The 288,358-nt window shown below is 43.6% G+C and overlaps 3 protein-coding genes across 3 annotated transcripts in view; 2 read left to right on the top strand and 1 right to left on the bottom strand.

Annotated features, from left to right (window-relative positions):
• The first annotated feature begins 1,259 nt into the window (after positions 1-1,259).
• LOC144595619 (uncharacterized) lies at positions 1,260-21,565 on the top strand. Its single transcript, XM_078403201.1, has 8 exons — positions 1,260-1,326; positions 6,000-6,061; positions 8,786-8,911; positions 10,651-10,798; positions 13,625-13,716; positions 16,413-16,522; positions 21,203-21,412; positions 21,468-21,565. Exons 1-8 carry the CDS (start codon positions 1,291-1,293, stop codon positions 21,563-21,565), a joined length of 882 nt encoding a protein of 293 aa, XP_078259327.1. The 5' UTR covers positions 1,260-1,290.
• A 16,716-nt stretch (positions 21,566-38,281) lies between these two features.
• On the top strand, positions 38,282-160,189 carry LOC144595184 (serine/threonine-protein kinase DCLK1-like). The gene is made up of 15 exons (XM_078402345.1): positions 38,282-38,453; positions 39,131-39,511; positions 54,436-54,782; positions 101,293-101,395; positions 105,480-105,599; positions 118,014-118,108; positions 121,416-121,494; positions 122,525-122,633; positions 135,003-135,060; positions 140,290-140,409; positions 146,481-146,627; positions 153,146-153,279; positions 153,817-153,895; positions 155,036-155,132; positions 160,109-160,189. Exons 2-14 carry the CDS (start codon positions 39,142-39,144, stop codon positions 155,045-155,047), a joined length of 1,773 nt encoding a protein of 590 aa, XP_078258471.1. The 5' UTR covers positions 38,282-38,453; positions 39,131-39,141; the 3' UTR covers positions 155,048-155,132; positions 160,109-160,189.
• Positions 160,190-208,117: 47,928 nt separating this feature from the next.
• nbeaa (neurobeachin a) overlaps positions 208,118-288,358 on the bottom strand; it is a 449,617-nt gene continuing 369,376 nt past the window's right edge. The window contains exons 45-58 of the mRNA XM_078403202.1: positions 285,176-285,288; positions 272,011-272,151; positions 262,162-262,281; positions 254,490-254,642; positions 249,426-249,593; positions 239,870-239,959; positions 237,121-237,313; positions 229,382-229,453; positions 222,504-222,659; positions 220,852-221,022; positions 215,278-215,379; positions 213,168-213,364; positions 211,615-211,766; positions 208,118-209,575 (exon numbers count right to left, since the gene is read on the bottom strand). Of these exons, the coding sequence (XP_078259328.1) occupies positions 209,485-209,575; positions 211,615-211,766; positions 213,168-213,364; positions 215,278-215,379; positions 220,852-221,022; positions 222,504-222,659; positions 229,382-229,453; positions 237,121-237,313; positions 239,870-239,959; positions 249,426-249,593; positions 254,490-254,642; positions 262,162-262,281; positions 272,011-272,151; positions 285,176-285,288 (1,919 nt within the window). The 3' untranslated portion in view covers positions 208,118-209,484. The remainder of the gene's footprint in view (positions 209,576-211,614; positions 211,767-213,167; positions 213,365-215,277; positions 215,380-220,851; positions 221,023-222,503; positions 222,660-229,381; positions 229,454-237,120; positions 237,314-239,869; positions 239,960-249,425; positions 249,594-254,489; positions 254,643-262,161; positions 262,282-272,010; positions 272,152-285,175; positions 285,289-288,358) is intronic.

Below are 288,358 nucleotides of genomic sequence, written 5' to 3' on the forward strand. Positions count from 1 at the left end.
CCATTTCCACGAGTGATATTTCTACCCCAGACCAGCTAGTGGCTACCCAAGGAGAAGATAGCTTCTTAGTTTAGTCTAGTTTAGAGATTTAGCATGGAAACAGGCCCTTTGGCCCACCGAATCTACACTGACCATTGATCACCCGTTCACACTAGTTCTGTTATCCCACTTTCTCATCCACTCCCTGCACACTAGAGGCAATTTACAAAGGCCAATTAACCTGCACATCTTTGGGATGTGGGACAAAACTGGAGCACCTGGAAGAAACCCACATGGTCACCTGGAGAACGTGCAAACTCCACACGAACAGCACCCAAAGTCAGAATCAAACCCGGGTCTCTGGCACTTTGAGTCAGTGGCTCTACCCGGTGCACCACTGTGCTCCGCTACCTCGCTCCAGATTGCAATAGGATCTGGCACAAGAGAATACCAGAGTGACCCTCATATAGACCACTCGTACACTCACATTATGCTTCTTCTGCTTGGAGTCAACTTGTGACAGTCCCCAGCAACCGCAGAGTTCATCAGAGTCATCCATTATTTTCAGCTTCTGTCAACTGGATTAGGTTTGACAGCCGTGCACCTTGGGAACATAGGGCCAACAATAATAGGAATATTATTAATAGGAAACTGACGGGCAACTTATTCACAGAGGGTGATGGGTATATAGCACTTGCTGCCAGAGGAGGTGTTGAAGTGGTAGAATAACAACATTTAAAAGACATTTGGACAGGTACATGGATTTGAAATATGTAGAGGGTTTATGGGCCAAACATAGGTAGGTGGAACTAGTAGATGGGGCATCTTGGTTGGCACAGGCAAGTTGTGCCAATGGGCCTATTAGTTTAGTTTATTATTGTCACATGTACTGAGGTACATTGAAAAGCTTTTGTTGCATGCTATCCCGTCAGCGGAAAGACGGCCAGTGTACAGATACACGATAAAGGGAATAACGTTTAGTGGAAGATGAAGGCCTGTTTCCCTGCCATATGATTCTATGCCTCTATACATAAATACAATCAAGCCAACCAAAGTGCAATAGTTAGAGCAAATGGGAAGATACAGAGTGCAGAATATAGTTCTGAGCGTTGTCGTGCATCAATTCCAACTTGTTTACATTTAAATCCCAGTAGCCGGCAGCAGGGAGAGATTAAAAGTGATTTCCCTTGGCTTGCATCGAGGCCATCAATTTAACCCCATCAGTCAGCCAAGCAGCCTCGCGCTCCCCATTGGGTCGAGGGGTCGGAGTCCAGCTGCCTCGGGTCTAATTGTGTCCGGCTGGAGGTGGAGATGGTGGCGAAAGGAGCGATGGCAGGACTCGATACGGTACTCATCCCCTCCCCTCCCCTCCTTCCTTCCCCCGTGAGGTGGACCGAGTGTGACAGTGTGTCTCCCGACGGGATCCTGTGCCGCTCTCCGGCGCCACTCATTGCAGGGACAAGTCTGGGTTTTCCTCGTGAAATCTGCTGCCGGCCATTGATTGAGTGAAACAAGCCCGTGAGTGCATGCATGCATGCATGCGTGAGTGGGCCGGGCTCCACGTGTAACTTTAAAAATAAATAATGTCCGTAGTTAGCTTGCATTTACTAGATTTTTTTGGAACAAGTTTTATTTGAAGTTTCTCTGCTGTGAGGTTGTGGCTGCAGACGGGCGTCTTCCTTTTAAATAATAATTTTCGCGTTTATTTAAACCTTTTCCCTTTTATTGATATATTTTTCCTTTTATTTTATTAATTTTTCCCTTTTAAATATTTTTCCTTTTTATTTTTCCCTTTAAACATTTTTTCGTTTATTGAAATATATTTCCTTTTATTTTAATAATTTCCTTCTATTGATTTGTTTTCCTTCATTTAAATGTTTTTCCTTTTTAAAAATTGAAATAATACTTTTAATTTAATTTTTTATCTTTATTTAAATAATATTTTTACTTTTATTTAAATATTTATTTCCTTTATTAATAATACCTTGTTTACATTTTTGTGTCATTTTAATATTTTTTCCTTAATTTATTTTTTCCGTTATTTACATATTTTTCTCTTATTTCAATAATGTTTCCTTTATTCAAATATCCCCCCCCCCCCTCCATTGTCTCAAATGCTTCTTTATTATTTGACATGTATATGGATACTTTGATAACTTTTAATAAGAAATCCCTGCTACCTGACAAATTAACAAATTTGTAGGGAAATAAAACTGTAGATGCTGGTTTAAATAGAAGGTATACACAAAATGCTGGAGTAACTCAGCAGGTCAGGCAGCATCTCTGGAGAAAAGGAATGGGTGACGTTTCGGGTCGAGACCCTTCTTCATTTTGTGTAGACCTTCGAAATGAACAAATTTAACTGACTGAAGAAAAGCCAAAGGTCTGTCAATGTAGACTATTTCCACTCTAATGCTTTCAATAAACTGCTGCTAAAAACATGGGAGAGCAATAATAAAGTTGTGATTGAAAGGAAGGTGTACAGTTGACAGTAAGACAGCACAAATGTACATTGATCTTGGGGTCCAAGTGCATAACTCCCTGAAAGTGGTAACAAGTGGATAGAGTGGCAAAGAAGGTGTGTGGTATGCTTTCCTTTATTGGTTGGGTATTGGACTGTGCTTGAACCCTTCTGTCAATGGATCATCAACTTCCTGACAGACAGGAAGCAGCATATGAGGCTGGGAAAGCACATCTTGGACCCGCAGACCCTCAGCATAGGAACATCGCAAGGCTGCGTACTTTCCCCTCTCCTTTACTCTCTCTACACCAACGACTGCACCTCCACAGACATCTCTGTCAAGCTCCTCAAGTTTGCGGATGACACAACCCTGATTGGACTGATCCAGGATGGGGAGGAATCTGCCTACAGACGGGAAGTGACACAGCTGGCATCCTGCTGCCATCGCAACAACCTGGAGCTCAATGCTCTTAAGACAGTGGAATTAATTGTAGACTTTCGAAGAGCTCGCCCTCCCCTCCCCCCACTCACCATCAACAACACCACAGTCACATCTGTGGAGTCATTTAAGTTCCTTGGAACCATCACTTCCAGGGACTTTAAATGGGGGGAGTCACCATTAACTCCACAGTCAAAAAGGCCCTACAGAAGATGTACTTCCTGCGGCAACTGAGGAAACACAATCTGCCACCGGCAATAATGGTCCAATTCTATACTGCTATCATTGAATCCATCCTCACCTTCTCCATCATGGTCTGGTTTGGCTCAGCCACCAAGCATGACATCTGGAGGCTGCAACGGATCGTTTGATCAGCTGAGAAGGTTGTTGGCTGCAACCTTCCCCCCCATTGAAGAACTGTACACTGCAAGGGCCAGGAAGTGAGCGGGCAAGATCATCTCTGACCCCTCTCACCCTGGCCACAAAATCTTTGAAGCACTTCCCTCTGGAAGGCGACTCCGCACTGTCAAAGTAGCCACAGCCAGACATAAAAACAGCTTTTTTCCACGATTAGTAGTTCTACTCAATAACCAAAGTCTAGTCTCTTTTTTGCTCTGGTTTATTTTCACCCACATGTTTAGACCGTAATGTTGTATCCTTATTGTTTTGATGTGGTTATGCTTTATTCGTAATTGTTAACTGTATGTGTTGTCATTTGTGAGCGGAGCACCAAGGCACATTCCTTGTATATACACATACTTGGCCAATAAATTTATTCATTCATTCATTCATTCATTCATTCATTCATTCATTCATTCATTCATAAGAATCCAGAAGTCATGATGCAGCTTTATAAGACTTTGGTTAGACTGCATTTGAAGTATTGCGTGCAGTTCTGCTCGCCCCATTACAGGAACGATATGGAGGCTTTGGAGAGGTTGCAGAGGAGGTTTACCAGAATGTTGTCTGGATTAAGGGATATGAGCTACAAGGAGAGGTTAGACAAACATGGTTCATTTTCTCTAGAACGCCGGAGGTTGAGAGGAGACCTGATAGAAGTATATTAAATTATGGGAGGCATCGATAAGGTAGACCTATTTCCAAAGGGTGGAAATGTCAAGGACTAGAGGGAATTGCTTTAAGGGAAGAGGGCCAAAGTTTAAAGGAAATGTGCAGGGCACCTCTTTTGCACAGAGGGAGGTGGGTGCCTGGAATGTGCAGCCAGGGGTGGTAGTGGAGTCAGATATGATAGTGGCGTTTAAGAGACTTTTAGATAGGCACATGGATATGCAGGGAATGGAGGCATATACAGTGCACTCCATAATGTTTAGGACAAAGACCCATCATTTACAATTTAAGATTTGTAATAGAAAAACATCGCATGTGGTTAAAGTGCACATTGTCAGATTTTATTAAAAGGTATTTTTATACATTTTGGTTCGCCATGTAGAAATTACAGCTGTCCCCCCCCCCCCCCCGTCCCCCCCCATTTCAGGGCGCCATAATGTTTGGGACACATGGCTTCACGGGTGTTTTGTAATTGTTGAGGTATGTTTAAATGCCACCTTAATGCAGGTATAAGAGAGTGCTCGGCACCTATCTTTCCTCCAGTCTTTCCATCACCTTTGGAAACTTTTGTTGCTGTTTATCAACATGAGGACCAAAGTTGTGCCAATGAACATCAAAGAAGCCATTATGAGACTGAGAAACAAGAATAAAACTGTTAGAGACATCAGCCAAACCTTAGGCTTACCAAAATCAACTGTTTGGAACATCATTAAGAAGAAAGAGAGCACTGGTGAGCCTACTCATGGCAAAGGGGCTGGCAGGCCAAGGAAGACCTCCACAGCTAATGACAGAAGAATTCTTTCTATAATAAAGAAAAATCCCCAAACACCTGTCCGACAGATCAGAAACACTCTTCAAGAGTCAGGTGTGGATTTGTCAATGACCACTGTCCACAGAAGACTTCATGAACAGAAATACAGAGGCTACAGTGCAAGATGCAAACCACTGGTTAGCGCAAAAATAGGATGGCCGGGTTACAGTTTGCCAAGAAGTACTTAAAAGTGCAACCATAGTTCTGGAAAAAGGTCTTGTGGACAGATGAGACGAAGATTAACTTATATCAGAGTAATGGCAAGAGCAAAGTATGGAGGAGAGAAGGAACTGCCCAAGATCCAAAGCATACCACCTCATCTGTGAAACACAGTGGTGGGGGGGGGTTATGGCCTGGGCATGTATGGCTGCTGAAGGTACTGGCTCACTTATTTTCATTGATGTTACAACTGCTGATGGTAGTAGCATAATGAATTATGAAGTTTAGACACATCTTATCTGCTCAAGTTCAAACAAATGCAAAACTCATTGTCCGGCAGTTCATTCTACAGCAGGGGTGTCAAACTATCGGCTAGAACAAATCAGCCCCAGCAACAGATGACCTCAGGAAGGATGTGTAGGAAAGAAAACTGGAGACGTTGGTTTAAATCGAAGATAGACACAAAATGCTGGAGTAACTCAGCGGGTCAGACAGTATCTCTATAGAAAAGGAGTGGGAAAACGTTTTGGGTTGAGACCCTTCTTCAGACTGAGATTCAGGCGAGTGGGAAATTGGAGGTATAAAAAGGTACTGAACAAATCAGAGCCAGCACCAGTGACCAAAGAGCCCACAATGGTCCATTGTTGGCTGTGGAGGAGGTGATAACGAGGAGATACAAACAGTATAACTAGCGGGTTGACCATGGTGGGAGAGGGACAGAGAGAGGGAATGCAGGGATTACTTGAAATTAGAAAAATCAATATTTATATCTCTAGGTTGTAAGGTGCCCAGGCAAAATATGCCCTGTGAGAACCAAATATGTTCCGTAATTGAATGTTTTTAAAACCCAGTCAAGTGTCACATAAAACTTGTGGCCTTGATCACATTGAATGGCGGTGCTGGCTCGAAGGGCCGAATGGCCTCCTCCTGCACCTATCTATTGTCTATTGTCTTATGTGACAGAGTTGTAAAGCCGAGAAAATTATTATTTTGCTGTTAAAGTGATTTATTTTAAAACATTATTTGAGTGTTCCTTGATACTTCACCAAACCACCTGCAAAAATATTCTCTTCATTTTACAGCAGAATTTGGATTTGTTGAATGAGTCTGAGGTGAAAGATCATAATGTGACTCCAGATGCAAGGTGAGTTTATTGCATATTCATTCATTAAATAGTGTCAGAAATTTGATTTGGTGGTTAACGATAGTAGTGTATATGATTACAGGTAATTAAGGCAAATAAGGAAAGTCAGAAAAATTGAGTTGGATCATTTAAATATTATAATATCCACTGATATTTAACTTTTTGGGGGTTTTGCTAATAACTTCATTTCATAACTTCCAGTTGAATTTTCTCAATATTACCTTTGAGCCGATGTGTCATACAGCACAGAAACAGGCCCTTTGGCCCAACTCGACCAAAATCCCCTATCTACACAAGTCCCATACTCCTGCATTTGGCCCATATCACTCTAAACCTTTCCTATCCATGTACCTGTCCAAATGTCTTTGTTGTTATTGTACCTTCCTCAACTACAGCTCGTTCTATATATCTACCACCTTCTATGTGGAAAAAGTTGCCCCTCAGGTTCCTATTAAATCTTTCCCCTCTCATCTTAAACCTATGTCCTTTAGTTCTTGATTTCCCTACTCTGGGTAAAAGACTACAGCACTATCATGAGGGCATTCATACTATTTATTCCCCTCATGATTTTATTCACCTCTGTAAGATCACCCCTCAACCTCCTATGCTCCAAGGAATAAAGTCCTAGTAGACTGCCCAACCTCACCCTATAGCTCCGCCCCTGAGTCCTGGCAATATCGATGTAAATCTTCTCTGCACTCTTTCCTATGGCAGGGTGACCAAAACAGAATGCAGTACTCCCAAGTGCGGCCTCACCAGCATCTTGTACAACTGTAACATAATGTTAAATTTCTATATTCAGTTCCTTGACTGATGAAGGCCAATGTGCCAAAAGCCTTCTTCACTGCCCTATCTGCCTGTGTCACCACTTTCAGGGAACCATGTACCTGCACTCTTAGATCACCCCAGAGCACTACCGTTCACTGTGAAGGGGTTGTCCTGGTTTGACTCCCAAAATGCAACAATGTGTTTCCTTCCTATATCTTGGATGTAGGTTTATATCAGATCACTTCGAAGACCTCAAACTATTTGTATTGGTTTATTCTTGCTATGTGTACCAAGATCCAGCGAAAAACGTTTTGCATTCTATCCAGTCAAATTCTAAAATCATACTTTAGACTAATATCATTTTTGTTCAAAGGCTGATGAAATAGTGCTTAGGAAGAATTGCAAAAATTGTGGTAAGAAACAACGACAGCAGATACCATGAGTATTTAATTTTTTATAACTTCAGTTGAATTTTGGCAAGATCACCTTAATCAACTACAAACAATTATTTCTGAATGGAACAATGACAGAAATAAGTGGATATAAGAAACTGTGGATGCTGGTTTAAAAGGCAGAAAGTGCTGGAGTAACTCAGTGGCCAGGCAGCATTTCTGGAAACATGGATATCAGTCTGAAGAAGGGTCCTGACCCAAAACGCCACCTTCCATATTCTCCAGAGATGTTAACATTAAACCACACTCATTACTTCTGATTGATTGATACTTTGGCCTTGGTTTGAAGAAGAGTTTCGGCCTGAAACATCGCCCATCCATGTCCTTCAGAGATGCTGCCTGACCCACTGAGTTACTCCAGCACTCTGCCTTTTTTTTTAGAGAAATAAGTGTTTCCGTCCATTATCTTACTAGAGTTTATGATTTGTCACTTTAAACATCTAACACAATGGAATGCCATGATTCTTGTCTCTAACTGCTGTAGAAATTCAGGGCTGTTGCTTATCCTTCTTGATGTCATGGTGGATTGTGATTTTTCCTTTGTAAAATGACCCTCGTGTTTGATTGGGTCTAGTTGATCACTGCATCAGAATTTCCTTCACGGTCCCACCATGCCACACCACCTATCTTCAGAGAGAATTGGAGTCTGTGCCTTTGTGTCATAATCGCATCTAGCCCAGACATGGTCCATAGTCATATTATATCAAAGATGGTGCCAGGACTTGAGAGCCCGAGGTTGGGTAGGCTATGGCTTTGTTCATTGGAGCGCAGGAAGCTGAGGGGTGATCTTATAGATGTGTATAAGATCATGAGGGGAATAGACAGGGTTCATGCACAGTGTTTTTTAATCAGAATAGGGGAATCAAGAACCAGAAGACATGGGTTTAAGGTGAGGAGGGAGGAAAGATTTAATAGGAACCTGATAAGCAATTTATTTACCCAAAGAGTGGTGGGTATTTGGATCAAGCTGCCAGAGGAGGTAATAGAGGCAGGTACTATCACAACATTTAAAAACATTTGGACAGGTAATTGGATAGGAAAGGTTTAGATGGATATAGGCCAAATGCAGGCAGGTGGGACTTTACTGGAATGTATCTTGCACTAAATGTTATTCCCTTTATCCTGTATATGTACACTATGGACAGCTCGATTGTAATCATGTGTAGCCTTTCCACTGTCTGATTAGTATGTAATAAAAGCTTTTCACTGTACGTCGGTACACATGACAATATCCTAAAGTAGTGTAGATCCGGCATTTTGGTCAGTGCAGGCAAGTTGGGCTGAAGGCCTGTTTCTGTGCTGTATGACTCTATGACCCTATGACTCTGACTCATACAGTGTGGAAAGAGCCCCTTCGGTCCAAATGGTCCAGGCTGACCAAGAAGCCCCATCTAAGCTAGTCCTATTTGCCTGCGTTTGGCCCATATGCCTCTAGGATCTATGAGAAGGCTATCTAATGTTCACAAAGCTGGTTTTAACATTATTCAATCATTAATTTATGCAGCTCAGAGCTGGAGGAAAATGGTGCATCGTGTGATGCGGGTTCGCCAGAGTCCCCATCCTCTGAACCCATCTGCAAGAAACCCTCCACTGACGCCTTGCTTCACAGTAACATGGAACGGATGCGGAGGTAAGAGTCGGGAAACAGAAAGCTAATTGAAAATGAATTATATTATCAGAAAGAGAATAATGGGCATTGTGCATTACAGCTCTCCCTTGATGATACAATCCATTCCAGTTATCTAGATAAGGCAGACAACAGGAGAGATAAATTCATAAGTTATCGGAGCAGAATTAGGTCATTTGGCCCATCGGGTCTGTTCTGCCATTCAATCACGGATGAACTACCTTTTCCTCTCAAATCCGTTCTCCTGCCTTCTTCCCATAACCCCTGAACCCTTACTAATCAAGAAACTGTCAATGTCCGCTTTAAAAATACCCACTGACTTGGCCTCCTTGGTCTGTCACAGACTGGGTCTGTAACAGACTGGGGTGATGAATTCCACATATTCACCACCGCCTGACTACATAAATTCCTCCTCATCTCCTTTCTAAAGGTACATCTTTTTATTCTGAGGCTGTGCCCTCTGGTCCTAGATTCTCCTACTAGTGGAAACATCCACGCCACATCCACTCTATCCAGGCCTTTCACTACTCAGATAGCCGTAGGCACATGGATATGCAGGGGAGGTGGGGGGGAATATGGATCATGTGCAAGCAGAGGAGATTAGTTTAATTTGGCATGATCAGCACAGACATTGTGGGCTGAACGGCCTATTTCTGTGTTGTACTGTTCTATATCCAAAGATTGCCTGACTGGCACTTTCTCAGCGCATCTTCCATTGAAGCCATAAACCAATTCCTTGTTGCATTTCGACCATTTCTCTAGTAAGAAATTCCCTTGTTTCACCATCTATAATCATGAACACGTCTAAAACTCTAAATGATAGCATCCTTTTATCTGCTATCATTTTATCTCCTTCAGCCTTTGTCACTTACTTCACGCATCTGCCAATCACCATCTCACCTGTATCCACCTATCACGTGCCACCTCATTTCTCCAGCTTTCTCCCTCCTCCTACATCTGTCTGAAGAAGGCTCCCGACCCGAAATGTTACCCCTGTCCATTCATTCCACAGATGCTGTCTGACCCACTGAGTTCCTCCAGCACCTTGTGGTTTGCTCCAATTTTCCAGCATCTGCAGTTTCTTGTGTTGGCTGATTTCCATTATTAATTTTTTTTCTTGATTGATTAGAATTCAATGAGTTCAATTCTACTTTATTGTCACAAGTACCTCGTTACAGTGAAACAGTTTTGCATACATTCCGAATATACGAGTTGCGTATAGATATGGTCAACCATAGATATGAATTTAGTTTATTGTCACGTGTACCGAGGTACAGTGAAAAGTTTTTATTGCATGCTGACCAGTCAGTGGAAAGATAATACATGATTACAATTGAACCATCCTTGGTGTACAGATACATGATAAAAGGAATAATGTGTATAAAATGTTTATTGCAAGACAAAGCCAGTAAAGTCCGATCAAAGATAGTCCGAGGATCTTCAATGAGCTGGATAATAGTTCAGGACTGCTCTCTAGTTGTTGGTCGGATGGTTCAGTTGCCTGATAAGAGCTAGGAAGAAACTGTCGCTAAATCTGGAAATGATAAGTACAAAAAGTGCAGTGATTGTAGTGTTAAGGTAGACTTCACCAAGGCAGTACACAAAGAGTCAACATGTTTCTGGTGTCAACTTGTGCCCTTCAAGTTTCAAAGTTCTTAATAGTACAGAGTCCAATTAAACATTGAACTCAAGAGTCCAATTGAAGATTGATGAATTAACTTTTTTTTTAAATTCACGACCAGAGTGCGCATCAAGGATTGCTGTGACCAGTTACGTATACTTCTGCCTTACGTGAAGGGAAGAAGAACTGACGTGCCATCTATCCTGGAGATGACCGTGGAGTACATGAGGCACATTTATGGGAGAATCCCAAACAACATCAAATCACAGGTAGACGTTTATTAACACTGCCAATGAACAAATATAGAATCTGAATACATTTTCTACATATTAATTCAATTAATTAGAGCAAACCGTCTGATATGTTTGATGCCAGGTTAAACTGATCTCCTCTGCTTGCGTGAGATCCATATCCCTCCATTCCCTGCATATCCACGTGTCCACCTAAAAACTTCTTAAACCTCAGAGAAACTTCAAGCGTTAAAGAGCAGAGTTCATCAACACGGATCCTTTCATAATTCTTTTTATTCCTAATGTGAACTTGAGCTTTACATTAAACTTTACTTTAGAGATACGGGGTGAAAACAGGCCCTTTGGCCCACCGAGTCCACACTGACCATTGATTACCCCATACACGACCATTATCCTACACTCTACAGACAATTTACAATCTTTACAGAGCCAATTAACCTACAAACCTGCATGTCTTGAGGGTGGGAGGAAACAGGAGCACCTGGAAAAAACCCCACGTGGTCATGGGGAGAATGTACAAACTTTGTACATACAGCACCTGAGGTCAGAATCAAACCCAGGTCTCTGGCGCTCTAAGGCAGCAACTCTACCATTATGCCACTGTGCCGCCCATTTGTGCTCAATTATTAATTTTCCACATAAGTAGTCTGAGACCATCTATATACCTTAACACAGCTGGAATCTACTAAATATGCCTTGCCTCCAGACATTTCTGTTCCTCATCAGCTCAAGCTGCTGAAGAGGCAGTGTGCCCTGTGGAGTTTTTGATCTTTTTGGCACCTAACTATACTTACAACCTTTTTAATCATATTCAGAACTGAAGCTTCTTCTTTCGTGTCCATCATCCCATGTTTCAAATGTTACATCACTGTCATTGTCCATCCTGAAAGGGACGCAAGCTTCCGGCGACAATCAGTGGGAGCCATCACTTGTACAATAGATGATGGTGGTAGCAGAATTAGCTCAGGACACTTCCAGTTTCCAGCCCCGCAACGTGGACACTTCTGCTATGGGGCCAGAACTGAAGATAATCAGCCTCATCTTTCAAAGTCTTAATGAAGGAAGCTTCACCAGGTTTGATTGTGATTTGTTCACATGCACAACTCTGTGGGTTGCTTACATCTGTACCTTTCAGCTCCCGGTCCAAGTTGCCTTAATCTATGATTTGAAGAAGTGTCCTGACCTGAAACGTCTGTCCATTCCTTCCAACGATGCTGCCTGACCCACTGAGTTCCACCAACACCTTGTGGTTTAGTCAAGAATCCAGCATCTGCAGTTTCTTGTCGCAAACTCAATCTACCATTGCAACCCTTAATACATCCTATAAACAAAACAAATATTTGCATCAAAAATAGTGTTTATGTGTAAAATCCAATAGAATTGGGGTCATGGAGCGAAACAGTGTGGAAACAGGCCCTTCGGCCCAACTTGCCCACACCAGCCAACATGTCCCAGCTACACTAGTCTGACCTGCCCGCGATTGGTCCATATCGCTCCAAACCTGTCCTATCCATGGAAAAGCAGTTTACGAGGTTCAATGGGAGCAGGGAGAAGAAGGAATGACTGGGGTGGGCCAAGTCTTTGATTATGTTCACTGCTTTTTCTGAGTCACTGTACTAAGTTGGGGGGTAGTGTGAATTGTGAGGAAGATGCAATAAGGCTGCAGGGTGACCTGGACAGGTTGTGTGAGTGGGCGGATACATGGCAGATGCAGTTTAATGTAGATAAGTGTGAGGTTATTCACTTTGGAAGTAAGAATAGAAAGGCAGATTATTATCTGAATGGTGTCAAGTTAGGAGGAGGGGGAGTTCAACGAGATCTGGGTGTCCTAGTGCATCAGTCAATGAAAGGAAGCATGCAGGTTCAGCAGGCAGTGAAGAAAGCCAATGGAATGTTGGCCTTCGTAACAAGAGGAGTTGAGTATAGGAGCAAAGAGGTCCTTCTACAGTTGTACCGGGCCCTGGTGAGACCGCACCTGGAGTACTGTGTGCAGTTTTGGTCTCCAAATTTGAGGAAGGATATTCTTGCTATGGAGGGCGTGCAGCGTAGGTTCACTAGATTAATTCCCGGAATGGCGGGACTGTCGTATGTTGAAAGGCTGGAGCGATTGGGCTTGTATACACTGGAATTTAGAAGGATGAGGGGGGATCTTATTGAAACATATAAGATAATTAGGGGATTGGACACATTAGAGGCAGATAACATGTTCCCAATGTTGGGGGAGTCCAGAACAAGGGGCCACAGTTTGAGAATAAGGGGTAGGCCATTTAGAACGGAGATGAGGAAGAACTTTTTCAGTCAGAGGGTGGTGAAGGTGTGGAATTCTCTGCCTCAGAAGGCAGTGGAGGCCAGTTCGTTGGATGCTTTCAAGAGAGAGCTGGATAGAGCTCTTAAGGATAGCGGAGTGAGGGGGTATGGGGAGAAGGCAGGAACGGGGTACTGATTGATAGTGATCAGCCATGATCGCATTGAATGGCGGTGCTGGCTCGAAGGGCTGAATGGCCTACTCCTGCACCTATTGTCTATTGTCTATTGTCTATTGTGTAGATGGAGTCAATGGTGTGTAGTCTGGTCTGTGTGATGGCCTGGGCTACATCCACAACTTTCTGCAATTTCTTGCGGTCTTAGGCAGAGCTGTTCCCAAACCAAGCTGTGATGCAACCCAAATGTATGATTTCCATGGTGCATCTGTAAAGTTTAAATTATAGATTTTGTTTTGCTTACAGTATAGTTTATTTCCTTTTTACGCAACACACGATAACTTGAGAACTGGTAATTGTAATGGAAATTAATTTTCCGTAATGAAAATGGAAAATTTATGCATTAAAATATTTAATATTTCAGATTCTTGAAATCTTTCAAACAAATTCAAGGTATTGTAAATATATATGGAAGGCAGATGATCGCAAGTATCCTCAAAACCAGTTAATACCCCGGTAAGTGAAATTGAGGAGACACCAGGAACTGCAGCAGCTGGAAATTTGAGCAAAATACATATACTGGCAAACTCAGCGGGTCAGGCAGCATCTGTGGAGGGAATAGACAGATGATGTTTCAGGTCAGGACCCTCTTCAGACTGTTGAATTTTAGCCTCCTTCAGTCTGATGAAGGGTCCTGTCCTGAAACGTCACCTATTCATGTTCTCCAGAGATGCTGCTTGACCTGCTGAGTTACTCCAGCACTTTGTGTTTTGTGCAAGTAAAAGTGAGGAACTATCTGTGTGATTTAAAAAAAATCTAGTTTGTGTGTAACATCGGTGGAAACCTTTGGACAAAGTAGTAAAATTTGTATTAATTTTTTCATTATTGTACAATGACTAAATTATGCTTTTGTTCACACCAAATTTTTTTCTTAATCTATTGAACTTTTGTATTGAATATTATGTTATCTACAGAGTATTATGTTTACTTACCTGTTGTGCTGCTGCAAATAAGAATTTCATTATTCTGTGTTTGGATATCTGACAATAAGGGGTAGGCCATTTAGAACTGAGATGAGGAAAAACTTTTTCAGTCAGAGAGTTGTGAATCTGTGGAATTCTCTGCCTCAGAAGGCAGTGGAGGCCAATTCTCTGAATGCATTCAAGAGAGAGCTAGATAGAGCTCTTAAGGATAGCGGAGTCAGCGGGTATGGGGAGAAGGCAGGAACGGGGTACTGATTGCGAATGATCAGCCATGATCACATTGAATGGCGGTGCTGGCTCGAAGGGCCGAATGGCCTCCTCCTGCACCTATTGTCTATTGTCTATTGTCTAATAAAACACCCAGAGCACATGGCTTAATACAAATTTTCTTTGTAATCATTTCACCTTAAGATTTATCTTCATATTTAATTAGTTTGTGAACCACTGCTCCTCATTACTGGAAATACAAAATCACCCCCAAATGCTTTCACTTTCAACCATAGTTAATAAAACCTGAAACTGCTTTTGAATGCTCAGTCTTTTACCCACAGTAGGTGAATCAAGAATCAGAAAATATAGGTGTAAGGTGACAGGGGAAAGATTTGATAGGAACTTGAGGAGGCAACATTTTCACAGAGAGGGTGGTGGGTCTATGGAACGCGCTGCCAGAGGAGGTAGTTGAGGCCGATACTATAACAACATTTAAAAGACATTTCTGTATGAAGGAACTGCAGATGTTGGTTTAAACCGAAGATAGACACAAAATGCTGGAGTAACTCAGCGAGACAGGCAGCATCTCTGGAGAGGAGGAATAGGTAACGTTTCGGGTCGGACCCTTCTTCAGACTGACATCATGGGGGAGGGAGATACATGGATAAGGAAGTGTAAACGTGTGAAAACAGGGCAAGGGGAATGGAGAACAAGGAAAATGTAGAATAGAACATTGTTAGGTGGGAGAAGGTAACAACAAAGCAAACAGACAAAATGTAGTCTGAGATAGTGAGGCTGGTCAGAGAACTGGGGAGGGAAGTAGAGAGAGGGAAAGTAAGGGTTACTTGAAGTTGGAGAAATCAATGTTCATACCGCTGGGGTGTCAGCTGCCCAAGCAAAATATGAGGTGCTGTTCCTCCAATTTGCGCTGGGCCTCACTCTGACAATGGAGGAGGCCCAGGACAGTGTGGGAATGGGAGGGGGAGTTAAATTGTTTAGCAACCACAATTTAAAAGACATTTGAACAGGTACATGGATAGGAAGGGTTTAGAGGGATATGGATCAAATGTTGTCAAATGGGACTCACTTAGAGTCATACAGTGTGGAAACAGGCCCATTGGCCCAACTTGCCCACACCGACCAACATGTCCAATCTACACTAGTCTCACCGTCCTGCATTTGGCCCATATCCCTCTGAACCTGTCCTATCCATATACCTGTCTAATTGTATCTTAAACGTTGTGATAGTCCCTGCCTCAACTAACTCGTCCTCCGTTCAATGCACTCACCAATCTCTGTGAAAAAGTTACCCCTCAGATTCCTATTAAATCTTTTCCCCCCTCTCCTTAAACCTATGTCTTCTGGTTCTTGATTACCCAACTCTGGGCAAAAGACTCTGTGTGTCTAACTGATTTATTCTCATGGGGCATCTTGGTCAGTATGGACGAGTAGGGCCAAAGGAAGACACAAAATGCTGGAGTAACTCAGCGGGTCAGGCAGCATCTCTGGAGAGAAGGATTGGGTTATGTTTTGGGTCGATCTCAACCCGAAAAATCACCCATTCCTTCTCTCCAGAGATGCTTCCTGTCCCATTGAGTTACTCCAGTATTTTGTGTCTACCTTCGATTTAAGCACCTGCAGTTCTTTCCTACACAGTTGGGCCAAAGGGCCTGTTTACCTACTCCATCCAAACTTATTTTACAGTATTTAAAAAATAATCTAGATTGTTTGAAATTATTTTTGTTATTTTCTTTTTGTTTTGGATATTAATGAACAGTTAATGCAGATTTGGTTGAAGCTTCTTTGGTCTGTTACAAAAGATTAAAATTAAATGGATGTAGGCTGATATCAGAAAGTAAATCAGTGCAAAATTGAGGTCACGGTGGTTATGAGTAGCTTTAGGAAGCCATCCCAGTTTGTTCTATTTTTAGCACATTAATTGATTTCAGAACAGATTGTGCTATTTTATTTTGAAGTACAGGATAAAATGAATTAAACTGATCCGATTTTTCATTACAGGAACAGAGTCTTTGGCAGCAACTTATCTTCGGAAAGAATAAAACCAAAAATTCAGTATGCCCCGTACCAGTTCACCAGAAATGAATATTTCAACAATCACAAAACAGATGGTATGAATATATTGAATCATTTATTGCTAAGGGGTTTAGAATTCAATGTTTCAATGATATGTAAGTAGTCAATCATAATATTAATCTCTCTGGAGAGCTAAAAGTGGACCAGTTGACTTAACATTCGTTGCAAGAAAGGTAATGGCACATCTAGTAACACGGCAGGTAGAGCCGCTGCCTCACAGCACCAGAGACCCGGCTTCGATCCTGACCTCGGGTGCTATCCGTGTGGAGTTTGCACGTTCTCTCTGTGGCCGCATGGGTTTCATCCGTGTGCTTCGCTCTCCTCCCACATACCAAGGACGTGCGGGTTTTTAGGTTAATTGGCTTTTGTAATTGCCCCTAGTGGGATAACATAGAACTTGCATGGTGATCGATGGTTGGTGTGGATTCGGTGGGCCGAAGGGACTGTTTATTTGCTGTATCTCTAAACTAAATTAAATCAAAAACTTAATCCCGAATGTCAGCGCAGATTTTAAAACGAAAAGATGTGCTTGAACAACCGTATTAAAGTCTGTGAAGAAATATAACAAGAAATAGAGAAAGGTAATGCATTTAATATATTTTGACATTCAAATGTCCTTCCTGTGGTTCAACCTAGTGTACTTGTGACTGGGGTAGGTTCATGCAGAATTAAGTAACTGTTTAGTGGATATTTGCAGATACAGCATGGAAACAGGCCCTTCGGCACACCAAGTCCATGCTGACCATCGATCACCCATTCACACTCGTTCTATGTAATTCCACTTTCTCATGCACTCCCGACACACTAGGGGCAATTTACAGAGGGCCAATTAACCTACAGACCCGCACGTCTCTGGGATGTGGGAGGGAACTGGAGCACCCGGAAGAAACCCAAACGGTCACAGGGAGAAAGTTTAAACTCCATACCGATAGCATCTGAGGTCAGGATCGAACCCAGGTCTCCGGCGCTGTGAGGCAGCAGCTCTACCCACTGCGCCACTGTGTCGCCAGCACCAGTACTGAAAAATGGATTGCCAGCTGGCTCCAAAACCAAAATCTGAGATTTAGGAGTCAAACGAAATTACTTGAACTGACAAAAGGATCAGGAGACACAAGGAACTGCAGTTGCTGGAATCTTGAGCAAAACACAGTGTTGTAGGAACTCAACGGGCTAGGCAGCATCTGAGGAGAGAATAGACAGATGACATGTAGTTCACTTCTACCCCTTTGCGGGTATTAGACTTTGTCTCTGGAACTGATGCGCTACAATGCTGAGAACAATATTCTGCTCTCTGTATCTTCCCCTTTGCTCTACCTTCTAGAGTTGAGTTTGACTTGATTATATTCATGTATAGTATTATTTGATCTGATTGGGGATAGCATGCAAAACAAAGCTTTTCACTGTCCCTCAGTACACTTAACAATAATAAGTCTAAACCTAAAAGTGTTTCTTATGAAGAAGAGTCCTGACCCGAAACGTTATCTGTCCATTTCCTCCCCAGATACTGCCTGACCCGTTGAGATCGTCCAGCACCTTTTGCTTTGCTTAAAGGATCAGGATAATTGATGACAATTTTATAATGATGATTTGGACATAAGGATAAGAAGCACAATTTCAAACTTTGGAAATGCCATTGTTTAAATACGATATATTAATGCAAAGAAAGACTACAGCAAAATATAAAAAGGGGTTAATGAACTTTTAAAATGGAGAATGAATTTCTAGATATATGTAGTTTTGTAGGACAAATAATGGGAACCCATATGGCAGTGATGATTATTAAATTGGATAGAAGGACAAAAGTATCTTGGGAGAATGGATTTACAAGTTAATATAAGTGGCAACATGGCTGAAATGAGAACATAAACCTCTAACCATTCACAAGGGTCCATTACTCAAGTGATTGAATTAAAAGGCAGTGAGATTAAGTTAACAAGGTAAGACAGTAGGCCATATCTTAAAATAAGGGATATTGGAGAAAGTGCAAAACCAATTTTACAGAAGTACAAAACCAACTGGAAAGTGTGGTGGTGGAGGAGGTCAAAACAGAGGTGCAGGAAATGGAAGAATACACCTGTGATTTAAAAATATATATATATAATCTAATAAATCTAGAATTGGTATAATGGGTTATTAAGGTTGGCTGTTAATACGGAATGTAAAATGATCGAATATGTATTTATGACAATCTGGTGCATGATTCTGTACAAGTACTTCTCTAAAATTGGTTTTGCATGTTTTTCAAGAGAGAGTTAGATATCGCTCTTAGGGCTAAAGGAATCAAGGGATATGGAGAAAAAGCAGGAATGGGGTACTGATTTTGGATCACATTGAATGGCGGTGCTGACTCGAACGGCCGAATGGCCTACTCCTGCACCTATTTTCTATGTTTCTATGATTGTCCTTCAGAGAAGGAGATATACTGTCTGCTCTTGTCTTTGTGAATCTAGGCTCTCGATGATAGTCCATAGAATCAACTCAATTCAAGGTAATAAATGTAGACACAAGGATGCTGGTATATTGCGTAGAACACAAAGTGCTGGAGTAACTCAGTGGGTCCGGCAGCATCTTTGGAGGACATGGATAAGGTGATGTTTTGGGTCGGGATCCTTCTTCAGACCTGACCCAAAATGTCACGCTGTCCATATCATCCAGGGATGCTGCCTGACTCGCTGAGTTAATCCTGCACTTTGTGTTCAAGGCAGTAAATGCTGGCCCAGATGATGATGATGGGACATCTCTTGCCAGAATAAAATAAAATAATTATTGTTTTAAATGTAGGACACAGAGGGAGAAGGGGAGGGGAATAATCAGAAAGTCGCAAAGTTCAGTCTGAAAAAAGGTCCTAACCTGAAATGTCATCTATCCATGTTCTCCAGAGATGCTGCCTGACCCATTGAGTTACTCCAGCACTTTGTGGTTTTTTTAATACCAGCATCTGCAGTTCCTTGTGTCTCCAGTTTCCTACTGATCTTGCGGTAGTGCTTATTAGTGCCATCAACTTAAAATGTAATTCCTAATTGTCATTCACTGATTTGTAAGTTAATCTTAATTGTATGATATAATACTTTTAAATATAATTTTTTTTAAAGGCTGCTTAAGTTCATATTCTGGTTTGTTGGAAGTTGTGCTGTGCATTTAGATTGCCATAACTTCAAAGGTAAAATCGCTATGTGATCTCAGCATGTCAGGAGGACTTCAGTTGGGTGTGTTGGATAAAAATTTCAGAATAAAAGGACGTACCTTTGGAAAGATGAGGACGGATCTCTTTAGCCTCGACTTTCAGAAAGCCTTCGACAAGGTCCCACATAGGAGATTAGTGGGCAAAATTAGAGCACATGGTATTGGGGGTAGGGTACTGACATGGATAGAAAATTGGTTGACAGACAGAAAGCAAAGAGTGGGGATAAATGGGTCCCTTTCGGAATGGCAGGCAGTGACCAGTGGGGTACCGCAAGGTTCGGTGCTGGGACCCCAGCTATTTACGATATACATTAATGACTTAGATGAAGGGATTAAAAGTACCATTAGCAAATTTGCAGATGATACTAAGCTGGGGGGTAGTGTGAATTGTGAGGAAGATGCAATAAGGCTGCAGGGTGACTTGGACAGGTTGTGTGAGTGGGCGGATACATGGCAGATGCAGTTTAATGTAGATAAGTGTGAGGTTATTCACTTTGGAAGTAAGAATAGAAAGGCAGATTATTATCTGAATGGTGTCAAGTTAGGAAGAGGGGATGTTCAACGAGATCTGGGTGTCCTAGTGCATCAGTCACTGAAAGGAAGCATGCAGGTACAGCAGGCAGTGAAGAAAGCCAATGGAATGTTGGCCTTCATAACAAGAGGAGTTGAGTATAGGAGCAAAGAGGTCCTTCTACAGTTGTACCGGGCCCTGGTGAGACCGCACCTGGAGTACTGTGTGCAGTTTTGGTCTCCAAATTTGAGGAAGGATATTCTTGCTATTGAGGGCGTGCAGCGTAGGTTCACTAGGTTAATTCCCGGAATGGCGGGACTGTCGTATGTTGAAAGGCTGGAGCAATTAGGCTTGTATACACTGGAATTTAGAAGGATGAGGGGGGATCTTATTGAAACATACAAGATAATTAAGGGATTGGACACATTAGAGGCAGGAAACATGTTCCCAATGTTGGGGGAGTCCAGAACAAGGGGCCACAGTTTAAGAATAAGGGGTAGGCCATTTAGAACGGAGATGAGGAAGAACTTTTTCAGTCAGAGAGTGGTGGTGTGGAATTCTCTGCCTCTGAAGGCAGTGGAGGCCAGTTCGTTGGATGCTTTCAAGAGAGAGCTGGATAGAGCTCTTAAGGATAGCGGAGTGAGGGGGTATGGGGAGAAGGCAGGAACGGGGTACTGATTGAGAGTGATCAGCCATGATCGCATTGAATGGCGGTGCTGGCTCGATGGGCTGAATGGCCTACTCCTGCACCTATTGTCTATTGTCTATTGTCTATTGCCAGAGGGTGGTGAATCTGTGGAATTCCATGCCACAGACGGCAGTGGAGACCATGTCATTGGGTATTTTTAAAACGATTGATGGATTCTTGATGAGTAAGGGTGTCAAAGATTGACGAGAAGGCAGGGGAATAGGGTTGAGTGGGAAATCTTAATCCATCATGATCGAATGGTAGAGTATATTTGACGGGCCGACTGGCCTAATTCTGCTCCAATGTGTTAAAGTATGATCTATTCTACCCCAGGTGCGAGTTCCACGAATGGCTCGTTTGTATATCCAATCGATGCTACTGAATCCAATCAGTATTACGTTCCTGCCATCAAAACATTAGTCCCACAACTTCAAACAAGTTTGCCTTCAAACATTCCTTCGCCATCTCTCGGCTCAATTCCATATGATGTTCCAAGAATCTGCTTCACCAACCTCCCCAACAGCTCGATTTTCCTTCAGACTGGTTGTTCCAGTGGTTCTCTCCCAGTGTTTACACCCTGGGCACCTGATGTGTCCAGGTCTTCTCTTGTACCCTCTCTTCTGCCCGTTTCGAGTGACAGTGCAAGTTCTCTATCATTGTTTCCCTCTGGATATTCTGTTGACCATTTTCCACTAGCTTCCCCTTCCATCACACAAACTATAGACACAGCTATTCCCTCAGCAATGACATTCACTGGCATGAACCACGCGCCAACTATTCTGCCAGCCCAACCTTCTACAGCAGTGTGGTCAACCAGTGGAGAACAAGCTGGAGCAGGACGAAGAGAAAACGTTGTCAACATCATTCACTAGACCCGTTCTGCAAGGTAATGTTTTACAATATTTCTCCTACATTGCCGACCTGACCATTTACAGAAGTGAAATTTTAGTTTAACTTAGTGACACAGCAAGGAAACAGGGCCTTCAGCCTAATGAGTCCACGCCGCCCATCCATCACCCACACACTAGTTCTATCCTACACACGACAGACAATTTACATAAGAAAATTAACCTTCAAACCTGCACGTCTTTAGGCCGGGGCATTATGTAAAAGAGTTTCTCCAGCACTTTGGCTGACATGGTTATGCAGCGGTAGAGTTGTTGCCTCAAGGTGCCAGAGACCCAGGTTCAATCCTGACATCAGGTGCTGTCTGTGCATGAAATTTGTACGTTCTCCCTTTGATCATGTGGGTTTTCTCCGGGTGCTCCGGTTTCCTCCACATCCCATGTGTGTTTGTTGCTCAATTGACTTCTGTAAATTGCCCCTAAGGTGTCGGATAGTGCTAGTATATGGGGTGAATGCTGGTCGGTGCAGATTCGGTAGGCTGAAAGGCCTGTTTCTGCATTGTATCTCTAAAGTCTAAAGGCATATCTTTAAGGTGAGAGGGGCAATGTTTAAAGGTGATGTGCAGGGCACGCTTTTTCCACAGAGGGAGGTGACACATTTCTCACCTTGTGGCATATCTTGCAATCATGACATCACAATATACAAATATCAATAGTCAATAGTCAATAGTCGTTTATTTGTTACATACACATAAATGTGTAGTAAAATGAAACATTACCCGCAGTTGAACAATAAGACCAATAAGATTAATCAATAAAAATGCAATAACACATACAATCACAACTAACACCAAACAAAAAGAAACATCCATCACAGTGAGTCTCCTCCAGTCCCTCCTCACTGTGATGGAAGGCCAAAATGTCTTTTTCTCTTCCCTGCCGTCTTGTCCCGCGGTCAGGCTGTTGGAGTTGCCACGTCGGGGCGGTCGGGGCTCCCGATATTGAAGCCCCCGCTGGGCGGTGAAAGGTCAACGGCCTATTTCAGGCCGCGCCGGACGGTGAAAGGTCCGCGACGGGCCGACCCAAGCCCCGCGATTCGGGGCGGGCGAACACACTGCCTCTGCCGTTGCCGGAGCTCCCGATGTCGGCCCCCACCCAGGGGTCTGCGGGCTTCCGACGTCCACGCGGCCCGCGCCGGAGACTCCGGAGACGAGTCGCAGCCGCTCCCGTAGCATCCGCAGGCAGCCAGCGCCGCAGGTGGTGAGTCCGCGCCGCGGGCTCTGCGAACCAGAGCCCCAGGTGTTCCCAGGTGAATGGCCGGTGGTAGGCCGCAACGGGAACGGAGACACGACACAGAACAAAGGTCACGTCTCCGTTCTGGAGAGAGAATGTTACAGTTACAGTTCCCGTTCCCTCCCACCCCCCCCCCCAAAACATAACATACAACACTACATCATATTAAACTACAATTCAGACAAAAACAACAAAAAACACAAAAGACAGACGGACTGCAGGCAAGCCGCAGCTGCGACGGCAGCGCTGGCTCCTCTCCAAGCAGGAGATACTCTCATTGAGAACATATAATTTTGTACAATTCTCATTTTTGGGAGTAAATATTAAACAGTTAGTTAACCTGGCTGACCTAACCCAGTTTCAGCCCCCTTCCTCTCCCTACTTCTCCCGTCATCTCCCCCTCCCCCTTCACTTGTACTGTGTACAATGGATACACATTCCACAACATTTCTATCCCTGAGTTTAACATTTCGCAACTCTATCCTTTCAGGCACATGTCTCTATTCCTCTGGCCTATGTCCAACAATCTCCCTATCAAATAACCCCCTCGCCTCTGTCCACCTATTACCAGCCACGCTTTGTCCTGCTCCTCCTCTCCTTTAGCTTTCTTCCCCACCTCCCACAATCAGACTGAAGAAGGGTCCCGACCCGAAACATCAGCTATCCATGTTCTCCAGGGATGCTGCCTGACCCGCTGAGTTACTAGAGCTCTATGGGCTAGTGGAATCAAGGGATATGGGGAGAAGGCTGGCACGGGTTACTGATTGTGGAAATTCAGCCATGATCACAATGAATGGCGGTGCTGGCTCGAAGGGCCAAATGGCCTCCTCCTGCACCTATTTTCTATGTTTCAATGTTACTCCAGCACTTTGTATCTATCAGAGATGTATATGATGCATTGGATGAGTATGGACTTCTGATCTATAATTTCTGTGTTCCCAGGGAAGTAAAGTTTGATGTTTCTCCCGTGTACAGAAGATAAGAGAAATAGAAGATTGTTGGAAAACTAAAAACAACTTTGAAGTGGAAAGAAACTTTCAATATAACTATTTTGATTATAAATGAGTGGAAAATGGCCTAAAGTCCCAATCGTGAGTTACTTTGATGGCCAATTATTGGGAGGTATTTGGAAACTGCTTGCGGGATTCATCAACTACAATGCAGCATCTCTTCTGTATTCTGGGATTGGAATTTCCACTGCAGAGAAGCCTATTATTTTGCTAACAAAATAATTTTGTGAAGCATTGCAATTAAAACCATAATTAAATACATCGGGTTTAATCAGACCAAAATTTAGACTCTGATTTAAAAGAGTAAATGAGAAACCCACAAGTTCTTAAAGTTTCTGTCCATTTGTTCCACAAATGCTGCCTGATCTGCCGACTTCCTCCAGTACTTTGTGTTTTGTCCAAGATTCCAGCATCTACAGTTCCTGGTGTCTACAAATGTACAAAACAATGTAGGGGGGCAGCACGGTTCCGCAGCGATAGAGTTGCTGACTTACAGTGCCAGAGATCCGGGTTCGATCCTGACTACGGGTGCTATATGTAGTTTGTACGTTCTTCCTGTGACCTTGTGGATTTTTTCTGGGTGCTGCGGTTTCCTCCCACACTCCAAAGATGTGCAGGTTTGTAGGTTAATTGGCTTCAGTAAAAATTGTAAATTGTCCCTAGTGTGTAGGATAGTGTTAGTGTTCGGGGTGATCGCTGATCAGTGCGGACTCGGTGGGCCGAAGGATCTGTTTCCGTGCTGCATCTCTAACCTAAACTAAGCTAAACAATGGTGAGACCACAATGGTTGATGTTTGGTCACCCTGCTACAGAAAATATGCCATTAAGCAGGAAAGAGTGCAGAAAACATTTATGAGGATATTGCCAAAACTCTAGGGCCTGAGCAAAGGGAGAGATTAGGCAGGCTGGGGCTTTATTCCTTGAAGCACAGGAGGCTGAGGGGTTATCTTACAGAGGTGTATAAGATCATGACAGGGATAGATAGGGTGATTAGGCAGTATCTTTTACTCTGGATCAAGGATTCAAGAACCAGAGGACATAGGTTTAGGAGAGGTGAAAGATTTAATAGGAACCTGAGGGACAACCTTTTCACACAGAGGGTGGTGATTTATGAAACAAGCTGCCAGAGGAGGTAGTTGAGGCAGGTACTATAACAACATTTAGAAGACGCTTGGGCAAATATATAGATAGGGAAAGTTTAAAGGGATATGGGCCAAACATGGGAAAATGCGACGAGTTTACATGGGGCATCTTGGTCGGCATGGACAAGTAGGCCCAAAGAGCCTATTTCCCTTGCCTTATGGATTGATGGCTCTATAACAGATGAGGTCATTCTCCACTGCACACCACACCTTCCCCAAATGCCGAATATTTATAAAACTGGCATTTAAGAGGCTCTTAAATAGGCACATAGAAGTGCAGGGAATGGAGGGATATTGATCACGTACAGAGGGATACAGACATGTACATTCTTATACTACAGAAGTTATGATGCATAGTATAACATTTAAGGCTTTATGAGATTAGCTCTTAAGGACGATTCAATGTTGAGAAAGATGTGCATATAAATAGAAGTTCTTGTTATTACTCCTTCACAATCAAACTATTTAAACATGAAACAATGAGTCATCAGTGAAGCTTCTAAACCAACATGAAGATAACATCATCACTATTTTTTACGCAGGTGTGATTCACTAAACTTTTTCCTGCCTTGAAACTTTCTCTTAGAAAAAAAATGTAACTGGATTGAAGCTTAAAATATCTCGACATGAGATTAGTAAGACTTCAAATTATCTATGGCTATGTGACAAGAGATTTGACTACACATTGGGATGCTTCAAAGTAGAAAGCAACCTATGAGAAGTGTATAATATCATGAGGGGGAATAGATAATGGGAATGCTCACTGCCTTTATCCTCAGAGTAGGGGAGTCTAAAACACAGCCTCAGAATTTCTTTAGCCAGAGGGTGGTGAGTCTGTGGAATTCATTGCCACAGAAGGCTGTGGAGGTCAAGTCATTGGATATTTTTAAGGCAGGGACTGATAAATTTTAGAATAGTACAGATGTCAGGGGTTATGGGGAGCAGGCAGGAGAATGGGGTTGAGAGGGAGAGATAGTTCAGCCATGATTGAATGGTGCAGTAGACTTGATGGGCTGAGCGGTATAATTCTGCTCCTATAACTTATGAACTAGAGGGTACGGAATTGAGGTTAGAAGGGAAATATTTAAAAGAGAACTTTCTTCACACGGAGGGTGGTGGGTATATGAAACAAGCTGCCAGAGAAGGTAGTTGAGGCAGATACAATGTTATTGAGCTAGAAAGAGTGCATACAACGATGTTGCCAGGATTCAAGGTACTGAGCGGTAGGGAGAGGCTAGGACTTTATTCCTTGGAGTGCAGGAGGATGAAGTGTGATCTGATAGAGGTGTATAAAATCATGAGATAAATAGATAGGTTAAATACCCAGAATTTATAACCAAGAGTAAGGGAATCAAGAACCAGAAGACGTGTGTTTAAGGTGAGGGGGAAAATATTTAATATGAACTTGAGGGGTAATTTTTTAATGCAAAGGTGGTAGATATATGGAACGAGCTGCTGGAGGAGGCAGTTGAGGCAGGTAGAAACATAGAAACACAGAAAAATAGGTGTGGGAGTAGGCCATTCAGCCCTTCGAGCCAGCACCACCATTCAATATGATCATGGCAGATCATCTAAAATCAGTACCACGTTCCTGCTTTTTCCCCCATTTCCCTTGATTCCTTTAGCCCTGAGAGCTAAATGGTACATGGATATGGTAGGTTTAGAGGGATATGGGCCGAATGCAGGCAGGTGGGAATAGTGTAGATGGGGCATGTTGGTGGACATGGACGAGTTGGGGGGAAGGGCCTATTATTAGGATATTGGGAATGAACTGTTTGAAGAGGTAGGCATATGCAATTGCAACATTTCAGAGGCATTTGGACAGGTACTTGGCTAAGAAAGGAGCAGAAGGATACAAGCTTAATTCAAACCAATAGGATTAGTGTAGGTGAGCATTATGACCGATATGGATGAGGTAAGCTGTAAAGATTCCAAGATACAAGAGTCAAGAGTGTTTAATTGTCATATATACCAACAACAGAACAATGAACTTTAGACTTTAGCTCGTGCACCAGCACGATCCGACACAGTAGGGACAATTTACAGAAGCCAAAACCTACAAACCTGCATGTGTTTGGAGTGTGGGAAGAAGCCAGAGCACCCAGAGAAAACCCACGTCATCACAGGGAGAATGTACAGACAGCACCCGTAGTCCGGATCAAACCCAGGTCTCTGGCACTGTAAGGCCTCAACTCTGAAGGATGAGGACCACAATCCTGTTTATATGAACAGGACGATGGTGGAGAGAGTCAACAACTTCAAATTCCTGGGTGTGCATATTTCCGAAGATCTTTCTTGGACCCAGCGCACTGATGCAATTATAAATAAAGCACATCAATGTTTCTACTTCCTGAAAAGATTATGCAGATTCGGTATGTTAGAGGGGATTCTCTTGAACTTCTACAGGTGTACAGTAGAGAGCATCTTGACTGGTTGCATCATGGCCTGGTTCAGCAATTGAACTCCCAGAAGCGAAAAAGACTGCAAAAAGTTGTGAACACTGCCCAGTCCATCACCGGCTCTGACCTCCCCACCATCAAAGTGATTTATCAGAGTCGCTGCCTCAAAAAGGCAGCCAGCATCATCAGAGACCCACACCATCCTGGCCACACACTCATTTCACCCCTGCCATCGAGAAGAAGGTACAGGAGCCTGAAAACTGTAACGTCCAGGTTCAGGAACAGCTTCATCCCGACAGCCATCAGTCTATTAAACACTACAACCTTAAATAATCTCTGAACTCCAATATACTATTATTATTATTATTATTATTATTATTATTATTATTGCACTACTATTGTTTATTTGTGTGTGTGTATGTGTATATGTGTGTATATATATGTGTGTGTTCTTGTGAGTATGTGTATATATATACACATACTGACCTTTTTTCTCTCGTTTATTATGTTGTTTACAGTGTACTATGTTCACATATTCTGTTGTGCTGCAGCAAGTAAGAATTTCATTGTTCTATCTGGGACATATGACAATAAAACACTCTTGACTCTTCTGCTGCGCCCCTGCGCTGCCCTATTCTTAATTGCAGCAGCTGCGTAAGTATTGTATTTTATATATATATATATATATTTATATATATAAAATAAACAAAAAAACAATAAAATAACATTAATAGTGCAAAAATCCCAAAGTCTAGTGCAAGCTAAGACACAGTCCATAGAAGATCAGAGTTGCTGAGATTATTGCTGTGCCATGTGCAAGAGCCTGATGGTTGATGGGAAGAAGCTGTTCTTGATCCTGGAGGTCACGGTTTTCAGGCTCCTGTACCTTCTTCCCAATGGTAGCAGCGAGATGAGAGCATTGCCAGGGTGGTGTGAATCTTTGATGATACTGGCTGCCTTTTTAAAGCAACGCCTCCTGTAGATTCCTTCAATGGTGGAGAGGACCTGTTAGTGTCCACCACTCTCTGTAGTCTTCGTTCGTTCTTGGGCATTCGAGTTGCCGAACCAGGCCATGTTGCATCGAGTCAGTATGCTCTCTGCTGTACACCTGTAGATGTTTAAGAGCTAAGAGAAGCCTCCCCTTCAGGAGGGAATTGAATAGGCACCTGAGAGAGAATAGCTTACAAAAGTCCGATGGGATTCAGAAACTAGCATAAACCTGATGGGCTAAATGGCCTCTTTCGGAGCTAAAACAATTCTAACAATTTGGTTTAGTTTATTATCACGTATACCGAGGTACAACGAAAAGTTTTTTGTCACGTGCTATCCAGTTAGCGGGAAGACTATACATGATTAGAATCAAGTCATCCATTGTCTACAGATACAGGATAAAGGGAATAATGTTTAGTGCAAGATAAAGTCCAGTAAAATCCAATTAAAGATAGTCCGAGGGTCTCAAATTAAGTAGATGGGAGGTCAGGACCGCTCTAGTTGGCGATAGAGTGATTCAGCTGCCTAACAACAGCTGGGGAAAAAACTGTTCCTGAATGTGTTATGCATTTTCATACTTCTGTACCTCTTGCCTGATGGGAGAGGGGAGGAGATGGAGTGGCCTGGGTGAGACTGGACTGCGATTTAGCTGGTGATCTTGCTGGGGCAGCGTGAGCAGTAGATGGAGGCGATGATTCTATTGTATACCATGACTTGAATTGAAACTTCTGACCTTCAGCTTCGGAAGACAGAGTCAAAATGGAGCAATTAGTTGGGATCTATGCAATTAAGTGTAATTGTTATAGCTGTTGTTTGCTGGTTAAGATACAAACCAGACTTGGTGGAGCCAGGCCCTTATAGGTTTCGGTTTATTATTGTCGTGTACTTAGGTACAGTAAAAAGTTTTGCTTTGCATGCTATCCAATCAGATCAGATAATACTACACATAAATGCAATCCAGCCAAACTCAAGCAGCATTTAAAAGACAATTCAGAGGGTACACGGATAGGAAAGGTTTAGAGGGATATTGTCTAAATGTGTGAAGTGGGGCGTCGATAGCGGTGAAGCCTCGTGACGATGGACCTTGGCGGTGATGAAGCCTCGTGGCGGTGGCGATGTCTCGCGGGACGAGCGTGGAGGACCACTGGGAGGGGGATGGGGAAAAACAATGGGACCCGATGTGGGGGAACCATCTTGAGGGTGGGGGGAAGAACAATGGAGGACCCGGCATGGGAGGACCGCCGCGAGGGAGCTTGGGGGAGAACAATAGATAATGGGGGTGGGGGGGACAAAGGACAATGGGGACCCAGCGTGGGGAAACTGTTGGAAGGAGGGGACAAAAGGAGAAGCCGGTGTACTTTGTCAGCGCCATAGGTGGCTGCTATTTGTATACATTGTGTATGCAAGCAAGGAATCTCACTGTGCCTAGTCACATGTGACAATAAGGTATTCCTATTTCTATTCCTATTACTAATTTAGAAGCACCATGTTGGTTGGCATGGATGAGTTGAACAGTGCACCAAAGGTGGCAGTGGAGGGTGAAGGGGAATGTCGGCAGCCGTGAACGATCCGCGAACTCACCTCCTGTGCCATCGAAATGCCCTAAAGTTCTAGCTCGGCAAGCGTGACCCGGCGACCTTGGCCCACAGAAATGAGGGGCAACTGCTGGAAATGACGGTTGATGCGTTTGTGGTGGTTGCGGGCGGTGGTGTTGGCAGACGCGGCCGCAGGAGGCCCTACAGCAGCTGGGTGAGCGAGCGGATCGAGTGCAGCCTGGGGTAGCTACATTGAGCAGCGGTAGAAGGAGCCGACGGCATTGTGCTGGGCCAGGCTGACCCCTACTTCATCGATCCAGTGCTGCCAGGACACCGGGCCTTAACGTGTGGAAAATTAGACATTGCACATCTCCTCGAGCCGTTCAGACTTTTCGGAGACTTGGAAGTTGTAAGATGGTGCCGGAACGTGATGACTCTCTGCATGCTGTTCCAAAAGAGGACCAATTGTACTCGTGTACAGTGTGATTTGACTGGATAGCATGCAGAACAAGCTTTACACAGTATTCCCTATACACGTGACAATAAATAAACATAACTCGAAGTACTACCTTTATAGAGTTGTAGAGTTATGCAGTGTGTAGGCAGGCCTTTCTGCCCAACTTGCCCATATCAACCAACAGGCCCCATCCACACTAGTCCCACCTGCCCACATTTTTGCCTATATCTGTCTAAACCTGTCATATTCACGTACCTGTCTAAATGCTTCTTAAACTTTGTGATAGTACCTGCCACAACTACCTACTCCAGCAGCTCGTTCCATACACCCACCACCCTTTGTGCAAAAAAGTTGCTCCTCGGGTTCCTATTAAATCTTTCCCCCATCACCTTAAACCTATATCCTCTGGTTCTCGATTCCCCTGTTCTGGGCAAAAGACTATGTGCATTTACCTGATCTATTCCTCTCATGATTTTGTACACCTCTATAAGATCGCCCCTCACCCTCCTGCGCTCCAAGGAATAAAGTCCCAACCTGCCCAACCTCTCCCTATAGCTCAGGCCCTCGAGTCCCAGCAACATCCTTGTAAATCTTCTCTGCACCCTTTCCAGCTTGGAGCTTCACATTGAGGCTTTCTTGTGAATCATAATCTAAATTCAACCTGAAAACGATTCCAAGATCTACCTCAGATAGAACTTCTTATCCACCTGCTCATTAGTCACAGACTGTGACTTTCTCTGCTCTCCATTATTCCCTAATTATAAACCGTTGTCTGCATTTTCTGAATTAAGTGCAGCAGTTAGGTTTGCCATCTGATAGACTGAATAAAATGTGCTTCTGTACGCCCACTGTTTGATTTATGAATGTCCACCAGTTACTAAAATTAAAATCTATGGTGCCTTAGGATAGATTTAACAATATTCCTTCACTCACTTCAAAGCAAATCATTTGTGAAGAAAGAAAAAAACTGAAAGGTTCCTAAAAATGTGCACAGGATTCACAATCCCAGACATAGATTCACACAGAACAGAAACAGGCCCATCGGCCCACTGAGTCCGTGCCAACCAGCGATCATCCCATACACTAACACAATCCTACACACCAGGGACAATTTAACAATTTAACTGAAACCAATTAACCTACAAACCTGTACTTCTTTGGAGTGTGGGAAAAAAATCAGAGCACCTGGAGAAAACCAACACTTTCACAGGGAGAACATACAAACCTCATACAGGCAGCACCTGTAGTCAGGATCAAACCCGGGTGTCTGGCACTGTGAGGCAGCAACTCTACCGCAATGCCACTGTCCCGCCTGATGTTGGAAGGATGTTATTAAGCTGGAAAGAGAGCAGGGAAGATTTATGAGGGTATTGCCAGGACTTAAGGGCCAGAGGTTGGGTAGGCTAAGATTTTATTCCTTGGAGCGCAGGAGGCTGAGGGGTGATCTTATAGAGGTGTATGAAATCATGAGGGGAATAGATTGTGTCTACCTTCGATTTAAACCAGCATCTGCAGTTTTCCTTCCTAGGGTAAATGCACAGTCTTTTTCCCAGGGTAGGGGAATCACGAACCAGAAGGCATAGATTCAAGGAGGAGTTCAACTTGATATTACAGTGTTTAATTTGACATTGTGTTCAGCATGGACATTGTGGGCTGAAGGGTCTGTCCTGCGTTGTACTATTTTATGTTCTAATTCTAGTAAGTATGCAACATCAACTAAGTAGTAGTGATGATGATGATGATACTACTTTATTGTCACGTACCTAGGCACAGTGCACACAATCCAGTAAAAACATACTGTAGATAAGCACAATAATAGATAAGTAAAAAAAGTGCAATGACTGTTGTGTAATAAGAGACTTCACTGAGACATTACACAACGAGTCACCACGTTTCTGGCGCCAATAAAGTTTCAAAGTTCTTAAGAGTACAGTCTTCTCTTGGCCTTAAAGTACTTAAAGTTGTAGCAAGGATTGAAAAAAATAACAGGTAATTGACAAGCAGTGTCATAGAGATTTCCTCTTGCTATTGAGCATGTATTGGATTACAAGGAACTGCAGATGCTAGTTTACAAAAAAAGGCAGAAAGTGCGAGAGTAACTCAACGGGTCAGGCAGCATCTCTGGAGAACGTGGATAGGTGATGTTGCAGGTCAGGACCCTTAGACAGAGTTTATAGGGTTTAACAAGGCGTTATTTGAGCACTGATCTCATGATATGGCAGCACAGGGGCGATGCAGTGGTGCAGCAGTTAGAGCTGCTGCCTCACAGCACCAGAGATCCAGGTTCAATCCTGACCTCGGGTACTGTCTGTGTGGAGTTTGCACATTCTCCCTGTGACCACATGGGTTTCCTCTGGGTGCTCCGGTTTTCTCCCACATCCCAAAGTCATGCAGGATTGTAAGTTAATTGGTCTCTGCATATTTCCTCTAATGTGTAAGGAGTGGATGAGAAAGTATGATCATATAGAACTAATGTGAACGGAACATCGATGGTCGACATGAACTCGGTGAGTTGAAGGGTCTGTTTCCATGTTCCATCTCCAAACTAAGCTAAACTAAAAGTACAGGAGGACAGTAGACAATAGACAATAGACAATAGACAATAGACAATAGGTGCAGGAGTAGGCCATTCAGCCCTTCGAGCCAGCACCGCCATTCAATGCGATCATGGCTGATCACTCTCAATCAGTACCCCGTTCCTGCCTTCTCCGCATAACCCCCTCTCTCCGCTATCCTTAAGAGCTCTATCCAGCTCTCTCTTTAAAGCATCCAACGAACTGGCCTCCACTGCCTTCTGAGGCAGAGAATTCCACACCTTCACCACTCTCTGACTGAAAAAGTTCTTCCTCATCTCCGTTCTAAATGGCCTACCCCTTATTCTTAAACTGTGGCCCCTTGTTCTGGACTCCCCCAACATTGGGAACATGTTTCCTGCCTCTAATGTGTCCATTCCCCTAATTATCTTATATGTTTCAATAAGATCCCCCCTCATCCGTCTAAATTCCAGTGTATACAAGCCCAATCGCTCCAGCCTTTCAACATACGACAGTCCCGCCATTCCGGGAATTAACCTAGTGAACCTACGCTGCACGCCCTCCATAGCAAGAATATCCTTCCTCAAATCTGGAGACAATAGTTGCAGGAGGAGGCCATTCCGCCCTTCGAGCCAGCACCGCCATTCACTGTGATCGTGGCGGATCATCCACAATCAGTACCCTGTTCCTGCCTTCTAATATCCCTTGACTCCGCTATCTTTAATAGCTCTATCTAACTGCCTTCTGAGGCAGAGAATTCCACAGATTCATAACTCTCTGTGTGAAATATTTTTTCCACATCTCTGTTGTAAATGGCCTACCCCTTATTCTTAAACTGTGGCCCCTGATTCTGCACTCCTCCTACATCGGGAACATGTTTCCTGCCTCTAGCGTGTCCAATGCCTTAATAATCTTATATGTTTCAATAAGATCCCCTCTCATCCTTCTAAATTCCGGTGTATAAAAGCTCAGTCGCTCCATTCTATCAACATACGACAGCCCAGCCATCCCGGGAATTAACCTCGTGAACCGATGCTGCACTCCCTCAATAGCAAGAATGACCTTCCTGAAATCTGGAGACCAAAACTGCACACAATTCTCCTGGTGTGGCCTCACCAAGGCCCTGTACAACTGCAGAAGGACCTCTATGCTCCTATACTCAACTCCTCTTGTTATGAAGGCCAACATGCCATTAGCTTTCTTCACTGCATGCTGTACCTGCATGCTTACTTTCAGTGACTGATGTACAAGGACACCCAGATCTCGTTGTACTTCCCCTTTTCCTAACTTGACACCATTCAGATAATAATGTGCCTTCCTGTTCTTGCCACCAAAGTGGATAACCTCACATTTATTCACATTGAACTGCATCTGCCCACTCACCCAACCTGTCCAAATAACCCTGCATCCTCGTAGCATCCTCCTCACAGTTCACACTGCCACCCAGCTTTGGGTCATCTGCAAATTTGCTAATGTTACTTTTAATCCCTTCATCTAAATCATTAATGTACATTGTAAATAGCTGCGCTCCCAGCACCGAACCTTGCGGTACCCCACTAGTCACTGCCTGCCATTCTGAAAGGGACATGTTAATCCCTACTCTTTGTTTCCTGTCTGCCAACCAATTTTCTATGCATGTCAACTCCCTACCCCCCAATACCATGTGCTCTAATTTTGTGCACTAATCTCCTATGTGGGACCTCATCGAAGGCTTTCTGAAAGTCCAGGTACACCACATCCTTGTTCATTTTACTTGTTACATCCTCAAAAAATTCCAGAAGATTAGTCAAGCATGATTTCCCCTTCGTAAATCCATGCTGACTCAGACCAATCCTGTTACTGCTATCCAAATGTGCCACTTTTTCATTTTTTATAATTGACTCCAGCATCTTCCCCACCACTGATGTCAGACTAATTGGTCTATAATTCCCTGTTTTCTCTCTCTCTCCTTTCTTAAAATGTGGAGTTCAATGGTGCTTTATTTGTCACATACGTAACTGCATGGTGAAATTCTTTTTGCACATGCGCCGTTATTCAGTCGAAAATCCGGTCGGCCCATGTGCTTGGTGTATTGGAGTAGTTCTTGCTCCTTGCATCTGATTTCTCCAGTTCCTTCCCAGTCCCACCAACTGACGAGCCTTCGGACTAGTGCCGCAGCACCTCAAGGCAAGGACCACAACACTGCTCTTCCTGGGAGGACTTTTGTAGCTCCCAACATTCTGACACAGCTTAGTCTAATGTCACATCTTATGCTCCAATTTAACTTGGACTAACTCACTGCAACCATTTTATGTCTTTCCATGCGTCATTAATGTTTTGGGGGGATCAATGTTTTACCATCATTTTCTTCAAGTGACAATTCATCTTAATATATTATCTTGATTCTCTCTATGGCTTCATTGTAAGTTCCAAATAGGAAAATCGTTTAGAAGAAGGAGTCGTTTTCAGGGACAACACAGAACTAGTGTGAACGGGTGATCAAAGGTCGGCATGGACTTGGTGGGCTGAAGATAGACACAAAATGCTGGAGTAACTCAGCGGGACAGGCAGCGTCTCCTGAGAGAAGGAATGGGTGACATTTCGGATCGAGACCCTTCTTCAGAAGTGGACTGAAGGATCTGTTTCCTTGTTGCATCTCTGAGCTAAACTAAAACCTAATATACCACAGATTATTCAGGGCTTCTGTTCTTTCACGCGTTTCAGCCTTTGAAAACTCAGATATGGTATCACATAATTGCTATTTTTATATTTGTCCTAATTTACTTTTTTAAATATTCTTTTCAGTTTTTGGTGATATTGTAAGCCTTACCCTTTACTTGAACTTAGTCGTAGAAGCATACAGCATGGAATCAGGCCCATCAGCCCAACTCGTCCATGCTGAATAAGATGCCCCATCTAAGCTAGTCCCATTTGCCTGCATTTGGCCCATATACCTCTAAACCATTCCTTTCAAGGTACCTGTCCTAATGTCTTTTGAATGGTTGATAGACACAAAATGCTGGAGTAACTCAGTGGGACAGGCAGCATCTCTGGAGAGAAGGAATGGGTGATGTTTCAGGTCAAGACCCTTCTTCAGACTGATCAGTCTGAAGAAGGGTCTTGACTCGAAACATCACCCATTCCTTCTCTCCAGAGATGCTGCCTGGCCTGCTGAGTTACTTCAGCATTTTGTGTCTATCTTCGATTTAAACCAGCATCTGCAGTTCTTTCCTACACGTCTTTTGAATGGTGTTATAGTGTTATAGCACACTATAGTGCTTTTACTGGGTCCTCAGTCCTAGAGTCAATTCCTCCATGTAGACCATGAAAGCTTCTCCTAGAGTCAATTCCCATCCCATCAAAGCTAGTTCCATTTGGCCCATATCCCTCTAAATCTGTCCTATCCATGTACCTGTCCAAATGTCTTTTAAATGTTGTGACAGTACCTGCCTCATCTACCTTCTCTGGCAGCTCTTTGCAATACGCCCACCATCCTTAGTGTGTGAAAAAGTTGCCTCTCGGGTTCCTATTCAATCTTTCCCCTCTCACCTTAAACCTGTGTGGTCTTAAGAAGGGTTCAGACACGAAATGTCACCTATTCATTTTTCTCCAGAGATGCTGACTGACCCACTGAGTTACTCCAGCACTTTGTGTTCATGTCCTCTGGTTCTTGGTTCCCCTACCCTGGGTAAAAGACTCTGTACATTCGCCCTAGACAATGAAAAAGAGCCATTACATAATGCTCTTAGGCCCAAATCAGGTAATATATTATCAGACACAACTCTATTATTTACTGCTGCTGTAATTGTTCTCGGATTATTCCATTGCCAAACAGTAAACCAATAAACCAGCACATATCTCAACCGGTGTATCCCATGAGATAGTCTTACATAACTCTCTCAAACAGTCCACTCAACTCATGTTTTAAATTATGTAGAGGAAACCATTGCCATGTATAGAATGGAAAAATGGCATACATTTATTTTGTATGATTAAATTATTAAAAAATTAAATTATTATTTTTTAAATGGAATTTAATACAGAGAAAAGTGAGGTGTGGGATTTTGGGAAGTCTAACATGGGCAGGACCTACACAGCGAATGGTAGGGCTCTGGGGAGTGTTGTAGAGCAGAGGGATCGAGGAGTGCAAGTACATAGTTCCGTGAAAATGGCACCACGGGTAAATAGGGTGGTCAAAAAAGCTTTTGGCACATTGGCCTTCATCAGAATATTGAGCTTGGAAGTTGGGACATCATGTTGCAGTTATACAAGATGTTGGTTTGGTCTCCTTGTTACAGGAAAGATGGTGTCAAGCTGAAAAGGGTGCAGAGAAGATTTACGAGGATGTTGCCAGTTGAGTGCCTGAGTTATAGGGAGAGGTTGAGAAGGTTGGGACTCTATTCCTTGGACCACATGTAACATTTTTACACAAAGGTTGTTCGGTATATGGAACAAGCTGACGGAGGAGGTAAGAAACATTTAAATCTCCTTAAGAAACATTTAAGAAACATTTGGGCAGGTACTCTCTCCAGGAGCATCCCAATTTTTTTTTAATTACAAGATGGACTTTTGATAAAGATCACAAGTGCATGAAGAGCTCTCTGCAGGAAGAATTCATTCGATTTTTATAACATTGCTAAAATGTTGCAATCCGCCCTTTCTCGATATAAATGTTTCTTTTTTGTGTAACATTGCTAACGTTGCAATTCACCTCTTTATATAAATATATCTCCTTTGTATACTAAGACGTTGCAATTCACTATTCCCTTTTATATAAATGTTTCTCTTTTGTATAACATTGGCTTATAAGTTACAATGCACTTTTCCCTTTCATATGAATGTTTCTCTTTTATATAACAATTACTTATATGTTGCAATTCACTTTTCCCTTTTGTATAAATGTTTCTCTTTTGTATAACATTGCTTACATGATGCAATTCACTTTTGTCTGATATAAATGTTTCTCTTTTGTATAACATCGTTAAATGTTGCAATTCACCTCTGCATTCTCTATTCCCATCTCAACATCAGTCAGCGTTAACGCTGGTTAGCATCTTTAGTTGACACACATATTAAAACAACTTGGATGAATCGTTCTGTTCACAAGCCGGATGAGCCGGGATGTGATTTAAACCGGTGAATACTTTCTCTGGGGAGGATGAGAGGAGGGTGTGAGTGGTGCGAAGGGTGAATGTAAATGAGGGATGGGCCAATTCAAATAGCAGGCAGTCAGCAGTGGCAGAAGAAGCAAGCAGCTGCTGCCCCCCTTCCAACTCACAGAACTGATACAGAGAGCTCCGGAGACACAACAAAGGCAAGCAGCACCTCTTTCACCTAATAACGTTCATTGAGAAGAAAAACCGTGACATAAAAGGGACCCACCTCTACCTGCAGATATTAGTATGTATCACGTTACATTTCCTCTTGCAATATCCAGCGGCTTTAAACCGCAGCCTGCAGAATGCAAAATATATATTTCATTTATTTCTTTTTAAAAAGGGCCTTTCTTCCATTGAATTAAATGTTGATTTGCAACATGTAAAATAAATATTTTTATTGATTATTTAGTAAAGAGGGCTTCTTCACCCACCCCGCTCTGAATTAAATGTAGATTGATTATTTTGTAAAGCGGGTTCCCCCTTCTAAATTTAAGTGGTTTGCAGAATGCAAAATAAATATTTTCTAAATTTATTCTTAATTTTACTATTTGTAACGAGAGCGTTTCCTCCCTTTGAGTCGGCTTTCACCGTGTAAAATATATATTTTAATTTGCTATTTTGTAACGCAAGCTCCCTCTCTCCCTCCCCTTTTGAGTTAAGTGCTGCCTTACAAAATGTGGAATGAATATTTTTGTATTAAATTGATTATTTGTTGAGGAGGGCTTTCTCGCCACTGAATTAAGTGTTGATTTGTAGCATACGAAATAAATATTTTTTTAATTGACTATCTTGCAATGAGGGCTGTTTTTCCCCTCTGAGTTAAGTGGTGATATTCCTTTGTTAGAAAGCAACCTGGTGTTGGGAGATAAAGATAAATTCATACGTCCTTTTTATTTTTGCTCTAAAAAATAATTGCAGATCAGTTGGACATGGACAGAGACCTGGAGTTCGAGCATTTTGACGAGCGAGACAAGGCTTTGAGATACGGCCGGGGCTCCCGTCTCAATGGGTTACCCAGCCCCACACACAGTGCCCACTGCAGCTTCTACCGAACCCGGACTCTGCAAACGCTTAGCTCCGAGAAAAAGGCCAAGAAAGTGCGTTTTTACCGCAACGGGGACCGCTATTTCAAAGGCATCGTCTATGCAGTGTCTCAGGACCGCTTCCGCTCCTTCGAGGCGCTGCTGGCTGATCTCACCCGGACTCTCTCCGACAATGTCAATCTGCCCCAGGGAGTTCGTGTCCTCTACACCATCGATGGGCTGAGGAAGGTAACCAGGTTGGAAGAGCTAGTGACAGGTGCGTAACCAAAGCACAAAGTTTTTTTTTAAAAACCCCGTCGTGTACTCTCATACTATGTCAGCATTTAAGAGATATTTGGACAGGTACCATGCAGAAACAAGGGACTTGCAGATGCTGGTTTACACAAAAGATAGACACGAAATGCTGGAGTAACTCAGCGGGTCAGGCAGCATCTCTGAAGAAAAGGAATAAGTGACGTCTGGAGTTGAAACACTTCATCAGACTGAGAGTGGTTATTCTTCAGAAATATGGACTTGTGAGAAGCTGCCCAAACAAGATAGTCATAGAAGCTAGACACAAAATGCTGGAGTAACTCAGTGGGACTGGCAGCATCTCTGGAGAGAAGTAATGGGCAATGTTTTCCGTCACCCATTCCTTCGCTAATGATCAGTTCCTCCATAATGATCAGTTCCTCCATAATGATGTTACTCGAGCATTTTGTGTCTATCTTCAGTTTAAACCAGCATTTGCAGTTCCTTCCTACACAAGATAGTCATAGACACATACGATGTGGAAACAGGCCCTTCGGCCCAACTTGCCCACACCAACCAACATGTCCCATCTACATTAGTCCCACCTGCCTGTGTTTGCCCCATATCCCTCTAAACCTGTCTTATCCATGTACCTGTTTAAATGTTTCTTAAACGTTGTCATAGTCCCTACCTCAACTATCCCTTCCGGCAACTCATTCCATACACTCGCCACCCTTTGTATATATTTTAAAAAAAGGTAACCCTCGGGTTCTTATTAAATCTTACCCCCCTCAATTTAAACCTATGTTCTCTGGTTCTTGAATCCCCTGCTCTGAGCAAGAGACTCTGTGCATCTACCTGATCTATTCCTCTCACGACTTTGTACACAAATGCAGAGCGAAAATAAGACACAAAGTGCTGGAGTAGCTCAGCGGGTCAGGCAGCATCTCTGGAGAACACTGATAGGTAACATTTCAGTTCCAGACCCTTCCTCAGACTGATTGGGGGTGGGTGGGTGGGCGGGGCAGGGGTTGTGTAGAAAACTGCAAAAGGGGGAGAGACAATTCAGTCTGAAGAAGGGTCCCTATCCAAAATGTCACCTATCCATGTTCTCCTGAGATGCTGCCTGACCCACTGTGTTACTCCAGCATGGTGTGTTTTTATGGCCAGGTACATCCATAGGAAAGGTTTTGAGGGACATGGGCCAAATGTGGGCAAATCTGGCATCTCGGTCGGCATGGAAGAGTAGGGCCGAAGGGCCTGTTTCTGTGCTGTATGACACTATGACTCTTCTGTTTCTGCACTGGGTGACAGAAGGGAATCTATTAGCAGGGAGATATTTCATCATCTTGGCCAGACAAATAAAGTCTAACCTCTCGCATGCTCAGTTTAAACAATGTGCAGTTTCAGCTTTGTACTGATTGAAGATTCAACTATCAGTGAATTAAAGTGGTAACATGTCTCAATGGGGAAAAAAAAGGATGAATACGTGAGCTTTATCTCCAGCTTTGAATTGGGCTCATTCTAAAAGAGAAATGGTTTGCAGATTAAATCCTTCTCTTATTTTTGTTTCCTCTCAGCTGAGGGACTTGGATCCAAAAATATAATTTATTTCTAATGAGCTGTTAAGGTGCATAAACTCCCACCCATTAGTAGATCCTGACCTTTTTAGAAACAATTAAATCTGAATTACTTATAAATCTGCCGACCATTTTTTCCCCCCTGTTATTTGGAATTTGCTGCAGTGAATGGGGATCACGGCTGTGCGTGTATAGATTGGCAGATAATATTGGGGGAGAATATAAAACACCCCAAGTTATATTGCATTATGATGGCAAGAGGAGAGAGGTATTTTAATTGAAGGTTTGCAGAACATGCAACAAATTGGGGGGAGAGCACAAAGAATATGTCAGTATGCTCCTTTTTTTTAAACCGTGGTGATAATTAAATTAAAATGCGATTTATTTGATTTGCCAATGACCTAATTTAAACAACCACCATGAATGAAACCAACTAAATATAGAAATTGTTGTGTTGTAAATAGGTCTGTGCAAGGGAAGCACGGATGTACAGAATATCTGCAGTGCCCCACACAAAGGGGAGCACAGGGTGGAGTCAGATTGCTTCCTTTGGCCTCTTTGAAAGATGGTCTGTCCACGATATTCCTTTGTCATTACCATAAACCCTGTTCACCAAATTGAAAATATATTTGTACTGATCTGGGTTGAATTATTGGCGACTGCTGGCCACATTACATAGAGAGAATGTGACCTATTGATGTATAGCAGTTGTACAGGTAGCATTTACTACAAACCCTGGTTAGCACTGATAAAGACTGAATTTATTTCCAATATCTCATCTATTAAGCTATTTTTAAGGATAGACTTTCACCATTTTGTATCATTGGCCTTCTGTTAAAAGTGGATGCACCAATGGATGTTTAAAGGCTTTAATTGTTAATGTAAGATGCATATTTTAAAAGGTCAGTTCCCTTTAAGATTGCTAAATGTGTTGCATACACTAATTGTTCCTTTTAGCTTTAGGTTTATTATTGTCACATGTACTGAGATACTTTATTATTGTGTGTACCGAGGTACAGTGAGAAATCCATTGTTTTGCATGCTATCCAATTAGATCAAATATATGGCACATCGACGTAGTGGTAGAATTGCTGTGTCAGAGCGCCAGAGACCCAAGTTTGATCCTGACTACTGGTGCTGTCTGTATGGAGTTTGCACATTCTCCCTGTGACCGTGGGTTGTCTTCGGGTGCTCTGGTTTCCTCCCACACTCCAAAGTCGTACAGATTTGCAGGTTAATTGGCTTTGGAAAAATTGTAAATTGTACCTAGTGTGTAGGATAGTGTTGGTGTACGGAGTGATCGATAGTGCTGACTCGGTGGGCCAAAGGGCCTGTTTCCGTGCTGTATCTCTAAAGTCCAAAGTCACCCAAAGGAAATCCACGCGGTCACAGGAAGAACTTGCAAACTGCACATAGACAGCACCCGAGGTCAGGATCGAACCCGGGTCTCTGGGGCTGTGAGGCAGCAGCTCTACTCGCTACGCTACTGTGCCACTCTGGTGGTCAGTGTGGGCTCGGTGGGCTGAAGGGCCTGTTTCCACATTTTATTATTAAAACTTCAGCCCCATTCTGCTGATCTTTGGCCCCCCGATGTGGAAGGGTGGGACGGGGTCGGGGGGATCTGCAGCTAGGACTGACCAAGCCGGCCATTGGTGGGTCATGGCAGCCAGGGGCTCCACGCAGTCCGACGGCCCAACCTCCTTGCGGGCTTGTGTACATGCCCATGTGTCCCTGGAGAGGGAGTGCAAGGTGTCCACAGGCACCGTTTCAGCATTCCAGGACCGCTGGGTGCCGTAAGGGCTTGAGTGCTTCTTAGATGAAAGTTAAAATGGCTTGGTTTGATACTTGTTTCGTAGTCATACAGCATGGAAACGTGGCCTTCGGCCCAACTTGTCCATACCAACCAACATTCCCCATCTATACGAGTTCCACCTGCCCGTAATTGGTCCACATCCCACATTTCCTATCCATGTACCTATACAAATGTCTTTTAAATGTTGTTATAGTACTGCCTCAACCGCCTCCTCTGGCAGCTCATTCCATATACCCACCACCCTCTGAGTGAAAACGTTTTTATCGGGTTGCTGTTATACCTTTCCCCTCTCATCTCAAGCCTACATAGAATCATCGAAACATGGAAAAATGGGTGCAGTGATAGGCCATTCAGCCCTTCGAGCTAGCACCACCATTCAATATGGCTGATCATCTAAAATCAGTACCCCGTTCCTGCTTTTTCCCCATATCCCTTCATTCCTTTACCCCTAAGAGCTAAATCTAACTCTCTCTATGTCCTCTATTTCTTAATTCCCTAACTCTGGATAAAATACTCTGTGTTTTTATCCTATCTATTCTCGTGATCTTACACACTTCTATAAAATCACCCCTCCTCTCTTGCGCTCCAAGGAATAAAGACCTAGCCTACCCAACCTCTCCCTAGAGCTCAGGCCCTTGAGTCCTGGCAACATCCTCATAAATCTTCACTCCACCCTTTCCAGCTGAACAACAGCTTTCCTATAACAGGGTGACCAAAACTGAATACAATACTCTGAATTTGGACTCACCAATGTCTTGTACAACTTTAATATAAACCCCCAACTTCTTTACTCAATACTCTGACTTGTATCATAGAGTCATACAACACAGAAGCAGCCCCTTCGGTCCTAAATGCCCATGTTGACCAAGATGCCCCATCTGCCCACATTTGGTCGTATCCCTCTTAACCTTTGCTATCCTTGAGTATATATTTTTTTGGATTGGTCTCTCCTTAGAAAAGTGTTTTGGTTGTCATTTTGTACTTGTAAATTAACTTAGACTTGTAAACAAAACTAAACAAGAAGCCACCCATCCTCTTCCTCTCCCTTCAGTGATCACACAATGTGCCAGTAAATTAATTCTCAACACATCTTCCAGCTAAGGATATCCAAACCATTTTTGCCTTTCCCCAGGGAAAACACAGGGCTTTCTGCTGGATATTATTTTACAATAAATGCTCAGTAACTAGAGTTCAGCTAACTGGAGAGAGATTGTTAAAGGCTATAAAAACAATAATATACTGGGTGATGGTTTAAGAGAATTCGCAAGGGGGGGTGGGTGGGGGGGGGCACAGTGGCACAGCGGCACAGCAGGTAGAATCATCTCCTCACAGCGCCAGAGACCAAGTTCAATCCTGACCTAGGGTGCTGTCGATGGAGTTTGTATATTCTCCATGTGACCGTGTGGGCTTCCTCTGGGTCGTTGGATTTCCTCTCACATCCCAAAGATGTGTGGGTTTGTAGGTTAATTGGTCCCTGTAAATTGTCGCTAGTGTGTAGGGAGTGGATAAGAAAGTGGGATAACATAGAACTAGCGTGAATGGGTATCGATGGTCAGCATGGAGTCGGTGAGCCAAAGATCCTGTTTCCACACTATGCCTCAAAACAAATTTGTATGAATGAGGAAGGCACGTAATTAATATGAAATAATTCAATATTTAGTCTGAAGGATTCCGATCCAAAACATTGCCTATCCTTTTTATCCAGAGATGTTGCCTGACCCCCGCTGAGTTACTCCATGACGTTGTGTTTTGTCTTTGAAATAATTCAATGTTCTTTGTCGATTATTACGATGGACTGACTGCACACTGATTCCACAGGATCTTTTTACTGTTTGAATGTTTTGAATCATTTCGCAAAATGAAGTAATTAGTGTTATTCATTTTTCTTCCCACGTACTTTTTGATTCCATGTTATTAATTCAAAGTAATTGATATCTTGGTTTAACGTGGACTTGTGGGGCTGAAGGGCCTGTTTCTGTGCTGTATAACTCTGTACATCAAGCCCTCAATTCTCTTCTGATTCTCCATGAACTAAAATGGCACTTTCTATCGATCAGCTAATCTGTCAACTATTCTCAAACTGCGATTGGCAACTTAGTTTTATTTGTAGACTTGTATTGGTTTATGAAGACACAAACAATCTCCCAGATGTACTAGAGGACCGAGGATTTAAGGAGACAGAAGAACTGATAGAAATTTGCATTAGGCAAGAAATGGTATAAGAAAATAACTGCAGATGCTGGTACAAATCGATTTATTCACAAAATGCTGGAGTAACTCAGCAGGTCAGGCAGCATCTCGGGAGAGAAGGAATGGGTGACGTTTCGGGTCGAGACCCTTCTTCAGACTGAAATTTCTTCAGGGGAGAAATAGTATTGGGTTGACTGATGGGACTGAAGGCTGATAAATCCCCAGGGCCTGATGGTCTGCATCCCAGGGTACTCGAGGAGGTGGCTCTAGAAATCGTGGACGCATTGGTGATCATTTTCCAATGTTCAATAGATTCGGGATCAGTTCCTATGGATTGGAGGGTAGCTAATGTTATCCAACTTTTCAAGAAAGGAGCAAGAGAGAAAACGGTGAATTATAGACCAGTTAGCCTGACATCAGTGGTGGGGAAGATGCTGGAGTCAATTATTAAAGAGGTAATAACGGCGCATTTGGATAGCAGTAAAAGGATTGGTCCAAGTCAGCATGGATTTATGAAAGGGAAATCCTGCTTGACTAATCTTCTGGAATCTTTTAAGGATGTGACAAGTAAAATGGATGAAGGAGAGCCAGTGGATGTAGTGTATCTAGACTTTCAGAAAGCCTTTGATAAGGTCCCACACAGAAGGTTGGTGAGCAAAATTAGAGCACATGGTATTGGGGGTAGGGTATTGACATGGATAGAGAATTGGTTGGCAGACAGGAAGCAAAGAGTCGGAATAAACGGGTCCTTTACAGAATGGCAGGCAGTGGCGAGTGGAGTGCCGCAAGGCTCGGTGCTGGGGCTGCAACAATTTACAATATATATTAATGGTTTGGATGATGGAATTAGAAGTAACACTAGCAAGTTTGCAGATGACACAAAGCTGGGTGGCAGTGTGAACTGTGAAGAGGATGTTAGGAGGTTGCAGGGTGACTAGAACAGGTTGAGTGAGTGGGCGGATGCATAGCAGATGCAGTATAAAGTAGATAAATGTGAGGTTATCCACTTTGGCGGCAAAAACAAGGAGGCTGATTATTATCACAATGGTGTCAGATTAGGTAAAGGGGAAGTGCAACGAGACCTTGGTGTCCTTGTACACTAGTCACTGAAAGTAAGCGTACAGTTACAACAGGCAGTGAAGAAAGCTAGTGGCATGTTGGCCTTCATAATGAGATGATTTGAGTATAGGAGCATGGAGGTCCTTCTGCAGTTGTATAGGGCCCTGGTGAGACCACATCTGGAGTATTGTGTGCAGTTCTGGTCTCCTAATTTGAGGAAGGAAGTCCTGGCTATTGAGGTAGTGCGGTGTAGGTTCACGAGGTTAATCCCTGGGATGGAGGGACTGTCATCTGAGGAAAGATTGGAAAGACTGGGCTTGTATTCACTGGAATTTAGGAGGATGAGAGGGGATCTTATAGAGACGTATAAAATTATAAAAGGACTGGACAACCTCGATGCAGGAAAAATGTTCCCAATGTTGGGGAGTCCAGAACCAGGGGCCATGGTCTTAGAATAAAGGGGAGGCCATTTAAAACTGAGGTGAGAAGAAACATTTTCACCCAGAGAGTTGGGAATTTGTGAAATTCTCTGCCACAGAGGGCAGTGGAGGCCAATTCACTGGATGAATTTAAAAGAGAGTTAGATAGAGTTCTAGGGGCTAGAGGAATCAAGGGATATGGGGAGAAGGCAGGCTCAGGTTACTGATTGTGGGTGATCAGCCATGATCACAATAAATGGTGGTGCTGGCTCGAAGGGCCACATGGCTGTCTCCTGCACCTATTTTCTATGTTTCTATGATTGTCACATATACTGAGGAGTATAAAACGTTACTTTGTCAGCTATCCACTCGTATCACGCCATACATGAGAACATGCGACGATGCAAAAGAGAAAATTAAGAGTGCAGCATGTAGCTTTGCAGCTGCAAAGAAAGTGCAGATTTAAAAAAGTGCAAGGATTTCAAGAGTAGATTGGAAGATCAGGAATTCATCCTTGGTATTTGGGAGGTTCCAAGAGCCTGATAACAGAGGGGAAGAAGCTGTTCTTGAATGTGGTGGTGCACGCTTTCAAACTTCTGCCAGGAGACGAGGAGGAGGAGAAATGACCAGGGGGGTGAGTGGTCTTTGATTGTGTTGGCTGTTTTCCTGAGGCAATGTAAAGTGTAAATGGAGTCAACGGTGGGGAATTTGGTCTGTGTGATGGACTGGGCTACATCCACAACTCTGCTTTCCTTGATTTTTATCTGGCACCACCTTTTGCTTTTCTGAGGCAGCATGAAGTGTGGATAGAGTCAATGATGGGGAGTCTGGTGTGTGTGATGGACTGGATTACATTCCAAATCTCTGCGACCTTGGGCAGAGCTGTTTCAAAACCAAACTATGATGCAATGGGATAGCTTGCTTTCTGTGACGCATTTGTAGAGATCAGTTAGAGTCGTTGGAAACATGCCAAATATCTTTGGTCTTCTGATGACGTTGGTGTGCTTTCGTGGGCCTGATGTCAATATGGTTGGTTCAGGACAAATTGGTGATATTTACACCTGGGAATTTGAAGCTCTCATCCATCTCCACCCCTGCTTCCCAACATCGAGAACTAGCTCCTTCATCTTGCTGACATTGAGGAAGAGGTTATTGTCCTGACACCATGTCACCAAGTGGCCTATCTCCTCCCTCTACTCTGTCTTATTACTGTTTGTGATCTGACCCACCACAATTGGGTCATCTGCAAACTTGTAGATGGGGTAGGAGCTGAATTTGGCTGCCAGTCATGAGTGCACAGGGAGTATAGTAGGGGACTGGGAACTCATCCTTGTGGGGCACCAATATTGAGAGTGATTGTGGAGTAGGTGTTGTCACCTATCTTACTGATTCATCTATCCACATTCTCCACAGATGCTGCCTGACTCCAGCATTTTGTGGGGGGTTTTTGTGATTGAAAGCTCATTAGTTTTTCCGTTGCCTCTTCTTAATATATTGAATCCAGCCCAGTTCTTCCCCTTGATTGTATGTTTAGGTTTAGGTTTATTATTGTCACATGTTCTGAGGTACAATGAAAAGATTTGTTTTGCATGCTATTCAATCAGATCAGATAATAATGTGCATAAATACTCGAGCCAAACTCAAGTACAATAGGTAGAGCAAAGGGGAAGATCCAGAATGCAGAATATAGTTCTCAACATTGTAGTGCATCTGTTCCATAGACAAAGTCCAATTCCTGCAACGGGGGTAGAGGTGAATCGGACATTATCCAATATCCTAGCTTATGCAAGGACCGTTCAGAAGCTGGATAACACAAGGGAAAAAGCTGTTTGCTGAGTCTGATGATGCATGCTTTCAAGCTTTTGTACCTTCTGCTGGATGGGAGCTGGGAGAAGAAGGAATGACCGGGGTGGCACATCTTTGATTATGTTGGCTACATTTCTGTTTAGTTTAGTTTATTGTCATGTGTACCGAGGTACAGTGAAAAGCTTTTGTTGCGTACAAACCAGTCAGTGGAAAGACATTACATGATTAATTGAGCCATTCACTTTATACAGATACATGATAAAGGAAATAATGTGAATAATGTTTAGTGTAGGATAAAGCCAGTAAAGTCCAATCAAAGCTAGTCCAAGGTTTGGGGTGGCACAGTGACACTGTGGTAGAGTTGCTGCCGTATAATTCCATGGACCTGGATTCAATCCCAACCAGGGGTGATGTCTATATGGAGTTTGTATGTTCTCCCTGTGACCACATGGATTTTCTCCAAGATCTTCGGTTTCCTCCCACACTCCAAAGACGTACAGGTTTGTAGGTTAATTGGCTTGGTATGAATGTAAATTATCCCTAGTGCATAGGATGGTATTAATGTGCAGTGATCGCTGGTCGGTGTGGGATCAGTGGGCTGAAGTGTCTGTTTCCACGACTTATCTCTAAATTAAATTAAACTCCAATGAGCTAGATAGTAGTTCAGGACCGCTTTCTAGTTGTGGTAGGATGGTTCAGTTGCCTGATAACAGCTGGAAAGAAACTGTCACTGAATCTGGAGGTGTGCATTTTCACACTTGATCTGTCGTTTTCACACCTTACCTTTCCATATCTCGAGTTTCTATCTCCCCTGTCTGTCAGTCTGAAGAAGGGTTTTGACCAGAAACGTCACCCGTTCCTTTTCTCCAGAGATGCTGCCTGACCTGCTGAGTTACTCCAGCATTTTGAGTCTCTTTGGTGTAAACCAGCACCAGCAGTTCCTACCTATACCTTTTGCCCGATGGGAGAAAAGAGGGAGTGGCCAGGGTGTGACTTGTCCTTGATTATGCTGGTGGCCTTGCAGAGACTGTGTGAAGTGGGGATAAATGGGTCCCTTTCAGAATGACAGGCAGTAACTAGTGGGGTACCGCAAGGCTTGGTGCTGGGACCGCAGCTATTTACTATACATTAATGACTTGGATGAAGGGATTAAAAGCACCATTAGCAAATTTGCAGATGATACAAAGCTGGGTGGTAGTGTGAACTGTGAGGAAGATGCTATGAGGTTGCAGGGTGACTTGGACAGGTTGTGTGAGTGGGCGGATGCATGGCAGATGCAGTTTAATGTGGATAAGTGTGAGGTTATCCGCTTTGGTGGTAAGAATAGGAAGGCAGAGTATTATCTGAATGGTGTCAAGTTAGGAACAGGGGACGTACAACGAGATCTGGGTGTCCTAGTGCATCAGTCACTGAAAGGAAGCATGCAGGTACAGCAGGCAGTGAAGAAAGCCAATGGAATGTTGGCCTTCATAACAAGAGGAGTTGAGTAGAGGAGCAAAGAGGTCCTTCTGCAGTTGTACAGGGCCCTAGTGTTGGGTGCAGTGTGCAGTTTTGGTCTCCAAATTTGAGGAAGGATATTCTTGTTATTGAGGGCGTGCAGCATAGGTTTACTAGGTTAATTCCCGGAATGGCGGGACTGTCATATGTTGAAAGACTGGAGTGACTAGGCTTGTATATACTGGAATTTAAAAGGATGAGAGGAGATCTTATCGAAACGTATAAGATTATTAAGGGGTTGAACACGTTAGAGGCAGGAAACATGTTCCCAATGTTGGGGGAGTCCAGAACAAGGGGCCACAGTTTAAGAATAAGGGGTATGCCATTTAGAACTGAGATGAGGAAAAACATTTTCAGTCAGAGAGTTGTGAATCTGTGGCAGTGGAGGCCAATTCTCTGAATACATTCAAGAGAGAGCTGGATAGAGCTCTTAAGGATAGCGGAGTCAGGGGGTATGGGGAGAAGGCAGGAACGGGGTACTGATTGAGAATGATCAGCCATGATCACATTGAATGGCGGTGCTGGCTTGAAGGGCCGAATGGCCTCCTCCTGCACCTATTGTCTATTGTAAGTATAAATTGAGTCAATGGAAGGGAAGTTGGTTTGTGTGATGGTCTGGGCTGCGTCCACAATTCTCTGCAATTTCTGAGGCAGTAAACACAATAATGATACCAATACCAATATCTACTTCATCTCCACTGACCTTGCGATCCAAGTCTTGAACATAGATGTATTTAATATAACACAATTATAATAAAACCAACACTAAAACCAAATCAATTACCATCCAAATATTGCCGGATGGGAGTGGAGAGAAGCAGGAATGACCGGGGTGGGACAAGTCTTTGATTATAGTAAGATTATTGACTGATTCAGGCATGTTGCTTCTCATTTTCTGAAAGCTGTCCTGTATCCACTTGATACACTGCCTTTGGATCTCGATCTGTTTCTGCTTCTAACAGAATACGTGAATATTAAAGACTTCTATCTGAGCCTGGTGGGATGTGTGAGTTATTCCCATCAGTCTTGCATGCTCTTTCTCTCCTCCTCTGCCCAGCGAAGATCTATGAACTGCTCTTCTTGACTGATATATCTCCATTTTAATAGTGTATTATATCTCGTTAATACTTTCAAGCACGTACACACACTCCCAGTCATGTTTAACTCTGTGATAGCCATTTGGAGTTGATTTAAGCCTTCATGTCTTAAGAAGGGTCCCGACCCAGAACATCACCCATCATTTTTCCCCAGAGATGCTGCCTGACCCACTGAGCTACTCCAGCACATTGTGTCTATCTTTGGTGTAAAAAACATCTGCAATTCTTTGTTATTACTCTATATTGCTTCTGTATTATTGTGGAGAACCTTATTTTTCAAGCCAAAGCTAATATTATTTATATGTTTTGTCATTACTGCATTTTTCTATTGACATTATCTTCAACACCATTAATACTATGAATTTGGTTATAGTTTTTATTGATACAGCATGGAAACAGGCCCTTTAGCCCTCTGAGTCCACTCTGATCATTGATCACTTTCCATGTTATCCCACTTTCTCATCCACTCCGGACACACCAGGGAAAATTTACAGTGGCCAATTAACCTACAAACCTGCATGTCTTTACAATGTGGGAGGAAACTGGAGCACCCAGAAGAGGTCACATGCCAGCATGTGTTTGCAATGTGGGAGGAAACTCACGTGGTCACAAGGAGAACATGCAAACTCCACACAGACAGTACCCAAGATCAGGACTGAACCCGGTCTCTGGCGCTGTGAGGCAGCAGCTCTACCAGCTGTGCCTTCCCGCACTTTATAGTCATAATATTGTTCTGGCATTGAATGAAGCCATTTGGCCCATTGTGATGTATGCTGGCCCTTATAGAGTATTCCATCAAGACCTATTCCACTGAACATGAATTGGCTTTGCACATCACAGAGTCATACAGCTTAGAAATGGGTCTTTTGGGCCGATTAGTGTAAGAGGGTTGTTTATGGTTAACATGGATTTGGAGGGCTGAAGGGACTCGCTATGTGTCTCTACACAATGTATTGTACATGTTAAATATAATTGTTCTGCTTTATTGCTCTTTGCCATATTGTATGCACGTATATCTATGTCTTTCTATTTTGGCACACTCTGTATAACTGTCATTTATCCCTCTCACTGAAGCTCCTTTTTATTGCTGCTTGCACATTCTTTGTCGGTCTTATTCTAACAATACTCTTTGTTTCCTATCATTCTTGTACTATGAGCTATGATGTTAGCAAACTCCTGGCTGATATAAATGTTGCATGGTGTGGCAAGTCTTTTATCTCTCCTCCATTCTGTGTCGTTGTCTCACATGAGATGTAGAGGGGGTGACAATAGACAATAGACAATAGACAATAGGTGCAGGAGTAGGCCATTCAGCCCTTCGAGCCAGCACCGCCATTCAATGCGATCATGGCTGATCACTCAATCAGTACCCCGTTCCTGCCTTCTCCCCATACCCCCTCACTCCGCTATCCTCAAGAGCTCTATCCAGCTCTCTCTTGAAAGCATCCAACGAACTGGCCTCCACTGCCTTCTGAGGCAGAGAATTCCACACCTTCACCACCCTCTGACTGAAAAAGTTCTTCCTCATCTCCGTTCTAAATGGCCTACCCCTTATTCTCAAACTGTGGCCCCTTGTTCTGGACTCCCCTAACATTGGGAACATGTTATCTGCCTCTAATGTGTCCAATCCCCTAATTATCTTATATGCTTCAATAAGATCCCCCCTCATCCTTCTAAATTCCAGTGTATACAAGCCCAATCGCTCCAGCCTTTCAACATACGACAGTCCCGCCATTCCGGGAATTAACCTAGTGAACCTACGCTGCACGCCCTCCATAGCAAGAATATCCTTCCTCAAATTTGGAGACCAAAACTGCACACAGTACTCCAGGTGCGGTCTCACCAGGGCCCGGTACAACTGTAGAAGGACCTCTTTGCTCCTATACTCAACTCCTCTTGTTACGAAGGCCAACATTCCATTGGCTTTCTTCACTGCCTGCTGTACCTGCATGCTTCCTTTCATTGACTGATGCACTAGGACACCCAGATCTCGTTGAACTCCCCCTCCTCCTAACTTGACACCATTCAGATAATAATCTGCCTTTCTATTCTTACTTCCAAAGTGAATAACCTCACACTTATCTACATTAAACTGCATCTGCCATGTATCCGCCCACTCACACAACCTGTCCAAGTCACCCTGCAGCCTTATTGCATCTTCCTCACAATTCACACTACCCCCCAACTTAGTATCATCTGCAAATTTGCTAATGGTACTTTTAATCCCTTCGTCTAAGTCATTAATGTATATCGTAAATAGCTGGGGTCCCAGCACCGAACCTTGCGGTACCCCACTGGTCACTGCCTGCCATTCCGAAAGGGACCCATTTATCCCCACTCTTTGCTGGGGGTGAGTGGGGCTGGTGTACTGGGGTTAAAGGCGCTCTGACTGCCCTGTCCTCTGCCCAGCATGCCCAGCTTCATCTGCCTTCGGAAACACACAAAATGCTGGAGGAACTCGGCAGGTCAGACAGCATCTGTGGAGGCACTGTGGTGCAGTGGTAGAGTTGCTGCCTTTCAACATCAGAGACTCGGGTTTGATCCTGACCTTGGGTGTTGACTGTGCGGAGTTTGTGCAAAGTTTCATTACACAGAGTGTGCTGAGTGCTTGGAACTCACTGCCGGGGGTGGTGGCAGAAGCAGATACAATAGTGGCATTGAAGGGGCTTTTGGATAAGCACATGGATGTGCAGGGAATGGAGGGATATGGATCAGGTGCAGGCAAATGAGAGATGGGCTTGGCATCATGGTCGGCACAGCCAATGTGGGCCAAAGGTTCACCTGTATCCGTGCTGTACTGTTCTGTTGCAATACCACTCAATGTATATGTGGCATTTTATAATTAATTTTGTTTTAATGTAGAACTGTCACAATTAAACATTGAGCTTTTGTCGGCACTGGGCCTGTACTTGCTGGAGGTTAGAAGGATGAGGGGGGACCACATTGAAACTTACTGAATAGTAAAAGGCCTGGATAGAGTGGATGCAGAGAAGATGTTTCCACTAGTGGGAGAGTCTAGGACCAGAGGGCGCAGCCTCAGAATAAAAGGACGTACCTTTAAAAAGATGAGGAGAAATTTCTTTAATCGGAGGGTGGTCAATCTGTGGCATTCATTGCTGCAGACGATGGTGGAGGCCGTCATTGGGTATTTTTAAGGTAGAGATTGACAGATTCTTGATTAAGGGTGTCAGGTGGTATGGGGAGAAAGCAGGAGAATAGGGTTGAGAGGGAAACACAGAACACAGTCTGAAGGGTCTCAACCCGAAATGTCGCCCATTCCTTCTCTTCAGAGATGCTGCTGTCCCGCTGAGTTACTCCAGCATTTTGTGTCCATCTTCGGTTTAAACCCACATCTGCAGTTCCTTCCTACACACACAGATCAGCTGTGATTGAATGGCAGGGAAGACTTGATGGGCCGAATGGCCTAATTCGGCTCCTATAACTAATAAACTCATGAACATTATCTGTGCATCGTTGTCATTCCTCAGGGGAAAGTTATGTTTGCGCGTGTGTGGAACCGTATCGGAAGGTCGACTACACCAAGAACGTCAACCCAAACTGGTCAGTGAATGTCAAGTCTAGTGGGGCGAGTCGTAGCCCCGTACCCAACAGCAGCTCGAAGGCAGCTCCCTTGGAGACAAAGGAGAGCAAAGACTATATCCGTCCCAAGTTGGTGACCATCATCAGGAGTGGCGTCAAGCCACGGAAGGCTGTGCGAATCCTGCTGAATAAGAAGACTGCACATTCCTTTGACCAGGTGCTTACGGACATCACAGATGCCATCAAGTTGGATTCTGGAGCAGTTAAACGCTTGTACACATTAGATGGGAAGCAGGTAAAGTGCTCTCTTTTATCTACCAGTACATACAGTGGTGATAAAAACTCTTATTAATTATTCAGAGTTGAAATGGAGAAGGATGAGATGAAATAAAGTTAATGCAACTTCTTTGTTTTCTGCTTGCTATTAAGAATGCTATTATAATATTTAATTTGTTTAAATAAGGTGTATTTAGCCAACTAGGATTGCAGAGTCATTGGAGTGGCGCAGCGGGTAGAGCTGCTGCCTCAAAGCCAGAGTCCCCGGTTCGATCCTGACCTCGGGTGCTGGCTGTTTGTGGGAGTTTGTGCATTCTCCTTGTAACCATGTGGCTTTCCTCAGTGTGCTCCGGTTTCTTCCCATATCCCAAGACGTGCAGGTTTGTAAGTTAATTGGCCCCTGTAAATTGCCCCTTGTGTGTAGTGAGTGGGTGAGAAAGTGGGATAGCATAGAATTGGTGTGAATGGATGATTGGTCGGTGGGCCAAAGTGCCTGTATCCACGATGTTCCATGCTGTGTCTTTCAATCAATCCATAAAAATTCTTAATATCTTTGAAAAATTTTCTCTGGCTTCTTAAAGCCTTAATATCTTTTGGCATGTAACAGTTAATTTGCTGGACATGTGCTGACAGCTTCTTGTCCATTGCACCTAATATTGATCATTAATGGTGTAAAGCTTGTGGTTTTGGCATTAAGAGAGCATTGGCATCAGTACAACGATACTCAAAATCTATGTCAAGGATTTTCTTCAGGTGCTGCTGAAAGTGTACCATTAAATCATTCTTGTACATGCTTCAAGTTTCAATGGAAACGTCAGGAACTGCAGATGGCAGAAACCTGAACAAAATGCATTCACTGCTGGAGTAACTCAGCAGGTCAGACAGCATGTCTGGAGGACCTGGAAAGGTGACGTTTTGCGGGTCCCGACCTGAAATGTCACCTGTCCGTTCTTCCAGAGATGCTGCCTGTCCTGCTGAGTTCCCCATGTTGGGAGAGTCCAGAACCAGGGGTCACAGTTTAAGAATAAGGGGTAGTCCATTTTGAACAGATGAGGAAAAACCTTTTCAGTCAGAGAGTTGTGAATCTGTGGAATTCTCTGCCTCAGAAGACAGTGGAGGCCAATTCTCTGAATGCATTCAAGAGACAGCTAGATAGAGCTCTTAAGGATAGCGGAGTCAGGGGGTATGGGGAGAAGGCAGGAACGGGGTACTGATTGAGAATGATCCGCCATGATCACATTGAATGGCGGTGCTGGCTCGAAGGGCCGAATGGCCTCCTCCTGCACCTATTGTCTATTGTCTATCATAGTCGGCACAAACACTGTGGGCCGAAGTACCCATCCTGTGTATAATATTCTATGCCTCTCATGTTTCCTGCCTCTAACGTGTCCAACTCCTTAATAATCTTATACGTTTCGATAAGATCTCCTCTCATCCTTCTAAATTCCAGTGTATACAAGCCTAGTCGCTCCAGTCTTTCAACATATGATAGTCCCGCCATTCCGGGAATTAACCTAGTAAACCTACGCTGCACGCCCTCAATAGCAAGAATATCCGTCCTCAAATTTGGAGACCAAAACTGCACACAGCACTCCAGGTGCGGTCTCACTAGGGCCCTGTACAACTGCAGAAGGACCTCTTTGGTTCTATACTCAACTCCTCTTGTTATGAAGGCCAACATTCCATTGGCTTTCTTCACTGCCTGCTGTACCTGCATGCTTCCTTTCAGTGACTGATGCACTAGGACACCCAGATCTCGTTGTACGTCCCCTGTTCCTAATTTGACACCATTCAGATAATACACTGCCTTCCTATTCTTACCACCAAAGTGGATAACCTCACCCTTATCCACATTAAACTGCATCTGCCATGCATCTGCCCACTCGCACAACCTGTCCAAGTCACCCTGCAACCTCATAGCATCTTCCTCACAGTTCACACTACCACCCAGCTTTGTATCATCTGCAAATTTGCTAATGGTACTTTTAATCCCTTCATCCAAGTCATTAATGTATATTGTAAAGAGCTGCGGTCCCAGCACCGAGCCTTGCGGCACCCCACTAGTCACTGCCTGTCATTCTGAAAGGGACCCATTTATCCCCACTCTTTGCTTTCTGTCTGTCAACCAATTTTCTATCCATGTCAGTACCCTACCTCCAATACCATGTGCTCTAATTTTGCCCACTAATCTCCTATGTGGAACCTTGTCAAAGGTTTTCTGAAAGTCAAGGTACACCACATCCACCGGCTCTCCCCTGTGAATTTTCCTAGTTACATCCTCAAAGAATTCCAGAAGATTAGTCAAGCATGATTTCCCCTTCGTAAATCCATGCTGACTCGGAATAATCCTGTTACTACTATCCAAATGCTCCGCAATTTCGTCTTTTATAATTGACTCCAGCATTTTCCCCACCACTGATGTCAGACTAACTGGTCTATAATTTCCCGTTTTCTCTCTCCCTCCTTTCTTAAAAAGTGGGACAACATTAGCTACCCTCCAATCCACAGGAACTGGTCCTGAATCTATCGAACATTGGAAAATGATCACGAATGCGTCCACAATTTCTAGCGCCACCTCCTTAAGTACTCTGGGATGCAGACCATCAGGCCCTGGGGATTTATCAGCCTTCAGTGCCATCAGTCTACCCAACACCATTTCCTGCTTAATGTGGATTTCCTTCAGTTCCTCCGTCTCCCTAGGATCTCTGGCCTAGGATCAGCTAAACTGATTTCATCTTCCTGTACATAATACATATCTGTTTATTCCCTGCTTGACTTGGATTGTTTTCTCTGGATCATCAGAGGTTGCAGGGAGACCTGATAGAAGTATATAAAATTATGAGAGGCGTTGATAGGGTAGACAGCCAGAATCTTTTCTCAGGATGGAAATGTCAAAGACTAGAGAGCATAGCTTTTAAGGTGAGTGGGGCAAAGTTTAAAGGAGATGTGGGGGGTTAGGTTTTTACACGGGGGCTGGTTGGGGCTTGGAACGCGCTGCCGGGACGGTCCTGGATAATATTGTTCACAATAATGGCATTTAATAGCCTTTTTAGATAGATACATGGAGAGGAGATTAGTTTAACTTGGCATCATGATCAACATGGAAATTGTGGGCTGAAGGGCCTGCTCCCATGCATTTCTATTCTATGTTCTAAATGTGGGTTGCGGTTGGGAGACTCTGAGGAGGTGTCGATTCATTTAGCAAATGTCTTTTTATTGGAAAGAAAGATTGGGGGGGGGGAAATAGTTTGCTCTCCTACACAACCATATTTGACTCCAGTTTGGATGGGAAAGGGAATGGTGAAGCCTAATAAAAGGACATACATTTAGAATGGAAATCAGGAGGAATTTATTTGGTCAGAGGATGATGAATCTGTGGAATTCATTGCCACGGACGGCTGTGGAGGCCATGTCTTTTTAAAACGCAGATTGTCAAAGGTAATGGGGAGAAGGCAGGAGAATGAGGTTGAGATGGAAAGATAGATCAGCCATAATTGAATGGCGGAGTAAACCCAATGGGCCGAATGGCCTAATTCTGCTCCTATGACTTGGGAACTTATGAAGCATTGAATTAGATGAAGGTAGACACACCTGCCCATGAAGAAGTTGAGACAAGTATTTGAATTGAATTGAATTGAATACATTTTATTAGCCAAGTATGTATACATACAAGGAATTTGCCTTGGTACTTTGCTCGCAAGTAACAACACGACATACAGTGAACAATTAACAATAAAACATAAAACATTAAAACATTAAGAATAAAACATTACAGTTTAAACATGTGAAGAATGAAATAAAATACCAGAGCAAAAGGAGGCTACTGACTTTTGGTTGTTGAGTAGAGCTACTGCTCGTTGGAAAAAAACTGTTTTTATGTCTGGCTGTGGCGGCTTTGACAGTCTGGAGTTGCCTTCCAGAGGGAAGTGCTTCAAAGAGTTTGTGGCCAGGGTGAGAGGGGTCAGAGATGATCTTACCGCTCGCTTCCTGGCCCTTGCAGTGTACAGTTCGTCGATGGGGGGGAAGGTTGCAGCCAACAACCTTCTTGGCTGATCGAACGATGTGCTGCAGCCTCTGGATGTCATGCTTGGTGGCTGAGCCAAACCAGACCATGATGGGGAAGATGAGGACAGACTCTATGATGGCAGTATAAAACTGGAGCATCATTGCCTGTGGCATCTGTACCATTAATTGTCATCTGTACCAACAATGGAACAATGACATTCTTACTTGCAGCAGCTCAACAGGCCCATAAACACCGTACCCCTTGATAAATATATATAATAATCAATTATGAATGCACAGTCTTTTAGCCAGAGTATGGGAATCAAGAGCCAGGGTACATTGGTTTAAGATGAGGGGGGAAAGATTTAATAGGAATCTGAGGTGCACCTTTTTCAGTGTTGGGTATATGAAACGAGCTGCCAGAGGAGGTTGTTGTGGCAGGTACTATAATAGCTTTTAAAAGACATTTGGACAGGTACAAGGATAGGAAACATTTCGAGGGATATGGGCCAAACGCTACAACACTATTAAACACTACAACCTCCAAATTAGCTCCAATGTACGTAGACTAGGGGCATTGCTTTTGTCTTTGCACTATACCCATTTCTCCCTCCTTCGGGATGATTGCAGTTAGTGCGTTAGAAAAACAATCTAGCAAGTGATAGGTGGATAGACACAATGCTGGAGTAACTCAGAGGGAAAGGGAATATCTCTGGAGAGAAGGAATGGATGATGTTTAGGGTCGAGACCCTTCAGACTGAGAAGGAGGGGCAGAAACAGAGATAAGGAAGTGCAAGATGTGAGAATAAGATATCAAAGAGGGTGAAGTTCAAAGAAAATGTAGAATAGATAATTGTTGGGATGGAGAAAGTAACAACAAAGCAAACAGAGTTAAAATATAATCAGGGATCATCAGACTGGTCGGAGAACTGGGAAAGGGGGGGGGGGGATGGAGAAAGCGGGAAAGCAAGGGTTACTTGAAGTTACAGAAGTCATTATTCATACTGCTGGGGTGTAAGCTGCACAACCAAAATGAGGTGCTGTTCCTCCAATTTGCGCTGGGCCTCACTCTGACAATGGAGCAGGAGAAGGACAGAAAGGTCAGTGTGGGAATGGGGGAGGAGGGGGGGGGGGCGTTAAACTGTTTAGCAACTGGGAGATCAGGTAGGTTTTTGAAAACTTTAGACAAATTGAGTGGAGGTGTTCAGTGAAACGATCGCCGAGCCTGTGCTTGGTTTCGCCGATATACAGGAGTCCACACCTGGAAGTGTGGATACGGTAGATCAGGTTGGAGGAGGTGCAAGGTAAACCTCTGCCTCACCTGAAAAGACAGTCAGGGCCGGTGGACGGAGTCGAAGGAGGAGGTATAGGGACAGGTGTTGCATCTCCTGTGGTTGCAGGGTGTGAGGTGGATACAAATGAGGGGAGTTTGATTGGCAGATATGTCGACAAATGGCAGAGATGAAAAAACAAAAGGTGTGAGAAAAGGAGCAAAGAGGCGTGGAATGTTTGTTGTATGATTCTTCAGTTTGTCTGCCTGCCCCTATTTAAAAACGCAATCATCCACTTACATTCATCTATCTTAAATTAACAGCAGCATTTGAGAATAAATATAATAGAAAGTTTTTCAGTTTGAAGAGAACCAATTTGTGATTTTCAATTGTTTTACAGTTGAAAAACAATGAATTATAAAACAGGAAAGACAATTGAATTGGAGCAGATTGCTACTGTGTGAAACATTGCCTGAGGTAATACTTACACTAATTAAATCACAAATGAAATAATAACATATTAGAATTAAAAATAAATGTGATGCATGAAACGGAGAAAACAAAATCTAACCTTTCTTGTTAAAAAGCAAAATCAACATTTTAGTTTAGAGATGCAGCCAACCAAGTCCATGCTGGCCATCAATCACCATTCTGTATTACCCCACTTTCCCATCCACTCCCTCATGCTCGGGGACAATTTACAGAGGGCCAATTAACCTACAAACCCCCATATCTTTGGGATGCGGCAGGAAACTGCAGCACCCGAAGGAAACCCATGCAGTCACAGGGTGAATGTACAAACTCCACATGGACAGGATGTTACAAGGATGTTGCCAGGGCTGGAGGGTATGTGCTGTAGGGAGAGGTTGAGTAGGCCAGGACTCTATTCCTTGGAGCACAGAGGAACGAGGGGTGATAAAGGTGTATAAATCATGAGTCTCCCGCCCAGAGTAGGTGAATCGAGGACAAAGGTTCAAGGTGAAGGGGAATAGATTTACCAGGAATCCGAGGGGTAACTTTTTCACACAAAGGGTGGTATGTGTATGGAACAAGCTGCCAGAGGAGGTTGTTGAGGCAGGGACTATCCAACATTTAAGAAACAGTTAGACAGGTACATGGATAGGACTGGTTTGGAGGGATATGGACCAAAAGCGGGCAGGTGGGTCTACTGCAGCTGGAATTTGTTGGCCAGCATGAACAAGTTGGGCCGAAGGGCCTGTTTCTACACTGTATCACTCTGTGACAGTACCTGAGGACAGGATCAAATCCAGGTCCCTGGTGCTGTGAGGCAGCAGCTCTACCAACTCTGCCACTTAGCTAACCTGTGTTGTTAATGGATTTTGATGTCCCTCTCTCAAGAGAATAGAAATTAAATAATTTCATATGTTTTTAATGAGATGCAGTGGTGGAGAACAATAATATTCATGGATATCACTTCCATCACTATAATACAGGATGGGAACTGGTTCTCCAGCCTCGTATTTATTGATTTGCAAGTCACAATTTAAATGGAATTTCAATTTACAAACGTTTATTATTATTGTAAAGCAACAATTGTATGCTCATGCACTAGAAATACTGGAAAATTATATAATATAATTTAATATAATGTATACCAGACTTTGGGATATTTTTTCCAGTTTGTAAATCTAATTAAATTGAATATGAATTTGTTTCTCATCCCCCCCACCCCACCCTGCCTCCCCCAATCCCTTTCAGTATGAATTTATCCAAATGAGTATTAATCCATGATCATGAATGAGAATATTATATGGTGCGATTTCATGAATGCAAACATTGGGCAAGAGATTGAGCTGGAAGAACATGCTTGTTGGGGATGTCTCATGATTTTGAGTTCCAAATGAGGCATTGACACCTGGATAACAGGGTATTAGCTACAGTTTAGAAGGATGAGGGGAGACCTCATTCAAACTTACCTCAGAGTGAATGGGCTGGCTAGAGTGAATGTGGAGAGGATGTTTCTACTAGTGGGAGAGTCTTGGACCAGAGGGCACATGCTCGGAATAAAAGGAAGCACCTTCAGAAAAGAGATGAGGAGGAATTTCTTTAGAGGGTGGAATTGATAGAATTCATTGCTCCAGATCGCTGTGGAGGCCAAGGCATCAGGTGTTTTTAAATCGGGATTGACGGGTTCTTGATTAATGAGGTTGTTGGGGGTTATGGGGAGGAGGCAGAAGAATGGGGTTGAGAGGGAAAGATTGATCAGCCATGATTGAATGATGGAGTAGATTTGATGGCCTTAATGGCCTAATCCTGCTCTATGTCTTATGAACTTAAGAACTACAGGCAGAGGTTACACAGACTTGGACTGTTTTACTCTGGAATGCTGGTGGCTGCAGGGAGACCTGGTAGAAATGCATAAAATTATGAGGCATAGAAAGGGTAGACAGTCGGAACCTTTTTCCCAGGATGGAAAAATCCCAAACTGGAGAGCATACCTTCCCTTGCAACCGCAGGAGATGTAACGCCTGTCCTTCTACCTCCCCCCTCGACTCTGTCCAGGGACCCTGACAGTCCTTTCAGGTTAGGCTTGAAACTTTTTGTGCTCCAGAAATTTTTGAATAGGCACAGGGATATATGCCTGGAATGGAGGGATATGGATCATGTGCAGGCAAATATGTGACGGTCTTAGCATTGTGTTCAGCATGGACGTTGTGGGTCAAAGGGATTGTTCCTGTGCTGTTCTGTTCTATGTTGCATCATCAGGATTTTTAGGAAGCGATTCTTTGATCTGTACTGCAGGAAGAATAAAGTTTTGGATTCTGTGCTTCAATAAATACACTCTCATTGAAATCTGAAATGTCAAGAGTATTCAATTGTATGCACCAACAATGAAATTCTTACTTGGCTCATGTGCAAAATAACACACAGATAAATGTATAACAATCAATATTACAATAAATTAATAACAACAATACAAGGTAACCATAAAAGGGAATAATCAAAGTCCATGGTTTTCAGGCTCCTGTACCACCTTCCCAATGGTAGCGGCGAGGTGAGAACATGGCCAGGGTGATGTGGGTCTTTATCAACCGAACAAGGCTGTGATGCAATCAGTCAGTGCTCTCTACCGTATAATCTTAGTGCAAGCCAAGAACAGGATTACCTGTGGGCATCAAAGTGGTGTTAAAATTGAACGTCTATATTTAGACACTTCCAGGGCAGGTTTTGAAGATTATCTTCTCTGCATTTCATTCTCGGCAGAGACCTGCAGCGAGAGAGAGCTCTGCTAAGATTGCTTCCTTCCCCATTGTGCTGTGGGTCCCTAACTGCAAGCTTGTTGCTAAGCAACCAGTGTGTTCTAACTCTGCTAAATGTAAAATTCAAATGGATTCCAAAGGTTCAACCCTCGTCTGCTCTGTGATATGAGACAGAATCACGTAGCCCAGTTTACCACACTGACTGGTTGCATCACGGCCTGGTTTGGTAATTATAACGCCCAGAAACAAAGGAGACGACAAAGAGTGGTGGGCACTGCCCGATCCATCACAGGTACTGACCTCCCCACCATCGAAGGGATCTACAGTAGGCGCTGCCTCAAAAAGGCAGCCAGCATTATCAAAGACCCACACCACCCTGGCCATGCTCTCATCTCATTACATTGGTCTTTTCTCGCCCCCAGTTCTTCAGCGCCATGCCCATACTTTCTGTCTGAATAGGTTCCTGACTTGAAACGTCACCTATCCCTTTTCTCCAGAGATTCTGCCTGACCTGCTGAATTAGGGGAATTGCAGACCAGTTAGTCTAACATCGGTAGTGGGGAAAATGCTAGAGTCAGTTATTAAAGATGGGATAGCAGCACATTTGGAAAGTGGTGAAATCATTGGACAAAGTCAGCACGGATTTATGAAAGGTAAATCATGTCTGACGAATCTTATAGAATTTTTCGAGGATGTAACTAGTAGAGTGGATAAGGGAGAACCAGTGGACGTGTTATATCTGGACTTCCAGAAGGCTTTCGACAAGGTCCCACACAAGAGATTAGTATGCAAACTTAAAGCAAACGGTATTGTGGGTTAAGTATTGATGTGGATAGAGAACTGGCTGGCAGACAGGAAGCAAAGAGTAGGAATAAACGGGTCCTTTTCAGAATGGCAGGCAGTGACTAGTGGGGTACCGCAAGGCTCAGTGCTGGGACCCCAGCTATTTACAATATATATTAATGATTTGGACGAGGGAATTGAATGCAACATCTCCAAGTTTGCGGATGACACGAAGCTGGGGGGCAGTGTTAGCTGTGAGGAGGATGCTAGGAGGCTGCAACGTGACTTGGATAGGTTAGGTGAGTGGGCAAATGCATGGCTGATGTAGTATAATGTGGATAAATGTGAGGTTATCCACTTTGGTGGCAAGAACAGGAAAGCAGACTATTACCCGAATGGTGGCCGATTAGGAGAAGGGGAAATGCAACGAGACCTGGGTGTCGTGGTACACCAGTCATTGAAAGTAGGCATGCAGGTACAGCAGGCAGTGAAGAAAGCGAATGGTATGTTGGCATTCATAGCGAGGGGATTTGAGTATAGGAGCAGGGAGGTTCTGCTGCAGTTGTACAGGGCATTGGTGAGACCACACCTGGAGTATTGCGTACAGTTTTGGTCTCCTAATCTGAGGAAAGACATTCTTGCTATAGAGGGAGTACAGAGAAGGTTCACCAGATTGATTCCTGGGATGGCAGGACTTTCATATGAAGAAAGACTGGATAGACTCAGCTTGTACTCACTGGAATTTAGAAGATTGAGGGAGGATCTTATAGAAACTTACAAAATTCTTAAGGGGTTGGACAGGCTAGATGCAGGAAGATTGTTCCTGATGTTGGGGAAGTCCAGAACAAGGGGTCACAGTTTAAGGATAAGGTGGAAGTCTTTTAGGACCGAGATGAGAAAGTTTTTTTTCACACAGAGAGTGGTGAATCTGTGGAATTCTCTGCCACAGAAGGTAGTTGAGGCCAGTTCATTGGCTGTATTTAAGAGGGAGTTAGATGTGGCCCTTGTGGCTAAAGGGATCAGGGGGTATGGAGAGAAGGCAGGTACGGGATACTGAGTTGGATGATCAGCCATGATCATATTGAATGGCAGTGCAGGCTCGAAGCGCCGAATGGCCTACTCCTGCACCTATTTTCTATGTTTCTATTACTCGAGCACTTTGTCTACATTTGAGAGACTTTTGGATTGGCAAATTAATATGCAGGGAATGGAGAGATGTGGATTATTTGCTACAGGTAAAAGCTGGTCTTAGCATTATGTTTGGCACAGACATTTCGGGCCGAAGGTCCTGTTCCTGCATTCTACATTCTATATTCTATATTCTGTGAAGTATTGGCCAGATTACATGGTAGAACATTATTCCCTTTATCCTGTATCTGTACACTGGATGGCTTGATTGTAATCAGTGTAGTCTTATCTGCTGACTGGATAGCACGCAAAAAAAAGCTTTTCATTGCACCTTGGTACATGTGATAGCAATAAACTAATCTAAACTGAACTTATTCCCCTTTTTGAATTTGCACAGCTGGAAGGTGAGATGAACATTTGAACCAATGGATCATTCCTAGAGGGTCAGGTGAGGTTTCAGTTTAATGCTTCATCCGAGAGAGAGAGAGAGAGAGAGAGAGAGAGCACTTTTGGCAGCAGAGATGATCCTGAGGGACATAATCTTAGCGTTGGTACGCGACGCTTTCTCTGAGATGCAAGTGTTACATCTGTCCTCGCGCCTTTCAGTTGGAAATAGTACAGCAAACAGACGTTGTAAAGAGTTGCTGATATTTGGTTTGTAACAAGAGCCTTAAATATGTTAATCCACCAAATGCAGTGATGTTTAATAAAGGTGTTTAGTTTAGAGGGTACACTAGCACTATCTTACACACTAGGGGCAATTTGCAATTTTTACTGAAGCCAAATGAACCTTAAAAACCTGTACATCTTTGCAGTGTGGAGGAAACCAAAGCACCTGGAGAAAGCCCACGTGGTCATAGGGAGAACGCACACACTCCGTGCAGACAGCACCCATAGTCGAAATTGAACCCGGGTCTCTGACGCTATGAGGCCGCAACTTGACTGCTGCATCACCATGTTGAAATGTTGAGGCTGTTTTTAGAATTGTACAGCACGGAGATAGGTCCTCGGCCCAACTCGCCCAGGCTGAATCCTATTTGCATTTGGCCCATATCCCTCTAAACCTTTCCTATCTATGTACCTGTCCAAGTGTCTTTTAAATGACTACCGACCGGTGGCCCTCACCTCGGTTGTCATGAAATGCTTGGAGAGGCTAGTCAAGAAGCACATCTGCGCCCTCCTTCCTCGCAACATGGACCCACTACAGTTCGCATACCGTCCGAACAGGTCCACGGATGATGCGGTCTCCCAGGTTCTACACACCGCTCTCTCTCATCTGGACAGCCAGGGGGGCTATGTGAGGATGCTGTTCATTGACTTTAGTTCAGCATTCAACACAATAGTCCCCAGCAGACTGGTTGAAAAGCTGCTGGAACTGGGGCTTAGCACCCCTCTGTGTGCCTGGGTCCTGGACTTTCTCACTGCCAGGCCCCAAGTGGTCAGGATGGGGGAACACACATCTAGCTCCCTCACCCTGAACATAGGATCCCCCCAGGGCTGCGTCCTTAGCCCCCTACTGTACTCCCTGTACACACATGACTGTAGGGCCAGGTTCAGCTCAAACTCCATCATCAAGTTTGCTGATGACACTGTGGTGGTGGGCCGGATCTCCAACAACGATGAGAAGGCCTACTGGGAGGAGGTGGCTGATCTGGCACTCTGGTGTCAGGACAATAGCCTCCTCTTGAATGTCACTAAAACAAAGGAGCTGATTGTGGACTTCAGAAGGGCTAAACATCCAAGGACGTACACGCCACTGGAGATAAATGGGTCTATTGTGGATAGGGTGAGCAGTTTCAAATACTTGGGAGTCCGCATCGCAGAGGATCTGACGTGGGCAACGCACATTGCCGCACTGGTGGGTAAGGCTAAGCAGCGCCTTTACCACCTTAGACAACTGAGGAAATTCAGAGTGTCGCTGAAGATCCTTCATTGCTTCTACTCTGGGGCTGTAGAGAGCATCCTGTCCGGCAACATTACAGTCTGGTTTGGGAACAGCTCTGCCCAGGACAGGATGGCCCTGCAGAGAGTAGTGCGTTCGGCAGAACGCACCATGGGAACTACACTCATCCCCCTGCAGGACCTATACATCAGGAGGTGCAGATCCAGAGCAAGCAAGATCATGAGGGACCCCTGCCACCCCAGTAACGGACTGTTCCAGATGCTACGGTCAGGCAAACGCCTCCGCTGTCACGCTGTGAAAACGGAGAGGATGAGACGGAGCTTCTTCCCACAGGCCATCAGGACTGTCAACTTTGATAACCCCAGAGACTAAATTTTTGTCGACACTTTTTGTGCTATGTTTAGTAACTTATTAACTTTATTTATATGCTGTAACTGTAATTCTTTTTGTGCACAACCCGCAGGCATTGCCACTTTCATTTCACTGCACATCGAGTATGTGTATGTGACAAATAAATTTGACTTGACTTGACTTGAAATGCTGATTTTGGTGTAAGTTGAAGAGACGAATTTTTCTGGGAATTGTCATAAATTGGGGATCTATAGGAGGCACTCCAAAAGGCAGCCAGTGTCATCAAAGACCCACACCACCCTGACCAGGCTCTCATCTCGCTGCTACCATCGGGAAGAAGGTACAGGTGCCTGAAAACTGTGACTTCCTGGTTCAAGAATAGCTTCTCCCTAGAAACCATCAGGCTCTTGAACACTGCAGCACTAACCTCAGCAACTATGATCTTCTGTGGACTGTGTCTTTGGTTGCCGCCACCTACCACCCTCTGTGTTTAAAAAGATACTTGCCCTCTACATCTCCTTCAAACTTTGCCGCTCTCACTTTAAATTTATGCCCACCAGTCTTTGACTCTTCCACCCTTAAGAGATGCCACAGTTACCATATCATAGTTCGAATCAATCAGATACAGTATCGATACGATAAAACTTTATTCATCCCCAGAGGGAAATTGGCCTGCCGACAGTCACAGCTCACAAGGTGCACAAAAACGTGAAATGAAAAGGGAAAACAAAAAGAAAAAGACAAGCGACTGTTGGCTGGCTGCCGTGTACACAGCGCCCTCACCGGAACAAATGAACAAACAAACGCCAACATCCGCTGGGCAGAGGATTCTAAACAAGAGTGTCCCCCTCCACCCCCCCCCCCCCCCCCCCCCACAACGGGTCCTCCTTTGTTCTACCACTGTCCCTCATGGCGGTCCGTCCACGCCGGGTCCCCATTGTCTTCCCCTCCCACCTCTGCCGAGTCTCCCGCTGCTGACCATCTCCGCCACCGCTGAGGCTCCTTCGGCCCAGACAGACCGAACATTGAATAGCTTTATGTTCTGAAAATGATTGCCTGCCATCTCTAACAGGGCTGTGGATAGCAAGAGTACACAAACGCTTAGGGCGGCACCATGACGCACCGGTGGAGTTGCTGCCTTGCAGCGCCAGAGACCTGGGTTAGATCCTAACTGTGGGTGCTGTCTGTATGGAGTTTGTACGTTCTCCCTTTAACCATGTGGGCTTCCTCCCACACTCCAAAGACGTGCAGGTTTGTAGGTTAATTGGTTTCTGTAAATTGTCCCCAGTGTGTGGGATAGTGTTAATGTATGGGTGGTCGCTGGATGGCGAGGACTCGCTGTATCGCTCAGCTAAGCTAAACTTTGCCCCTTTTGCCTTAAATCTCTGCCCTCCAGTCTTTGTCTTTTCCACCCTTAAAATATGCCGCATTTACCATATCATAGCTCGAATTATTCCAATACAGTACCCAAACATTGAATAGCTTTATGTTCTGAACATGATTGCCTGCCATCTCTAACAGGGCTGAGGATAGCAAGAGTACACAAACGCTTAAAGAAAACAAATAGCTTCTGCAGAATTTCCTGGCTCATGGAAAATTTCTCTTGAATAATGAATGGTTTTACGCTGATGTGGTCTAGACTTAAGCCAATTTTTCATGACTTGGTGAAAAATTCTTTGCGTTGTGTGGGATGATTTTAAAGAGATTTACCAAGTAAAGAGTTTTATCACCATGGTTCCCATTTGCTGTCTAAAAAATACATGCCTTTTAATTAAAACTCTTATTGCCTGCATAATATTAAAAATTCAGCCATAAATAAAATATCACAAATTGTGATGTGCATTTTGAATCATTTGAATATGAATGCATTTTGAAATAGCTGTACAAAAATGAATTTAAACTGTTAAGATGACATGACCAAGGCATGAAATATAGTGTTTAATGTCTTATGTCCTGAAATGGAACAATTAAACTCTTTCTTGTTGCAGCAGCAAAACGTAGTCAAGTCAAAACAAAATGTAATAAATAGGAACTACAGATGTTGGTTTATACCAGTGTCTGAAGAAGGGTCGCCACCCAAAACGTCACCTAGCCATGTTCTCCAGAGATGCTGTCTGACCCGCTGAGTTTCTACAGCACGTCATGTCTGTCTGGTCAAAAACAATATTGCAGCCTAAACAATTAAATGTCAGATTGAAAACCTAATGAAACAATGAATTTCAGCCTATTTAAAATACACTTTAGAGAACAGTTTATATTTTTGGTAGTTCTGTTTTGTATATTGTAAGTAAAGTGTGTCAAATCAAACATACAGTGCTGGTGGAGCTCAGTGGGTCAGGCAGCATCCGTGGAGGAAATGGACAGATGACATTTCGGGTCTGGACCCTTCTTCAGACTGATGGGAGTAGGGGAGAAGATAGCTGGGAAAGGGGTGGGGGTAGGGCAAAGCCTGACAAGTGATAGGTGGATGCGGGCGAGTGGGGGGGGGGGGGGGGGGGGATTGGCAGATGGGTGGACAAAAGATAGAAAGCTTCTAGCTGCACATTCTGTGTCTGTCTAAGCCATGTTCAACAGGGACATTGTTGGCCAAAGGGCTTTTTCCTGTGCTGTAATGTTCTATGTTATATCTGCTCCCTTAGGTTTTCAATCTGCCATTTAATGTTCTGTCAGGTGGAGTGCTTGCTTATCGACATATGAAATGGTTCGACGTGCAAATACTGAGATCTGTAATCTACACATTTTTCAAGATACTGTGCACATCCACCTTCCTGAGTAGTGAAAAGATAATGAGGGGAATAGATAGGCTGAACGTACAGAGTCTTTTACCCAGAGTAGGGGAACCAAGAACCAGAGGATATTGGTTTAAGGTGAAAAGGGAAGGATTTAATAGGAACCTGAGGGGCACCTTTTTCACACACAGTCACAGAGTGTGGAAACAGGCGCTTCGGCCCAACTTGCCCACAGCAACCAAGATGCCCCATCTACACTAGTCCCACCTGCCTTTCTTTGGTCCATATCCCTCTAAACCTTTCCTTTTTCAAGTCAAGTCAAGTCAAATTTATTTGTCACATACACATACTCGATGTGCAGTGAAATGAAAGTGGCAATGCCTGCGGGTTGTGCACAAAAAGAATTACAGTTACAGCATATAAATAAAGTTAATAAGTTACTAAACATAGCACAAAAAGTGTCGACAAAAATTTAGTCTCTGGGGTTATCAAAGTTGACAGTCCTGATGGCCTGTGGGAAGAAGCTCCGTGTACCTGTCTAAATGTTTAGTTTAGTTTATTATTGTCACGTGTACCGAGGTACAGTGAAAAGGTCTTCTGTTGTTAAGTGTTATCCAGTCAGCGGAAATACCTTCTTCAACTACCTCCTCTGGCTGCTCCTTCCAGACACCTACTACCCTTTGTGTAAAAAAGGTTGCCCTTTAGGTTCCTATTAAATCTTTTCCCACTCACCTTGATATTTTGGTCTCCACAATGTTTCTTTCTTCATCCTGCAATATTCCCTTTGATATCTGGTGCCCTTTAAATACCTTCTGAAACTGTATCGCATTAACCATACATTCTAATTTAATCAAAAATTCAGCCAAGCACCATAATGCAACGAATAATGTCTGGCCCCCTCCCTTCCCCCCCCATCACTGACAAATCTCTCCATCTCTTATTGCTCACTAAATTCATCTCATAACACAGATCCACAACTCAGAGCGGCATCAATGATCAGCATATGATGTAATTGCAAAGATCACTGCAATTTTTTAATCTCGTTGCATTTTTTATCGCCTTGGTCTGCGGATGCCATGGCCAGGAATGACATCACCCAGCTATGCAGCCCTGCAGTACAACCCGTTGCTAGGCAACCGAGCTTTGCCAATTATTTTACCATCGAGATCGAGAAATCTGTAAATCTGAGAAAATGCTGCAATTGCAGACAATGTTGAAGAGAGGAGATGATTCACTAAATAGCAGGAACTATATTCTTTTAATATACAATTGGCATGCAGATTATAGCAAGAAACAATGCTATTTATTTCATGGTCATGTGCAATGAATTATATCTCAATTGCAGACTGTTCAGTACGATCAAATAATATGAAAAAGTGACAATAGCATTCATATACACAGTCATACAGCATTAGCAAATTTGCAGATGATACTAAGCTGGGGGGTAGTGTGAATTGTGAGGAAGATGCAACATATAAGATAATTAGGGGATTGGACACATTAGAGGCAGGAAACATGTTCCCAATGTTGGAGTCCAGAACAAGGGGCCACAGTTTAAGAATAAGGGATAGGCCATTTAGAACGGAGATGAGGAAGAACTTTTTCAGTCAGAGAGTGGTGAAGGTGTGGAATTCTCTGCCTCAGAAGGCAGTGGAGGCCAGTTCGTTGGATGCTTTCAAGAGAGAGCTGGATAGAGCTCTTAAGGATAGCGGAGTGAGGGGGTATGGGGAGAAGGCAGGAACGGGGTACTGATTGAGAGTGATCAGCCATGATTGCATTGAATGGCGGTGCTGGCTCGAAGGGCTGAATGGCCTACTCCTGCACCTATTGTCTATTGTCTATTGAAACAGGCCCTTCAGCCCAACCTGTCCATACCGACCAAGATGTCCCATCTACACTAGTCCCACCTGCCCACGTTTGATACACGTCCCTCTAAACATTTCCTATCCATGTACCTGTCCAATGTCAGGACAGGTACAAAGTGAGGAAAATAAGGAATCGCAGATCTCCTTAGGCCAAGATTGAACTCGGAGACATGAAAGTTGCTAGACGACGCTGGAACGTAGCGACTGCATATTATTCCAGAAGAGGATCGATTGTACCCATGCACAGTATGATTTTGACTGGATAGTATGCAAAATAAGCTTTCATTATATCTTTGTACATGTGGCATAAATGAACTAAACTTAACAAAACATCATCATTATATCTGTAGACCACAAAGTGCTGGAGGAACTCAGCGGGTCAGGCAGCATCTCTGGAGGACATTGCTAGGCAACATTTCAGTTTTAGATTAGAGGACATCTTCTCCACTGTTGCCCCACCCCCATTTTAGTCACAGGATGTCTCGCATGCCAGTCTGAAGAAGGGCCTCGATCTGGTATGTCACCTATCCATGTTCCCCAGGAATGCTGCCTGACCCACAAAGTTACTCCAGCACTTTGTGCTCTATGCAGGATTCCAGCATCTTGTTCCTTGTGCTTACATCTCACCATTGTATCCCTTCCCTGCACCATCAACAGTCCGAGGTTCGATCCTGATTAAGGGTGCTGTCTATACAGAGTTTGTACATTGTCCCTGTGACCCTGTGGTTATTCTTCGGGTGCTTGGTTTCCTCTCACACTCCAAAGACGTACAGGTTTTTTGGCTAATTGGCTTCGGTAATTGTAAAAATGTCTGTAGTGTGTAGGATTCTGCCAGTGTACGGTGTGATCGCTGGTCTGCGTGGATTCGATGAACCTAAGGGCCTGTTTCCATGCTGTATCCCTAAAAGTAAACTAGAACTAAAACCTGCTAGTTTTCTTTTTAACGTTAGCTTCAACCTAACTGAATATTCTTTTGAGTGCCGGTGTTCTAAAGCCCTTTGCTTATTTGTATAAAAGGGAGATATATTTTCCTTTAGAAGTCGCATTCTACTTCCCTCTTTGTGACATCAGGGTTACACGAGTTTTCTAGTTGTTGTTCCAAAGAATAAAACCTATTTAAAAGAAGGTGATGCTGTAAATAACATGCATTCTTTCTGCACGTGGACTACCTTGAACTCATTCCTATTGATAGAATATGTTTTATTCTATTTAGTACAAACTAAAACAAAGTCTCTGCATGCATTTCAAAGTCATTAGGTAAAATTCCTCCTTGTTATTGACATCTCTAGTGAGACGTGTGATTTTAGTTCGTTCCTATCACCCTAATTGTATGTGGAGTCTCGCGTGTGGCATGCATGCATTAGTTGTGGCACATATTTAGTTATGTGGGTTACAAACGTGATGTGGTTATTAGAAAGGTTTGGAGTAATAATGGGGCACACGCGGGCAGGTGGGACTAGTGTAGAAGGGGCATGTTGGTCAGCGTGGTGAAGTTGGGCCAAAGGGCCAGTTTCTGTGCTGTATGACAGTGTAACTGACTGCTGGTGTGACTCACTTACTCGCTCTCTGACTCTGTGACTGACTGTCACTACATTTACATGCCTCCCAGTGACTTGGTTGGGTGGATTCAGAACGAGCTTACTGATAGAAAACAAAGGGCTGGGTTTAAGGACACAGGGAGGTTGAGGGGAGACCTGATGGAAGTAAATAAAATTATGAGTGGCATAGATAGGGTAGACAGTCAGAACCTTTTACCCCGGATGGAAAACTCAAATACTATGGGGCATTGCTTTAAAGAGAGAGGGACAAAGTTTAAAGTAGATACAGGACTAGTTTCTTCACACAGAGGGTGGTGAGTGCCTGGAAAGCACTGCAGTTAGTGGTGATGGAGGCAGATACGATAGTGGCGTTTGAGAATTTTAGATAGGCGCATGGATATGCAGGGATATGAATTAAGTACCAGCAGATGAAGCTGTCATGGACCTCCTCCAGTGCCATAGTGAGGCCCGCCGGAAATTGGAGGAGCAGCACCTCATATTTCGCCTGGGCAGTTTGCGGCCCGGTGGTATGAACGTCGACTTCTCCAACTTCAGATAGCTCCTCTGTCCCTCCCTTCCCCTCCTCCTTCCCAGATCTCCCTCTATCTTCCTGTCTCCACCTATATCCTTCCTTTGTCCCACCCCCGACATCAGTCTGAAGAAGGGTCTCGACCCGAAACGTCACCCATTCCTTCTCTCCCGAGATGCTGCCTGACCTGCTGAGTTACTCCAGCATTTTGTGAATAAGCAGATGAAATTAGTTTGGTTGGCGTCATATTCGGTATGGACACTGGGCTAAAGGGCCTGTTCCCGTCTGGACTGTTCTATGTATCCTTTGGTGTTGTGGGATTTGATCGCTACAATAAATATGCAGCGGAAATGACTGTAATAAATGGGTAAACGTTCATTGAGGCCCTTGGGTTCATCCAGGTCATTAACACACTGTGAACAGCAAATAGGCCCAGCACTTAGCTCTGTGGAATCCCAGAGCACATCGGCATTAGAATGACTATTGACCATTAGTCTATTCTTCCTCCCACTGAGCCACTATTAATTTAGCTTGCCACGTTCCCTTTGATCCCATAGCACTTACTTTCCTGATCAATATGGCATTTTGTATGGCTTTTTAACAGAGTTGTTTGCCATTGTCAAATGCACTAACACCCAACAATCTTGCTTGTTTCCTTCTTAAATCTTCAGTCCAGACAGCAGAGTTTAATTGTCATATGTACCAGCAACAGAACAATGACATTCTTACTCACTGCAGCTTCACATGCCCGTTAACACAGTAACACACAGATATATATGTTAGGGTGGTGCAGCTGATGGAGCTGCTGCCTGTCAGTGCCGGAGATTCGGGTTCGATCCGGACCTCGGGTGTTGTCTGTTTGGAGTTTGTGCGTTCTTCTTATGACTGCATTGGTTTCCTCCCACATCCCAAAGATGTGCGGGTTTGTAGGTTAATTGTCCTCTGTAAATTGTCCTTAGTGTGTAGAGAGTGGATGAAAAGTGGCACAACATAGAACGAGTGTGAATGGGTGATCGATAGTCGGCATGGACTCGGTGTGCCGAAGGGCCTGTTTCCATGGTGTATCCATTTGCCTCACTATTTATGCAAAGAGGCATAGGAAATGTGATGTCTTAGAACATACACAGATGATCAAAGATGGATACTGGTGGTGTTAATGCGCATTAAGGTAGATAAATCCCCAAGGCCTGCTCAAGTGAATCATCGGAACCTATGGGAAGCTAAGGAGGAAATTGCGGAAGCTCTTGCAGAGATACAGGTCCATCACCAATTTTCGAGTACCCTTGGTTCCTGTGACTTACTGGATTATCCGTTTTGCCGGACCAACAGAGGTCATGGCCTTGGAGGAGCAGAGATACTGGTTCTTGAAGTCGGCTGCAGAAGTCGACTATGGAAGCGGATCTGCTGGCTCCAGCCGGGCCGTAGTTCCAGAGCTATGGCTGTAGGGGGCAAATTCGACCTGTTGATGTTCTGATGAGGTCGAGATCAGCCATCTTACTCGGCCTAGGCACCACATTTTCGGGCGAAGTTTCGGGAGGGGTGGGTGGATTTCAAGTGGGCTCTCATAATTTAGTCCAGATTAAATCAACGAGGGCCAGCAACAAATGACCTCAGGTTGGGTGGTGCCTGGTAGGACCATTGTTGTCTGAGGGAAGGTGTGATCTCAAGAGGGATACAATGTTGTGAACTGTGGAACTGGCTAAATGATAAGGGAGGACAAGAGGGGAGTGTAAGTAGAAATTACTTAAAATTGGAGAATTCAAATGTTCATACCACTGGGTTGTAAGCTACACAAGCGGAATATGAGGTGTTATTCCTCCAGTTTGCCTGTGACCTCACTCTGGCAATGGAGGAGGCACAGCACTGAAAGGTCAGTATGGGAATGGGAAGGGGAGTTAAAATGGGAGGATAGGTGTGGACTGATCAGCTGTCGTACAAATCTGGTAGAGTTTTGTTTAAGAGGTTACCAAGAGTATTGATGAGGGCAGGGCAACACATGTTACCTTTATAGACTTTAACGAGGTCTTTGACAAGGTCCCACATGGTAGGCTAGCCTGGGAAGTTACTGTAGATCACATCGAATCCAAGGTGAATTAGCCAATTGGATTCAAAATTGGCTTTGGGGAAGGAGATATAGACTTTTTTTTCTGATTGGACTACATACCAGTGAACTCGATGTCAGTGGTGGATAATTTGTTGGAGGGGTTTCATAGGGACAGGGTCATCCAGTATTTGGATGGTCATGGAGTGATTAGAGATAGTCAGCATGGCTTTGTGTGTAGGAAATCGTTTTACTAATCTGATTGAGATTTTGGAAGAGGTCACTAAGAAGGCAACGCAGTGGACTTTAACAAGATATATAGTGAGTGTAGAATATGTAGAATGGACTTTGGGACGGCGCGGTGGCGCAGCAGTAGATTTGGAGCCATACAGTGCCAGAGACCCCCGTTCGATCCTGACTAAGGGTGCTATCTGTACGTAATTGGTGCATTCTCCCTATGACCCCATGGATTTTCTCCAGTTTCCTCCCACGCTCCAAAGACATACAGGTTCATAGGCTAATTGGCTTGGTTAAATTGTAAATTGTCCCTAGTGTGTAGGATAGTGTTAGTATGCGAGGATTGCTGGTCGGCGCAGACTCGGTGGGACGAAGATACGTGTTGTATCTCTAAACTAAACTAAACTAAAAACTGCAAATGCTGGTTTATATTGAAGATTGACAGGAGGTGCTTGAGTAACTCAATGGGTCGGACAGCATCTCTGGAGAAAAGGAATAGGAATTTGGGTCAGAAACCTTCTTCAGATGGAAAGATAAAGAAGGCCAGAACAAAACAACGCCAGAGTCTATAATGGCCCATTGTTGGCTGAGGAAGCACATCTTGTTGCCAGACCCTCTGTGTTCCTCCAGAATTTTGTGCCTAATGAGAAAAGAAGTTGGGAGGTCATGTTAGAGTTGTCCAAGACATTGGTGAGATCGCATTTTGAGTATTGTGTTCAGGTTTGGGCACCATGTTATAGGAAAGATGTTGTTAAGCTGGAAAGAGTACAGAGAAGATTTATGAAGGTGTCTTGAGGGGCTGAGCAATAGGGAGAGGTTGGGCAGGCTAGGACCCTATTCCTTAATAGCACAGGAAGACGAGGGGTGATCTTATAGAGGTGTACAAAATCATGAGGGGGATAGATAGGATGAATGCACAGTCTTTTATCCAGATTAGGGAAATCAAGAACCAGAGGACATGGGTTTAAGATGGGGGGGGGGGTGAAGATTTAATAAGAACCTAAGGGGCAACATTTTTACACACCGGGATGGTGGGTGTATGGAACGAGCTGCCGGAGGAGGAAGTTGAGGCAGGTACTATCACAATGTTAAAAAACATACAGACAGGTAAATGGATAGGATAGATTTCGAGGGATCTGGGCCAAATGCTGGCAGGTGGGACTAGTGTAGATGGGGCATGTTGGCCAGTGTGGGCAAGTTGGAGTGAAGGGCTCATTTCCACACTGCATGACTCTATACGGACATTCATAGATGATCAGTTTGTTTGATAGTTCTCTAAGTGCCACATTCTAGTTTCCATTGCTGTCCGTACAGTTATTGCAGGAAAATGAAGGAACATTCACAGACTTCTGACCTACTTTCCATTCAGAATTTAGGGCAGCAGAGTCCCAGGAGACAATCAATATCTGCGCAGGGATTAATAGAAGCAAATGCCTCATCATGGGTAGGAATCTGCATTTGAAAAGGAAGATTAAAGGATAAGGTATATGAGAAATCTTCTTTAATAGAAACAGACAGAGCAGACCAGGAACAGGCCCTTTGGTCCACATTGTCCTTGCTGAACATAATGTCAAGATAACCTGATCTCCTCTGCCTGCACATAATCCATATTCCACCATTCCCTGCATATCCATGTACCCATGTAAACGCCTCTTAAGTGCCACTATCGTATCTGCCTCCACCACCACCCCTGGCTGCGCGTTCCAGGCACCCACCACCCTCTGTGTAAAAACACATGCCCTTCTCACCTCCTTTAAACTTTGCCCCTCTTACCTTAAAGCTATACCATCTAGTATTTGATTTTTCCATCCTGGGGAAAAAAAGGTTCTGACTGTCTACCCTATCTATGTCTCTCCTAATTTTATATACTTCTATCAGATCTCCCTGCAACCTCCGGCATAATTTCATAAGTGAAAGGAGCAGATTTAGGCAATTTGGCCCAGCAAGTCTACTTGCCATTCAATCATGCCTCTTCCACTCTCAACCCCATTCACCTTCTCCCCTTAACCTTTGACACCCTTACTAATCAAGAACTTGCCAATCTCCTTAAAAATATCCAATGACTCGACCTCCACTGTCGTTTGTGACAATGAATTTCACAGATTCACCACCCTCTGGCTAAAGAAATTCCTCCTCATCTTTCTAAAGGTACGTCCTTTTATTCCTCGGCTATGCCCTCTGTTCCTAGACTCTCCCACTAGTGGAAACATCCTCTCCACATCCACTCTATCCAGGCCCTTCACTTTTCGTTAAGTTTCAATGAGATCCCCCCTCATCCTTCTAAATCCCAGTGAATACAGGCCCAGTGACGTCAACTGCTCACCATACGTTAACCCAAGCATCCTCAGGATCATTCCAGAGAAAACAATCCAGGTTTTTCTGACCTCTCTCTGTAGCTACTGTCACTGTCACAGAATTGTCACTGTGTGTAGTTCGGGTCACCCAGTTACAGGAAGGATGACATTTAGGTGGAAAGGGTGCAGAAGAGATTCATTAGGATTTTACCTGGGTTTGAGTTATCGGGAGAGATTGGATAGGCTGGGACTTTGTTCATTGGAGCCTAGGATGCCGAGGGGTGACATTATTGAGGTGACAAGATCACGAGAGACATGGATAAAGTGAATGCTCACAGTCTTTTCCCCAGGGAAGAGGATTCTAAAGCTAGAGGGCACAGGCGTAAGGTAAGAGGGGAGAGATTTAAGAGGGGCCTCAGGAATAGCTTTTACACTCAGAGGGTAGTTTGTATCTGGAATGAACTGCCAGAGGAAGCAATGGAAGTGGATACAATTACGATTTCCAAAAGATATTTGGACAGATATATAGATAGGAAGGGTTTAGAGGGGTATGGGCCAAATGCAGGCAAATGAGACTAGCCCAGTATGCCAACAGTTCTATGACTATTTACAAGTAGCTTCAATCTTTTGTAAAATATCTGAAAAATATATACCATTTCTATCTTGCTGGAATATCAATTAAAAATTAAGCTGATAATTAAAATTTATCAACATTCTGTTTCTATCAATATACCCCATTTCATGTTACTAATTGGGCAACATTTAAAGGAGATGCACGGGGCAAGTTTTTTACATAGAGAGTAGTGGGTGCCTGGAATACAATAGTGGCATTTAAGAGACTTTTGGATAGGCGCAGGGAATGGAGGGATATGGATTATGTGCAGGCAGATAAGAGTTGATCTTGGCATCATGTTTGGCATAGACATTGTGGGCCAAAGAGCCCATTCTGTTCTAGGCCCGCAGTGTGGCCTCACCAACATCTTTTTTATGAAATGCTGAACTGTTCCATGAGATGCAATTCTAATCTTGAGACTTTAGACTTTAGCGATACAGTGCGGACACAGGCCATGCAGCCCATTGAGCCTACGCTGACCAATGATCACCCAGTACACTAGCCCTATCCCACGCGCGAGGGACAATTTACAATTTTACTCAAGCCAATTAACCTACAAACCTGTACGTCTTTGGAGTGTGGGGAAAAACCAGAGTACCTGGAGAAAATCCAGGCGGTCACAGGTAGAATGTACAAACTCCGTACAGACAGCATCCGTAGTCAGGATTGAACCTGTGTCTCTGGTGCTGTGTCACCACCACTGTGCCACTCTGTACCACTGTGCCTCCCTTCTGCACTAACACCTAGAATGCTTTGTTTAGTTTAGTTTATTGTCACGTGTGTTGAGGTACAAAGCTTTTATGTTGCTTACTATCCACAGAGGAAAGATAATACATGATTAGCAACATAGAAGCATAGAAAAAATATGTGCAGGAGGAGGCCATTCGGCCTTTTGAGCCAGCACCGCCATTCAATATGATCATGGCTGATCATCTAAAATCAGTATCCTGTTCCTGCTCTTTCCCCATATCCCTTGAATCCTTTAGCCCTAAGAGCTCAATCTAACTCTCTCTTGAAAACATCCAGTGAATTGGCCTCCACTGCCTTCTAGGGCAGAGAATTCCACAGATTCACAACTCTCTGGGTGAAGATGTTTTTCCTCATCTCAGTCCTAAATGGCCTACCCCTTAGTCTTAAACTGTTACCCCTGGTTCTGGATTCCCCCAATATCGGGAACATTGTTCCTGCATCTAGCCTATCCAATCCTTTGAGAATTTTATATGTTTCTATAAGATCCCCTCTCATCCTAAATTCTAGTGAATACAAGCCCAGTCGACCCATTCTTTCATCATTGTCAGTCCCACTATCTCAGGAATTAACCTGGTGAACCTACGCTGCACTCCCCCAATAGCAATAGTGCCCTTCCTCAAATTAGGAGACCAAACTTGCACACAATACACCAGGTGTGGTCTCACCAGGGCCCTGTACAACTGCGGAAGGACCTCCTTGTTCTTAAACTCAAATCCTCTCGCAATGAAGGCCAACATATCATTAGCTTTCTTAACTGCCTGCTGTACCTGCATGCTTACTTTCAGTGACTATTGTGCAAGCAGGTCTCGTTGCACCTCTCCTTTTCCTAATCTGACACCATTCAGATAATAATCTGCCTTCCTGTTTTTGCCACCAAAGTGGATAACCTCACAGTAATCCACATTATACTGCCACTGCCATGCATTTGCCCACTCACCCAACCTGTCCAAGTTACCCTGCAACCTCATAGCATCCTCATCGTAGCTCACACTGCCACCCAGCTTTGTGTCATCTGCAAACTTGGAGATGTCACATTTCATTCCCTTGTCTAAATCGTTAATATATATTTTAAATAACTGGGGTCCCAGCACCGAGCCTTGTGGCACCCCACTAGTCACTGCCTGCCATTCTGAAAAGGTCCCGTTAATTCTTACTCTTTGCTTCCTGTCTGCCAACCAATCTTCTATCCATCAATACCCTACCCCCAATACCATGTGCTCTAATTTTGCACACTAATCTCTTGTGTGGGATCTTGCCAAAGGCTTTTTGAAAGTCCAGATACACCACATCCACTGGCTCTCCCTTATTCATTCTACTTGTTACATCCTCAAAAAAATTCAGAAAATTAGTCAAGCATGATTTCCCCTTCATAAATCCATACTGACTTTGACCGATCCTGTCATTTCTTTCCAAATGCGCCGCTATACAAACAACCCATCCACAGTGTACGGTGCAATGTCATATTGAAAAGAGAAGCATCTGTTATTTGCAGAGGAACTAATATGCCATGCAGTGACAGTAATACACGGGAGGAACAGCAGCAATTCTTGCTGCTTTTGCCCAGATTCTGACCTTGGTCACGTCAGACAGAAACTACAAAGACGATACTGTCCCTGACACAGAAAGTTAAGAGTGGAAGACAAGTGACCTTGTAGTGTTGTTTCATACGTCCCAGGAGCCAGACACGAACAGCGTTGCTAAAGACCTAGGTAATGCTGGCTGCTCCACTTTTCCGAGCTGGAAACCTGCACCAGGGGAAACTCGAGACAAGAAAAAAAAAACCACAATTTAAAAGACTGAAGAACGCTGCTTGGAAAAGGCTAAGCGAATGCACTGCTAGAACAAGCTGTAGAACCAGACACAGTTATGACCTTAAAAGGACATTCAGACAGATATATGGACAGGAGGAGTAAAAACATTGAAACATAGAAAATAGGTGCAAGAGTAGGCCATTCGGCCCTACAAGCCAGTACCGCCTTTCAATATGATCATGGCTGATTATTCTAAATCAGTATCCCGTTCCTGCTTTCTCCCCGTATCCCTTGTTTCTGTTAGACCTAAGAGCTATATCTAACTCTTTAGGTGAGAGGTGCAAAGTTTAAAGGAGATGTGTGGGGTGTTTTTTCCACAGAAGATAGTGGGTTCTGGAATGTATTGCCAGGGGTGGTGGTGGAGGCAGATACATTTAGCTTAGTTTCTTGTCATCTATACCGAGATACAGTGGAATGCTTTTTGTTGCATGCTATCCAGTCAGCAGAAAGACTTGTACATGATTACAAATGAGCCGGCCACAGTGTACAGCTACAGGATAAAGAGAATAACATTGAGTGTAAGATAAAGTGCATGATAATACAATAGTGTTATTTAAGAGCCTTTTAGATAGGCATGTGGATATGCAGGGAATGGAGGGATATGGATCACGTGCAAGAAGAAGAGATTAGTTCAACTTGGTATCATGTTCGGCATGGACATTGTGGGTTGAAGGGCCTGTTCCTGTGCTGTACTGTTCTATGTTCTGGTTTGCAATGTAGTCTGCTGTGCGGGGGTGATGGTGGAGGCAGATACGATAGTGAAATTAACAAGACTTTTGAGACTGAATATTATAGTAGTTATAGTCTTGTTGACGCCTTTGTCAAATCCATTGAGGAAGAAAGAATTCCTTACTCATGAATTTTATAGATAAAATTGCTCCATCGTTAGCACTTTCCTGATATTCTTTAATTAGTGCAAAAGACTCATTGACTAGACAACTTTAATAGTTCTGGCTATTCTTTCACTGAGACAAGACAGCAACAGTGGCTCCACAGCGTATTTGTTCTTATATTGCAAGATCCATACTTGGTATTTTTGTTTGTGCTTTGTTTATTGGATCGGCTTACTGAAGGTTTACCTCAGAACTTTATCGATTTTTCTTTCCACTCCATTGGAACTGTTAGCTCCACACAAGGGATTTAAAACAGTAGCTAGAGTGCTATTGAATATTTGAAGCAATTGCTGTAAAGGGTCAGATTGGGTCAAAATGGCTTAATTCCATTTTAAGTGGCCAAGGAAACTGTTTACTTATTAACTTCTACTGCTCTGGGGAAAGTGAATCTGAGTGTAAAAGTCATGACGTTAGATTGGTAAATGAATTTAATCAATTGTTAATTTCTGCCACCAAGGACGGGATCGTGAAGCTTGAAGCAGTGTGCGATTGTATTTGAGCAGTGTGCAAGATGAGTCAGATAGGGTGGACAGTCACAACCTTTTCCTTAGAATGGAAATGTCCAACACTAGAGGGCATAGCTTTCAGGTGAGATGGGCAAAGTTTAAAGAAGATGTGTGAGGGAAGTCTTTTTTACACAGAGTGGTGGGTGCTTGGAATAAGCTCAATAAGGTCACCTCAATAAGGTCACCCCTCAGCCTCCTACACTGCAAAGAAAAAAGTTCCAGCCTATCCAACCTCTCCCAATACCTCAAGCCCACAAGCCCAGGTGACATCCTTGCGAATCTTTTCTGCGCTCTTTCCAGCTATGTACAAAGCCTCAAACAATTGTATCCTGGAGTGAAGGGTTTCTGTTATGACGTGAGATTCAGATGGACTTGTACCCACTGATGTTTAGAAGAATTAGGGTTTTAGTTTTAAAGATACAGCATGGAAACAGGCCCTTCAGCCCACCGAGTTCATGCAGACCGTCGATCACCCGTTCACTCTAGTTCTATGTTATTGCACTTTCTCATCCACTTACTACACACTTAGGATAATTTACAGAGGCCAATTAACCTACAAACCCGCACATCTTTGGGATGTACCTGGAGGAAACCCATATGGTCACAGGGAGAACGTGGAAACTCCTTACAGACAGCACCCGAGGTCAGAATCGAATCCGGGTCTCTGGTGCTGTGAGGCAACAGTTCTACCTCCTGTGCCACCCAAATATTATCTATGAGTACTCTGATAACAGGTTTGTTAAGTTGCTGCAAGTAAGAATTTCATTATTCTGTTTTTGGTTCATATAACATATATATATAACATATAACAACTACAGCACGGAAACAGGCCCGTTCGGCCCTTCCAGTCCACGCCGACCACTCTCTCTGACCTAGTCTCATCTACCTGCACTCAGACCATAACCCTCTAATCCCCTCTTATCCATATACCTATCCAATTTACTCTTAAATAATAAAATCGAGCCAGCCTCCACCACTTCCACCGGAAGCCCATTCCATACAGCCACCACCCTCTGAGTAAACAATTAAACTCCCATAACTCTTCCATGATCTAGAGGGGAATCAAGAACCAGAGGACATAGATTTAAGGTGAGGGAGGGAAAGATTTAATGGGAACTTGAGGGACAATGTTTTCACACAGAGGATGGTGGGTGCATGGAACGAGCTGCCAGAGGAGCTATTTGAGGCAAGCACAATATCAACATTTAAAAGACACTTGGACAGGTACAGGGATAGGATAGATCTAGATGTAGAGGGATATGGGCCAAACACAGGCAGGTTGGACTAGTAATAATAATAATAATACATTTATTTTGTATAGCGCTTTTCAAGATACTCAAAGACGCTTTACAAGCAAACAAGACATAAAAACAAACAAATAAACAAAAGATTTGTCCTGACAGAGAAGCGGCGAACAAATAGCGCCAGCGTCCTCTCACGTCAGGGTCCGGCAGTAAACAATAAAGAACACAAGACAACACAATTACAATTTAACACAAACAACCATCACAGTGATTGCTCCAGGCACACCCTCACTGTGATGGAAGGCAAAGAAAAGTCTTATCTCCTCCTCATTCTTCTCCCGTGGACAGGCAGTCAAACTGCTGCCTCGAGGCGATCGAGGCTCCCGACTTTTGAAGCCCCCACCGGGCGATGGAAAGTCCCAGACCGAGCCGAGTGTAGATGGGGCATGTTTGTCGGTGTAGGCAAGTTGGGCTGAGGGGCCTGTTTCCGTGCTGTATGACTCTATGACCCTTCTGTGTCTCTCCCTCACCAAGTACCGCCTCTTTCTGGTTATCCCACACATTTTCATGATGATCAACAAAAAAATTGATGAGTCTGTACATTGAGCACCTTTGCCCACAGTTTTGTCACTGTGCAGACTGTCTCGCCTGGCCTTGCTCAGCTTTGCGCATCACTTACCTCTGGAACCCAGCAGCTTCCCAAGGATGTTGATAAATTATGCATTGATAATGCAGAAACAGACCGACTTTAAAATATTAACACAGTCTAAAACATGCATCTCTGACTCAGTGAGGCTGGCAAGGGAATCAAAATATGAAAGCAATTAAGACTGACTGTTTGTTCACAATGTATAATTGTGAATATATTATGATATATTATATAAATATTGTATTAATATTCTTAATATCATATGGTAACAAACTCAAAAGTCTGGATTTATTTACGGAATAGATGTTTAGCGTAAATGTATGACATTCACATGGAGTCATACTGCATGGAATCAGGCCCTTCGGCCCAACTTGCCAATGCTGGCCAACCCCTCTACACTGGTCCCATCTGCCTGCGTTTGGCCGATATATTCCTATATCTGTCCAAATGTTTCTTTAACATTGCGATAGTACCTGCCTCAATACCATACACCCACCACCCTTTGTGTGAAAAGAATTACCCCTCGGGTTCCCATTAAATCTTTCCCCCCCTCACCTTAAACCTGTGTCCTCTGGTTCTGGATTGTGTGCAAAAGACTGTGCGTTTACCCGATCTATTCCTGTCTTGATTTTGGCTACACATCAGAACAGAGATTACAATTGCACATCATACTTTGTTAAAATGATATGTAAAAAATATTCTGTGGCAAATTCAGAATTTATCATTCACAATTTCTTCAGAGAAAGCGTTTTGTTAAAAATGAATTGCAATTTCAAGTTACAGCTAGAAGAGCTGCTGCCTCACACTGCCAGGACCCAGGTTCGATCCAGACCTCGCATCCTTAGCAATGCTGGCTACCTTTTTGAGGCAGTGCCTCATGTAGATCCCTTCGATGGTGGGGAGGTCAGTACCTCTGATGGACCGGACATTGTCCACCACTCTCTGTAGTCTCCTTCATTCCTGGGCGTTCGAGTGAGCAAACCAGGCTTGGATGTAAACAGTCTGTGTGCTCTCTACCGTACACCTGTAGAGGTTCAAGAGTGCCGAATATCTTCAATCGTGAAAGGAAGCAGAGGCGTGATGAGCTTCATTGGCAACATTTGAATAGTATTAATCTACAACAGTTTCTAAATATCTTTTTAATCTGTATCATGCTAACCCATAATTGCATGCTGAATTGAAATGTTGGGTTAGTTTGTGTGTCATTAGCATGTAGCCTTTGTCATGAGCCTCCATTTTAAATTGAAAGATATTTTGATTATGTTTTTGGTTATGCTATTTAGAATTATGAGTTGTCCTTTTGTGTGTCCACACATCTGGGTTTAGGCTTAGGTTTATTATTGTCATGTGTACAGTGAAAAGCTTTTATTTGAGTGCTCGCCATTCAAATCAGATAATGCTATAATGCTATATACAAATACAGTCAAGCAATACATAGGAAGAGCCAAGGGGAAGATACAGAGTGCAGAATATAGTTCCTCAGTATTTAGCGCATCAGTTCCATAGACAAAGTCCAATGTCTGCCATGGGGTAGAGGTGAATCAGACAGTATCCTAGCTTATGAAAGGACCGTTCAGAAGGCCGATAACAGAGGGCAAGGAGGTGTTGCTGAGCGTTGCGATGCATGGTTTCAAGCTTCTGCCAGGCGGGAGTGGGGAATAATTGAATAATAATAATAATTGAATAAATTTTATTTGCCAAGTATGTATACATACAAGGAATTTGCCTTGGTGCTTTACTCGCAAGTAACAACACGAGAGACGGTAAAATTAAGAAGAAAATATAATTTAAGCATGTAAAGAATGAAATAAAATACCAGAGCAAAAGGAGGCTAGAAACTTTTGGTTGTTGAGTAGATCTGCAGCTCGTGGAAAAAAGCTGTTTTTATGTCCGGCTGTGGCGGCTTTGACAGTCTGGAGTTGCCTTCCAGAGGGAAGTGTTTCAAAGTGTTTGTGGTCAGGGTGAGAGGGGTCAGAGATGATCTTACCCGCTCACTTCCTGGCCCTTGCAGTATACAGTTCGTCGATGGGGGGGATGTTGCAGCCAACAATCTTCTCGGAGAAGGAATGACCGGGGCGAGACAAGTCTTTGGTTATGTTGGCTGCTTTCCCAAGGCAGCTGAAGTGTGGATCGTCACTAGTGGGGAGTCTGGTCGATGTGATGGACTGGGCTACAGCCACAACTCTATTCAATTTCTCGCGGTCTTGGGCAAAATTGTTCCCAAACCAAGTTGTGATGCAACCCAACAATATGTTTTCTACTGTGCATCTCTAGAAGTTTGTAAGAGTCACTGGAGACATGATGAAATGTCTCCAGTTGGTGTGTGCATTTTTGAATGTCGCTGCAAAGAGGTTCGTCCACACCACAACATAGTTGTATGAAGGTGAAGACAATAGCAATAACAGCAAGGGGTGAGAACAAAGACAAGGTGTAGCATTAAACTTTTGAGATATTATCTTTAAACAAACAATGCTAAAAATGTGCAGGAGTTCTCTGAGACCACATATAAAGTGAAAGGTCCACTACATAAAACCTGTTGTCGTCAAATGGGCAGCTGTCTATTCTTCAATACAGATATTGATAAATCTCTTGTCCTTTTACCCAGAGATGGGGAATCAAGAACTAGAGGACATAGGTTAGTGAGAGGGGAAAGATTTAATGGGAACCTGAGGGCCAATGTTTTCCCACAGACGATGGTGCTCTATGCTGCCAGAAGAGGTAGTTGAGCCAGGCACAATAACAACACTTTCATTTCATTTCATTTTATTTTATTTCGTACATGTTAAAAGACATCAATTAAAAAACAAAATAAACAAAAAACCAGAAGAAATACAAAGAATTTCATCCATTACTTAACGTCTTTACATGTGCGAAAAGGAGTAGGAAGTGTGAACTTATTTAATCCTACCCACATTCCCTAATCAATATTTATCGTATTATCTATAATAACTAATACCTAAAATACATATATAACTACATATATACTCACTCACCCCTACAATCATATGAATATACCTATTTACACAATAATGTCTATATTAACTTAAAAGACATTTGGACAGGTACATGGATAGAAAAGGTTTATATGGGCCAAATGTAGGCAAATGAGAACCAGTTTATATCGGGCTTCTTGGCCAGTGCGGACTAATTGGACCAAAGGATATGGATTATGTGCAGCTATACAAGAGTTTATCTTGGCATCGTGTTCTGCATGGACATTGGGGCTGAAGAACCTGTTCCTGTGCTGTTCTGTTCTATGTTCTAAGGACCTTGCACCGTTTTCCAGACCCTGTTTGGTAAACTATACCAACACAACCATCTGAAAAATCCAGTGACCACACCTGGGCCAGAGGTTGCCTATATTTTATTCTCCTTGTCTCTCCACTGGATAGCAGTTCCTGAGAAACGGATGGATGGATGGACAGGTTTTTATAAATGGTAGACAGATGGAACTGCAGATGCTAATTTACAAAACAAGATACCGAATGCTGGAGTAACTCAGCAAGTCAGGCAGAATCTCTGGAGAACGTGGATAGATGACATTTTGGGTGGGGACCCTTCTTCAGACTGTGAAAGGGGTCTGACACCAAACGTTACCTATCCATGTTCCCCACAGATGCCGCCTGACCCGCTGAGTTACTCCAGCTCTTCGTCTCTTTTATTGTTATAAATGGTGATGTAATTAATAGTTTTATGACTTTCGTAATAAGTTGTATAATTTTGCAATGCTATCTTTCTATTATCACTCACTAATTTTACTGCTTATGATTTTGCAATGCATAATTTATCCCAAACATACTTTATCACTTTGGTATAGATTCTGATCTGGACCTGATTGTAATTCAAATTCTTTATGGTCAGGTGCTAAAATATTTTTCACTCTTTTGCATAAAACATCTCATGAATGTTAATTGATATATTACTTTGGTCAGATCTATTCTCTCTTCAAAAACTACCGTGTGGGTGAGATTGTAGCAGCAAATATTCTCACATATTCTCTGTGTGTTGACACCACCACCTTGTGTGCAAATGGTGCATTTGCAGACTGTGGTCGAACCTATGATAATATCCAATGATTGTGAATATTGATAGTTACTGCTCTGCAGATAGTTTTAACTCTTGTCTGAAGAAGGGTCTCGACCCGAAACGTCACACATTCCTTCTCTCCAGAGATGCTGCCTGACCCGCTGAGTTACTCCAGCATTTTGTGTCTGCCTAGTTTTAACTCTTGATTGCTTAGGAGTGAACATAGTACAGTACAGCACAGGAACAGACCATTTGGCCCACAATGTCCGTGCTGAACATGAAGCCAAGTTGAACTGATCTCTGCCTGAACATAATCCATATCGCTCCATTCCCTGCATATCCTTGTACAGTCCGAAAAACCTCTTAAACAAACTCTGCCTCCACCTACACCCCAGGCAGCGCAATTCAGACACTTGCCATTCTCTGTCAGTAAAGGTCGGGAGAGCAGGAGCAAGGACGACCGTTGGCTGAAAGAAAGTAAGTGTTAATTGCAGATAAAAGTCCGTTCAAAAAGAGCACCAAAGGAACGCTAGCAGGCAATCAGTGAAGCGCATACCTCCAAGCTCGTCAGAGGAAGGCAGGATAGGAGTGAGTGCGTGGATTGGCTGATCAATTAAATTAGAAGTTTGGTAAATTGACCAATTAGTCAATTTAGTGACTGATATAAACAAAGCTTGCACAAAGGGTGCGGCCCTGTGGAGGGAAGTGCCCTGTGAGAAAAGTGCGAGTCTTTGGCTGCGAGTCTTCGGAGAGGAGGCTGAGGTGAGGAGGTTACACTTGTTTTTGGGCCTGATTTGTTTTTAGGCACTAAAGTAATGGCAGATAAGTTGGTGCACCTGCAAGAATTGTGTCCAGGTGCAGTTCCTGAATGGACGTGTGGTGGAGTTGGAAAAGTAGCTGGATGATCTCAGGGCCATCCGAGAATGCGATAGTTTCCTGGACAGGACCTACTGTGAGGCTGTCACGCCAAGGGTCCAGGTCGAGCGAAGGTGAGAGACCGTTTCAAAGGGGGGTGAACGTGGACTACAAGAGACCCCGGTGGCTGTGCCTATTGCAAACAGGTACACCCTCTTGGGAGATGTCGGGGCAGAAGACGGTTCCAGTCCGAGTGGCGGACAGGTTGGTGGCTCTAATCCAGGCAAGGAGACTCGACCAGGACGACCAAACTCAGGAAGAGCCATAGTAGTGGGTGACTCCATTTTCCGAGGTACGGACAGTAGATTCTGTGGCGGCAGGCGGGACTTGAGGATGGTCTGTTGCCTCCCTGGTGATAGGGTTCAAGACATCACGGACCGGCTTCAGAACATCCTAGCGAGGGAAGGCGATCAAACAGAAGTAGTTGTGCACGTGGGCACGAACGAAGTTTGGGAGGAAGAGGAAGGAGATATTGCAAGTTAGGAGTTAGGAAGAAGACTGAGAAGTAGGACATTGAGGGTGGTTATCTCTGGACTGCTACCTGTACCTCGTGCTGGTGAGGGCAGGAACAGAAAGATCGGGGATATGAATGTATGGCTGAGGGGCTGGTGCAGGGAGCAGGGATTTCGATTTCTAGACCACTGGGATCTCTTCTGGGGTAGGGGTGACCTGTACAAAAGGGACGGGTTACACCTTAACAGCAGGGGGACCAACATTCTGGCAGGCAGGTTTGCTAGTGCTACATGTGTGGCTTTAAACTAAGTAGTGGGGGGGAGGGGTTGACAAATTGGGAATATGAAGATGTAGTTAAAGGGGAAGCAAATACAGGAGAAATTGTAAAGGACTCTCGAATAAATGGGACGGGAAGTTCTAGAAGGGATATGAGAGTAAGGTCAGGGCCAATTGTGACCGGTGTGAAAGGGGAGGTGAATACCAAAGTTAAAGTGTTGTATTTAAATGTGCGAGGTATAAAAAATAAAGTGGATGAGCTTGAGGCTCAGTTAGACATTGGCAAGTATGATGTTGTGGGAATTACAGAGACATGGATACAAGAAGACAAGGGCTGGGAGCTGAATATTCAGAAGTACACAACGTATAGAAAAGACAGACAGGTGGGCCGAGGGAGTGGGGTTGCTCTGTTGGTCAGGAATGATATTCACTCGCTTGCAAAGGGTGGCATAGAATCAGGAGATGTAGAATCAGTATGGATAGAAATGAGGATTTGTAAGGGTAGGAAGACCCTAATGGGAGTTATCAGCCACGGGTGTCTCTTACCCCCAAACAGTAGCCTCGACATAGGGTGCAAGTTGAATCAAGAGCTAAAATTGGCATGTCGCAAATGTAAAGCTACGGTGGTTATGGGAGATTTTGACATGCAGGTAGACTGGGAAAATCAGGTTGGTAATGGACCCCAGGAAAGAGAGTTTGTGGAGTGCCTTCGAGATGGATTCTTAGAACAGCTTGTACTGGAGCCTACCAGGGAGAAGGCAATTCTGGTGTTGTGTAATGAACCTGATCTGATAAGGGGTCTCAAGGTAAAAGAGCCATTAGGAAGCAGTGATCATAATATGATAAGTTTTACTCTACAAATTGAGAGGGAGAAGGGAAAATCGGAAGTGTCAGTATTACAGTATAGCAAAGGGGATTACAGAGGCATGAGGCAGAAGCTGGCCAGATTTGACTGGGAGGAGGCCCTAGCAGGGAAGACGGTGAAACAGCAATGGCAGGTATTCCTGGGAATAATGCAGAAGTTGGAGGATCAATTTATCCCAAAGAGGAGGAAGGATTCTAAGGGGAGTAAGAGGCATCCGTAGCTGACAAGGGAAGTCAAGGACAGCATAAAAATAAAATAAAAGAAGTATAACATAGCAAAGAAGAGTGGGAAGCCAGAGGATTGGGACTCTTTTAAAGAGCAACAGAAGATAGCTAAAAAGGCAATATGGGGAGAAAAGATGAGGTACGAGGGTAAGCTAGCCAATAATATAAAGGAGGATAGTAAAAGCTTTTTTAGGTATGTGAAGAGGAAAAAAATAGTCAAGGCAAATGTGGGTCCCTTGAAGACAGAAGCAGGGGAATTTATTATGGGGACAAGGAAATGGCAGACGAGTTGAACTGGTACTTTGGATCTGTCTTCACTAAGGAAGATAAAAACAATCTCCCAGATGTTCTAGTGGCCAGAGATCCTAGGGTGACGGAGGAACTGAAGGAAATTCACATTAGGCAGGAAATGGTGTTGGGTAGACTGATGGGACTGAAGGCTGATCAATCCCCAGGGCCTGATGGTCTCCATCCCAGGGTACTTAAGGAGGTGGCTCTAGAAATTGTGGACGCATTAGTGATCATTTTCCAATGTTCAATAGATTCAGGATCAGTTCCTGTGGTTTGGAGGGTAGCTAATGTTATCCCACTTTTTAAGAAAGGAGGGAGAGAGAAAACAGGACATTATAGACCAGTTAGTCTGACATCAGTGGTGGGGAAGATGCTGGAGTCAATTATAAAAGACGAAATTACGGGGCATTTGGATAGCAGTAACAGGATCGTTCCGAGTCAGCATGGATTTACGAAGGGGAAATCATGCTTGACTAATCTTCTGGATTTTTTTAGGATGTAACTAGGAAAATTGACAGGGGAGAGCCGGTGGATGTGGTGTACCTCGACTTTCAGAAAGCCATCGACAAGGTCCCACATAGGAGATTAGTGGGCAAAATTAGAGCACATGGTATTGGGGGTAGGGTACTGACATGGATAGAAAATTGGTTGGCAGACAGAAAGCAAAGAGTGGGGATAAATGGGTCCCTTTCTAAATGGCAGGCAGTGACTAGTGGGGTACTGCAAGGCTCGGTGCTGGGACCGCAGCTATTTACAAAATACATTAATGACTTTGATGAAGGGATTAAAAGTACCATTAGCAAATTTGCAGATGATACAAAGCTGGGTGGTAGTGTGAACTGTGAGGAAGATGCTATGAGGTTGCAGGGTGACTTGGACAGGTTGTGTGAGTGGGCGGATGCATAGCTGATTCAGTTTAATGTGGATATGTGTGAGGTTATCCACTTTGGTGGTAAGTATAGGAAGGCAGATTATTATCTGAATGGTGTCAAGTTAGGAAAAGGGGAAGTACAACGAGATCTGGGTGTCCTAGTGCATCAGTCACTGAAAGGAAGCATGCAGGTACAGCAGGCAGTGAAGAAAGCCAATGGAATATTGGCCTTCGTAACAAGAGGAGTTGAGTATAGGAGCAAAGAGGTTCTTCTGCAGTTGTACAGGGCCCTAGTGAGACCGCACCTGGAGTACTGTGTGCAGTGTTGGTCTCCAAATTTGAAGAAGGATATTCTTGCTATTGACAATAGACAATAGACAATAGGTGTAGGAGGAGGTCATTCGGCTGATCATTCTCAATCAGTACCCCGTTCCTGCCTTCTCCCCATAACCCCTGACTCCGCTATCCTCAAGAGCTCTATCTAGCTCTCTCTTGAATGCATTCAGAGAATTGGCCTCCACTGCCTTCAGAGGCAGAGAATTCCACAGATTCACAACTCTCTGACTGAAAAAGTTTTTCCTCATCTCAGTTCTAAATGGCCTACCCCTTATTCTTAAACTGTGGCCCCTTGTTCTGGACTCCCCCAACATTGGGAACATGTTTCCTGCCTCTAACGTGTCCAACCCCTTAATAATCTTATACGTTTCGAAAAGATCTCGTCTCATCATTCTAAATTCTAGTGTATACAAGCCTAGTCGCTCCAGTCTTTCAACATATGATAGTCCCGACATTCCGGGAATTAACCTAGTAAACCTACGCTGCACGCCCTCAATAGCAAGAATATCCGTCCTCAAATTTGGAGACCAAAACTGCACACAGTACGCCAGGTGCGGTCTCACTAGGGCCCTGTACAACTGCAGAAGGACCTCTTGCTCCTATACTCAACTCCTCTTGTTATGAAGGCTAACATTCCATTGGCTTTCTTCACTGCCTGCTGTACCTGCATGCTTCCTTTCAGTGACTGATGCACTAGGACACCCAGATCTCGTTGTACGTCCCCTGTTCCTAACTCGACACCATTCAGATATTACTCTGCCTTCCTATTCTTACCACCAAAGTGGATAACCTCACACTTATCCACTTTAAACTGCATCTGCCATGCATCCGCCCACTCACACAACCTGTCCAAGTCACCCTGCAACCTCATAGCATCTTCCTCACAGTTCGCACTACCACCCAGCTTTGTATCATCTGCAAATTTGCTAATGTTGTATCATCTGCAAATTTGCTAATGTTGTATCATCTGCAAATTTGCTAATGAGGGCGTGCAGCATAGGTTTACTAAGTTGATTCCCGGAATGGCGGGACTGTCATATGTTGAAAGACTGGAGCGACTGGGCTTGTATACACTGGAATTTAGATGAGAGGGGATCTTATCGAAACATATAAGATTATTAAGGGGTTGAACATGTTAGAGGCAGGAAACATTTTCCCAATGTTGGGGGAGTCCAGAACCAGGGGCCACAGTTTCAGAATAAGGGGTAGGCTACTTAGAACGGAGATGAGGAAAAACATTTTCAGTCAGAGAGTTGTAAATCTGTGGAATTCTCTACCTCTGAAGGCAGTGGAGGCCAATTCTCTGAATGCATTCAAGAGAGAGCTAGATAGAGCTCTTAAGGATAGCGGAGTCAGGGGGTATGGGGAGAATGGAGGAACCTGATTGAGAATGATGGTGCTGGCTTGAAGGGCTGAATGGCCTACTCCTGCACCTATTGTCTATTGTCTGTGTAAAAAATAAGCCCCGTACATCTTCTTGACCTTGGATGCTGTCTGTGGAGTTTGCACGTTCACCCTGTGACTGCATGGGTTTCCTCCAGGTGCTCCAGTTTCCTCCCACATCCCAAAGACGTGCAGGCTTGTACATTAATTAACTTCTTTAAATCCTCCCCTCGTGTTAGGGAGTGGATGAGATCGTAGGATAACACATGTGAAAGGGTGATCGCAGGTCAGCGTGGATTCGGTGGGTCAATTGGGAGAGGTCAATTGGGGGGTTGGGGGGGGATGATATAAATATGGAGAGAATAAAGTTGTAGTGGATTAGTGCAGGATCAGTGTAAATGGGTGTGTGATGGTCCGCATGGACTCGATAGGCCAAAGGGACTGGGAATGTTTAGTTTAGTTTTGTTTACTGTCACATGCACTGAGGCAGTGAAAACCTTTTGTTGCGTGCAACCCAGTCAATGGAGAGACTATCCATGATTACAATCAAGCCATCCACAGTGTACAGACACATGATAAAGTGAATTTGCCTGCATTTTGCCCATATCCTTCTAAACCACCTCCTTTCCATGTCCTGGCCCACCTGCACATTTTAAATGTTAAACGTTTCTTTGTTATTGGAGTAATTGTGTCGTACGGCCGAGATATGACTGTCTTCCACTCCCATGTGGACATTATTATCCTTCCACACCAACCCCATTTCCCAGCGTTAGGATGTAATCTTCTGCACCTTGTTCATTCAAATGCCTAACTATATGGAACTTAAACATAGTTATTGTATCTGATTCCACCAGCTCCTCTGGCAGCGCATATCAACCCCTTTTTCTGTGTAAAGGAAAACTCTCCATAATCATCGCTTGAACAATGTTACTGGGAAAGATTGGACCATCTCTGGAAACTTGTTTCCTTAGGTCAAGGAAGCCTTTAGGTTTAGTTTAGCTTATTGTCACATGTACAGTGATAAGCTTTTGTTGCATGCTATCCAATCAGCAGAAAGACAATACCTGATTACAATCGAGTCGCCCACAGTGTACAGAAACATGATAAAGGGAAAACCGTTTAGTGCAAGATAAAGTCCAATTAATGATAGCCTGAGGGTCTCCTATGAGGTAGATGTTAGCTCAGGCCCTCTCTCAAGTTGGTGTCAGGACAATTCAGTTGCCTGATAACAGCTGGGAAGAAACTGTCCCTGAAATTGGACATATGCATTTTCACACTTCTGTACCTCTTGCCTGAAGGGAGAGGGGAGAAGAGGGAATGATTGGGGTGAGACTAGTCCTTGATTATCCTGGCGGCCTTGCCGAAGCAGTGTGTAAATGTAGTCAATGGAAGGGAGGTTGGCTTGCGTGATGGCCTGGACTTCTCTGCAATTTCTTGAGGGCTTGGAAGGAGCTGTTCGCAAAACATGTTCACAAGCTCTGGTTTGACTGCCTTTGAGGATGAGAGATTCATTCATCAGTGTTAATAGCCTCTGACTTCAATTTTGCAGGGGCTGCAGGATGCCACAGCATTGATTTAATCAGCGCAGAAACACCACAAAAGGAGGCATACATTTAAAAACTACAAATTAAGCTTTGCAGATGAGTTCGACAAGATTGAGAGTAAAGTAAATGATGCAGGTCATTTTAATCGATTTAAGGAAGGAACTGTGAGTCGCTAAAACTCAGCAAGTGCACAATGCAATGATTAAACGACAAAAAACGAAATAGCTGAATAATGAAACAAAATTACAGGAAGTTAAAGATAGTTACAATTAATAAAGTACATAGATATAACGTTCGTGCGTGGAAGTATAAATGTTTCTCTTATTCAGCGGATTTTGAGTTTCAGCAAGCTGCTGGTTTAAAAGATGCCCAACATTTTTAATATTTCTTTAAGAATACAAGGATGGCACAGTGGGACAGCTGGTAGAGCTGCTGTCTTACAGCACCAGAGACCCGGATTCAATCCTGACCTCGGGCGCTGTTTGTGTGGAGTTTGCTCGTTCTCGCTGTGACTGTGGATTTCCTCTGGGTGTTTCGGTCTCAATCAATGCTTCAATGGTGCTTTTATTGTCACATGTGCAAATGCTCTTTTTGTAGATCCTCTGGTGGATTTCTTCCACAGAAATGACCTTTATCTAGGCATCATGTTGGGAATAAACATAGTGGACCGAAGGGCCTGTTCCTGTGCTGTACTGTTCTGGGTTCTTCATTCTATGCATTCATTTACTCTTGTGCAGGTTGTATGTCTGAAACTAGATAACAATGTGGACAGCATCAATGTGGACACCTATTCCACTACAAATTATTTGGATAAAATCTATAAATAAGTATCAAATAGACTAGTCATTCTGAATAAAGCTAACATTCAACAGAGTAGCCACTGAATCTGTTCAGGTCCCTAATTATTTCCACGGCAACATTTTCAAAGATTGTGACATAATCAAAGGTTTCATAGCTAATTTAATCTTGGTGTGATCCTATACGCATAATCATGTTGTCTCTGGAACTAATGCGCTACAATGCTGAGGACTGTGTTCTATATTTTACTATATTACCCTACATATTTTCTGTGCTGGATTAAAGAATGAAGTACATTGAACTTCATGAAAAAAAAATTCCACGCACTTGAGACACAGCATGGGAAAGGGCCCTTCAGCCCACCGAGTCCACACTGGCCATCGATCACCCGTTCACACAAGTTCAGCGTTATCCACATCCACTCCCTGCACACTATTAATTAATCTACAAACCTGCATGTCTTGGGGATGTGGGAGGAAAACGGAGCACCCGGAGGAAACCCACGCAGTCACAGGGAGAACGTGCAAACTCCACGTAGACAGCACCCAAGGTCAGGATCGGACCTGGGTCTATCGCGCTGTGAGGCAGCAGCTCTTAACGCTGCGCCACTGGAACGGCCTAATAAGATGACTTGAGTCCCAGACTGTCATTAAATGCATGTTGCTAATTGAAGGTCATTCGTGATCCTGAGGTGACTACCAAAGAACAGTAAGAAGATTGCTGACTTTGCAACAATACCAGTGCCCATCGGTGCTGCAGTAGAGTGGTTGCCTCACAGTGCCAGAGATCCAGGTTTGATCCTCTAGTTCCAGAGACAACATGGTTATGCGTATAGGATCACATCAAGATTAATTTAGCAGTATGAAACCTCTGGTTATGTCACAATCTTTGAAAATGTTGCCGTGGAAATAATTTAGGACCTGAACAGATTCAGTGGTGACTATGGGTGCTGTCTGTGCAGAGTTTGTACATTCTCCCTGTGACCACATGGGATTTCTCCTGGTGCTCCATTTTCCTCCCACACTTCAAATACATGCAAGTTCTTAGGTCAATTGGCTTTGGTAAAATTGTAAATTGTCCCTGGTGCGTGGGATAGTGCTCGTGAATGGGTAATCGATGGTCAGTGTTGAGTTGGTGGGCCAAAGGCCTGTTTCCACACTGTACCTCTAAAGCTTCTTATTACACATTCACCATGATGTTGAAATGAAACGGGTATTATTCTAGAAAGTGCCGATAACATTTTTAAGACGTACGATAGATGTCTAAATTAATTTAAGCTGAAATTGTGATTTAATTTAATGTTGAGACCCCTCAGCAGAAGCGGTTTTTCAATGCAAACACAGTTTCAACAAAAATAATTATGTTGATCTCAAAATCAATTTCAATTTTGATAAATCGCCTAAATGAAAGGCAGTAAATTACAGATTGAAATACAAATAAATAGTAAAATCAACTTGTGGGTGCTGTTAAATTGGTAACACAAGAGGTAATTAATTTTGCCTTCACTCGAGCATTTTCGTTTACCTCTAATTAAAATGTGTGGTATCACATGGTCGCAGCGAGAAAATGCAAAATCCACACTGACGGCACCCAAGGTCAGGATCGAAGTTGGGTGACTACCTACCTGACTGGACCTACCTGACTGGATGACCACAATACGTCAGGCTGCAGAACTATGTCTCGGACATGGTAGTGAGCAGCACAGGGGCCCTACAGGGGACAGTCCTCTCTCCCTTCCTGTTCACCATCTACACCTCGGACTTCAGATATAACTCGGTCTCCTGCCATCTGCAGACGTTTTCTGATGACTCTGCAATTGTGGGCTGCATCAGTGAGAGGTGGGAAGCTTAATACAGAGGTGTAGTCAATGACTGTTGGGTGGTGTGGGCAGAATCACCTGCAGCTCAACACTGACAAGACTAAGGAGTTAGTGGTGGACTTTAGGAGGAGAGGAACACCCCTGTCCCCTGTCTCCATCAATGGTGTGGATATGCAGTTTACTAGGGAGTACAAATATCTTGGAGTATACCTGGACAGTAAACTGGACTGGTCCAGGAACACTGAGGCCCTGGAAAAAGAAGGGACAGCCGGCTTTTGAGAAGGCTCCACTCCTTCAACATCTGCAGTATGATGCTGCAGATGTTCTACCAATCGTTGGTTGCCAGTGCCATCTTCTTCGCTGCCGTGTGCTGGGGCAGCAGGACGAAGGATGCGGACGCCAATAGGATCAACAAACTTATCAGGAAGGCTGGCTCTGTCCTGGGGGACAGAGTTGGATTCATGGGAGGTGGTCTTGGCAGGGAGGATGCTCCTCAAAATGTGGAGTATCCTGGACAATACAGCTCACTGGTCAATCTGAGGAGTACCTTCAGCAACAGACTGGTTCCACCAAGATGCAGGACAGAACGCCACAGGAGATCCTTCTTCCCTGTGGCCATCAAACTGTACAACTCCTCCCCCTTCTGTTGTGGGGTAGACTGATTCCCCCCCCCCCCCCCCCCCCTTCCTCCCTCTCCCTCTCCCTCTCCCCAATCTTTGCTCATCCCCAATCCTTTCCACTTGTCACTTTAATTTCATGTTTCATGTGTTTTGTGTTTCTATGACTGTTGACAGATCAATTTCCCTCCTGGGATAAATAAAGTTCTATCGTATCGTATTGTATCGTATCATATCGGGTCTCTGGAGCTGGAAGGCAGTCGCTCTACTGCTGCACCACTATGAATTGTTGTTGTTGCAAAGTTGGCGATCTTATTACTGTTCACCACTGTGCCTTCCTGTGCGGCTTTCCAACACCCCAGAATCCATTGAAGGACCATTATCCATGGGAAGAGCTGAACAAATAAATGTTCAGTAGTGCAAGCTGTGTGCTATATTCATTGGCAGAACACAGAACATGGAACTGCACAGAAACAGGCCCTTTGGCTCAATGTATGTGCCGAACGTGATGACACGCTAAACTAATTTCTTCTGCCTGTACGTGATCCATATTCCTCCATTCCTTGCATATCTATGTGCTTATCTAAAAGCCTCAAATGCCACTATCATATCTTCCTCTACCACCACCCCTGGCACTCATCATCCTCTGTGTAAAAAAACAACTTACCTGGCACATCTCCTTTAAACTTTGCCCCTCTCACCTTAAAGCTATGGCCTCGAGAGTTTGACATTTCCACCCTGGGGGAAACAGGCTCCGATTGTCTATGTCTCTCATAATTTTAGATACTTTTATCAGGTTTCTTTTCAACCTCTGACATTCTGAAGAGGTGGGGTGGGGCAAAGCTGGCCAGTGATAGGTGGACACAAGGATGTTTCTTTACATTTATACAGCCATCTCTAGTTTCCTCTGCTGATGTATAGATTATTAAACACGTATATTGTTGATGATATTTTGAAAGAAAGTAATAAAACAGGCAGTACTGACACTTTTATTAAATTTCATTCAAATTAAACCAGCGTCCAACTGGTGCTGTCTGGAGACTCTGCTGGGAATGCTGATAGATTGCGCACTAGGTTGATTCCATGCCACACATTGATCAAAGTTATAGGACAATCGCTCCCCGATTTACGTAACAGTCGCATCGCACGCACCCTTGTGTAAATCGGATGTTATGTAAGTCAGAAATAGCAGCGCTACTGCACACGCGTAAATTCACTATTCATTGTATCGTTGGGTATTTTGAAAACTGATATTGCCAGGCTCTTGATTAGTAAGGGTGTCAAAGTTTATGGGGAGAAGGCAGGAGAATGGGGTTGAGAGGGAAAGATAGATCGACCATGATTGAATGGCAGAGTAGACTCGATGGGTCAAATGGCCTAATTCTGCTCCTATGTCATCGGAGACCTTCGAACTACCTTTAATCGGATTTTACTGGACTTTATCTTGCACTAAACGTTATACCCATTATCTTGCATCTGCACACTGTGGACAGCTTGATGTAATTATTTATAGTCCTTTTGCTGATTAGATAGCAGGCAACAACAAAAGCTTTTCACTGTACCTTGGTACACATGACAATAATGAACAAAACTAAACTAAAAATAATGGTCTTGTGCATTCACCTTATCTATTCCCCTGATAATTTTATACACCTGTATACGATCAGCCTCCTGCATTCCAAGGAATAAGAACCAAGTCAAAAGATTTCTGCTGGAATTTCTCAGACATGTTCATGTTCTTCCTCTGCAGGTGATATGCCTTCAGGATTTTTTTGGTGAAGATGACATATTTGTTGCCTGTGGCCCCGAAAAGTTCCGCTATGCACAAGATGACTTCTCACTGGATGAAAATGGTGAGTTTCCCTCAGCATGCAAACTGAGGGCAGACTATTTTCTAAATGGGGAGAGAATTCAGAAATCTGAGGTGCAAACGACTTGGGAGGGTTGGTGCATGATTCTTAAACAGTTAATTTGCAAGTCGAATCGGTGGTAAAGAAGGCAAATTCCTTCTTTACTTCAAGAGAACTAGAATATAAAAACAGGGATGGAATGCTGAGGCTGTATAAGGCACTGGTCAGACTGCATTTGGAGTATCGTGAGCAATTTTGAGATCCCATATCTGAGGCATTGGAGAGGGTCCAGAAGAGGTTTATGAGACTGTTCCCAGGAATGATTGGGTTAATGGATGATGAGTGTTTGACGGCACTGGGCCTGTACTCACTGGAGTTTAAAAGGATGAGGGGCAATCTCATTGAAATGTAATTAATTGTAAAAGGCCTGGATAGAGTGGATATGGAGAGGATGTTTCTATGAGTGGGAGAGTCTATAGCCTCATAATAAAAGGTCGTACCTTCAGAAAGGAGATGAGGAGAAATTTCTTTGGTCAGAGGGTGGTGAATCTGTGGAATTCATTGCCACAGATGACTGTGGAGGTCGTCATTAGATATTTTTGAGGTGGAAATTGACAGATTCTTGATTAGTAAGGGTGTCGGGAGTTATGGGAGAAGGCAGGAGAATGGGGTTGAGAGGGAACCATAGTTGAGCCATGATTGAATGTCGGAGTAGACTCCTATAACTAATGAACTTATGAAGCTTTCCAAAATAGACCAAATGTTCGAGTAAATTGTCAGGTCATCCGAGAACAAATGCAGGATTTTGACAGTGTTATTACCCCAACCCAACCCATTGAGAACACGACTCATTCTAATGGAGGCAGCTAGATTGAAAGAATTTTGTTTGTTCTATTTTGTTAATATGTGTGCTTAAGGCCAAGATTCTTAATTCATGAGTTAATTGACAAAAATTATTCTGATTAACAATACAGGGCATATCAACAGTATTATAATAAAAGCAATTTAAACATTTTAGATTTAATAACTATGCGTAGTTCTCCCTGTGGACACGTGGGTTTTCTCCAGGTGCTCTGGTTTTCTCCCACATCCCAAAGAAGTGCGAATTTGTACATTCATTTGCTCTCTGAAAATTTGTCCCCTAATATGCAGGGAGTGGATGAGAAAGTGGGATAACACAGAACGAGTGTGAACGTGTGTTTGATGGTCAGTCTGTTCTCGGCAGGCCAAAGAGCCTGTTTCTATGCTGTATCTTTCAAGTTAATGCAATTCATTGTCCTATAACATGAGAAATTTCAAGTCTTGGGGTGCACAGAGACTTTCAGAATCCAGATTGGGCAATTATGCAGATTGTGCAACCTCCCTTCCATTGACTCCATTTATCCTTCATGCTACCTCAGCAAGGCCACCAGCATAATCATGGACGAGTCATACTCGTTAACAGTCTTACACACATTAATGGTCACTCCCTCTTCTCCCCTCTCCCATCAGGCAAGAGGTACAGAAGTATGAAAACGCACACCTCCAGATTCAGGGACAGACTATTCCCAACTTTTATCAGGCAACCATTCTATCAATTTCCCTCCTGAGATAAATAAAGTTATATCGTATCAGCCATTCCAGAGAGTGGTCCTGAGCTACCATCTACCTCATTGGAGACCCTCGGACTATCTTTAATCAGACTTTACTGAACTTTATCATGCTCTAAGCAGCATCCCCTTTATCCTGTATCTGCACACTGTGGATGGCTCAATTGTAATCATGTATCATCCTTTCTTTGGCTGGATAGCACACAACAAGAAACTCTTTACTGTACCTTGATATATACTCACAATAATAAAATAAAATAAAACTAACTGATCATTCCTCAGCCTCCTGCACCCTAAGGAACAAAGTCCTAGCCTGCTCAACCTCTCCCTATAGCTCATGCCCTTGATTCCTGATAACATCCTTGTAAATCTCTGCACTCTGCTTGACAACATCCTTCCAAAAGCAGGGTGACAAAAACTGAACACAATATTCCAAATGTGGCCTCACCAACGTCTGGTACAACTGCAACATGAGCTCCCAACTTCTATACAATATATAAACATAAAATGCTGGAGTAACTCAGTAACTTGGACAGGCAGCATCTCTGGAGAGAAATAATGCGTGATGTTTCGGGTCGAGGCCCTTCTTACACTCAATGCTCTGACTGATGAAGGTCAATGTGTGAAAAGCCTTCTTGATCACCCCATCTACCTGTGACGCCACTTTCAAGGAACCATGTACCTGCACTCCTAGATCCCTCTACTCTCGGGCCCTGCCATTCACTGTGTATGTCCTGCCCTGGTTTGACTTCCCAAAATACAACATCTTGCACTTATCTCCATTAAACTCCATTAACTGTTCCTCGGCCCACTTGTCCAGCTGATTAAATTCTTGTCATTGACCCTTATTAATCATCTTTGCTATCTGTTACCACCCACATTAGTGACATTTGCAAACTTGCTAATCATCTTTAAACACTCTGATCCAAATCATTGATATAAACCATAAAATGGGCCCAGTAGCGATCCGTGGCATACAATTAGTCACGGGCCTTCAGTCCAAAAAACCGCCATCCACCATTACCCTCTGATTCATATGATCATAATATCATGTGATTGTAGAATTAGGCCATTCGGCCCATACGCCCATTCATGAACCTTTTCATGAAGCCAATTCTCTTTCCAGACTTTCCAGCCCTGGATCCCATGCGATCTTACTTTCCAAAGTAGCCTTCCATTTGATCAATTTCCCTCCTGGGATAAATAAAGTTTTATCGTATCGTATGTGGAACTTTGTCAAATGCCTTGCTGAATTTCATGTGGACAACATATCATCATCAACATTTTCATTACTTCTTCAAAAATCTCAATCAGATTAATAAGAAATTATCTCCCATGTACAAAAACATGCTGACTGTCCCTAATCAGCCTCTGTCTATCCAAATGCACATATATCTTATTCCTCGGAATCCTCTCCAGCAACTTGCCAATGTTAGAAGTTTGGCTCACTGGTCTCTGGTTCCATGGCTGTTCCTAGCAGCCCTTCTTAAATAGAGCCACAACTTTGGCCATCTCCAATCTTCCGACACCTTGCCCGTGTCTAATGATGACTCATAAATCTCAACCAGAGCTCCTGCAATTTCTTCTCTAGCTTCCCACAGTATCTTGGGATATATCTGATCATACTTAGGCATATGTCATCAGCTCTAGAGGATTTATAGACTGCAGTGCCATCAATTTCCCAGACACTTTATTTTTTTTTACCCTTGGAGAGGTTCATGGATGGGAAAGGCTGAGAGGGACATGGGCCAAACGTGGGCATGTGGGACTGGCTTAGATGGGGTATTGCTGCGTTCCAGCAGTGCTGGAGATCAGACATACACACGGGTCTTTGGAGGCATTCCAGAGGCATTGGAGTGTTGAACATGGAACAGTACAGCACAGGAACGGGCCCTTTGGCCCACAATGTTTGTGCTGGACGTGATTCCTAGTTGATCCAAGATGGTGCCCAAGCCAGGCGATTCTCTGTGTGCTGGCCACAGAATTGGATCTGCAATCGCACTTTACAAACTATTCATTCTTTTATACCTCTACTCCTGTACATTGTGGACGACTTGATTACAATCAAATATTGTCTTTCCGCTGACTGGTTAGCACACAATAAAAGCTTTTCATTCTACCTTGGTACACGTGACAATAAACTAAATTAAACAAAACTAACTTAAACTGATCTCATCTGCCTGTACATGATCTAGATCTCTCTATTACCTGCACTTCCATGTGTCTATCTAAAAGCCTCTTAAAAAACACTATTGTATCTGCCTCCACCACCACACTGGCAGTGCATTCCAGGCAACCACCACCCTCTGTATAAAAGAATTTGCCCCACACATCTCCTTTAAACTTTGTCCCTCTCACCTTATAGCTGTGATCTCTAGTGTTGGAGGTATCCACCCTGGGATAAAGGTTCTGAATGTCTACCCTATCGATGCCTCTCACACGAGCTCTTTTGTGATTTTGAAATTGTATCTCTTTTATGAATTTCTCTGCATCCACAGAATGTCGGGTTGTGAAGTCCACATCGTACACCAAGGTCCCTGGAGCCAGCGGACAAAGCACTGCCATGAAGACCCCTGGTCCCTCGCGACGCAGCAAGTCTCCGGTTTCCACGGGCTCAGGTATTCGTGGAACAATCCTATATGTTCTTACATCCTATAACAGGGTGGTCACGGTGGCACAGCGGTGGAGTTGCTGCCTTACAACGAATGCAGCGCCGGGCACCGGGTTCGTTCCCGACTACAATGCTGTCTGTATGGAGTTTGTACGTTCTCCCCGTGACCTGCGTGGGTTTTCTCCGAGATCTTTGGTTTCCTCCCAAACTCCAAAGACGTAGAGGTTTGTAGGTTAATTGGCTTGGTAAATGTAAACATTGTCGCTGGTGGGTATAGGATAGTGTTAATGTGCAGGGATCGCTGGTCGGTGCGGACCCAGTGGGCTGAAAGGCCTGTATCCACGCTGTATCTCGAAACTAAACTAAATTAAACAAGGGTGGCAAGCACAGTAGTGCAGTGGGTAGAGCTGCTGTCTCACAGAACCAGTGGCCCAGGTTCAATCCTGACCCCTGTAAGGGGTTTCTGCGCCGAGCTTTCGCCCGACCTAAGGTCCCTGTGCCTTGCTCCGGTCCCTCGACCAGGCCGCGCACACTGGTTCCCCGTGAGTGGTTCGACCCACTCACCCCCTACGGTTCTAGACACTGGACTTAGATGCAGGAGCGTTGATAGTGCAGAAAATTCAACCAGACCAGATTTGAAGACCAGGGTTTAAACGGAAAAGGCTTTTATTGAGCACTTGGGACTATGGTACATGAATGCTTTGACACAGTTCTATAAGACATATGCACAATTACATGAATACTTTGACACAGTTCTATTAGACATATGCATAATTACATGAATACTTTGACTCTGAATCATAAACGCACTGTTCTATAAGACATATACTTGACTGTAAGATGGGGAACGTACGACACATCGTAAAATTGGCCAACACATATTCACTTACACCCACGTTAATTAAACCACCCTCCCCTCTACACTAAACTGTCCAGGATGTGCAGGATCGGGGTACAAGCTCACCATGGGGCTATTACTGGGGTTACTGGCTGTTCGTGCTGCTTCCTCCGATGTTTTCCGTGAGTGCCGTGCTTGTTCCGTGAATTTCTTCCTTCCGTTCTTCCTTCTTTTACCGTGCTGTGCTTCGGTTCCCGTGTGTGTCTTGCGTGAGTTCTTCTGACTTGAAAACCCAAAAATCGTGGCCAGTTATACTAATCCTGACCCGTCTTATCTCCCGCCAGATCTCGGGATCTCTTTGTTTCAAAGATAGGTTTCGAGTTTTCTCTTTGTTCTGCGTTATGTCCGGGGGTACCGGTGATGGCTAGACGGTCTGTTAATCTGTTTTTCGTTAAGAGGTGATGGGTTTAACTGGTTTCCCATCACCTGCCAGGTAGGTTTCTATGGGCTATTGTGCACCCTTAACGGGATTAACTGTGTAGGTCGGCTTGGGGCATTGTGAAGCATGCTGATGTCAGCGCCCCAGTGTCTGGACTTCGACCTGGTTTCGCGGGTTTCTGCACGGCCAATATCCATCTAATGTTCTGGCCGTGGCTTTGCAGAAACCTAGAGACTGGGCTGTGGGGTTTTTGCTTTTGTGGCTGGTCACGAGGTCCCGCGGCCATCTTGGGACCCACTGATTGTGACATCCCTTGTTAAAAAACTGACCGCAGCCTTTCTCTGCTATCAGCCCCAGTCCCGTATAAAATGTCCAAACTGCAGCTCTTTGGTTTTGTTGATTGCAGAATGAGGGAAAACTTCTCAAATCTTACACCCCGAGTGCTGTTTGTATGGAGTTTGCATATTCTCCCTTTGACTCTGATTTCTTAGACAGTAGAAACATTAATTTTAAGGTGATGTGGGAATGATTTAATAGGATCCTAAGGGGTAATCTTTTTACACAAAGGGTGGTGGGTTTATGGAACGAACAGCTGGTGGAGGTCGTTGAGGCAGGTACTATCATTATTTTTAAGAAACATTTGGACAGGTACATGGATAGGATAGGGTTAGAAGGATATGTGCCAAGCACAGGCAGGTGGGACTAGTGTAGGTGGGACATGCTGGCCGGTGTGAGCTAGTTGGGTCTGTTCCGCTCTGTATGACACTATGACTATGACAACTAATCGCAGCTGCCTTCATTTCTCTCCACCACCTGGTGTTATTCCAGTGTGGAGAATATATTTGGGTAAATTGAGAACGAATACATCAGCTTAATGGTTAATTTTGAACATAGAACAGTAGGCGTACAGGAACAGGCTCTTTGGGTCCACAATGTCTGTGCTGAACATGAAGCCAAGGTAAATTAATTACATCTGCCTGCACGTGATCCATATCCCTCCATTCCCTGTACATCCACGTGCCTATCTAAAAATCTATTAAATACTCCTGTCATGTGTGCCTCCATCACCACCCCTTCCAGGCACCCACCATCCTCTGTGTAAAAAATCATCCCGCACATTTCCTTTAAACTTTGCCCCTCTCACCGTAAAGCTATGCCCTCTAGTCTTTGATATTTCCATCCTGGGATAAAGGTTCTAACTGTCTTTCTTATCTATGCCTCTTACAATTTTATATTCTTCTATCAGGTCTCCCCTCAGCCTCGGGTGTTCTAGAGAAAACAAACCCATTTTGTCCTTGTAGCTAATACAATAGACAATAGACAACAGATGCAGGAGTAGGCCATTCGGCCCTTCGAGCCAGCACCGCCATTCACTGTGATCATGGCTGATCATCCACAATGAGTACCCCGTTCTTGCCTTCTTCACGTATCCCTTGACACCACTATCTTTAAGAGTTCTATTTAACTCTCTCTTGAAAGCATCCAGAGAATTGGCCTCCACTGTCTTCTGAGGCAGAGAATTCCACAGATTCACAACTATGTGAGTGAAAAAGTTTTTCTTCATCTCCGTTCTAAATGGCCTACCCCTTATTCTTAAACTGTGGCCCCTGGTTCTGGACTCCCCCAAACCAATCCCTTAATAATCTTATATGTTTCAATCCTTCTAAATTCCAGTGTATACAAGCCCAGTCGCTCCAATCTTTCAACATACGGCAGTCCCGCCATCCTGGGAATTAACCTAATGAACCTACGCTACACTCCCTCAATAGCAAGAATGTCCTTCCTCAAATTTAGATACCAAAACTGCACGCCATACCTCAGGTGCCGTCTCACTAGGGCCCTGTACAACTGCAGAAGGACCTCTTTGCTCCTATACTCAACTCCTCTTGTTATGAAGGCCAACATGCCATTAGCTTTCTTCACTGCCTGCTGTACCTGCATGCTTACTTTCAGTGACTGATGCACTAGGACACCCAGATCTCAATGTACTTCCCCTTTTCCTAACTTGACACCATTCAGATAATAATCTGCCCTCCTGTTCTTACCACCAAAGTGGATAACCTCACATTTATCCACATTAAACTGCATCTGCCATGCATTTGCCCACTCACACAACCTGCTCAAGTCTCCCTGCATCCTCACAGCATCCTTCTCGCAGTTCACACTGCCACCCAGCTTTGTGTCATCTGCAAATTAGCTAATGTTACTTTTAATTCCCTAATCTAAGTCATTAATGTATATTGTAAATAGCTGCGGTCCCAGCACCGAGCCTTGCTAGTCACTGCCTGCCATTCTGAAAGGGACCCGTTAATCCCTACTCTTTGTTTCCTGTCTGCCAACCAATTTTCTATCCACGTCAGTACACTACCCACAATACCATGTGCTCTAATTTTGCCCACTAATCTCCTATGTTGGACCTTATCAAAGGCTTTCTGAAAGCCCAGGTACACTACATCCACTGGCTCTCCCTTGTCCATTTTCCTAGTTACATCCTCAAAAAATTCCAGAAGATTAGTCAAGCATGATTTGCCCTTCGTAAATCCATGCTGACTCGGAACGATCCCGTTACTGCTATCCAAATGTTCCGCTATTTCTTATTTTATAATTGACTCCAGCATCTTCCCCACCACTGATGTCAGGTTAACTGGTCTATAATTTCCTGTTTTCTCTCTCCCTCCTTTCTTAAAAAGTGGGATAACATTAGCTACCCTCCAATCCCACGGGAACTGATCCTGAATCTATAGAACATTTGAAAATGATCACCAATGCGTCCACGATTTCTAGAGCCACTTCCTTAAGTACCCTGGGATGCAGACCATCAGGCCCTGGGGATTTATCAGCCTTCAGTCCCATCAGTCTACCCAACACCATTTCCTGCCTAATGTGAATTTCCTTCAGTTCCTCCGTCACCCTCGGACCTTTGGCCACTAGTACATCTGGGAGATTGTTTGTGTCTTCCTTCGTGAAGACAGGTCCAAAGTAGCTGTTCAACTCGTCTGCCATTTCCTTGTTCCCCATAATAAATTCACCTGCTTCTGTCTTCAAGGGACCCACATTTGCCTTAACTATTTTTTTCCTCTTCACATACCTGAGGAAGCTTTTACTATCCTCCTTTATATTCTTGGCTAGCTTACCTTCGTACCTCATCTTTTCTCCCCGTATTGCCTTTTTAGTTATCGCCTGTTGCTGTTTAATCCTCTGGCTTCCCACTCATCTTTGCCATGTTATACTTCTCTTTTATTTTTACACTGTCCTTGACTTCCCTTGTCAGCCACGGGCGCCTCTTGTTCCCCTTAGAATCTTTCTTCCTCTTTGGAATGAACTGATCCTGCACCTTCTGTATTATTCCCAGAAATACCTGCCATTGTTGTTCCACCGTCCTCCCTGGGTCCGTTTCTTTCCAGTCAACTTTCGCCAGTTCCTCCCTCATGCCTCCATAGTCCCCTTTGCTCAACTGTAATACTGACATTTCCGATTTTTCCCTTCTCCCTCTCAAATTGTAGATTAAAACATCATATTATGATCACTGCCTCCTAATGGCTTTTTTTTACCTTGGGTTCCCTTATCAAATCCGGTTCATTACACAACACTAAATCAAGAATTGCCTTCTCCCTGGTAGGCTCCAGTTCAAGCTGTTCTGAATCCATCTCGGTGGCACTCCACAAACTCCCTTTCTTGGGGTCCAGTACCAACCTGATTTTCCCAGTCTACCTGCATGTTGAAATCTCCCATAACCACCGCAGCATTACATTTGTGACACGCCAATTTTAACTCTTGATTCAACTTGCACTCTCTATCCAGGCTACTGTTTGGGGGCCTGTAGATAACTCCCATTAGGGTCTTTTTACCCTTACAATTCCGCAGTTCTATCCATGCTGACTCTACATCTCCTGATTCTATTTCACCCTTTGCAAGGGACAGAATATCATTCCTTACCCCTTCTGCCCACCTGTCTGTCTTTTCGATAAGACGTATACCCCTGAATATTCAGCTCATGTCTCTGTAATTCCCACAACATCATACTTGCCAATATCTAACTGAGACTCAAGCTCATCCACTTTATTTTTTCTACTTCGCGCATTCAAATACAACACTTTAACTTCAGTATTCACCTCCCCTCTCACCTCCCCTCTCAAACCAGTCACTACTTAATCCAGGCAACAGTCTTTCAAACCTCTTCTGCACCCTCTCCAAAGCCTTATTATCCATTGCAAAAACATAGCCATGCAGCACGGAAACAGGCCCTTCAGCCCAACCTGTCCATGCTAACCAATCTAAGCTCGTCCCATTTGCCTGCATTTGGCCCATATCCTTCTAAACTACCTCCTTTCTGTGTCATGGCCAACCTGTGCATCTTCATTAGTCCTTACCTTCCACCCCATCAGCCGTCGCATACAACACATAATGCTCCAAATTTTTACCACCTCAAACAGGATTCCAACACTAGTTACATCTTCCCATCTCCATCCCTTTCTGCCTTCTGCAGAGACCGTTCCCTCTGACACTCCCTGTTTAACTCATCCCTTCCCACCCAAACCACCCCCTCCCCAGGTACCTTCCCCTGCAACCACAGAAAATGCAACACCTGTCCCTATACCTCCTCCCTCGACTCTGTGTAGGGACCCCTATAGCCCTTTCAGGTTAGGCAGAGGTTCACTTGCACCTCCTCCAACCTCATCTACACTATCCGTTGTTCAAGATGTGGACTCTTGTGCATTGGCTCTAACTTCAGGTAGCCCTGGCATTCCATCTCTCTCTATCCCTCCTTTCCAAGTCGCACTAGCTTTTCATTTTCACCTAACTAACAGCTAACAATGATCTGTTTCCTTTATCATTGTTACTTTTATGCATTCTTTCAATCATTGTTCTTTATCTCTCCATCTCAACATCACTCATCATCCATATCTCTTGATTCCCTTATCCCTAACCAGTCGGAAGAAGTGTCTCGACTGTGTGCAGTTTTGGTCTCCTGATTTGAGGAGGAGCATTCTTGCTATTAAGGGAGTGCAGCATGGGTTCAACAGGTTAATTCCCGGGATGGCGGGACTGACATATGATGAAAGAATGGTCGACTGGGCTTCTATTCACAGGAATTTAAAAGGATGAGAGGGGATCTTAAAGAAACAAATAAAATTCTTAAGAGATTGGACAATCTTAAGAGATTGTTGAAAAAAGTTCCCAATTTTGGGGGAGTCCAGAACTAGGGGGTCACAGTTTAAGAATAAGGGGTAGGCCATTTAGGACTGAGATGAGGAAAAACCTTTTCACCCAGAGAGTTGTAAATCTGTGGAATTCTCTGCCACAAAAGGCAGTCGAGGCCAATTCACTGGATGTTTTTAAGAGCGAGTTAGATATAGCTCTTAGGGCTAATGGAATCAAGGGATATGGGGAGAAAGCAGGATTTTAGATGATCAGCCGTGATCATATTGAATGGCGGTGCTGGCTCGAAGGGCCGAATGGCCTACTCGTGCACCTATTTTCTACGTTTCTATGTTTCTCTGGATGCTCCGGTTTCCTCCTAGATCCCAAAGACGTGCGGGTTAGTGGACTTCTGTAAATTGTCCTCTGTGTGTCGGATAGAACTAGTGTGAAAGGGGTGATGGCTGGTCGGTACAGACTAGGTTGGGCTGAAGGGCTTGTTTCCATGCTGTATCTCTAAACTAAGCTAAACTAATTGTGGGCTGAAGAGTCTGTTCCCGTGAATATACATATTCTACGTTCTATGTATTGAGTTGGGGTGTCACATTTTGCAGACTGGTTTCTCACTTCACATATAAATGCAGTGAAGCTGTCTGACGCAGTCTTCTCCAAGCCAGTATAATTGTGCAGCAGTGAAGAGTAGGTGTCTGTGCAGACTTATGTACGTCACGGTCGCTATAGAAACTAACAGTGTAGCCCATAACACAGGAGAAAAGCGTTTTATGTAATGGTAAGTCATCAGCAAATGGTATTGAATCAATGTGCCTTTTATGGGCATTCCGCCTCGTTCCTTCCTATTACTAGTAAAGCTTACAAAACAAGGATCTGCAGATGTTGGTTTTTCAAGGAAACACACAATGTGCTGGAGTAACTCAGCGAACCAAGTACTCTGGAGAATGTGGATAGGTGACCTTTCAGGTCGTGACCTTTCTTCAGACTGACTGCTGGGGTTGGGGGGGGGGGGGGGGGGGAAACTGGAGGAGTGGAGAGCTAGTTGTTACTTCTAAACCTTACTCTTGGTGTTTACCATTAGCTGGCTTTCCTGTGAGTTCTTTGTGTCCCAATCTTGCAGCTCCACTGTGAATTCTCCTCAAGGTACACCCACTTTGAAGAAGTTCTCCTCTCTCCATAGGGAGTTCTGTGAGACCCTCTCTCACTGCTCCCCCTCTGTGATTCCTGCTGCTGTCACAGAGTCATACAGCACGGAAACTGGCTCCACTACTGACCAGCTGAGTTCCACCCACACTTTGTGTTTAACTGGAAATATTCAGCAGATAAGGAGGTTGAGTTATGATTGAATAATGATGAAAGGTCACTAAAATGAAAGATTAAATCTGTCTCTCTGACTCTCTGCCACTGCCACTGTCATTGCCTCTCTGTCTGTCCGTCTTTTTGTCTCCGTCCCTCTCCGCCTCTCTTCGTCTTCATCTCCGTCTCCCGCGCTGTAAAGCAGCAACTCTACCAACTGCGCCACTGTGCCGTCCTCTCACAAATACTTTTCGAGAACCTGTTTGCAGTCAGCTGTTGAAAAAAAAATTAAAATGCATTTACTGAGAGTGTTGTTTCTTTCTACTCCCATTATTGAATTTAGAAAGCAACTTTAGTTGCATTGCTTACAGCCACAGTTTACTATGAGTTCAGAAATAAAAGCAAATGACGATTTTTGTGAAAAGAGAATTGTGGGTCTGAATGACAATTGCTTCAAAGGCCTCATGTTAATATAATTGTTGGTATGACCTTCAATATGAAGCACTAAACAGGAAGAGGCTTCAGATATTGGTGTTCTGCTTGGATTTTATTGAATGGAATAAGAAGCATTAGTCTTGCGTTAAATAACATCTTTTAGTTTGGTTTGGTTTAGAGATACAGTGCAGAAACAGGCCCGGCCCACCCAGTCCGCACCGACCAGCGATCTTTGCATATTAACACAAGCATACACACACTGGGTGTGGGTTGGTGTGTGGGGGGTGTGGGGTATTTTTGTAAACCAGCATCTGCAGTTCCCTGTGTCTCTCGTTATCTTGTACTCTACTTCAAAGATTCAGTTCCCTTGACTTTAGTAGAACTGAATTTTGGAATCGGTACACTGTTTACTGTCCCTGAGTGATATGTCTAAAGCCATAAACAGATGACTAATTCCACAATGAAATCAAGTTAAACTGATTGGTTTTTGTTGGTTATCTGCACTTGGTTTAGCTTGTTTCTGGATTAATCATTACTGAGGCGTAGTTCTGGGGATCTGTAGAGTTATACAGTGTGGAAACAGGCCCTTCGGCCAACTTGTTCACACCAACCAACACTTCCCATCTACACTTCCTGTCTGCCTGCATTTGGCCCATATCCCTCTAAACCTGTCCGATCCATGTACCTGTCAAAATGTTTATTAGACAGTACCTTAATAGATAGTACCTGTCTCAACGACCTCCTCTGGCAACACGTTCCATACACCCACCACCCTTTGCGTGAAAAAGATACTTCTCAGATTCCTATTAAATCTTTCCCCCTTCACCTTAAACCTATGCCCTCTGGTTCTTGGTTCCCCTACTCTGGGCAAGAAACTCTGTGTCTTCCTGATCTATTCCTCTCATGATTTTATACGCTTGTAAATGAACTGTAACCTAAAGAACCTGAAACCTAGTGGTTCAAGTGGCATGGTTACATGCCAGCATTGATCTGACCTAAACGCCATTGACAAGTAAAGTGAAGTAGAATTCTGGATGACTCATGTGCCATGGGAGGATGTTAGATGAATCATGCATTTGTATCCCAAGTCATTTTATTTTTCATTTGTATTATCAAAGAGGGGAAGCGTGGCTTAATGTGCTGGTGCTTGGGGTTGTTTTAATTGACAACGATGATGCAGCCTTAAGCAGCCACCTGAACCACCCACTCTCAAATCACAGACGTCAGTCTTGCGCACTTGCCTGTGAGAGCTGCCTCTTGCTCGGCATTCGCTGCGAGCAGGGGCTTCAGCTGAGAAGCTGCATCCCAGCAGCTTTGTTCCATTCCACTTGTCCCTCTCACTTGAAGCTTCGTACAGTCAGCGCTGAGTCTCCCAACATCGCAGGGGAAGGTGTTTCATGTGTTGAAAATTAGCTGTTGTAATGAAGTACACTGAAGGTAGGTAAATGGAGCATTCTCATCATAAAATGTATTACACTTTAACAAGTCACTGATCTTGTGTAAATGTTTGTGTATTATCCTACAGTGACCAAATATTCCTTTACCTTAAAATGGCTAGAGTAAACCAAGTCATGTTAATTCCACACATTTTATTTCTCTGAAAACTGTTTCCTTAAGTTCCTCTGGCAAGTCAAACTGTTATATTTATATACCCAACAGTAAATACATTGGATTCTCCAGTTTTAAGTAATGCCTCAGTTACCCCCTCTCTCTGTCACTGTGCCCCCCTTCCCACCCCATCTATTACCCATTTCACATGTTATCCCACTACTCTCCTCCCCCACCCCCCATCCACCCATATCCTTCCCTCCGACCTTACATTCCACCCCCTCTCACCTTATCTGATGCCCTTTTGTATCCTTTTATCCTCCAGCCTTTGTCACTTACTCCATCCATTTGTCAATCACCCCCCCCCCCCTCACCTGTATCCACCTATCACTTATAGTCACAAAGTGCAGGAATAACTCAACAGGTCAAAGCAGCATCTCTGGAGATCTCTGGAGAGGCAGGCTTTGTCTTGCCCCGCCTCTCGTTTCTAGATTTCGCCCCCTACTCCATCAGTCTGAGGAAGGGTCCCGACCCGAAACATCTGTCAATTCCCTCCACAGATGCTATGTTCCTCCAGCACTTTGTATTTTGCTTGAGTTTCCCCCATCTGCAGTTCCTTGTGTCTAAATTATATTTAAAAGTATGCTTTAAAAAAAAAAAAAATTACATATCTGATTGAGCACTTCTGTTGAATATGGATAAGGTACTTGCGACCTTCTGGAAGGTCAGGCAATTAAAAGTAGGCACAAGTCTGACGAACGGTCCCGACCTGAAATGTAACCTCTCCATGTTCTCCAGAGATACTGCCTGACCCACTGAGGTACTTTAGCATTTTGTGTCTTTTTGCGCAGGTAATCATAAGACCACGGAACACAAAGAACTGTAGATGCTGGACTCATGGGGTTTGGTGGAAAGGTGTAGGGAAGGGGAGTATAGGTGCAGGGAGGGGGGATATAGGTGCAGGGAGGGGGGGCTATAGGTGCGGGGAGGGGGGATATAGGTGCAGGGAGGGGGGATATAGGTGCAGGGAGGTAGAGGTGCAGGGAGGGGGGATATAGGTGCGGGGAGGGGGGGATATAGGTGCAGGGAGGGGGGATATAGGTGCGGGGAGGGGGGGATATAGGTGCAGGGAGGGGGGATATAGGTGCAGGGAGGGGGGATATAGGTGCGGGGAGGGGGGGATATAGGTGCGGGGAGGGGGGGATATAGGTGCAGGGAGGGGGGATATAGGTGCAGGGAGGGGGGATATAGGTGCAGGGAGGGGGGAGATAGGTGCAGGGAAGCAGGGTTATAGGTACAGAAAGGGGGCAGTTATAGGTACAGGGAGTAGAGCGGTAGAGTTGCTGCCTTACAGACCTGGGTTCGATCCTCACAGGCATGTCTGTATGAAGTTTGTACATTCTTCCTGTGACTGTGGGTTGCCTTCGGGTGCTCTGGTTTCCTCCCACACTCCAACGACGTACAGATTTGCAGGTTAATTGGCTTTGGAAAAATTATAAATTGTACCTAGTGTGTAGGATAGTGTTGGTGTACGGCGTGATCGATAGTGCGGACTCGATGGGCCGAAGGGCCTGTTTCCGTGCTGTATCTCTAAAGTCCAAAGTCACCCAAAGGAAATCCACGCGGTCACAGGAAGAACTTGCAAACTCCACATAGACAGCACCCGAGGTCAGGATCGAACCCGGGTCTCTGGGGCTGTGAGGCAGCAGCTCTACTCGCTACGCTACTGTGCCACAAGGGATTGCTGTACCCGACCATTCCAATTCCCCCTTCACCAGTAATCACCCATATTGGATATTACCTCATGACCATTACTATCGCGTTCCTTTGAAATATTTCAGCATCCACCATGGAAGATTTTCGCTGTTGGTGAAAATATGGACAGAAATATTGTAATTTTGTTTTGAATAAAATGAAAATTGTTTGACTTATTAGAGTCATAAATGCCTCAACTCTGCAAAGCAGCTGTTGTTGTTCCTATATTGAAAGCATGTATTTGCTTGCTTCTACCATACACAATCAAGCTTGGCTCTGTAGAAGGGTCCCGACCTGAAACGTCACCTACCCATGTTCTCCAGAGATGCTGCCTGACACGCTGAGTTACTGCAGCACTTTGTTTTGTAAACCAGCATCTGCAGTTCCCTTTTTCTACAAGGTTGAGTTTTGTATCTGGTCAAGAGTCAAGTGTGTTTTATTGTCATATGTCCCGAAACAGAACAATGAAATTCTTACTTACAGCAGCACAACAGATATGTAAACATCGTACTCTGTCGAACCCGTAATAAGCAACATCAAAAAATTATATAGATTTTTAAAAACTGACAAATAAATGGACAACAACAGTGCAAAGTCAAAAACAATATCCGCAAGTCTCTGTAGTTCGGAGCCTATTTGGAGGTTGTAGTGTTTAATAGCATGATGGTTGTAGGGAAGAAGTTGCTCCGGAACTTGCATATTACAGTTTTCCGGCTCCTATAACTTCTTCCCGATGGCAGGAGTGAAATGAGAATGCAAAACAAAGTTTTTCACTGTAGCTCAGTACATGTGACGATAACAAACCTAAACCTACACTTGCTCTGGCAGCTCGTTCCAGTTACCCACCACCCTCTGGATGTTTCCCCTTGAGTTATATTTCCTGTGCATTGATTGCTCTATTGTGCGGTGTTCTAAATTTCCCGCTGCAGTAGTTCTGACATGGTTCCTTCTTCTTTCAGTGAACGGAGGCCCAGGCAGCCAGCTTTCTACTCCACGCTCCACCAAGACACCAAGCCCATTGCCCACAAGTCCAGGCAGTCTACGCAAGCAGAAGGTGAAAGGAAAATTCCCAGTTTCATATATGCTCGTATGTTGTTCAGTTATTGATCATCAATGCATAGGAGCAGAATTTGTCCATTTGCTCCATCGAGTCTACTCCACCATTCAATCATGGCTGATCCATCTTTCCCTCTCAACCCCATTCTCCTACCTTCTCCCTATAATGTTTGACACCCTTACTGATCAAGAACCTATCAAACTCTGCTCTAAAAATATCCAATGACTTGGCCACCACTGTTTATGAATGAATGAATGAATTCCAAACTAACTAATGAATTCCAGAGATTCACCACCCTCTGACTGACAAAATTCCACATCATCTCCATTCTAAAGGTATGTCCTAAGGCTGTGCACGTCTGGTCCTAGATCTCCCACTACTGGAGACATTCTCTCCACGTCCACTCTATATAGGCTTTTCATTATTCATATAGGTAGCTTTACTAAAGAAATCTGATAGATATTCAAAGGGAGTCATTAACTCTGGTGGCACAGTGGTGTGGCTGGTGGAGCTGCTGCCTCACAGTGTCAGAGACCCAGTTTCGATCCTCACTTCGGGTGCTGTCTGTGTGGAATTTGCACCTTCTCCCTGTGACTGCATGGGTTTCCTCCAGGTGCTCCATTTTCCTCCCACATCCCAAAGACGTGTGGGTTTGTAAATTAATTGGCCCTCTGTAAAATTGCCCCTAGTGTGTAGGGAATGAATGAGAAAGTGGGATAACATAGATCTAGTGTTGAACGGGTGATCAATGGTCGGCATGGACTCAATGGGCCGAAGGGTCCGATTCCATGCTGTTATCTTCAAATTAAACTTTACGCCAAAGATGGATACAAAATGATGGAGGAACTCAATGGGACAGGCAACATCTCTGGAGAACGTCACCTATCTGTGATGTTTTGGTTCGTGACCCTTCAAGGGTATGAATTATTCATTTTCCTACCCATTTTATCCAGAGACGCTGCCTGACCCAATGAGTCACTCCAGCATTTTATGTCTATCTCTGGTATAAACCTGCATCGGTAAATCCTTTTGGTTGCATTGTATTTACACCAGATCTCTCACCGATAAGTTCGTCATCAGTGAATTGATGCAGACAATCAGAATATCCCTGAGTTTGTTGTGAATGGGTGGACTGAAAGCTAACAGAATTTAATTTTCAATCAGCACAATGCAGCTGGAAAGACAATGTGCCATTCTGTGGTGCATCTCTCCGGGACGTATGCCCCGACTCTTCATCCATGACCCGCGCTCTGTGGGAGACTCAGTGTCAAGGGACAATGGAACAAAATGTCTGAAGCTTTGTTATGTAATAGCTTCACATTTAACCATTCTTATCCCTTTATATTTTTGTTTAATTTCTGCCTGAAACCAGAGTGAGGAATTGCCAATTAAAATTCAGTCTTTTTAACATCATACTTTAAATGAGGTGATGAACACTTATTGGGATTACGGGGAGAAGACAGGAAAAATGGGTGTTGAAAGGGAAAGATAGATCAGCCATGATTGAATGGTGGAGTAGACTTGATGGGCCGAATGGCCTAATTCTGCTCCTATAACTTATGAATTTATGAATACATAATCAGGAAATAAACACTGAAACAATAATGGAGCCTTCAGCAATATTAAGGGAGAACGGGACTGTTGGATGTCAGGATGTCACGATGCAGCTTTGTAGGATTTTGGTTCAGCCGCATTTGGAGTACTGCTTGCAGTTCTGGTCATCCCATTACTGGAAGGGTGTGGAGGCTTTGGAGACGGTGCAGAGTAGGTTTGCTGGAATTGTGCCTAGATTGGAGGGTATTAGCTGTAGGGAGAGGTTTGTCGGACTTAATTATACAGTATTTATCAGGGATGTCAGTAGCTGAGGGGAGACCTGATAGAAGTGTATAAAATGAGGAGAGGCATCGATAGGGTAGACAGTCAAAATCTTTTTTCTAGTGGAAATGTCCAAGACTAGAGGAGATAGCTTTAAGGTGAGAGGGGGAAAGTTGAAAGCAGATTTGCAAGGCACGTTTTTTACACGGAGGGTGGTGGGTGCCTGGGTTGGTGACGGCAGTGGAGTTTAGGAAGATTTTGGATAGGCACATTGATATGCAAGGGCTGGAAGGATATGGATCATGTGCAGTCAGAGATTAGAAATGGGTGTGCAATGGGGTAGGTGGGGGGGGGGGGGCTTGCCTTTATAGAAGTCTAGGGGTAATGCTATTCACCTCTCCCTAAACTCTGAATACCTAGAGTGATCTTTTAGTTTGCAATTAATTCTCATCTTGTAAAGAGACCAAGGTTTAGGGAGGGATATTTTACTTGATCTGGAATGTGCAACAAAGTTTGGTGAAAGTTTGATTGTTTCTGGGCACCATCAGGAGATAAAAATCAATCCCCAATCCCCAATAACCTTGGACTAAAATTTTGCATTTCAATTCTTTGTAATTGACATAAGGTAGAAGAAATTGATGTTAAAATCTGATTTAAAATATTAGAATTGCATTGAAATGAATTAATGAAAAATGCAGCTAGTATCCATGTTATCCCCCTTTCTCATCCAGTCCCTACACACTGGAGACAATATACAGAGGGACAATTAACATACAAACCCGCACATCTTTGGGATGTGGGAGGAAACCGGAGCACCCAGAGGAAACCCACACGGTCACAGGGAGAACATGTAAATTCCACACAGACAGCACCTGAGTCAGGATCAAACCTAGGTCTCTGGCGCTGTGAGGCAGCGGTTCTACCAGATTAATAATTTCACACGGCAAGTTACACGTGCACTATTCAATGCTCTTAAGACTGACCTTTTCTTTAGGATTGAAATCAAACCCTGGTCACTTAACCAAGGGCGAGTCTCGCCCCGGACATTCCCTCATCTCCCCTCTCCCATCAGGCAAGAGGTACAGAAGTGTGAAATCGCACACCTCCAGAATCAGGAACTGTTTCTTCCCAGCTGTCATCAGGCAACTAAACCATCTCACCAACAACTGGAGAGCAGTCCTGAGCAGTCCTCTGCCACATTGGAGACCCTTGGACTATCTTTAATCAGACTTTACTGGCTTTATCTTGCTCTAAATGTTATTCCCTTTATCATGTATCTGTATACTGTGGATGGTACGATTGTAATCATGTACAGTCTTTCCGTTGACTGGTTAGCATGTAACAATAGCTTTTCACTGTACCTCAGTACAAGTGACAATATACTAAACAGTGCAGTGATTGCACAGTTAATGCAGATAGGCAGGTAATGGCATTCAATTGTAATATGTTCACTTACTGCAATAACATTTCTTTTTGTTGCTATTCTCAGCACACTGGATCCTCAACATCCTTGGCATCGACCAAAGTCTGTAGTTCCATAGATGGCAACAATGCAGCGGGTTGTGAAGGTACCTGTGCAAGACCATTCCTATAACACGTAATATCGCAACGTTCATCTACCACAGTGCTCGGTTTTCCTCTAATATATTGTGTAGTTGGCTGTGTGGAATTTGTTTTATAAGGAGACACAGGAAACTAACCTTGAGAAAAACACAAAATAGCTCAGTGGGTCAGGCAGCATCTTGGGGGGAATGGACAGGCGACATTTCGGGTCGGGACCCTTCTTCACATTGATTACAGGGGTGAGGGGAAAGCAAGCCCGAAGAGTCTTCTAGCTTTCTTTTCCCCCACCCCTGTAATCAGTCTGAAGAAAGGTCTCATCAGTTTATACGTTCATAAGTCATTGGAGCGGAATTAAGCCATTCAGCCCTTTGAGTCTACTCCACCATTCCATCATGGCTGACCTATCTTTCCCTCTCAACCCCATTCTCCTGCCTGCTCCTCATAACACCTGACACCCTTACTAATCAAGAACCTGTCAATCTCTGCTTTAAAAATGCCCAATGCCTCGGTCTTCACAGCCATCTGTGTCAAAGAATTCCACAGATTCACTACCCACTAGCTAAAAAAAATCCCTCCTCATCTCCCTTCTAAAGGTACATCCTTTTATTCTGAGGCTGTGTCCTCTGGTCCTAGACTCTCCCACTAGTGGAAACATCCTCTCCACATCCACTCTATCCAGGCCTTTCACTTTCTGGCAAGTTTCTATGAGATCCACCCTCATGCTTCTAAACTCCAGCAAGTACAGGCTCAGAGCCATCAAACGCTCCTCATACGTTAATCCACTCATTCCTGGGATCATTCTTGTTGTCTTGACCCAAAACTTTGCTTGTCCATGTTCTCCAGAGATGCTGCCTGACCCGTTGAGTTAATCCAGCACTTTGTGTCTATCTTTGGTTAGCCCTCACAATTAAAGGGAATATAAAACGTTCTTCGCTGACAGTGAGGGTAATGACTGGCAGTAATTTTCAAACCTTTATGCATGAAACTCCAGTTTTCATGACGTCCCCAAGAGTTTAACAAGTCCGTTTCTTGCAGAGGGAGTGGAAGAAGTGTTCCAAGTGCCAACATCTATAGCTGAACGTTACAAGGTTGGAAGAACAATAGGGGACGGAAATTTTGCAATCGTGAAAGAATGCATAGAAAGGTTTGTATGAGACGTCTGCTGAAATAGGCATCGTATGTTTTCTCTGAAATGCCAAGGGTGGAGGGGAGACCCAATGGAAGTATGTCAAATTATGAGAGGCACAGGTAGGGTAGACAGATAGAATCTTTTTTCCTCCTGGATGGAAAAGTCAAAGACCAGAGGGTGTAGTTTTAAGATGAGAGGGCAAAGTTTAAAGGAGATATGTGGGGCAAGTTTCGATAGATAAATGATGGTTGACAGATGGAACGAGCTGCCAGAGGAGGTAGTTGAGGAGGCTACTATAACAACATTTAAAATAATTTGGACAGGTACATGGATAAGAAAGGTTTAGAGAGATATGAGCCAAACGCGGGCAAATGGGACTAGTTTGGATGGGGCATCTTGGTCTGCATGGATCGGTTGGGTCAAAGGGCCTCTTTCCCTGCTATATGACTCCGTCTCTGTGAGAGAGTGATGAGTGGCTGGAACGTGCTGCCAGAAGCTTTTAGATAAGCACGTGGATATGCAGGGAATGGAGAGATATGGGTCACATGCAGTCAGAGGAGATTAGTTAACTTGGCATCATGTTTGGCACAGACTTTGTGGGCCGAAGGGCCTGTTCCTGTGCTGTACTTTTCTGTGTTCTATATATGTTATATTGGGTTGGATTTTCCTGATGTTGCATGAGGAATCAGTGATTAACAAGCACAATTAAGTGATAGAAGGGTCAGGGCATTAGTTACCACATTTCCTTTTGCAGGCACAATTGTCAATGAGGTTGAACATTTCTTGCCTTCTGCATGATTTCCTGATTCATAATTGACGGGTGATCAATTATAGGAGCTTACTTTTGTTTAGAAATATGCTGTGGAAAGAGGCCCTTTGGCCCACCGACACCCCACTGACCAACGATCATCCGTACACTAGTTCTATCCTACACACTGGAGACAATTTACAGAAGCCAATTAACCCACAAATCTGCACCTCTTTGGAATGTGGGAAGAAACCGGAGCACCCGGGGAAAATCCACGTGGTCACAGAGAATGTATGAGAAAGTTGGCTAACATCGAACTAGTGTGAACGTGTGATCGATGGACAGCGTGGGCTTGGTGGGTTGAAAGGACTGTGCTGTGTTTTTCAATTTAAAAAAATGAGGGTATGGGTAAGTGCATTTTGCTGAGGGCATGTGGGCCAAATAAATAGCTCAGATAAAGAAAAACTCAGGCAGCTCAGTTTATCTCATTAATGAAAATCTATGGGGGGGGGGGGTTAAAATGGATAATGTACCTGATTTGCCTGTTAAGAAGGATTGTTTCTTGAATAATTTTAGTCTGACTGCACATCAATTGCAATTGGTATTTAAAAGACATTTGGACAGGTACACGGATAGGAATGGTTTAGAGAGATATGGTCCAAACGTCGACAGGTGGGAATAGTGTAGATGGGGCATCTTAGTCGGCGTGGGCAAGTTGGGCTGATGGCCTGTTTCCATGCTCCATGACTCTCTGACTCTGACCACAAAGTGCTGGAGAAACTCAGCAGGTCAGGCAGCATCTGTGGAGGGAGTGGACAGACAAAGTTTTGGGTCGGGATGGATGGATTGGGGGGGGGGGGGAGAGCTGGAAAAGAGAGGTGTGGGCAGGACAAAGCCTGGCAAGTGAAAGGTGGATACAGGTGAGGGGGTGATTGACAGATGGGTGGAAAGAGCTAGAGATGAAAAGGAGGCAAAAGGGTGGGAGAGGAAAGAAAAGTGAAATGTAAAGCACGAGGAATGGATATAGGGGAAGGGGATCAGGGTGGGTAGGGGGGCGGAATGGTGGGAGAAATAGGTGTTCATTGGATTTGGGAAGAGGGGTGGGAAACGTTGGGGGGGGGAGGGGGGGGGGTGTTGCTTGAAATTGGAGAATTCAATGTGTAAGGGGTTTCTGCGCCGAGCTTTCGCCCGACCTAAGGTCCCCGCGCCTTGCTCTGATCCCTTGACCAGGCCGCGCACACTGGTTCCCCGTGAGTGGTTCGACCCACTCACCCCCTACGGTTCTAGACACTGGACTTAGATGCAGGAGCGTTTATAGTGCAGAAAAATTCAACCAGACCAGATTTGAAGACCAGGGTTTAAATGGAAAAGGCTTTTATTGAGCGCTTGGGACTATTGTCCATGAATACTTATACAGTTCTATAAGACATATCTATAAGACACATACCAAATTACATGAATACTTTTGACTATGAATCATAAAACGCACAGTTCTACAAGACATATACATGAATACCTTTTACTCTGAATTCTAAAACGCACAGTTCTACAAGACATATACACAACTGTAAGATGGGGAACGTACGACACATCGCAAAATTGACCAACACATATTCCTTTACACACCCACGTTTATTCAAACCACCCTCCCCTCTACACTAAACTATGTCCAGGATATGCAGGATCGGGGTACATGCTCACCATGGGGCTATTACTGGGGTTAACTGGCTGTTCGTGCTGCTTCTCCGCTGCTTTCCGCAACTCCGGTGCTTGTCCCCTGAGTTTCTTCCTTCCGTTTCTTGCGTTCCTTGCAGGTTTTCTTGCAGTATTTCTTCTTGAGTTGCGTGCCGGTTGCTCTCTCTTGCACTTCGCTTCTTCTTGCCTGTCTTTTCTTCCTCCTGCATCCGTTTGACTTATTTCTTCTTGCATGAGTTTAAAACCCAAAAGTCGTGGCCAGTTATACTAATTCTGGCCCGTCCTATCTCCCGCCAGATCTTGGGATCTCTTTGTTTAAAAGATATGTATGAGTTTTCTCTCTGATCTGCGCTTATGTCCGGGGGTACCGGGGATGGCCAGACGGTGTTAATTGGTATTTCGTTGCGAGGTGATGGGCTTAACTGGTTTCCCATCACCTACCAGGTAGTTTTCTATGGGCTATTGTGCCCCCTTAACGAGATTAACTGTGTAGGTCGGCTTGGGGCATTGTGAGTATGCTGATGTCAGCGCCCCAGTGTCTGGACTTCGACCTGGTTTCGCAGGTTTCTGCATGGCCAATACCCATCCATTGTTCTGGCCGTGGCTTTGCAGAAACCTAGAGGCTGGGCTGTAAGGTTTTTGCTTTTGTGGCTGGTCACGAGGTCCTACGGCCATTTTAGGACCCACAGATTGTGACATCCCTTGGTAAACTGACCGCAGCCTTTCTCCGCTATCAGCCCCAGTCTCCCGTTTAAAATGTCCAAACTGCAGCTCTTTGGTTTGGTGTTGATTGCAGAATGAGGGAAAACTTCTCAAATCTTACAGTCCCTCCTGTTGATTTGCATAACCCCAGCTTATCGAATCAATTAAATAATGTGGTTGAGCAATGTTTTCCCGATTCTCCACATCCAGACCCCTGAGGTTTTAACTAAACTAGTGTTCCATTGCGAACGTACAGTCCCCATCTTTTAGGCTGACCTTTACTGCCCGTGTCCCGGGCAAAACTATATTACAAGTATGTACATTTTCATGTCAGACATATACACCTACACCTTGTCCCAGGCCGATGCCTCCGCCATCCTCCTACTGGTGTCAGCTTTAATGTAGGACATGAAAACAACACAACAGCAAAACGATACATTTTTTTACATTCCTTCAACACAATCATTCTTTATACAATTTTGAAAAAAAACAATGCAAATCACAGTTCACACGGTGCGGAGGGGGCATGTCCTTCTAGCAGCTTGCGGCTGGGTCCTGCTCGCCCACCCGCACGTCAGCGATACCTCGAACCCCACATACACATATAGATCCCCTCATCCGGTTCCCACCATTTGTCCCAACACACACTCAACTGTTCTTTAGTCCCAGAAATAGTCCTGTGAGTGTCGTTGTCAAGTCTCTCCCACTCAACAGTGGAGTTGGCCATTGTCCGGCTTGTTTTCCTCAGCCACCACCGCCTGCTCGCGGGGACCTTCCCCGTGCATACCAGGCAGATCCTTTTGCCAACGGTGGCGCTGATCTTTTGGGCGATGATCTTGACTCTCGGGCACAATAACGAAGTGTCCCGATAAGTGTCCTGAGGCGCTGGAATACTCTGAAGAGTTCGATCCCAGCCACCCCGGCCACCGGCCTTCAAGGAAGTGAACTGCGGTCTCCTCCGCTTCTCTCCTTCCAGTCCCATCGGTCGCGATGGGAGCCGTGTCCCCGGAGCAGCCGTAAATGATGATGTCCTTGGTGCGGCCCCGATAGGCCCACCCACATCCGATCGCCGTGGCAACGATCCACCATACGAGTGCCTCCTTCCACTCCAGAAAACAGATAAAATATAGTATAGCCAGCCTCTTGGGGAGCGCTTGGCTTTGTTAACGCCTCTGCGGGCGGGTCTCTTGACCCCAGCCTGCACCCCACACCCACACATCCTGGACGCATCAACTTTATTTACAACTATCCCCACAAAACTTGTCTATATTACCTAATCCTTATCTATCTAAAATATAATACAGCGCCGCCTTCCCAGGGCGGCTCAGCTAATCCCTGTCAGGGCTAAACCTCCTCTGAAACGTTAGCTCCCTCCTCCTCACTTGGCTCCGGTACCTCGGGGCGTGATTGACCTGTCCAAAACTTTCTAGGTTGGGGTCCCCTGCTAGACCTAAGGAGAGTCACCTTAGGCACTGCCCCCTGGACAGCCTGGCTGAGGACCGGTTCCTGCCGTGCCGCAGCTCGAGTACCCCCCGCAGCTGCCGACCCTGGCCCCTCCTCATCCAGCTCTGCCCCCTTGGTGCTGGGTATACCCGCGGCATCCGGCCTCACCCTGCCTGTACCTACAGGTGGTGAGCCTCCGCCCGCTACCCCCGCCTTCCTGGTGCTTGAGTCGGGGACATTACTGTCGTCCCCCTCCGACTCCTCTTCCTCCGTAATGGGATCCAGCCCCTGGTCGAGCTGATCAGGCTCTTCCTCATCTGAATCCCACCAAAAACGCGAGACCCTCCATTCCTGGAGAATGTCCTCCCCCCCTCACGCAGGCAACCTTGCCTGTCTGCGTGACCTGCCTCATCCTTGGCTGTGAGTCCCCACTCACAGGGCTGGCCCCTGTGGTTGACCCCTGTGCTCCCGGCTTGTACAATTTACATTAGTTGATATGAAACCACTTAATCCGCCGGGGCATCTTCACGGCATAGACCATGGGGCTGGCTTTATCTACAATGCTGTAGGGCCCCGTGTAGAGTGGTTCGAAACTACCTACCCTAGCGTAGTTCCGAACCATCACTAGTTCTCCTACCTCCCACTCCTGCAGCTTGCGCGGCTCCAGCAACAGCTTGTTGCCCAGGTGCTGCCTTCCCATGTTCCCAGCCGCCTGCCCGTGGACCTGCTTCAGATGCTCGAAGAGGTTCTGGACAAACCTGTCCCTCTTAACCTCTTCGAGCTGACCCTCCGTGAGCACCGGGGCCAGAACATGGGTGGGAGTGCGCATAACCCTGCCAGTCGTCAGCTCGTACGGGGAATATCCCGTGCTCTTAGACTGGCTGGCCCTGATCCCCATGAGGACTAGGGGCAGGACCTCCGCCCATTTTTGGGGCGAGCCCATAGCCTTCTTCCTCAACCTTTCTTTCAGTGTCCGGTTCATGCGCTCCACAATCCCTGATGACTGGGGATTGTGGGCTACGTGCCACTTCCCCTCAATGCCCAGGAGCATGAGGGTCCGATGAAATGACTCCCTCGGTCGGACTCCACAAAACAAGGGAGCCCCCACCGTGAGAACACCTCCCGGACCAGGATCTTAGCAGTACCCAGTGCCATAGCTGCTTTACAGGGGAAAGCCTCCACCCACTTTGTGAACACGTCAATGAGGACGAGGCAGTACTTATAGCCTCCTTGGGTGGTGGGCAAGGGCCCGATGTAGTCGATCTGGATCGACTGCCATGGTCCCTCCACCCTCCTGACGTGTCCCATGGGCACTTTCCTTTTCTGGGGGTCTGGGTTATTGGCAGCACAGACGAGGCAGCTGGCACAGAACTCACGGACCTCGTCCCTAAGCCCCGGCCACCATCCCGCCTGCTCTACCCGCTGCCACGTAACCTCCGGTCCGGGGTGCCCTGCCCCTGGACCCTCATGTGCCAGCTGGAGGAACTCCCTCATGTGCTGCTGTGGCACAACCCACTGTTCGGCATGGAAGAGCATGCCTTCTTTTACGGAGAGGGTCGCCTTACCGTAGAGACCCTCTACCTGCTCGCCCTCACTAACAGCGCTGAGGACGGCTTTTAAAGCAGGATCCTGAGCTTGGACGGTCCTCAGGTCCAGAGGCAATGTGACGTTTGGGGTCCCGACGTTACCCTCCTTACCCTGGATCGCTGCTATCTGCCTGTGCCCATAGGAGTCCCAGAAAATGCCACTGCGGCGCCCTCCTTAGCCAGGGCGTCCGCCTGCTTGTTGCCCTCCCACCGGGGCTCTGTGGCGGAATGGGCCTTCACCTTATGTATAAAAACCTCCCCTTTCTCCCCTACTGCGGCCAAAATCTGCTCTAGCAGGGGTTTAACAGTTAAAGGCCTCCCGTCTGAGGAAGTGTATCCGCGACGGGACCAGATGGCCAGGTAGTCTGTACACGAATTGCAGGTGAACATGCTGTCCGAGCAGATCGTGTACGGGGTTGGGAACCTCTCTGGGAGGGTAATAACGTACGCCACCGCGTACAGCTCGGCCTGCTGCGCGCTCATGAGACTGGGGAGCTTAATTGCCAAGGCAATGCCTGCCTTGGGGTCATAAACTCCACATCCCGTGAGTCGTTCGCCAGCTGACACCGTGCTGGAGCCGTCCACATAGATCTCCCGGCCTGTGGGATGGATCCCAGCCCATAGACCTATGTCGACGTCCCAGACCCCCTCCACGGAACACCGATGGGCCGTTCCGGGATATATTAAATTTGCCGCGAGCTTTGGCTCGCACAGACCTTCAATTTTCAGATTCATCTGTGACAGGAGGAGGGTCCAGCGAGCGATGCGGGCGCTGCTGACAGTCCCATCCTTGATCCTTCCATCCAGAAGCATCTGGGTGGGTGTGTGATGGGTGAGGAGAGTGATTGGAGAGGTACCTGTGAAGATTAAAGCCCTCTTCACAGCCCAATGCGTGGCTAAAAGGTGCCTCTCGCAATTGGAGAAACTCCTCTCCACATCGGTGAGCACCCTGGAGGAGTACACCACTGGTCGCAGCCTACCGTGCCGTTCCTGCAGCAGCACGGCACTCAGGCTGTCCCCACTGGCTGCCACCTCCAGAGAAAACCCTTTCTCCCCATCTATGGCTCCTAAGGCTGGTGCGGTTTGCATATCCCCTTTCAACTTCTCGAACGCGGCCTGGCAACCCTCATCCCAAGACCACTCCACTCCCTTGTGTAGGAGTCGGAGTAGCGGGGCTGCGGTGGCCGCGTAGTCCTCAATGAAGTCTCTGCAATACCCGGTCAGTCCCAGGAAGGACCTCACACCCGTAATTGCAAAGGGAATTGGCAACTCCTGCACTGACTCCCTCCTAGCCTGATCTATAGCCCTTTCCCCAGCGCGGATGGTCAGACCCAAGAATTTTACTTCTGGCAGACCGATCCGTGCCTTCTTCGGGTTTATCTTAAAACCCTTCCTAGCCAGCAGCTCTAGCAGCTCGGCCAGCAGTGGACCGTGCTCCTCCTTTGTGTCTGTGAACAAAAGGAGGTCGTCCACATACTGCACGACCTGGTGGCGCTGGCTAAACTCCCTTAGGCTATCCGCCATACACTGGTGAAAAATGCTGGGGTTGTTGTGGAAACCCTGTGGTAAGCAGTTCCAGGTATACTGTTGCCCTTTAAAAGTAAAGGCAAACTTGTACTGGTCCTTCCGCCGCAGCGGAATGGACCAAAACCCATTGGAAATATCCAGCACCGTGAACGTGGTCGCGGATGCTGGGATACTTCCGATGAGGTCGGCAACTGCTGCCACCGTGGGTGCGCAGGCGGGGATATTACTGTTGAGGACCCGGTAGTCCACCGTGGCCCTCCATGAGTTATCCGGTTTCCTAACCGGCCACAATGGAGAGTTCACGTGTGTGGCTATCGGCCTCAGTACGCCCTGCTGCACCAGTGAAGATATGGCTATCTCCAAATCGGGTTCTGCCTCCTTGGGGAAATTGTACTGCCTCTGGGGTCTGGTCATGGGGTCCCCGTCTATGCTGACCTCGAACCCCACTACCCTACCACAATCGTGTTTGTGGGTCGCAAACGCGTTCAGGTTGCTTCCCACACACTCTTGTAGTTCGGCCGGGACCTCCGCCACCATGCACTCGAGGTCGTAACCCTCGGGCGGCTTCATGGTGCACAGAGTCCCTTTCCCCTCCTTTCCCCTAATCACCATTATCTCACCCTTACCGCCCTTGTCCACCCAAAGGCAGTGGTTCTGTAAGTCCATGAGGATCCCATGGCTTACTAAAAAATCGGATCCAATGATCCCCTTTCCACCCCCTTCTGTCCACTTCATCAGGTGACACTCCCTTGTGGTGCGGAGTGCCCCCAAATGAATGGACAGCGGGATGGAACATGCGCCAGCCTGTTCCTTCCCTGTGAACCCCGCCAGTGCGAAAGGGACCCCTGTGGACAGGGGAGAGTCAAAGGGTTCCTCTGTGAGGACCACGGTGCATGAAGCCCCTGTGTCCAACAGATAATTGCCCCTTTGCCTCTCCACTACCATCTCCACAAGCGGCCTCCTCCACGCATCGTAGCGGAGAGGACACAGATAGGCAGGCTGCGCGGGCTGATGTCATTGGAGAATGTCCAGTGCCCCCCCCGCACCCGGGGAGCCGGTAGCGACTGCCACCTTCCCCTGTGCGGCCATGAGGGACCGCATCACCTTAATCATTGTTTCGATGATCTCGGGCTTAACTGGGACATCGGCGCGCAGGGTGGTGCCAACCCTATCTTCCTTGGTGTGGGTCCTGCAATCCTTCCGCCAGTGCCCCACCTTACCGCACCTGAAACACTTGGACTGTGCGGTAGGGTTACCCTCCTGTCGCCACTCCTTTTGGACCGGTGCAGTAGCCTCCGCTACGTGCACCTTCCCTGTTATGAGTCGGGTAGACGTGCTCCGGGTGTTCCTATACCCTACTGTGAGACGGTCCAAAACCGCCTCCTCTGTACTATTTGTGGGATCAAACCAGGCTTTCGCCTGCTCCCTGACGGCCGCCAGGCTGTTTGATAGCAAACATCGGAGCCACTGGGCTCTCCCATTCCCGACCAGGACATCCCGCGCGGGGACGTGCGGGCAGCTGCTCTGATACACTTTCCACAGTCGCGCCGCAAAAACCCTTGGGGGTTCTCCCTCCATCTGGAGGGTCTTCCCTAATCGGGCAAATGGACCCTCATCGCCCATCCCCAAGACTTCCAGGACCTCGTCCCGTAGGAGATCGTAGGTCCTGGTCCCTCTTTTACTTTCATCTGAGAGGCATTGTAGGATCGAGCTGTCCAGGGAGAACAGCAACAATTTTGCCCGTTCTCCCTCGTCGCAACCGTTGATTGCGGCGGTTTGCTCGATCTCCCTGAAATGCAATGAAGGGTCCTCTGATTCGGACAATTTTGCAACATGCCCGATCATAGCTATTAACTGCTGGGAGCTGTGGGGCACCACGATCTCGCTCTGAATGGGTCCGGCGTCCCCATTCAGCGCGGTGGGTCCCCGTCTGGTTTCCAGGACCGGGCACATGGGCGCCGGTGCCGAGTCCTCGTCCGGGAGCTCCTCTCTCTCTCTCTCCCCTACACTATCCCTTTTCCAGGATGCCTCGTAGCTAGGGGGATCGCGGAGTCTGGGGGCTGAAGCCACCATGGTCTTTCTAGGGACCGGAACCGGGACCTTCGCACCCGCTAGTGACTGGCCCGCGGGGGGGTTCATCAAACAGACCAGCCCGCTTGCTTTATTTAAAGCACCCCACAGACCCTCTATCTACTGCAGGCAGGCCCCGTGGTCGGCCCCTTCCGACCTGTCCTCCAAAACCATCTTATATGCTGCCCTAACTCCCTTAAGGTTCTCTTCCTGGGTCTCCAGCTGGTGGCTCAGGGAAGCGCACTGCTCCCGGAGCCTGCCCTCACTGAGCATAGCCTCAGTGATCTGACACTCCATCAGCTCTACCCTGGCTTCGTGGCGGTTGGTCACGACCCGGCGCTCCTTGTTTAAAGAGTCCAGAGCCTCGATCAATTGGTTCCCACCCGCAGCCTTCTCCTCTACCTCCTCCTGAAGGTCCCTGATCTGGGCTGCCTGTGCCACCACCACGCGGTCCAAAATCTGGACCTTCTTTTTATAGCAGGTCAGCCAGACCGCCTTCTCTACAGATTTCTTGTGGGCTTTACTGGCCGTCCACCGGATCGCTGCATCCAGTGGGCGCTTGTCCTCTAACAAACCACACATCCATTGTTTGGTGATATTCACCTTGCTAAAAACATAGTCCGCAATGCGCTCGTCCATTACATCCCTAGTTTTAAAATCTTTTTCTGGTACACTATCATCCTGCTGCCAGTGTCCCATCTGGGTCGCCATTATCTGTAAGGGGTTTCTGCGCCGAGCTTTCGCCCGACCTAAGGTCCCCGTGCCTTGCTCTGATCCCTTGACCAGGCCGCGCACACTGGTTCCCCGTGAGTGGTTCGACCCACTCACCCCCTACGGTTCTAGACACTGGACTTAGATGCAGGAGCGTTTATAGTGCAGAAAAATTCAACCAGACCAGATTTGAAGACCAGGGTTTAAATGGAAAAGGCTTTTATTCAGCGCTTGGGACTATTGCCCATGAATACTTATGCAGTTCTATAAGACATATCTATGACACATACCGAATTACATGAATACTTTTGACTATGAATCATAAAACGCACAGTTCTACAAGACATAAACATGAATACCTTTTACTCTGAATTCTAAAACGCACAGTTCTACAAGACATATACACAACTGTAAGATGGGGAACGTACGACACATCGCAAAATTGACCAACACATATTCCTTTACACACCCACGTTTATTCAAACCACCCTCCCCTCTACACTAAACTATGTCCAGGATATGCAGGATCGGGGTACATGCTCACCATGGGGCTATTACTGGGGTTACTGGCTGTTTGTGCTGCTTCTCCGCTGCTTTCCGTGAGGGTCGTGCTTGTCCCCTGAGTTTCTTCCTTCCGTTTCTTGCGTTCCTTGCAGGTTTTCTTGCAGTATTTCTTCTCGAGTTGCGTGCCGGTTGCTCTCTCTTGCACTTCGCTTCTTCTTGCCTGTCTTTTCTTCCTCCTGCATCCGTTTGACTTATTTCTTCTTGCATGAGTTTAAAACCCAAAAGTCGTGGCCAGTTATACTAATTCTGGCCCGTCCTATCTCCCGCCAGATCTTGGGATCTCTTTGTTTAAAAGATATGTATGAGTTTTCTCTCTGATCTGCGCTTATGTCCGGGGGTACCGCGGATGGCCAGACGGTGTTAATTGGTATTTCGTTGCGAGGTGATGGGCTTAACTGGTTTCCCATCACCTACCAGGTAGTTTTCTATGGGCTATTGTGCCCCCTTAACGAGATTAACTGTGTAGGTCGGCTTGGGGCATTGTGAGTATGCTGATGTCAGCGCCCCAGTGTCTGGACTTCGACCTGGTTTCGCAGGTTTCTGCATGGCCAATACCCATCCATTGTTCTGGCCGTGGCTTTGCAGAAACCGAGAGACTGAGCTGTAAGGTTTTTGCTTTTGTGGCTGGTCACGAGGTCCTGCGGCCATTTTGGGACCCACAGATTGTGACATCCCTTGGTAAACTGACCGCAGCCTTTCTCCGCTATCAGCCCCAGTCTCCCGTTTAAAATGTCCAAACTGCAGCTCTTTGGTTTGGTGTTGATTGCAGAATGAGGGAAAACTTCTCAAATCTTACAAATGTTCATACGGTTGGGTTGTAAGGTACCCAAGTGGAATACGAGGTACTGTTCTTCTGGTTAGCATGTGATCTCATCCGGGCAATGGAGGAAGGCCAGGACAGAAATTTCAGTGTGGGAATGGGAAGTGGAGTTAAAATGTTTCGCAATCAGGAGACCAGCAAGCCTTGGTGGACCAAGTGCAAGTGTTCAGCGAAATGGTCACCAAGCCTATGCTTAGTCTTGCCAATGTACAGGAGGCCATATCAGGAACACCGGAAGCAGTAGATGAAGTAGAAGAGGTGCACGTGAACCTCTGCCTTGCCTGGAAGGACTGCCGGGGTCCCTGGATGGAGGCAAAGGGACAGGTGTTACATGTCCTGCGGTTGCTGGGGAAAGTACCTGGGGAGGGGGTGGTTTGGATGGGAAAGGATGGGAAAGGCTGCTTCTAGTCTACGTTTGGTCTCGCCGATGCACAGGAGCCCACATTGGGAACACCGGGTGCAATAGATACTATGTTCCATGCAATCATTTTAATGTTTCTTTTCACTCTCTCCGCCAGATCAACCAGCAGAGAATATGCTTTGAAAATTATTAATAAGAGCAAGTGTAGAGGAAAAGTGAGTACTGACAGAATTATGTTTCTCTTAAGCTGCTACAACTTGGAAATAATGGACTGGATTTTCTGGGCTGGGACTTGTCAGCCATTATAGTTCATTCCTCTCAGTTTGGTTTACTCCAGGCAGTCGTAAAAATGAGCGATGATAGACAATAGGTGCAGGAGTAGGCTATTCGGCACCTCCAGCCAGCACCACCATGGCTGATCATTCTCAATCAGTACCCCGTTTCTGCCTTCTCCCCATACCCCCTGACTCCGCTATCCTTAAGAGCTCTATCTAGCTCTTTCTTTAATGCATTCAGAGAATTGGCCTCCACTGCCTTCTGAGGCAGAGAATTCCACAGATTTACAACTCTCTGACTGAAAAGGTTTTTCCTCATCTCTGTTCTAAATGGCCTACCCCTTATTCTCAAACTGTGGCCCCTGGTTCTGGACTCCCCCAAAATTGGGAACATGTTTCCTGCCTCTAACGTGTCCAACCCCTTAATAATCTTATATGTTTCGATAAGATCCCCTCTCATCCTACTAAATTCTAGTGTATACAAGTCCAGTCGCTCCAGTCTTTCAACATATGACAGTCCCGCCATTCCGGGAATCAACCTAGTAAACCTACACTGCACACCCTCAATAGCAAGAATATCCTTCCTCAAATTTGGAGACCAAAACTGCACACAGTACTCCAGGTACGGTCTCACTAGGGCCCTGTACAACTGCAGAAGGACCTCTTTGCTCCTATACTCAACTCCTCTTGTTACGAAGGCCAACATTCCATTGGCTTTCTTCACTGCCTGCTGTACCTGCATGCTTCCTTTCAGTGACTGATGCACTAGGACACCCAGATTTCATTGTACGTCCCCTTTTCCTAACTTGACACCATTCAGATAATAATCTGCCTTCCTATTCTTACCACCAAAGTGGATAACCTCACACTTATCCACATTAAACTGCATCTGTCATGCATCCGCCCACTCACACAACCTGTCCAAGTCACCCTGCAACCTCATAGTATCTTCCTCACAGTACACACTACCACCCAGCTTTGTATCATCTGCAAATTTGCTAATGGCACTTTTAATCCCTTCATCCAAGTCATTAATGTATATTGTAAATAGCTGCGGTCCCAGCACCGAGCCTTGCGGTACCCCACTAGTCACTGCCTGCCATTTATCACCATTCTTTGCTTTCTGTCTGCCAACCAATTTTCTATCCATGTCAGTACCCTACCCCCAATACCATGTGCTCTAAGATTGCCCACTAATCTCCTATGTGGGACTTTGTCGAAGGCTTTCTGAATGTCGAGGTACACCACATCCCCTGTCAATTTTCCTAGTTACATCCTCAAAAAATTCCAGAAGATTAGTCAAGCATGATTTCCCCTTCTTAAATCCATGCTGCTTCGGAATGATCCTGTTACTGCTATCCAAATGCTCCGCAATTTAGTCTTTTATAATTGACTCCAGCATCTTCCCTACCACTGATGCCAGACTAACTGGTCTATAATTTCCCATTTTCTCTCTCCCTTCTTTCTTAAAAGGTGGGATAACATTAGCTACCCTCCAATCCACAGGAACTGAGCCTGAATCTATAGAACATTGGAAAATGATTACCAATGCGTCCACAATTTCTAGAGCCACCGTCCGGCGCGGCCTGGAACGTGGCAACGACACCAGCCTGAAAGCGGGAGAAGACGGCAGGGGAAGGGAAAAGACATTCTGGCCTTCCATCACAGTGAGGAGGGGACTGGAGGAGACTCACTGTGATGGATGTTTCTTTTTTGTGTGTGTTGGTTGGGGTTGTGTAATTTGCTTGTTTTATTGCTTTTATTATTGGACTGTGGGTGACTAAATTTCGTCCAAAAAACTTGTTTTTTGGATGACAAATAAAGATATCTTGAATCTTAAGTACCCTGGGATGCAGACCATCAGGCCCTGGGGATTTATCAGCCTTCAATTCCATCAGTCTACCCAACACCATTTCCCGCCTAATGTGGATTTCCTTCTGTTCCTCCGTCACCCTAGGACCTCTGGCCACTAGAACATCTGGGAGATTGTTTGTATCTTCCATAGTGAAGACAGATCCAAAGTACCGGTTCAACTCGTTTGCCATTTCCTTGTTCCCCATAATAAATTCCCCTGCTTCTGTCTTCAAGGGACCCACATTTGCCTTCACTTTTTTTCCTCTTCACATACCTAAAAAAGCTTTTACTATCCTCCTTTATATTATTGGCCAGCTTACCCTCGTACCTCATCTTTTCCCCCCCGTACCAGGAGTGGTCGCAGGGCCTTTAGTCAATGCCCAGTAACGCAGAAGTAGAGCTGCTGCCTCATAGTGCCAGAGACCCGGGTTTGATCCTGACCTCGGGTCCTGTCCGTACGGAGTTTGTACGTTCTCACGTGATGACATGGGTTTTTTCCGAGTGCTTCGGTTTCCCCTCACACTCCAAGGACGTACAGGTTTGTCGGTTAATTGGCTACGGTAAAAATTATAAACTGTCCCTGGTGTGTAGGATAGTGCTAGTGTACGGGATGATCGCTGGCTGGTGAGGTCTCAGTGGGCCGAAGGGCCTGTTTCCACGCTGTTTCTCTAAAGTCTAAAGTCTTAAGTGGCAGGATAGGTTAGAACAAGCCTCCCCCACAAAACCTGTCCCGAGAAACTTTAACATAGAGGAAAGCTACTCTCCCAGGTCATTCCATCTTCCCCCCACTTGTCTAGCAGAAGATTTTAAAGCTTGAAAGCACATACCACCAGATTAAGGAACAATTCTGAAATTTTTGTTAACTAACCTACAAGCACTCTCCCTTTCCCTCTCCACTCCCCCCCCCCCCCCTTCCACTCTCTTCCCTGTGCCCCACATGGTTATGCACCCAGTTCTTCCTTCCGCGCCCCCCCCCCCCCCCCAATCTCCTTCCACCAAAATTCCTTCCTCTGACTTCACAAATCATACCTCTTCTCTCCTTATCTAACACCTTTTGTCTTTTCATCTCTGGCATTTGTCCACCCGTCTGCCAATCAAACCTTCCTCACCGGTATCCACCTATCACTTGCCAGGCTTTGTCCCCCCCCCCCACCCCCCCATCTCTCTTTTCCAGGTTTTTCCTCCTCACTACAATCACTCTTATCTAGGAACCTGAATTGAAATGTCACCTCTCCATGTTCTCCACAGATGCTGCCTGATCTATTGAGTTACTCCAGCACTTTGCGTCTTTTTCACGAACAGTTTCTTCCCCACATTTATCAGACTACTGAACAGTCCTCCCATAAGTTAAAGTGTAGTCACAATCTTCCAACCTACCTCATTGCAGATCTTGAACTTTTTCTCTGGAACTCTTACACTACAATTGGGGTCAGGAAGGTTTAGAACAGGGGTGTCAAACTCATTTTAGGTCATGGGCTGGAATGGGCAAAATGCGACCATGCAGGCCGGGTCAGTTGTGCACGCGTGAACGCACTTGGCGTGCGTGCTCCCACAGCTTTCGTTGCCTTCGTTTTTTCAACCTGCTCTCATGTGTCTCAGTCTTTGCTATAACTACAAAGTGTTTCACTTTATGAATTTAGTTTCTTATGAAGAATGTTGCTGAGCAAGGATTACTTTTATGATTGGTATCTAGGCCCAAGATAGAGTGGATGTGGAAATAATGTTTCCAGTAATAGGAGAGCCTAGGACCAGAGGTCACAGCATCAAAATAAAAGGTCATACATTCAAAATGGAGATGAGGAGGAATGGTTGGTGAATCTGTGGAATTCATTGCTACAGACAGCGGTGGAGACCGGGACATTGGGTATTTTTGAGGCAGAGATTGATAGGTCTTGATTAGGTTACAGGGAGAAAGAAGACAATAGAATGTGGTTGAGAGAGAAAATAGGTCAGCTTTGGTTGAATGGCAAAGTAGACTTGATGGACTAGATGGCCTAATTCTGTTCCTCTGAATTATAGTCTTCCCACAGTGTTTATGTTTTGCCCACATTGGGCTGGCTGGGTGGTGAACAGCCAAACAGCAGCTACCTGGCATGGTGAAAGATGGTCTGTCCATCATGTCACCTGAAGGCCCCGCTCCCCATCCTTCACATGTCTTTCTTCCTTCCCCTCACATCCTCTCCCCTCACCTCTCATGTCCTTCTCTACCCTCACCTTCTCCCTCACCTGCCCTCTCCCTTTCCTCAGCCTATCCCTTCCCTCATCCCCGCTTCCTTCATTCCAACTACTCCCCCACTCCCCTCCCTTACTTCATCCTCTCTCTTTCCTTATCTCGTCCCTAAATCCCTTTCTTTCCCTCATCCCTAAATGCCATTCCTTCTCTCATCTGCTCCCTTCCTCACCCCCTCCCTACTTCCTTTCTTTACCACCTACTCCCCCACTCTCCTCCCTTGACACCCTCTCTTCCCTTCCTCATCCCTAAAAACCCTACCTTCCCTCATCTGCTCCCCCTTCCCTTCCTTTACCACCACCTTCTCCCTTCCCTTCCCTATTCCCATATAACTACCAGCACATCTTCACATCCCACCCAACCTTAACCCAAACCCAGAGCCCCCATCCTGGAGAGCAGCTCAGATTTTGGATCGCTGGCTGCGGTCCCATTCACAGTGTTGTGACTTCCCACCAGCCTCTATCCAAGCCCTCACTGGGTCTCGGGTACATGGTGGCGGACTCTGAGGGGGCCGCCCAGGCACTTCCCGATGCCCACAACGTCACTGAGACTCCCCACCTTCCCCAGCGCCGGTCCCTTCCCGCCCGCATCACCGCATGGCCAGATATAGGCGTAGCTTCCACTCACCTCTGGGTGCTGGGGAGTGGGGAGGTGACAGCTGCAGATCGGACTTGTATTTTCCTTCTGCGCAAAATTCATATTTCCTGCGAGTTTAAGTGGTCATGTAGCTCACTTTCTGTATATAATCTAACAGCACTTTTTTTTGGCCAAATCATCCTGCGGGCCGGATGCAGCCCGCGGGCCAGCAGTTTGACACCCCTGGTTTAGAGGGATTTGGCCAAATGCAGACAGATGGGACTGGTGTTGATGGGGCATCTTGGTCGCCATTATGGTCACCATTATGTAATAGAGTCATACAGCATGGAAACAGACCCGTTGGCCCAACTTGCCCATGCCAACTAAGATGCCCCATCAACTCAGAAACACTCCCACAAAAAGAAGTGTTGTGTCTGCGGTCTTGGATTTAGGCAACAAAGTTTGATATCATTGGATTACAAAAAGAATGCTTCTTGTTCCCCTGGCAGGAACATATGATTCAAAATGAAGTCTCCATCTTAAGAAGAGTTAAACATCCCAACATTGTTCTTTTAATTGAAGAAATGGACACACCAAATGAACTGTTTCTTGTCATGGAACTCGTCAAGGTAAGGCCACTTCACTGACAAACAAATGGCAAAAAATGAAACAAGTTAATAAATGTTTATATTAAAATAAATTGATTTGTGTTTATAAATATATCATTGAATTTCAATGTCTTGAAAATCGCTGAGTATTAGTTGTATCCATCGGGTGGCGCCACCACTGTGGCTGCCTCGCCAGCAGTCTGTCTGTCCTTTCTACAGTTTTTTATTATTTTAAGTATGTTAAAGTATGTTTTATTGTTTCTTGGTTTGTTTTATGTGGGGGGTGGGGGAGGGGGAATTGGGGGAAACTTTTTTCAATCTCTTACCCTGACGGAGATGCGATTTTTCTCCGTATCGTATCTCCGTCCCCTCTGCGTCCTTTCCTGGAGACCGGCCCGGCGCTTCAACCCGTGGGCGCGGCGTGGACTTTTACATCGGGAGCTGCGATCCTTTCCCAAGGATCGACAGTGGAGAGCTCCAACTGCGGGGCCTGTGGACTTTAACACCATGAAGCCCGTGGTCTCTGATAAGAAGCCGACTTGGGAGCTCCATACCACGGAGAGTGTTCTAATCCGTCCCGACGCGAGGAGTTTCAATCATCCCGCCGAGAGGGCCTCGGACAGTCAGCAGCGGCAACAGCCCCGACCGCGGGTGAACAAAGAGGAAGATGATTGAACTTTATTAACTTCCATCACAGTGAGGAATGTGGAATCCGCTGTGGTGGATGTTTATGTTAAATTTTATTTTATGTGGCTATGCTTTTTATTTAGTATGATTGTATGGGAACTCAAATTTCACTGCACTTTAATTGGTACATGTGAGAATTAAATTGAATCTTGAATCTTTAGTTTGGAGATACAGCATGGAAACGGGGCCTTTGGCCCATCAATCCATGCTGACCATCAATCACCCGTTCATATTAGTTCTATGTTATTGTAGCGACCATAGAGAATGGTCCGGGTCGTCGAACCCTCAGATTGGCCAGCAAGGTCACGTGTGAGCGCGACCATAGGGATTGGTCCAGAGAGCGACATCGCTGATTGGCCAGCGTGGTCATGTGCGCTTTTGGCGCCCGAAATGTTCAGTTCGGCGAAGTCTTCGAAGAAGACAGTAAGTTTTTGATGGTTGTCCTTTACCTTGTTGTTTAACTTTGTATTCGAATATTGCGGCTGCAATAAACTTCTTCTACAACCAACAAGTTTTCGGACTCGCCATATTGGTGACCCCGACGTGATCTGGACGATCACCGACTATGCAGGAACACGACGCCTCGTTGTTGATTGCCGCGCCTGGCACACCGGAGTTAAGCGCGGTAAGCGTTCACCTTCCGTTGTTTTGGACACATTCACCGCAATCTTGGTTTGTCCACACCGAAGCCCAATTTCATATAAAGAACATATCGGCCGACTCGACGAAGTATTACTACCTCATCAGCGCTCTATCACCGGAGACGACCACACGCGCGATGCGGTTCATCGTTAATCCGCCTGCGGAAAGCAAGTACGAGGCAATGAAGAAAGTGTTACTGCGAACCTTCGGGTTTAATAGGCATGATTGCGCTGAAAGACTTCTGCACCTACCGGACCTCGGAGATCGACGGCCGTCCGTTCTCATGGCCGAAATGATGATGCTAGCCGGCGAGCCTTATGTTCCAACAGGCATTCCGAGAGAAGCTTCCTGAGGATGTCCGACTGCTGCTCACGGATTGTTCTTTTAAGGACCCCGAAGCATATGCAGCGAAAGCGGACGCGCTCATAGCGGCTAAAAACAAGGCAAGCGGTTCGATCAACAAGGTCTCGACATCAGTGACCACGCCACAGCGACATCAAGATGGCGCCGCGTCTCCCGCCAGTTCTCCGAAAGCCCGTCAAAAAGATCCGCACAAGCGCGGCTGGTGCTATTATCACCTACGATGGGGTAGAGAATCCCGCAACTGCCGCTCACCTTGTACCTTCGCGGGAAATGCCTCGGCCGATCGTACATAGGGGCAGTTGCGATTGGCCAGAACCGACGCCTCTACGTCCACGATCGATTCACGGACACAGAATTTTTGGTAGACACGGGAGCCATCGTCAGTATAGTGCCGCCGACCGACCTCGAAACCAGAACGGGTAAGACAGGTCCCACCCTCATCGCGGTTAATGGCAGCCCCATTCGCACTTTTGGTATACGGAAGATGTCCCTTGTGTTAGGCCTCCGCACGTACGAATGGCCATTCATCATAGCAGACGTCAGACAAGCGATCCTAGGCGCAGATTTTCTCTGGGCTTTTTCACTGGTCCCTGATGTCCGCGGTAACGACCTCCGACCCTCCGCCAGCGAGGAGCCCGTCGCTCCGACAATCGCCTCCCCGCCCAGCCCTACTGTCCAGGCCGTCATCGCGGCCCCTGACTCGTATGCTGAGATCCTGGCGGAGTTTCCAGAGCTGCTCATCCAACGTTTTGACACGCCTTCGGCCAAGCACGGCGTGGTCCATCACATCCGCACCGAGGGCCCTCCCGTGTTTGCTCGGGCCAGGAGACTACCGCCAGACAAACTGGTGGTGGCACGGGCGGAATTTAGGAAGATGGAGGAAATGGGCATTGTCCGTCAGTCCGACAGCCCGTGGGCCTCGCCGTTGCATATGGTCTCCAAGGCATCTGGGGGGTGGAGACCATGTGGCGATTATCGGCGTCTCAATGCTGTCACCACGGCTGATCGCTACCCCATACCGCACCTACAGGACTTTTCGTCCGGGCTGGAAGGAGCGGTGGTGTTCTCCAAAATCGATTTGGTGCGAGGATACCGCCAGATTCCGGTGCGTCCGGAGGACATACAGAAAACTGCCACGATTACTCCGTTCGGGTTGTTTGAATGGTTGCGTATGCCTTTCGGTTTAAAGAACGCGGCACAGGCTTTCCAACGACTGATGGACCGTGTGGGTCGGGGTTTACCCATTTTGTTTATTTATTTAGACGACATCCTGGTCGCCAGCCCCTCAGTGCAGGAACACCAGGTCCACTTGCGGACTGTGTTCCAGCGGCTCCAAGACCACGGGCTCATTATCCAACCCTCCAAGTGTCAATTCGGCCTCCCTTCTCTTGATTTTTTAGGGCACAGAATTACCCCTGCCGGCGCCTCCCCTTTGCCCGAGAAGGTGGAGGCTATCCGGGCATTTCCCAGGCCCACCACAGTAAAAGGACTACAGGAGTTCGTAGGCATGGTTAACTTCTACCATAGGTTCGTTCCGGCAGCTGCGCGGGTCATGCGCCCGCTCTTCCAGTGCCTTGCGGGAAAACCGGTAGAGTTGATATGGTCCCCGGCCGCAGAGTCGGCTTTTACAGCAGCTAAGGCAGCATTAGCAGACGCCACCATGTTGGTCCACCCGAGCCCCTCCGCCCCCACGGCCCTGACGGTTGACGCCTCTGACGTGGCGGTGGGCGGGGTCTTGGAGCAGCAGGTCGGTGGCCGTTGGCAGCCCTTGGCGTTTTTCAGCCGGCAACTAAATTCGGCTGAGCTGAAGTATAGCGCATTTGACCGAGAGCTTCTGGCCCTCTATTTAGCTGTTCGTCATTTCAGGTATTTCCTTGAGGGCCGCCCATTTGTGGCCTTTACGGACCACAAACCATTAACATTTGCATTTTTCAAATTGTCTGACCCATGGTCGGCCCGCCAGCAGCGGCACCTGACTGCTATCTCCGAATTTACCACCGATGTCCGTCATGTCGCGGGTAAGCTTAATGCCGTTGCTGACGCCCTGTCTAGACCTGCTGTTTCCCCTATTTCGGCGGTGGACTGCGAGGTGGATCCCCAGGAGCTTGCGAAGGCACAGCTTCTAGCGGATACCGCCTCGGCATACCAGTCCACCACTTCGGGATTGAAGTTGGCTCAGGTAGCCTGCGGGTCGGAAGGCACGAAAGTCTGGTGTGATGTTTCCCTTCCCCGTCCCAGGCCGGTAGTGCCGCCCTCCCTTCAGCGCCGGGTTTTTGATGCCATTCATGGGCTGGCGCACCCGTCCATCCGCTCCACCTCTGCTTTGGTAGCAGCTCGGTTTGTCTGGCATGGCCTACGGAAACAGGTAGCGGGTTGGGCGCGTTCCTGCGTTCCCTGTCAGACCGCTAAAGTCCAGCGCCATGTCCAGCCCCCCGTACAGGAATTCGAGGTCCCAGCAGTTCGTTTTTTCCACATCCACGTGGATTTAGTCGGGCCTTTGCCTTCCTCCCAGGGCTACACCCACCTCCTCACGGTGGTGGATCGGTTCACCCGGTGGCCAGAGGCTTTCCCATTGTCTGATATTTCGTCAGCGTCTTGTGCCAGGACTTTGGCCCTCCATTGGGTAGCTCGTTTCGGGGTCCCGGCAGTTATTACCACTGACAGGGGGCCGCAGTTCACTTCGTCCCTCTGGGCCGCGCTCGCAGAACTGTACGGTTCCAAGTTACAACCCACTACTGCATATCACCCCCAGGCAAATGGACTTGTAGAAAGGTTCCACCGTCAACTTAAGGCGTCCCTCAGTGCAAGGCTTGAAGGCCCGGACTGGGTAGACCAACTCCCCTGGGTTCTTCTGGGCATCCGGACTGCTCCTAAGCTAGATCTCGGTGCGTCGTCCGCGGAGCTAGTATATGGCTCGACACTTCGAGTACCCGGAGATTTGTTTCCGGACCCCTCAGACCAGCTGCCTCCAGTCCCATCAGTCTTAGCATCTCTCCGGGCACGGGTGGGTTCCCTGGCTCCAGTTCCGACTTCACGTCATGGGTGTCCCATGGTACATGAACCGCCTTCCCTGAAGGACTGTGAGTTTGTGTTTCTGCGAAAAGATTCCCATCGTGCCCCGTTGCAGAGGGTCTATCAAGGGCCGTTCCGGGTTTTGCGTAAGGGAACAGCTACCTTCACCTTAGACATGTGCGGCAGGAGTGAGCTCGTCTCGGTGTCCCGGCTCAAACCTGCACACTTGGATCCGGATCAACCAGTCCTGGTCGGCCAAACCCCTAGGAGAGGCCGACCTCCGTTAGTTCCGCTCAGTCCAGGACCCCCCGTTCCGGCAGTTCCTCCAGGACCCCCCGTTCCGGCAGTTCCTCCAAGTCCGGAACCCCCGGCTCCTGTGGTTCAGGCTGCCCCTCTCCGTACTCGTTATGGTCGCGAAATCCGGCTCCCTGCTAGGTTCCATACCTCGGGTTCTGGGGGGGGTCATGTAGCGACCATAGAGAATGGTCCGGGTCGTCGAACCCTCAGATTGGCCAGCAAGGTCACGTGTGAGTGCGACCGTAGGGATTGGTCCAGAGAGCGACATCGCTGATTGGCCAGCGTGGTCATGTGCGCTTTTGGCGCCCGAAATGTTCAGTTCGGCGAAGTCTTCGAAGAAGACAGTAAGTTTTTGATGGTTGTCCTTTACCTTGTTGTTTAACTTTGTATTCGAATATTGCGGCTGCAATAAACTTCTTCTACAACCAACAAGTTTTCGGACTCGCCATATTATCCTACTTTCTCATCCATTCCCTACACACTAGGGGCAATTTATAGATGCCAATTAACCTACAAACCCACACCTCTTTGGGATGTGCGAGGAAGCCAAAGGAAACCAACGCGGTCACAGGGAGAACGTGCAAACTCCGCAGAGACAGCAACTGAGGTCAGGATTGAACCTGGGTCTCTGGCGGTGTGAGGCAGCAGCTCTACCAGTTGCACCACTGTGCCGCCCTGGTTACTCCACCTCTTCCTTGCTCCCATCTGACAGAAAGTGCAGAAGCTTGAAAGTGTGTACCACCAGACTCTCCTCTGTTAGCAGGCTTCTGAGCGGTCCTTCGATAAACTAAGGTCTTGTCCGATTCACTTCTACCCCATTGCCGACATTGGACTCTGTCTGTGGAACTGATGCACAACAGTTCTGAGAACTATATTCTACGCTCTGTATCTTCCCCTTTGCTCTACCTATTGTACTTGAGTTTGTACTGATTGTATTTATTTATAGTATTATCTGATCTGATTTGATAACACACAAAACAAAGCTTTTCACTGTATCTCGGTATACATGACAATAATAAACCTGAACCTATACTTGATGGAATATATATATTTTCACAAAAGGTAACTGTACAATGGTTTATTTTCTAAAGGGTGGAGATCTTTTTGATGCAATTGCATCTACCAACAAATACACAGAACGTGATGCCAGTGGAATGCTTTACAATCTGGCCAGTGCCATCAAATACCTGCATAGCCTTAACATCGTGCACAGGGATATCAAACCTGAGAATCTACTGGTGAGTTGAAAAATATATGTCCTTGAAAAATACTTTATAGTATAATGGATAACTGCCTGAAAATATGAGCTATTGTTCATCACATAACATTTTCTCCCAAGTCCCCTCTTTCATCAGGGGGTGGTGACTCTGTGGAATTAATTACCACAGGCAGCTGTGGAGGCCAACTCAACGGATATTTTTAATGCAGAGATTGACAGGTTCTTGATTGGTAAGGTTTTCAGGGATAGCGGGGAGAAGGCAAGAGAATGGGGTTGAGAGGGAAAATTAGATCAGCCATGATTGAATGTTGGAGTAGACTCCATGGGCCAATTAGCTAATTCTGCTCCTATTTGCGGTTGCAGCTCCTAGACTGTGGAACAGCATCCCTCTCCCCATCAGAACTTCCCCCTCCATCGACTCCTTTAAGTCCAGGCTCAAAACCTATTTCTATTCCCTAGCTTTTGAGGCCCTCTGAGGTGGCGCTGTGAACTGTTTATGTATGTGCTGTTATGTTTGTGTGCCATTGTATGTTCGTTCTTAGTACCTGAACTGATGTACAGCACTTTGGTCAACGTGGGTTGTTTTTAAATGTGCTATACAAATAAAAGTGACTTGACTTGACTATAACATGAAATTATGAAGTGTTTAACATTCCAGATGACACCTTCTTCAGAGAATGGTCCCGACCTGAAATGTCACCTATCCGTGTTCTCCAGAGATGCTGCCTGCCCTGTTGGACTACTCCAGCACTTTATGCCTTTTGTTGTAAACCAATATCTGCAGTTCCTTGTGCCTACATTTCTTTCCAACTTGAGTACATGTGTTATCAGCCACATACTTGCCATGCTCATGATTCAAAGGAATTTGCTTGAGATTTTCTTAAATATACTCCTGGCCTTTTACTCTCCAGGAAATATTGGCACTTATTTACACAACAGTTTAATCAGCTCAGATAGAATAACACTTGGAGAAAATATTACATGATAAACAATAGCTCAAAGCATTGGAGAGAGGTTATTTTATGATATGTTAGTTACAAACATAAATCTGCATTTATGGGATACATGTCATATAGGTGGCAGAATTCCCATGTTTACAGATTAATAATTTAAGATAAAATGCTAAGCTGGGACAAGTTTCTGATTTCATTTGCAGGGAAATAAAAGTTCTACTATTCTTAAGGTACCTGGATAGAAGAGGTTTAGAGGGATATATATATGTCTAAGCTCGTCCCATTTGCATTATATGGTGGATCACATGCAACTGTATGATAGAAAGTAATCATCACTAGAACCTATTCTTTAGTCACTGCACCTACTCCACTCATCTGCCAATCACACTCCCCTCACCTGTATCCACCTATCACTTGCCAGACTTTGAACTGCCCCACCTCTCTTTTCCAGCTTTCACACCCTCTATTCCATGTCTGAAGAAGGGTCCCAACCCGAAACGTCATCTGTCCGTTCCCTCCACAGATGCTGCCTGCCTGATTTTCAAAAGGCCGTTGATTAGGTGCCACACGTGAGGCTGCTAAGGAAGATGAGAGCCCACGGTATCAAGGGCAGATACTAGCATGGATAGCATGTTGGCTGGATGGCAGAAAACAAAGAGTGGCAATAAAGGAGGCTTTTTCTGGTTGACTGCCAATGACTAGCAGAGTTCCGTAGGGGTCGATGCTGGGGCCGCTACTTTTCACATTGTTTATTAATGATTTGGATGAGAGGATTGAAGGCTTTGTGGCCAATTTTGCAGATGATATGAAAATAGGTGGAAGGGCAGGTAGTGTAGACAAGGCAGGGACTCTGCAGAAGGACTTGGACAGGTTGGGAGAGTGGGCAGGGAAGTGGCAGATGGAATATAATGTGGCAAAGTGTGGAGTCATGCATTTTGGTAGTATGAATAAAGGCGTAGACTATTTTCTAAATGAGGTGAGAATCCAGAAATTGGAGGTGCAAGGGGATTTGGGAGTGCTGGTGCAGGATTCTAAAAAAGTTCATCTGCAAGTCGAATCGGTAGTAAAAAAAGCAAACTTAGTTTATTTTAAGAGGGCTTGTATACAAAAACAGGGATGCAATATGAGGCTCTATAATGGTGCTGGTAAGGCCACATTTGGAATATTGTGAGCAATTTTGGGGACCATATTTGAGGAAGGATGTGCTGGCTCTGGAGAAGGTCCAGAGGAGGTTTACAAGAATGATCCCAGGAATTAGTAGGTTAACCCATGTTGAGCGTATGTCGGCATTGGGCCTGTACTTGCTGGAGTTGAAAAGAATTGAGGGGAGATCTCATTTAAACATACGGAATAGTGAAAGGCTTGGATAGAGTGGAAGTGGAGAGGATGTTTCCACTGATGGGAGAGTCTAGGGCTAGAGGTCATTGCCTCAGAATTAAAGGACGTTATTTTAGGAAGGAGATGAGGAGAACTTTCTTTAGTCTGAGGGTGGAGAATATGTGGAATTCTTTGCCACAGAAGGCTGTGGAGGCCATGTCAGTAGATATTTTTAAGGCAGAATTAGACAATAGACAATAGGTGCAGGAGTAGGCCATTCGGCCCTTCGAGCCAGCACCGCCATTCAATGTGATCATGGCTGATCATTCTCAATCAGTACCCCGTTCCTGCTTTCTCCCCATACCCCCTGACTCCGCTATCCTTAAGAGCTCTATCTAGCTCTCTCTTGAATGTATTCAGAGAATTGGCCTCCACTGCCCTCTGAGGCAGAGAATTCCACATATTCACAACTCTCTGACTAAAAAAGTTTTTCCTCATCTCTGTTCTAAATGGCCTACCCCTTATTCTTAAACTGTGGCCCCTGGTACTGGACTCCCCCAACATTGGGAACATGTTTCCTGCCTCTAACATGTCCAACCCCTTAATAATCTTATACGTTTCGATAAGATCCCCTCTCATCCTTCTAAATTCCAGTGTATACAAACCTAGTCGCTCTAGTCTTTCAACATATGACAGTCCCGCCATTCCGGGAATTAACCTAGTAAACCTACGCTGCACGCCCAAATTGCTCAGATAGATTGATTCTTGATTAGTACAGGTGTCATAGATTATGGGGAGACGGTAGGAGAATGGGGTTAGGCGGGAGAGATAGATCAGCCATGATTGAATGGCAGAGTAGACGATGGGCCAAATGGCCTAATTCTATTACTATCACTTATGACATGACCTATTAAGTTCCTCGTGTTAAACCCAATAGTATCGTTCTTAGTTTAGATGCTCATTTTTTGCAAACTTGCTCCTGTTATTGTACTCAGTAATATACAAACTTTAGAACTAATTTTTTGAAGCAGTAGGAAAATAAAACACGTCAAAGTAGAAACACAGAACTGCAGATGCCATGTTTACAAAAAAAAGGCCTGGAGTAACTCAGCAGGTCCAGCAGCGGTCTGGTGAACATGGACAGGCAACACTCTGGGTCGGGAACCTTCTTCAAATTAGCAACATTTTGGGAAAGGATTCATCTTCAAATCAAGAGTATGATTTGAACATTGATGAATGATGGGGTAATTAAGTCTCAAATTAGTTGTCAAAATAACAAATGTTTGTTACTTATTTCAATGCCAGGGAACCATTAAGTTAAATGATTACAGAACTAATGAGTGTGGTTTAATCTGTAATGGCGCTTCTGTTCCCCAGTCGGACTAATTTTTTACTAACAATTGTGATTAGCATGCAGACTTTTTTGTTATTAATAGCTTGTTATATTAAGCCAGAGAATAGAGCACCACAGCTCTTCCTATCATTGTGCAAGGAAGAAAACCTGCAATAAAGTGCAGTAAAGTAACTCACAAAACAAAGAGTTATGGGTGTCAACAGCACGGCAACAGGCCCTTCGGCCAATTTTCCCATGCCAATCAACACGCCCCACCTACAACAGTCCCACCTGCCCGCTTTTGGTCTATTTCCCTCCAAACATTGCTTATCCATGTACCTGCCCAAGTATATTTTAAACATTGTTAATAGTACCTGCCTCAACTACCTCCTCTGGCAGCATGTTCCATATACCCATTGCCATGTATATGAAAAAGTTGCCCCTCAGGTTCCTATTAAATCTTTCCCGTCTCACCTTAAAACTTGTACCATCGGGTGGCATCCGTAATGGCTGCCTCGCCAACAGTCTGTTTCGTCCTTTTCCTTCATTGTTGTTTTTTAGTATGTGTTAAATGTATGTTTTAATGTTCTTTAGTTGTTTTATGTGCGTGGGGGGGGGGGGGGGGGGGTTGGGGGGAACCTTTTTTAAATATCTTACCTCGACGGAGATGCAATATTTTTCCGTATCATATCTCCGTCCGCACTGTGGACTTAACATCGTGGAGTTGATGGCCTCTGCTGGGGACCAACTTCGGGAGCTCCAACCGCAGGAGCTTGCAGGACTTAGCATCGTGGAGCTGGCGGTCCCTGTAGGGGATCGACCTTGGAGCTCCAACCGGGGGAGCCTGCGGACTTTAACATCGTGGAGCTCGCAGTCCCTGGTTAGGGACCAACTTCGGGAACTCCAAGCCACAGGAGCTTTGACCATTCCGACGCGGGAGCTTCGATTACTGGCTGCGGAAGCTTCAATCACCCCACCTGCGGATGGTCCGACTGCCCGACTGCAGGAGAATAAAGAGGGAAGAGATTGAACTTTATTGTCTTCCATCACAGTGAGGAACGTGGGAATCCGCTGTGGTGGATGTTCATGTTAACTTTTACGTAGTTGTGTAGTACAGCTTTTTTAGTATGGCTGTATGGTAAATCGAATATCACTGTACCTTAATTGGTACACGTGACAATAAATGACCTTGGTACCTTTGAACCTTTGAAACCTATGTCCTCTGGTTCTTGATTTCCCATCTCCGAGTAAAAGACTGCATTCACTCTATCTATTCCACTCATGATTATATACACCTCTGTAAGATCACCCTCAGCCTCCTGTGCTCCAAAGATAAAGTCCTAGTCTGCCCAACTTTTCCTATAGCTCAGGGCCTCGATTCCTGGCAACATCCTTGTAAAGCTTCTCTGCATTCTTTCTGGCGGAATAACATAAGTATTTGAGGATTATGAAAAATTATGAAACTTTAGACTTTAGAGATACGGAGAGGAAATAGGCCTTTGGCCCACTGAGTCCTGCCGACTAGCGATCACCCCGTCCACTAACACTATCCAACACACTAGGGACAATTTACAATTTTACCAAAGCCAATTACCCTACAAACATAAATGATTTGGAATGTGGGAGGAAACCGGAGCACCTGGAGAACACCCAAGTGGTCTCAGGGAGAATGCACAAACTCCTAAAAGACAGCACCCGTAGTCTGGGTCTTTGGCGCTGCAAGGCAGCAACTCTACTGCTGCGCCACCGTGCTGCCCCAACATTTAACTCTGAGGCTGTCCTGGGTGTCTGAGGATGAGAGAGACTGGCCCAGAGGGGGGCATACAACTACATGTATGTGCATTAAACATCAATCTTTGAATGAAAAATATTTGATTACAAGTGTATACTTTCCTTAATTGAACTGAGGTGTTTACTGATATTTTACAGGCAATATTGAATCTGCATCAGTTAAATGTAACATTTTGAATGAATTTCTCCTTGGAAAGAGTGCAGAGAAGGTTTACAAGGATGTTGCCAGGACTAGAGGGCCTGAGCAATAATCAGGAGAATAGATAGAGTGAATGCACAGTGTCTTTTACCCAGGGCATGAGAATCAAAAATCAGTGGACATAGGTTTAAAGTGAGAGGGGCAACATTAAATTGGAACCGGAGGGGCAACTTTTTCACACAGAAGGTGGTGGGTAAATGGAACATGCTGCCAGAGGAGGTAGTTGAGGCAGGTACTATAAACAGCATTTAAAAGATACAGACAGGTACCGAGGGGCTGAAGGGCCTGTTTCTGTGCCATGTGACTCTAGGACTCTGATCTTTGAATAAAAATGATTTTTATTTAACTAGTCTTAGTTGTTGACTGAAATTTTACAGGCAACTATATTGAATCTGCATTGGTTAAATACCATTTTGAATGAATGTTCCCATTGGTATCATGGTTATCAATTGATGTCGCTGAAGAATCTTTACATCAGTGTATTAGAGTTCTAGAGTCATACAGTCATACAGTGTGGAAACAGGCCCTTCGGCCCAACTTGCCAATACCGACCAACATGGTCCCATCTACACTTGTCCTACCGGCTCATATCCCTCTAAACTTGTCCTATTTCATGTAACTGTCTAAATGTTTCTTAAATGTTGTGATAGTCCCTGCCTCAACTACCTCCTCTTGCAACTTGATCCATTCACCGACCACTCTTCCTATGAAAAAATTAGTCCTCAGACTCTTTTTAATCTTTCCCCCCTTCACCTTAAACCTACGTCCTCTGGTTCTCCATTGCCCTATTCTCAGCAAGGGTGTACATCCACCCTATCTATTCCCATCAAGTGCGCTCTTATGATTTTGTCTGGGTTAAAGGACAGTTGCTGGAAAATCAGTGGTAGATCAGCACCTTGCTGACGTGTACTAAATGACCAGTGCCTTGTATTTTGTTCCAACAGGTGTATGAGCATCAAGATGGAAGCAAATCTCTGAAGCTCGGGGACTTTGGCCTTGCTACCGTTGTTGATGGGCCTTTGTACACTGTCTGTGGAACGCCTACATATGTGGCACCTGAGATCATCGCAGAAACTGGGTATTGTACCACATGGACACGCCTAATATATTCTTAGTTTAGAGAAAAAATACTGTAGATAACCATTAAGTACATGTAACACCTTCAGCCAACGGACTGATATATTTGCCTTGTCACAAGGTCATATATTCCAATGGAACTGAATGCTCGAGTCCCGTTTTGTGTGTCTCATTTAAACGACTAACCAATTCATCGGTATTTTTAGTTTAGTTTAACTTAATTTAGCGATCCAACATGGAAACAATCCCTACGGCCCACCGAGTCCAGCCCGACCATTGATCAGCTGTTCACACTAGTTCTATGTTATCCCACCTCATCCACTCTCTGCACACTTGGGGCAATTTTCAGAGGGCCAATTAACCTCCAAATTTGCACGTCTTTGGGATGTGGGAGGAAGGGTCACAGAGGAGAATGTACAAACTCCGCACAGACAGCACCCGTAGTCAGGATCAAACCTGGGTTTCTAGTGCTGTAGGGCAACAGCTTTACCGCTGCTTAAATGTTGTTTTAATCTCTGCATTTTGGTTTTCTCCGTAGATATGGTCTGAAGGGTAGATATCTGGGCCGCGGGCGTGATAACGTACATCCTGCTATGTGGGTTCCCTCCATTTCGTGGGTAGGTACACTCCACACCCTCAATGGTTAGCTACTCAGTTCACTTCTGTGCATACTTATGATCAACCCGCTGATCATAATCCTTATTTTTAATGGAATAACAACAAACCCAAATTTACAATTTATAAAACATGAGGAGCACATTGAAAGTAGAAAATCATCATCGAACCATAACTTGATGTTGACACAAGGAACTGCAGATGCTGATTTTTACAATAAAAGACACAAAGTGCTGGAGTAACTCAGTGGATCGGCCAGCATCCCTGGAGAACATGCATAAGTGACGTTTCGGAGCATGTTCATAAGTCATAGGAGCAGAATTAGGCTGTTCGGCCCATTGAGTCTATTCTGCTATTCAATCATGGCTGATTTATTTTTCCTTCTCGACCCCATTCTCCTGCCTTCTCCCCGGAAGCCGTGACACCCATACTAATCAAGAGGCTGTCAATCTCCGCCTTAAAAATACCCAATGACTGCCGTCTGTGGCATCTGCAGAGTAGGTCCGACCTGAAATGATGTCTTTCCATGTTCTCCAGAGATGCTTCCTGACCCGCTTGAGTTATTCCAGCACTTTGTGTCATAAGTTGATGTTGTTGTTGGTCACTTGTTCTTGATTGATTGAAAAGATACAACATGGAAAATGGCCTTTGTGTGGAGTTTGCAGGTTCTCCCTGTGACCGCATGGGTATCCTCCAGGTGCTCCGTTCCTCCCACATCCTAAAGATGTATGGGTTTTTAGCTCACCGAATCCACGCTGAACATCGATCACCCATTCACACTAGTTCTGTTTATCCCAGTTTCTCATCCACTCCCCCACACAAGGGGGCAATTTGAGGCCAATTGACTTAAAAACCAGCACGTCTTTGGGATGTGGGAGGAAACTGGTGCACCTGGAGGAAACCCACACAGTCACAGAGAGAACATACAAACTCCACATAGTTTGAACGTGGAAACTCCGCACAGACAGCACCCAAAGTTAGGATCGAATTGGGTTATCTGACTTTGTGAGGCCGCTGCACCACTGTGCCTTCTTTAGATTAAGTAATTTGTATCTTCGGCATCCTATTGCGATAAATATGTTAAGATCTTCCAGAGAAAAATATAAAATGGAGCATTAAATAAAAGTTGATGTTTTTTGCAGGCAGAGCAATGATCAGGAAGCCCTGTTTGACCAGATACTGATGGGGCACCAGGAGTTTCCATCTCCCTACTGGGAAAATATTTCAGACTCAGCAAAAGTGAGTATCTGCTAACATTAACCCTAGTGAATGTGACGGTCTGCTTGCATGGTGGTGCAGCGATAGAGTTGTTGCTTCACAGCGCCAAAAACCCAGGTTTAATCCTGACTATGGGGTGCTGTCTGTCTGGAGCTTGTACATTCTCCCTGTGACCGCTTACGTTTTCTCAGGTACTCCGGTTTCCTCCCATACCCCAAAGAGGTACAGGTTTGTAGGTTAATTGGCTGTGGTGAAAATTGTAAATTGTCCCTAGTGTGCAGTGTAGTGTTAGCATACTGGAATCACTGGTTGGATTTGGTGTGCCGAATGGCCTGTTTCTGTGCTATATCTCTAAACAAAGCTAAAACTGACTTCCAAACATACTGAAGTCAAAACATGTAAGATGAGCTCCTGTATGCTGTCACATACTGCACTGTCAAAGATCAGATACATCTATCCATGTTCTCCAGAGATGCTGCCTGGCCTGCTGTTACTCCAGCACTTTGTGTCCTTTTGTGGATTAACCAGCATCTGCATCTCCTTGATTTTACACCAGATGCAATATTATCTCATCGAAGATTCGAGTGTTTAATTATCATCAATAAAAGCAACCTTGTGCCTGTTCCAAGGTTATGAAGGTTAAAGATGATTAAACTACCTAGAAGACTATATATAGAGTATTTGTTGGCAAAAACTAGGCACAGTAGGTTTTGGTTTCAAAGTGTTTTAACAGTTTTAGTGCTTCAAAATGTTTGCTCATAAATCTTTTTGAGGCAAAAGTTGAATGCCATTAGTTGTCTACTGTGCAGTGAAATCTCGAAGAGGTACGCAGAGCAGATAGATGACACTTTGATCAAATGCCAGTGCTGGCCTTTTAATGTAGTGGCAGCCCCTGTGGCGCAGTGGGTAGAGTTGCTGCCTTACAGCGCCAGAGACCCAGGTTCGATCCTGACCTCGGGTGCTGTTTGTGAGGAGTTTATACGTTCTCCCCATGACCGTATGGATTTTCTCCAATATCCTCCCACATCCCAAAGAGATGCGGTTTTGTAAATTGATTTGCCTCGGTAAATTGCCCATGGAGTGGATTTGAGAGGTAGAATCTGGGGCAGGTTGATAACAATATGGAGAGAATAAAATTGGATTGGATCAGTGTAAACGAATGGTTGAACCCACTGCCAGGGGTGCTGGCGGAGGCAGATACGATAATGGTGTGTTAGAGGCTGTTAGATAGGCACATGAATATGCTAGGAATGCAGGGATATGGATCAATGGCAGGCAGAGGATATTAGTTTCACTTGGCATCAGGGTGAGCATGGACATTGTGAGCCAAAGGGTCTGTTCCTGTTCCATTAATGTGGTTTCATTTTGCTCCGGGAAAGCTCAGGTCAAACTATCGCCTTGATATATGTGATTATCAAGGAATTTCTTCAGGCAGAGGGTGGTGAATCTGTGGAATTCATTGCCACAGATGGCTGTGGATAGGGTTGCCAACTTCCTCACTCGCAAATACGGGACCAGGTGACGTCACTGCTCTGCGCCCCATGTGATCTCACCCAGCCAGCGGCCATGTGCTCCCACTCCACCAATGGCGGCCAGCCGGGCCGGGAGGCGGGTTGCTACACAACCTCCGTTAGGCGGCGCGTGAGCCTCCGGGCCTACACTGTCTGGAGGTAGACACAAAATGCAGGAGTAATTCAGCGGGTCAGGCAACATCTCGGTAGAGAAGGAATGGGTGACGTTTCGGGTCGAGATCCATCCTCAGTCTGAAGAAGGGTCTTGACCCGAAACGTCACCCATCTTCTGCTGGACCTCCATGAGGCGAGCAGCAAGGACTTCGCCATGGACGACGAGGGCGACAAAAGTATCCACAAACTGAAGAAGAGGAAGAGGCGAGGATTTGGCTCCGAGGAAGGCGCTTGATCCAGGCTGCGAGAAGACTACATCTCCGTGGAGCAAGACGGTGACGAGCCACGCCCTCAACGCTGGGTGGAGGGGTGGATCCTGTTTGTGACCAGGGTCCATGAGGAAGCCACCGAGGAGGACATCCACGACAAGTTTGCCAAGTACGGTGAGATCAAGAAGCTCCACCTCAACCTGGACCGGCCCACCGGCTAAATCAAGGGCTACGCTCTGGTGGAGTATGAGACCTACAAGGAGGCGAAGGCGGCCATGGAGGGTTTGAATGGGTCGGAGCGGCCGGGCATCCCATCAGTATGGACTGGGGCTTCGTCAGGGGCCCTCCAGGAACAAGAGGTGGAGTGGCCGCAGGAGAAGCCGAAGCCCGGACCGGAAGTGTCACTGAGCCGGGACGGAGTGCGGAGTGACCGGTGAGACGGAGCGGCCCGCACAGCGCCGGGGACCAAGACGAGCCCACAGATCGCCGTGCCCAAACTGAGCCGTGTGTTACAGGGGCCGTTTAAACTCAGTCGGGACTGTCGTAGGGCTGGGGAGAGGGTGGGGAGGGAAGGGTAAGGTTGGTTTGTGCAAAACAACACTCAGAAATAAAGTATTTTAGTTTAAAAAAAACCAACTTCAGTCTGAAGAATGGTCTCGACCCGAAACGTCACCCATTCCTTCTCTACCTGAGATGCTGCCCTTCCCGCTGAGTTACTCCAGCATTTTCTGTCTACCTTCGATTTTAACCAGCATCTGCAGTTTTTTTCCTACAGTGTCCAGGCCCACAGCGTCCCCCGGGCCTAATACGGGACAAGGGCGATCCCGTACGGGACAAACCAATTTCGCCCAAAATACGGGATGTCTCGGCTAATACAGGACAGTTGGCAACCCTAGCTGTCATTTGGTATTTTTAAAACAGAAATTGATAAGTTCTTGATCGGTAAGGATGTCAAAGGCTATAGGGAGAAGGCAGGAGATTGGGATTGAGAGGAAAAAATAAATGGCCATGATTGAATGGCAGAGTAGACTCGATGGGCTGAATGACCTCATTCTGCTCCTCTGACTTATGAACTATTTAATTCAAGAACTACGCTCACCTCAGAAAAACTGACAAGCAGAAATGTCCCCGAACCATTTACAAGAAGTATTATTATTGTATTTTAATATTGCATGGTGCAGCATTATGCTGATTAATAATTGATGGGAGAGTTCAGTGCAAACATCATTGATTTAAGTGAGAGCCGAGAGTTCAGGAGCGAGTGGGATAATGTGGCTGTTTCACATTTTCCCAGGATGATTACTGATCCCATGATGGGGGTGACACTGATGTGATCATAAATCAATAATTAATCTGATTACATTCATTTATCTGGATACAAAACCAGACTTTCCTTTGGCCCGACTGGATTTAATACTGATTTCCAAAATGTTTATCTATAATAAAGGACAGGATGTAAATGCTCTGGGTAAAATAAATGTAACGTGTTGCCATTGGTAATTATATCAAATTTAACTGGCTGAGATAATACATTCTGAACAGAATTTCAAATCTTGGTAAACAGGACAGCACAGTAGCACAGCTGTAGAGTTGCTGCCTTACAGCACCAGAGACCCGGTTTCAATCCTGACTAAGGGGAGCTGTCGTACGGAGTTTGTACGTTCTCCATGTGAGCATTGGTTTTCTCTTGGTACTCTGGTTTCCTCCCACACTCTAAGGTTTGTAGGTTAATTAACTTTGGTAAAGATTGCAAAATTATCCCTAGTGTGTAAGATAGAGTTAGCATACGGGGATCACTGGTTAGTGTGGACTTGGTGGGCCGAAGGGCCTGTTTCCGCGCTGTATCTCTAAACTAAATTATTCCGTTTAGTTTATTTTAGTTTAAAGATACAATGTGGAAACAGGCTCTTCGGCCCACTCAGTCCATGCCGACCAGCGATCCCCGCTCAGTAACATTATCTCACACACACTAGGGCCAATTTACATTTATACCAAGCCAATTAACCTACAAACCTGTACATCTTTGAAGTGTGGGAGGATACTGGAAGTTCCCGGAGAAAACCCATGCCAGTCATAAGGAGAACGCACAAACTCCATACAGACAACCCCTGTAGTCAGGATCGAACCCAGGTCTCTGGTGCTGTGAGGCAGCAGCTCTATCGCTGCACCACTCTGCCGCCCCAAACTAACTGTAAACTGACGTCTTTACACAAAGGGTGGTGAATGTATAGAATGAGTTGCTGGAGGTAGTTGAGGTAGGCAGTATTACGTTTAAGAGATGATTGGACAGATACATGGATAGGATAGGTTTAGAGGGATATGGTCCAAGCGCAGGCAAGTGGGACTAGTATTGATGGGGCATGTTGGTCAGTGTGTGCAAGTTGGGCCGAGGTCCCTGTTTCCACGACTAAAGTGCGGCTGATGGAACACAAATGATGCCATTGTTGAGTAGAATCAAATGTAATTCTCTTTCGAAACTGAAGGAATCTCATAGAAACATAGAAAGATAGAAACATAGAAAATAGGTGCAGGAGTAGGCCATTCTGCCCTTCGAGCCTGCACCGCCATTCAATATGATCATGGCTGATCATCCAGCTCAGTAGCCTGTACCTGCCTTCTCTCCATACCCCCTGATCCCTTTAACAAAAAGGGCCACATCTAACTCCCTCTTAAATATAGCCAATGAACTGGCCTCAACTACCTTCTGTGGCAGAGAATTCCCCAGACTCACCACTCTCTGTGTGAAGAAATGTTTTCTCATCTCGGTCCTAAAAGACTTCCCCCTTATCCTTAAGCTGTGACCCCTGGTTCTGGACTCCCCCAGGGAGTCTCATTATGAATAATAGCAGATCTGTTATGTTGGAGTGAGGAATGATTGCTTACTGATGATTTCCACACCCATCAAGTTCAGTTCAGTCAGTTTAGTTCATTATCACATGTGCTGATGTACAGTCAAAAGTTTTTTTTGCATGCTAACCAGTCAGCATAAAGATAATACATGATTACAATCAATCCATTTAAGGTGTGTAGATACATAAGGAAAATAATTCTTCTTAATCTTTGCAAGAAAGCATGTAATGATCCAGATGGATTTTATTTTCAGGATCTTATCACCATGATGCTTCAGGTCGACATAGAACATCGATATTCTGCACAGCAGTTACTGGATCATCCCTGGGTAAATGTAAGTCTCGATTACTGATTGTCCATTATGCCCTTCTGAGCTATCTTATGTCCACTTTGAAGAAGTTCTCCTCCTCTCTTCGATGAGAGTTTAGCAACATGCTCTCTCGCTGCTCCCCCTCTGTGATCCCTGACATCAGTCTGAAGAAGGGTCTCGACCCGAAACGTCGCCCATTCCTTCTCTCCTGAGATGCTGCCTGACCTGCTGAGTTACTCCAGCATTTTGTGAATAAATACCTTCGATTTGTACCAGCATCTGCAGTTATTTTCTTATATATATCTTAGTGGTGGCTTCGGTAGAATGACTCACTTCAGTTTTATGATTGAAATATATTTCCTCATATTGGCTGAAGGGACAGGTAGCTCAATAATTGTGTCAATTGAGGGGCAAGATCCAGCATGGTGGCACAGTGGTAGAGTTGCTGCCTTGCAGCGCCAGGGACCCAAGTTATATCCTAACTACTGGAGCTGTCTGTATGGAGTTTGTACGTTCTCCCTGTGACCACGCGGGTTTTCCCAGGGTCCTCCAGTTTTCTCCCACATTCCAAAGATGTGCAGGTTTGTAGGTTAATTCGGCTTCAGTTAAATAATAATAAATTGTCCCTCGTGTGTGTAGGATAGTGTTAGTGTCCGGGGATCGCTGGTTGGCATGGGCTCAGTGGCCCGAAGCACCTGATTCTGTGCTGTATCTTGAAGCTAAACTAAACTATACTCAGCAGGTCAGGCAGCATCTCTGGAGAAAATTAGAGAAATCCATGTAATTTCACTGTCCTGATTAATTTTACTGTTTGTATGCCTCATTGTCATCTTCCCCATAGTCAACAATGAACCATCCTACATTTCCTTGATCAACATCTGCTTTGATCTGTCGTTTTCACACCTTACATTCTCAGTTCCATATTTCTAGTTTCCCTCTCCCCTGACTCTCAGTCTGAAGAAGGGTCTCAACCTAAAAGTCAGCCAGTGGATCTAGTGTATCTGGACTTTCAGAAAGCCTTATCAAAGGTCCCACACAGGAGATTGGTGAGCAAAATTAGAGCACATGGCATTGGGGGTTGAGTCTTGACATGGATAGAGAAATGGTTGGCAGACAGGAAGCAAAGAGTAGGAGCAAACGGGTCCTTTTCAGAATGGCAGAAAGTGGCGAGTGGAGTGCCGCAAGGCTCGGTGTTGGGGCCACAACTATTCACCATATATATTAATGATTTGGAGAAAGGAATTAGAAGTAACTCCAGCAAGTTTGCAGATGACACAAAGCTGGGTGGCAGTGTGAACTGTGAAGAGGACGTTAGGAGGTTGCAGGGTGACCTGGACAGGTTGAGTGAGTGGGCAGATGCAGTATAATGTAGATAAATGTGAGGTTATCCACTTTGGTGTCAAAAACAAGGAGGCAGATTATTATCTCAATGGTGTCAGGTTAGGTAAGGCAGCGAGACCTGGGTGTCCTTGTACACCAGTCACTGAAAGTTGGCGTGCAGGTACAGCAGGCAGTGAAGAAAGCTAATGGCATGTTGGCCTTCATAATGAGAGGATTTCAATATAGAAGTAAAGAGGTTCTTCTGCAGTTGTATAGGGCCCTGGTAAGACCACATCTGGAGTATTGTGTAGAGTTTTGGTCTCCTAATTTGAGGAAGGACATCCTTGTAATTGAGGCAGTGCCACCTGCCAATGTTGCTCCCTATCCCTCTAAAACGTTCCAATCCATGTACCTGTCCAAATGTCTTTTAAATGTTGTTATAGTACCTGCCTCAACTACCTCCTCTGGCAGCTCATTCCATACACCCACCATCCGCTGAGTGAAAAAGTTACCCCTCAGGTTCCTATTAAATCTTTCCCCTCTCACCTAAAACCTATGCCCTCTGCTTATGGATTCCCTTACCCTGGGTAAAAATACATTCACCCTAGCTATTACCCTCATGATTTTATACAACTCCATTATTCATACAACTCCATACAACTCATCCTCCTGTGCTCCAAATAATAAGGTCCCAGCCTGCCCAACCGCAACCCTGTAGCTCTGGCCCTCAAAGTCCTGGCAATATCCTCAAATTGCAGTAATTCAATTCATAGTTACTTTATTGTCACATATACCTAGGTACGGTGAGATTCTTTGTTGTTGCATACAGCCCAGTAAAATCATACAGCAAACCGTATCGAGGGAGAACACAAAGAGTCGCCACGTTTCTGTGCTGACAGACTTATAAAAAGTTTGTCTTATTTCCTCACAGCGATGAACCAGGTCTGTCACCGCACGTGGCAGCAGGCCCCCCCACCCCCCACTCCCCCTGGCCCCTCTCGCCGGGTTCCCCTTCGATCTCGGCAGCCCCCCACCACGGGTATATTATATTATAATATATTACGAGTTTATGTTATTGTCACGTGTCCCGAGGTACAGTGAAAAGCTTTTACAATGGACAATAGACAATAGGTGCAGGAGTAGCCCATTCGGTCGTTCAATGTGAACATGGCTGATTATCCACAATCAGTACCCTGTTCCTGCCCTCTCCCCATACTCCCTAAACCAAAATGTATAAAAATGGCCTTTATTAAAATCTGACAATGTGCACTTTAACCACATGTGGTTTTTTTCTATTACAAATCTCAAATTGTGGAGTACAGAGGCAAATAAATAAATGATGGGCCTTTGTCCCAAACATTATGGAGGGCACTGTATATAATATATTGTAATGTTACAATATGTCCGTAAAAACAGTTATTTTCTTTGAATGAATCCTCGTTTTTGATTCTCTTGATTTAGGACGATGGGTTACCAGAGAATGAGTACCAGCTTTCCGTAACTGGAAAGTTAAAGAAACACTTCAACACAGGCCCCAAGCCCAACAACACCTCAGCCGGGGTGTCTGTGATAGCAGTAAGTATCAATAATTATTAACCGTTCAAACTCTTCCCCAGAAACATGGACTCCAATTCTGTAGCGAGCTTGATTGAAATCCAAAGAATCTTGAATTTCGTCGCCCACTGCTTACCGTCTTCCGCCTTCCATTTCCCAGCCACACAGAGAGAGATAAACAATGAGTAAAACCCGTAGAAAACATAACAGCTCATTAATTTGTGAGCTTAGTTTATTGTCACGTGTACCGAGTGAGGTACAGTGAAATGCTTTTTTGTTGCGTGCTAACCAGTCAGCGAAAAGACAATACACGATTACAATCGAGCCGTCCACAGTGTACAGATACATAACAAAAGAAATAATGGTGAATAATGTTTAGTGCAAGATATAGTCCAGTAAAGTCCGATCAAAGAGAGTCCGAGGGTCTCCAATGAGATAGATGGTAGCTCAGGACCGCTCTCTAGTTGTTGATAGGATGGTTCGGTTGCCTGATAACAGCTGGGAAAAAACTGTCCTGTCCTGATGAACTGAGGAAAGATTGCTTTGTATGTAGAGATATATTCAGAACGCTCCTTAATTTCCATAGATTAATACAGTTTATGTCAGCAACAAGCAAAGCAGATATGAGTTGACTTTTATGCTGAACTGGTACTAGGTGGCTTTTATAGTTATAAATATAAATAGGAGTTTCCATTTTTATAGGAAGTTTAATGAATGCAAAAGAATCTCACTTTTCCCCCATGGTTGGTCTCGTAAGAATTTTATGGCAGAAGGAATAAGAAGCAAGACCTTAAATGGAGACACAAGGAACTGCAGATGATGAAATTTTGAGCAGGAGGAACTCAGCGGGTCTGGCAGCATCTGTGGAGGGTATGGGGACAGACAACGTTTCAGGTCAGGAGCCTTCTCGAGTCTGAAGAAGGGTCCCAACTCGAATTGGCATCTGCCCATTCCCTCCACAGATGCTGCCTAACCCACTGCATTCCTCAAGGTTGGAGCCAGACTTAAACAGATGTTGAGTAATCTTGTGACGTGGTTCCTTCATCATGTTATATTGTGATTTAATATTTCATTCAGGGAGGCAGTAACTGGGTAGAATCTTAACTTCCTTTTGCAAGTGGGATGTAACAGAGGCGAAATAGGAAAAGTCTGGATCAGAAACCGAATCTACCCACATCCAGTTTTACATGACCACAATGGACACTAAATGCTGGAGTAACTCAGCGGGACTGGCAGCATCTCTGGAGAGAAGGAATGAGTGACGTTTCAAGTCGAGACCCTTCTTCAAACAAGCTTGCTTGTGAGAAGGGGGTTAGTTTATATTATATGTTGTGGAGAGGCCATCGTTAGTCCATTTATAGTCATGAGTGTTTTATGGTCATAAGTCCTGAAACGGAACAATGAAATTCTTACTTGCAGCAGCACAACAGATATGTCAACATATTACTCTGTAAAACCCCAAAAAACAAAAAAAGTTCAGTATATATAAAGAAAAATAAGTGAAATATTACAGATGATTTAAAAGCAAAATTAATGGCAGCATGTGGATATTCTAACAGGAGCCAAAAATATTATTAGCAAATATGAGGCCTCGGTAATTATCCACCATCTAAAATTTTGACTATGTTTAGATTCCTAAAAAAAAAGATGGAATTACATAATTGTTGCTTTTTGATGTTCAAAAGGATGCGAGAACTTCAGATCGTAATTTGGGCATTAACGGAGATGTCCAGAGTGGAATTGTCAAAAACTAGAGGGCATAGCTTTAATGTAAGAGGGGCAAAGTTTAAAGGAGATGTGCAGGCCAAGTTTTTTTTTACACAGATGGTGGTAAGTGCCTGGAAAGTGCTGCCAGGGGTGGTGGTGGAGGCAGAAATAAGAGTGGCATTTAAGAGGCTTTTAGATAGGCACATGGATATGCAGGGAATGGAGGGATATGGATCATGTGCAAGCAGAGGAGATTTGTTCAGCACGAACACTGTGGGTAGAAGGGCCTGTCCCTCTGCTGTACTATTCCATGTTCGATGTTCAAGACAGTTTTCTGTTCTTGTACTTTAACAATACTGTTCTATGATCTTGGCCATTTTTTTGATTATGGTTACACCTTGAACAGGTTTGACATAACATAGATAACGGGAAGCTTTCTGAACTGTGGTAAGTGTATTTGAGGCAGTGTGATAATGTCAGTAAATGATAGATAATTTTGTTGTGGTTCAGTTTATGTACCATTCACAAATAAGCAGCATGCTAGGAACTCCCCCCACCACATGACACTGATAGCATCAGTGAGCTGTCTTTAGACTTTGGAGAAACAGCTCAGAAACAGGCCCTTCGGCCCACCGAGTTTGCGTCGAGCAGCAATCACCCTCTACATTAGCGCTATTCTACACATTAGGGGCAATTTACAATTTACAGAAGCAAATGAACCTACAAACCTGTACGTCTTTGGGTGGAAGGAAACCGGAGCACCCGGAGAAAACCCAGGAGGTCACAGGGAGAACGTACAAACTCTGTACTGACAACACCCATTAGTCAAGATCAAACCCGGGTCTGGGCCACCGTGCCGCAGTCATTCTATATATTAGTAATACACTTCATTCCACAAATATATGAGAGACTTTGACTGGATAAAAAAACCAAAGTTAGCTTTCAATTATTTTGTTTTATTTACAAATTCAGGAAGCGTGACACAATGAGGAAATGTAAACTTCAAATGTCTTTCCATTGTTTGTATTTTTAAGGCACAAGTGTTTGGTGCTGTTCTTGATGTTTTGTTTAGTTTAGTTTAGAGATACAGTATGGAAACTAAGCTGGGGGGTAGTGTGAATTGTGAGGAAGATGCAATAAGGCTGCAGGGTGACTTGGACAGGTTGTGTGAGTGGGCGGATACATGGCAGATGCAGTTTAATGTAGATAAGTGTGAGGTTATTCACTTTGGAAGTAAGAATAGAAAGGCAGATTATTATCTGAATGGTGTCAAGTTAGGAGGAGGGGGAGTTCAATGAGATCTGGGCGTCCTAGTGCATCAGTCAATGAAAGGAAGCATGCAGGTACAGCAGGCAGTGAAGAAAGCCAATGGAATGTTGGCCTTCATAACAAGAGGAGTTGAGTATAGGAGCAAAGAGGTCCTTCTACAGTTGTACCGGGCCCTGGTGAGACCGCACCTGGAGTACTGTGTGCAGTTATGGTCTCCAAATTTGAGGAAGGATATTCTTGCTATGGAGGGCATGCAGCGTAGGTTCACTAGGTTAATTCCCGGAATGGTGGGACTGTCGTATGTTGAAAGGCTGGAGCGATTGGGCTTGTATACACTGGAATTTAGAAGGATGAGGGGGGATCTTATTGAAACATATAAGATAATTAGGGGATTGGACACATTAGAGGCAGGAAACGTTCCCAATGTTGGGGGAGTCCAGAACAAGGGGCCACAGTTTAAGAATAAGGGGTAGGCCATTTAGAACGGAGATGAGGAAGAACTTTTTCAGTCAGAGAGTGGTGAAGGTGTGGAGGCCAGTTCGTGGAGGCCAGTGGAGGCCAGGTGTGGAGGCCAGTGGAGGCCAGTTCGTTGGATGCTTTCAAGAGAGAGCTGGATAGAGCTCTTAAGGATAGCGGAGTGAGGGGGGTATGGGGAGAAGGCAGGAACGGGGTACTGATTGAGTGATCAGCCATGATCGCATTGAATGGCGGTGCTGGCTCGAAGGGCTGAATGGCCTACTCCTGCACCTATTGTCTATTGTCTATTGTCTATTGAAACAGGCCCTTCCCACTGAGTCCACGCCGACCAGTGGTCACCCATGCACACAAAATGCTGGAGTAAGGCAGCGGCTCAGGCAGCATCTTAGGAGAGAAAGAATGGGTGACGTTTTGGGTCGAGACTCTTCTTCAGACTGACGGGGCACACTAGTTCTCTGTTATCCCACTTTCTCATCCACTCCGTACACACTAGGAACAATTTACAGAAGCCAATTAAACTACAAACCCACATGTCTTTGGGATGTGGGAAGAAACCGGAGCACCGGGAGAAAACCCACGTGGTCACAGGGACAACGTACAAACTCCGTACAGACAGCATCTGTTGTCAGGATCGAACCCAGGTCTCTGGCGCTGTGAGGCAGCAACTCTACACGCTGTGCCACCGTGTCCGAGTAGCACCATGACTCTTTTCAGTTGGACAGGTACTCAGAGGGTGGTGGGTATATGGAACAAGATGCCAGAAGAGGTAGTTGAGGCAGGTACTATAACAACATTTAAAAGACATTTGGACAGGTACATGGATGGGAAAGGTTTAGATGGATATGGGCGAAACACATGCAGGTGGGATTGGCATAGATGACAGCATGGACAAGTTGGGCTGAGGGGCCTGTTTCTGTGCTGTATGACTATGACTCCATGCACTGAAATAACCACAGGTGGATCGCACATGAACAGAAAATATTTTAATATTTCAGGTAGTAAACTGTTGAAAAATACCAGAGGATCAATAGTTCTGCAATGTATTTCCATCATTATCTATTTTAAGAGTTTTTAAAGATTTACCATATGCCTTTTAAATGTTGTTGTCGTATCTGCCTCAACTCCTTCCTCTGGCAACTCATTCCAAACATACTTTCAGGTGTATGATTTGGAATTTTTACAAGTAGATTACTGCTATTCAACTTTTGGTATTGGTACTTTATTACTGTCACATGTACTAAGATTCAGTGAAAGGCTTTTGTTTGTGTGCTATCCAGTCAAATCATGTTATGCATGAGTACAATCAAGCCTTTACAAATACCACAGCTAGTGCAGAGAGAAAAATACCAGAGTGAAGAATATAGATTACAGGGTTATTGTATTACAGAAAAAGTTTAACTTCCACAATGTGGTAGGTTGGAAGATTGGGACATCTGTTCAGAAGCCTGATAACCGAGGGGAAGAAGCTGTTCCTGAATCTGCTGGTGCATGCTTTCAAGCTTCTGTATCTTCTGCATGATGGCAGCGGGGAGAAGTGGGAATGACTGGGGTGTGAAAGGTTCAGGAACAGCTTCTTCTGCACTGCTATCATCCACTGAATGGACGTCCCATAAGATGTTGTGCAGTCCTGATCTTCCAACCTACCTCATTATCGTCACACAGACCAGGCTCCTCACCAGCAGCTCCATCTACACATTGCGCTGCCTCGGAAAAGCAGTCAACATAATCAAAGACCTTTCCCACCCCAGTCATTCCTTCTTCTCTCTGCTCCCTTTCAGCAGAAGGTACAGAAGCTTGAAAGTGCGCACCACCAGACTCAGAAACAGCTTCTTCCCCTCTGTTATTAGGCTTCTGAAAGGTCCTTCCATAAGCTAGGGTACTATCTGATTCACCCGTTCCGCATTGCGAATGTCGGACATTGTCTTTGTTACGGTCACACAATAATGGTGTAACACTATATATTCTGCACTCTGGTATTTTTCTCTTTGCACTAGTTCTTTTACTTGTGTATGGCTTGATTGGATTTGTGTATGGCATAACTAGTCTGGACAGCACGCAAAACTGTTTTTCGCAGTATCTCGGTACATGTGACAGTAATAATCCATTAACAACGTTAGTTGATGGCTTCATATCAATATTAAATAATAATAATAATAATAATGCATTTTATTTATATAGCGCTTTTCATATACTCAAAGACGCTTTACAGAGATTTTGAGAACATAGGGAAATGAATAAATAGATAAATAAGTAAATAAATAAATGAACAGAGAAAGGAGACAGAAGGTGAGGTGACCTTCAGTGGTTGAAGGCAGTACTGAACAGGTGAGACTTCAGCGATGTTTTGAATGTGGTGAGTGTGGGGGAGTCTCTAACGGTTTGGGGTAGTGAGTTCCATAGGGTGGGAGCAGCGATGGAGAAAGCCCTGTCCCCCCAGGATCTGAGTTTAGTCCGGATGTGGGGGGATAGGAGATTGGCAGCGGCAGAGCGGAGGGTGCAGGTGGGAGTGTGCCTGTGGAGGAGGTCGGTCAGGTAGGATGGGGCCAGGTTATAGAGGGCTTTGTAGGTTATGAGGAGGATTTTGTACTGGATTCTCTGGGGGATGGGGAGCCAGTGGAGTTTATAAAGGACGGGGGTGATATGGTCACGGATCGAGGTGTGTGTGAGTAGACGGGCAATAAGAATCCTAGAAATACCATGATAATAGCAGATTTACCATTTAATTGTTGTGAACCCATCACGTGTAAATTAGGAATTATTTTTTCAGTAATAAAAAATGTGTCCCATAGTAGGTGTTGGACAACTTTAAAAGAAACGAAACCTGTTAACTAATTAAACACGGGTTCAAGGTGAGAGTGGCAAGATTGAATAGAAACCTGGAGAGCAACTTTTTTCACTCAGAAGGTGGTGGGTATAGAGATCGAGCTGCCAGAGCAGCTGGTTGAGGCAGGTACTATAACACCATTTAAAGGACACTTGGACTGGAAAGGTTTTGAGGGATATGGACCAAATGCGGGAAGGTGGGACTAGTTGAGATGGGGCATCTTGGTCGGCATGGACCAAAGGACCTGTTTCAGAGCTGCATGACTCAATCATTTGTATAAGAGCAGAAAATGCAAAATATTCTAGTCCTTTTTATATAGCATTAGAGTTTGGACCTCAGAGTTTAAATTTTGGAGATATAGTGCAGAAACAGGCACTTCAAACCACCAAGTCCATGCCGATCACCTGTTCACTAACACTATCCTACACACTCGGAACAATTTACAATTTTACCAAACCCAATTAACCTACAGACCTGCATGTCTTTGGGATGTGGGAGGAAACCGGACTACCCGAAGAAAATCCATGTAGTCACATGGAGAACATATAAACTCCACACAGACTGCACCCATAATCAGGATTGAAGATGGGTCTCCGGCACTGTAAGGCAGCAAATCTACTGCTGTGCCACTATGCCACATTAATCAAGAATTTGTTCATCTTTGCTTTAATAACACCCAAAGTCTTGGCCTCCACTGCTATCTGTGATAATGAATTGCACAGATTCACCACCCTCTGGCTAAATACATTTCTCCTCATCTCCATCCTAAAGGTATGTCCTTTTATTCTGTGGCTGTGCCCTCTGGTCCTAGACTCTCCCACCAGTCGAATCATCCTTTCCACATCCACTCTATCTCAGACTTTCTGGGGTGTTGAGAAACTTAGACAAAGACCGGTCTGAGTGAAGGAAACTAAAAGGGAAAGAAGCAAATTAGATGAGTAGAACTATGATATTGGTGTAGTGTTATAGTCATGCAGCACGGAAACAAGCCCGTCAGCCCAACTTGCCCATGCAAGACCAACATGCCCCATGAGCACTAGTCCCACCTGCCTGGGTTTGGCCCTTATCCCTCTAAACCCATCAAACAACCCATGTACTGGTTCCAAAAGTTCCTTAAATGTTGTGATAGTATGTTGTGATACCTAAACTCCTCCTCCGGCAGCTCGCTCCATAGCTCCTTACCCAATCTATTCCTCTCATGATCTTGTACACCTCTATTAAATTATGCATCATCCTCCTACACTCCAAGGAATAAAGTCCTAGCCTGCCCAATCTCTCCCTATAATTCAGGCCCTCAGGTCCTGGCAACATCCTCGTAAATCTTTTCAGCACCCATTCCAGCTCAACAACATCTTTCCTATAACAGGGTGACCAAAACTGAACACAATACTCTAAACGTGGGATCACCAATGTCTTATACAACTGTAATATGACCTCCCGACTTCTATACTCAATTTGTAGAAACAAAGAACTACAGATGCTGATTTATACCAAAGATAAACGCGAATTGCTGGAGTAATTCAGCGGGTTGGGCAGCATCTCTAGAGTAAAAGGATAGGTGACGTTTTGGGTCAGGTCTGAAAAAGGGATCCAACCTGAAATGTTTTTTGTACATTCATAAATGTAGACGTCTTGTAATTAATTTCTGTAGATGAGACGTTGCTGCAAATTTAATAGGGTCATAGAGTCGTACAGCGTGGAAACAGGCCCTTCGGCCGAATTTGCCCACATCAACCAACATGTCCCATCTACACAAGTCCCACCTCCATGCATTTGGCCCATATGCCTCCAAACCTGTCCTACTCATGTACCTGTCTAATTGCTTCTTAAATGTTGCAATTGCCCCTGCCTCAACTACCTCCTCTGGCAGCTTGTTCCATACACCCACCATCCTTTGTGTGAAAAAGCTACCCCTCAGATTCCTATTAAATCTTTCTCCCTATACCTTAAAACTATGACCTCTGGTTCACAATTCCCCTAATCTGGGCAAGAGACTGTACATCTACCCTATCGATTCCCATCATGATTTCATACACCTCTATAATACCTCAAGTGTTGCCAGAATCATTATGCAGCGGAATAGATGAACTTATCATGTCAAACGATCGCATTTGCTTTGTACTTAATTAAATAATGTTAGTGGGGAAGACAGTGGGGGCACATGTTCCTGACCTAGGACGTAGGACAAAGTGGCCAGAGTCTGCCTTGTGATCGCTGCTCAGTAACCCATGGTGAAAATGGCTGCGTGTTGATGTCAAAGGGAGACAAAGCGGAGCTCTGCTCAGACGGCCTTTTTGAAATGCAAGACTGAAACGAGAATTTTAATTTAATATTGCAGGATATTCACCATGAGTGCTTTGTACACCAGCAAAAATTATGCTGTAAGGATGGGTGGAGTTAGGAAATGAATATTTTAACCCATGCATTAGAAATTGCGCGCTTTTACTAACTTTTAACCTGGATAGTAAAAAATGTCTGTTTTATTTGGTGCTAAGAACTTGCCACCAGAGTGCCACCAGTTCAAGCATGTAAACTACTGTTACTGCACACTTCTTTAACAACATTTTGAGCTGCTTTGTTGCTTTTGGGAAGTACACTAAAGTTGATTGTAAATATTGGGACTTTTAAGTTGTGTAACGAAGCTAACAGTTTGCTTTGTCAGTTACTTTTACATTCATTTAACCTCTGCACTTTGCATAATTCAAATGATAAACATTATTAATAATAGGACTCTTAAGCATTCAATTTTATACAGTGGATTAAAACCCCCCAAATGTTTCAGGAAATAATTTGATCTTTTCAGCATCTACATTTCTTTTTCGATATGGCTATTTTAAAAACATCTATTTTTATTTTGAGATATGAATTTTTAAAAGATGTCTATTTCTCGTTTTAGATGTGGATTTTTAAAAAACATCTATTTTTCTTTTTATATGTAGATTTTTTTTAAAGATCTATTTTTCATTTTAGATGTTTAGATCCACATCTATAAAGAGAAATAAATGCTGAAGATAGCAGAGCATTTTCTGTAACATTTGTTTTCTGGTTAAGAGCTATTTAAGATGAAAATGTTGAATCTGAATTAATTCCCATATTACTCGATACATGGTTTTGTATTTGACCTCGGGGTGATCAGAGGACTTCAATCAGATATGTTGCCTTTGACATGTTCTATGAGTTGAGAATAACCTTTAACCTCTAACATATCCTGTGAGGTCAATCATTTCTCTCAGGGTCAATCTCTCAATGGCTAAGGTTTCGAACAGGATATGTTTGGATATGTGGAGTTATTTTCTCATGCGTAACTCTTGGAATATCTTTGACTTCTCCACCTAAATTATGTTTTCTAAAACATAAGAATGTGGATGCACAAAAGCTGCCCACTTAAGTGCTAGCATCTTGTTTTAAAGGGCCAATTTCAGAATTCAAAGAATTAATAATAGCAATTTCCAATTGTTTGGCTGTTTCCAGACTCTAAGGTTTTTCCACTGTGCTAAGAATCGCTGCATATTTCTGATAGCATGAATTAGCAGCAGGAATGTGGCACTCCAAATATGTCTGTTTTTACTTTTCAAAAACCTTAATTTGCTGGCATAGTTTCAGACTTTTCCAGACCTGCCAAGCATTACATTAAATCCCTTGGTAAATTATAATTGGTATTGCTTAACAATGCATTTATAAAAATAAATGTGCAATGCAGAGTGGGAGAAAGTTTGCAAATGCCAGCTTGTGTTATATTTGCTCAGTTGTACTTTTAACAACATTTTGAACTATTTTGTGGTTTCTGAGGAGATCGCTAAAGTTGATTGTAAATCCTGTTGATTTTTAAAGTCGGGTAACAAAGAGAAATGTAAACATAAAAACTGATTTTAGGAGATTTGGCCATGACATCCTAAACGGCCGTTGAAGATGATGTTAATATTTAGCACAAGCCTCGCCACCACTAGATGGCAGATGTGGACAAGAAGATAAGACATTCATCTGTACAGGAAGGCAATGGAAATCAAATGGAAAGCATTGATTTTAGCTCAAGGGTAGTTTCCTTTAATTTAAAAAATGGTTGTTTAAGTAACATATAAGAAAGGCTGTGGTTCCAAAAGAAGTATTGTGTAACATTTCATGGAGAAAATTTTCATCAAGAGTCAAATCCTTTCACAAAAATCTATAGTAGCATTCAGGAGAAAAGCACTCAAGTAAGACTGTTATTTTGAGTGCAGTTTAAATAAAGAGTCAAGCAAAAAAAATACTTCTTGTCATATGGGACCAAGATTTTTAAGGTTGTGAATTTTAGTAAGGGGCTGCACCTATTAAAATAAGTAAATGCATTTAGCATTGGGTCCTGTAACTGCCATTTCTGTGATGTTACTGGTGATGTGACACACGACCATTTGATCAGGCCTAATCAATGCTTCAAAAGACAATGGCAAATTGCATCGTTTTCAAATGTAATAGCAAAAAAAAAGTTTGATTAAACTATATATTTTTAAATCCAGTACCGTATTGAATCAAATATCTGTATGTGTTGTATCTTTTTTTCCCCAAAGGATCTTATATATTTATGTTCAAGAACATAAGATGAAAAATCAGCTGTTCATACAGAATGTAAAAAAATTAGATTTTAATGAATACTTTTAAGTAACTGACTAGATATTATCAAAGCAAGTGCAATCTTTAACAATGAGTTTAAAGTGAATACTGGAGACACAATGAACTGCAGAAGCTGGTTACAAACCAAACATAAAGTGCTGGAGTAACTCAGCATATCAGGCTGTATCTCTGGAGAACATGATAGGTGACGTTTCTGAATAGGTCATATGAATATAGATGAGTGAAGTATCATGAGACTGAAATGGGGTCCCAACCCGAAACGTCACCTTTCCATGTTCTCCAAAGATGCTGCCTGAACCAACTTTGAAGCACTTTGTGTCCTTTTTTACTTGAGAAATGGTTTGGATGTTCATATCCTTACCACTGATGTATAATGGATCTCCTTATCTTTAGGATTGGCATAATCCAGACTGAGGATTGTAGAAAAGGTAGTTGAGGCCAGTTCATTGGCTATATTTAAGAGGGAGTTAGATGTGGCCCTTGTGGCTAAAGGGATCGGGGGGGTATGGAGAGAAAGCAGGTACAGGATACTGAGTTGGATGATCAGCCATGATCATATTGAATGGTGCAGGCTCGAAGGGCCGAATGGCCTACTCCTGCACCTATTTTCTATGTTTCTATGTTTCTAATTTTGGTCACTAAATGATTCCAGGAGATCTTGTCCAGTCATCGGAAAGAAAATGACATTTAGCGACAGTAATATTCTTTGCCCTCGTGTTCAGATTTGAACTAGCATAACAAACCATAAGTGTGGCAAACAGATTAGTGTGACAAACAGCTGTGGAACCTGAAAGCCAAAGTCGGCAAGTTGGAAGTTAGAGGGTTACTGTTGTACTGACAATGGGCGTTTTGTACTTGGTACAAGAACGCGAGTTCTCTAAGCACCAATTCTCTGCGCTGCAAGAAGCCAATGCAGAATGATTTTTAACTACAACAATCAAGATATTATTGGGGAAATCATTGAAGTTTAATGAACAATATGCTGCGAATAGATTAAGTCAAAAAATGTAGTAACTGCATCTAGTTTAGATGAATATAAAAAAACTAAAGTTGTATTTTAGAGTAGGGAATTAGATAGCTTTTCAAAAACCATGACTTCAGAAATTGTTAAACTTTATCATTTCAAACACAAAAAAACACCTACAGAGGGCAAAAGCTAACTGGGTTCGGCTGAGTTAAAACGAACAGAATTTACACAGATTGTTTTGACTAGAATTGGATGAAGTGAGATAAAATGGTGCACAGTGTGCTGAATCAATCGGTTATGTACGGATTGAGTCTGAACAATTTTATTTGGCTACTTTTAATAGAATTTATTTTGTTCTTGGTCGTGTTTTTATATTAATCATTATATTAATTATTTTATCATATCTATAATAATTGTTCTTTATATCACAATTAGAACATCAATTATTTAATATTTAGTGTTTATTATATTGTATCAATTATGTTAATTATTTTATAATATTACTTATTATTATCATGACTATATTTTTAATATCTTTACTCATTATTTATGTCATAATTATAACATTTTATTAGATTTATTGTATCATTATATCACTTATTTATTACAATTGTTACATCATGATCATACTAAATACTATAGAATATTATTTATATAAATTATTTAGTATATTGTAAGTATATCAATTATTTGTATTATTTATATTATTACTTTATGTATCATAATTATGTTAATTATTGTATAATATTTTATCTTAATATTTATCTTGTTACACTTATGTTAATGTAAAAGTAACAAGCAAGTTTTGGGCAAAATACTGTACCCAGTATATGGTAATCAAATAATGAATATAATAATTATAGTATCATAAATAACAATCATACAATCATTATAATATTATACTATTATTATTTCTATTTATTATATTATAATTTGTATTCATGATATCCTACAACACATATATAATAATATAACAGATATAATAATGTCATGTGAAATTATATTAATTATATTATATCTATATTGTAATATATATTATATATTATATAATGAATATGATAACTATTATATTAATAACTATTATACTAATAACTATTATATTCATAATATTAGAATATATATTGCAATATGAATATGATAAATATGGTTATATTCATTATATTATTGTATATAACATGATATATTTGTTATATTATTATATATAACATGATACATGATATAATGAATATACAAATTATTACATAATAAATAACAAATGATTATTTGTTATTATCTCATTAATATAATTGTTATATCCATTATATTATATCACATATATAATAATAAAATAAAAATAATTATAGGATACTAAATAATAAAAAATATTATTATAAATCATGCTATAATTATATTAATTGCATTATGTTTACAGCATTTTAGCTGAGAGATTTACATTGGGACAATCCCAGACATGCAGTTTGACCACATGTTTAGTTTTGTCATGCTATGTAGCCAGACTCGGGTCCGTGGCAGAGGCACCAGTGGGCAGAATGGGGATGGGTCTGTGGTCTCTGGGGGACATTGGCAGGGTCAGCAGTGGGTAGAAGTGTAATGGGTCTGTTGACTATGGGGGACAATGGCAGTCCACTGAGTTGCCCATTTCTCTCTGCTCAGCTGGACCAGGGCTTTTCCATCAACCGCACAGAGTCACTGGACCACAACCAGCAACCAGGAATGTATTGGATAAGGTATGAAATGGTGCAGTGCCAAGTCCGTGTTTCCATGGCAACGTGCTGGCAGTTTTCATTAACCTTCCTTCAGCTGTCCGTTTGCAACTAAAGATGTGCCTTTCAGTCGTCATACGCTGCCTTCCCAGCTCATGTTAATGTGCAAACAACAAGCCACTCATGTTTTTTCCCTCTCGTGATTCATGCTCTCATTATAAGCTTTTGCTCATTTGTTTTATATTGTAAATTTTAACATATGTTTAACTTACATTTTCACCATTTTACATTTAAACCTGAAAAGTTGTTCAGGCAGGTAATAAATATCTCCAGTCTGAAGAAAGGCCTTGACCCTGGACATCACCTACCCATGTTCCCCAGAGAAGCTGCCTGACCCGCTGTGGTACTCCAGCATTCTGTGCCCTTTAGTATATAAACCATCATATTTGGATCGCATTGCTGAAGGTGTACATTAAATTTACTTAAGTACATTAATTTAACTTTACAAAATACAGGGCAGCGCAGTGGTGCAGTGGCAAGAGTTGTTGCCTCATAGCATCAGAGACCCGGGATTGATCCTGACCTCGGGTGCTGTGTGTGTGGTGTTTGCATGTTCTCTCTGTGACTGCTTGGGTTTCTGTAAATTGCCCCTGGTAGGTAGGGAGTGGATGAGAAAGTGGGATAACATAAAACTACTGTGAAGTGGACTCTGTGGGCAGAAGGGCCTGTTTCTATCTTTCAATCAATTCAATCAAACAAACATGATCTGATTCAGTTAGAGAATGAAATATTTTTTTTAACCTTTACAATGAATACACATTCCCTTTACAAAGATGTTTCTGTGTTCTTGTTCGTTCGCCTATATAATAGTACAACACAGGAACAGACCTTTCGGCCCACAATGTCCATGCTGAACATGATGCTGAGTTAAACTAATCTCCTCTACCTGCACATGTTCCATATGACCGCATGGATTTCCACCGGGTTCTCTGGTTTCCTCCCACATTCCAAGGACGTGCGGGTTTGTAGGATAATTGGCCCCTAGTGTGTAGGGAGTGGATAGGAAAGTGGGATAACATAGAACTGGTGTGAATGGGTGATTGATGGTCAGTGTGGACTCGGTGGGCCGAAGAGCATGTTACCATGGTGTCTCTCTTAACTAAACTAAAATTAAGTCACAAGTCGATGAAGATATCAAATATGATCATTTCGTAACGAGATTAGTTCCGTATAGTTTATAGATACAGTGCAGAAACAGGCCCTTTGGCCCACCGGGTCCACGCTGCCCAGCAATCCCCATACACTATCACCCTCCTACACTCTAAGGACAATTTACAATTTTCATCAAAGCCAATTAATCTACAAACCTGTATGTCTTCGGGATGTGGGAGGAAACTGGAGAATCCTGTAGAAACCCATGCGGTCACAGGGAGAACGTACAAACTCTGTACAGTCAGCACACGTAGTCAGGATCGAACCGGGTCTCTGGTGCTGCAAAGCAGCAACTCTGCACTGCGCCCTTGAGATGTTCAGTTCTTCTTTCTCAACTGGACTAGGAATCACTGGACAAAGAAAAAAATAGAATCAGAAACACAAGAGACCTCAGACTCTGCTTGACAATTTGTTTGACACATTGTGTCACTCCAAACAGTAATATCAGCCTCAGATCCTGTTTCTGCACAAGCTCCGTAACCTCGGACGGCGAGGGGTGTGAGCATTATTCCCAATTGCCTTGTGTATTGCGATGGCGTTGGATGCAGAACTTAGAACAGTCCAGCACAGGATCAGGCCCTTCGGTCAACAATGTCTGTGCCCAACATGATGCCAAGACCAACTCTTATCTGCCAGCACATAATCCATACCCCTCCATTCCCTGCATATACATGTGCCTTTCCAAAAGCCTCTTAAACAACGCCATCATAACTGCCTCCTCCACCACCCTTGCAGCCATCACCCAACAACCTCTGTGTAGAAAATCTAGCCTCGCACATCTCATTCAAACTTTGTCCCTCTCACTTTAAAGCTGTGCCCTCTAGTATTTGATTTTTCCATCCTGGGGAAAAGGGTCTGACTATCTACCCTATCTATGCCTCATAATTTTACATACTTCTATCAGGTCTCCCCACAACCCCCATTGTTCCAGAGAAAACAATCCACGTCTGTCCAAACACTCCTTGTGGCTAATACCCCATAATCCTTTGCCTCTTTCACCTTAAAGTTCTGTCTTTCATTATTTGACATTTCCACCCTGGGAAAAAAAGGTTCTGACTGTCCATCATATTTGTGTTTCTCATAATTTTCTATACTTCTGTCATGTTTTCCCTCAGCCTCCGGCTTTGGAGTAGGTCCTACCTCTGACCGCCAATTTCCAGGTCAAGTTATAGCTGACCTTTCTTGTTTCGCATCTTACGGACTTAAAGACTGCTTCCTTTGACCCAACTCGCAGCAAATCCCATTCATCCACTTTCCCAAACTACAGTGATTCTTGGTTAGATTATGCTTTGAGTTTAATATTAGAGTCATACAGCTCGGATACAGGACCTCCGGCCCAATGTCCATGCCGACCAAGATGCCCCATCTACACTAGTCTCATTGGCCCATATCCCTCTAAACCTTTCCTGTCCAAGTGTATTTTAAATGTTGTTATAGAACCTGCCTCAACTACCTCCTCAGGCAGCTCGTTCCATATACTCACCACCGTCTGAGTGAAAAAGTTGCCCCTCAGGGTCCTATTAAATTTTTCCTCTCTCACCTTAAACCTATGTCTTCTGCTTCTTGATTCCGCTACCCTGGACTCTATGCATTCACCCTATCTGTTCCCCTCATGATTTTATACACCTCGATAAGATCACCCAATAATCTTCTATTCAAACTCTTCCTCAACCTCAAATTCCACCTTAGTTTAGTTTAAAGATAGAGCATGGAAACAGGCCCGTTGGCCCAACGAGTCCACTCCGATCATCAGTCACCCATTCACGCTAGCTGTGTGTTATCCCACTTTCTCATCCACTTCCTACACACCAGGGGCAATTTGCATAAGGCCAATTAACCTACCAACTGGCACGCTTTTGGGATGTGGGAGGAAACCGGAGCACTGGGTGGAAACCCACGTGGTCACAGGGAGAACATGCAAACTCCACACACACAGCACCCGAGGTCAGGATCGAACCTGGGTCTCTCGTGCTGTGTGGCAGCAGCTCTACCCATTGCACCACTGTGCCGCCTGTTGATGATCATCTAATTTATTCCCTGCACCATTGGCAAGTTTGCTTTAAGCTGCCAAAAATATTTCCCTCCTTGAAACCCCCTGCCAATTAATCTCTTTCCTTTAGGCCTTCCCCATGACCAAGCTTTGCGTCATCTCGTAACACCTTGTGCTCCTTCTGTGCCAGAATTTGTTAATGCAGAGTGCAGTGACTTGCGAAGTTTCATCACATTAAAGGCATGATGTAATTGCAGGTTGTGGTTGGCCCACATTTTTCTCTGGATTTGCAGTGAATAACAACGGCGTAACCTACAACTTTTTATTTATATTGGCAATCCCTGCTCGCATTTAGCCAGCTGTTAGACAACCCATCTGCAATTTGGCTCACTCCCAAGGAATTTGATTTAGATTTTTCTTGGTCACTTTTTGAAAGTATTTTTTTTGTTTTGTTGCCAGGTTAAGAATCAAATTTGTCATAATTCCACGTTAGTCACAAGGGAAGGAACAATGACATAAGCCAAGACTGCTCCAGAATTACTCAGAAACTGGGCAAGAAGACTTTGTGCATAGATTCTTTCACTGTTCCCACCCATCCCTCTGATAGATTTCACATGACACTCCACTTACTTGGTTCAACATTAATGCAGCTGGGGAAAAAAGATTAAAAAAGATAATTCTTGCACTTATATTCCTCCTTCTAGCTTCACATTTCACCCCTCCTCTCTCCTTATCTCACACCCTTTTGTCTCCTTTTTATCTCTGGCCTTTGTCCACCCATCTGCCAATCAAACCCCTCAGCCATATCCATCTATCACTATGAGGTCATAGGAGTAGAATTCGGCCATTCGGCCCATCACATCTACTCCGCCATTCAATCGTGGCTAATCTATCCCTCCCTCCTAACCCCATTCTCAAGCCTTCTCCCCACAACCTCTGGCACCTGTACTAATCAAGAAATGATAATAGGGTTACTACCTAGCATTATAAATATTGATTTCTCTAATGTTAAACAACCCTTGCATTCCCTCTCTCTCTCTCTCTCTATCCCTCCCCCACCCTTGTCATCCAGCTAGTTTCACTGTCACCCTGCTAAATTTCACTATTTGTATCCCCTCTTTATTTCCTCTGCCACAGCGAACAATGGACCATTGTGGGCTCCACCTTTCCTTGATCATCCTTGCTGGCTTTGATTTGTTCTTTTCATACCTTTCATTCTTTTGTTCTTTGTACCTTTTCATATCCCTAGTTTCCCTCTCCCCTGACTCTCAGTCTGAAGAAGGGTCTCAACTCAAAATGTCACCTATTCCTTTTCTCCAGAGATGCTGCCTGACTCGCTAAGTTACTCCAGCATTTTGTGTCATTCTCCACCTATTATTCTCCAGGCATTGTCCTGCCCCCACCTCTACAGTCACTGTAGAAAGATGCTTATAAACAATTGAATACAGGCCTAATTATGTAAAAGCATCATTTTTAGAATATAAAACATAGAACAGTATAACATGAACAGGCCCTTCAATCGACAATGTTTGTGCCGAACATGATGCTTAAACTCTAATCTACCTGCACATAATCCATATCCCTCCACTCCCTGCTTATATTTTGTATTTGTGCTTGTTCTAACAACAGAGAATTTAGTTAATGTTCCTCAGAATTAAAGTTAGCATTTAGGGGTGGCACTGTGGTGCAGCGGTAGATATGCTGCCTTGCAGCACCAGAGGCCTGGGTTCAATCCTGTCTACAGGTGATGTCTCTACAGAGTTTGTACGTTCTCCCTGTGACCGCGTGGGTTTTCTCCGGGTGCACTGGTTTCATCCCACAATCCAAAGACTTACAAGTTTGTAGATTAATTGGCTTTGGTAAAAATGTAAATTGTCCCTAATGTGTAGGATGGTGCTAGTGTATGGGGTGATTGCTAGTCGGCGCGGATTCATTGGGCCAAAGGGCCTGTTTTTGTGCTGTATCTCTAAAGTCTAAACACAAAGTTTTATTTACTTTAACAGCAGAGAATTTAGTTCATTTTCCATAGAATTAAAGTGAACTTTAAGGAAAAAGTTTTATTTTGAACTATTCAAAATAATTACCATTTTCTCAGCTCTCAAAATGTACTTTTAGACGTGACTTTATACGTCAGTCTTTAAGCCAGTCAGCGTTTGCTCAGGAATGACTGCAGGGATAAATGGACAGTCTGAATCTTTGAAGACATTGCATAATTCTTTCAAACCAGAATCGATGGAAGAAAGAATTTGCATTTGTCTAAAGGATACTTGCATCCTCAGGGTGAACTCAAATTAGGGCGGCACAGTGGCGCAACAGTAGGTTTACTGTCCTACGGTGGCAGAGACCTGGGTTTGCACATGACTCTCTGTATGGAGTTCGTACGTTCTCCCTGTAACCAAATGGTTCCTCCGGTGGCTCCAGTTTCACCCCACATCCCAAAGGCTAATTGGCTTCAGTATATCGTGCCCAGTGTGCAGGGTAGAACTAGTGTGAATGGGCGATCGCTGGTCGGCGCGCACTCAGTGGGCCAAAAGACCTGTTTCCATGCTTAATCTCGAAAGTAAAACTTCAAAACCAAAGTATTGCTGGTTTTTATCTGGAGAAAAAAGGAACTGCAGGTGCTGATTAGCGCAAAAGGATGCAAAGTGCTGGAGTAACTCAGCGGGTCAGGCAGATACAAAATGCTGGAGACAGGCAGTAAATATCTCTGGAGAGAAGGAATGGGTGATGTTTCGGGTCGAGACCCTTCTTCAGGGTCAGGCAGTATCTCTGGAGAACATGGATAGGTAACATTTCAGATCGAGACCCTTCTTCAGACTCACGGTTGAGAGTGTCTCCCTGCTGGAGACCTTCTTCCACCTTCTCAGCCGTTGTGGTCCTCCAACAGTAAACCACCCCCATTCTCCACCTGTTCCACTTTGAGGTCTTCTCCTTTGTCAGGAACCTTCCCCTCGGCCTGCCTGCTGCGGGTGATTCTGCCCGGAGGACGGCTCCAGATGGTTTCACTCTTGGTGGCTCTCAGCTCTCAGTTCAACTCTCAGTCTTTCATTCGTTGAAAGTGACGTCACAGGTAGATAGGGTGGTCACAAAGGCTTTTGGCACACTGGCCTTCATCAGAGTATTGAGTATAGAAGTTAGGAGGTCATGTTGCAGTTATATAAGACATTGGTGAGGCCACATTTAGAGTATTATCTTCAGTTCTGGGCACCATGTTATAGGAAAGATGTTGTCAAGCTGGAAGGGGTGTAGAGAAGATTTGCGAGGATGTTGCCAGGACTCGAGGGTCTGTGCAATAGGGAGAGGTTGAGCAGGCTAGGACTCTATTCCTTGGAGCACAGGAGGATGAGGGGTGATCTTATAGTGGAGTACGAGATCATGAGAGGAATAGATTGGGTAGATGCACAGAGTCTCTTGCCCAGAGTCGGGGAGTCGAGAACCAGAGGACATTGGTTTAAGGTGAGGGGGGAACATTTTGATCGGAAACTGAAAAGTAACTTTTTTTACACAAAGGTTGCTGGGTGTATGGGACAAACTGCCAGAGGAGGTCAATGAGGCAGGTACTATTGCAACATTTCAGAAACATTTCGACAGATCTATGGATAGAACAGGTTTAGAAGAATATGAGCCAAAGGCAGGCAGGTGGGACTGGTGTAGATGGGACATGTTGGTCGGTGTGCGCGTTGGGCCGAACGGCCTGTTTCAATGCTGTATGACTCTATGACTCTATGTCTCTGATTCCCGTGGTCTCAATAAGGTTTGGGGATTTAGGGAACAACAGGCAGCTTTACCTGGTGTGACTGCAGCCCACTCTGTTGTAACAAGAGTTTCTTATCTCATTTAGTTGAATGATTTCACATAAAAGGACCCTGCCTTCCATCTCAATTTCCAGTCCACACGAGTCTATTTGCCTTCAGTTGAGCTCTAAATTGGCAATTGTACACAGAGATTGGAATTGGGATTGGTTTATTATTGTCATGTGCATCAAAGTACAGTAAAAAGCTCCTGTTTGCATGCTATCCAATCAATTCCGATAATACTACCCAAAAAACATAATCAAGTCAAACTCAAATACAATAGGTAGAGCAAAGGGGAAGATATAGAGGGCAGAATATAGTTCTCAGCATTGTAGCACATCAGTTCCATAGACATAGTCCAATGTCCGCAATGGGGTAGAGGTGAATTGGACAGTACCCTAGCTTATGGAAGGACCATTTAGAAGCCTGATAACAATAGACAATAGACAAATAACGGAGGAGAAGAAGCTGTTCCTGAGTGTAGTGGTGGGCACTTTCAAGCTTCTGTACCTTCTGCCCGACGGGAGCAAGGAGAAGAAGGAATGACCAGGGTGGGACGTCTTTGATTTTGTTGGCTGCTTTTCTGAGACAGCGTGGTGTAGACGGAGTCGATGGTGGGGAGTGTGGTCTGTGTGATGGGCAGGGCTGCATTCTTGCAGTCTTAGGCAGAGTTGATCCCAAACCAAGCTGTGATGTAACTCAACTGTATGCTTTCTGTGGTACATCTGTAGATGTTTATAAGAGTTGTTGGAGACGTACTGTATCTCCTCAGTCTCCTCAGGAAGGGGAGGCGTTGGTGAGCATTTTTTGAGCGTAGCTTCAATGTGGGTGGTTCAGGACAGGTTGTTGGTAATATTAATGCCAAGGAACTTGAAGGTCATTGATGCTGATTGGGGCATGTGCTCCACCACACTTCCTGAAGTCGACAACTAGCTCCTACCAGAACGGGAGATGAAATATAGGCACAAGGATTTGCAGATGCTGCAATCTTGCATGAAACCCAAAGTGCTGGAGTAACTCAACGGATCAGCAGCCGTCCAACTGTTCGGCCCAACTCTTCCATGCTGTCCAAGATGCCCATCTACACGTCCCATTTGCCCGCATTTAGCCTACATCCCACTCAGCATTTCCTATCCATGTACCTATCTAAATGTCTTTTAAATGTTGTCATAGTACCTGCCTCAACTACCTCTTCCGGCAGCTCGTTCGATATACTCACCAGGCTTCATCCTCACCTTAAACCTATGTCCTTTAGTTCTCGATTCCCCTAGCCTGGGTAATTCACCCTATCTGTTCCCCTCATGATATTATCCACCTCTGTAAGAACATCCCTCAGCCTCCCGCGCTCCAAGGAATAAAGTCCTAGCCTGCCCAACCAGGCCCTTGGGTCCTGGCGATATCCTCATAAATAAGTCACTAATACAGTAAGAAGCAATCTGCAGAGACTGAAAACTGCTCTAATTTTGGGAACCATTGTTAAAAGATGAGTGTTCTCAGATTCTCATAGAGTCAAATAGTATGGAAACAGGCCCTTTGGTCCAATTTGCCCATGCTGACCATGATGCCCCATCTACACTAGACCCACCTGCCCGCATTTGGTTTATATCCTTTCCCTTCTCGTTGCTATTCTCTCAGAGTAAAGATGACCTGAGGATATTCAGCACTAACATTGCTACCTGACAAAGTGTTCCATTTCCCAGAACTTGGCTAAATGAAAAACGTCAAAAGGATTTTGAAAAAGAAATCAGCCTTGAGTTCGTGAATTGGAGAAGATGGAATATGCCTTTATAGTTTACTTTCACTGAATCACATGTGCATTCCACTGTTGCTGCTCGAACAGTATATCAACATGAAAACTAATAGACATTGGCTATTTAATCTTCAGCTATGATTGAAAAAGGATGTTGCCAATGGAATTTCTACTTGCACTTTATGTTATAAGGTTCTTGCATAGCCTCAGTTACTCATTATCAGAACAGGAAATTCTCACAAAAGTCTCTGAGATTCATACACTGTTCATTAACCTGTTTTTAATTTTAAAACCATAAAGCGGCAGTATACAATTAGGATGTTACTAGACCGTATAGTTGTAGCCTTTAGTCTAGCATCTTGGAAATAGGGTAAAGAATTTCTGCTCAGAAAAACTCAAAACGATTCCTGAATCATTTTGTTGTTATAAAGGTCTTTCTCGTACAGCTTTGAATAAAACAGCACTACATTTGGGCAGATTAGTTTAGTTTAGCGATACACCATGGAAACAAGCCCTTCGGCCCAACGAGTCAATGCCAACCATCGATCACCCATTCACACTAGTTCTATGTTTTCCCACTTTCTTACCACTGCTTACACACTAGAGGCAATTTACAGAGCTTAATTAACCTATACACCTGCACATCTTTGGGATGTGGGTGGTCACAGGGAGAACGTGCAAACTCCACACAGACAGCACCCGAGGTCAGAATCAAACCTGGGTCTCTGGAGCTATGAGGAGGGTATTGTCATGTGTCATGTCTTCATAGCTACATTCAGTCTGGTTTACAATATAACTCTGTCCCCTGGTAACAAAACTACAAAATCTGAGTTAGGTAGATATATATAAAATTATGAGAGGCATAGATAGGGTAGATAGTCAGAACCTTTTTCCCAGGGTGGAAGTGTCAACGACTAGTAGACAGAGCTATAAGGTGAGAGAGGCAAAATTTAACGGAGATTTGCGGGTCAGGTTTTTTACACTGAGGTTGATGAGTGTCTGGAACTCGCTGCCGGGTGTGGTGGTGGAGGTAGATACAATAGTAATGTGTAAGAGGCTTTTAGATAGGCACATGGATTTGCAGGGAACAGATGAATATGGATCATGTGCAGATGGAGTATATTAATTTAACGGCTTCTTGTTTGGCACGGATATTGTGGGCCAAAGGGCCTGTTCCTGTGCTATACTTTATATTTTTAATATTTCATTTTACCTACCCTCTCCTGACATAATTGTTTCTCGTTACATCTTATCAAAACAATTTTTTTATTTTTTTTCAAAAGCCATCGATATTGGCTGGCGAAGTTGTATAAAATCAAAACCGTGTGGTAACCCCCACAGAATAGACTTAAACAATAATGGGAAAATGAAAACAGTGCGAGTATGTAACAATACTGTTCACTCTGCTGTGTACATTTCTAGTGGGTTTTTATTGAATATGAATGCATAATATTTGGTAAGTGGCCCATAAACTGACAATAAGCAAATGCGCAGGAATCTATTTATATTATGTGGGGGTAGGGAGAATCTGCTGAAGTTTTAGAATTGCATTGCATGATTCAATCTATCTTTGCTGTGAAAAATAGAAAACTAATTGCTTACTTTACACAAAGAGGCTACTATTCTGCGTAATTTTGGCCATTGGCTTATCCCGAATGAATAAGTGAAACTAGATTTTTTACTCCATGGATTTGCAGGATTTCTTTGTCTTTAGGGACAAATTTTGTAAACCAATGGACATAATTATAATTTCAGAAACAAGGAATTGCAGATGCTGTTTTACAAAAATAGACACAAAGCGCTGGAGTAACTCACGTTTCTCCAGAACTTGTGTCTTTTATTGTCTAATTTAATTTCACAAGGAAAGCTAGATTTAAGTTAAGCATTAACTATATATAACAATCAGTCAAGTTGGTTTTGGTCTGAAGTATACACTCCAACCACAGAAATGATTCAATGTTTAGGCGTAGGTTTATTATTGTCATGTGTACCAAGGTACAGTGAGAAGGTTTTGTTTTGTGTGCTAGCCAATCAAATCATATAAAATTCTTAAGGGATTGGACAGTCGAGATGCAGGAAAAATGTTCCCGATGTTGGGGGAGTCCAGAACCAGGGGTCACAGTTTAAGAATAAGGGGTAGGCCATTAAGGACTGAGATGAGAAAAAACCTTTTCACCCAGTGAATTGTGAATCTGTGGAATTCTCTGCCACAGAAGGCAGTGGAGGCTAATTCATTGGATGTATTCGAGAGAGAGTTAGATTGAGCTCCTTGGGCTAACGGAATCAAGGGATATGGGGAAAAAGCAGGAACAGGATGATCAGCTATGATCATATTGAATGGTGGTGCTGGCTCGAAGGGCTGAATGGCCTACTCCTGCTCCTGCTTTCTATGTTTCTATGCTTCTAATGCTATAAATGAATACAATCAAGCCAGATATGTGCAGATCCACCACTGATTTTCCGGCACCTTTGATTCCAGAGCCTTTCTGGATTACCCGTTTTGCCGGACCAACAGAGATCATAGTCTCCGAGAGGAGTTGAACGGTACCAGAACGTTCTGTCTAGGCTGCCATGGGGCTGAGATTCTGGCCTGCAAAGTCGGCCTTGGAAGTGGGCTATGGGAACGGATTTCACCCGCTCCAGCCATAGCAGAGTTCCAGAGACCCAGCCGCAGGGGGCGGATTCGACCCACCGATCGGCCGCGGAAGTCCTGATGTGGTCAAGATCGGCTGCCTCATCCGGACTCGGTGCCACATCGTTGGGGGCACTTCCAGAGAGTATTTCAAGTGCACTCTTGTAATTTTGTCTAGATTAAAGGAGGTTGCTGGAAAATTGGTGGTGGCCCTGTACCACAAGCAGAGCAAAGAGAAAGATACCAGGGTGCAGAATATAGTTTTCAGCATTGTAACGTTGCAGTTCCACAGAAAATGTCCAATGTCTGCAAAGAGATAGGGTGGAGAATCAGATAGCACCGTAGTTTTTGGAAGGACTATTCCGAAGCCTGATAACAGAGGGGAGGAAGCTGTTCCAGAGTCTGGTGGCGCCAGACTTTAAGCCTTTGTATCTTTTGCTGGATGGGACCAGGAAGAAGGAATGACTGGGGTGGGACAAGTCTTTGATTATGTTGGCTGCTTTTCAAGACAGCATGAAGTGTGGATGAAGTCAATAGTCTTGTAGACATGTTGGGACTGGGAAGGGATAGGGGTAAAAAGATGTACTAGATGCAGAATAGAATAATGAGAAAATGGATCTCTTGTTTAAAGAGGACACACTAAGGATTTAATGTCATCTCTGATCTCGCTCGAACAAATGCTCCAGTCTTCCTACATTTTAGTCAGACATCACAGTGGATGAATGCGCTAAGATATTGCAATTATATTCAGTTCTTATAAATAACAATCGTCATGAGATTGGTCTAGTTTTATTTTTCCACTCGTGGTGGAAAGGATTTTCGAGGATCAGAAAATTAACTTCAAAAAATAAACTTTCAAACATCATTTTATGGAAAATAATATTTTATGCAAAGTGCCATGGCTATAATGCTGCAATCGCACTGGTTATAATTTTGCGATAGACTTGCGTAAAATGTACAATATATGATAAGCCTTGTTTCCTATGATTATGATTAAAATATAAGGTTATGTGTCTATGTCTCAGAGGTGGCACAGCAGTGCAGCTGGTAGTGTTGCCACCTTACAACGCCAGAGACATGGGTTTGATCCTGACCTCGTGTGCTGCCTGTGTGGGGTTTGCATGTTCTCCCTGTGACCTCATGGGTTTCTGCCGGGTGCTCCAGTTTCCTCACACATCCCAAAGACGTGCGTGTTTATAGTAAATTGCCTCAAATATGTAGGGAGTGGATTAGAAAGTGGGATAACATCGAACTAGTGTGAACGCGTGATCGATGGTTGTCATGGACTTGGTGGGCTGAAGGGCCCATTCCATGCTGCATCTTAAAACTAAACTAAAACTAAGTCTCGAGCCACTGAGGGTCGTCAAAGGTTTCGGAAGGTCCCCAGGAGAATGGGGTTGAGAGGGAAAAATAGATCAGCCATGATAGAATGGCGAAGCAGACTCAATGGGCTGAATGGGGTAATTTTGTTCTTATGTCTTGTGTCTTTTGATATCCAGCCCGTTCCCGTGCTGTATCTTTCATTGTGTCATAGTCATACAGCGTGGAAACATGCCCTTCAGCCAAACTTGCCAATGCCACACAAGGTGCCCCATCTACATTAGTCCTACCTACCCGCATTTGCCTCGTATCCTTCTAAACCTATCCTATCTATGTACCTGTCTAAATGTTTCTTAAACGTTGTAAAAGTACCTGCCTCAACTACCTCTTCCAGCAGATCGTTCCATACTCCCACCACCCTTTGTGTAAAAACTGATCCCTCAGGTTCCTATTAAATCCTTCCTCCCTCACCTTAAACCTATGTCCTCTGGTTCTCGATTCCCCTACTCTGGACAAAAGACTGTACATTTCCAATTGCATTTTAAGCAAGCAATCAATCTGTCTCAAACCTGATTTGTTTTCTCATTTGCTATTTTATGACCCTGGCAGACCACCGCTCTTGATAAGGAGGGGCAGATTTTCCGAAGAAGATGCAACCAGGATGTAAAGGGAAGCTACGTGGTACAAACTAAAGCACCGGAACACAACTCTGAATCAGAAGATTACTCACCGAGCTCATCGGAGACTGTTCGCTCACCAAATTCCCCCTTTTAATGAGCCCCCGTTCTCGTAACCACAACCCTATTGCTTCGTGCAATTTTATAAATCATTTCCGAAGAAATAATGAATGTTTAGTGAATTAGCTAGGATGATGTTGCACTGATATATGAACAGTATTGATTCTAGCATGGTTTAAGACAGAAGCACATGGCATGTGAAGGTGTAGGTGAATCCAGCTGCTTTGCGATTTTATCATTATCTGTATTCTTAACCATTTAGGCGCTGTGTTTATCTTGCACCATCAACGTTCTCAGTTTCTGATCATCTATCGAAAACAAATAAGTTATGGTGCAAAAATTATACTCTGTTCAAAGGATTCTGAGTCCCTACAGGAGAGAAATGTTTGTTGGTATCTGAATCCTGACTCTGACAATTTAATCGGTCCATTGCGGCAACTTTAACTTGATTGTCAAATCAGTTAAATTTATTGTAAACCCCATGATGTAATCTGATTACCTCAAAATTATGCGGTGAAACTATGATTGGACAGTATCTTACACAGAGCGTAGGATGGTGAGAGGTGACTAGGATTGTATCACAAGACGGCAGTATTGTATGACATTAAAAATCTAAAGTTCCACAGTTTGATATTTAGTTCATTAGAAAAGTAATGGGATTTATGTTAGAATACTTGTATCAACTGTGTAAAACATTCCACTTTCACATGGATAAACTTTTGCAACTGTACGGTCAGGCAAGCAACATCCAAGGCCCAAATCTTCCCATGTGGACTACTTGGTTGAACATTGTAAAAGTTAACTCGTGTGAAATGTCATTGCTTTACAGTAGTCATCATCTGACTAAATGTGGTGCATACTACAATAAATAAACAAGCCAAATCTGTGAATAAATGATTTATTGATAACCAGAATGGTGCATCATGCAAGATGAGTTCTTTCTTATCATTGCAGTAGTTGAGTTTAGTTTTCAGCTTAATTTACTTTAGTTTTATGATACAGCACAGAAACAGGCCCTTTGGCCCACCGAGTCCACACCACCAGCGATCACCCCATATACTAGCACTACATTACACACTAGGGACAAATTACAATTTTTACCAAAGCCAATTAACCTACAAACTTCTACATCTTTGGAGTGTGGGAGGAACCCGGAGCACCCGGAGAAAACCCACACAGTCACTGGGATGTCACATACAAACTTCATATAGACAGCACCCATAGGATTGAACCCGGGTCTCTGGTGTTGAGCCACTGTGCCGCCCCAAAGTGGATATTCCATAATTAGATATATTACTAAGGCTTTGTCTGTTTACAAGGTGTACAGAACAAGTTTAATTCAGTTTAACTTAGAGATACAGCATGGAAACAGGCCCTTCAGCCCATGCCGACCATCGATCTCCCATTCACTGTTATCCCACTTTCGCATCCGCTCCCTATACACTCGGGGGAATTTGCAGAGGCCAATTAACCTTCAAACTTGCACATCTTTGGAATGTGGGAAGAAACCCACTTGGTGACGGGGAGAACGTGCAAACTGAAGCTCTGCCCTCTAGACTTTGACATTCCCACTGCTTCCTTGCTGTACAACTCTACCTGACCTTGGGCCGGGTACACAGTGAGATGTCTCAGAAATGTCATCCTTCACTTAGGAGCCCTGTGCACCTAATCCCATTGGGGCAAAAGCAGACTAATGGCATTGAGTTTTATCATGCACGCATGTGTACATACATACTCAGACACACACACACACACACACACACACACACACACACACACACACACACACACACACACACACACACACACACACACACACACACACACACACACACACACACACACACACATATACACAAGCATGCATGTGGACAAAAATGCACAGACACACATACACACACACACTGACAAACACACACACATACACACACACATTTTTACTCTTCTACCCAGAGTGGGGAAACTGGAGATGGGAGGAGCAAGATTTAATAGGAAGCTGAGGGTCAATAGGAAGTTGAGCGACTCTACCAGCTGTGCCACTGTGCAGCCATTGAATGAAATCTCACAAGGAAATGGGTACACCATTCAACATTTGTCCCTGGCTATCCAACGGAAAAGAAGTAAAATTGTTGATTATTAGTCTTAAATAACATAATTCAAACTTGAGCTGCATTCCCTGGGACATTTCTATAGCAACATCTGACCATCTCCTCCCATCACTCTTCCCAAATTCTTTTGTTCAACTAAATGGTCAGGGAGCTAAAAAGTGGAGGTAACGTTTTAATTGGAATCCATTGAACTTCCATACCATTTTTTATGTTGAAATGAAAATTACTAATGTCACAGCTTGACAAAATAATTGGAGAAACTGCCAAGTTAATAGAAAGGGAGTGGGATTAATAATGATATAGAATGGTTTTACAATGGCAGGATCCCTTTAAATGTCAACTGTCTGACAATTTCCATTCTCTGAAACAATGTCAAGAATTCAGAAATCATGACTGCATCATGGCAATTATTTCTTTAAAATCAGTCAGTAACACTTTGCTAGTTCAGAGTGTAGTTCAGAGATACAGCATGAAAACTGGCCATTCGTCCCACCGAATCCATGCCAACTATCGATCACCCATTCACACTAGTTTAGTTTAGTTTATTGTCACGTGTACCGAGGCAATGTGAAAAGCTTTATTGTTGCATGCTATCCAGACTTATTTTAGTCACAAATGGTAAAATACATTGCATTCGTATTGAGCCCCCATTGTCGGTTTAATTATATTTAGATATCAAATGCCATGTTTATACGTCTCATGACTTAAGGGTTTACAATCAATGCCAGTTAACTTTCAAGTGCATATTTTTAACGAGTTTAATGAGAAAACAGAGAACGTTTCCATGTTCTCCTAAATTGGATTGTAAAATCTGTCCAATTCTTCACAGTCAAACTTCCAAATTAATTCTTTGGAACTACCGAGCAGAAAAAGGACTGGTGTATATTAGACTATAAAGCACACTTGGAAATAATTTGGAATATAAAATGCATTTCAGTCAAGGACACAGAATGCTGGAGTCAGGCAGCATCCCTGGAGAACAGGGATATAGCTGAGAGCAGTTAGTTCCCTAAACATGTGCAGCATTCAGGGCGGTACAATGGCGCAGCAGGTAGAGCTGCTGCCTCACCGCGCCAGAGGCCCGGGTTCGATCCTGACCTTTGGTGCTGTCTGTGTGGAGTTTGCATGTTCTCCATGTGACTGCATGGGCTTCCTCCGAGTGCTCAGGTTTCCTTCCACATTCCAAAGACGTGCAGGTTTGTAGTTTAACTGGCCTCTGTAAATTGCCCCTAGTGTGTAGGGAGTGGATGTGAAAGTGGGATAACATAGAACTATTGTGAACGGGTGTTTGATGGTTGGTGTATACTTGATGGGATGAATGACCTGTTTCCATGCTGTATCCTTCAACCAATTCAATCAAAAACCTTTCAGGGGAGTCAAGAAAGCATTCAGTATTTTCAATGAGTTGAAGACACAAGGAACGCTAGAATCTTGAGTAAAACACAAAGTGCTGGAGGAACGCAGTGGGTCAGGCAGCAACTGTGAAGGGAGTGGACAGATGACGTTTCGAGTGGAGCATTCCTCTGGACAATTTCAGTGGGACAACTCATGTTGAGGTAATACTGTGTTCTCCCTACGAGAGGAGATGCAAAATCTATAGAATGATCCTCCAACTCTAGCACCTTTTCCTCAGTAGTAGGGCTAGTCAACATGTCCTACTGTTCATGTAGTTGTGACGGGTTTGGCATTCATCATTGGAAAAGAGATATATATACAATATGAGAGAAAATATTAAATTAATGACAATTAAAGGCAAGATCCTTATCAGCCCAGAGGAATCTTGGGGTCCAAATCAATAACTTGAAAGTCAGTCATAGAGTCATACAGCATGGTAACAGGCCCATCGGCCCAACTTGCTCACACTGCCCAACATGTCCCATCGACACTAGTCCCACCGGCCTGCATTTGGCCTAGACCCCTCTAAACCTATTTTATCCATGTACTTGTTTAAATGTTTCTTAAAACATTGCGATAGTATCTGCCTCAACAATCTCAATCGGCAGCTTGTTCCATACACCCACCAACCTTTGTGTACAAAGTTACCCCTCAGGTTCCTATTATATCCCTCCCCCCTCACTTGAAACTGATATTCTCTGGTTATCAATTCTCCTTCTCTGGACAAGAGACTCTGTGCGTTTACCCGATCTATTCCTCTCATGATTTTGTACACGTATTGAAGAACCAAATATTGAATTTGTTCTGAGGAAAATATTTTTAACTGCCCATGAAAAATATTCCTTTATTAGAATATTAGGGTTGGCAGTGAGCATGTATATGATGAGCTTTTATCCGTCCCTTACAGATGAGAAGTGAAGCAGCCTTCAGAGAAAGCAGAGTCCTGTCTATAGATCAAGCAGTCCAATAAATCATTTAGATCAGTGGAATCAGAAATCTCGTGGCATCTGTGATCATTCAGTCTTCTGACACGCAAGCATAAAAGAAAATAGGAAATAAGAGAATATTTAAAATAAAAGCCAGGATATCATTGTATCTCGATGAGTATTGAAGTTGGGAGGTCATGTTGCAGTTGTATAAGATGTTGGTGAGGACACATTTAGAGTATTGTGTTCAGTTGTGGCCCTTGTGGCTAAAGGGATCAGGGGGTATGGAGAGAAGTCAGGTACAGGATACTGAGTTGGACGATCAGCCATGATCATATTGAATGGCGGTGCAGGCTCGAAGGGCCGAATGGCCTACTCCTGCACCTATTTTCTATGTTTCTATGTTTTGGGCACCATGTTATGGGAAAGATGTTGTCAAGCTGGAAAGGGTGCAGAGAGGATTTATGAGGATGTTGACAGAACACTTGAGCTATAGGGAGAGGTTGAGCAGGTTAAGGCTTTATTCCTTGGAGTACAAGAAGATGAGGGGTGATCTTGTAGAGGTGTACCATATCGAGAGAGGAATAGATTGGGCAAACGCATCGTCCTGCCCAGAATAGGGGAATCGAGAACAAGAGGACATATTTTTAAGGTGAAGGGGGAAAGAGCAAATAAGAACCTGAGAGGTAACTTTTTTACACAAAGGGTGATAGAGGTATATAAAATTATGAGCGGCATTAATAGGGTAGACAGTCAAAACCTTTTTCCGTGGATGGATAAATCAAATATTAGAGGGACTAGCATTAAGGTGAGAGGGACAAAGCTTAAAGGGGCGTTTTTTACACAGAGAGTGGTGGAGGCAGATACGATAGTGGCATTTGTGGCTTTTAGACAGGTACATGAATATGCAGGGTATGGAGGGATATGGATCATGTGCAGGCAGTAGTTCAGTTTAACTTGGGATGAAGGGCCTATTCTATGTATGTAAATATTTCAGATTATTGTTGACACAAGGAAATGCAGATGCTGAAACCATGAGCAAAACAAAAAGTATCAGAGAAACTCAGCAGGTCAGGCAGCATCTGTGGAGGGAATGGACAGACTTTAGACTCCAGACCTTTCTTCAGACTTCTACGTTGCAGAACATAGCACAGGTTCTTTGGCCCACAATGTCTTCAGTCTCCTGAAGAAGGGTTCCAATCCAAAACATCACTTATCCATTCCTTCCACAGATGCTGCCTGACCCGCAAATTTACTCCAGCACTTTTTGTTTCAGGTGAGTGTTAATCATTGACTCGAGGCATCACATCCCGATGAAGCTATCAATTATTCAGCTAACAATTTTAATACCTATTCAGAACTTACATTTTTCATGTAGACACAAGGAACAGCAGATGCCGGTTTACCAAATAAAACACAAAGTGCTGAAGTAACTCAGCGGGTAAGGCAGCAACTCTGGAGAACATGGATAGATGATGTTTCGGGTCGAAACCCTTCTTCAGACTGAATTTTATGTTAAAATATATCTTATTCAGATTTTATATTTTTCAGTCTTTTGTTTTTCAATATATTTTTGTTTGATCTTAAAATTACTTCTAACATTTGTATTCAATGCTCTAATCCAAATTCCAGGTCAGTTTATCTAAACTGAATGAAAGATCTTAGCTGGGATAACTTGTCAGTTATAACACTTTATTTATTTTTCTGTTTCGGAGCAGTTTATCATCTCTCCATTGATTCATCCATCCAGCCTAAATTACCTGCAAAATCCCAACCTCTGAAGCGAGGATTATTAAATTTCCATTTAGAGAACATCATTGGAATAGAAATGTAGCCATCAGATTGCTAGAGTGTGTAATGCATTTAATACAAAGGAGAAGTATGGGCGGAAGGACAGCAGCCGGATGTTAAAGGAAAATCATGCAGATTTAAAGGCGCTTAGAGGCTTGAAAGGGGCAGTGATGTGAAAAAGTCAACTAACCCGTGACATAAACTGAATTCACGAGTCAAGAGTGTTTAATTGTTACATGTAAGGATAACTATGAAATTCTTACTTGCAGCTGACTCACAGGTCTGTAGACACAATGCACATAGATAATATTTGGGCAGCACAGAGGCGCAGCAGTAGGGGTTCTGCCTTACAGTGCCAAAGTCCAGGGATCCTGACTACAGGTGCTGTCTGTACAGAGTTGAACGGTTATCCCTGTGACTGCATGCGTTTCCTCCCACATTCCAAAGACTTACTGTATAGGTTTGTAGGTTAACTGGCTTTGGTAAAATTGTAAATTGTCCGTTGGGTGTAGGATAGTGCTAGTGTGCGGGGTGATCGCTGGTCGGCATGGACTCGGTGGACCGAAGGGCCTGTTTCCACACTGTATCTCTAAAGCCTGAAGCATAAATGTAATAAACAAAAATTCAATGAATTAATAACCCCAGTATTGAAAAAAAAGCCCAAAGTCCTTAGTGTAATCAATGACAGTCCATACTTCATTAGTTAGTAATGTGCACTATTCAAGAGCCTGATGGTTGTTGGCAAGCAGCTGCTCCTGAACCAGGATATAATTAAACCTGGTTAAACCTAACCAAATATATAATAAACAAATAAATTACTAACCATAATAATAGTGCAAAAAACCCCATCAAAGCCCTTAGTGCAACCAAAGACAGTCCATAGATATTTATCTGTATGTTAATGGGCTTGTTAATGCATGGATAGGAAAGGTTTCGAGGGATATTGGCCAAACGTGGGCAGGTGCGACTAGTGTGGATGGGGCTTCTTGGTCGGCATGGATGCGTCAGGGCCTGTTTCCGTGTTGTATCGCTCTAAGTGCTGGAGCAACTGGAATAACTGACTCAGCAGGTCAGGCAGCATCAGTGGAAGACTTGAATAGGTGACATTATGGGTCTGAAGAAGAGTCCCAACCTGAAACGTCACCTCTCCATCTCCTCCAGAGATGCTGCTTGGGCAGCAGGGACTAGTGTGGGTGGTGCATCTTGGTGGGCATGGTTAAGTTGGGCCGAAGCTGTGTGACTCGATGACAAGTAAGAATTTCATTGTTCTGTTGCCGGTACACATGCCAATAAAACACTCGTGACTCAGTTATCATTACCTGCACATGCATTCTGTTGCCTCTGCTCCTGAAATATGTTTCCTGAGAGATTGCCTCAGAGGCCTTACATTCTCTTTATGTCTCTATTGCTCGATGCTCCCTGTACCCAATGATGGGTGTATGAAGCCTTTATTTTACTGTTATATGTCAGCATTTTGCAATAAACTCTCGGCATTTGTTCAGGGCCAGAACAAAGACATTTTTTCCCTCTAAATCAATAAATTTGAAGTAAGGCGCAGAGCATGGGGAATGATATAGACCCTGTTTCTAATGAAACCATACAGAGTCCTCACAGTTTGGATCTATATTTATGACTGGAGCTGGAACAGAAATCATTTTAAACAAGGTGCCCTCGATGACCTCTGAATGGGAGAGATGGGAAGGATGTGAATCAGTCAGGCTGAACAGAGAAAGATGGAACAAAGAAGCAAATTAAACTGAAATTTAATAGACAACATCTACTTTCCAAAATTTGCACTAAAATTGCCGGATTTCTCAGTGTAACCAGAATATAAAGCTAGGGTCCTTCCAATATTATATATGTTCAATGTGAATTTCAACCTAAACATTGATAATTCCAATGCTTATTTTACCACATCCATAGAGTCATAGTCATACAGCAGGGAAACAGACCCTTTGGCCCAACTTGTTCTTGCCGACCAAGAAGCCCCATCTACACATGTTCCATTGGCCCATGCTTGGCCCGTATCCCTCTAAATCTTTCCTATCCATGTACCTGTCAAAATATATTTTCATAGGTCATAGGAGCAGAATTAGGACATTCGGCCCATTGAGTCTACTTTGCCATTCTGGCTGAAGTGTGTCCCTCTCAACCCTATTCTCCAACCTTCTCCCCATAACGCCTGACACCCATACTAATCAAGAATCTGTCAATCTCAGTCTTAAAAATATCCATTGGCCTCCACAGCCTTGTGTGGCAATGAATTCCACAGATTCACCATCCTCTGACTAAATAAATTCCTCCTAATTTCCTTTCTAAAGGTACGTCCTTTTATTCTGAATGTTGTTATAATACATGCCTCAACTACCTCTGGCTTGTTCCATACACCCACCATCCTCTGTGTGAAAGAATTGCCCCTCGGGTTCCTATCAAATCTTTCCCTTCTCACATTTGAATTTGAGCGTTTCTGATGCATTTGTTTGTATAGTCGGCAATGGATTTCTTCAGAGGTTAAGAACTCACAGAGTACGCCTACTTTACAATAAACCAATTTCTAGCTACTCTTCATGGTCCCATACATTAATAAAAAGCTCTTAACTGATCTTTTATCCTTTGACAGGGAATGATGTTTCAGAGGACATCTCTAACTCAGGCTGCCTGTCAGAAGCTCTCCTGTGATCCAATGAAGAATAATGGATTAAACCTAATGCAGGCAGCATCTTGTCAATTAACTACGGATCAAGACAAGCATGGCTCTGAGGAAGTTTGTGTATTATGTCGTGAGGGGAATAAATAAGGTGAATGCACAGAGACTTTTACCACCGGGTGGCGCCAGCAATGGCTACCTCACCTACAGTCTGTCTGTCCCTTTCTTCTTCGTTGTTTTTTTAGTGTGTGTTAAATGTATGTTTTTAATGTTCTTTAGCTTGTTTTATGTGGGGGGTGGGGGGTTGGGGGAAACTTTTTCTAATCTCTTACCTCGACGGAGATGCGATTTTTTTCCCGTATCGTACCTCCATCCGCACTGTGGCCTAACATCGAGGAGCCTTTGCTGGAAACCGATTTTGAGAGCTCCACCACGGGTGCCGATTTCAAGAGCTCCACCGCGGACTTTACATCAAAGAGCTCGCGATCCCTTTGCCAGGGATCGACCTCTGAACTCTACTGCGGGTGCCTGCAGACTTTAACACCGTGGAGCCCGCGGTCTCTGGTCAGAGACCGACTTTGGGAACTCCAAGCCACAGGAGCTTCGACCGCCCCCACGCGGGAGCTTTGATCACCCCGATGCGGGGGCTCCGACCGCCCCGACGTGGGAGCTTCTATCGTCCCATCGCGGGGGCTTCGACCGCCGGCTGCGGGAGCTTCGATCGCTCTGACGGATGGTTCGACTGCCCCGACCACGGGAAAAGGAAGAAGATTGGACTTTTTGCCTTCCATCACAGTGAGGAATGTGGGGAGTCCACTGTGGTGGATGTTTATGTTAATTTTATGTAGTTGTGTGTCTTGTTGCTTTTTTTGGGATAGCTGTACGGTAATGTGTGTATCACGTGACAAGAAAAAGACCTTTGAAACTTTTTATCAAAAGGAGGGGAATCAAGAGCCGGAGGGCGGACGTTTGAGGTGAGGGGGGAACATTTCACATTTCACATAGAACAGTGCAGCACAGGAAGGATGCCTTCAGCCTATTGTGTTTGTGCCGAACATGATGCCTGATTTAATAGGAACCTGAGGGGCAACTTTCTCACTCAGAGGGCAGTGGGTATATGGGACGAGCTGCCAAAGGAGCTAGTTGGGGCAGGTGCAATAACAACATTTAAAAGACACTTGGACAGGTACATGGATAGGAAAGATTTAGAGGGATATGGGTCAAAAGCAGACAAATGCGACGTGTAGATGAGGCATCTTGGTCGGTCAGGGTAAGTTGGGCTGAAGAGTCTGTTTCTGTGCTGTATGACTCTTTGACTCTGAATTTAATAGCATGAGAGTCATACAATATGGAAATAGGTCCTTCAGCCCACCTTGTCCATGATGACCAAGTTGCCATACCGGGCTATTCCTCTTTTGTCTGTATGGTGGCCCATAGTCCTCAAGAAACATAGAAAATAGGTGCAGGAGGAGGCCATTTGGCCCTTGGAGCCAGCACCGCCATTCATTGTGATCATGGCTGATCATCTACAATCAGTAACCTGTGCCTGCCTTCTCCCCATATCCCTTGATTCCACTAGCCCCTAGAGCTCCATCTAACTCTCTTTTAAATTAATCCAGTGAATTATCCTCCACTGCTTTCTGTGGCAGAGAATTCCACAAATTCACAACTCTCTGGGTGAAAAACTTTCTTCTCACCTCAGTTTTAAATGGCCTCCCCTTTATTATTAGACTGTGTCCCTTGGTATGGACTCCCCAACATTGGGAACATTTTTCCTGTATCTAGCTTGTCTAGTCCTTTTATAATTTTATACGTCTCTATAAGATCCCCTCTCATGCTTCTAAACTCCAGTGAATACAAGCAGTCTTTCCAATCTTTCCTCATATGACAGTCCCGCCATCCCAGGAATTAACCTTGTGAACCTACGCTGTACTGCCTCAATAGCAAGGACGTCCTTCCTTAAATATTGCACACAATGCTCCAGAGGTGGTCTCACCACGGCCCTATACAACTGCAGAAGGACTTCTTTGTTCCTGTACTCAAATCCTCTCATTATGAAGGCCAACATGCCATTAGCTTTCTTCACTGCCTGCTGTACCTGCATGCTTATTTTTAGTGACTGGTGCAACAAGGTCTCGTAGCACTTGCCCTTGACCTAATCTGACACCATTGAGATAATAATCTGCCTCCTTATTTTTGGCGCCAAAGTGGATAACCTCACATTTATCTACATTATACTGCATCTGCCCACTCACTCAACCTGTCCAAGTCACCCTGCAACCTCCTAACATCCTCTTCGCAGTTCACACTACCACCCAGCTTTGTGTCATCCGCAAACTGCTAGTGTTACTTCTAATTCCATCATCCAAACCATTAATATATATTGTAAATAGTTGCAGCCCCAGCACCGAGCCTTGTGGCACTCCACTCTCCACTGCCTGCTATTCTGTAAAGGACCCATTTATTCCGACTCTTTGCTTCCTGTCTGCCAACCAATTCTCTATCCATGTCAATACCCTACCCCCAATACCATGTGCTCTAATTTTGCTCACCAACCTCCCGTGCGGGACCTTATCAAAGGCTTTCTGAAAGTCTAGATACACTACATCCACTGGCTCTCCTTCATCCATTTTACTTGTCGCATCCTCAAAAAATTCCAGAAGATTAGTCAAGCAGGATTTCCCTTTCATCAATCCATGCTGACTTGGACCAATCCTCTTACTGTTATCCAAATGCGCCCTTATTACCACTTTAATAATTGACTCCAGCATCTTCCCCACCACCGATGTCAGGCTAACTGGTCTATAATTCCCCGTTTTCTCTCTCGCTCCTTTCTTGAAAAGTGGATAATATTAGCTACCCTCCAATCTACAGGAACTGATCCTGAATCTATTGAACATTGAAAAATGATCACCAATGCGTCCACAATCTCTTGAGCCACCTCCTTGAGTATCCTGGGATGCAGACCATCAGGCCCTGGGGATTTATCAGCCTTCAGTCCCATCAGTCTACCCAACACTATTTCTCGCCTAATGCAATTTCTTTCAGTTCCTCTGTCTCCTTTGATCCTCTGTCCACTAGTACATCTGGGAGATTTTTTGTGTCTTCCTTAGTGAAGACAGATCCGAAGTACCTGTTCAACTCTTCCGCCATTTCCTTGTTAGCCATAATAATTTCACCCGTTTCTGCCTTCAAGGGACCCGCATTTGTCTTTACTAATCTTTTTCTCTTGTAGCTTTTACTGTCCTTCTTTATGTTCTTGACCAGCTTCGTTTCGTACCTCATCTTTTCAGCCCGTATTGCCCTTTTTGCTATCTTCTGTTGTCCTTTGAAAGCTGCCCACTCCTCTGGCTTCCCGCTACTGTTTGCTATCTTATACATCTTTTCTTTTAGTTTTATTCCATCTCGAACTTCCCTTGTCAGCTAGTTGCCTCTTACTCCCCTTAGAATCTTTCTTTCTCTTTGGAATGAAATGATCCTTCATCTTCTGGATTATGCCCAGAAATTCCTGCCATTGCTGTTCCACCGTCATTCCTGCTAGGATCCTTTTCCATTTGACCTTGGCCAGCTCCTCTCTCATGCCTTCAACTGCAACACTGACATTCCTGGTTTAACCTCCCTCTCAAATTTCAGATTAAAATTAATCATATTATGGTCACTACCTCCAAGCAGTTCCCTTATTAAATCTGGTTCATTGGACAACACTAAATCCAGAATTGCCTTCTCGCTGATAGGCTCTAGTACAAGCTGCTCTAAGAATCCATCTCAGAGGCACTATACAAACTCCCTTTCTTGGTGTCCAGAACCAACCTGATTTTCCCAGTCTAACTGCATATTTAAGTCCCCATAACCACAGTGGCATTACCTTTGTTACATCCCAATTTTAACTCTTGCTGCAACTTACACCCTATATCCAGGCTACTGTCTAAACTTTTCCTTTCCATGCATCTTAAAACAGTCTTTTATAAGTCAGAGAGAACTGCAGATGCTAGAATCTTGTGTAGAACACAAAGTGCTAGAGTAACTCAGTGGATCAGGCAGCATCTTTGGATAGACAACATTTCAGGTCTGAAGAAGGGACCCGACCCGAAACATTGCCTGTCCATGTCCTCCAGAGATACTTTTAAAATTTCTACCGTTTAAAGGTCAGAATTGTATCCACCTACAACTTCCTCTGGCAGTTCAATCTATATATGGACTACCCTCTGAATGAAAAAATTGCCCCCGAGGTCCCTTTTAAATCTCTCCCACTTTCTGTACTTTGCAGCTCCAAGTTATCTGAACAAACCTGAAACCATAAGATCATAAGTTATAGGAGCAGAATTAGGTCATTCCGCCATCAAGACTATTCTGCCACTCAATCATAACTGAAATATCGTTCCCTCTCAACCCCAATCTCCTGCCTTTCCCCATAACTCCTGACACCCGTACTAATCAAGAATCTGTCAATCTCCGCCTTGAAAATATCCATTGACGGCGTCCGCAGCCTTCTGTGGCAATGAATTCCACAGATTCACCACCCTCTGACCAAAGAAATTGCTACTCATCGCCTTTCTCAAGGTACATGCTGAGGTTGTTCCCTCTGTCTTAGACTTTCCTACTCGTGGAAATATCCTCTCAGCATCCACTCTATCTAGGCCTTTCACTATTCGGTAAGTTTCAATGAGGTTCCCCCCTCATCCTTCTAAACTCCAGCGAATACCATCAAATGCTCATCGAATGTTAACCCAATCATCCCAGGGAATATTTTCATAAACCTCCTCTCGACCCTCTCCAATGGCAGCACATCCTTCCTCAGATATGGAGCCTTAAACTGCTCACAATACTCATAATGCGGTCTTACTAGTGCCTTATAAAGCCTCAGCATTACATCCCCTATCAAATCTTATTATAGGCTTGCAGTTGAGGGCAGAGTATTCTCTGGGTAAAATAGCGAGAGAAGAAATGCTACTTAGAAAACTATTCTAAGATACTTAAAAATTGCTCTGGAGAGATGAAACACTGCCATCATTCTTCCTTGGCAGAGTTCACTGTGTCAAGATGCTGATTTTGCCTGGAATTATGACAGAGAAGGAATGTCCCCCTAGTAAAAGAAGCATTGTTTCCACTTGTATGAATGTGAACGGATTTCAAAGGGAGAGGAAGTTACTCAACAGTGGACCAATTGATCAGGCAAATGAGGATGATGGCAAAAGCCTCTATAATTTGGGAGGCTTGCCATCTGGCCTTGCACCGTAAAATTGTATTGCCATGGTGAGGATGCATCAGAGTTTGACAAACTATGGATTCCAACCTCCAGTAGTGTCACTTGCACCGGATGCATAGAATATAGAACAGTACAGCACAGGATAAGGCCCTTCGGCCCAAAATGTCCATGCCAAACACGATGCCAGTTAAACTAATCTCCTCTGCCTGCATGTGACCCATATCCCTTCATATCCATGTGCCTATCTAAAAGCCTAGGGACAATTTTTACCAAAGCCAATTAACCTACAAACCCAGCACGTCTTTGGTATGGGAGGACATTGGAGCACCCGGAGAAAACCCATGTAGTCACAGGGAGAACATATAAACTCCGTACAGACAGCACCCATAATCAGGATCAAACCTCAAACCTGGGTGTTTGGCGCTGTAAGGCAGCAACTCCATCGCTTCACCACCCAATTGTTCCTGGGAATCCTGGACAAGTGATTAAGTTCCCCATCGAAGGCCTGTTGCTGACACCAATTGCAAATGCTAATCAGGTTCAAGTGCAAATTTCATTTCAACCAGAAAAGAGAAACCACTGTAGTATTTTTTCCAAGTGAAGAGGACACGGAAACTGAATGTGGCTTCCAAATACATTAGGCTTAACTCTTTTTAATGGATCAAGGAAAAAGAACATTGTTCCTTTACCACAAGTTCCTGGGCGTCAAGTTCCTCTGAAGATCTGTCCTAGACCCAGCTCATAGATGCAATCATAATGTAAGACTATCAATGCCTTTATTCCCTTGGAAGATTGAGGAGATTCAGCTTGTCGAGGAATATTTTCTTAAACTTCTACAGGTGTACAGTGAAGAGCATACTGACAGGTTGCATCACGGCCTGGTTCGGCAACTCAAATGTCCAGGTATGAAAGAGACTACAGAGAATGGTCGACACTGTCCAGTCAATCACAGATACTCACCTCCTCACCATCAAAGGGATCTATAGGAGGCACTACCTCAAAAAAACAGCCAGCATCATCAAAGACACAAGCCACCCTGGTCACACTCACATCTTGCTGCTACCATCGGGAAGAAGGCACAGGAGCCTGAAAACTGTGACCTCCAGGTTCAGGAACAACTTCTTCCCAGCAACCATCAGACTCTTGAACACTATGAACTCCAACTAAACTTCGAACTGCAAACTGTCTTGGTTGTACTGAGGACTTTGGGATTTGTTTTGTTTTACACTATAAAGGGATTTTTATTTAATGAACTTTTTTTAGTTTGTTTATTATGCTATCTATAAAATACTGTATTTACAAATCAGTTATGCTGCGAGAAGTAAGAATGTAATTGTTTTGCTTTCGGTGCATATTCAAACACTCTTGAATCTTGACGTCAACATCGGACTTGACTCCAAGTCCGAGGTTCACCTGCCACAAGATGCCGTCCCATCAACCATTTCAGAAGGGCCTGCACGTTAAGTGTGCCAAATTATCCGGAGGATGTTAGCTACTCACCATCCATTCCATTAAACAGCCAACTGAAGGGAAACTATCTGAACCAGTCTGCAATTAAAATCCTCCCAATGGATTTGGAAATGGCTATTCATTAATGTATTTTCAGAGGATGTTAAATGTGATGCTCTCAAGCAAGATGTAGTACATTAAAAAAAACTACTTCAAGCACTCTAGGTCTTTATTCCTTGGAGCACTGGAGGATGAGATGCGATCTTACAGAGGTGTACAAAATTATGAGGGGAATAGATCGGGTAAACGCAGTCTCTTGCTCAAAGTAGGAGAATCGATAACCAGAGGACATAGGTTTAAGGTGAGGGGTGAAAGATTTGATAGGTAACATTTTTTACACAAAGGGTGGTGGGTGTGTGGGACGAACTGCCAGAGAAGATAGTTGAGGCAGGTACTATCACAACATTTAAGAAACATTTAGACAGATATATGGATAATACAGGTTTAGAGGGATATTGGCTGAGTGCAGATAGGTGGGAATAGTGTAGATGGAACATGTTGGCTGGTGTAGGCAAATTGGGCCAAAGGGCTTGTTTCCAACCTGTTTGACTCTGTGTATGACTAAGCATGGAGAGCAGAAAGGGCATTTTCTGGCTTCTCAGCTAAAACAGCTGATAAGTGCAGCAAACTGCTTCCAGAGACAGGAACAGCTGATAGGTCCATGAGTATAAAAATCATTTCAACTTCAGCTCACTTAAGAAACATTGCCTGCGCCAGCAAAACCCACTTTGGAAATAAGCCAAACCATTACACACTCAAGGACCAGCATTTGTAAATTGGCCTCAACTACAAACATACAGACACATCCATGCCTCAAATATTTATACATTTTTTATCACCCTGGCAATACTTGTCATTATGTAAGTGCTCAAAGGCATTCTGCTTTTTAGAGCTTAGTGTGTTCTGCTTGGTATGAAACAAAGTAAAATCAGGGGTATACGAACAAGGGGACCAGATGCAGAATTATATACAGGCAGATGTTTTTTATGGGTTTAACTTTGCAGGGAATGAAGAATTGGATACAGTCAGGGTGAGCTCTGGAAAGGATAAGACTGGAGATGGATGGTTCAGGTGTACGTACTGGAGATGTACGGCCCAAGTTTAGAGACAGGAGATGTATGGTCCGAGTATAAGGATTAGAGATGTGTGGTCTAGGTATAGACTGGAGATGTGTGGTCTAGATGTGGGGACTGGAGATGTGTGCTGCAGTTGTAGAGACGAGATGGTCTGGATTCGGGCAGAGATAGAGTGGGGTGATCAAGAATGCTTTTGGTTTATCGGCCTTCATCAAACTGGGTATTGAGTACAGATGTTTGGATGTTATGTTACAGTTGTACAAGACATGGGTGAGGCTGCATTTGGAGTATTGTGGTCAGTTTTGTTCTTCTTGCTAGAGGAAGGATATTGTTAAGCTGGAAACGGTGCAGACAAGAATTACGAGGATGTTGCCAGGACTTGAGAGTCTGAGCAAGAGGGAGAGGTTGGGCAGCCTAGCACTTATTCCTTGGAGTGCAAGTGGATGAGGGGTTATCTTATCAAGCTGTATAAAACCATGAGTGGAATAGATAGGATGAATGTAAAGAGTCTTTTACCCAGAGTAAGGGAATCAAGAACCACCGAAGAAGGGTCTCGACCCGAAATGTCACCCATTCCTTCTCTCCAGAGATGCTGGCTGCTCCGCTGAGTTACTCCAGCATTTTGTGTCTACCAGAGGACATATGTTTAAGGTGAGAAGAAAATGATTTAAAAGGAACCTGAGGAGCAACCTTTCAATGGAATGAACTGCCAGAGGAGGTAGTTGAGGCAGGTACTGTAACACTTAAAATACATTTTGACAGGTCCATGGATACGAATCGTTTAAAGGGATATGGGCCAAATGCGGGCAAATGAGACCATTATGGATGGTCGGCAAAGCCTATTTCCGTGCTGTACAACTCTTTGCCTCTGGTTCTGCCTGAGACCGCACTGAGGAGACGGATGGAACTGGTGACCAGGGCTCAGAGTGCCTCTCGCTCACACCCTTGACTCTCTCGACCCTTGAGAAACTTTTAAAATATTTGATAATTTTATATTGACTCAAGTGCCTTGTTTATTAGTGAAATTAATAATGATTTCAGTAAGATGTTACAAGTCAAAAAAACTGAAACAAAATTAGCAAGAACTCTGTTTGAATCTGGGATTTTACATTCTACTTTGGAAATAAAGAACAGGTGATTCCATTTATTAAAAATAATTTTTAAATTAAAAGAAAACATTTCATTTAACAAGTTTCACAAATGTTCCAACAGTCCCTTCGGCCCAACTTGCCATGCCGACCAAGATGCCTCGTCTGCACTAGTCCCACCTGCCCGCCTTTGGCCCATATCTCTCTAAACTTTTCCTATCCATGTACCTGTCCAAATCTCTTTTAAACGTTGTAACAGTACCTGCCTCAACTATCTCATCTGGCAGCTCGTTCCAGAAAAAACAGATAATTCTTGAGAAAAGAATGAACAAAATAAATCAGTAGTTTGCATATTTTATTTTCTTCAATTTTAATTTCCAATTGATACACATCTGGCATATCTTACATTGTTGCAATAAAACAGCGTTACAATAGCTCAAGGATTTCATATATCCAAAATATTTCACTGTGATTTCCAGATGAAATGAAATTGCTTTCCAGATGATAGCTCCCCTCCCCAAATTCTAGACTAAAAACTCATAATGTTGCTCACATGAGATGTACAACTTAATAGTCACGCAGTCAAACTTTCTCCATGGTTTTAATTGTTTAAATACAAACAACAAGTAAATAGATCAGTGCTAAAATTTACTATTACAGTGTGGATGACAAATCAATAATCACAGCAATAAATAATGATGTTTCTGGTGCAAAGTGCCAATACAAATAATCCAACTTTTCTTCTTAAATAAACCGTGTGGGTGTAAGTTCCCAGAAAACGACATTCCTGCTACATGCCTCTCAGCCCTACCAACATAGTATGTACATCTATGACTTCTGACAAAACAGACACCAATTATACAAAAAAATGAAACAAAATGAGGTGATTTTCAATCCCCGCATGTATTTAATTAGAGTTATACGCCAGAAGCATCTAATTTTACCTCTGGAAACAAATGCATGGTACATTTACTCTCATGACTTACTTGGGAAAGCAGAAAAAGTAGTGTGAAGCTAAAGAGGCAATGTTCATCTCATGAAGATGTGCGAACAGTGCCTAGAAACCAACCTGTGTTTGTAAATTGGATGTGCAGGACAGAATGGGTGATGCTGCACTGTAAAATTATACGCCAAGTTAGGCCCAATCAATGTCCAGTACATTCTACCAAGTACGGTGAGTTTTACCTTATGACTTGGATGCTGGCTCTATAACTTGTGTGCAATGCAACTGCAAACTGGATGAGAAACATCCACCTTGGGCATTTTATTTTTATCAAAGGTATTAATGTAATGCTATACTAGATAAAACGGAGAAGAAGGTCGCTATTTTTCTTTTTAAAAGGCCTTCGCTTAATGTGAAAGATATGAATAACAGAATACGCTCAGAAACTTGTCCCTGACATACTTTTCTCGATAGAATTAATTAGAAATATTAATTACGCAACATACCGCTAATTGTCCATCTTATGTCAATGATTAATAAATTAAGAAGTTTTTTTTCTTGATAAAGCTGGTGTTCAGTGATAGGAAGAAAACAAAATTATTGTGATTGCTTTCAGATGAACAGAATAGGATGCACAGCTATTGCTGGATGTAATGGAATGTGTAACAGTGGGCAGAACAGAGGGCACTACATTCCAATACCTGCACCTGACTCGTGGTCTCAGCTGGGACAGCAGACCACTCCTCACCCTATCCTTCACGTGTGCTCAGTATCTGTTCTGATGTTCGTAGTGCCATCGGTTGAAGTCTATGTTAAAAGCTACGATACTGCCCGAAGCCATGCCGGTTATCAATGTCCTGCAGCAAGAAACACAACAAGCATCATCCTCAAAATGAAGACACAAGGAGCTGAAGATGTTAGTTTACAAAAATAGACACAGTGCCTAACTAAAGTAACTCAGTGGGTCAGGCAGCATCTCAGGACGGAATAGACAGATGACATTTTGGGTTGGGACTCTTTCAGAATGGCACAGTTCCTAGGCAGCATAGTGGCGCAGCGGTAGAGTTGTTGCCTTACAGCGCCAGAGAACCAGGTGCGATCCTGGCTACAGTGCTGTCTGTACAGAGTTTGTACTTCTCCCCGTAACTGCGTTGTTCTCTCTGGGAGCTCCGGTTTCCTCCCACATTCCAAAGACATACAGCTTTGTAGGTTGATTAGCTTGATAAAATTGCCCCTAGTGTGGGTAGGGTAGTGTTAGTGTGCCGGGATCGCTGGTTGGCGTGGACTTGGTGGGCCAACGGGCCTGTTTCCACATTGTGTCTCTAAACTACACTAAACACAAAGTGCTGGAGTAACTCTGTGGGTCAGGCAGCATTTCTGGAAGGAATGACAGATGACATTTTGGGTCGGGACCCTTCTTCAGAACCCTGAATAAAGGTCCCGCCCAAAACGTCGTCTATCCATGTTCTCCAGAGATGCTGCCTGACTCACTTACTCCAGCACTTTGTGTATCCTCAAAATGAAACCTTTGTGTACCACTATGTATAATATATTCAGACTCAAGTACAGCTTCCCCTCTGTTGTCAGTCTTCTGAAGGTTTAAGTTTATTACTGTCACATGTATCGAGGACCAGTGAAAGCTTTGTTTCCGCATGCTGTCCAATCAGATCACATAATGCCATACATAAGTATAATCATGTCCAAATTAAGTACAATAGGTAGAGTAAAAGACAAGATATAGTGTGTAGAATATAGATCTCAGAATTGCAGCGCATCAGTTCTACAGACAAAGTCCAATATCCTCAATGGGGTCCTGGTGAATCGGACAATAGCTTAGTTTGTATGTTTGATGTATTCAAGAGTGTGTTAGATATAGCTCTTAGGGCTAACGGAATCAAGGGATGTGGGTAGAAAGCAGGAACAGGGTACTGATTTAGGATGATCAGCCATCATCATATTGAATGGTGGTGCTGGCCTGAAGGGCCGAATGGCCTACTCCTGCACTTATTTTCTATGTTTGTGGAAGGAACGATCAGAAGCCTAATAACAAAGGGGAAAAAGCTGTTCCTGAGTCTAGTTGCATTCAAGCTTCTGTACCTTCTGCCGGATGGGAGCAGGGAGTGACTAGGGTGGGACAAGTCTTTGATTATGTTGGCTGCTTTACAGAAGTCTTGTGGAGTTCACTAGCATCGGAAATGTTGATGGACGTTGCTTAAACAAACCGAGTTCTGCATGAGATTATTAGCTGCACAGTAATGACATGAGTCAACAGGAAAATATTCATTACATAAGGGGAGACCTTCAGGTAAAACTGCAGCATAGGAGCTTGAGACTGCCCTCTTCCTAGCCAATGTACAATCTCTGGTGATCAAGGTAGAAGACCTAAGAGCAAGATTGAGTCACAAGGAACTACAGATGCTGGTTTCGGGGCAGGACCCTTCTTTAGATTGATTGTAGTAGGGGAGAATAAGGTGGGGAGGCCAAGTGATAGGTAGAAAGGCACAAAGTGCTGCAGTAACTCAGCGAGTCAAGCAGCATCTCTGGAGGACACAGAAGTCTTTTTTGGGGTTATTTTGTTGGTATTTTTCTCTTTGTGCTTGTGTATGACTTGATTGTACTCATGTATGGTGTATTTGACTCATACATGTACTCATGTATTTGACTGGTTAGCATGCAAACAAAAGCTTTTCACTGTATCTTGGTGCACATGACAATAATAAACCAATACCAATAAATTGTTGTTATGCCTTCAGTTTTCTAGGGTGCCTGATATTGTTCGCAGTATTTGCAATGACCATTAAAGAGGTTTTATTTTGAGAATTATGAAATATAAATGAAAAATAGCAAAAAAGGGTAGAATTCTGATATGACGTGCCAAAGTAATGGTTGTCGTTACCTTTGATCGTGAGAGAGATCCATAGCTCTGACACCTGCATCACATCCTGGGTAAATATAGAGTTGTTTGAAGTCACAGGCTTGCCACACTTCCACCACACCATTATCACCCCCTGTTACCAGGTTCTGTCCATCGCTGCTGAGAAGTAAGGCCTGCAGAGAAAACAATGCAAGCAGTAAGGAACTAAAAATGATTTAGAGTCACCTAGTTTCACATTCCTCCTGATTATACCCCGTTGTCACCTTCCCCTTAGCTAACAATGAACCATTCTTCATTTCCTTGAGCATCGTCTGCTTTGATCTGTCATTTTCACACCTTACCATCTATATCTCTCGTCTCTCTCTCCCCTGACTCTCAGTTTGAAGAAATATCTCGACCCGAAATGTCACCCATTCCTTCTCTCCAGAGAAGGAATGGGTGACATTTCGGGTAACTCAGCCTGTCCCATTGAGTTACTCTAGCATTTTGTGTCAAAGTCATACAGCGTGGAAATAGGCCCTTTGGTCCAACTTGCTCACGCCAACCAACATGTCCCATTTAAACTAGTCCCACCTGCCTGTGTTTGGCTCATATCTCTATAAACCTATTCTATCCATGTACCCGTCCAAATGTTTCTTAAACGTTGTGATAGTACCTGCCTCAATTACCTCCTCTGGCAGCTTGTTCCATACACCCATCACCCTTCGTGTACAAAAGTTGCCCCTTAGGTCCCTATTAAATCCTTCCCCCTTCACCTTAAACCTGTCCTCTAGTTCTCGATTCCCCTACTCTGGGTAAAAAAGACTCTTTGCATTGGGCCTATCTATTCCTCTCATAATCTTGTATCTCGAAATGATTTCCCTCTTCCTCCTGCGTTCCAAGGAATAAAATCCTAGCCTGCTCAATCTCTCCCTAACTCTCCCTAATCTCTCTCATGATCTTGATTAATCATTTAATGGTTAAAGAGTACTGAAACTCTTCTGAAGGTAAGGCGACTTTGTCTGGCACTTAAAAGAGAGCGAAGATTGTGATATGTGACCACAGTAGTGTGGACAAAGCTTGACCTTGAGTGGACCTCATGTTTGTGATGCTGACCAGGTCTGAAATTGTGACAGAGAACACAGAACACAGAACAGTACAGCACAGGAACAGGCCCTTTGGCCCACAATGTCTGTGGCAGACATGACACCAAATTAAACTAATCTCCTCTGCCTGCATGTGATCCATATCCCTCCATTCCCTGTATATCTATGATCCTATCTAAAAACCTCTTAAACACCACTTTCGTATACAGTTACAAATACTTTGTCACCTGGGATGGTGAAGGGTGGGATTTCGGTCATGTCGTGCAAACTCAAGATGCTTCATTTTGTCTCTGACTTGAAATAATATTTGAATACTGAAAATTAAATAAACTAATAACAATTTAAAGAATTATGAACAAATGGACTTGGTGGGCCGAAGGGCATGTTTCCATGTTGTATTTCTAAACTAAACTAAAACACATGAGAGGAGAGGCACATGAAGAACCAAAAGATCTGTAAAACGATGGGATTGCTTCCAGTGAAACTTACTCTTGTTGAGTCATTGGTCTCCATCTGCCCTAACAACTTGCCGTTGATGCTAAAGTTACAGAACCTTCCTCGTTCATAGTAGATGATACAGTGGCCTTCGCTGGACACAGAGATGAGTCGCGGGTAGATACAGTTCTCGGGGCCCTCCAAGGCTCTGAGCAGGTCTCCTGTAATGGTGTGCACCAAGCATGGCCCTTCTGCAAAAGAACACAGGGCAAGTTCAGGACAATCTCCAACTCTTTGTAGGAATATATTGCTTCGAGTGCAGGAAGCTGAGGGGTGATTTTATAGAGGTGTATAAATACATAGACCATAGAACCGGCCCATCAGCCCACAATATCTGTGCCAAACATGATGCCAAGATCATAACCTCTCCATATCCATGTGCTTATCCAAGTCTTTTAAATGCCATTAACGTATCTGCCTCCACCACCACCCCTGGCAGTGCAGTCCAGGCACCCACAGTCCTCTGTGTAAAAAACTTGCTCCACACATCTCCTTTAAACTTTGTCCCTCTCACCTTAGAGCTTTGCCCTTTAATATTTGATCTTTCATCCTCGGAAAATGATTCTGACCGCCTACCCCACCCATGCCTCCCATAATTTAGATACTAAAATTATGAACAGAATAGATTGTGTGTAGGGTGAATGCATAGAGTCTTTTAACTAGGGTTGGGGAAATCATGAACCAGAGGACGTTGGTTTTAGGTGAGAGGGAAAGAGCTATAGGGAGAGGTTGGACAGGCTAGGATTTCATTCCTTGGAGTGCAGGAGGCTGAGGGATGATCTTATAGAGGTATATAAAATCACGAGAATACATGGGGTAAATTTACAGTCTTTTACCCAGAGTAGAGGAATCAGAACCAGAGGACACAGGTTTAAGGTACGAGGGGCAAGATTTAATAAGAACCTGAGAGCTAACTTTTTCACACAAAGGGTGGTTGGTATATGGATCTAATTGCCAGAGGAGGTAATTGAGGGAGGTATTATAACAACATTTAAAAGACATTTGGACAGCTACATGGATAGGAAAGGTTTAGACGGATATGTGCCAAATACAGGCAGGTGAGTTTAGTATAGAAGGGCATCTTGGTCAGCATGGGCAAATGGGCCTGTTTCCACACTGTAGGACTCAATGATCCTAAAGCAAAATGTTGGTGTAGGAAGCTTAAATGTCGTGACTAATAATTAGCAGTTTGACTAATAATTGAGCATGACTAATAATTGAGCATGACTAATAATTAGCTCTTCTCTGAGCCACACCTGGATTTGTACCCATGTCTCTCCTTCCACCTCTCCACATGTCCTTCCACCTTTATTCTTTCCTCTGGCTTTACAATTCGCATCTCTTCTATCCTTATCTCACACTATTTGTCTTTTGATCTCTGACCTTTGTCCAATCATCTGCCAATCAAACCTTGCCACTCACCTGTATCCACATCACTTGCAGCCTTTGTCCTCCCCCAACCTCTCCTCCAGCTCTCTCCAAGCCCCCACCCACCACAATCTGTCTGAAAATCAATCACCGACATAATCAAGTATGAGTCTCACCCTGGACACTCCCTTTTCTCCCCTCTCCCAACAGGCAAGAGGCACAGAAGTGTGAAAACACACCCCTCCAGATTCAGGGCCAGTTTCTTCCCAGCTGTTATCAGGCAACTGAACCACCTACCAACAATTAGAGAGCAGTCCTGAGCTATTATCTACCTCATTGGAGACCCTCGGACAATCTTTGATCGGACTTTACTAGACTTTATCTTGGAGTAAATGTTATTCACATTATTCCCTTTATCCTGTATTTGTACACTGTTGGTGGCTCGATTGTAATTATGTATTGTCTTTCTGCTGGCTGGTTAGCAAGCAACAAAAGCTTTTCATTGTATCTTGGTGCACGTGACAGTAAACTAAACTAGAAATGTCACTTCTCCCCGTTCTCCAGAGATGCTGCCTGACCCGTTGGGTTGTTCCAGCACCTTATGGCTTTTGAAGGGATAGTGAAGCTATTCATTTTACAGTTGAGCGGTCCCACGGAATTCAATTGTACTGAAGGGATGCAGGGATCATGCAGGTAACATACGGTGGTGGTATTTCTGCAAGGCATGCTTGCTCACCTCTGGCCCCACTGATGACAAGGCCCAGTTCGGCACACACAGATACAGACACCACCTCATGGTCATGTCCGGTCAACACCGCTCGCGGTGCAGGGTAATCACCTGAAAGATAAAAATCAAACACATGTTGATAATTACTTTTTCCTCTTATATTCCAAATTATTATCTGAAGGTAAATTGTACTGCTGAGATGTGAAATCTGGATAATTAGTGCCGATCTCTGGATTGTGGTCTGGTAACTTTATCATTGCAATACCAATGAACCCTATTGAGCAGAAAGTAGAAGCTTAAAATAGGAAAAGAAAAAAAAACAAAGCAACAATCTTTTAAACAAAAATGTAGTTAATCATAAAAAGAACCAGCAAATGCTTTATTTAAGTTAGTATCTTTCCCTTTACTCTACCTATTGTAAGTGAGATTGACTTGAATGTATTATAGTATAGTATTATCTGATCAGTTTGAATAACATGCAAAACAAAGCTTTTCACTATACTTCGATACTTCGATACATGTGAATAATAATAATCCTAATCCTAACCTGTGCAAAATCTATAAGTAGTTCACAGTTCAGCTTGATCTTAAATTATTATCTCTTCTTTGTGAATCCAATGTTCGAATTCTGGGGTATAATCACAATAAGTGACACATTTATAGTTTATCAAGGTGAAACTGTGATAGATCTGTCAGAGGTTAAAAGACAAATGCATTAATCTGATGCAGAATAATTCACCACAGAAAAAAAAGCTAATTTAAAAGTGATAAAAAATAATTTACACTCTCTAATTGAAGCTGCTGGTCGCTATGGCGAGGCTGCAAGGCTCCGACATGTTGTGTTGGAGCAGGAGCTGATGGAATCTTTTATTGTCAGGCAGGTGTGTTGCACTTGGCATAGAATCCTCCAGAGCATTTCTTTGCAATATATTACATTCAGCCTTTGACTGCTGTTCTCTTGAAGGGATCAATTCAATTCACACTTTGTCCCAAGAGCCAGAGGATCCATTGATTAGAGAGATTTCATCTGACATTTCTCATTAGACACCTCTGAGGAGCAGGCAAGCATGGGGTTTTGTTGTTGTTGTGGAGTGGGACGGTATGGGAGGGGGAGTGTGGAACTGTGGACAGGAAGGCTGTCATCTAGAATTAAGTTGCACATATTATTGTTTAGGTTTATTATCATCACGTGTTACAGTGAAAGACTTTGTTTTGCATGCAATCCAATCAAATCGGATAATATATATAAATATAATCAAGCCAAACTCAAATACAACAGATAGAGCAAAGGGGAAGATACAGAGTGCAGAATATAGTTCTCAACATTGTAGCGCATGATAGTTTTTTTGTCACAGATTCTTATGGTTTAGGTTCAGGTTTATTATTGTCATGTGTTAATTGCTGTTAGGTTTATTATTTTCAGAGGTACAGAGAAAAGCTTTGTTTTGTCTGTTATCCAAACTGATCAGATAATTCAGTTCCTTATGTGCCAAGTTCCAATTTTGTCCCAACTGCATCATCCTTTCAGTCACATATTTATCTGCTCTGCTTTCTTGCCCCGTTCCCTCACATACAGCACAAGGAGGCAATCTTTCGGAAGTTACCTTTGAAGTCCAGCTTCAATTAGAGCTGAAGCTGAACTGTGAATACTTGCAGACTTTGCAAAGATTCTTATGGTTAGGTTTAGGTTTACGCTTGTCACATGTACAGAGGTAGAGTTTTGTCTGCTATCCAAACAGATCAGATAATACTATACATGAGTACAACCAAGTCAAACTCATGTACATTAGGTGGAGTAAAGGGGAAGATACAGAGTGGAGAACAGTTCTCAGCATTGTGAAGCATCAGTTCCAGAGACAAAGTCCAATGTCTGCAATTGGGTAGAGGTGAATGGGACAGTACCCTAGCTTATGGAAGAACTGTTCAGAAACCTGATAACAGTGGGGAAGAAGCTGATCCTGAGTCTGGTAGTGCGTGTTTTAATATCTCTATATCTTCTGCCCGATGAGAGCGGGAAGAAAATGAAATGTCTGCAGTGGGACGTCTTTGTTGTAATATATAATTATTACTTGAAATTGGAGAATTCCAATTTCATATCATTGGATAGTAAGCTGGTGAGGGAAAAGTATGAATAAGACCTTCTTTTCATATTAACAACCCCATTGGTTATCTTGAGCGTAACATAAAATGCTGGAGGAACTCAGCGGGTCAGGCAGCATCTGTGGAGGGAAAGGACTAGTGATGTTTTGGATCTGGTCTCTTCCTCGGACTGATTGTCCTGACCCAAAACATCGTCTGTCCATTCTCTCCACAGATGCTGTCTGACCCGCTTAGTTACTTCAGCACTTTGTGTTTTGCTTAAGATTCTAGCACCTGCAGTTCCTTATGTCTCCATGATAAGGTGTCAATATGTTACTGTCTCAGGCCGGGACTATGCTTCAGACTGTTGGAGTAGGGGGAGAAAGCCTGGTGAGTGATAGGTGGATACAGGTGAGGGGGGTGGGAGTTGATTGGCAGATGGGTGGACAAAGAGATAAAGGCTAGAGGAGAAAAAGAGACAAAATGATGTCAGATAAGATGAGAGGAGTGGAATGTAAAGCTGGAGGGAAGGATATGGGTGGAAAGGAACGGGGTGGGGGGGGGGGAGGTGGTGGAATGGGAAATGTGGGGATAAAAGGGAACTGTGTCCCACTGGTTATCTACCAGGTTGTGAAGCTAACACACATCCCTTTGAGTAAACCACAAACACTTTCGGGCTGTTATTGCCATGGGATCTGATACATTTTCAAAGGGAAACTGCTATGATTTAAAAGTGAGGATATTAAACTGAAAATGTCACACTGCTGAATAAATATACAGGCACTAATTAAGTAAACAGGTTAGGCTCTACAGTATTGCATTACAACGCTCAACTCTGCCAACAGACATCAGCTTGTGTGATAACTCCATTGGAATGCTCAAAGTTTCAATGTAGCTCTAAATATGAGATTATTAGGAATAATTTTGTTTTATAAATAAAACCCATCAAATAGCTTCATCTACTTGCCTGTGTTAACATTTAGATGGAATGATTAAGCCTGCTATCAACTTTTCCAACATTTTGCCTTGCTTGGAAGTTGCTGGAAGCTTTTAGTTTTAATTTTATAGATACAGCATGGAAACAGGCTCTTCGGCCCAGCGAGTCCACACTGACCATCAGTCTGAAGAAGGGTCTCGACCCAAAACGTCACCCATTCTTTCTCCAGGGATGCTGCCTGCCCCGCTGAGTTGCTCCAGCATTTTGTGTCTCCCGACCATCAATCATATTAGTTCTATGTTATCTCACTTTCTCACCCACTCCCTACACACTAGGGGCAATTTACAGAATTAATTTACAAACCCACACGTCTTTGTGACGTGGGACGAAACCGGAGCACCCAGAGGAAACCACTCGGTCACAGGGAGAATGTGTAAACTCCACACAGACAGCACCCGAGGTCTGGATTGAATCGGGGTCTCTGGCACTGCGAGCCAGCAGCTCTACCAGCTGCGGTACTTGATTGTTTAAAGTATATATTTATCATTTTGTTTGAAATAATCAGTTATCTAGTTGCACATTTTGAAAAAAATACTTTTTGTTCATTAATAATATCTAATTATGTATAAATAAACCATAAAAATCATAGTGAGCAGTTCTCCTTTTGAGGACATTTTTTTCTAAATATTATAAAGAGAGACAATTTTGTACAATGAAATATCTCTAATAAATCACTAATATTTTGTAAAATGTTAGGCAATCCAGTTAACCTTCAATAAATTGTTAACTAGGTAAAGCAATACAAAACAAATCTTTCCCCTTTATGTTTAGGTTGTATTTTAGGTTGTATTTTATGGGCATACGATGCATTAAATAAAATGTATTACTCCCATTATCCCAATTATGATCTTCACCAAACCTAATTTCACAGATTGAAAAAAGTACAAATCTTAATTACAGCTCCAACGCTACTGAAAACACATTACTTCAGTTCTACCGACTGAAACAGCTAATTAATAATAATTTACACTTCCTACAGTGCGGAAACAGGGCCTTCGGCCAATTTGCCCTTGCCGAACAAGATACCCCATCTACACTCGTTCCACCTGCCTGCCTTTGGCCCATATCCCTCTAAAGCAGGGGTCGGCAACCTTTTTTTGTAAAGGGTCAGATATTAAATAATTTAGGCTTTGCGGGCCAGAGACAAAATCGAAGATATTACGTAGGTACTTACATAACAAGGAAATCAAACACAATTTTATTAACTCACCATTGGTAAACGGTTTTCCTTGCTCAGCTAACAAATGAGCCACTTGGAAACTTACTTTGGTTGCAACCTCATTTTCATTTGCTATTTTTTTGAAAAAATTCTGCTGTGATGAGATATTACGTTTTAAATGTTCTAATTTTTCTGACCGTAGCTTTCCTGAGAGTCGGGAACATTGTGATGAGTGCTTAGTCTAGTAATGTCGATGTATATTGTATTCTTTTAGCACAGCTATAGTGTTACTGCAAAATAAACGCAATGCTTTGTCATCGTTTCATATCGTTTTAACATCTTCTTTTGATTTTTTTAACCTTTTAAAACTGCAAAAATACTTCTTAACTCATGGACCGTACAAACACAGGCGGTGGGCCGGATTTGGCCCGCGGGCCGTAGCTTGCCGATCCCTGCTCTAAAGCTTTCCTATCCATGTTCCTGTCCAAGTGTCTTTTAAACATTGCTATAGCTCCTGCCTCAACTACCTCCTCTGGCACTTAGTTTAATATACCTACCACCCTCTAAGTGAAAATGTTGCCGCTCAGTTTCCTATTAAATCTTTGCCCTCTCACCTTAAATCTATAAGGTTTAGTTTTTTAGAGTAGAGTTTAGAGAGAGATACAGTGTGGAAACAGGCCCTTCAGCACACTGAGTCCGCACCGACTAGCGATCACCCCGTACATTAGCACTATCCTACACATTAGAGATTATTTACAATTTTAACAAAGCCAATTAATCTACAAACCTGCACGTCTTTGGAGTGTGGGAGGAAATGGGAGCACCTGGAGAAAACCCATGCAGTCACAGGGAGAATGTACAGGCAGCACCCTTAGTCAGGATCAAACCTGGGTCTCCGGCACTATAAAGCAGTAACTCTACTGCTGCACCACTGTGCTGCCCCAAATTTTGCTTCTGTGAGGTTTGGCCTAAACACTGGTCATTCTGCTGGACTCCACAAAGCAAGGCACAGAGGCTCAATGGTAGAGTTGCTGCCTTACAGCACCAGAGACTTAGGTTTCATCCTGACAATGGATGCTGTCTGTTTGGAGTTTGCACGTTCTCCCTGTGACCTCATTGGTCTTCCCCGAGTTCCTCCCACACTCCAAAGACGTACAGGTTTGTAGGTTAATTGGCTTCGGTAAAACGAATTGTAAATTGTGCCTAGTGCGTAGGATAGTGCTAGTGTATGGGGTGATCGTCGGTTAGCGCGGACTCCATGAGCCAAAGGGCCTGTTTCCGCGGTATATCTCTAAACTAAACTAAACAAAGCCACCAGGTGATACCACTACTACCAAAGGCTACTTACTATTGTTGGGATTGTCTCCAATGATGTGATGTCGGCCACTCCAATACCAGAGCAGGAGCGTGGCGTCACGGGAGCCCGATACAATATAACAATCACCACCAATGTATGATTCTGATCTGGCCAAACACGTGACCACATCCCAGTGTCCAAACACAATCTGTGTTAATTTTCCTAAAAATAAATCAAACCAAGTTTTATTGAAACTGTTGCAAACGAACACATATAATTTGTTAATTCATCACAGATTTTGTACTAAACAATTTTTAATGTATATTGCAATGTTTTGATATTCCCCTGGAGAAAGATTGATACCTACTGTTCAGTGAAACCAGGAGTGCTGGACAGATACGATAGTGGCGTTTAAGGGGCTTTTGGATAAGCACATGTTTGTGGAGGGATGTGGATCGTGTACAGGCAGATAAGATCAGTTTAACTTGGTATCATGTTCAGCACAGACATTATTCCTGTGCGGTACTGTTCCATGTTCCATGAGCAAATCACATTCCAGGATGGTGAGTTTGATCAGGTAGGGACTGGGCTATTAAATTTCAACAAAACACAAAGTAACTCAGCAGGGAGCAACTGTGGAGGGAATAGATGGATGATATTTTGGGTCAGGGCCCTTCTTTTGAACTCTGAAGTCTGAGTCTGACGAATGGTCCCGACCCAAAATGTCACCTATCCATTCCCTCCACAGATGCTGCCTGGCCCCCTGAGGTTCTCCAACACTTTGTGTTTAGCTCAAGATTTCAGCATCTGCAGTTCTTTGCGTCTCCATTATTTTTTTCGATGATTCTCAATACCGCAAATAATTAATTTGTTTTCCCTTCAGGTCTTTTGATTTATTCACTTTTGTGATGTTTTTAAAACATCCTGCCTTTTGTGGTGCTTTAAAACTATATAGATTAAACCTAGCTTTAAATATAGTTAAATTGAGAGTATCATATTGATAGTTAAATTGGTAGTATCAATGTCTAAATTTTAGAGAGTGAGAGTAGACACAAGGAACTACAGATGTTGGAATCTTGTACAGATCACAAAGTGCAGGAGTAACTCAGCGGGTCAGGCAGCATCTCTGGAGGACATGGATAGTGGATAGTGACGTTTTGGGTTGGGATCTTTCTTTGGACCCCTTCTAAATTTCAGATTCGAATGACAGGCCTGGCAATGAGCAATAATGTCAGACATGTTTTATATTCAATCTTGACACGTAACCATCACTTGACAGGTAACTGTCTCGTACCTGTCTCTATTTATTACCTGTTCCTAATAATCCTTGAAAAGGTTTGTTACAGGCTGTCTCCACAAAGTGGTGTAGGGATTTTATAGTGATCTTTGATGCATTTTTGAGGCCAAATAAGAGAGCACCACGTGTCAATTTGGACTAGAATACCTTTTCAGCAGAAAAATACTGTGGTATTTTGTCAAAAAACTACCAGACTTTTAAAAAATGTAGCTAATAGTAATGTATCTTGAGTGAAAGATGCACAATGTAAGGGATAAAAATGAAGAGGTAATTAAATGTACACAATGAATAGATACATGGCTCAAATGCTGCATTTCAAGCACCACATTGTTTTTAATATTTCCGCTTGCTCTAAGTTTCAAAATGTAAGTTTAGCAGAGGATTTCAGTGGTGACTTGGCATGTACCTGTTTCAGTTGAGTACACACGAAAACTTTTGTCCCAGAATCCACAGACAAGGATGTAGCGATTATCTGCTGTCACAACAAAGCAGTGAGCATTAATCTGGATGCTCTGATCCACAAGGTCCGTTATCTGCCTCTTGTTCACACTGGCGTTATTGGCTGCAAGGAGACAAAGGAAAACATCTACAAATTCCTGACAGGCTCAAAGAAACAATGCTCTCAGATCAGATGTTTCATGGCAGGCCTATGATTTACACCTCTCTTACTAACTCCTTAACCTGAACCATGGAGTTATAAATAGGAATTTAAAGGATGGCAAAAAATTGATTTTTAATCATTTTATATATTAAAAACAAATATATACAATAATATACCAAATGTATTAAATATATGTTATTATAAAATAATAAAATAAAAAATATGAACATTAAAATAAAATTATATTAAATATATTTTATAAAATAAAAATATGATAGATTCAATTAATTAAAAACCAATAATCTGTAATTAAAATCCCATTACATATATATGGATTTTTAAAATGAAACATACAAATATCAATAGAATACAACACAAAAACAGGCCTTTCAGCCTTCTGAACAGCCCTTCCATAAGCTAGGGTACTGTCCAATTCACCTCTGCCCCATTGCAGTTCTATAGAACTGGTGCGCTGCAATGCTGAGAACTACATTCTGCACTCTTCCCCATTGCTCTACCTATTGTACTTGAGTTTGTCTTGATTGTATTTGTTTATAGAATTATCTGATCTGTATGGATAGCATGCAAAACAAAGCTTTTCACTGTACCTCGGTTCACGTGACAATAACAAACCTAAACCTAAAAGATATTTGCTCCTCCCAGTAAATGAAATGCTCTCTATCAGATGACCTCTGTTTTGTATCCCACTGAGGTTTTCCTGATGCTCTTCAAAGAGATTTTATAACCTGCAAACTGAGACACTCAAAGAAGAGAAAACAATTTGACACACAAGGCCATACTACTGAGTGCTTTTCTGATGAAAAATAAAGATAGAATAGTATCCCGTATCTACAAGACAGTTTGATTTAGTAACCTCCCTGCAGAACAATCATTCTGGAAGTCAATGTTAATATGTCTTCTCTTGAGAAGAGCCTTGGGAGGGACAAATACAAAGTTAGAACCCAGTTCCCATATGTCTTTTTTTAATTGAAAGATACAGCATGGTAACAGGCCCTTTGGGCCACCGAGTATACGCCGACCATCGATCACCTGTTCACACTAGTTTTATGTTATCCCACTTTCTCATCCACTCCCTACACAACAGGGGCAATTTGCAGAGGGCCAATTAGCCTACAAACCCACACGTGTTTGGGGTGTGGGAGGAAACTGGAGCACCCGGAGGAAACCCACGCGGTCACAGGGAGAACGTGCAAACTTCACACAGAAGTTTGAACCTGGGTCTCCGGTGAGGTGAGGCAGCAGCTCTAAGCTTGCCACTGTGATGTCAACACAGCTGAATAACAGGAAATGTTAGAAAACGCACCGACTAGGCTGGGTATAATCAAAGATATAGGATCCTAGTTAATGAGTTTTTCGATTTAACTTTCATTTTCCTATCTGCTATAATCAGAATAAAAGAATCTTATGATGTTGAAAAAGAGGGTTTTGTTTGCGCACTATCCAATCAATTCAGATCATACTCTGCACAGGAGCAACATTCCTTATGGTTACTTTGTCCCTTTCACCTCAAAGCTGCACCCTCCAGTCTTTGACATTTCCACCCTGGGAAAAAGGTTCTGACCATCTATCCTATCCATGCCTCTCATCATTTTATGATAACTGTCAAATCTGTAGGGAAACGTTCGTCTTTATCTTTGTTCTCTCCGTTCCAGATTTGGAGCACCCGCCCAGGATAAATCCACGGCCTCTGCAGGAGCCATAATAGAGGTGGAGGAGGCAGACAGGGGTGAACGCAGTGCCCTTGCACCTGACATCAGGCTAATAGAGCCACTGTCTCACAGCACCGGAGACCCGGTTCGATCATGACCTCAGGTGCTGTCTGTGTAAAGTTTGCACGCTCTCCTTGTGACTGTGTGGGTTTCCTCCGGGTGCTCTGGTTTCCTCCCACATCCCAAAGACATGCGGGTTTGTAGGATACTTGGCCTTTGTAAATTCCCCCTAGTATGTAGGGAGTGGATGTAAAAATGGGATAACATAGAACTAGTGTGAACGGGTGATTGATGGTTGGCGTGGACTCAGTGGGCCAAAGGGTCTGTTTCCATGTCATATCTCTAAACTAAAGGGGTGGTACAGTGGCGCAGCGGTGGAGTTCTGCCTTACAGTGCCAGAGACCACGGTTTGATCCTTACTACGGGTGCTGTCTGTCCGGAGTTTGTATGTTCTCCCTGTGACCGTGTGGGTTTTCTCTGGGTGCTCCAGTTTCCTCCCACACTCCAAAGATGTACAGGTTTGTATGTTAATTGGCTTCAGTACATTGTAAATTGTCCCTCGTATGTAGGATAGTGTGTGTGTACGGGGTGATCACTGGTTGCTGCGGACTCAGTGGGCCAAAGGGCCTATTTCCTCTCTATCTCGAAAGTCTAAAGTTTTATAATTTTTCATAATCATCTAATATTTATGTTACTCCACCAGAAAGAATGCAGAGAAGCCGAAGGGCCTCTTTCAGTGCTGTATCGCTAAAATCTAAAGACAGCAGTCACCCACAATCTTGGTGCCTGAGTGTGATGTGAGGGAGCACCGTTGCGGCTCAGCTTGCTGTCATACTGTGTGCACACTGGTGTTCTGGAAGAGCAGCAAGTTGCCACTGGGGAACCAATGCTGGCATCCAGCAGCAGACACCCACACTGCATGCACAGAGAGCTGACAACCAGGAGCTCATGCAGGGGCAGGGGCAGACAGCTGTCATAATCACCTCCACTAGTACAGCTGCATGATCTGGGTTTTAGTTAACAATCAGCTAAGTCATCGAGAAACACTGACAGTCCGCGACCCCTGCAATCCTGGCATCATCTGCAAACTTACTAACCAACCCGTCTATGTTTACTTCCAAATCGTTTATATGTTTCACAGACAACAGAGGTACCAGCACAGATCCCTGCAGAACTCTACTGGCCAGAATTACAGAGCGTGGAAAATCAGGCCCTTCAGCCCAACTTGCCCACGCCAATCAACATGTCCCATATGCACTATTCCACTTGTCTCCGTTTGGCCCATATCCCTCCGAACCTATCCTATCCATGTACCTGCCCATAAGTTTTTTTAACATTGTGATAGTAGCTGCCTCAACATTCTCCTCTGGCAGCTTGTTCCATATACCCACCACCCTTTATGTAAAAAGTTGCCCCTCAGATTCCTATTAAATCTTCCCCCTCTCACATGAAACCTACCTGTATGTCCTCTGCTTCTCGATTCCCCTACTCTGGGTAAAAGACTACATTCACCCCATCTATTGCTTTCATGATCGTGTGCACCTCTATAAGAGCACCCTTCATCCTCCTGCACTCACAGACTTCCAGCCTGAGTATTGTCCTTCCACCACGACCCTCTGTCTTCTATCGGTAAGGCAGTTCTGAATCCATATGACCAGGTCACTATTAATCACATGCACTTTAATCTTCTCTATTAGCCTACCATGCAAATGCAGTTTGCAGATGACAGAGATTGCTGGGGTTGTGGCTGTGAGGAAGGTTGCCAAAGTACACAGCAGGATATCAATCAGCTACAAAAAATAGGTGGAGAAATGGCAGATGCAGTTTAATCCGAGCAAGTGTGAGGTGTTGCACTTTGGGAGGTCAAATGTAGGGGGGGAAATATACAATTAATGGCGACACCCTCTGAACAGCATTGATGTATACAGGGATCTTGGGATCCACGTTCCAAGCTCCCTGAATGTGGCAACACAAGTACAGTAGATAAAATGGTAAAGAAGGCTTATGGTATACTTGCTTTCATTGGTCGGGACACTGAGTGTTAGTCATGATGCAGCTTTATAGGACTTTGGTTAGGCTGCATTTGGAGTACTGCGTGCAGTTCTGGTCACCACATTAAAGTAAGGATGTGGAAGTTTTGGAAAGGGTGCAGAGGAGGTTTACCAAAATGCTGAAGCTAGACATAAAGTGCTGCAGTAACTCAGCAGATCAGGCAGCATCTCTGGAGAAAATAAGATGTTACCCTTCTTCAGACTGAACCAAAATGCTACCTAGATTAGAAGGCATTAGCTACAAGGAAAGGTTGGGCAATCTTGGATTATTTTCTCTGGAACGCCCGAGTTTGAGGGGAGACCTCATAGAAATACATAAAATTGTGAGAGGCATAGATAGGGTGGACATTCAGAATCCTTTTCCCAGGATGGAAACATCAAATACTAGATGGCATACCTTTAAGGTGAGAGGGGCAAAATTTAGTGCAAGGTCAGATTTTTTACCCAGAGAGTGGTGGGGTGCTGGAATATGCTGCCAGGGGTGGTGGCGAAGACAGATACGATAGTGGCGTTTAAGAGACTTTTGGATAGACAGGTAGATATGTTTGGAATGGAGGGATATGGATTTAAGTGCTGGCAGATAAGTGATGGTCTTGGCATTATGGACAGGTAAATGGATAGGAACAGTTTAAAGGCATATGAGCCAAACACGGGCAAAGGGGACAATCTGAGATAGGACATCTTGGTCAGCATGGACAAGTTGAGTTGAAGGACCTGTCCAGGGCTGTATGACTCCAACTTTCTGGGACCTGCATCACATTTGGTACTGGCACATTGTCATCAATGTTGAGAGGAAGCAGAGAGTCGGAGGATTTTCAAACCAGACCTGAGTGCCCAGCAAATTCACTCCAATTCCCCTGTAGCATCTCATCCAAAACCATGCTTAGTCTGTCAACTTAGCTCTGAGCACATCAAGCAGTTTGTTTATGGTCCAGAAAATCACCATACATGGGGCAAAGGAAACAGGAATGTCTCTGCGCTCAGAATGGTAGGAATGCAAGACCTGAGGCTGGTTTGGCTGGTGATGGTGTGCATAGATAAGGATGAACAAGTACAGAGATGGATTTGATGAGCATGAGAAGTTTAAATTACATAATCAAAGATTATAATAACAAGTATTTTCCACTGAATAGTCAAGAATATCAGTGATGTGTAACAGTGTGCTTAACTTGCAATTTTTTTAAATCACTCAACAGTCCTGTCCTACATTGATCACACTTCTGTGGCTATTACTGTTATGAGATTTATGCTGTTTAAAATCTATACAAATTATCGTGCCAGAATGTCACAGCACTGAAGGAGGCTATTCGGACCATCACATAGTGTAAGAAAATAACTGCAGATGCTGGTACAAATCGAAGGTATTTGTTCACAAAATGCTGGAGTAACTCAGCAGGTCAGGCAGCATCTCAGGAGAGAAGGAATGGGTGACGTTTCGGGTCAAGACCCTTCTTCAGACTGATGTCTGAACCATCTTCGGACCATCACATACATGCCTACCACTGGTACCTATTTACATTAGTCCTACTTAGCAGAACTTCATCTGTAGTTTTATATCCCCTACCGACTCCACATCTAGAAACTTGCTCAATGTTGTGAAAACACTTAGACCGTGAATTCCAGATTCCAGCCATCCTCTGGGTGCAGAAAATTCCTCCTTAGATCCTTTAGATTTATGTTCATCACTGCAACGTGCACCGAGGTACAGTGAAAAGCTTTGTTTTGCATGCTAACCAAACAGATCAGATAATACCATACAATATATAATCAAGTGAAACTCAAGCACAACAGATAGAGCAAAGGATAAGATACAGAGTTAAAGATATCGTTCTCAGCATTATTACACACTATAGCCTCTACATTGTGATCGTCTCGCAAACTCTCACCCCTCAATCTGTATAGTTTTGGAAATCGCTCCAATGGCGACACTTTTTTACTATTTGTTATATCTCGGCCAGTAATAATTTTGTTTACCTCTATTGAGTAAGAGTACAAGATCATGAGGGGCATGGATAAAGTGAATGCCTACAGTCTTTTTCCCAGAGTGGAGGATTCTAAAACTAGAGGGTGTAGGCTTAAGGTGAGAGGGAAAAGATTTATGAGGAAGGATATTCTTGCTATTGAGGGCGTGCAGATATGAATGTGATGTTTAAGAGGCACGTGGATGTGCTGGGAATGGAGGGATATGGATCATGTACAGGCAGATGACATGACTGCCTGTACTGCGAAAATACTTATGCTGATTTTAGCACAAAAAAAAAAATCAACTTTATTTGCTTTTAGATAGGGTAGATGGTCAGAACATTTTTCCCAGGAAGCTCTGGAGAGGGTGCTGAAGAGGTTTATCCAGATGCTGCCTGGATTAGAAGGTATTAGCTACAAGGTGAGGTTCGACAAACTTGGATTGTTTTCTCAGGAACATTAGAGGTTGAGGGGAGATCTGATAGAAGTATATAAAATTATGGGAGGAATAGATATGGTAGACAGTCAGAACCTTTATCCCAGCGGAGAAATATCAATGACTAGAGAGCATATCTTAAGGTGAGAGGGACAAAGTTTTAAGGAATTGTGCAGGGCAAGTTTTAAACACAGAGGGTGGTGAGTGCCTTGAACATGCTGCCAGGCATGGTGGTGGAGGCAGATAGGATTTTGGCATTTAAGACAATTTGGGGTAGGCAAATGGATATACAGGGAATGGAGGGATATGGATTACGTGCAGATAGATAAGAGTTGGCAACATGTTCAACGCAGACATTGTGGGGCAAAGAGCCTGTCCCTGTGCTTTATTATTCTATGTTCTATTTCATTATTAAATGTTGCGGGTCTTTTTTTTCAATTATTGCCCTTGGCATAATACAGTAAAGAAGACATCTCATTCTTAAATTAGCTACAATGGATTTACCAATCAATGGATCCATTTCAATTGGCAAATGATGGGCCTGTTCCAGAGAGTATCCCGGAGCGCCCCGTAATCCTGTGGAGAAATCACACAAAGCAGTGTCTTACAAATGGCTGAACTAATTTCATTAAGTTATTAAGTGTTTCAGTTGCATTGGTAATTATAAAACCGTCTCAGTTGCATTAGTAATATTATTAAAGGTAGATCATTGGCCTGAAAACTATAATGTCCAGGTAAAGGAGCAGCTTCTTTCCTGCAACCATCAGCCTATTAAACATTACAACCTCCAAATAGGCTCTGAACTGTAAGGCCTTGGGGTATTTATTTTGTACTATTATTGTTTATTTATTTGCCTGTTATAATGATTAATTATATATATAATTATACATATATTTTATAATTTTATATATATACTTTTATATATCCTCTATAAGATCACCCCAACATCCTCCTGCACTCCAAGGAATAGTGTCCTAGCCTGCTCAACTGCTGCCTGTAGCTCAGGCACTTGAGCCCTGGCAACATCCTTGTAAATCTTCTCTGGACCCTTTTGAACCAGAACTGAACGTAATACTCTAAATGTGGCCTCACTAACGTCTTACAAAACTACAACATGACTTCTATATCCACCATCTCTGGGGAACATGGGTTGGTGACATATCGGGGCAGGACTCTTCTTCAGATTGATTGTAGTAGGGGAGAGAGAGGTGGGGTGGGCAAGCAATAGGCAGAAAAGCACAAAGTGTGGAGTGACTCAGCGGGTCAGGCAGCATCTCTGGAGAACATGGATAGTCGATGTTTCAGGTTGGGACCCTTCTTCAGACTGATCATTGTGGTGGATACAGAAAAAGGAAGTTTTGATTGGCAGATGGTTGGGCAAAGATCAGAGATGAAAAGCCAAAAGGTAGTGAGATAAGGAGATAAAGGAGGCCTGAAATGTGAAGCCAGAGGAAGGAATTTTGGTGGAAGGGGAGGAGAAAGGGAGAAATTAGTGCACATCCAGGTGGGGCCGGGAAGAGAGGGAGAGAAGAGGGAGGGGGCAGGGTTGTGGGGCAGATGTTTGAAGAAATTGGAGAAATCAATATTCACACCATTGCGTTGTATGTTATCCAAACGGAATATGAGGTGCTGTTCTTCCAGTGTATGTGTGGCCTCACTGGCAATGGAAGAGGCCCAGGACAGTAAGATCAGTGTAGGAATGGGAATGGGAATGAGAGTTAAAATGGTTAGCAACTGGGAGATCCAGCAGGACTTAACGAACTGAGTGTAAATGTTCGACAAAGCAGTTGCCGAGTCTATGCTTAGTCTCATTGCTGTAAAAGAGACCACATCGGGAGCACTGAGTGCAGTAGATGAGGTTAGAGGAGGTGATTTGTTTATTTGACTGTCTGCTTATTTGTTTATTTGACTGTCTGCATAACCTGGAAGTGATTCTGCACAAAGACAAAACAACTTTTTTTTTAATGTAGCAAGACACTAACTGGGAATTTTTCAGAACACGCGGGAGATGCTTATCTCCAACACCTGGTGGTAATCTGACAGTCATATCAAATGTCCTTTATTAAACTCATCTGCTTTTCCATTCACTGGAATCAATAGAATGACAATCTGACTCCCAGGATGCTTTCCAGGCTGTGAAAACCAGTTTAATCTTTAGACTAAAGTCTCTTGGTTTCATCTCAGTTTAATCTCCTGGTCCCCCACCCTTATTTACACAATCGGGCCACTGGAATAACTGTAGCACTGAACTATGTTTCATTTGTTCCTGCATCAGTGAGCAGAATATTGAGCCAGAATATTGTGTCTCGTCAACATCCAATTATATATGTGGTGAGGGCATTAGTTGAAGATTGGATTAATTTTGGTTCTATTATGCAATTGTGTATAATTAGTTCAGTTTAGTTTAGAGATACTGCATGAAAACAGGCCCTTCGGCCCACTGAGTCCACGCCAACCAATGATCACCGACTAATCTTAAAAGAGCAAATCAGTCATCCAGGAACAACTGTGGAGAAGCTCTGTGCAATCTCCAGAAAGAGGGCATATAAGCAATGCAGGAAAAAAAGGCACAGAAACTAGTTGTTTGTAAATTTGACAAGTTTACTAGCCTCCAAGCAATTAGTTGACGTCATCAAAATACTCTACTTTTAGACAATAGACAATAGGTGCAGGAGGAGGCCAATCGGCCCTTCGAGCCTTCTATCCCCTACTGATGAAAATAGCAATAGGAATGACTAAAGCAAAGAAAGCCATGCGAAACCAGTTGCACCTTTACATTTAAAGCCAATTTATTACTCATAGTTATTCTGAAATACCAATAGGTTTCACACATGTAATTCATAATTCACTGTCCATCACCCTTTCTCCTTGAAATAGTGCAGTATATTAAAAATGTGACACTCTTGGATCCTTGATAAATATACATTTTCCTTGTAGCATTATTAATATAATCCTTATTAAATGTTTCTACATTTCAAATGGCTTTGAAATTTAGTCTTAAAAAAAGGTTAAGGATATTAAAAAATGTTGTAGAACCACAGGCAAATTTCAGAAGTAGGAGAAAATGTCTAGCGTTAATGAAGTCACATACCAGCTGTCATTTACAGTCGATATGAATGTTTTAAGTTTACATACTCTGCATGTTGCTGCCTGAAAAGACCTTAATGATCGATATCCAGTTAAGTTGAAAAATATGTTGTGGAGTTTACAGTAGCAAAAAAGAACCATATATTTTTATCTTGAACTGTTGAAATAATGTAAATCGTGTTTTAAATAACTAAACACCCAGTTGGGAAGTTACTCTTTGCAGTACCTATTAATAACAATTCTACCTTCCCGTGCATTGTTATAACTGTGGAGATATTTATGTGAAAGTTCGGTAGGATATTGTGTCTACCTTTAAAGCAGTTTTAATGACATATTAAACATTAAAATGATTATCAGAGAAATTTGTAACAATTTAAATATAAAAACAAGCCTTCCGCAAAATTATACAGATGAAGGACTGAACATAACATATATTTTGTAATTGGCAATCCGAAAATGGTAAATTAATGATATTGAAAAAGTGTGTTGCAGCGAGTATGAACTGATGTAGTGTAATACTCCGATAGTCGAATCATGCATGCGTTTCACTGCTGATTTAATTCCTCAGTCATAGAGTCATATAGCACGGAAACAGGCCCTTGCCTATCTAGTCCATAGCGCTATATAAATAAATAAATAAATGTATTATGCTAGTCCCATTTACCCATGTTTTGCCTATATCCCTCTAAACCTTTCCTATCCGCGAACCTGCCCAAATGTCATTTAAAAGTTTTTATAGCACCTGCCTGAACTACTTCCTTTTAGTTTAGTTTAGTTTAGTTTAGGGATACAGCGCGGAAACAGGCCCTTTGGCCCACCGGGTCCGCGGCAACCAGCGATCCCAGCATATTAACACTCTCCGACACACACTAGGGACAATTTTCACATTTACCAAGCCAATTTACCTACATACCTGTACGTCTTTGGAGTGTGGGAGGAAACCGAAGATCTCCGAGAAAACCTGCGCAGGTCACGGGGAGAACGTACAAACTCCGTACAGACAGCCGGGTCTCCGGCGCTGCAAGGTAGCAACTCTACTGCTGCACTACCATGCCGCCCTGGCTCCTCTGGCAGCTCATTCCATGTACCCACCACCCTCTGTGTGAAAATGTTGCCCATCAGGTTCCTAGTAAATCTTTCCCCTCTCACCTTAAACCAATGTCCTCTGGTTCTTGATTCACCAACTCTGGGTAAAAGACTATGCATTCGGCCTATCTATCCCCTCATGGTTTTATACGCCTCTATAAGATCACCTCTCATCCTCCTGCGTTCCGGGAACTATGTACCTGTACTCCTAGATCCCTCTGCTCGACAACACTCCTCAGGGCCCACTGTGGAGGTCCTGCCCTGATTTGACTTCCCAAAATGCAACATTTTCTGCATTAAACTCCATTAACCATTCCTCAGCCCACTTGCTCAGCTGATCAAGATCATACTAAAATGTTTGATAACCATCTTCATAATCTACTATACTATCTACTTTGGTGTTATCTGTAAATTTTGCACGGTAGCGCAGCGGTAGAGTTGCTGCTTTACAGCGAATGCAGCGCCGGAGACTCAGGTTCGATCCTGACTACGGGTGCTGCACTGTAAGGAGTTTGTACGTTCTCCCCGTGACCTGCGTGGGTTTTCTCCGAGATCTTCGGTTTCCTCCCACACTCCAAAGACGTACAGGTATGTAGGTAAATTGACTGGGTAGATGTAAAAATTGTCCCTAGTGGGTGTAGGATAGTGTTAATGTGCGGGGATCGCTGGGCGGCGCGGACTTGGTGGGCCGAAAAGGCCTGTTTCCGCGCTGTATATATATGATATGATATGATATGCCTTGTACATTCACATCCAAATATAACCACATAAGATATAAATCAAACAGCAATGGCCCAGCACTGATCCTCTCAGCACACCACTAGTTACAGGCCTCTAGTCCGAAAAACACACTTCCACCATCACCCACCGCTTCCTTCCATGAAAAACCGATTGTCCATCTCTCCCTGAATCCCATGCAATCTAACCTTCCATAGCAGCCTACCATTCGGAACCTTATCAAAGGCCTTGCAGAAATCCATATAGTCAATGTCTACGGTTTTGTCCTCATCAATCTTTTTGGTTACTTCTTCAAAAAACTCAATCACATTCGTAAGACACGATCTTCCACATACAAATCCGTGCTGACTATCCTTAATCAGTTCCTGTCTATTCAAATGCATATATGTCTCATCCCTCACAATCCTCTCCAGTACTTTGCCTACAACTAGGCCGGTCAGGGTGGCGCAGTGGTAGAGTTGCTGCCTTACAGTGAATGCAGCACTGGAGACCTGGGTTCGATCCCGATTACAGGTGCTGTCTGTACGGAGTTTGTACGTTCTCCCCGTGACCTGTGTGGGTTTTCTCTCCGAGATCTTCGTTTTACTCCCACACTCCAAAGATGTACAGGTTTGTAGGTTAATTGGCTTGGTAAATGTAAACAAATTGTCCATAGTGGGGTGTAGGATAGTGATAATGTGCGGGGATCGCTGGCCACTGTATCTCTAAACTAAACTAAACTAATGTTAGGCTCACTGATCTATAGTTCCCAGGCTTTTCCTTGCAGCCTTTTTAAATAGAGACACAACATTAAGTACCCTCCAGTCTTCTGCCATCTCATCCGTGTCAAAAGATGATTCATAAATCTCAGACAGAGCTCTTGAAATTCCCTCTCTAGTTTCCTTGGATATATCTGATCAGGCCTGGGAGATTCAGCTATCTTCATTCACCTATGACCTCCTCGGCCATAATACGGTCTGTCCTCAAGGCATCCCCATTAACTGTCCAAAGACCCTTCATGCCTTTCTCCACTATAAAACAGAGGGGAAATGCTCATTATGGCTCATCTCCTGCAGTTCCACACAGCGATGACTGCTTTGTTTTCTGCGGGACCCTATTCTTTCTAGTTATGCTCTTTCCCTAACTGTACATGAAATTCTCTTTGGATTTTCCTTAATGTTGTCTGCCAAAGCTATCTCCTGTCCCCTTTATGCCTTCCCGATTTCCTTCTTAAGTATCACAAAATGATGGATTAACTTGGCGGGTCAGGCAGCATCTATGGAGAGAAGGAATGCGTGACGTTTCGGGTCGAGACCCTTCTTCAGACTGATGTCAGGGGGAGCGGGACAAAGAAAGGATATAGTTTGAGACAGGAAGACAGTGGGAGAACTGGGAAGGGGAGGGGAAGAGAGGGACAGAGGAGCTATCTAAAGTTAGAGAAGTCAATGTTCATACCGCTGGGCTGTAAGCTGCCCAAGCGAAATATGAGGTGCTGTTCCACCAATTTGCGGTGGGCCTCACTATGACACTGGAGGAGGCCCATGACAGAAAGGTCAGACTGGGAGTGGGAGGGGGAGTTGAAGTGCTGAGCCACCGGGAGATCAGGTTGGCTAAGGCGGACTGAGCGAAGGTGTTGAGCGAAAAGATCGCCGAGCTTGCGTTTGGTCTCGCCGATGTAGAGAAGTTGACATCTGGAACAGCGGATACAACAGATGAGGTTGGAGGAGGTGCAGGTGAACCTCTGCCTCACCTGGAAATACAGTTTGGGTCCTTGGATGGAGCGAGGGGGGAGGTAAAGGGACAGGTGTTGCATCTCCTGCGGTTGAAGGGGAAAGTGCCTGGGGAGGGGGTGGTTTGGGTAGGAAGGGACGAGTGAACCAGGGAGTTATGGAGGGAATGGTCTCTGCGGAAAGCAGAAAGGGGAGGAGATCGGAAGATGCCAGTAGTGGGATCCTTCTTAAGTATGCTCTTCAGTTCCCAAAGCACCTCCATGGATACATTTGATCCCAGCTGCCTAAACCTGTCCCAAGCCTCCCTTTTCCTGATCTGAGCATCAATTTCTCCTGTCATTCAGGCTTTCTTATTCCCACCTGCTTTGCCCTGCACTCTAACAGAAACATGCATGCCTTAAACTTTTATCATCAGACGTGCTAATTTAGAATGATCTGAATTCAACTCATAAGAAATTTATATCATTCCAGTCTGGGAAGCAAAATGCAGACATACACAACCGTTGTTTACCTTTAATTGAGTTTAATTTAGTTTAGTTTAGAGATGCAGCAGGGAAACAGACTCAACGGCTCACCGAGTCCACATTGAACATTAAACACTCTAGTTCTGTGTTTCCCCACTTTCTCAGCAACTCCCTACACTCTAGGGACAGTTTACAGAGGCCAATTAACCTGTAAACCCACACGAAAGGAAACCAGAGCACCCGGAGGAAACCCACACGATCACAGGGAAAATGTGCAAACTCCACAGACTGCACCGGGGATCAGGATTGAACAGGGAACTCTGACACTGTGAGGCAGCGGCTGTACCCACTGCACCACTGTGCCACATAGTGCTATTAAAAGGCCACTGTTATTATTGTGTTATGCTGTATCTTAGTGTTGAATGTCCCATGCCTGCGCTTGGCCCATATTCCTCTAAACCTTTCCCATCCATGTACCTGTCCAAGTGTCTTTTAAATGTTGTGATATTATCTGCCTCAACTACCTCCTCTGGCAGCGAGTTCCATTTATCCATCACCGTCTGAGTGACAATGTTACCCCTCAGGTTTCTATTAAATCTTGCCCCTCCCGCTTTAAACCTATGTCCTATAGTGCTTGATTCCCCATCTCTGGGTAAAAGACTGTGCATTCACCTTATCTATTCCCCTCATGATTTTATACACTAAGATTGTTCCTCAGCCTCCTGAGCTCCAAGGAATAAAGTACTAGCCAGCCCAAACTCTCCCTATAGTTTTAGTTTAGTTTAGAGATACAGCTTAGAACCAGGCCATTTGGCCTACTGAGTCCGCGCCAACCAACAATCACCCGTACACTAGTTCTATCCTACATACTAGGAACTATTTTCTTTTACGGAAACCAATTAACCTCCAAACCTGCACGTCTTTGGAATGTGGCAGCACACGGAGAAAACCCACGCGATCACAGGGAGAACGTGGAAACTCTCCACATACAGCGGCCGTAGTCAGGATTGAACCCGGGTCTCTGGCGCTGTAAGAAAGCAACTCTACTGCTGCGCCACCATGTCGCCCCAAGCTTAGCACCTCGAGCCCTGGCAATATCCTTGTAAATAATGTTATGTTATGAAAGTTAAAGATATTCAAAGATAGTGTTGTTACTTACCTACAGTGTTATGCCACCTATTCACTGCAAACAGCCTGCTACAGGTCACAGTGACCACAGCAGGGGTGCTGAGGTGAGGCAATGTGTTGGCTGCCACATGAGTAACAGGGGAGTTGGATGGAAATTTTAGTACCATTATAACATCTTGCTGCATCTGATCCTTAAACATGAGTGGGCTCTGTGGAAGGAAACACTGTTGAATAGAAACAAAGAGGAGAAAACAGAAGAGGCAAAAGGGAAAACACAATTAATGCGGAGGTTTGGTAAAACTGGGAAAAAACATTAGGTAGAGTAATCACATGCACAGGATAATGTACTGCAATTTTGGTAAAACAAACATTGCTTACATCTATGTGGTCTCGACAGCAGGATGGGTTTTAAGGGAAGACACAAGGAACTGTAGATGTTGGTTTACAAAAAAAGACACAAAGTACTGAGTAACTCAGCAGGTCAGGCAGCTTCTATGGAGAACATAGATAGGTGACATTTCAGGTCAGGACCCTTCTTCAGACCAATGGCATAGGGGAGGGAAAACTGGATAAGGGGCGGGTTAAGTGATAGGTGGATACAGATGAGGGGGGTGAGTGGCAGATGGGTGGAGTAGATGACAAAGACTAAAGGTGAAAAGGAGACAAAAGGGTGTCAAAAGAGTCCTGACCCAAAACGTCGCCTAAACGCGTTCTCCAGAGATGCTGCCTTACCTGCTGATTTACTCTAGCACTTTAGAGTGTCGTTTTTGGGTAGTAAGGGGTCCATGTTGGGAGTGGTACATGAGGTGGTGCAGAAGGCGTTCCAGGTAAAATAAACATTTAGTACAAACTTTTAAAGTTAATTCTATCAATGAATAACAGAAAGAACAAATATCAAAATAATTGCAGATACTGGAAATAAAAACTGATTTGATATTTTTGATGGTCAAATTTGAGTGACAATCCAGAGGCTGAGACCCCTCTCCATTTTACACGTCTGCTGGATTGTTAAATGTAAAATCTCTACTCTGCTATGTGTGTTGGTGGAGAGATTGCGAATTGTTTGTGACTGGATATTTCCAATAGCTCTTTCTTTTTTTAAACTGAGAGACACAAATGTGCACTAAATCATTTGCAAGGTAATGGGAAGTATACTGTACACCAAAATCATTTGTTACTTGGTATTATCCACACAGATAATGAAATATGTGCTACGAATGTCATTTATCGGATTCTTTCAGTATTATCAACTCTTTCTTTTAGTTTATTCTAGTGCCATTTATTTTCTTCAGAATATTTTTCATATTTTCTGCCATAATATTTTTGTGCTGCTTCTATTACCACATTCGCAGAATGTATTTTATTTTTAAATTATTTTAAAATTATTTTTGAAAATTTGAATATATCTGCATTATTTAACTTTTGAGCTCTATTAGTTTTTAAAAATATCAATAATCCTAATTTTAATTGTCTATCCTGACATTTAGTTTAGGGATACAGCATGGGAACAGGCCCTTCGGCCCAGTGAGTCCACACTGAGCATCGATCACCCGTTCATACCAGTTCTATGTTATCCCACTTTCTCGTGCACTCCCTACACACTAGGGGCAATTTACAGGGGACCAATTAACCTACAAAACCACATGACTTTGCAATGTGGGAGGAAACCACAGCACCTGGAGAAAACCCACCTGCAAACTTCACACAGAGAGTACCCATAGTCAGGATTCAATCCGGGCCCCTGCGCTCTGAGGCAGTAGCTCTACCAGATACACTACCGTGCCACCCATAATCTCTGTCTATACATTCTCGCTTCTATCACCTCCATCATTGTGAATCTTAATAGTACAGAATATCTTTATGTTTTTATTTTTCAGGCACAGAAACTATACCTTTTTCTTCTCTTTGTGCTTATTCCCTTGCCACTCTCCAGTAATTCTCCTTTCCACTGGTTCTCACTGACTCTCACACCTGTGCCCAGAATCTGCACCCATCTACCGGTTATGGAACCTAATTTGCTACCTCTCTGCGTACACATCTCCCAGTTTCACTCTTGCACTCTCTGATCACAGCTATCAACAAGGCTTGCTTAGTATCCCTCACTGAATATCGCAGGGTAGAAGATGGTGGTAATGATTGGGGAGTGCTTCAGATGGAGATAGAAAATACTCACTGTATAATAACAGTGGGTGTTTAGTAAGAGAACTGCTGATCTAAGGATAATGAGTTAAAATAAATGGAACAAAATTTATACAAAATAAATTTATGACACTATACACAAAATAATCTGCCCTCGTGTTTTATGAGATACTCATATCTATGGAAGTATAAATATTATAATCAAGTGGAGAAGATATTTATTGTACTCTTAGAGTCACGGAGTTATAGAGTCATGCAGCACCGAAACAGGCCCTTTGGCCCAACTTGTCCATGCCGACCAAGATGCCCCATCTACGCTAGTCCCATTTACCTATGTTTGGCCAATATTCCTCTGAACCTTTCCTATCCATGTACCTGTCCAAATGTCTTTTAAATGTTTTTATAGCACCTGCCTTGACTACCTCCTCTGGCGTTTCGATCCATATACCACCACCTACGCTATTCCCACCTGCCCTTGTTTGGCCCATATCCCTTGAAAACTTTATGAATTAATTTGAGACAACAATCGGGCTTTATTGTATCATTTTGCGGATGTGATCCATCCTCATCTATTGCAACATTTCATTTAATTTCAGCATCGAACAAAGTGAAGGTGTATTGCAAAATACGCAGTTTCTCACCAGGTGCATGGCCGAGCTGCGGGGTGGATGTGGCTCAATAAGCAACTGGGATGGCATTTGTCCAAGGTTCTGTATGTGTACCTCCATGGCCTGAGGGAAAAAGGAGTGACTGTCATGATCAATATGCATCAAAGTGATGGGTCAATGCTCCTCTGACAATGCAAGCACGCACTAGCCCCGGCTAAGACTGCTGGAAATTCATAGCAAAGACACTCCCTTTGCAATCTGTAAAATGAAGTGACTGGTTAGTTATTGTCAACAGTCTTTTCCTGCAACATGCGGCATTAATTATTCCTTTGCGATTGCTTGCAGGTTAATAGTTAAATGGTAACCACATGCAGTGTTATTTCAAACCATTTAAAACAGCAACGCTCTCAGCCAAAATACCTTAACAAACTCCGATGTAAGGAGAAAGGTATAGGGATCTTTAACACAATAAGTCTCTGCGATCTTTGAAAAAAAGACAATGGTCACAGCAATTACCACTTTGGGGAAAAGCAGATCACGCTCAAGAATTTGTTTAATTTCTCAATAAAAAATAACTCTGACATTTAGAACACCCCGCAAGCATTTGGGTTCCTTGGGGAAAATATACATTTGTTTATTTTTGGAACCAAAAATAGCAACTTGCTAACTCATATTCTGCATTGGTATCCCATTTAAATAGCTGCAGTCCTCAAAGTCTCACATGAAATAAACAGGCTGATAATAAGGAAAAGAATCTTGTGTAATTAATTATTACATAAACTACCAATTATCTCCTGCTGTGGAAAATCAAGAAATAACTAGTTTCTCAGGGGAGGTAAACCAGTCGGCACTGCACGGATGAAAGGCCAGGGACTGTCAGGCAAGAAGAAAATTCCTTCCAGCTATTTTTATTACCAAGCGGAGAGGTAGTCAGTAATTTGTTCATTTTCAATAGCAGGTTTGATTGGAGCAAATGGGATTAAGAAGCATTATAACCGGGAATCTTTGTGTGCTTTGACAGAGCAGGAAAACTACCGCCAACAGCACAGTTCAATTTTAAATACATTAAAGTTAAGTATTAACAAGAAAACTAATTTTTCCCACATCAACGTTTACTTTCGAATTAGGGCCGGGAGTGATGGGGGAATGGGGAAGATATATATTATAATAAAAAAGAACTGGACATAGATTGAAGATAGATCCCAGTGCTGCAGGGATTACTCAATTCTCTTGAGAACAAAAGGTTCTTTGATGCCCTTCAATGCTGAGAACAAAATTCTGCACTCTGTATCTTCCCCTTTGCTCAACCTATTGTACTTGAGTTTAAATTGATTATATTTATGTGTAGAATTATCTGATTTGACTGGATAGCATGCAAAACAGGTACACAGTACAGCACAGGAATGGCCCACAATGAAACGCGAGTTTGACTTGATTGTAGTTATGTAGAGTATTATCTGATCTGATTAGATAGCATGCAAAACAAAGCTTTTCACTGTACCTTGGCACACGTGACAATAATAAACCTAAACCAATACAGTTAATATACAGACAGAGGATTCCTCAAATAACTACTTTCAACATCATCTAATTTAAGAATCCTCAAACTGCAAAAAATCTAGTTATGTTGACAATGCAGGTCCAATACCTGAGGCCTATTTTTGTTCTGGCAATGAGATCATATCATTCAGTTTGTCTGCTGGCAAAACTAGAGCCCAGCATTTTAATTTTTACTGAGGAGAGAAAAATAACTACTGCATGCACCATATGGAGAATGCACTTGGTGGGAAACGTGCTTTTGTTTCCTCTTTTATATCCAAGCATAATGATTCACAGTCTGCTGAGTGAAATATTGTTCTTTCAATTTGCCTCCCCCTGCGGCAAGCTTGGGGAGACAATGAGCAGATATGTGATTTGTACAGAGAAGTAACAATCGCCCCACCGCTTTCCGTTTACACAAAGTGACTAAGAGACAGAAGATGGCTGGGAAAAGCAAACAGTGTGGATCGTTCAAGGTGCAACAGAGAAACCCGAGTATAATTTGCAGATACTAATTTAAACAAGCCCAGTCCATCACACAGACCAGACTCCGTACCATTGACTCCATCCACACTCCACACTGCCTCGGAACATAATCAAAGTCCCGTTCATTCTTCTTCACCTATTGGCCAGAAGGTACAGAAAAACCCTCTTTCCCTCTGTTATCACGCTTCTGAACAGTCCTTCCATAAGCTAGGGTACTGTCTGATTCACCTCTACCCCATTGTGGACATTGGACTTTATCTACGCAAATGATGCTCCACAATGCTGCGAACTATATGCTGTATTCTGTATCTCCCACTTCGGGCTACCTATTGGACTTGAGTTTAGATTCTGTGGTGCTGGCTCGAAGGGCCAAATGGCCTCCTCCTGCACCTATTTTCTATGTTTCTAAGTGTATTGATGTGTAGAATTATCTGATTTGATGAGATAGCATGCAAAACAATCTTTTCACTGTATCTTGGTACACGTGATGATAATAATAAGCCTAAACCCACTGTCTTCAATTACATTTTCATTGTGTTCCATTATCACCAAATCCCAAGGCACCGCTAGTTAGAACCATCAGACCCAATCCTCAAAATACTCTTGACTCTTGATATCTGGACTGGATGAGTTGCCTTAAGAGGAAAGGTTAGACAGGCCACATTTGTATCCACTGAAGTTTGGAAGGCGGCGAGGTAACGAGACCTGGGTGTCCTTGTACACCAGTCACTGAAAGCTGGCGTGCAGGTACAGCAGGCAGTGAAGAAAGCTAATGGAATGTTGGCCTTCATAACGAGAGGATTTCAGTATAGGAGTAAAGAGGTTCTTCTGCAGTTGTATAGGGCCCTGGTAAGACCACATCTGGAGTATTGTGTAGAGTTTTGGTCTCCTAATTTGAGGATGGACATCCTTGTAATTGAGGCAGTGCAGCATAGGTTCACGAGATTGATCCCTGGGATGGCAGGACTGACATATGAGGAAAGATTGAAAAGACTAGGCTTGTATTCACTTGAGTTTAGAAGGATGAGAGGGGATCTTATAGAAACATATAAAATTATAAAAGGAAGCTAGATGCAGGAAAAATGTTCCCAATGTTGGGGGGAATCCAGAACCAGGGGCCACAGTCTTAGAATAAAGGGGAGGCCATTTAAAACTGAGGTGAGAAAAAACTTTTTCACCCAGAGAGTTGTGAATTTGTGGAATTCTGCCACAGAGGGCAGTGGAAGCCAAATCACTGGATGGATTTAAGAGAGAGTTAGATAGAGCTCTAGGGGCTAGTGGAATCAAGGGATATGGGGAGAAGGCAGGCACAGGTTATTGATTGGGGACGATCAGCCATGATCACAATGAATGGCGGTGCGGGCTCGAAGGGCCGAATGGCCTCCTCCTGCACCTATTTTCTATGCTTCTATGTAACCTCAATTAAGCTGATAAGATTCTGAGGGCTTTTGACAGGATGTATGTGGAAAGTAATAGAAAGGAACTGCAGAAGATGGTTTACCAAAGAAAGACACAAAGCGTTGGAGTAACTCAGTGGGTCAGTGGGGGGGGGGGGGGGGGGGGGGGGTAGAGAGGAGAAAGAGGGGAGGAGCAGGATAAAGGTCCTGACCGAGATCCCCATCTATGCTGGTCCCACCTGCCCATGTTTGCCCATATTCTGCTAAACCTTTCCTATCCATGTACTTGTCCAAATCTCTTTTAAATGTTGTTATAGTACTTGCCTCAACTACCTCCTCCGACAGCTCGTTTCATATTCCCACTGTTCCTTACTCCAAAGATAGTCAGATTGTTGGACAAAGGCCAGAGATGAAAAAAAAACAGGTGTGAGCCAAAAGGATAAAAATGTCAAATTGTGAAGCGCGAAGATAGAAAAGTTGCGAATTGTGAAGCTGGAGGAAGGAATGTAACCGGAGGGGGAGTGGGAGGAGAAAAACGGTGCAAGGTCAGCCAAAGTTCAGGGGAGAGGAGTGAGGGGGGATGTGGATAGGATGTTTCTTCTTGTGGAAGAGTCTTGAACTTGAGGGTCACTGTTTAACAATAAGGAAGACTTCAATTAAAACTGAGGTGAGAAGGAACTTTTTCACCCAGAGTTGTGAATTTATGGAATTCTCTGCCAGAGGGCAGTCGAGGCCAAATCACTGGATGAATTTAAGAGAGTTAGATAGAGCTCAGGGGGCTAGTGGAATCAAGGGATATGGAGAGATGTTGAGCACAGGTTACTGATTGTGGATGATCAGCCATGAACACAATGAATGGCGGTGCTGGCTCAAAGGGCCGAATGGCTAATTATTTTCTAATTAAAACTGAGGTGAATTTTGTTTCTTATAAGGGGTAAAGACTCTTGTCCTCAAAGGGAAATGGAAGTAGAATCTTTAAATATTTATTCTCGGTGTTGATAGATTCTTAATAACAAGGGATTGAAAGGTTGCCAATGTTGAATTATGGGCATAGTCACATCAGCCATGATTTTATTAAATGGTGGAGCCGATTCACAGAACTGAGTAACTTCTCCGGCTCTGAATTCATAATTTTGTTGCTTTATGAATGTCAGACAACATAAATGAAGGAAAATACAAATAAAAATGATTGAGTGAGCTGCAATATTACATTTTTTCATAGCATCACTTTAGCCAAGTTGGAAAGTTCAGGCAAAACAGCCTCTTAACAATTATTTATGCCAAAGATGCCCAGCTTTTTCCAAAGGGAATCCTGTAATAGGTAACTAATGCTTGGTGATCTTCTGTAAATTAGAGATACAGCATGGAAACAGTCCCTTCAGCCCACCTAGTCCCCATCGACCATCGATCACCCGTTCACACTAGTTCTACGTTATCCCACTTTCTCATCCACTCCCTACACACTAGGGGCAATTTGACAGAGGTTAATTAACCTACAAAGCCTTTGGGATGTGGGAGGAAACCCACGCAATCACAGGGAGAGATATTGACATGGATGATGGGACACCCTGCCCTCAGCTGCAATAATCAGTGGCTGAGTTCCAGGAGACACTGTCCACCTTTAGACTTCAGAGATATAGTGTTGAAACAGGGCCTTCGGCCCATTGAGTCCGGCCCGATCAGCGATCACCCTGTACAAGGAAGCCTTCTTGACCACCCTATCCACTTGTGATGCCACTTTTGAGGAATTCGCAGAGTAAAACTCAAATGCTCTTCTTGTTGCAAGATTACACTTTGCTTAAAGAACACTAATAAGGATCATAAATTTTTGAATTTTCTGACATGGAAAGTCGTGCATCTTCACATGGTGAGTCAGGAATAGTGCTCTTCTATGCAGGACGAAACAATATTTTACAAGAACAAAACATAAAGTGCTGGTGGAACTCAGCGGGTCAGTCAGCATCTGGGGAAGGAATGGACGGACAATGTTTTGTGATGGGACCTTTCTATTAGAATAGACTGGTTACAACAATATGTCTCAAGTGTTAGTAAATGACTATAACATCTCCAAATACAGTTTCTTTAATGATTAATGGGGTCAATTATTAATTTGAAGTGAGAAAAAAAATCTGTTTTGGCAGTTTCAAATATGGCAAGGCTTAATGAATCAATATCCTAAAGCTAATCATTCTGAAGAAGGTTCCCGGCCCAAAACATCACCCATCCATATTCTCCAGAGATGCTGCCTGACCCGCTGAGTTATTCTAGCATTTTGTCTCTTTCCTTGGTAAACCGTCATCTGTAGTTTCTTGTATCTACCTTTTGATGTCGTTGCCCTGATACTTTTCCTCCAGACCTTTCGGCCCACAATGTCTGTGCCAAACATGCTGCCAAGACCAACTCTTATCTGTCTGCACATAATCCATTTCCTGCCATTTCCTGATCCCATCACCTTCCCATCTCCATCCCTTTCAGCCTTCTGCAGAGACCGCTCCATCTGCAACTCCTTGGTTCAGTCATCACTTCCCACCCAGTCCTCACCCTCCCCAGGTACTTTCCCCTGCAAACGCAGGAGATGTAACACCCAAGCAGTCCTTCCAGATGAGGCAGAGGTTCAAGTGCACCTTCTCTAACCTCATCTACTGCATCTATTGATCCTGATGTGGCCTCCTATACATTGGTGAGACTGTCCCTGAGTCATAGATTCGTACGACATGGAAACAGGATCTTCTGCTCAACGGTGCCAGCCAAGATGCACCATCTATTCTAGTCCTGAATTTGGCCCATATCCCTCCGAACCTTTCTTATCCAAGTACCTGTCCAAGTGTCTTTTAAATATTGTTATTGTACTTACCTCAACCACCTCCTCTGGTAGTTCGTTCCATTTACCCACCACCCTCTGAGTGAAAATGTTGTCCCTCAGGTTCCTATTAAATCTTGTCCCTCTTACCGTAAACCTATGTCCTTCTGATTCCTCCATTCTGGGCAAAAGACTCTGTAAATCTACCCTATCTATTCCCCTCATGATTTTATAAACCTCTGTAAAGATCATCCCTCAGCCTCCAGCACTTTAACGAACAAAATCCTAGCCTGCCTACCCTCTCCCTATAGCTCTAGCCATCGAGTCCTGGCAACATCCTCGTAAAGCATCTCTGCACTCTCTCCAGGTTAATGACATCCTTCCTTCAGCAGGATGGCCAAACTGAACACAATATTCCACATGCAACCTCATTCACTTCGTGTACAACTGTAACATAACGCCCCAACTTCTATACTCTATACCCTCACTGATGGATGCCAAAGCCATGTTGCCTTAACCTGTTAATAACATAATGGTTTCAGGAATGTTTTGCTTCAAGGAAATAACCCATTAACATCCTGACAGAGAAAATGCAAAATTAATCTGAACTACAACAAGCAGATTTGAATGGTAACCAGCAATGGGTCTTGTTTCCATGCTGTATTTCTAAACTAAACTAAACTAAACATACACACAATGTGCTGGAATAACTCAATGGATCAGGCAGAATCTTTGAAGAAAAAGGATAGGTGACGTTTTGGGTTGGGATCCTTCTAAATTAAACTAAACTGCACTAAACCAAACCGTGCTGTTGCTCTGATATATATTATATAATAAAACCATGTTCTGACTACATTTTGAATTTAAGTTTGTTAGGGGAATGCTCAAAACAGGTTACTGAAGCTTATGCTGCATACAAAATGGAACGCCAAAAGAGATTGGTGAGATAATGTAATTCATTCTTCTTCTGGCTTGACCTCCGACGAGCCTTTATTAATAATTCTCCTTTGAATGGCTGTGCATTTTTAGTTATTTTGTAACAGATGGTAAATATCTGGGGATGTCTCTAGCACAGTACCATGGCTCGAGTACTTTACTGTAGTTTCAAAGCATATTTCTCTTAAGCTTTGCATCACAGCTGGTGCATATTCATAATGTTCTGAATAAGTGTTAAAACCCCCTTAGTGGTTCTTTTGTTCATGCAGAAAAAACTAGTGACAAAAGTGACAAAACTATTTTGAAGGCATATCCAAAAAAAATTGATGGAAACAATGTGCACTGATTTAAAGAAACGACAGGAATAATTTATTGGTCCCACTAATTGACCTGTCAATTGGATATATATATCTGTGGAAATCTTGCACGTGACATTACTCAGTACAAGTTACTCAACAGCCCAAATGTTTGAAAGGGTTTTTGTGGTCTCAGATTACAGAGTTTGATGTAGTGAAATACAATACCATGACATTAGTGCAAATGATGAGTTTTGTCTTTTTGTGGCAGATTTGTTGCATATGTACATGGCTTTAAATGGTGCAAGAATACCACTAAAAGGATTTCACTGGGCCCATTAAAATCATGTTGTTTTGACCTTCAAATAGTTTTCTAAAAAGGGAATACAATAAGGAAAGGGAGGGCCACTGTTTGAGGAGGCTTTCATTGTGCATGGGCAAGCTTATGGTTTTAAAATTATCTGTGATTGCTTTGTTGGTTTTGTTCACCATGGCTATTTTCAACCACTTAAGGACAAGAAAGGATTTATATAATTTGGTTTTAAGGGAAAAGAAGGGCGGTGAGAATTTCTTTTAAAACAAGTTCCTAAAACTATTCCTTTCAAATAACTGATCATGCCAAAATAAATCCCTCAAACTTCATTTTTTAGTTTTTAATTAAAAAATAGCAAATATTTCCAGTTCAAAAACTTGTTAGTTAGTTAAAATATGATCAAGAATTTAATTGGAAGGTTCAACAGATTTATGTTCATTTTTCTACAGAGGCAACCTGAATTATATACACTTAAATAATCAAGTGATCATTTGGATTCTGATGAATTTATTGAAGTTCTAATATATCTACAACAACTATTCATAAGCTTGGGTACAGTCCCAATTCTCCAACCTACCTCATTGCGGACATTGGACTTTTTCTCTGGAACTTTTACACTACAATACTGAGAATTATATTCTGCACCCTGTATCTTTCTCTTCACTCTACCTATTGTACTTGAATTAGGTATGATTGTATTCAAGTATAGTATTATCTGATTTGATTCGATAGCACACAAACAAAGCTTTTCACCATTCCTAGGTACACAAGCCCGTTCCAGTTTTCAGTTTTAGTTTTAGAGATATAGTTCGGCCCACCAACTTCACACCGACCATCGATCACCCGTTCACACTAGTTCTATGGTGTTATCCCAGTTTCCTATCCAGTCACTACACATTTAGGGGCAATTATTTTACAACAGCCAATTAACCTACAAATCCCAAGTCTTTTTGAGATATAGGAGGTAACCGGAGCACCCGGAGGAAACCCGTACGGTCACAGGGGGTATGTGCAGACAAACAGCACGTGATGATAATAAATCTATGCCTAAAACAAAGCATGTTACAGATTGTACATTATTTCAATGATTAGAAGCATTTTGAATATTCCTCACGAAACAATGATGAACTGAATAAACACTAGAAACTATTTTAAAGTCTGTAAGGAAAGTAGAAGGAGCTAGGACTAGTGCAGAATTCTTTAAGAGTCCTGTTACAAACATACAAAGAGATGACTGAAGTCCGTGCAATTAAGTTTAACAATTTTAGTCAGAAAAGATTAACAATATAATATCACAATTACACTACCTTCCCCCTCTCCCATCAGGCAAGAGGGACAGAAGTGTGAAAATGCACCCCTTCAATTCAGGGGCAGTTTCTTCTCAGCTGTTATCAGGCAACTGAACCATCCTATCACCAACTAGAGAGCAGTCCTGACCTATCATCTACCTCATTGGAAACCATCGGACTATCTTTAATCAGACGTTACTATACTTTATCTTGCAATAAATGTTATTCCCTTTATTCTGTATCAGTACACTGTGGACGGCTTGATTGAAATCATGTATAGTCTTTTCACTGACGGAATAGCACGCAACATAAAGCTTTTCACTTGTACCTCGGTACACATGACAATAATAAAATAAACTCTACACAAAGTATACATCGTAAAGGGGAATTCACCTTAGCTAGGCAAATGCATACCTTGTGCTTACAATTTCAAGAGTTTCTGTTGAACAGATCTCTGTGATATAACATTACTTGTAGCACCAATAACATTTGCAAGCCCTATCTTTGGATCAGCTGGAGTTGCTAGGTATTACCTCTCGCAGACCGGAATCGGTGATGCTGTCGAGATTGACAGAGCCCTCGTAGGTCAGGTAGTGAAAAACGTTGAGAGCCCGCAATGCCTCTGGGCCTCGCTGTTTGTAGCCAAAAATAAGGTCAATCCATTGATGTAGTTGGCAAGATACAAATTCACTTTCCAGAGCCTGTGTGATAGAATTGAAAAATAATTAAACGATACTGCCACACCGATGGTAAAATCTTGATTAAGCCTCCATTCTTTAATGTTTTATTTTCCTTCTGCCTCCTCCCAGTCAGAACCCTTTTCTCAGAGTGGAAATGTCAAAGACTAGAGGGCAGAGATTTAAGGTGAGAGTGGCAAAGTTTAAAGGAGATGGACGGGCAAGCTTTTAATGCGCTGCCAGGGGTGATGGTGGAGGCAGATAAAATAGTGGCATATAAGAGGCTTTCAGATAGGCACATGGCTACATAAAGAATGAAGGGACAAGGATCACGTACAGACAGAGGAGATTTAACCTAATATCATGTTCAGCACAGACACTGAGGGCCGAAGGGGCTGTTCCTGTGCTGTTCTATGTTCTATGGTTTTCGTGTAAAATGTAAAAGTATATTGTGCCATTTTTTTTCTAAAAGTGCCCAAGCTTGTGTAAATATGAATAACTATTATTGCAAGCAACTGTTTGCAAAAGATACTTATTCACATTATTTAAATTATGTTAAAGTAGTGTAGGGCTATTTGAGCAATTTTGAAACATGTACAGACAATAAAGGAAATATTATTCTTTTAAGAAAATGAATGGCAGATGTGCCTTAACAGTCTGACCTCATACATTTTCATTTTCTCTGCCCACCAAATAATTTAAGAATTAGAAAATACAAATCATCATAATGCACTCATCCTCAAGGTCAAGTCAATGCAGTTCACCGAATTATGCTGACATTTTAGCTGCCATCATCATATTTAAACGGCTCACTGGAACTTATAACAATAGAAACGCACATGATGAATATTATTACGCAAAGACGAAAATGTATGAGCTGGCTGTCTCGACATGGTTTTAAATTAGATTGAGTTATCCCAACACAAAACAGTGCTGTGGATACTACTGAATGCATTGGTAAAAGGTGATCTTTTAAGAATACAGCAACATTCCTCAAGAAAAGCCCAAAACATTTTATAAAAATGTAAACAATGCAGAACGTATAACTGTCATTAAAATAACTGTCAAATAACAAATCAAATGTTAGTTCAGTTTTTATTTAAAAATTGATACTTTACGATAAAATGCAATTTTAGCAATTTAATAATTTTTTCGTTATTTTGAAATAGTGCAGAAATGGCATGGCTGAAGGACAAACAATATAATTTGACAGTGTACAAGCTAAGCAGTAATCACTGCTTCCAACTGCAAAGGAAAAGCAATTGAAATGGCTTTGTGCGGTAGAGATAGAACGAGATCTCCATTGGAATGATCTGAACAGGTGGAAGGAGGAAAATATACATTGTGGAAACGGCCCCATCGGCCGAGTCCATTGCAATCAACCATCACCCATATCTATGTTATCCCTGTTTCACATCCTACACACGAGGGGTAACTTAAATAAGGCAATTAAAATAAAAATTGCACTTCTTTGGAATGTGGGAGGAAACCAGAGCACCCAGAGAAAACCCACGTGGTCACAGGGAGAATGTACAAACTTCAAACAGACCACATCCATAGTCAGGATCGAACCCGGGCCTCTGATGTTGTAACGTTATCACTGTGCCACTGTACCTTTCAAAACATCAACATACCACAGTATGTAATTACTTCTGGAGTCACGTAAGCAAACAGTACAGCTGTAGTGATATTCTACAAAGAACGGTAAGATTTTTCCTGTTTTCTTTTTATTTCATTTGAGGAATGCTGACCTGGATACAGGAAGAAAGCTTTGTCTTCATATCTAAGGTTTCATAATGTCTATAAGTTCTAAAGCAGTCTTCATTCAAAGTCTATTTGAAATGTATGAAAGATGGCAAGGTTTTGTGTCCAAGATGCTCCAATTTAATAAGGACAGATTTTTTTTAATAATGTAGATTGAAGGATAAGTATTGTCCTGGCCACCAGTCATAACACCCCTGTGCTCTGACATTTCTTATATCTGTTTCAACAGCTACCTGAGTGTCAGCTTAACATCTAATCTGACAGTCAGTCCCTCGAAAAGGCAACCTTCCCTTAATGTTTCAATTGATAGCATTTTGGCGAAAGTGTCAGGAAGTCACGGCTGCTCTCTTATCCAAACACCCAACAGGCAAGAGGTACAGAAACACATACCTCCAGAATCAGGAACAGTTTCTTCCCAGCTGTTATCGGGCAACTGAACCATCCTACCATCAATTAGAGAGCTACTATATACCTCATTGGAGACCCTCGGACTATCTTTAATAGGACTTTTATAGAATTTATCTTGCACTAAATGTTATTCTTTATCCTGCATCTGTAGTGTGGATGGCTTGATTGTAATTATGTATAGTCTTTTTGCAGGCAAGTGGGCCACATGAGTGGCAAGGGTTTGGGGTAAAATTGCGATATGGGGAAACTGTATTTTATGTATGTATAGCCTCCCAGAATGACAGGTGGAGTTTTTTTGCACGGTACATGTATTATATATATTTATTACTTGAATAAAGTCTATTTTGAAATATTTTTTAAACGTAATTATGTAATTTCGGCTGGCTGGAGAGCATGTAACAAAAAAGCTTTTCACAGTACCTAGGTACACGTGACAATAATAAACTAAACTAAACATTTCCCTGCACTTTCGCACAATACCCCTAAAGCCAAAACGAGAAATCTGCTGATGTCTTTCTTGAATGCTCCCAGCTGCAGAGCCCCACAGTCCCCTTGCATACAGAATTCCATACATTCGCCACCAATTTGGTGTAAAATGTTCTTCTCATCTCTGTCCTGAATTAATCTCTTACTTTAACCCTGATTCTAGACACCCAGCCACTGCCTTGTCATGCCTCTCAAGGATTCCATGTGGTTTTATGAGATCATTCTTACTGCTCAAGAGAGTATCAGCCTACTCTGGTCTTGGCACCATGGTCGGCACAGACATTGTGGGCTGATGGGTCTGTTCCTGTGCTGTACTGTTCTATGCTCTATGTTTGTGCCGAACATGATGCCAAGCTGAACTAATCTCTTTTGCCTGCGCGATCCGTATCCTTCCATTCCCTGCAAATCTAGCTGCATATCTAAAAGCTTCTTAAACACAACTATTGTATCTGCCTCCAGCACCGCCCCTGGCAATGTGTACCAGGCCCCCACTACCCTCCATGTAAAAATCTTGGCCCACGCATCTCCATTATATTTTCCCACTCTCACCTTATAGCTATGCCCTTTTGTTAGTTTAGTTTAGAGATACATCATGGAAACAGGTCCTTAGGCCCACCGAGTCCATGCCGACGATCGATCACTAACTCACACTAGTTCTATGTTATCCCACTTTCTCACCCACTCCCTACACACTAGATGCAATTTATGGAGGCCAATCTACAAACCCGCATGTCTTTGGGATGTGGGAGGAAACCGGAGCACCCCCTTGGAAACCCAAGTGCTCACAAGGAGAAGGTGCAAAATTCACACAGACAGCACCCGAGGTCAGGATTGAACCTGGGTCTCTGGAGCTGTGAAGCAGCAGTTCTACCCGCTGCGCCACTGTGTCACCACAAAGGCTTTGAGATTTTCAAATTCATTTGTTGGGAGCGTACAAAGGCACAGTATGAGAGGCGCAAAGTGTGCCCCAACTCCCAAATCACCTACCTGCCACCCCATAAAGTAACTGCTGCTCTATCTCTGACAGAGGCCAGAAGTGAACGCTGTATTTCCTACATTGTAGTATTTATTACACTTCAAAAGTATCTCAATGTGTGTAGATGTTTTGGAACATGGTCAGATGACAGATGCCATATGAATACTATTCTTGCAATAAATTATGTTTGGTTTGTTCTAGTAATAAAATTGTCTCATATTACAAATGTAAAATACAGATCTACTAATATATTAATTTCATCAGTTATTCAGAATGGAGGGTGTTGTAGACTGTTTATGTCTCAACATTTGTGCATTTGAATTTTAGTGCAATGCTTCCTCCATAGTTCCACAGTGGAGATTTAATAATTTGATCCATAAGTCGTGGGCAGACAAGGAGCAAACGCAGGAGCTACCCTACAGGGAACATTTATGAAAATTGACAGCTGACATGTAATAGACTACAACTGTGGGTGGCTCAGCAGTAGAGTTATTGCCTCACAGCGCCAGAGGCCCGGGTTCGATCCTGACTACGGGCGCTGTCTGTATGGACTTTGTACGTTCTCCCTGTGAACACGTGGGTTTTCCCCGGGTGCTCCGGTTTCCTCCCACATTGCAAAGATGTACAGGTTTGTAGGTTAATTGGCTTCAGTAAGAATTGTAAATTGTCCCCGGTGTGTAGGATAGTGCTAGTGTATGTGGTGATCGCTGGTCGGTGTGACATGGTCGGATGGGAGACGCTCTGTATAGACAGCACCTGTAGTCAGGATCAAACCCATCTCTGGCACTGTTAGGGAGCAGCTCTACCGCTGCACTATTGTGCCACCCCACTATCACATGAAGATAGATAGTTAAACTTTATCTCTCATCAATAACTACATCATTATTTTTAATCTGTTAATCTGAAAAATTAACTTGAACATTGGAGAATCTCTGTCCTGCAGTCCCCTTACTATACACAAGTTGAATGTGTTCGACTAGCTTGCCAAGATTGTGCGTATGAGTACTGCAGATGCACATCTGTGCAAAGCTTTTTAAAACTGCTAAATTATGATTGATGAGTCCAACAATCATGTAACATTATCAGGGACACTCACGGCTTCAGTCTTTCGGTGACATCATTGAGGTCAACAAAAACCATGTTAGCATTGAACACTGAGCTTTAATGTTATATGATAATGCTCTGGGAAATGTCTGGAGCCCCTTGTAGCTTGGAACAATGGCTTCTTGCAATTTATTCTGCAGCGTAGTCATTTTACAAGACCCAGATCTTTCTCTCTCTCTTACCATTCTGTTAATGCGGACAAAATCCTCTGGCTTCTTCGCCCATGGTGACAGCTCAACATCAGAAACAACTGTTCCATCCTCTCGGATGCCGAGGTTGTAATTATTACTGTTCACAAACATTTCGGGCAAATAGTAGAATTCTGGAATTAGCTCCTGGTTAAGAGACAAAAGACGCCATTTTTTGTTAATGTATCAATGACTGCTGAGAAACAAATTTCACAATTTCACAATGAGCAAAAACTATCCCAGTTATCTTTAGATGTGATTGGTTTGAGGATTAGGTCATCTAGATCATATTCAATAGCATGTTAACATTTATACAAACCAAAATAAATTGCCTTATCTGCTGCACCAATTTGTACTATCAGGGTATGACGGGTGCCTGGCGTTAACTCTTCACTGGTCAGTGAAGGTTTTCAGTTGACTCTGCCTCCCATTCCCCTCGTTATTTTAAGCAGCTTTTGGACCTGCTGCTCCAGCACTTTGTGCCTCTTATCATAGATGTACCTTTCCCTGCAATACACACACACCACATGCCAACATGTGCATATTCTCAGACTCTAAAAGGGGATCAAATTTAATTGTCAGTTGGCAATGAACACTTACATTAAATGTTAAAAGGAAGTTTGCATCTGGCATTTTGCATCTGTCAATTTTGTGAAATAAAAGAGATTATAGAAGCTCCCATCCAATTACTGAGGAAATGTTCATTGCAAAACAATCTCATGATTTACATTTCTACTTCCAGCAGCATAGAAAATACACAATGCAATTCTTCAAAATGTACACCTCCAAAATATCAGAAATTTAAAGTAACATTTTCATTGTCTGTAAAACTGTTTAAATTCAAATTTTCAGGGATTACTTCTGGCACAGTGATAACAGATGGGAGTTTAATCCAAGCAAATGTTGCACTTTGGGAGATCAATTGTAAGGGGAAAGTACATAATTCATGGCAAGACCCTTAAGAGCATTGAGGGATCTTGGAGTCCAAGTTCATATTGGCCTGAAAGTGACAACACATGTTAAGAAGGTGTATGGTCTACATGCCTTCATAGGACATGGCATTTAGTATAAAAGTCAGGAAGTCATGATGCAGCTTTATAGGACTTTGGTTAGGCTGCATTTGGAGTACTGTGTGCAGTTCTGGTCAGCCCATTACAGGAAGGATGTGGAGGCTTTGGAGAGGGTGCAGAAAAGGTTTACCAGAATGATGCCTCGGTTAGAGGGTAAGTAGCTATATTAGCTATAAGGAAAGGTTGGACAAACTTGGATTGTACTCTCTGAAACGATGGAGGTTGAAGGGAGACCTGATAGAAGTACATAAGTCATGAGTGGCACAGAAAGGGTAGACAGTCAGAACCTTTTTCCTAGGATGAATATATCAAAGACCAGGGGGCATAGCTTTAAGGTGAGAGGGGTAAAGGAGTTGCGAGGGGCATGTTTTTTACACAGAGGGTGGTGAGTGCCAGGGGCAGTGATTGAAACAGACAGAATAGTGGAAATTTAGAGGCTTTTAGATTGGGGCATGAATATGCAAGGAATGGAGGGAAATGGACCACAAGCAGGCACAGAGGACATTTGTTGAACTTGGCACCATGTTCGGCATGGACATTGTGGACTGAAGGATATGTTCCTGTGCTTTACTTCCATATAAATGAGTTGGCATTGATTTTCTTCATCAACTGTAAAGTTAACGTTACCAATTACATTGATGGAGAATATACCAAAGGTTATTATAATATTGAGTTATAGTGCTTTGCAGAATGAAATGCAATCACATTGCGTAGACTGTAAAGATAACACAGTTTTCAATGGAGAAGACATGGAAGAGAATCTAGTTGGAGACAAGCTCCATACAGGGATACATATCTCAATACTGGTGTGCAGTTAAACAACTATCAGCACAAGGCAGATGCTGCCAGAGGAGGTAGTTGAGGCATCAGTGAACCAGTTCCAGAGACAAAGTCCAATGTCTACAATGGGGTAGAGGTGAACCAGACAGTACCCGAGCATATGGATGGACCATTTGGAAGCCTGATAACAGAGGGGAAGAAGCTGGTCCAGAGTTTGGTGCTGCAGCCAGGATTAGCAGTACCTATATGAAGATAGTGGACAAATGAGTACTGGATATCAGTAATGATTGATGGAGTGCATTGCATGAAGGGTTGTATCAGGCCACTGGTGAAGAGATTTATTGGAGGCCAAGATGCCGTACCTAAGATAGTCCTGTTTGCCAAAGTTTAGCCCATATCCAGAAGGGTCTCAACCCGAAACATCAGCTATTCCTTTGAGCCAGAGATGCTGCCTATCCATTGAGTTACACCAGCATTTTGTATCTATCTTCCCTCTAAACCTTTCCTATCCTTGTACCTGGATCTGGACCTGGTACTGGTATGGGTTTCTTATATTTTATGGTCTCCGTAGATATTTTCCACTGTTAATCAATTACTCTTCCACTGTCTTTTTCAATTCTGCTTTCTTAATAACATTACAGAATTTCTGCTTAAGTTTCCATATGTTAGTCAATGAAATATGGATTAATTTTGTTTTTGTGACTGAAGATAACAACATCAGCTTTTAGCTCATATTTTTACAATACAGAGTTGGTGTAAAATAGTGGTCAGGGCAGAAATGATAGCTCTCATGATCCCCTTTGAGGCTACGTCATGGAAGCTTGTATCTTACAATCAGTAAAATATTGTACAACAGTACAGCACAGGAACAGGTCATTCTGCCCATAATGACTGTGCCGAACATGATGCCAAGATAAACTAATCTCCTCTGCCTGCACATAATCCATATCCCTCCATTCCCTGCATATCCATGTGCCTGTCTAAGAGCCTCTTAAACACCACTATCATGTCTACCTCCACCACCACGCCTGGCAGCGCTTTCCAGATACCCATCACCCATCCTCCACGCTCTATAAAAATGTTGCCCCGCACATCTCCTTTAAAATGGAGACACAAGAAACATCAGAGGCTGATTTACACAAAAAAGGACACAGAAAGATGGAGTAACTCAGATCTGACATTACCTTTAAATTTTCCTCGCTCACCTTAAAGCTATGCCCTCGAGACTTTATTTCAAATAAAGAGCAGAAGAATTGTAGGTTTAATTCTTCTTTTGACAGGTGGCACCTTTGACAGTGCAGCACAACTACAGCATTGCAGGATTGCCAAGGCATTGTTTTGTGTTCAAGTCTCGTGATCACGTAATCCTCTAACTGCAGGCCAAGAGTGCTACAAAACTGAATCATAGCTGATAGCGACAGGAGGCTAATGGCTGCTCTGATGCTTGATGATAGGGGGTCAAACTGGAGTTTTCTGATATTCCTCATAGTCATACAGCGCCGAGTCATAGTCATACAGCGCATAAACAGGCTCTTCGGCCCAACTTGCCCATGCCGACCAATAGGCCCCATCTACACTAGTCCCATCTGTCTGCATTTGGCCCATATCACTCTAAACCTAAACCTATCCTATATGTGTCCTATATGTGTCCTATATATATCCTTCCTTTGTCCCGCCCCCCCTGACATCATTCTGAAGAAGGGTCTCGACCCGAAACGTCACCCATTCCTTCTCCCCTGAGATGCTCCCTCTCCTGCTGAGTTACTCCAGCATTTTGTGAATAAATACCTTCGATTTGTACCAGGATCTGCAGTTATTTTCCTACACTATCCTATATGTGTACATGTCTAAATCATTTTTAAAGGTTTTTACCTCCTCCGACAGCTCGTTCCAAATATCTTCCACCCTTTGTGTAAAAAAGTTGTCCCTCAGATTCTTATTAAATATTTCCCCCCCACACCTTAAACCAATGTCCTCTGCTTGATTCCCCTATTCTGGGTTAAAGTCTGTGGCATTTACCCTATCTATTCCGTCTCAAGACAGAACAATGAAATTCTTACATGCAGCAGCACAACAGATATGTAAACACATGACAATAAACTAAACTAAACTAAACTGGTACTCAGTAAGGTACTATGACACAGAGGACTACAACTGTTAATAGACTATTCAATAAATTATATCAAATCTATTGAGCTAGTATTTTACTTATGCTCCCTTACTTGTGAATATTTGTTTGACTTTTCACAATTTTCAGTATAGCATGGTTTTCACTGCTAAGACTGTTATCCTGATTTGAATTAAACACATCTAAACCATACTGCAGTATTTTTACGCTAAAGCTCTAACAAGATCCAGCTTTTTTTAAAAAACAGCCTGAAGCCTCCAATTTCCCAAATCCGAGCAACAGGTTAAATGCACCAGATTACATCGTTACAAGCATTAAGGCACCACAATGCGTAACATGATCAAAATGGATGACACTCTTCTTGAAATCCAATTCCATGTCGGCTTTTCTCAGAGCCCAGTGGTACTAAAACGTAAAAAAATCTCCCCAGTCACTAAAGTAACCAATTAAATTTGATACCTCAGCCCACTAATGTGCCAGGAATATGATGTACCAAAGACATTCTTAATTATCAGAAACTAGATAGTTTCCTCCAGCTTTCCTACAAATGGCCTACAAGGAAAATATGTACTATGAAAATATAGTTTGTTTAAATTAATTAAGTAAGCTTCCTTTCTTGTCACTTTAATGCAGATTTCTTTCTTGATTTCGCTTCAGGTGAAATTCAATAAAGTGTGAAATAAGCCAAATCACCAGGCCAGACAAAGATTATGTATATTCTCATGTAATATTAACATAAGTTCTTGACAACAGGGTTAGTTTAAGAACCCAGGGCTTGCGAGAGGAGGAAAAGGAAAGATAATTAAATTAAACAAATTTATGAATAAGAATCTTTAACCACACAACCAATATTTAGTGTTATGTTCTACTGTTACCAAAGCAGGTTGATATCATGGCTGTACCACGATACGAAACGCAAAACATACGTTTCCACTTTTCTAATGTACTTCACTGCAAAGCTTTTAAATATGCCATCTTTTTCTAGCTTTTGATCCCTTGCTATCCATTAATTCTGGAAAATACTTATAATGAACTGTCTAATCCTCTCCATTAACTATATTAGTTTAAGCAGGATGAATGATATTTGGTCAAATATGCAAAGGCTTTGACAAGGTAGCAGTTACCTTGAACGTATTGTTTTTAATATGTTGCAGAAAAGATTTCTGCATTGTGTTTCCTTCACTAGTTATCACATTTTTATAAATACCAGTGTGAAGCCAACTGGTCTAGCTAAGGTCTTTTCTGGGTGAATGCTTTCTGAAAGGTCATCTTACTAACAGCCACTCTTTTCCCAGCTTGCTCTCATTACCACAGGAGGAGGCCAGGATTAATAAAGAAAGACTGTAAAACGTAGACTCTTTCCCAATTTTGGGATCTGGAAGATCAGATGTCAAACATTTCTTTTGATCATATTCCTGAATTAGTTGTAATTTCGACCAATATAATCAGAAAAAACATGTGTGCCTATGTATGCATGAAAACATCTCTGTACACAAAGTTATGTTCACGATCCTCCTAAAATACACTAATACCACACAGACTCACACACACATGCACACACACACACACACACAGAAAGTCAGACACACACACACACAAACATATAGTTAAGTTGGATTACATCGATATACAGCTTCATTGGACACAGGCAGCAAACGATAAGCTGCTTTTAAAATAAACTTGTCATTAATGGTTAATTAACAGCCTGAGGCAAATGTGACTGCTTTTGCATTTAACTTCAGCTATATGACACATTGAGGACAAATGGCTTTCCAGCTGTGTTTTGTTGCAATGGGGAAAATATTAAATTAGGCAGAACGGCAATAATATTATTTTAGGCAACTAACCTACAAACACCACCACCCCCTTTTTTTTTACCCTCTCTTCCCTGTGCCCCACTTGGATGCACACTCATTACTCCACACCCACACCCCCAACCCCTTCCGCCTATTTTCCATCCTCTGACATCACATTTTGCACATCTTCTATCCTTATCTCCTTATCTCACACTTTTTGTTTCTTCACTTTTTGTTTTATGTATGTGCTATTATGTTTGTGTGCCATTATATGTTCGTTCTTAGTACCTGAACTGATGTACAGCACTTTGGTCAACGTGGGTTGTTTTAAAATGTGCTATACAAATAAAATTGACTTGACTTGACTTGACTTCATCTCTGGTCTTTGTCCACTCATCTGCCAATCAACCTCCCCCCACCTCACCTGTATCCACCTATCACTTGCCAGGGTTCGTCCCACCCTCCACCCCCTCTCTTCCCATTTCTCCTTGCCACTACAATCAGTCTGAAGAAAGATCCTGACCCAAAATGCCACCTATCCATGTTCTCCAGTGCTGCTGCCCGACCCACTGAGTTACTCCAGCACTTTGTGTGTTTTTTTGTAAACCAGTATTTCCAGTTTCTTGTAGCTACATAGTAATATTATCATTATCTAGTCTGCAGTTCGTATTTTAATGACATTTATACAGAGGACAGAACTTCAACTCAAAGGCTGTCAAATCTGCTCTGGCCTTTAAATCCTCATCTGGATGGAAGCTTCGCACTCCATAGCAATGGCGGCACGGTAGCGCAGCGGTAGAGTTGCTGCTTTACAGCGAATGCAGCGCCGGAGACTCAGGTTCGATCCTGACTACGGGTGCTGCACTGTAAGGAGTTTGTACGTTCTCCCCGTGACCTGCGTGGGTTTTCTCCGAGATCTTCGGTTTCCTCCCACACTCCAAAGACGTACAGGTATGTAGGTTAATAGGCTGGGTAAATGTAAAAATTGTCCCTAGTGGGTGTAGGATAGTGTTAATGTACGGGGATCGCTGGGCGGCACGGACTTGGTGGGCCGAAAAGGCCTGTTTCCGGCTGTATATATATGATATATGATATGACTAAAATGGAGCTTTCCGCATCAATTAACTGCTAGCTCCAAAAACCGGTGCTACATAAGCGTGAAGTGTTGCATTATGGGAAGTCAAACCAGGGCAGGACATTCACGGTGAATAGTAGGGCACTGGGGAGTGTTGTAGAGCAGAGTTATCTAGTAGCACAGGTACATAGTTCCCTGGAAGTGGTGTCACAGGAAGAGAGGGTGGTAAACAAGGCTTCCTGTGCTGTACTGTTCTGTCATATGAGGTAGAGGAGAATCAGATTGTCTCCTAGATTATGGTTTAATAACCGTAAATTCAACTGATGCAAGTTCAATTGTCATGGTATAACCCACTTGCTGTTCTTGCATCAACCTGCACAAATGAACAGGCAACATAACAGAAAACACAAAGTGCTGGAGTGGCTCAACAGGTCAAGCAGCATCTCTGCAGAACATGGATAAGTTTTGGGTCAGGACCCTTCTTCAAATCGATCCTGGTGGTGAGGGGGAAGAAAGCTGGAAGAGAGGAGGGGTCGGAGAAAGTCTGGCAAGTAATAGGTGGATATAGACGAGGGGCTTTTTTGATAGGCAGATGGTTGGACAATTGCTCAAGATGAAAAGACAGAAGGTTTGAGACAAAGGGATTGAAGCATTGCGAGTTGTGAAGCCAGAGGATGGAATGTAGGTGGAGGTGGGGGGGGAGAAATTGGTGCGAGTCCATGTGGGGTACGGGTGAGAGGGGTGGGAAAGAAAAGGGGGAAAGGGGAAGCAGCAAAACAGCCTTATTATACGATAATGCAGTAGTACATTTACATACCTTCACATCTGAAGTGTCTCTCTGACAATTCCTCCAAGACTTTGCAATGGAGGAAAACGTTCGCTCCGGATAATCAAATTTTCCTTCATTGGCATTAAGGAAAAATGTGGTAAACGGCTCCTGAAAAAAACCCAAAAGTTATATTTCTGTGAATTTAACTGGTACATGACTGCTACATAAGGTCTGAACAATAAAAGACTGCTTCTGAGGCAGGAAGAAAGATGTGATCAGAACAACAGGCATTCCATCCACAACTGTTCACTCATCTAGTGCAGTGAGTCACCAAGACTGCTCACACAGCTCAGTCCAGACACGAGGCCTTGGTCAGCTAGGATAAGGGCAACATAAGAATGAGAATGCCAACATCTAATAGCTGCTGCCAAGCCATACACATGATCCTGACTTCAATGGTTCAATGGTTCTTTATTATCACGTGTAAAAAGGTACAGTGAAATTCTTTTTTTTTGCATACAGATTAGTAAGATTATTGCCATATGTAAGTACAATCCCTAGATTTGGTACAGAATGTATGGAAATAGCCCACTGAGTCCATATGCAAGAGTCACAAGGATTTGGTCCCATTTTCACAGTCCCAGCTACCTCTGGCCATAAAGGGCCGTTGCAGCTGTCGCCTCCGTCCGGATTGTCCCACGAACCGTCAGCGGGTCAGGCAGCATCTGGGTATTGATTGGTAAAGGTGTCAAGGATTATGGGGAGAAGGCAGGAGAATGGGGTTGAGAGGGAAAGATAGATCAGCCATGATTGAATGGTGGAGTAGACTCCATGGGCTAAATGGCCTAATTCTGCTCCTATGACTTCTGAAAATATCTGTAGAGGGAAAGGACAGGTGACTTTTGGGGTCAGGACCCTTCTTTACATGAATGGACTGCATATTACACCAGCTTTGCTAATGTTGTCAGGAGAACATAACAAGTCTATTTAAATGAGAGAACCAAACTTGGGTCGATGGAGTATAACGGGATTATTCACTTTAGTAGGAAGATAATAACAGTAGAATATTGTTTAAATGGAGGGACTATAAAATATTGCTGAACAATTGAATCGGGAGGCCCCTATCCTGGAAAAAGAAGGAATTTGATAGTTACTGCAGGTAATTAGGAAGTCTATGCTTTTGGGAAGAGCATTGAGGTGGGAAAGATTAAATAGGAACCCAAGGGGTAACATTTTTATGCAAAGGGTGGTCGATGTATGGAAATAACTGCGGAGCGGGGGAGGTAGTTGAGGCAGGTACTATCACAACATTTAAGAAAGATTTAAACAGATACATAGGTAGGATATGGTTTAGAGGGATATGGGTCAAACACAGGCAGGTGAGACAAGTGTAGATGGACGTTGGGCTGAAGGGCCTCTTGTTTCCATGTTGCATGACCATATCCTTTGGAATGCACAATTTGTTAATTCCTGTTCTAAAAGGAGCAATAGGAGGGGCTCAGATTTTTATAGAGTAATGGGATTTCATATTTGATTGTCTAAGCTAACAGCTAACACAGTTATGATAAATTATTATTGTGCCATAAACCTTTATGGTTCGATGAATGATCTTACATTTGTCTACTATAAAATTTACATCGGCCCAGCTGTTTAATTAGAACTAAAGTTTTCAGTGTACCATCTGGAGACAGATATCTGGCATTTATCAGGCAATTAAAATCAAATTTTATACAAAACAGTCTCCAATTGATCATCAGCCAAGTCAGAGGAAGTTTACTGATGATATATTAAAAGATCTGTAGTAGAGTTTCTTTCTCAAAGTTACTGTTAATCCAGGTCTACCACCGATTTTCCGGCACCCTTGATTCCAGAGCCTTTCTGGATTATCTGCTTTGCCGGACCAACAAAGGTCATAGCTTCTGAGTGCAGTCCAATGGTGCCGGAACTGTCCGCCTATGCCGCCAAGGGGCCGAGATACTGGCCTGCAAAGATGGCCTTGGAAGTCGGCTATGGGAATAGATTTGCTGACTCCAGCTGAGATGGAGTTCCAGAGCCCTGGCCGCAGGGAGCAAATTCAAGCCACCGATCGAACGCGGAAGTCCCGATGAGGTCGAGATCGGCCACCTCACCTGGCCTAGGCGCCACATCTTCGGTGAGGGAGGGGGGGATTTCAAGTGTGCTCTCGTGATTTTTTGCAGATTAAAGGAGGCGCGAGACCACTAGTTGCCAGACCACCAGTTGCCAGAAAATCGGTGGTGGACCTGTAGAACTATGCCTTCAGACTAATGGTATTGCATAAAACAACTGTAAATAGCAGTAGAAGACATGAAGAATGCCTTGTAGAAAATCAAAACCAACAAAATCAACCAAAAGAACCCCACAGAATCAAACAATTCTAATCAGGCTTCTAGCAATTAAACAAATGAAAAGATAAACTAAAGATAGACACAAAAAGCTGGAGTAACTCAGTGGAACAGGCAGCATCTCTGGAGAGAAGAAATGGGTGATGTTTCGGGTCGAGACCCTTCTTCAGACTGGTTAGGGATAAGGGAAACGAAAGATATAGATAGTGATGTGGAGAGATAAAGAACAATGAATGAAAAATAAGCAAAAAGATAACGATGATAAAGGAAACAGGCCATTGTAAGCTGTTCGTAGGGTGAAAATGAGAAGCCAGTGCGACGCGTGGGGGAGAGATAGAGAAAGAGGGAATGCCAGGGCTACCTGAAGTGAGAGAAATCAATATTTCTCTCACTTTAAGCTGCCCAAGCAAAATATGAGATGCTGTTCCTCCAATTTGTGTTTGCAGATAACCTAAGTGAATTATTCTCAATATTTGGATTCTATTTTTCCTTCAGGACAGGCAAGGAAATTTTGGAATATCTTTAGTAAATCCATGCATTCTCAATGTCCAGTGGACAGATATTCCCAGAATGCTTAAGTTTTCCATTAGTTGAAGGAGAAAATGGAAAGTTCATAAGTTCTGGGAGCAGAATTAGGCCATTCGTCCCATCGTCTACTCCACCGTACAAACATGGCTGATCTATCTTTCCCTATCAACCCCATTCTCTACCTTCTCCACGTAACCCCATAGAGCATGGAAATAGGCCCTTTAGCCCACCATGCTGACTATCGATCATCTATCAGGGAGACCTGATAGAAATATATAAAACTATGAGTGACATAGATGAATTATGGTGGACAATCAGAACCTTTTACCCAGGATAGAAAAATCAAATACTAAAAGGCATGGACCTTTCGGAAGCCGGATAACAGAGGGGAAGACAAAATGTGTAGTAAGGAACTACAGATGCTGGTCATAACCGAAGATTGACACAAAATGCTGGAGAAACTCAGCGGGACAGGCAGCATCTCTAGAGAGAAGGAATGGGAGTCTGGAATGGAATGGAAGAGAAAGAAGTCTGAAGAAGGGTCTCGACCTGAAATGTCACCAACCCCTTCTCTCCAGAGATGCTGCCTGTCCTGCTGTACTCCAGCATTTTGTGTCCATCTTCAGTTTAAACCAGCATCTGCAGTTCCTTCCTGCACAATGACTAGAGAGCATATCTTTAAAGTGAGAGGGTCAAAGTTTAAAGGAGTGCGCCGGGGAAGTTCTTTACACAGGGGTGATAGGTGCCTGGAATGTGGCGGGGGAGGGGGTGGGTGGTGTTGGAGGAAGATACGATAGTGCCGTTTAAGAGACTTTTGGATAGGCCAGTGTGCAGAGAGTGGTTGAGAAAGTGGTGATTTTGCAAGTTAATTGACTTCGGTAAAATCTATAAATTGTCCAGAGGACAATGATAATATATGGGGATTACTGGTCATTGTGGACTCAGTGGGCCGAAGGGCCTGTTTCCATGCTGTGTGTCTAAACTAAACTAAACTAAACTAAGGACTTTAGTATTGCAATCCAAAGAGACTGCATAAATAAATATCTTCTCCATTCAGACGCTGTTTTTGTACATGCAATATGAACCTATTGAACAAATGTCAATATTTAACCTATTTAACAAATGCCAATATGGGTAGAGCTTCAAAGTTACTAACCTGAATCTGATATTATCCCGTACAACTAATATCAGAGGAGAATAAATATGAGTTTAGTTTAGTTTAGTTTAGAGATACAACGTGGAAGCAGGCCCTTTGGAGTGTGGGAGGAAACTGGAGCTCCCGGAGAAAACCCACTGCAGGTCACATTGAGAACATACAAACACAGCACATGTAGTTGGGATCGAACCCGGGTCTCTGGCGCTATAAGGCAGCAACTCTACCGCTGCGCCACCGTGCCACACAAGTTGAGTAGATTTTATTTGTGCGGCAGTCAGACATTATTGTGCACTCACAAACTCACTTAAGGGGTGAATGAAAGTGAAATTGCACGATAATCCACGAATGTTCTATAAAAACATCAAAAATCTCTGTCGCTGTGTAAAGTAAAGGTTATGTCATTGCCTAATCTAATTTTGTAATTTCATGTCAAGCTGGGCAACTTAATCAGTTTTATTGGAGATGGCTGACTGCCTGTCCAAACCTGTAATACACTTACACTGTGCATCAATCCCATTTCTATTTTAATGGAATTAAAACAGTTATCTGTTTAAAACATGCTCTCATAGATTTTGTTATAAAAGAATTGTTGTAAAGCTTCTCTGTATTTAAATTTAGGACAACCTTAACAATGTTGAAAATAAAAGCTTCAAATCAAAGATGTGATGTCTTGGATTCTGCTAAACCATTAGTTCATTCATATCCCCTTCAAAGTTGAATATAACTTCTAACGATAAGTTGGCGGCAAGGTGGCGCAGCGGTAGAGTTGCTGCCTTACAGTGAATGCAGCGCCGGAGACTCACATTCGATCCTGACTACGGGCGCCGTCTGTACGGAGTTTGTACGTTCTCCCCGTGACCTGCGTGGGTTTTCTCCGAGATCTTCGGTTTCCTCCCACACTCCAAAGACGTACAGGTATGTAGTTAATTGGCTGGGCAAAAGTAAAAATTGTCCCTAGTGGGTGCAGGATAGTGTTAGTGTGCGGGGATCGCTGGGCGGCGCGGACCCGGTGGGCCAAAGGGCCTGTTTCTGCGCTGTATCTCTAAAATATACAAGTATAAAAATCTAAATTGGAATGCTAAATCGTGAAAATAATGCATTCTATGTTTATGAAGCAGAAAAAGTTATCTATATATTACTAAAACTCTTATCTTGTTTGTTTGGCTGTATGGCCGTATGTTTGTGCCGCATGTTTGTGCCGTTTGTTTGTTTGTGTCCGTTGATTCGGAAACCCAAAACGGTACGCAATAGCGCGACAATTTTAGGCCCACCATACTCACCATTGTCCTGGGGTCTATATTATACAAGTTTCATTTAAATTGGCATTATATATTTAAAGTTATTGACTTTTTAAAGTTTAAAAAATCACTTCTCCATTGCCCTGGCCGTCAGCTGCATTCAACGTCACAATGGGACCCGCCCGAGTGACGGGAGTGGCGGCCAATGAGGGGGGGGGTTGCCCACGATGGCCGCCGGAGGTGGGACCCGCCCAAGTGAAGAGAGTGGCGGCCAATGAGGGGTGGGGGGGGGGCTGAGCCGTCCAGCTGAAAACTTTAATAAATGCACTCTCCCTCCTTCATAATATTCTATCTATCTAAATGAATTTTTGAAGATTAATAAATGTGGAATATATGATACAACTGGAACGGGATAATTGAGTAAAGCAGGATAAAGTAATTGTATCGTTATTCGTCTAGAATGTATTGCCAGCAAAACAGGACCAGCTAATTCGTCTTTTGCAAAGTACGCCAGCTGACATTAAGTGCAAAGGTGGGGAATATATGTATTCAAAAAAGACACAATACGGCTGGACACAATAACTCAGGGTCAGGCAGTGGCTCTGGGGAACATGCATCGGTGACAATTCGACTCTGGAACTTGTAGGCACATATATTTGGCGGCGTATTAAAGTCTGCGTGTGACGATGCCTATAATGGGGAGCTGGCGGTGATTCGTCGCTGTGGCCAAGTCCAGACCCGACCTGCGCGGTGAGGGAGCCCGACCAGACCCGACCCGACCCCCGGACCTCAGGCCACAGGCAAGGGGATGAACAACACGCGGCCGGCTGCTAGCAGGGCCTGGATGTGAGCTCCTGTCCGCCATAGACAATAGACAATAGGTGCAAGAGTAGGCCATTCGGCCCTTCGAGCCAGCACCGCCATTCAATGTGATCATGGCTGATCACTCTCAATCAGTACCCCGTTCCTGCCTTCTCCCTGTACCGCCTGACTCCGCTATCCTTAAGAGCTCTATCTAGCTCTCTCTTGAATGCATTCAGAGAATTGGCCTCCACTGCCTTCTGAGGCAGAGAATTCCATAGATTCACAACTCTCTGACTGAAAAAGTTTTTCATCTCCGTTCTAAATGGCCTACCCCTTATTCTTAAACTGTGGCCCCTGGTTCTGGACTCCCCCAACATTGGGAACATGTTTCCTGCCTCTAACGTGTCCAACCCCTTAATAATCTTATATGTTTCAATAAGATCCCCTCCCATCCTTCTAAATTCCAGTGTATACAAGCCTAGTTGCTCCAGTCTTTCAACATACGACAGTCCCGCCATTCCAGGAATTAACCTAGTAACCCTACGCTGCACACCCTCAATAGCTGCATGCTTCCTTTCCGTGACTGATGCACTAGGATACCCATATCTCGTTGTACGTCCCCTTTTCCTAACTTGACACCATTCAGATAATAATCTGCCTTCCTCATCTTACCACCAAAGTGGATAACCTCACACTTATCCACATTAAACTGCATCTGCCATGCATCGGCCCACTCACACCTGTCCAAGTCACCCTGCAACCTCATAGCATCTTCCTCACAGTTCACACTACCACCCAGCTTTGTATCATCTGCAAATTTCCTAATGGTACTTTTAATCCCTTCATCCAAGTCATTAATGTATATTGTAAATAGCTGCGGTCCCAGCACCGAGCCTTGCGGTACCTCATGATGGAGGCCCGCACTCCCTGGCAAAAGTTGTGGGTTTATTTGGGGTTTTAATGGTCGCCATGGTGACCCCTTTCCTCTCCGGGCAATCACTATAGTACAAGTTTACTTAATTTGCTATTTTGCCCCTCCTGGACAGAGTGTTTTACATTAGGGTCAGTGGCAACCTGTGGCACCCACCCCTCATCCCGACTGTTTTGTGGTCGCTATTTATCTACTTATCTAAACACGGTTCTTCTTCATATCTGAGCCTGGGCAATCGGACTGTCATGGAGCCTGTCAAAACTGTGAAGGCATTACAGTGGCACAGAAACTTGCTCTCATCAAATACCCTAACCCTCTCAATGTCTAGCAAGTTTTGGGAATTGAGGCATACAGGAACCAAAGCTTGGAGGGGGGGCGGGACACACCCGAGTGACGGGAGTGGCGGCCAATGGGGGGGGGGGGGGGAGAGGAGAGCTCTCCTGCGCACACGGGGCTGGGGTGAGTGGCTCCCTCTCCCCTTCCCCCTCGCCCACCACCGGCCCCGGGGGAGTTTTGAGCTGGGGTTGAGGGGGGATGGAGTGGGTGAGTGTCGTCACTTGGGGGAGGGTTGCCAGGCCTGCAGGAGAGGTTTGGATGGAGGGTTGCCGGGCCCGCAGGAGAGATTTGGGCCCAATGGGTCCACGCCCGCCTATTATATATATATATATTATGTTACTAAAACTCTCATCTTGTATGTATGTATATATATTTGTTTGTATTTATGTATATTTGTTCCCGAAATACAGCCAAAACGGTACACGATAGCATAACAATTTTAGGCCCACTTTACTCACCATTGGCTGCGGTATGCAATAGCAAATTCCGTTCAAATTGTTGTTATATTTTAAACGTTATTCACTTTTTAAACTTTAATATATCGTTCCCACTTGCCGTGCCCATCAGCCGCGCCTGCGCAGTAATACCTCTGTGTTCGACGTCACAATGGGAGACGGTCAAAGAAGATGGCTGCCGGATCCGCACGTGCGCAGTTGTGGGAGGGTTGCTGGGGAGGACCGGTGCCCGTCCCGGCGTGCCCCGCGCCTGACCTTCCTCCCATGGTGCAGTGCGGCGTCAGAGAGAAGCTCAAACAAGATGGCCGCCGGAAGGACAAACATGCGGCAGCGCCTTGAATCTGCTCTCCTGCTGCTGGCCACCGCGATGGCCGCCCGGGGCCGGTGTGAGTGGCTCCCTCTCCCCTTTCCTATCCCCCCTTGCCCGCCCCTGGCCCCGGGGGACTTTAAACGGCCCGGCAGCTGTGCCTGCTCAGTGCGCTCCTACTTGCCGGGCCAGGCAGCCGCGCCTGCGCAGTTGGGGGAGGGTTGCCGGACCTGGCAGCCGCTCTCCTGCTGCTGTTCGCCGCGATATACCCTGGGATCTTGCTGTGTGCTTTTGGAGTGGGGGAGGGGAGGGTACTAGACCAATGCAGGAGAGGTTTGGACCCAACGAGTCGTTTACTTTAAAGGTCACGCATTGGACCTGAATGATTAATGGATTAGACTTGACTTTAGAGTTACAGCGCGGGAACAGGTCCTTCGGCCCACCAAATCCTCGCCGACCGGCAATCACCTCGTACACTAGCACTATCCTGCATACTAAGGACAATTCACTATTTTACCAAAGCTAATTAACTGCCAAACCTGTACATCTTTGGAGTGTGGGAGGAAACCGGAGCACCCTGCGAAAACCCACACGGTAACAGGGAGAGCGTACAAACTCCGCACACACAGCACCCATAGTCATGATCAAACCCAGGTCACTGGCACTATAAGGCAGCAACCCTACCGCTGTGCTACCCCCCTCCCCTATCTGATTACTTCAACTTGTATGATGCCAGTACAAAATAATTTACACAGAACAAAGGAAATAACCACTTTTGTAATAACAAAATGATGGAATAATGTTACACATTAAATATTTAGAACACAATTACCAACAGTTTCTTGCATGTTATATATCCTAGTTCTTACTTTCATAATACACATAATCTGTAATGCGATAAATTATTTCCATGCTCGCAGTAATGACTTGTCCTTTTTCATTAGTTCTCACTCTTTACCATAAAATAATATTTGTTATTTTCTGGTTGATTAATAAATGTAAAAGTGCAGAGAATTTTCAAAATATTCAATCTAAATAATCCAAAGGTCACTAATGACATGATTAAAATATTCTAATGTCATGATTTAGTTGATAAATGTAGTGAGAATAACAAAATAAATTGGATCTCTCACTATTCTGCCTCCCTTTCCCCTCCCTCCCATCCCCATCCACCTACATCCTTTCCTCTGGCCTCACAATTCATGCCTCCTCTCACATGTGTTTGTGTCCTTGTCATCTCTTGTCTTTGACCACGCTTCTGCCAATCAACCTCTTCCTCACCTGTATCCAGGATCACTTTCCAGGGTTTATTCTGCCCCTCTTCCTTTTCCAGCTTTCTCCCTCCCTCCACTATAATCAATCTGAAGAAGGGTTCTGACCCAAAACGTTGCCTATCCATGTTAATGGATAGCCTATTCACTGTAAATAGCTCCAAAATATGGCGACACATGAATGTGTGAGCTATGCAAAAGGATTTCACTGTGCAGTGCACACATGACAATAAACAACCATTGAACCATTCTCTAGCTACCTGACCCGCTGAGTTACTCTAGCACTTTGTGTGTTTTGCTCAAGATCCCAGCATCTGCAGTTGTTCCTGCCTAAAATAAACTGTTATGCAGATAATTACTTTTTTTTGTAACGTTTGGTAAAAAGATAACATTAGCAAACACACGTTGAGTTCCAGAAGAAATTAGCCAGAGTCTGAATTTGGATGGTCTGTTTCCGCTGTTGATTCCAACATTTTTAAAATTAAAATCTGCAAATGAAGATACTCACAATTCTGACAAGCCAGGATAGTGTGGACGATGCTGTTGAATAGTGGGTATTGTAGTGGTAAGGTGGAACTTGATCATCCTCCCATGTCTCATAACGCTCAGCATAAAAGACAGCTCGCTTTGGGTTCAGAGATCCAATTGGCTGTCAGGGAAGAAATGCAGTTAACAAATAATTAGTGTTAACTTTAGATATCATTTGGGAAAATAAAATGCAGCTTCCCTTCGGTTGATCTGTTACTGAAATTGATTCCAACAGTAATACATTTTCCAAATCATTTTAGTATGGGAGACAATAAATTACTGGAGTAACTCGGTGGGTTAGGCAGCATCTCTGGAGTACATGGATAGGTGATGTTTCGGTTTGGGACCCTTCCCTCAAGAGCTGTTGCCTGACCAGCTGATTTACTGCAGCACTTTGTATCCTTTTCTTTGTACACCAGCATCTGCAGTTCCTTGTGTCTACAGGGAGACAATAACATTTCTTTTTACTGCAAATGCATAAAGGATTTGTTTCTGCCAATCTTTAAAAGTCATTGCTTCAAGTTATTTTTTTCTTATGAAAGAAATGAATAATGATAGCATATATGCGTTAAATGTTATTTGCTTGACCTAGCATTAATATTGACAAAGGTGTTTTCGACAAACCAGCAAACAATCTTTCTAAATAGGCTGTAGAGCAACTTGATCTGTTTAATTTTGTTTAGTTTAGAAATGCAGCATAGAAACAGGTCCTTCAGCTCACCAAATCCAATCCAACCATCGATACTCCGTTCAATCTAGTTCTCTTTAATCCCACCTTCTCATGCACTCCCAACACACAGAGGCCAATTAACCTACAAATCCACATGTCTTTGTAATGTGGGAGGAAACCGGAGCACTTAGGTTTAGAGGAATACGGGCCAAACACAGGCAGGTGGGACAAGTGCAGATGGGACATGTTGGTCGGTGTGGGCAAGTTGGGCCGATTGGGCTGTTTCCACACCCTATGATACTTGGTGGAAACCCACGTGGTTACTGGGAGAACGTGCAAACACCACACAGACAGTCTAGTAGTCTGCTAACGTGTATATTATTCATTGCATTTTCCTTTCAGTCATAAAATTTCCAGAATGTTGCATAGCATATATTATTTTGTCAGCTACATAGTAGTCAGGGTGGCAATCCATGAATCTCTATTTTAACCACTTAGCTTGTAGACAAAATTGTAGACAGGAATTGGCAGCTTAACGTTTGCACAGTTTTCCATAAGACACTAAATGAAAAATTCCGTTTTCACAAATATTTTTTTTAACGCAAAAATGTTTAAATGTTGTCTCAACATCTCTTAATTGACATATTCAGCATGCCTCAGCCTGGACTATATCCACCACTTGACAAGTAAATCCTGCAGTGTAGAGTGGTTAAACAGGTCTGTGTTTTTCAGTGATGACTTATGAATGAGAAACAACCCATCAAATGCCATGGATTTTAAGATAAAAATATCCTAAAGAAAGAGACATAAGGTGTTACATGACATAAAGCAGCGTTGAGTGGTTTTGTTAAAGTTATATCTTAAATATGTTTTAAATAGGTAACGAATTACTAAATATAATTAATATGTGGTTTCCATCGACAAGATGGTTGATAATTGTAAATGTTACATAGCACGCTGCTGTAAAATGTGCGTCAGCACTTCACCTTTTTATTTGATGCCACAGTACATTATCTTTAATGACATTTTATCTTGTTTTATAGGGGTTTTTTTGCTGAATTAATTTGTGTAGAACCCAGTAGTGGTGTTTAAATAATAAAATGCAGTCCATTATGTCAACAAACTACCGTTAGTAATACTTTCAATTGCATACTAAATATGTGTATTATCGAGGATATATAGATTTACAAGAAAAACAGAAATGGATCGTATATTGACACACCTTACTAGCACTCTCATTCAAATTTCAATTATGCTGTTCAATTTAAAAATAACTCAAAACCATTTATTTTTATTCACTTAGAATATGGTTTAGTTTAGTTTAGAGCTACAGCATGGAAGCATGCCCTTCAGGCCATCGAGTCCATACTGACCACTGATCATCCGTTCACACTAGTTCTACATTATCCCAAATTCTCATCCACTCCCTCACTTTGTAGTGGGGCGGCACAGTCGTGCAGTGATAGAGCTGCTTCCTTACAGTGCCAGAGACCCAGGTCCAATAATGATTACGTGCTGTCTGTAGGGAGTTTATTCTTTCTCCCCTTGACCGCGTGGGTTTTTCCCAGGTGCTCCGGTTTTCTTCCACACACCAAAGATGTGCATGTAGGCTAATTGGCTTTGGTAAAGATTGTAAATTGTCGCTAGCATGTGGGATAACGCTAGTGTCTGGGGTGATCTCTGGTCGGTGCAGACTTGCTGGGCCGAAGTGCCTGTTTCCGTGCTGTATCTCTAAACTAAACTAAATTACACGTTGGGATAAATTTTACAGTGGACACCCGGAGGAAACCCACACAGTCATAGGCAGAACGTTCAAACCCTACACAGGCAGTACGCAGTATCAAGTCTCTGATACTGAGAGGCAACAGCTCTACCACCTGTGTAACTGTGCACCAATCTTGTCTACTGACAGGAATAAATATTTAATGCCCATCCCTACTTTACTTGAATGACTGTGGTACCCTTTTGAAACACTGCATTTTATGTTAAGTAGGAACTCAGTGAAGTCGGAACTTAAAGGAAGTATATAAAATTATGCGAGGCATAGATAGGATAGACAGTCGGGATGGAAAAATCAAATACTAAGTGGCATAATTTTAAGGTGAGTAATTTTAAGTTTCAAGTAGATGTCTGGGGCAAGTTATTTTACACAGATTGTGGTTGGTGCCTGGAACATATTGCCAAGGGGTGGTGATGGTGGTGCACATGAATGTGTAGGGAATGGAGGGATATGAATTATGTGCAGGCAGATAAGAGCTGGTCTTGGCATCATGTTTGGCACAGGCATTTGTGGGCCATAAGGCCTGTTCCTGGCCGTACTGTTCCATTTTCTATGTAGTAAAAGAGGAAGTTCTGAGTTGGAATTGATTTACCAGTTACCAATGGAATCTGAATAAGGGTTCCTATTCCTTTCGTCACCTATTCCTTTCCTCCAGAGATGCTGCCTGACCCACTGATTTACTTCAGCACTTTGAGTCTATCTTCGGTGTAAGCCAGCATCTGCAGTTCCTTCCTACACATTTTGATTGACCAATCGGTGTGCTGTGGTCCTGGAGTGTGGTACTAGTTGGAAAACACAGAGTACTGGAAGAACTCAGCGGGTCAGGCAGCATCTGTGGAACTGTTCTATGTTCTAACTGCAGTAATTGGATATAAATGAGTGTGAGGTATGTGCTGAATGAGAGATGATAATGATTTATTGATTCTGAAAGGGCTTGATAGGGTGGATGTTAAGTGGTTGTTTTCTTTGGCAGCCGAATCTACAGCTATTGGATATAGTCCCTGAGCTGTAGCCAAGGGAAACAGGGTCTGTTTGAAAGTGCCACAACAGGTCAGGTATTTAAGTGTGTCTGAACTATTTCTTCACTCACGGAGCTGAAAATCTTTTGAACTGTTTCTCCAAGATGCTCTGTTAAGGCGCTTGAATGGTTTAGTACTTTAGTACTTTAGTGGATCGTGCGAGAATGTGAGCATGAGGCAAATTGTCGATCCTGTCTAACGACAGAGACGTATTGTGGGTGACCACACTGCCAGGTTTAGAATCATCTGACAAATTCCTAATCACTTCCCTCCACAATTATTTTTAATGTTCATAACTTATAGTGGCAGAATTGGGCCATTCGGCCAATCAAGTCTACTCCATCATTCAATCATGGCTGATCTATCTTTCTCTCTCAACCCCATTCTCCTGCCTTCTCTCCATAACCGCTGACACTCTCACTAATCAAGAATCTGTCAATCTCTATCTTAAAAATACCCAATGATGGCCTCCACATCTGCCAGTGGCAATGAATTCCACAGATTCACCACCCATCTAAACCATTCTCAACCATTTTCTAAACCATCGATAAAGACCTCAAAAGCTAAGGGACAAACCATTCAATACTGGAAGCTCAAGGCATTCAGCCAGCCAGTCGGTAAATATTCCATCCTCTTTCACCTATTGAACCAATTCCAAATTCAACTTGCCACTTTCCTGTCATTCCCCATCAGGATACCAAGGGAGACTTTGCTAAAACTGAAACTCCATCAAAAGCCTTCCAGGAGAGCAGAAAGTGGGCACACCACTGCTTCTGATTAAATCTGGAAAACCAGCAATAAAGTACGATTGTAAAGCTAAAAGGAAATCCAGTCACAAGAGTTAAATGATTTAACACAGGTGCATTAAGTTACCAGAGCTAGCACTTTTGAGAAGGTGATTAGCTGTGTCTTTCCTGTTTTTTGATTTATTGGTGCTTACCACAGTAAGCTTTTGCATGCAACACAATCCTTGTGATAAAAAAGGCCATTCATATAATGTGAATCAAATCTATCTGCTGAGAGTTTATCCTAAATATATAAGATTTAATTTCTAGAATTTGTGTGAGAGAAATGTTACTTCCAGAAAGAAGCGTGACTGTTTTGAATTTGCCAGTTCTGTAGCATGCCCTTGCGAGTCCTTGTAACCGAAGATGACTTGAAATTGTCCATTTGAGTCGGCAGATGACAGTGGGTTAATGTACAGGTGAATGGTTGTGCAAGCATCTGGGTTCAATACCATTCTAGCAGAAGAATGTTCATCCTCAGGGTTTTGGTTGACTTTTCTTTAAACAGAAAATAGTTTTTTTCCAAATCACTTTATCGGGTTACAGCACATTGAAAATTGTTTGTTTGTTTGATGTGTATTTATATATATATATATGTGATTTATATTTATATATGTGTGTGTGTGCGCATGTGTGTGTGTATATGCAGTATAAACACACACATATATATAATATACATATATGTATATATATATATATATGTGTGTGTGTGTGTGTATATGTTTACACTGTATATACACACATGCGCACGCACACACACACACACACACATATATATATATATATACACACACACACATTCATATATATATATGAATGATCTTTTCTCAGTTAATTATATTGTTTACAATGAGTACCGTGTTTACATATTCTGTTGTGCTGCTGCAAGTAAAAATTTCATTGTTCTGTTTGGGTCATATGACAATAAAACACTTTTGACTCTTGAGATCATAAGATAGAGGAATGGAATTAAGCCATTTGGCCCATGGAGTCCACTCTGCCATTCAATCATGGCTGATCTATCTTTCCTTCTCAACCTCATTCTTCTAGCTTCTCCCCATAACCTTTAACACCCTTACTAATCAAGAACCTGTCATTCTCTACTTTAAAAATACCCAATGTCTTGGTCTCCGCCACCATCTTTGGCAATGAATTCCACAGATTCACCAACCTCTCACTAAAGAAATTCCTTCTCATCTCCTTTCTAAAGGTATGTCCTTTTATTCTGAGGCTGTGCCCACCTGTCCTAGGCTCTCCCACCAGTGGAAACATCCTCTCCACATCCACTCTTTCTAGACCTTTCACTCTGAGGTAAGTTTCAATGAGATTCGCTAAGTTTCAATGAGAATTCGGTCAGGTTCAATGAGAAAGTATTTTGTCCATTTTCCCATGAAGTGGTGCAATGCAAGTACTCCCCATTGTAGCAACGAGCAAAGTGTATTTAGTTTAGTTTAGAGATATTATGAGAGGCATAGATAGGGTAGACAGTCAGAACCATTTTCCAAGGATGGAAATATCAAATAATAATAATAATAATATTCATTTATTGTCATTGCAACGAGTACAACGAGTACAAAAAAATTAAAAAATAGCCAATACTAGAGGGCTAGCTTTAAAGTGAGAGGGGCAAATTTTAAAGTAGATGTGTGGAATAAGATTCTTTACAGAGAGGTGGTGAGTGCCTGGAACATGCTGCCAGGGGCAGTTGTAGAGGCAGATACGATAGCGGCATTTAAAAAACTTTTGGATAGGCACATGGATGGATATGGATTATGTGCAGACAGATAAGAGTCTGTCTGGGCATCATGTTCAGCACAGACATTGTGGGCTGAAGGGCCTGTTCCTGTGTCGTGCTGTTTTATGTTCTCTATGTTCTATGACTGGTTAAAAAAAAAAACACAAGCTCTGCATTCAGTCGAGATAAACTGGCAGGTTTTCTTAGTGTGTGAAATGTTCACTGTAATCCAAGGGCTTAACCTTACCAGGCTTGTAGTATAAGGTCACAACACACATTCTTTAAAGTGCAAGATGATTTAACCTAAAAGACTTTCTAATATTTTCTCAACTACTGTAAAGCAATAAAATAAACATTTGCATTTTCAAGCTCCTGAAATTGATGGGAAAGGAATATTCAAACTAATGCTATTTTCCACTAAAGAGGCTCTACTATCATTTACATAAAGGCTTGTTTAGTGAACAGACAGATCACTACATTTTAATAATACCTACTCTTCAAAAAAAATCCTAAAGTCCCATTGCAAATACAAATTAAGCTAGAAAATATAAAAAATATTTCACACTGGTTACGCAAATGTCTCGTATTTAATAATATTTTAAAAATATGGTGTAAGGAGTGTGAATGTTTTCTGCTTTGTAAGGTATAGTTCATTAAAACTATCGTGGATTCTTTCATACGTTGGCAGGATCAGGACATGGATCAAAAACGTTCAAACATCTAAACTAGAACTGTTGTATTTCAACTTCCCTTTAACAATTTACCTAACATTTAAAATAAATGTAAGTTAAAGGTACAAAATACTGACCTGACAGAAAAAAAAGTAAATTCTAAGTCATTTTCAATATCATGAATTGTATTCTACATGATCTCATGCATGCACAAAACTGCCACACAATTCACAATTACTTGGTTTATGTCTTAAACACCAATAGTTACTTGCAATTGAGTGATCAGTTGGGACCAAAGCTTTTATGATCTTTTGTACTTTCCTACTTCCCCTTTGTTACAATAAAGGGCAATGGTGCACATCCCTTTTCCCCTCCTTTTCTCTCACCTTTCCTGTGCCCCAACTGGACTCGCACCCATTTCTCCCTTCCACCTCACCTTCCATTTTTTCCACCTCTCCTTCCATATATTCCTTCCTCTGACTTCACAATTTACAACTCTTCTATCCTTATCGCACACCTTTTGTTTTTTCATCTCTGTCTAACCATCTGCCTATCATACCCTCCTTCACCTGTATCCATCTCGGACACTTTCTATCTTTGTTTGTAAACCTGCATCTGCAGTTCCTTGTGTTGACGTTCATATTATTGCTTTATCTGCAAGCTAACTTGATTTGTTACACGGACACCAACATCCCTCTGTACTACGGAATTTTGTACTTTCTCTACTGTGAAATTAATTTTGCTTCTTTAGACTTTAGAGGTACACTGTGGAAATAGGCCCTTTGGCCCACCGAGTCCGCGCCGACCAGCAATCATCCCGTACACTAGCACTATCCGACACACCAGCAACAATTTACAGAAGCCAATTAATCTACAAAGCTGCACGTCTTTTGAATGTGGGAGGAAACCGGAGCACCCAAAGAAAACCCAAGCAGACACGGGAGAAAATACAAATTCCGTACAGACAGCACCTGTAGTCAGGATCAAACCCTGTTTTCTGGCGCTGTAAGGCAGCAACTACCACTGTGCCATGGTGTTACACCAAATACTTTTTTATTTATCATATTAATGTAGATAACCTCATATTTCCTCACTTTACACTCTCTCTGTCGTAGTTTTACTTATTTACTTAACATAAAGTCATAGAGCTATACAGCACGGATAGAGTGAATGCTCACAGTCTTTTTCCCAGGGTTAAGGATTCTAAAATTAGAAGGCACAGGTGAGAGGGGAGAGATTTAAGAGGGACCTCAAGGGCAACGTTTTCACTCAGAGTGTAGTTTGTATCTGGAATAAGCTTCAAGGGGAAGCTATAGAAGCGGGTACAATTATGACTTTTAAAGGACAATATTAAAGGACAGATTGGACAGACTGGTGTCACAGGTAGATAGGGTGATGAAAAAGGCATTTGGCACATTGCCCTTTATCCGTCAGGGAACTGAGTATAGAAGTTGGGACATTGTGTTACAGTTGTATAAGATGTTGGTGAGGTCACACTTGGAATATTGTGATCAATTTTGGTTACCCTGCTATTGGAAGGATGTCATTAAGTTAAAAAGGGAACAGAGAAGATTCACAAGGATGTTGCCAGGTCCTGAGATCCTGAGCTATAGGGAGAGGTTGGACAGGCTAGGGCTTTATTCTTTTGTGCGCAGAGCTGAGGGGTGAGATAAAGGTACATAAAATCATGAAGGAGATAGATACATGGTACAGTATTTTTTCCCCAAGGTAGGGGAATCAAGAACTTGAGGAAATTGGTTCAAGGTGAGAGGGTGAAGATTTAATAGAGGCCTGACGGGTAACTTTTTCACACAGGGGGTTGGTGGTTATATGGCATGAGATGCCAAAGGAGGTAGTCAAGGCAGGTACAATAAAATACTTTTAGACAGGTATATGAACATGAATATTTATTGGGAAGATAGACACAAAAAGCTGGAGTAACTCAGCGGGACAGGCAGCATCTCTGGAGAGAAGGAATGGGTGACGTTTCGGGTCAAGACCCTTCTTCAGACTGGTTAGGGATAAGGGAAACACGAGATATAAACGGTGATGTGGAGAGATAAAGAACAATAAATTAACGATATGTGAAAAAAGTAACGATGATAAAGGAAACAGGCCATTGTAAGCTGTTTGTAGGGTGAAAATAATAAGCTAGTGCGACTTGGGTGGGGGAGGGATAGAGAGAAAGGGAATGCCGGGGCTACCTGAAGTGAGAGAAATCAATATTCACTGGGCTGTAAGCTGCCCAAGTGAAATATGAGATGCAGTTCCTCCAATTTGCGTTTAGCCTCACTCTGTCAATGGAGGTGACCTAGGATAGAAAGGTCTGTGTCGGAATGGGAAGGAGAATTAAAGTGTCCAGCAACCGGGAGATCAAGTAGGTTCAGGTGGGCTGAGCAAAGGTGTTCCGCGAGACGAAGTCTGTGTTTGGTCTCGCTGATGCATAAGAGTCCAGATCTTGAACAATGGATACAGTAGATGAGGTTGGAGGAGGTGCAAGTGAACCTGTGCCTAACCTGAAAGGGCTGTCGGGGTCCCTGGTCAGAGTCGAGGGAGGAGGTATAGCGACGTGTTGCATCTTCCGCGGTTGCAGGGGAAGGTACCTGATGGAGGGGTGGTTCGGGTGGAAAGGGATGAGTTAACCAGGGAGTGTCGGAGGGAACGGTCTCTGCGGAAGGCGGAAAGGGGTGGAGGTGGGAAAATGTGGCTAGTGGTGGGATCCCATTGGACGTGGCAGAAATTTCGGAAGATTATGTGTTGTATGCGACGGCTGATGGGGTGGAAGGACTCGGGGGACTCTGTCTTCGTTGCGACTAGGGGGAGGGGGAGCAAGGGCGGAGCTGCGGGGTGCCGAGGAGACACGAGTGAGGGCCTCATCTATGATGGGAGAGGGGAACACTCGTTCGCTAAAGAATGAGAACATCTCGGATGTCCTAGTATGGAACACCTCATCTTGGGCACAGATGCAGCGTAGATGGAGGAATTGGGAGTAGGGGATGGAGTCTTTGAAGGAAGCAGGGTGGGAAGATGGCCAAACTTGGGCAAATGGGATTAGCTAAAATGGAGCAATTTGATTGGCATGGATGAGTTTAGCTGACGGGCCTGTTTCCGTGCTATATGACTATGACTCTCTATGACAAATAGCCTGAAAATGTTGTGTCAAGTCTTAACAAGTGGTGACCACCCTATTACTGATAATCAGGTGATGCAGAACTATGCATACCTCTGCTAGCGTGATCTGTGACTCAGTTTTCAAAAATTCAATTGTCACCTTGAAAAAGGGATTGAATTGTTAATTGAGGGAGGAACATCTGCAGATTGACGGTGAAAGAGAAGTGAAATGAAACATGTGAAAGCCAATGTGGACAATGGCCTACTCCTATGCTATGGCAATTCTGTGCTTCTACTCATGACTGTTTCCCAGTCAGACCTTCCATTCTTTGTGTAGGAAGGAACTGCAGATACTGGATTGTAGCAAAGACAAAATGCTTGAGTAATTCAGTGGGTCAGGCAGCGTCTCTGGAGCAAAAGAACACGTGACAAAAGTTGGTTTCAGATTCTTTGACATTGAATATACATTTTCAGGCCATTGCATAGTAGGCCATTTTCCAAAGCACCAGGCATTTTGGTGAGTGAACCTTTTGCTGTAGACTAGTCTATTGAAGAATTAATTTGTGTCTCATACCATGAGATCATAAGATATAGGAGCAGAATTAGGCCATTCGATCAATCGAGTCTGCTCCACTATTCAATCATGGCTTCTCTATTTCTCCTCTCAGCCCATTCTTCTGCCTTCTCCGCGTAACCTTTGATGCTTTTACTAATGACTAATATCAATCTCCGCTTTAAAAATACCCATTGACTTGGTATCCACTGCCATCTGTGGCACTGAATTCCACAGATTCACCACCATCTCGCTAAAGAAATTTATCCTCATCTCCATTCTGAAGGTAGGTCCTTTTATTTTGAAGTTGTCCCACTACTGGAAACATCCTCTCCACATCTGCTCTATCCAGGACTTTCACTATTAGGTAGTTTTCATCGAAATTCAATGCTAATCCAGAGCATAACCTTCGTTTGGGGTGTACACGGTGGCGCAGCGGTAGAGTTGCTGCCTTACAGCGCCAGAGACCCGGGTTCGATCCTGACTATTGGTGCTGTCTGTACAGAGTTTGTACGTTCTCCTGGTGACCACGTGGGTTTTCTCTGGGTACTCCGGTTTCCTCCCTTATCCCAAAAACGTGCAGGTTTGTAGATTGATTGGCTTCTGTAAAAATTGTAAATTGTCCCTAGTGTGTAGGATAGTGCTAGTGTACGGGGTGATCGCTGGGCAGTGTGGACTTGGTGTGCCGAAGGGCCTGTTTCCGCGCTGTATCTCTAAAGTCTAACGTCCTCTTTGATTAATTTATTTTCAATAGGAGGGGTTTCTTTTGCCGCTTCACTGCATAATATGGGAGCAGACTGTCTTCTGGAGTATTGATATAGTTTATACAAAGCTTGGGGACTTTGTGGGCACTTACTGCAGGTGCAGCATCACCAGCAGCAAGACTGTGCTGGTCGCAACTTGCCATTCAAATGTCCACATATGATGTGTACACCAATACTGAGACCTAAAGCTCAAAATACAATCAATGTCTTCTGTCTGGACTTTGAAGTCATTAAGTTACTGATTAATTTATGTTTAGCTGATTTCTTATTAACACAGCCACCATCTATCGTTATTAATTTTATTAGCCTGATGTTGAGAGACTCGTGCCTAGAAACTGAAATAGAAAAAACCATTTGTTTTCTGGCCTTAACAAGACAAACCTTTGTGGACCAGAAAGTCGGATCAGACATTTCCTAATGTGATTCATCCCAATGCCAACATAATTTCCCCCCGTTTCATTTTGCTCACTCAGTGAAAGGTGCAGCACCTTTTATTTGCAAATGGTAGAAATGTTAGTTTAGTTTAGAGATACAGCGCGGAAACAGGCCCTTCAGCCCACCGAGTCTGCATCGACCAGCGATCCCCATACATTAATGTTACCCTACACACTAGGGACAATTTACACTTATACCAAGCCAATTAACCTACAAACCTGTACGTCTTCGGAGTGTGGGAGGAAACCGAAAATCTCAGAGAAAACCGATGCGGTCACGGGGAGAACGTACAAACTCCATACAGACAGCACCCATAGTCAGGATCAAACCCGAGACTCCGGTGCCGCAAGGGCTGTAAGGCAGCAACTCTATTGCTGCGCCACCGTGCAGTGTTATTTACAACGTTCAACAGAGTTGTACCTCAGATAGACACAAAATGCTGGAGTAACTCAGTGGTAAGGCAGCATCTCTGGGGAAAAGGAATAGGTGCCGTTTCAGCTCGAAACCCTTCGTCAGACCTGAAACGTCACCTATTCCCTTTCTCCAGAGATGCTGCCTGATCCGCTGAGTTACTCCAGCATTTTGTGTCTATATTCGGTATAAACCAGCATCTGCAGTTCTCTCAGACAGAGTTGCACCATGCTGGATGTTGTGAAACCTGTGGGATTTAAAACAATATTATCTTTATATTTAATACAGCAATCAACCTATTTTAATTCCAATAAAAGTTTAGCTTCATGATTATTATTGTCACAGCTTTGTTTTGCATGCAATCCATACAGATACAAAAGATATGGCTCCCTAATGAATAGGGCAGGCTCCCAACTTCTGACTCATCCTCAATTTGATCACAGCTTAGTCCTAGCCTACCTGACCCAATCCATTACAGTATGTTCCCCCGCACCCAGCCCCCTCCCAAGGCTGCTGCATGTACCATTGGAACCTTGCCTGTACTCCACCCGCATTAATGGTTGCCCTACGTTCCTCCCAGTTTACAGCCCTTCACATTTCTACTCTTCTCGCTTCACTCATCTCCATGGAGATTTGCTTTTATAGAATACAGCACGGAAACAGGTCCTTCAGCCCCACGCGTCCATGCCATTCAAGATGCCCAATCTAAGCTTGTCCAATTTGCTCGCATTTGGCCCATATCCCGCTAAATCTTACCAATCCATGTACCTGTCCAAATGTCTTTTAAATACTTTTATAGTACCTGCCTCATAGTACTTTTATAGTACCTCCTCCGGCAGCTCATTCCATATACCCTTCACCCTACGAGTGAAAATGTTGCCCCTCAGGTTCATATTAAATCTGTCCCTCTTACCTTAAACCTATAACCTCTTGTTTTTGGTTCCCTATAAGCTGGGTAAATGAGTCTGTGCATTCACCCTCTCTATTCCCCTCATGATTTTATACACGTGTTTTATGAGTAGGATTGTTATAAAACTCATATTTGCCACCGATATGTTGAAATTAATCATGGAAAATATTTTCAATAGTATGAGCGTTTTGGACCTATTTAATGAGATCCTTATGGCTTGGCTAAGCCGAGACAGTAACCTAGAACCACTGCCTTCCCAATGGAGGAATGTTAACAAGGCACCACTACTGTTGAAAGATACCTTCGATAGGTCCCGGAAGTTGCCTGGTAGGGTCAGATCCAGCTCCTCAGACTCATAATTCGTAATAACCCATGGAAACACCGGGTACTGGTTTAAATCATTGTACGTCCGTCCTAGCAAGGAAGAGAGAATTGTTCGTCAAGTATGTTTTGCTTCAAATATGTAACATACATTTGAAAACATGACTTTTGCATGAAAGGACACAAAGTGCTGGAGTAACTCAGCGGGTCAGACAGCAATATATGACATTTCAGGCCGGGATCGTTCTTCATGACCTCTGCATGAATACCTTTAAAAACTTGCATTACAAAGCTGATACATGGATTGATATTTTGTTAAGCAAAAATGAGTGCTGAAAACAGTAACAAATGTTTCCTTAATAATGCAAAAACTACTCAGTAAGACATTAGGATGGCAGAAATCTATTGAATTCATGGGGATATACTCATGAGCGAAACCATGATAAACTACAAAGGTTGGCACGAAGTGCTGGAGTAACCCAGCAGTTCAGGCACTGATTTTCTGCTCCTCTCCTGCTCTTCAATCATGTTCTGACCCTCATCTCTGGAGAACATGGATGGATGATGTTTCGGGCCGGAATCCTCCTTCAGACTCTACACGTGGCTGTGGTAGTGAGTCCTGGACAGAACATGCAGGAGAGCAGTAGCTGCGCTGGTCAAGAAGGCACAACAAAGACTGTTCTACTTAAGAACACTGAAAAAGTCTGGTCTACCCCAACAGCTGCTGAAGACCTTCTACCGCTGCACCATAGAGAGCATCCTAACGCATGGAATCCCTGTGTGGTACCTCAGCTGCACGGAGGCAGAAAGGAAAGCTCTACAGCGGGTAGTCCATAGAGCTCAGAGGGCCATCGGAACACAGCTACCAGACTTGGAGGGCATCTACAACACACGATGCCTCAGAAAAGCCACCAGCATCCACAAAGACTCTTCACACCCCTGCAACAGTCTGTTCGAACTCCTTCCATCGGGCAGACGATACAAGGCCTTCTATGCCCGCACCTCCAGACTCAGGAACAGCTTCATCCCCAGGGCCATAGCTGCTATGAACCGGTCCTGCTGAGCCGGATGGCCACAACGCATAGATCAACTTGCACTTTACCCTGTCCAAAACTGTTACAACTGTTCGTTTCGTTGGGTTGCTGCTGTCTAAATTACCTAAATTAGTGCATCGTATGGGAGGCGCATTCCCAATCTCGTTGTACTCCTGGGTACAATGACAATAAAGATATATTGTATTGTATTGTATTGTATTGTGAGAGAGGGTGTCACAGAACTCCCATCGGACAAAGGAGAACTTCTTCAAAGTAGGCATACCTTGAGGAGATTTCACAGTGCAGCAGTAAAATAGAGACAGAAGCAATAGCAGATGCTGATTTACAAAAAATACACAAAGAGCTGGCGTAACTCAGTGGGTCAGGTGACTTTTCGGGTCAGGGCCCTTCTTCGCATCACATGCTACTTCCTTTGGTTAGTCATTGCAAGAACATTTATTTAAACGCTCTGCTACAGGTTTCTCTGAAGCACAGCTATAGAAGGCAAGAGCTGGTGGTTCCACTGATCATTGTTTGTGTAGACATGGCACTCACACTGGGAATTATCTGTATTCAGTGAAAACATGGGAAATTTGTAATACTGCACCAATATCCTTACTTGGGGTCCTACATGATTATGGAAAATATTTTCCTCACCTTTAGGACTGGTAGCATGTAGTATATTGACATATAACTGCATACTGACAGAAACATAATACATATCCAAATTTTTCCAGAATTTTTCTGCTTCAGGTGGATTCTGGATCAAATGCATAAAGGTTCTGAAATGTATCACAGAGCATTGATTTGCAACAAAAGTGCCAAGACATTGGAAAAACAAAAGCTGCAATACATTTTTCAGGAATGGTTTAATTTTTAGTTTCAGAAAGACAGCATAGAAACAGGCTCTTCTGCCCATTGAATCCATGCCAGCCAATCCATGCCAACCCATTCACACAAGTTCTATGTTATCCCACTTTCGCATCCACTCCCTGCACACTAGGGGCAGTTTACAGAAGCCAATTAACCTACAAACCCACAAGTCTTTGGGATGTGGGAGGAAACCGGAGTACCCGAAGAAAACCTACGCGGTCACAGGAAGAATGTGCAAACACTACACAGACAGCACCCGTGGTCAGGATCAAACCGGGTCTCTGGTGCTGTGAACTAGAATAGTTTTAGATTTTATCTTTGTATAAAGGTTATAAAAGGAATAGAAGCAATAACACATTTTTTTCCCTACAGGATTTACAAAAATAAAAGTATTTTTAATAGCTTTAATTAAAAATACTAAAGGCTGTACGTTACATTATTTAATGGAAATGTCAATGAAAATGATCGCATGTCAATTTCAATGACTGCCCACAATGAAATTAGTAGCCTAGGTTTCTCAGAGCCTACTGCAGGGAGTTAACATGAAAACGTTATAGACTGTTTTTTTCCAAGACAGCCTTTTTTTCTGCATATCTGTTTGCAAAATAACTTTTAAGTAGTTTTCTAGTTCCTGATCAAAATCGTGTTTCAACCAATTTGGCCCATGTAATACAAATAGTATTTCCTAATTCATCATTTAAATTATATCCAATGTTCTTTAAGAAGACATGCGTTATATCAGAACTACCTTTATAAAATGTAAATGGAGTCAATGGTGGGAAATCTGGTCTGTGTGATGGATTGGGCTACATCTACGACTTTGCAATGTCATGCGGTCTTGGGCAGATCTGCTCCCAAGCCAGGCAGTGACGTTTTCTGTGGTGCATTGTTTATTACAGTAAGATTGGTTTATAAGTAATTAAGGTTTTAGTAAATTCATTTCCCACCTTATTTGTTGTGGGGAAGGCTGCAAAGTAGTGCCATGATTTCAGTGAAAGTGTGCTGAATCACCAACATCATCATTAGGTTTAATATCAGTAACCAAGCTATTTGCTCAAAGCCACTTTCACAGTGCATTGACCGCAAATGCTGATGGCTTTTGTCACAAAATCTGGCCAATGGGTTCCTTTAATTCTTACCTCACTATTAACCAAATAAGAGTACAGAGAAGATTTACGAGGATATTGCCTGGACTTCAGGGCCTGAGCTACAGGGTGAGGTTGGGCAGGCTAGGACTTTGTTCGTTGGAGCTCAGG

This window comes from Rhinoraja longicauda, chromosome 7 (genome assembly GCF_053455715.1).
Source record: "Rhinoraja longicauda isolate Sanriku21f chromosome 7, sRhiLon1.1, whole genome shotgun sequence".
NCBI lineage: Eukaryota > Metazoa > Chordata > Chondrichthyes > Rajiformes > Arhynchobatidae > Rhinoraja > Rhinoraja longicauda.

What these genes read in the sequence shown, in the direction of transcription:
- LOC144595619 (XM_078403201.1), top strand. Translation starts at nt 1,291, where the DNA reads ATGGTGGCGAAAGGAGCGATGGCAGGACTCGATACG. An exon ending in CGATGGCAGGACTCGATACG is followed by an intron (nt 1,327 to 5,999) that starts GTACTCATCCCC and finishes TTCATTTTACAG; the next exon opens with CAGAATTTGGATTTGTTGAA. An exon ending in AATGTGACTCCAGATGCAAG is followed by an intron (nt 6,062 to 8,785) that starts GTGAGTTTATTG and finishes TAATTTATGCAG; the next exon opens with CTCAGAGCTGGAGGAAAATG.
- LOC144595184 (XM_078402345.1), top strand. Translation starts at nt 39,142, where the DNA reads ATGGACAGAGACCTGGAGTTCGAGCATTTTGACGAGCGAGACAAGGCT. An exon ending in AGAGCAAGTGTAGAGGAAAA is followed by an intron (nt 135,061 to 140,289) that starts GTGAGTACTGAC and finishes TTCCCCTGGCAG; the next exon opens with GAACATATGATTCAAAATGA. An exon ending in GAGATCATCGCAGAAACTGG is followed by an intron (nt 153,280 to 153,816) that starts GTATTGTACCAC and finishes TTTTCTCCGTAG; the next exon opens with ATATGGTCTGAAGGGTAGAT.